The sequence below is a fragment of the Nomascus leucogenys genome, chromosome 12 (genome assembly GCF_006542625.1).
Source record: "Nomascus leucogenys isolate Asia chromosome 12, Asia_NLE_v1, whole genome shotgun sequence".
Lineage (NCBI taxonomy): Eukaryota > Metazoa > Chordata > Mammalia > Primates > Hylobatidae > Nomascus > Nomascus leucogenys.
The window spans coordinates 34789690-35075957 of record NC_044392.1 but is presented as its reverse complement, the minus strand read 5'-3'; the positions used below and the strand labels follow the sequence as shown (position 1 = coordinate 35075957).

At 40.4% G+C, this 286268-nt stretch overlaps 5 protein-coding genes, 1 non-coding gene and 1 pseudogene across 9 annotated transcripts; 4 read left to right on the top strand and 3 right to left on the bottom strand.

The window, feature by feature from the left end:
* The first annotated feature begins 75667 nt into the window (after positions 1 to 75667).
* Positions 75668 to 90756, top strand: POGK (pogo transposable element derived with KRAB domain). Of its 2 annotated transcripts, none has more exons than XM_030824035.1 (6): positions 75668 to 75862; positions 77214 to 77347; positions 82869 to 82995; positions 83751 to 83849; positions 85192 to 86677; positions 88867 to 90756. In XM_030824035.1, exons 2-5 carry the CDS (start codon positions 77216 to 77218, stop codon positions 86661 to 86663), a joined length of 1830 nt encoding a protein of 609 aa, XP_030679895.1. In that variant the 5' UTR covers positions 75668 to 75862; positions 77214 to 77215; the 3' UTR covers positions 86664 to 86677; positions 88867 to 90756. The 2 variants fall into 2 exon arrangements, with proteins under 2 accessions (XP_030679895.1, XP_030679896.1); XM_030824036.1 differs by having other exon boundaries at positions 75711 to 76027.
* Positions 90757 to 92835: 2079 nt separating this feature from the next.
* TADA1 (transcriptional adaptor 1) lies at positions 92836 to 112693 on the bottom strand. The gene is made up of 8 exons (XM_003258808.3): positions 112458 to 112693; positions 106043 to 106134; positions 105720 to 105785; positions 100112 to 100209; positions 98493 to 98702; positions 96504 to 96655; positions 94448 to 94610; positions 92836 to 94042 (listed from the first exon to the last, which is right to left on the bottom strand). Exons 1-8 carry the CDS (start codon positions 112529 to 112531, stop codon positions 93890 to 93892), a joined length of 1008 nt encoding a protein of 335 aa, XP_003258856.2. The 5' UTR covers positions 112532 to 112693; the 3' UTR covers positions 92836 to 93889.
* Positions 112694 to 119725: 7032 nt separating this feature from the next.
* On the bottom strand, positions 119726 to 124880 carry LOC101177713. Its single transcript, XM_004089826.2, has 2 exons — positions 124841 to 124880; positions 119726 to 120805 (listed from the first exon to the last, which is right to left on the bottom strand). Exon 2 carries the CDS (start codon positions 120783 to 120785, stop codon positions 120252 to 120254), a length of 534 nt encoding a protein of 177 aa, XP_004089874.2. The 5' UTR covers positions 120786 to 120805; positions 124841 to 124880; the 3' UTR covers positions 119726 to 120251.
* A 25953-nt stretch (positions 124881 to 150833) lies between these two features.
* On the bottom strand, positions 150834 to 211991 carry ILDR2 (immunoglobulin like domain containing receptor 2). The gene is made up of 10 exons (XM_030824033.1): positions 211827 to 211991; positions 194113 to 194445; positions 193077 to 193196; positions 176051 to 176107; positions 173065 to 173211; positions 171774 to 171950; positions 163454 to 163567; positions 159068 to 159284; positions 157182 to 157854; positions 150834 to 155864 (listed from the first exon to the last, which is right to left on the bottom strand). The coding sequence occupies exons 1-10, from the start codon at positions 211870 to 211872 to the stop codon at positions 155829 to 155831; spliced, it is 1920 nt and encodes a 639-aa protein (XP_030679893.1). The 5' UTR covers positions 211873 to 211991; the 3' UTR covers positions 150834 to 155828.
* A 190-nt stretch (positions 211992 to 212181) lies between these two features.
* MAEL (maelstrom spermatogenic transposon silencer) lies at positions 212182 to 264721 on the top strand. Of its 3 annotated transcripts, XM_030824034.1 has the most exons (13): positions 212182 to 212260; positions 225966 to 226049; positions 226302 to 226394; positions 227925 to 228024; positions 229250 to 229405; positions 230496 to 230537; positions 246626 to 246750; positions 247525 to 247579; positions 247705 to 247846; positions 258709 to 258771; positions 260311 to 260443; positions 263577 to 263652; positions 264174 to 264721. In XM_030824034.1, the coding sequence occupies exons 3-13, from the start codon at positions 226338 to 226340 to the stop codon at positions 264359 to 264361; spliced, it is 1137 nt and encodes a 378-aa protein (XP_030679894.1). In that variant the 5' UTR covers positions 212182 to 212260; positions 225966 to 226049; positions 226302 to 226337; the 3' UTR covers positions 264362 to 264721. The 3 variants fall into 3 exon arrangements, with proteins under 3 accessions (XP_030679894.1, XP_003258857.1, XP_003258858.1); XM_003258809.4 differs by lacking the exon at positions 212182 to 212260 and having other exon boundaries at positions 225918 to 226049; XM_003258810.4 differs by lacking the exons at positions 212182 to 212260; positions 226302 to 226394 and having other exon boundaries at positions 225918 to 226049.
* On the top strand, positions 248406 to 248524 carry LOC115837675 (annotated as a pseudogene).
* Positions 264722 to 283931: 19210 nt separating the features above from the next.
* Positions 283932 to 284033, top strand: LOC115837811. Its single transcript, XR_004032861.1, has one exon. It is a non-coding gene; the product is annotated as a small nucleolar RNA U13 (small nucleolar RNA).
* Positions 284034 to 286268: the final 2235 nt, after the last annotated feature.

Here is a 286268-nt window from a genome sequence, read left to right as displayed (position 1 = left end):
TCTAGGCTCAGTTTAAGAGGCCAAATTAAACAGTCAATTAAAAAAAGAATACATAAATGATGGTTCAGTTGTCAAACTGGGGTTTAGTTGGGCTCCACAAAAATAAGTTAGGTGCTTGAAAGATCAGAATTTGTTTTGCTAAACCAAGGTCAGGCACATCTGAAGTCAAAGTTGGTAGATATCAAGTAAATTCTCTCACTTAGAGCTTACAGTCACAGGTAGGCTGAGAGTTGGACCTTTATCAGAAAGGGAGGCCACATATGATGGTATCATCTATTCTTCTTCACCTAGGTGTAAAGAGTAACTCATGGTGCTCAATCTGTCTGCTTCTCCAGAGAGTTCTGATACTTTCAGTCAGTAAATCATAAATACTATTGCATACCTACTATACCAGGCACTGTACAGGGAGCCATGAACAAAAGAGAGGCCCTGTTCAATACAAAAGTTTACACAAATACACACACACATGCATGTACGTGCACACACACACACACACAAGACTTATATACCATATATACAAATGATGCACTTGCTGGGAAAGCCTAGTCCGAGAGTGGGGATTCAGAAATGGGTGGAATCTCCAAAGTCTTTTGCCCCTAACTTTGTCACTGGCTTTGCTTCCTAACTAGAAGTCAAATCTAAAAGTGAATTCTTGATTCTTGGATATGATTTTTTCCTTTCCCTTGAGCTTCTTTTTAATAAGCACTATTACTAAATATAATCCAAACTATTTTGCTAATATGAAATTATTTTTGGCAACATGTAAGAAATATTTACATACTGGCATCTTGTTCAACCATTTTGTTTTGTTTTAGCAGATGTTCCAGGGTTTATAAAATATATTTTTAACTTTTTCCATTCTCAAATAATGTATGCTGTATAAATATAACTCACAATACATGTTTTCTCCTTCTGTCCTTTGTGCTGTTCTTGTTATACATTTCACTCTGATATATATTTACTCCAATATATTTTACAATACATTGCTATTATTTTTGCTTTCAACCATCAATTATCTTTTAAAGATATTTTTAAATTACAAAAGTATCTTTTATATTAATCTCTAAATTTATCATTTCTGGTGTTTCCTTTGGTACATCTAATTTTTCATTTGGTAGAATTTCCCATCTTCCCAGAGAACTTTCTTTAACATTGATTTATAGTAAAGATCTGCTGGTGAGAATATCTCTCAGCTTATGTTTGTCTGATAAATTATTCATTTAATCTTCATTTTTGAAAGTTATTTTAACTAGATATAAAATTCCAGTTTGGTTTTTTTCCTGTGTGTCCTTTGGCGATGTGTTCCATTGTTCTCTGACTTACATAGTTTCCAATGGGCAGTCTGCTATCAATTTTATTTTTATTCTTTAATGCAATGTGTTATTTTTCTCTGACTACTTTTAAGACTTTTTTATTGCTGGTTTTCAGCAATTTGATCATAATTTACCTAGATGTCATTTCTCTCAGCTTTCTTCTTCTTGGGATTTATTGAGCTATGGGATTATTGCTTTCATTAAATTCGAAAAATTACTATTATTTTATTTTTTGTTAACTAAACTAACTTTGAATCAATTTAATTCTTTTAAAGCTAACTTTTAATTTTGATTAGCACTGATCTGTAGTAGGCTTTAGCCTAGGGCTAAATTAACCCCACTACTAAGGCAATACCTGTATAGGGACTCTATCCAATTCTTTACATATTGCAAGGTCCCTCCATTGTAGATTGGGATTGAGGACCACCTTGAATTGTGACCTCCAGGAATTTTGGACTTACTGCTTTCGTATTTTTTTTTCCTCAGCCTCATGGAGTTTTATCCCATGCATATACAGATTAATATTCAGACAAAGATTCAAGGACACACTTCAGCAGATCTTTAGAGTCCTCTCTCTGTTCAGCTCTTTCCTCTTTAACTTTCTGTCCACAAATTCTGGTTGTCTCAGCCTCCTTGAACTCTGATCTTTGTTTTCTCACCTCAGCAAGACCACTGCCTTGTCTCAGGTTCTCCTTTCCATCATTGTAGCCTGGAAACTGCCTTTACATAGTACGTGACAGCAAATATTCCTCATCCGTTTCTCTTTTCTCACTGAGCTGTAGCTCAATATCTGAAAAGTAATTGTTTCACATATTTTATCAGGTTTTCTAGTTATTTATGGTGAAAACACTATTACTGTTGTAGTTAATCCTTCATTAGTGGAAGCATAAATACAAGTGTTTTGTTTTTTACTTTTATAATTTCCAGTTAATCTTTTTATATCATCTACTCCTTCAGTAAAATCTGTATAAGCAATATTATGAATTCAACTCAATCTCTTTTTTTGCAAATATAAAATTGTTTCTTGCTTACATGTAAAAGATGTTTAATGGAAATTAAAAAAATCTGTTAATCAAAGTTATGTATATATAAGGCTCACATTTCATTACATCTCTGAATTATGCATTAACCATAGAGCATTTGTTATAAACTATTTTAAAACTATAAACACCAAACATTAGATTGTTTTATGCATGCTTTCTAAACAGTATTTACCTAAATATTCATGTCTATATAAATACTTTATAAAATTTTTCTTCCCTAATTTGCTTCATATAGAGATTACGTTCGGTATATTTTTCTGCATATTACATACCACCATGTCAATTCATTCACTTATACTTTCATTAATTAGTTCATTAAAGTATTTATTCATTCACTCAGAAGTTTTTATTAAATGTGTACCATGTGCTGACACTATTCTAGACCCCAAATATAAGAAAATAAGAGACAAACCACCCTATCCTAGAGTATTTTTCTGCTGATCGAAGAAGGTAGAAGGGGAAATATCCCCTATGATCATTGCATCATTGAGACTTGAAAGGGTGCGTTTGACAATGAAGCTTTTCTGAAGTAAGTGACATCTGAGCTATATTTGGAAGGAGAAGTTGAAGTTAGCTGGGAATCAGGTATTCCAGACAAAGAACAACAGAGAATTTAAAGTAAAAACATTGGCTTCTATGGGAGAGGAGTGTGGAAAGATATGTCTGGGCAGTTAGTGGCCAATTGTTTAAATTACTATTCCCATGTAACAAACTACCCTCGAGCTCAGAAACTTCAAACAACGATTTGTTTTAATGCTCACAGATTCTGCGTGTCCAGATTCCCAATAGTACATAGTAAGGATGGCATGTGTCTGTTCTAGTTTCTAGAGCAGTGACTGGGAAAACCTGGCAGTTGGAAGCTACAAATCTGGAGAGATCTTCACTCCCATGCTTGATGGCTGAGGCTGCTGTCAGTTGAGATCTCTCCAGATACCCTAGGCCTCTTCATACCATGCTGGTTTCAGAATAGTTGGATTTCTTATATGGAAGATTAGGCCTCCAAAATAAATGAACCAGTGAATAAGACAAAAGCTGCGTCACTTTTTATGACTTAGCTTCAGAAATCATACATTTACTTTCATGTCATTCTATTTGTTATAAGTGAGTTATAAGCCCACACAGATTCAAGGAGACAAGGCATAGGCCCCACCTTAAAATAGAAAGAATATCAAAAAAATTGCAGCTATTTATTTAAAACCATTACAGCAGTCATGAAAGAGGCTGTTAAATGCAATGTTATGAGGAAAGATTTTGAAGTTAGATAGGCAAGGGTTTCCAGCTCTATCAATTTCTGGATGATTGATTTCCCTTGAGCCTGTTTCCTTGCCTATGAAATGGAAATAATGCTTTTCATAATTGGGTCATCATGAGGATTAAATGAAATTATGTTAACAACATGTTTATTATAATGTTTGGCACCTAGTTAATGCACAAGTAGTAATACCTCCTTTCCCCCAAGTAAATTAAATCAAAATATTTGGCTACCATAATAATCTATGCTATAGTAATACCTTTGACTATATACATAAAACACATTTTCTGCCTCATAGTAATTTTTGCTGTTTTTAAAAGATACTTCCAAAAGTTTCCTTGAAGTCAGATTTTTGAGAAAGTTAGGAAACTTCTGGAAGTGTCTTAAAAATAAGAGCAAAAAAAATTACAAAGCAGAAAGTATACTTTACGTATTAAAAATAGGAGAAGAGAAGACTGAGGAAAAAAGAGGTTAATACCACTGTCAAAGCAACGCTTTACAGTCATGATTCTGGGCAAAGGGTTGACAAGAAAAGCATTCACTCTCTGGTCTGGTATACATCTCAGGGACCATGGCTTTCCTTGTGGAGCAGATCCCCAGTGCCTCGACCCCACTGTAGGGAAGTTGCTCTGCTTTCAATGGCAGACCACTGTATCATCCCACATGAGCAGAATATTTCAACTTTGGCAGAAATTCTTTTTAAAAGTGTGTCTTGAATGGAAAAAAATTAAAAATCTAAGCTCAAATAAGATCTAAAACCATATGTTAAACAGGGATGAAACAAGCTATGTTAGACCTTATGTAAGAGTTTAAGTTTAGGAGAAGGAAAAAGTTAACCACTCCCCGCCCCCACGCCCCACCACCCGAGGAAAGTCAGCAGTCTTAAACAAACAGGAGGAATGTTGCAGTGGAAGGAATATGCACTGTGAATCCTTTATTGGGCTGTCAAACTTCAGTCAACATGCAAAATTAATTTCTGTCGAACTAAATACCTATACTGTTAAGGGAGTAAATATCAGATAGATGATGAGAATTTTAACATACTTGAGACATGAAAGGCACAATGAAATAGGTAGCCAGTATCAAAGAAAGATGATAACATGTCTAGTGGAACATGAGGTGACTCTGCTTCATGAGAGCATGAGGGGTCAGTTAGGCAGCAACATTCTGCTCCAGTAGTACTTCTAGTGGACAGACAACCGAGAGAATGATCTGCTTAGAAGGGCATTGGTATACTATAGCAATGGCTTATTTTAAGCTTATTGAGTTTTTTAAAAGTACTACTGCTAAAAATTCTAGTCCTAAAACATGCCATGAAACATATAACACTTGTAAAACCACTGAAGTCTAACAGTCTTGAGTTTTTAACAAGGATTCCACCATTTACTCATTATGTAACATGTTGGGACCTTGGACACAATATTTATTTCTTTATTTGTAAAATGGAGACAATAATACCTACTTCCAGAGCTCTTGTGAGATCTAAATGAAATACAAAATATAGGAAAAATATCTACCTGACAAAGTGTCTAGAACATAGTAAGTATCCGATAAACAGTAGCTTTTGTTTCATTAGTGAATTAGATCTGAAGAACCTTGATAACTTAATAAAAATGCTGATTTTTTAATTCCTTGCCATGGGATTCTGATTAAATAAATACACAGTAAAGCCCAAGGCTTCTCTATTTATTAATTTTAACTTCCCAAGTGATTCTAAAGCTCAACCAGGTTTGGAAACCACCAAAATAGATAAGCTTATATGTTATAAAGCTAAATTTGCAGGTTCTGCTGTATTTTCAAAAATATCCTTAAGTAGAGCATTTTTATTTAAACCATATCAAGGCCAGGCATGGTGGCTCATGTCTGTAATCCCAGCAGTTTGGGAGGCCAAGGCGGGCAGATCACCTGAGGTCAGGAGTTCGAGACCAGCCTGGCCAACATGGTGAAACTCCGTCTCTACTATAAATACAAAAATTAGCTGGGCATGGTGGCAGGCGCCTGTAATTCCAGCTACTTGGGAGGCTGAGGCAGGAGAATCGCTTGAACCTGGGAGGCGGAGGTTGCAGTGAGCTGAGATCACGCCGCTGCACTCCAGCCTGGGCGACAGAGTGAGACTCTGTCTCAAAAAAAATCGTAATTCTGTGAGGTTGGTATTCATATTCCAGCTTTATAGGTTAAAAAAGAGTTATTGCTCAATTTCTCACTCATAATAGTAACAAACACAGAGCTGAGCAATTCTTCCAACAGTAGTCTAAGGCTTTTAATTGCTTCATTTTGGATATTTGCTTTCTGTTGAAACATTAATTGATGAGTTTAGCTGTCTTTAAGGTAAGATACATAGTATGGCTATCAATAATCTATAAATGATAATAAATTGTACAGTATATTGTGTATGCGTGTGTGTGTGTGTGTATGTTGATTACTTAGGATGTAATAAAAACATTAACTTACAGTTTGTACTTTCCTGCATTCACTTCAGAAGCTTTCAAAGAAATTGAGGAGGTTCATTTTGGAGACTTACCTTCTCCATGTTCCATAAAATCTTCATGTCTCTAGTTCAGAAATTTTTTTCACCTTGTCTATTCTTAAATAATTATAAAAATCATATTACCCAGCAAATAAACTCACTGGTTTTAAGTAACTAAAGAAATATTGACAATAATTTTAAAGGGCTTGTAAGATTTAATATAAAGCTATTAAGACATGGTTATAATGTCACAATTCATTACCATGAAATAGAAGGAAACACTTTATTATATAAGCCACAATCTATTTGTTCATCATTTATAAAGCAAAACTGAGTCAGCACCTCAGGGGGCATGAATATAGGAATTTGGGATGGATTCAATTCATAGAACCTCTCCCACAATTAGATGTACCACAAGGTACTTCAGATGTTTGTGTTTCTAAGAAAGCAAGCCAAGATGAGATGCTGGGAACAAGACAGCTTGAATTTTCCATATACTTCACCACACTTACTAACATTTTTATTCATGATGTGTCTTCAAACTTTGGATTTCTGAACTCTATTACTTTACTATGTATCTGATACCAAGCTCTCACTCAGGTAAGTCTGAAGACAACCCTAGGTCAATACTCTGCCTACTTCTTTTTTGCCCCCAAGGATTTGTTTCCTTGGGTTTCTGTTTTAGACCTGTTAATATCCATTTTATGTCTAACTTAACTATGAAATGAGGTATACAGTCCCCAAAATAGGTAAACTACATCTTTTTGCATTTGTTTTGAGATCTTTTATTTTGGGAAATGGTCAACGGAAAATGGCAATAACCCACTTACTAGGATTTTATAAAGCATGCCCAGTTTCATAGTTAAGATCACTGATCCACAACTCCTACATTCATTCTTAGATCATATTGGGAAGCCCTAATAGGGTCCTGCTCCCCTTAAGAAGGTTGGAGCTCATCAAGGTACACTGTCCTTATCTTTATCAATTTTATGTACACTTTATCAATTTTATGTATTCATCATTTATCAATACTCACTGAGTAAATAGTAATACATAGTTATTACTGCCTTCTATGATTTGGCATTTTTCTAGGGACTGCTAGGAGGGAAAAACTCTTCAATGCCGAGATCCTCTTTCAGGTTACTTTTGGATAATTTAATTTTGCCTCATTTGGGGTTTCTAAAATGTTTGTGTGTTCACTATGGACAAAAACATTTTAACATTTTTGGATCTCATAGTCTTTAAAGAAAGATGAATGTTTTAATATTTGTCCCCAGAAAAGTGCACTTTCACACGTACACGGCCTTTGCGTACAACATCAGGAGGTTCATGGGCTTCCAAAGCCCATCCATGACACTTCAAAGAGCCATGTGTTTCAGGTTTAGACCCACTAATGGACATTTATGCATATCATTTTCTGAATCTGAAAGAAGAGTTCAAGACGGAAGGAGATAGGACAAGGGACAGTGAAGAAAGGGTTGCAATAAGAAGATGAGGGATAATTTTATATTTGAGCTTCTGGTTCTGAGGACAGCACTGAGAGTAATTTGGCTACTGTACTAGTAACACAGAGCACATTTCCGTCATTACGGAGAGTTTTATTAAACAGTGCTGTTCTAGAGATACTCAGTTGGACATAAACCCCAAGTAATGAACATCATTTGGAATTAATGTAAACTTGCATTTCACAGAGATGGAAAGCAGGAGGTGTCACGCATAAACTTGTGAGGCAGAAGCTAGAATACACAATTCAAGGTTTAGGAAGTGTTAAAACCAGATGGGAAAGGAGTTGATGGTAATTGCTGTAAGGCCTGAAAATGTGTGGTTAAAGGTTCCGAATGAATGTGAAATGATTGCAATCTCTTCAAAGTTTCTCTACCACCTTAAAAATCCACCCTTCTTTGAAATGTATGCCAGTGACTCTACCACACTTTCTTCCTACTTTATGCTGTCATCTATTAATTGTCTAGAGTCTAGGCATTCCACTCATTCTCTGAGGATTTTGACACCTGTATATAGTTTCCTTTGCATCCTAACTTTGGGATAACTCCAAAACTTACATGGATGATCTATATAATATCCCAGTTCTATATTACTTAGCCCCCTCATGCACAATGATGCTTTGCATTTTATTTCACTCACTGACTCTGACAGCCACTTTGTGAATCACCCATAGCTTTCCAAATTCCAAAATCACCAACTTCCTCCCTTAGTAATGCCACCTATCCTTCTACCTTGCCTGCATCAATATCCTTCTGCAACTTTCAACATCTTTGAGACTTCTAATTCATAAAATACTCCACTTTCTCTTTCTGCTGCTCCTAATCTGTCTTTTCTTCCTTCATTCATTCTAGTCTATGGTATAACTTTTATAATATCCTACAAATACACTAAAAATCTTTGCTCTCCTTTTCTTTTCTACTTCAACCAAACGTCTGTCTTCTTCCTGCTTGCACCTGGGCAAAAACATTGCTGCAAAAAATTACACAACTAGGTAGACTAGTCCTATTAAAAATTTATGGTCATGAATATCAATTGTATATTTCCTCTGATTACATGATTTACCCATGAGGAATAAAGCCAGGTTGTATGCAAAAGGAGAATCAGTTGGATAAATGTTAAGAAAAAAGTATGTTTTTCATTAATCATTGCAGATAAAGTTGCTAGATGAAATAGAGGATGCACTACATATATATATACATATATATACACATATATACACATATATACACATATATACATATATACACATATATACACATATATACATATATACATATAGATATACATATATACATATATACATATATACACATATATATAAAAGATATGGAAAATTATTTATATATGTAAATAAATTGACATAGTATAAATTTTGTCAAGTTATCCTCTCCTTATTCCACTTGTCTCATCTATAGAATAGGATTAATAATAGTAGCCATCTCACAATTGTCTATAGAATTACACCTGTTATGTAACAACTGCTCAACAAAATGCAGCTATGATCACTATCAAATTATTTTCCATGACAGGAGTTTTCATAGGGTTAGGTGGAAAAAGTACGAGGTTAGAGAAAGGGATTACCAAGGATGCAGAAACAGTACTAAGGGCACCAAAACTAAACTTTGCCTAATTGATGGAATGTAGTGATCACTAAATATATTGACCATGATAAGGAGTTTAGACTTGCTTATTGAAGTAGCCCACACATTAAAATAATAATAAGAATAAATGGGTTGAAGATTATATTGTTGGCAGAAGTTTTATGTTGGACTAATCGTAGTTTGCACTTTCACATTGAGCATGAGTGGAAATTAGGAAGCTCGTCTTATTTTCGGACACCATAGTTCTAAGGAAACAAGCAGAAGGAGCATGTCTTCAGGTCTCAGAGGCACTTGCAAATCCCCACAGATATCTCTGCTTATGTTGAATTAGGGTGTCCAAGAACTTCTTATCACTTACAGAACAGGTCTGATTGCCAAAATAATGTTCAGACTATCTTTAAAATATTTGATCATCTGAAGAGTAATTTTCTCCTCATTTACAAAGCTTGAATGTTTACTATCTTTAATGTCACCAAGTTGTTGTATTGTCATTTTGTTTTAAATAATTAAATCATTAAGGAAGAATTTTCTATTAATTTTTTTATAAAAATAATCATTGAGGAGGAATTGCCTATTAAAATGTTATTTTTCTTTTCTTTCTGTTGTTTTTTAGTATTTGAGACAGGGTCTTGCCCTGTCACTGCACTGACTCAGTCATAGCTCACTACAGCCTCCATCTCCTGGGCATAAGCAATCCTCCCCCCTCAGCCTCCAAGGAGCTAGAACTACAACAAGCACATGCTACTAGGGCCAGGTAATTTTTATGATCATTATTTTTGTAGAGACAGAGTCTCACTATGTTGCCCAGGCTGGCCTTGAATGCCTAGGCTCAAACAATCCTCCCACCTCTGCTTCTGAAAGTGCTGAGATAACAGGTGTGAGCCACCATGCATGGCCATAATTTTATTTTTATATGATAAAAATGATATAAAAATTATAAAATTTTCAGGCATGCGAGAAAAATATTACACATAATCTTACCACTCTACCTCATAATTATTAGCATTTTGGTGTTCTTATCTCCATCTTTTCTCTTACACATTTTTAACCTAGTCATAACTAAGACAGGAGTTTTGCATCCTGCTTATTTCTTAATATCTAAGCCATTTTCTCCCACATGACCACATAACCCACTTAACTATTTTTTTAAATGTCATTATTGTGATGGCCAATTTTATGTGTCAATTTGGCTAAACTGTGGTGTCCAGTTGCTTGGTCAAACACTGATTTAGATAACGTTGTTGTGAAAGTTTTTAAAAGATGTGATTAAAATTCACAATCAGTTGACTTCAGGTAAAGCAAATTACCCTCCATAATGTGGATTGGTCTTATCCAATCAGTTGAAACCCTTAAGAGTAAAGACTAAGATCTACTGAAGAAAAGGAAATCCTGCCTCAACACTACAACATCGAAATCTAGTCCAAGTTTTTAGCCCACTGGCCTGCCCTATAGATTTTGGATTCAAGGCTGAGACATAAACACTTATCTGAATTTTTCAAACTGCCAGCCCCCCCTACAGATTTTACAGTTGCCTGCCCCCACAATTGCATTGTTCAGTTCCCTAAAATAAATACCTCTCTCTCTCTCTTTCATGTTTATATATGTATATATTTATACTTCTATATATCCTATTGGTTCTATTTATGTAGAGAACTCCGATTGATACAGTTAAATTCTATTGAGTTCTCAAGTTTATTTAACTGCTTTGCTATTGTTGGATATTTTAGCTTTTTCAAAATTATGCTACAAAAATAATATATCAATAAATATATTTATACACTTGTTCATATTTTGGATTACTCTACCTTAGACTAGATTCTTAGAAGTTGAATTATAAACATTAATAGTATGCCCACATTGTTGGCATACATATTTACTTCTGCCAACAACATAATCTTCAACTCATTGGTTACCATATTTTTTAAATGTGAGCCAGTTCAATAAACAAATCCAAACCCCTTACCATGGGTTACACATTCAGTGCTTACTCCATGCCAGACTTTGTCTAGCTACAGGGAGCTTGCAAAAAGTGAAAAATAAAGAAATATAAAATACAAAAGAAAGAAAATGTGAGAATGTAGCACTCAAGGCAGAGGGAATAGAAAGTGCAAAGGGAAGTTCTTTAAGTAAAAACAAGTTTGGTTGAAGAAAGAAGGCCAGTGTGGCTGGTGCAGTGGAGGGAGTGCAGGAGATTAGCCTGGATGGTAAGGCTTTGGTAAGATGTGGGGGTTTTACTTCTTTTGGTAAGAAAGGGCTGGATCTCAGGGACACTTTTCTTTTCTTTTCTTTTCTTTTCTTTTCTTTTCTTTTCTTTCTTTCTTCCTTTCTTTCTTTCTTTCTTTCTTCCTTCCTTTCTTCTTCATCCCTTTCTTTCATCTCTACAACTTTCTCTTAAGGCATAAGGAAGGACTTATATCTTGATAATTTAACAGTGTGAGGCACAGCCTGAATGCCATTGACTTTTCTCCTCTTCCCAATTTCCACTGTACCACAAAAGAGATGACAGTATTTGTGGGCTGCTTTAGGGATGGATTAAGAGTTAGTATTGGTCCTTTGGAGAGGACTAGAGGATGAAGGTCAAAATGATGGTGGAGGTGGTCGAGGTAGTGTTCTACAACATGAAAGTAATTTTCTCCTGGAGGTTTCCAAAACACTTTTCATAACCTGCAATGATGAATTTCCTTTCCATCAATTCCCATTCAGTCCTTATAAGAGGTATATATTCCCTTTATTAACCTAATATTGAACCTTTTAAAAAAATGAACTAGTGATTCTTGCCTTTTAACACTAAGAGAGTCACATCCCTTCTTACTTTAAGCTATATTGCTGAACTTTCTGTATTAACTGACAGTAAATGATATAATTCACTTCTTTTTTCTTTCTTTTCTCTGTCTAATTAATAACCTTCACTCAGGTAAGAGGAATTGTGGACAATGAAAATACTGGACATCTTCTTATACATGACCTAGAACTTCTTGCCTCTGCATAGAGCACAAAATGTTGTCTGCATATTGCAAATAAGAGAAACACCATGAAGGCTATTTGGTGGCCCAAATTTATGCTTGCTAAAGTGAGCAAAAGTTTGCTTGGCATGCACCTATAGAAAGAAGGGGAGTGAACACTTTCTCTGCCTATTCTTGGTGCAGAAGCTAGACCAAACTGTAAGCCGGACTTTATGAGCTGCAACTCTACTAGCACAAAGAAGAAATGAGGAGAGAAAGAGCTGGGACTTTCCAGTTCTCTTCCCCCTCCAAGCCAGCAAGAGATCACTGAAGTTATCATACATATTTTTAAATATATATATTTTATATATGTATATATTTTTTTCCTTCCCTTTGGACTGAACCCAGAGATTCAGACATTTTCCCTAAGAAATCTTAGGCAGAACACACTTCAATGCCTACTTAATTGTAATCCAATATTCAATGTGGCAGAAATTATTAGTTGTTCACCGAAATCTATTTGTTGGTTTATTTTAAAATAATATTCCTAAGTTTTCAATGGGTACATGATTACTTGACCAAAGATTTATTTCCTAGCCTTCCTTGAAGCTAGGTATGGCCCATAGGAATAGGTTTTGTTAGGTGGGATGTCAACAGAACTGGGAGTCACTTGTTGGTTGTATCCTTAAAGAGAATAAGCAAGTTGGCCTCATTCTTTCCTTCCCTCCAGCTGGGACACAGATCAGTTGATGAGAGCTATAGAAGCCAACTTTGACCCAAGGATGAAATTCACATGTTGAGGATGGTAAAGTTGTCCTGCTAGCACTGGACTGCCTACCTCTGGACTTTTATATAACAGAATTAAATTTTAACTTAATTTCAGTCAGTCAATTTGTAAGTCCCCTTTTAAAAAACAGGTTATACTCTAACTAATACATAAGATAGTGCTGGAAATGAGGAACTCTCATTGCAAAAACCTAAAATATGAGGCATTGGCTAGGTGATTAGGCAGAAGGCAGTGAAAACACAAGTATTGTGGCTGAAAATATACACAGAAATTGTGATCCTTATTACATCAGAGCAAAATATTTGCTTTTTTTTTTTTTTTTTTGGACGGAGTCTTGCTGTCTCCCAGGCTGGAGTGCAGTGGTGCGATCTCGGCTCACTGCAAGCTCCACCTCCCGGGTTCACGCTATTCTCCTGCCTCAGCCTCCCAAGTAGCTGGGACTACAGGTGCCCTCCACCACGCCTGGCTAATTTTTTGTATTTTTAGTAGAGACAGGGCTTCACCATATTAGCCAGGATGGTCTCGATCTCCTGACCTCGTGATCTGCCTGCCTCGGCCTCCCAAGGTGCTGGGATTACAGGCGTGAGCCACCGCGCCGGGCCAATATTTGTTGAAAGTGACAGCTGCGAAGCCTTGGAAGTGTGACCATGCTGTCACTGATCACTATCCCTTTAGTTCCAGGAGAAGTGACTGGAAAATATCAGAGTTTATTAGCTGCTTTGTCATTCTTATCAAAGGTCTTCTAGAGAAAACTCAGGCAAGAATTAACCATTCTCCAAGGAAAGAGAGAAAGGGATGTAGCTCTGTTAATGGAAGGTCTCTTTCTGGGACCACAAATGTAAATATACTGAGATGGCAGCTATGAAATTGCTTCTTTCCCATCAAATTAAGACAAAAGACTGTGCCCTTCTCAAGTGCCTCCCACAAGTCTTTTCTGGGAGACAAAGGAAGCCAGCCCAGAGAGGCACACATCAGATCAAGGCTGTTGCCTTTCCACCCAAGCCTGTTGTCTCTGATGGCCTCAAGACAGCCACGACTGAGTAGAGGAAGGGATGGGCTGCACACAAAGACCAGTGAATAACAGAAGAGTCATCAGGCTTAAGAATACTAAGAAGCACTTTGACTATGGTTATTTGTATTTCCCTGTTTTATGTACAGTAAAACAGGTGGATGCTAATAAGCTAAAAGCTTATGGAGGTTTTGAAGGCATTACAATACCAAAAAACAAAACACACAAACATTGTTTACAAAGGTCTATGTTCAACTCTAAAGCAGCCCATGGACTTTCAAACCCATATCACCAGGAAATGAGCTGTGAAATCTGTGCAGCCTCTGAAGCAGGTGTATTATTCAATGTCCACTCCAGACATGGCTGTGGAGGACAGCAGATAAGAAAGTTCCACAGGTTGTTACACAAGCTACCTTTTCCAAAGCCAGTCCAGGAGTTTTCATAGTTTCTATCTAGCAGCTCCAGTATTTGCTATAGTCTGGTGAATGATGTCTGTTCATATTCTTTCTTGTTTAGAGTAGTTCATAATTTGGCTTTTCTATTTCTATTCCACCATTGTATATTAGATATGACAGAGGACAAAATTATGGGTGTGAAAAGAAATATCTTTGTCCTCCCAAATCACTAAGCTAAGGGAAAAGTCAAGCTGGGAACTGTTTAGGGCAATACTGCCTCCCATTCTATTCAAAGTCAACCCTCTGCTCACTGAGATAAATCCATATATGATTTCCTCCTTTGGAGAGGCTAATCAGAAATTCAAAAAATGCAATCCTTTGTCTTTTATCTACCTATGACCTGGAAGCTCCCTCCCTGCTTCGAGTTGTCCCGCCTTTCCAGACCAAAGCCATGTTCATCTTAAATATGTTGATTGATGTCTCATGTCTCCCTTAAATGTATAAAACCAAATTGCTCTGACCACCTTGGGCACATGTCATCAGGACCTCCTGAGGCTGTGTCACAAATACGCATTCTCAACCTTGGCAAAATAAACTTTCTAAATTAACTGAGACCTGTCTCAAATTTGAGGGGTTCACATTTGGTAACCATGAAGGGATTCTAAGTGGATTTTCCCCTGACTTTTGACAAATCTCCCATCAGTGTTTGGTACCAGCATGAGCTATCTTTATGGCTCAAACCAATAGGACAATTTGCTGAGGTCTGGGAGCACCCCCTGCAGAGAATCCCTAATCTCCCAAAATTTGGTCGAGATCTAAAGTTTATTTTGCTGTACAACTCCAATTTTCTTTGGAGTTTTACTTGCTTCCAACAAGGAAGGCAAGTTTTAGCTGCTTCCTTAATGATGGAAGGCAGGTAACTCCTTTATGGAGTTTGAGCTCGCTTCTAACAGGGAAGATGAATTTGGGTTTTTTCCTGCTTCTAGCATAGTAAAGAGCAGTCTTCAGCCTGACACCCATCCCTAGGTAAGTAACTGAATTGGGGTTTGTCTTGGCTAAAGTTAAGATTAACAACCAGTTGGTCTTAATTTCTCCTTACCACTAGAGTGCTCAGTAATCATATAAGTTGTGTGATCATTTGTTTTGCTTAGTCATTTTTGTTTGTTTCTGTTTTTGCTGTTTCAATCTTTTCCCATTCGGTTTGATCTACTCTATCTGACCTGATCAAATCCAAAGAAAAGTTCCAAATTATAGGTGACAAGGCCTCTGAAGTGGCTAAATTCCCACACACACCAAAAAAGTGGGGGAGAAAAACAGCCAGCAAAAGGAAATAGAAAAGAGGAAAGCTTTTTTATTTTGACTCCTAAGGGGCTTTATTTACATGACAAGGCCCCCTTCTTGCTAGCCAGGCCAAACTAAAAGAGCAATGGCTGTACTTCTGAAATAGCAGCAATCTGTCCTAGCTGAAATATGGTAATGAGATTTGAAAATATTTTTTAAAGAAACTCAATAGTTAAAAGCTTAATTAAAAGCTAACATTCAAGATGTTTGTATATGTATGTATATGTGCGTGGTTGTATTTAAAAGGCCTTCATTGTTTGGTTTTTATTTTTCTCCTAGGACCTTGTCTTTGTTTTTTTTGCAAAAGTTTTTTTCTTCTCACTTGACGGAGTTCTGTTTTCTTCATTCTCATCTGCTGTCTCTCCTTTCTGTCTCACTCTCTGCTGCATGAGGGACCTAAAATGGTTTATAATAGCTTGGAGTTCCTTAAACAAAACCGATAAAGCACCAGACTCCCTTTAAGGGAGAACCTGTTTTTCCTTATGGGACCCCAAGAGTGTAAACAGACAAGTCAGTCTTAGCTCTTAAATTGCTTACTTTTGTACTGTGTTACCTGTTTGTTTCTTTTTTTTTTGGTCTTTTTTTTTTTTTTTTTTTTTACTAAAATAGTTATTGCAACAGAGGTTACTCTTGGGTTTTTAAGGAAGAGTGTGGTTTAGACACTTAGGAATGTCATTGTTTAAAGAAAAAAAATTTTAAGTGGACTCTAAAGGCATCATGTGGCCTAACCTCATAATAATTCTCCCTTTTTGGAGATCCAGGATTCAATGTGGGCTCTGCCCACAGCTCAGAGATCAAGTTAAAAGATGGGTCGTCCCTAACTAAAGAAAATTGGTATCCTTATACAATTCTACGAGAGGTTTCTATAATTTTTATGTTTCATTTGGCATCCATCTTTAATCTCCCTCTAGCACCACCAGACTTTTTTTCTCTCTACTTTATGAAGTAAATTTTACTACTTGATTTTCAATGGAGTTGTTTCCTTTAATATGCAAATTTAAGGCTATTAGCTGACAACTGCCTAGGATGTAAAACAGGTTATTAAGAATCTAAAAGTCTAAGTTAGAAAAAAAGCTTTTTTATAAATCTATAAGATGTACATTTATCAGTATGCCAAATACGTCTGTGTGTTTACGTGTTGTGTACAATGTTTCACTGATGAAAATATACAAAAGAGCTCTAATTAATTAGCTTAAGAAGATAAAAGTGTTTGAATCAAATACTTTATCAGAAAAAAGAAAGACTAGTCAAATGCTTTTTCAAGTTTACATAACTTAGGTAAAATCTTTAATAAATAAGCTAGCTTTAAAATTATGGTAAGGTAATATTAGAAATGTCTTACCAATTGCCAGGATACATTTTTGTTTGCATTTATTGATCAAGCAATTTCATACTTATCCCTGCCAAATAATATAAGGTGTCAAATTTTGGCATAGGGGTTACAAAACTAGAAACCCAGCCCGAAACCCAATGATCTTTGCTTGTGTAATTTTTAATAAATAAGAAATTGATATTGGTTTAAAAAAATAGCTACATCTTGAATTTAGTAAGATTACTATAACTTCTAATCTTGTAGCTTTAGGCAGTCTAGTCTACAGGCAGTAAGGTTTGTTATCGTCTTTGTTTCAAAGGTAAACAATAAACTAAGTTCCTCCCAAAGTTAGTTCAGCCTATGCCCAGGAATGAACAAGGAGACAGCCATGAGGTTAAATGCAAGATGGAGTCAGTTAGGTCAAATCTTTCTCACTGTCTCAGTTATAATTTTGCAATGGCGGTTCCATAATTTTAAATAATAACACAGTTTTCATAAATAATCTAGGTAAATGATTAAAATAAAATATCAGGTAAATATAATAGGATAAATACCTGTAGCTATATTAAATTAAATAATAGATATTTCATTATTTGGATATTTTCTAATACAAATTTATATGTAGGAAAATATTCTTTCAAAAAAGCAAAAAAATAGTATGTCCTTTCAAACAAGGTGAACAGTTTGTGTCTCACTCAAAGCTTATTTAAATGTCATAAAACAAGGTAAAAGGAATCAGGAAACTTAAAAAGATGTAAAGAAAGTTATAAAAATAAAGAGGATTTGTCTTGGTAAGAAAGCTTAAAGAAAAATAATTTTATATGAGAAAGAATCTTGTATGGTAAATTTAGTCCTAGAGTAAAATGACTGGTTGTTTAAGAAGGAGCGATGTTCAGAACAAACCAGAAAGTCCAAGCATGTCATTAATAGACTGTATAAATCACAATAAAATGATTTATTATTTTTAAAAAGCCAAGAACTTTTATATGATCAAGTTGTCACATTATTATTAGGTTTTAGTTTGCTTAGGGAAAAACTGAGGTTAAAATTTTTTTTAAATTAAGGTTATTATATCCATGTATCTTTCTGTATGTGCTTTTTTTCTGAGATGGAGTTTCACTCCTGTTGCCCAGGCTGGGGTGCAATGGTGTGATCTCAGCTTACTGCAACCTCCACCTCCCAGGTTCAAGCAATTCCCCTGCCTCAGCCTCCTGAGTAGCTGGGATTACAGATGCCCACCACCATGCCTACCTAATTTTTTGTACTTTTAGTAGAGATAGGGTTTCACCATTTTGGCCAGGCTGGTCTTGAACTCCTGACCTCAGGTGATCTGCCCACCTCAGCCTCCCAAAGTGCTGGGATTACAGGCATGAGCCACCACACCCAGCCCTGTATGTGTTTTTAAAGTCCTTGTGACATTGAGTTACAGGGCTTTGGCTCCTTAGTCTAAAAAGCACACCAAGTCCTGGTAAATTTTAAACAGTGACAGCAATTAAAGCCCCATCTTCAGGCCTGGTAGAAGATGCCAATCAATATAAACTGCATTCCTGAATCACAGGGCCAAAAGTTAAAGCTCTTCAGCTCCTCAAGGCCCAGGAACTATCACAAAAGAGGTGAGCATGTGAGATTGTAAGGGCTGATCTTGATTGATCATTAATGTCAAAGGCACACTGATGCAAGACCAGCATGTGGGCCCCTGTGTCAGATTAACAAGGTTTTCTTGAAGCATTAACTGACTCCTTAATGAAGGTTATAAAAAATTCTGGAAGTTAAAATCTTATGATCAAGGTGAAAATTTTATATATTGCTTACAAAATTTTGGAAAACAAATTAATTTGGCTTCATGCTGTTTTTATTAGGGCTTGTTTGGAAAATTAAGTCTCCTTTCTCAAAGAATGAAGGTTGTCTCCTTTTTTGGGGAAATCCTTAATTAAACGTTGGTTAAATGAATCAGTTATTTTACAAGGACCTGTCATAACCTTTGATATTTCACAAATTTTCAAAAACCAAATTATAAAATATGTCTTTTGTTGACCTAATTAACCCTTTAAGATATTAATAGGCTCCCTAAAGTCCAAAAATAATATACTTGGCTTATTCAGTATAAAAACTATATGTATAGAAAGCATTGTCAAATATAAAATGGTATTTGGTTTTCTTTGGGCTGCATTTGCATAAATATGTTATTGGTATGTGTTCCAAAATTATAGGAAAATCCTAAAATTTTGATAGGACTTAGTGTATGTTATTATTAATAATTATAATTGTTATGTTAAATTATTGTGTGCCACAGAGGTAACAAATTTCTTTGTCAATTGTGTCTTTGACCATGGCTGTCCTAAAACTTTTTGTCTTCCACAGACAATTGTTGTCTTCTTTTGGTTCTCCTTAGAAGGTGGTTTTATAATCAGCTATAAAACTCTAAGAGGTGCTCTTGAATGCAGGTTTCTGATAACTTTGGAGATTGTGACATCAGAATAGAGAAAATACTTTCAGGAACCATGGAGAGCAGAAATGTTCATGACTATCAATAGAACAGTGATTAACTGCATGGACTAAACTAATAGAAGTCTAAAATACTATTTTTAACTTTTTGCTTAAAATGTTGCTGATCCTTTGTTTGTTTTTAAGAGTTAAGAAAACTTCTTTTAAGCTATTTACAGCTTTTAATAATTGAGTAAAGTATACTCCTATAAACAAAATTTTGAGCATATTTGTTTCTCTCTATATGATTTCTCTGGAATTTGGAAACTATTTGTGAGTATTCTTAACTTATGACAATACAGTTATTTGCATAAGTGCAATAAGAATCCATTTTCATTTGTAACAGGACACAGTTGTAGAAACTGGTTATTTTATCAAGGCTTTGACTGGAATGGGGTGCTTTCCTTTAAGGAATCAAACTTGACTTATGGAGCCAATAAAGCCCCTTGGAAAAACTGGCCTCATACCTTTCTCTACACAGTCCCTGTACAGAGTTCCTGACCTTTGGCAAGTGAAGAATGTCATGTTCTGAAAGGCCCAGGAGCTCCAAGCTTATCTTGGAACCTCAAGAGGAAAGAAATTCATTCAACTCATAGATATTTAATGATACAAACTTATGGCTGGGCTTGGCTTTAAAAAAGTCTTATTTGAGATTCCTTCTGTGGAACAAAGTTCCATCAAAGACAATCTAAAAGCCTATGTAAAAATAATTATTCTTGCTGTACTGTATACAAATAATCTGGCCAAGTATAATAAAGCAAATGAGAAACTGGACAGTGAAAAATTATGTTTCAACAACTATAGTACATCTGTTGCTAGAGATTCTAGTCTTGCCTAATGTTTTTCAATTTTATTATTTTCTACTATTTGGACCAAATTCTAATTTTTCTTGGCTACAAGTTTTCAAATAATGTTTTCAATTGTTTTCCTTCTTTTTTTTTTTTTTTTCCATTTTTCCTAATTTGGAGTCACTGAAAACTAAGCTATGCTTTCTTGAAGCCCTGTGAACTAAATCTAAACAACTTAAATTTCAGAGGAAAATAACAGCAACATATTTACTTACATAAGTCACTTTCATACCTGCCTACTGATATATGGACTTCAGCGTAATGTGGCCTATATCAATTTTCCAGGATTATTCTTTTGTTTGTTGTTGTTTTTCTGCCTTTTCTCCCTATTTTCTCTTCATAAGATATGATACTTCTCAACCTGCTAAAAATGAGCTTTCCTAATGAATTGGAATGTACCCATCTAGGAATAAATCATCCTAGTCATGAGAGATCAGATGAAACCTGAGACCAGAGGCTCATTTTCTTCTATAATGTTTTCTCCAAAAGATTTTTGAAAAGAAAAAAGGGGAAATGTGAAAGGAAAATAAATGTTGAGGCCCCCAAATCACTAAGCTAATGAGAAAAGTCAAGCTGGGAACTTCTTAGGGCAAACCTGCCTCCCATTCTATTCAAATTCACCCCTCTGCTCACTGAGATAAATGCATATCTGATTGCCTCCTTTGGAGAGGCTAATCAGAAACTCAAAAGAATGCAAACATTCATATTTTATCTACCTATAGTCAGGAAGCCCACTCCCCTCTTTGAGTTGTTCTGCCTTTCCAGACCAAACCAGCATACATCTTACGTATGCTGATTGATGTCTCATGTCTCCCTAAAATGAATAAAACCAAGCTGTGCTCTGACCACCTTGGGCACATGTCGTCAGGACCTCCTGAGGCTGTGTCATGAGCATGCATTCTCAACCTTGGCAAAATAAACTTTCTGTATTAACGAGACTTGTCTCAAATTTTGGGGGTTCACACGAGCTTAGTTTTAAAATATTAATTGGCTTCATTTGTGATTCTAAAATTGGGCAGCACTTTATTCCATAAAATAGAATGAGCATATATATATATGTGTGTGTGTGTGTGTATATATATATATATATATATATATATATTTTTTTTTTTTTTTTTTTTTTTTTGAGACAGAGTCTTGCTCTGCCAACCAGGCTGGAGTGCAGTGGTGTGATCTTGGCTCACTGCAAGCTCCACCTCCTGGGTTCACGCCATTCTCCTGCCCCAGCCTCCCGAGTAGCTGGGACTACAGGCACCCGCCACCAAGTCCAGCTGATTTTTTTTTTTTTTTTTTTAGTAGAGACATGGTTTCACTGTGTTAGCCAGGATGGTCTCGATCTCCTGACCTCGTGATCCACCTGCCTTGGCCTACCAACGTGCTGGGATTACAGGCTTGAGCCACTGCACCCCAGCACTCTTTTTTATATTTTTAGTAGTGAAACATTGTGTAAAGAACATATAAATAGAATAGACATATTAGATATACTGATAGAACTATATCTTATATTAACAGATTCCTAACACCTCCTGTTTCCCCCCCATCTTAGGCTTGCAAACTCTTGATAACCTGTTTCATTACCCTGGCAATTGTCAGGTAAGTAGTCCTAAATCTGCATATTGAAGGAAATAACTCTTAGATGAAAAATCAGATAGCAAAATTTATATCTCAAGGTACAAAGAGAAAAAGTCTGGTAGTGCTAGAGGGAGATTAAAGATGGATGACAAATCAAACATAAAATTATAGAAATCTATCATAGGATTGTATGAGGAGAACAATTTTATTTAGATTTGGACTACCTATCTTTTAACTAGATCTTTGAGCTCTGAGCAGTGCCCACACTGAATCCTGGGTCTCCAAAAAGGGAGAATTATTATGAAGTTAGACCATGTGATGCTTTTACAGTACACTTAGATGCTGGTTGTTAATCTACTTTTAGCCAAGATAAACACCAATTCAGTTACTTACCTAGGGATGGGTCTCAGGCTGAAGACTACTCTCTATCATCCTAGAAGGAGGAAAAAATTCAAATGCATCCTCCCTGTTGGAAGCAAGCTCAAACTCCATAAAGGAGTTACCTCCCTTCCATTGTCACGAGAGCAGGAAAAACTGCCTTCCTTGTATTGGAAGCAAGCAAAACTCCAAAAAAGAAAAGGAGTTGTACAGCAAAATTAACTTTAGATCTGGACCAAATTTGGTGAGATCAGAGGTTCTCTGGAGGGGGCACTTCAAGGCCTCAGCCAATTGTCCTATTGATTTGAGCCACAAAGGTAGCTCAAGCTGGTAACAAGCACCAGTGGGAGATTTGCCAAAGGTCAGGGTCACTTCCACTCAGAATACCTCCATAGTTACCAAAATGTAACCCCCCCTCGCAATCTGAGACAGGTGTTAGTAAATTTAGGAAGTTTATTTTGCCAAGGTTGAGGACACGCACCCATGACACAGCCTCAGGTGGTCCTGATGACATGTGCCCAGCATGGTTGGGGCACAACTTGGTTTTATACATGTTAGAGAGACATGAGACTTCAATCACCATGTGTAAAATGTGCATTGGTTTTGTCTAGAAAAGCAGGACAACTCAAGCATTGATGGGGCTTCCAAGTCACAGGTAGGTGAGAGATAAATGGTTGCATTCTTTTGAGTTTCTGATTAGCCTCTCCAAAGGAGGCAATCAGATATGCATTTAGCTTGATGAGCAGAGCAATTACTTTGAATAGAATGGGAGGCCGATTTGCCCTAAGCAGTTCCCAGCTTGACTTTTCCCTTCAGCTTTGTAATTCTGGGACCCCAACATTTATTTTCCTTTCTCATTTCCCCCTTTTTCTTTTTAAAATCCTTTGGAGAAAACATTATAGAAGAAAATGAGTCTCTCGTCTCAGGTTTTGTCTGATCTGTCATGGCTAGGATGGTTTACTCCTAGATGGGTAGGTCCCAAATCATTAGGAAAGCTCATTTTTAGCACGTTGAGAAGTCTCATGTCCTATGAAGAGAAAATATGGGGAGAAAGGGAGAAAAACAACAACAAACAAAAGAATAATCCTGGAAAATTGATATAGGCCACATTACTCTGATCCCATACATCAGTAGACAGATATGAAAGTGGCTTATATATGTAAATAGATTTCTGTTATCTTCCTCTGAATTTTAAGTTGTCTAGATTTAGTTCACAGGTCTTCAAGAAAGTGCAGCTTAGTTTTCAGTGATTTCAAGTTAGGAAAAAGTGGAGGGAAAGGAAAAGAAAGAAGAAAAAATTGAAAACGTTACTTTCGAGACTCGGAAAAGTAAGAATTTAGTCCAAACTGTTGAATATAATAAATATTGAAAAACATTAGGCAAGACTAGAATGTAACAACAGGTATACTACAGTTTTTGAAACATAAGTTTGTTTCTCCAGTTTTTCATTTTTACCAAAAGCAAATCATGGAAGTACCAATTTGCTTTATTATACTTGGCCAGATTATTTATATAAAGTGTCACAAAAATAATTACTTTTTACGTAGGCTTATAAAATTGCCTTTGATGGAAATTTGTTCCATAGATAGAATCTCAGATAAGACTTTTTTGAAAGCCAAACTCTTCCATGGATTTGTATCCTTAAATACCTATGAGTTAGGTGAATTCTTCTCCTCTTGAGGTTCCAAGATAACTTGGGGCTCCTGGACCTGTCAGAATGTGACGGGTCAGGAACCCTGTACAGAGACTGTGTAGACAAAGGTATGAGGCCAGTTTTCCCAAGGGGCTTTATTGGCTCCATAAGTCAAGTTTGATTCCTTAAAGAAAAGCACACCATTCCAGTCAAAGCCTTGGTAAAATAACCAATTTCTCCAATTGTGTCCTGTTATAAATGAACACATGGCACTTGTTGTTGCACTTATGCAAATAACTATATTGCTATAAGTTAAGAATACTCATAAATAGTTTCCAAATCTGGAGAAATCAGGTAGAGAGAAACAAATATGCTCCAAATTTTTTTCACAGGAGTATACCTAATTGTTAAAAACTGTCAATAGCTTAAAAGAAAGCTTTCTTTGACTGAAAAACAAAACAAAGGATCAGCAACGTTTTAAGCAAAAAGTAAAAAAAATTACTTCAGTCTTTATTAGTTTAGACCATACAGTTAATTCCTGTTCTGTTTGATATTCATGAACATTTCAGCTCTCCATGAGTCTTGGAAATTTTTGTTCTATCCTGATGTCACAGTCTCCAAAGTGATGAGAAACCGGCATTCAAAAGCACCTGTTACAGTTTTATAGCTGATTATACAACCAGTTTCTGAAGAGGGCCAGCATAAGACAACAATTTCCTGTTGATGACAAAAAGTCTTAGGACAGCCACAGAAAGGCACAATTGACAAGGAAATTTGTTACCTCTGTGGTACTCAATAATTTACATAACAATTCTAATTACTACTGACAAAGTACCCTAAGTCATATTAGAATTGTAAGAGTTTCCCGTTGCTTTGGATCACATACCCATAACATATTTATACAAATACAGCTCAAAGAAAACCAAATATCATTTTATATTTGACAATGCTTTCTGTATGATTTTTATACCAAATTAGGCAAATAATGTCATTTTTGGACTTTAGAGAACCTAATATTTTAAAGGATTAATTAGGTCAAAAAAAGACATAATTTATAATTTAATTTTGAAGAATTTGTCAAATATCAAAGGTTTAAAACACGATATCACAACATAGGATCACAGGTCATTGTAAAATAAATCATTTATTTAAGCAAGTGATAACTCAAGGATTTCCAAAAAAGGAGAAAACTTTCATTCTTTGAGAGGAGATTTAATTTTTCAAACAATAACCCCTAACAAAAACAGCATGAAGCCAAATTAATTTGTTTTCCAAAATTTTATAAACAACCTATAAAATTTTAATATTGATTATAAGATATAGCATCCATAAACCTTTTGCAACCTTTATTAAAAAATCGGTTAATGCTTTAGGAAAACCTTGGTAGTCTGACACAGGGGCCAATATGCTGGTCTTCCTTCAGTGTGCCTTTGACATTGATGATCAGCTTGTAGAGAAACTGAACTTATTTTATCTCTCAAAATCGGCTCTTACATTCTAACATGCCCACATTTTCCGTGATAGTTCCTGGGCATTCAGGAGTTGAAGAGCTTTGATTTTTGGCCCTGTGTTTCAGGAATGCAGTTTATTTTGATTGGTATTTTCTACCAGGCCTGAAGATGGGGCTTTAGTTGCTGTCAGTGTTTAAAATTTGCCAGGACTTGGTGTGCTTTTTAGACCCAGGAGTCAAAGCCCTGTAACTCAATGTCCCAAGGACTTTAAAAGCGCACACCAAGGCCGGGCGCGGTGGCTCACGCTTGTAATCCCAGCACTTTGGGAGGCCGAGGCGGGCGGATCACGAGTTCAGGAGATCGAGACCACAGTGAAACCCCATCTCTACTAAAAATACAAAAAAATTAGCCGGGCGTGGTGGCGGGCGCCTGTAGTCCCAGCTACTCAGAGAGGCTGAGGCAGGAGAATGGCGTGAACCCGGGAGGCGGAGCTTGCAGTGAGCCGAGATTACGCCACTGCACTCCAGCCTGGGCCACAGAGCGAGACTCTGTCTCAAAAAAAAAAAAAAAAAAAAGCGCACACCAAAAGATACAGGGATGTAATAACCTTAAAAAAATTATCTCAGCTTTTTTCTAAGCAAACCAAAACAATAATAATGGCATAGGAATTATTTTGATGAAACATAAAATCTGTTAGACAAGTTACCAAAAGGCAAAAGAAAAGACCTTTAGTGCACAGAATATTATGTTGGAAGAAAACATTTCCTTTAGACCTTTAAGAAAACATTGTTAAAAAATAAATTAAAATCTCATAATTTAATAGGAATAAATCAATCCCTTAATAAAATTTTATTGTTCTAGTCAATTCTTTAGTGTATGAGTGTTTTTTCTACATCAAGCCCAATCTCTAGAAAGGTCATTATAATTTTCCTTTAATTATAAACAACTTGATTATATAAAAGTTGTGTTTTTTTTTTAAATAAATCCTCTTATTGTCACCTACACAGGCCATTCATGACATGTGTGGACTTTCTGGCTTGTCCTGAACTTGTCCCTTTCTTAAACAACCAGTCATTTTATTCCAGGACTAAATTTATCATACAAGATTCTTTCTCATATAAAATTATTTCTCTTTAAGCTTTCTTACCAAGAAATACCTCTTTATTTCTATAACTTTCTTTATGTCTCTCTTATTTCCTGATTTGCCTTGTTTTATACAAAACCTTTAAATAAGTTTTGAATACCTTTAAATAAGTTTTGAATTAGGCAAAAATTATTCACCATTTTATAAAGGACACATTTTGTTTTTTAAAAAGAAAGTTTTCCTACAATACATTTTATTGGAAAATATCCAAATGTATTTTATTGAAAAATACCCAAATAGTAAAATGAAATATCTATTATTTAATGTAATATAACTTAATCATGACATTTGTCTACAAGTATTTAACCCATTACCTTTACCTAATTATTTTATTTTAATTGTTTACCTAGTTTATTTATAAAACTGCAATAGTCATCATTTAAAGTTCTGAAACTCACCATTGCAAAATTATTAACTGAGACAGTGAAAAAGATATGACCTAACTGGCTCCATCTTGCTTCTAACCTGCAAGCTGTCCTTGTTCATTCCTGGGTAGAGGCTGAACTAACTTTGGGAGGACTTCAGTTTATAGTTTAGCTTTGAAAAAAAGATAACAGTCTTTTCCCAAAACAAAACTCCTTACTGCCTGTGGAGTAGACTGCCAAAAGCCTCAATATTAGAAGTTATGATAATTTTACCAAATAATTCAAGATGTAGCTATTTTCATTAAACCAATATCAATGTCTTACTTATTAAAAATTACACAGGCAAAGATCATTGTGTTTTGGGCTAGGTTTATAGTTTTGTAACCCCTATGCCAAATTTTGACAGCTTACGGTATTTGGGAGGGATAAGTATGAAATTACTTGATCAATAAATGCAAACAAAAATGTATTCTGGCAACTTTTAAGACATTTCTAGTATTACTTTACCAACAATTTTAAAGCTAGCTTGTTTATTAAAGATTTTACCTAAGTCATGTAAACTTGAAAAAGCATTCGACTAATCTTTCCTTTTTTCTGATAAAGTATTTGATTTAAGTGCATTTATTTTTCTTTAACCCAATTAATTAGAGCTCTTTTATAAATTTTTAGTAGTGAAACATTGTGTACACAACACATAATACATAGACATATTAGGCATGTTGACAGAAGTACATCTTACATTAATAAATTCCTAAGACTGTCTATTCTTTTCTTTTATCTTAGACTTGCAAACTCTTGATAACCTGTTTCATTACCCTGGCGGTTGTCAGCTAAATAGTTTTAAATCTGCATAGATGAAAAATTAGACAACAAAGTTTATATCCCAAGGTACAGAGAAAAAAAGTCTGGTGGGGCTAGAGGGAGATTAAAGATGGATGCCAAATCAAACATAAAATTATAGAAATCTATTATAAAATTGTATTAGGAGAACAATTTTATTTAGATTGGGACTACCTATCTTTTAACTGGATATCTGAGCTCTGGGCAGTGCCCATACTGAATCCTGGGTCTCCAAAAAGGGAGATTTATTATGAGGTTAGACTACATGATGCTTTTACAGAATACTTAAAAACAATGTATTTTTTTTTTAAGAAAAAAAAGGCATTTGTAAGCATCTAAACTACACTCTTCCAAACCCAAGAGTAGCCTCTGTTGCAGTTACTATTTTAAACAATAAATCAGGTAACACAATACAAAAGCAAGCAGTTTAAGAGCTGAGATGAACTTGTCTGTTTACACTTTTGGGGTTCCATGCAGAAAATCAAGTTTCTCCCCCAAAGAGGGTCTGATGCCCTCTTCATTTTCTTTAAGGAACCCCAGGCTATTATAAGCTACTTTAGGTTTCTCAAGCAGTAGAAGGTGCAAGAGAAAGGAGAGAAAGCAGAGGTAAATGAAGAAAACAGAATTCAGTCAACTGACAAGAAAAAACCTTTTGCTCAAAAAAAAAAAAGACAAGGTCTTAGGAGAAAAAAACAAAAAGAAAAACATGAAAGCTTTTTAAATACACACACACACATGCACACACACACATCTTGGACATTAGCTTTAATTAAGATGACTTTTAACTGTTGATTTCCTTTTAAAATATCTTTCCAAATCTCATTACCATATTTCAGCTAGTACAGATTGCTGCTATTTCAGAAGTACCAAGTATCAAATCAGAAAGGGCTTGATTTAGGATCCAAACGCCATCTTTTTTGGTGGGGAAAATAAAAGGCAAAACTCTTAGCTATGAAAGTGCAGTGTGGGGTGACAGCCATTACTCTTTCAATTTGGCATGGATAGCAAAAAGGTGGCCTTGTTATGTAAATAAAATCCCTTAAGTCAAAATCAAAAAGCTTTCCTTTTTTTTTTTCTTTTTTTGCTAGCCATTTTTCTCTACCCACCACACCACCTTTTTGTGTTTATGTGGGAATTTAGCCACTTCAGAGGCCTTGCTTCCCGTAATTTGGAACTTTCCTTTGGATTTGATCAAGTTGGATACAGTTGATCAAATCCAGTGGGAAAAAGGCTGAAACAACAACAAAAACAGAAACAAACAACAATAACAAAACAGTTAAGGAAAACAAACAATGGCCCAACTTATACCATTACTGAGTGCTGTAATGGTGAGGAGAAATTAAGTCCAGCTGGTTGTTAATCTTTTTTTTTTTTTTTATCTTTGTAATAATTTTATTTTATTTATTTATTTTTTTATTATACTTTAGGTTTTAGGGTACATGTGCACAATGTGCAGGTTTGTTACATATGTATCCATGTGCATGTTGATTTCCTGCACCCATTAACTCATCATTTAGCATTAGGTGTATCTCCTAATGCTGTCCCTCCCCCCTCCCCCCACCCCACAACAGTCCCCGGAGTGTGATGTTCCCCTTCCTGTGTCCATGAGTTCTCATTGTTCAATTCCCACCTATGAGAGAGAAAATGCGGTGTTTGGTTTTTTGTCCTTGCGATAGTTTACTGAGAATGATGTTTTCCAGTTTCATCCGTGTCCCTACAAAGGACACGAACTCATCATTTTTTATGGCTGCATAGTATTCCATGGTGTATATGTGCCACATTTTCTTAATCCAGTCTATTGTTGTTGGACATTTGGGTTGGTTCCAACTCTTTGCTATTGTGAATAGTGCCGCAATAAACATACGTGTGCATGTGTCTTTATAGCAGCATGATTTATAGTCCTTTGGGTATATGCCCAGTAATGGGATGGCTGGGTCAAATGGTATTTCTAGTTCGAGATCCCTGAGGAATCGCCACACTGACTTCCACAATGGTTGAACTAGTTTACAGTCCACAACAGTGTAAAGTGTTCCTATTCTCCACATCCTCTCCAGCACTGTTGTTTCCTGATTTTTTAATGATGGCATTCTAACTGGTGTGAGATGGTATCTCACTGTGGTTTTGATTTGCATTTCTCTGATGGCCAGTGATGATGAGCATTTCTTCATGTGTTTTCTGGCTGCATAAATGTCTTCAAAAGAAGACATTTATGCAGCCAGAAAACGCTGGTTGTTAATCTTAACTTTCACCATGATTCAGTTACCTAGGGATGGGTCTCAGGCTGAAGACTGCTCTCTACCATCCTAGAAGCAGGAAAAAACTCAAATTTGTCTTCCCTGTTGGAAGCAAGCTCAAACTCCATAAAGGAGTTACCTGCCTCCCATCATCTTGGGAGGAGGAAAAACTTGCCTTCCTTGTGTTGGAAGTAAGTAAAGCTACAAAAAATGGAGTTGTACAGCAAAGTGAACTTTAGATCTTAGCCAAATTTGGGGATATCAGAGATTCTTTGGAGGGAGTGCTTCCAGGCCTCTGTAAGTTGTCCTAGTGGTTTGAGCAATAAAGATAGCTCAAGCTGGTAGGTACCTAGCACCGATAGGAGATTTTTCAAAGGTGAGGGCACCTTCACTCAGAACCCCTCTGTAGTTACCAAAATGTGAACCCCCAAAATCTGAGACAGGTCTCAGTTAATTTAGAAAGCTTATTTTGCCAAGGTTGAGGATGCGCACCTGTGACACAGCCTCAGGAAGTCCTGATGACAGGTGCCCAACGTTGTCGGGGCACAGCTTGGTTTTATAGATTTTAGGGAGACATGAGACATTAATCAATACATATACAATGTACATTGGTTTTGTCTGGAAAGGCGGGACAACTTAATCATTGAGGGGGCTTCCAGGTCACAGATAGTCTAGAGACAAATGGTTGCATTCTTTTGAGTTTCTGATTAGCCTTTTCAAAGGAGGCGATCAGATATGCATTTATCTCAGTGAGCAGAGGAATGACTTTGAATAGAATGAGACGCAGGTTTGCCCTAAGCAGTCCAAGCTTGACTTTCCCCTTTAGCTTAGTGATTTTGGGGCCCCCAAATGTATTTTCTTTTTACAGACTATCATCTCTCACTCTCGTAGTTTCTTGGAAGGCCAAACAATTCAGTTTCAACTTTGTGACACAGACCTTCAGCATGAGTGACTCCATTTTCATTTGGATAGATGGGCTTTGTGCAGTACTCAGTCTAAACAAATGACCTTCTATAAATTATATTTAAGACACATAGGCATTTTACATGTGTGCAAGCATGTAACTCATCTTTTAGTTATGAGTTGTAACTAAAAGATAACTTATTTGGTGAACCCATATCCAGACTTCACTATAAAGACTGTGCATCAGGTAGATCACCAGAATTTTGAGTTGAATGCAGGAACTGAATGATCTTTGGTTACTTTTCTTAGAGAAAGAAAGGTTTGAATATTTGAGTGGTGTGTTAATTTGGGTTCTTCAAAGAACATATGTCAAGATAGGATTCGATATGCAAAATTTTTATTGGAGGAATATCTGTGAAGAATAGGAGGAGCCAGCAGAAGTAGAAGAGAAGAGCTTTCAGACCAAAATACATTTATGACACCTGTGAAAGTAAAGGAAGAAGAAAGAAGAGATTTGTGTAGGAAGAGTCTCAGACCCAAAATCATTTCTGTGAAAGTTTCAGCCAGGGCCAATGGTGAGTTCTGGAGGAGTCACCCACTGGGGAAGTCCTGTACCCTGCAGAAATAAACTTGCACTAATATCCCTGCTGTGGTTACTCATTGGCATTGGCATGAACACAGTAAATCCAGAACAATGGTAGCTGGGGTTGTCAATTTCCTCAACGAACAGTGTGTAAATGGAGCATTTTCATGGTTGCCACCATGCATTTTCATGGTGACCAGAGAGGTTGACTATGTCAGAAACAGTCATTTCTCAACTAATATAAAATTTCCTTTGATAATAGAAATTCTGATTTGTGGCCAGGTGCGGTGGCTCACGCCTATAATCCCAAAACTTTGGGAGGCTGAGGCACGTGGATCATTGAGGCCAGGAGTTCAAAACCAGCCTGGCCAATGTGGCAAAACCCCATCTCTACTAAAAATATAAAAATTAGCCAGGCGTGGTGGCACATGCTTGTAATCTGAGCTACTTGGGAGGCTGAGGCATGAGAATTGCTTGAACCCAGGAGGCGGAGGTTGCAGTGAGCCAAGATTGTGCCACTGTACTCCAGTTTGGGTGACAGAGCAAGACTCTGTCTCTAAAAAAAAAAAAAGAAAGAAAGAAAAGAAAAGAAATTCTGATTTGTTGACAGGCATGTGGCTGACTAACTGAAGACTACAAGTTCTAATGTCTCTTGCAGTTAGGTGTGGACATAAAACCAATGTCTGGCCAGAGATTTTTGAGCAAAATGGATAGGTGCCAATTTTCTGCCACATATTTGCCTCATACCCACTTTCATATGGCTGCAATATGATCAAAATGGTGACAACGGAAACAGCAACCCTGGGACCAGATATGAAAACCATGTATTGGAGATGATAGAGCTACCCTATCTTTCTTGAATTGCCTGTGGATTTTTAAAATGAGGTATAGATAAACGTACACCTTTTCAAAGCAACTTAGTCTATATGCTAGCTCAATAAACAAGCTTACACCTCCATGAATGGATAAATCCAGAAAAATCACCAGATTTAGGAAAAGCTACTGAAAATTCTAAAAAGAGAAATAACATCCTTGTTATGATTTTTTGGTTAATCAGGAAATTAAAGCATGTATGGTTAATTGACTTAAAGTATAATTTTTAAAAACAAGAACAATGGAAAAGAACATAATATCTATGAATCTGTAGCAAATAATAATGAGGAGAAAAATATGTAAAATTAAGGAGAATTGAACCAATAAATTTATGGCCACAATTTAAAATAGCAATGGAAGCAGTAAACAACAGATTATACACTACAGAAAATTCAATTAGTGAGACTGAATTCATATTTTAAAAATTGTCATGTAATTTCGAGGAACTAGAGTTATTTTTAAGTCAGAACAGAATCTATAAAAAATAAAAAAAATCACATATATTTAATACACATATCATGAGAATCTTAGAAGAAGAGAACAAAAGAAATAGAACATAAATGATGGCCACTAATCTAATATAATAAAATGTTCTGAGCTAAAGAAAACCTATGCATACAGAATAAAACTGCTCAAGGGGTTGGGTGAGACTTTCAGAATGGCTATGTAAAAAGCTCAGCAAATCCTCTCCCCAGTGGAACAATTTGACTAATGAAAATTATAAAACACCACTATTTAAAGTCTCTCAAAATTGACTTGTTTATACAGAAAATCTATAAGTATGTATTCAAGAAAACTTACTAAATCTTGGTAAGAACAGCAGAATTCCAAGTTATTTGAGCCAAAACCTGTTTCTACCCTACTCCCAGCTATGTGCTGGAAACTCTACTCTGAGCGGGTATAACACAGTTCCTTTTCCCTCTAGCTTTCAGCTGTATGGCTGTGGTTTCACCTCAGGAGGGACAGGACACTGATGTCTCTCATTTCTTTAACCCTCTATAGCATTCCCTGCTATATCATTCCCATCCCCAACCCCAGTCCCCAGCTCTTTATTGTGGCAGTGGTAAAAAAACTGGGACTCTCTTCCTCTACTTAGCTTTCATTTGTAAGATGGAGGCTCTACTCCAGGAGCAGCAAGCCAAGAGTAAGAGGGCCCTCATATTCCCCTTCCCAGCTTCTGCCTTTAGAGCAGAGGTTTCAGGCCAGGATGAGCAGCCCAAGAAAATAGGGATACCATTCCCTCATAGCTTCAACTTGTAGTATAGCAGTGTATTCTGGGAGAAATAAGCCACCACCTTACCCACCTCCAGTGCAATGACATAGAGCTTCAGCCCAGTACAGGGGATAATACAGAAGGACAGGCAGCTCCATGGCTCTGCTGAGTGAGCTGTTCTCATTAGGAACAGACTGTGAAGGAATTCATAGAGCAATTAAGATAAGGCTAACAGCTCCATGAAACTAGTAGAAAAAATGAAGTGGCAGACCATGCAGAAGGTAAGAGAGAGAATCAGAGAAAAAGACACTCAATATTGGCCCTGCTAAAATCACATTCATTTCCAGGGGATCTGGAAGGCTGTGTGCATGTACTAGGCTGTACCTCAAAGCAACTAAGAGTGAGAAACTCTAGTGAGCACTTGAGAGCTACTATCAGACAAAACAGAATTTAAGACAAAAATGTTACTACAGACGGAGCAACATTTTACAATGATAAAAGTGTATATTTATCAGGAAGATATAACAATTACAAACATCTATGTATCTAAAAGCAAACCTCAAAATACATTAAACAAAAACTGACAGAATTGAAGGGAGAAAAGGAAAATCCAACAGTAATAGTTGAAGACAATATACAACTCTCAATAGTGGATAAATCAACTAGAAAGTAAATCAGCAAGGATATATAAGACTTCAACAACAGTATTAATAAACTGAATACAGCTGATATCTGTAGAACATGCCACAACAACAGAAGAATATGTAATCTACTCAGGCACATAAAGAATATTCTCTGGTACAGATTGTATGGTGGGCCATAATATAAGTATCGACAAATGTAAAATAATTAAAATCATACAAAGGATGTTCTCAAACTACAACATAATTAAATTAGAAATCAACAACAAACGGAAATATGGGAAATTTTCAACCACATGACATTAAACGACATACTCCTTTGTTTTTTCATTTAAAAAATATTTAATGTAGATTTCTATAACTTTTTGAGGGAATAGGTGGTGTTTGGTTACATGAGTAAGTTTTTTAGTGGTGATGTGTGAGATTTTGGTGCACACATCACCCCAGCAGTATACACTGTACCCAATTTGTAGTCTTTTACCTCTCACCTACCTCCCACCCTTTTCTCCGAGTCCCCAAAGTCCATTGTATCATTTTTATGCCTTTGCATCCTTATAGCTTAGCTACCACTTATGTCTGAGAACATGTGATGTTTGGTTTTCCATTCATGAGTTACATCACTTAGAATAATGGTCTCCAATTCCATCCAGGTTGCTGTGAATGCCGTTATTTCATTCCTTTTCATGGCTGAATAGTATTCCATAGTTTATGTGTGTGTATGTGTGTGTGTGTGTGTGTGTATAAATTGTGGTGTACATATATATGAATTGTGGTAGATATACATAGTGATATATATATATACACCAAAATTTCTTTTTTATGTGATTTAATATGCTTTATTATTATTATCATTTTTTATTATTATACTTTAAGTTCTGGGCTACATGTGCAGAACATGTAGGTTTATTATGTAGGTATACATGTGCCATGGTGGTTTGCTGCACCCATCAGCCTGTGATCTACATTAGATTTCTCCAAATGCTACCCCTCCCCTTGTCCCCCATCCTGTGACAGGCCCTGGTGTGTGATGTGCCCCTCCCTGTGCCCATATGTTCTCATTTTTCAATTCCCACTTATGAGTGAGAACATGCAGTGTTTGATTTTTCTGTTCCTGTGTTAGTTTGCTGAGAATGATGGTTTCCAGCTTCATCCACATCCCTGCAAAGGATATGAACTCATTCTTTTTTTATGGCTGCATAGTATTCCATGGTGTATATGTGCTACATTTTCATTATTCAGTCTATCATTGATGGGCATTTGGGTTGGTTCCACGTCTTTGCTATTGTGAATAGTGCTGAAATAAACATATGTGTGCATGTGTCTTTATAGTAGAATGATTTATAATCATTTTGGTACATACCCAGTAATGGGATTGCTGGGTCAAGTGGTATTTCTGGTTCTAGATCCTTGAGGAATCACCACACTGTCTCCACAATGGTTGAACTAACTTACGCTCACACAAATAGTGTAGAAGTGTTCTTATTTCTCCACATCCTCTCCAGCATCTATTGTTTTCTGACTTTTTAATGATTGCCATTCTAACTGATGCAAGATGGTATCTCATTGTGGTTTTGATTTGCATTTCTCTAATGACCAGTGATGATGAGCTTTTTTTCATATGTTTGTTGGCTGCATAGATGTCTTCTTTTGAGAAGCGTCTGTTCATTTCCTTCCCCCACTTTTTAGTGGAGTTGTTTGTTTTTTTCTTGTTAATTTGTTTAAGTTCCTTGTAGATTCTGAATATTAGCCCTTTGTCAGATGGATAGATTGCAAAAATTTTCTCCCATTCTGTTGGTTGTCTGTTCATTCTGATGATAGTTTCTTTTGCTGAGCAGAAGCTCTTTAGTTTAATTAGATCCCATTTGTCTATTATGGCTTTTGTTGCCATTGCTTTTGGTGTTTTACTCATGAAGTCTTTGCCCATGCGTATGTCCTGAATGGTATTGCCTAGGTTTTCTTCTAGGGTTTTTATGATTTTAGGTCTTATGTTTCAATCTTTAATCTATCTTGAGTTAATTTTTGTATAATATGTAAGGGAAAGAGTCCGGTTTCAGTTTTCTGCATATGGTTAGCCAGTTTTCCCAACACCATTTATTAAATAGGGAATCCTTTTCCCATTGCTTGTTTTTGTCAGGTTTGTCAAAGATCAGAGGGTGGTAGATGTCTAGTGTTATTTCTGAGGCCTCTGTTCTGTTCCATTGGTCTATATATCTGTTTTGGTACCAGTACCATGCTGTTTTTGTTACTGTAGCCTTGTAGTATAGTTTGAAGTCAGATAGCATGATGCCTCCAGCTTTGTTCTTTTTGCTTAGGATTGTCCTGGCTATATGGGCTCTTTTGGTTCCATATGAAATTAAGTAGTTTTTTCTAATTCTGTGAAGAAATTCAATGGTAGCTTGATGGGGATAGCATTGAATCTATAAATTACTTTGGACAGTATGGATATTTTCCTGATATTGATACTTCCTATCCATAAGCATGGAATGTTTTTTGATTTGTTTGCATCTTCTGTTATTTCTTTGAGCAGTGGTTTGTAGTTCACCTTGAAGAGGTCCTTCACATCCCTTGTAAGTTGTATTCCTAGATATTTCATTCTCTCTGTAGCAATTGTGAATGGGAGTTCACCCATGATTTGGCTCTCTGTTTGTCTATTATTGGTGTATAGGAATGCCTGTGATTTTTGCACATTGATTTGGTATCCTGAGACTTTGCTGAAGTTGCTTATCAGCTTAAGGGATTTTGGGGCTGAGAAAATGGGATTTTCTAAATATACAATCATGTCATCTGCAAATGGAGATAATTTGACTTCCTCTCTTCCTATTTGAATACTCTTTATTTCTTTCTCTTGCCTAATTGCCCTGGCCAGAACTTCCAATACCATGCTGAATAGGAGTGGTGAGAGAGGGCATCCTTGTCTTGTGCCGATTTTCAAAAGGAATGCTTCCAGCTTTTGCCCATTCTGTATGATATTTGCTGTGGGTTTGTCATAAATAGCTTTTATTATTTTGTGATATGTTCCATCAATACCTAGTTTATTGAGTGTTTTTAGCATGAAGAGGTGTTGAATTTTATCAAAGGACTTTTCTGCATCTATTGAGATAGTCATGTGGTTTTTGTCATTGCTTCTGTTTATGTGATGGATTAGATTTATTGATTTGTGTATGTTGAACCAGCCTTGCATCCCAGGTATGAAGCTGACTTGATCATGGTGGATAAGCTTTTTAATGTGAACTGGATTTGGTTTGCCACTATTTTATTGAGGATTTTCTCATCAATGTTCATCAGGAATATTGGCCTGAGATTTTCTTTTGTTGTTGTGTCTCTGCCAGGTTTCCACAACAGGATGATGCTGGCCTCATAAAATGAGTTAGGGAGGATTCCCTCTTTTTCTATTGTTTGGAATCGTTTTAGAGGGAATGGTACCTGCTCCTTTTTGTATCTCTGGTAGAATTCGGCTGTCAATCTGTCTAGTCCTGGACATTTTTTTTTTTTTGGTTGGTAGGCTATTAATTACTGCCTAAATTTCAAACTTGTTATTGGTCTATTCAGGGACTCAACTTCTTCCTGGTTTAGTCTTGGGAGGGTGTATATGTCCTGGAATTTATCTATTTCTTCTAATTTCCTACTTTACATTATTTGCATAGAGGTGTTTATAGGATTCTCTGATGGTAGTTTGTATTTCTGTGGGATCAGTGGTGATATCCCCTTTATTATTATTATTTTTTTTTTTTTGAGAAGGAGTCTCGCTGTGTCACCCAGGCAGGAGTGCAGTGGCACAATCTCGGCTCACTGCAAGCTCCACCTACTGGATTCACACCATTCTCCTGCCTCAGCTTCCCAAGTAGCTGGGACTACAGGCACCCACCACAACATCTGGCTAATTCTTTGTGTTTTTAGTAGAGATGGGGTTTCACTATGTTAGCCAGGATGGTCTCAATCTCCTGACCTTGTTATCCACCTGCCTCAGCCTCCCAAAGTGCTGGGATTACAGGCGTGAGCCACTGAGCCTGGCCCTCTATATCATGTTTTATTGTGTCTATTTTATTCTTCTCTCTTTTCTTCTTTATTATTCTGGCTAGCAGTCTACCTATTTTTTTAATCTTTTCAAAAAACCACCTCCTGGATTCGTTGGTATTTTCAAGGGTTTTTTCTGTCTCTATCTCCTTCAGTTTTGCTCTCATCTTACTTATTTCTTGTCTTCTGCTAGCTTTTGAATTTGTTTGCCCTTGCTTCTCTAGTTCTTTTAATTGTGATGTTAGGGTGTCGATTTTAGATCTTTCCTGCTTTCTCCTGTGGGCATTTAGTGCTATAAATTTCCCTCTAAACACTGCTTTAGCTGTGTCCCAGAGATTCTAGTACGTTGTGTCTTTGTTCTCGTTGGTTTCAAAGAACTTATTTATTTCTGCCTTAATTTTGTTATTTACCCAGTAGTCATTCAGGAGCAGGTTGCTTTGTTTCCATGTAGTTGGGTGGTTTTCAGTGAGTTTCTTAATCTTAAGTTCTGATTTGATTGAACTGTGGTCTGAGAGACTGTTTGTTATTATTTCCATTCCTTAACATTTGCTGAAGAGTGTTTTACTTCCAATTATGTGGTCAATTTTAGAATAAGTGCGATGTGGTGCTGAGAAGAATGTATATTCTGTAGACATGGGTGGAGAGTTCTGTAAATGTCTATTAGGTCTGCTTGATCCAGAGCTGAGTTCAAGTCCTGAATATCCTTGTTAATTTTCTGCCTCATTGATCCTTCTAATATTGACAGTGGGGTTTAAAGTCTCCCACTATTATTGTGTGGGAGTCTAAGTCTCTTTGTAGGTCCCTAAGAACTTGCTTTATGAATCCAGGTGCTCCTGTATTGGGTGCATATATATTTAGGATAGTTAGCTCTTCTTGTTGAATTGATGCCTTTACCATTATGTAATGTCCTTCTTTGTCTCTTCTAATCTTCGCTGGTTTAAAGTCTGTTTTATCAGAGACTAGGATTGCAACCCCTGCTTTTTTTGTTTTCCATTTGCTTGGTAGATCTTCCTCCATCCAGAAAAGGGGTCTTTTGAGCTCCAATTCTAGGTGCTACTCACTTTAATAACTCTACAACTTCAACTTCAGGGTTTTACACTTCAGATGGGAGCAGTTTGACAAATTCAAGCTGATTGCAGTACCCTACAGGATGAATATTTATAATGAAAAATCATTTCATTCCTTCTCAATTTCCCTCACTGCAAAAATTATGATCAGTAAAAGCATTTTTGTTAATGATCTCAGATTCCTACTAGATGAGAATTGAGGCTCATTTTTATATAAGAGACATTCCATCTTAGAATTTTCTTCTTTTTTATAATCATCTAAATCCAAGTTTCTGCCTTTGGGAATTTGATAATGGCATTCTGTGTCTATTTGCCTTTTCTTTTTAAATTTAGGAGATTACTTATTTCCTTTCTAGTCTTGATGTGTTTTGTTGTGTAGTGATTTGCTATTAATATTTAAACCTATTCTTAAGAGGCTATTCCTAATGAGTAGCATTTTTCACAAAACAAATTACCTCTTGGCTATTTATTGCATGTAGAAAAGGTACAAATTATATAAATTATCTGGAATGATATTTTAAAACTAAACCTTTAGCCATCTAGTAAATGGCAACACTTCTCCCCTTATTTTAAATGTCAGTGGTTCTCAACCCCCATAATACTCTTAAAATTATTGAAGACCCCCCAAAAAAACTCTTCTTTATGTGAGTTATGTCTGTTGCTATTTACCATATTAGAAATTAAAACTAAGATATTTTAAAAATATTTATTTACTATTCATTTAAAAATAATAGTAATAAACCCAACATATATTAACATAACCTATTTATGAAAAAATCTATATTTTCATAACAAAGAAATGTTAATGAAAAAAGTGGCATTGTTTTTTATTTTGCCAATCTCTTTAATGCCTGGCTTGATAGAAGACAGCTGGATTCTAATATCTGCTTCCACAGTTAATCTGTTTAAATATGTTATTTTGATTGATGTTTATGAAGGAAATACAGCCTCACTCAGATGTAGTTGGAAAAGGGAATCATGTTTTAGTAGCCTTTACAGATAATCATAGATATTTATCTTTGACAATAAAACAAAAGTCAGCAAGTGGTAGTTTCTTAAAGGTTAGCTACAGCGTGGAATCTGGAATCGTATTTATAGTCTACTACATTAAAATTGATTGATCTATCTTGCACTTTGAACATACATTTTAACCATTCATAATTCTGCAACATCATGCATGGTCATTTAGAAAACATTAGTTTCCTGAGTTATGAAGATGTTCCAAATGTTGACACTATAATATTATACAATATCAGAGGATCACATTGCTCAGCAGTAAAGCCTTTATGTATTGGGAAGCTATCAAGCTTGGAGTAGCAGACACAAGTTTTTCTACATTCTAATTTTTGCTTGAATGCTCTAATTTTATTATTGATGACAAATGCTGTCAGTTTCTTTCCTTGAATTGACAGGCTTACTTCATTCGTTTTTCAGAAAATGTCTGCCAAATGCCCGAATCAGAATAACCAGAGTTTGTGTAAGAGTGATTTTTTTCAGTAAAAAATGGTGTTCCATGAGACAGCCACTAGTTCAGTTTATAACTTAAACAATTGCATAAGTGCTTTTTCCTGGAGATAGACATCATATTTCAGAATGTATCAGAGTGCTGTATGCATACTTCTCTTTCTATTACACAGAATGTTAAAAGACTCAAGGGTCAAGATTTAATTAATAATTCATCAAGGACACTTAGGTGAAACTGACTTTTTTAACGCAAATGCATAGATGAGGAATTAAACGACTACTAACATGGTGTGGTGCCACTGCTTTGATTTGTCTTGAGGCACCCACCATTGCTTTTGTATCATCAGTGCAAATGTCAACACAGTGAAAAAAGCAAATAAAGAAGATATTATGATGAAAATAGTTTCCCCCTCACAGACTTTCTGAAAGCTTTTCTGAGATCTGCAGAAATCTGCAGATTAGACTTTAAGAACTGCTGCTCTACATAATGTTCAGTTTCATCCTAACTTCTAAGGCTGAGATTTAAAACATGCTAAAACTTCAGCAGTGTGGCCTCATGAAGATAGGGAAAGGAAGCCAGAACTGAGAGGTTAAAAAGGACAAGAAAATCAGCCCCATCAGACAAATACCCCTTCAACAAAGTGAAATCTAGTCAGGTGAAAGTCCAAGTCAGCCTAGTGGTAAGGATGGCAGCACTGTTATTTAAGGTAGGAATATCTTTATTGATGTGATCTAAAAAAGATCACAGCTGCTGGCTAGGGGACAGAGATAAGAAGTTATCCCCCAGAGATGCCATCTGGCAAGAGCTAAGTAGGGTAATAAGTCCCCACTTGGGTAGGTTGAAGTCAAACACAGAGTTCATTCCTAGTAGCATAACTGTACATAAACAATGTGCTAGTCAGTAAACTGAGGCAGTTGCCTAACAATTATGGAGGGAACCAACTGCGGCACGATGTTGGTCTCAAGGAAGAGAGAGAGGTTAAACAAATGCAAATCAAATAGTATACAGATTCCAAAGGCATACAACCAAGTATATCAGGTCTTTGATCTATAATAATAAGATTAATACCAGACTATAACAGCTGGCCTCTCAGGCTAATCATAAACCTTATCCCTTCATAAGCTGTAGTCTTGAAACTAGGGGTGACAGAGTTTGCAGATGTAAAGTTTTAACAGCTCTGTCGGCAAGATTGTCCAGAAGGCAAAAATAGACTTGCTTACCTAAACCAATGCAAATTATTTTATTTTGGTAATCTTAATAATCTGATAAATAATTATCATTATTAGAATGAAGATACAGAAAGCAGTGGTTTTCAAGTCATAATTTTCATGGTCCTAGGAGTTAGAGAGGAGAGGTTATCACTGCAGAAAAGCCAAGCAAGCAGGCCTCCCTCACCTCCAATTCGACCAACGATGCTCCACTGCTATCTGTTATTATATATTAAACTTCTGAGTAAGAATTCATTTGCAGTAATAGTCATATATATGAATATTAACATTTATCTCATATATACTATTTGTTATATTACATATATTTCTATATAATATATAATTGTGTAATTATAATATATAGTACATATATAATATTAAATGTACTACATTTATATTATATAATTATTGATATATTAGTAATTAGTATATTTACATACATATTAAAAACACAAGTTTAGAGCATCAAATTAAACATTCTTTTGGAACCGTGCAAAAACATATGCTAAAGTATATGAGCAAAGGCCATATGAAAAGTCATGTACCAGGGCCAATGCTTACTGTCTTTAAAAGTCATTAAGAACTTTTGCTTCCAGGTGGGATACACAAGTATCAGCAGTTCATCACTCCCACTTCAACAACTAGGAAAAAAAAATAGACAAGTCACAAAAATCTTAAAGACATTGAAGAAGTTGAAAACAAAGGGTTCTAAACGAATCACAATTCCAGAGTTGAAAGAGCCCTTTTTAGGTGAACAGAAATCATCAGCCTTTTCTTCCCTGGAGACATTTGCTGGCATGACAGACTAGACTATAGAGAGATGTCAGATACACAACCAGTTTTGCCCATGATTCATATGCTGAGTACTGAAGTGGCACAGGAGGTTGAGGCGAGGGGAGGGCGTTGGACCTGAAAGGCAGAATGAGATCTCATGTAGACTCATGTTGCCTGTAATCCCAGCACTTTGGGAGGCTGAGGCAGGAGGATGGCTTGAACCCAGGAGTTTGAGACTAGCCTGCACAACACAGTAAGACACTATCTCTACAAAAAATTAGCTGGGTGTGGTGGTGCACATGTGTGGTCCCAACTACTTGAAAGGCTGAGGCAGGAGGACTGCTTGAGCCCAGGAAGTCAAGCTATGATTGTGCCACTGCACTCCAACCTGGGTGGCAGAGCAAGACTATTTCTAAAAAATGATAATAAAAATAAATAAATAATTTTTTAGAAAGAAAATGAATTGCAAAATGGCAGATATGTTATATGACAGAAAAGACAAATATATATATTATAATAATGACACTAATAATAACTACCAGAGGTACAATTCTCTGTGCTGAACATTTCACACGAATATTTCATCTAGCCCTCACAGCAATCTGATAGATAAGTATTCCTATCTGTATTATATTATTGATAAGAAAATCAAGACTTTTAGTAAGGAGCAGAGTCAGCTCTAGAATCCTAGATGCCTGACAACAAAACTCAAGTTTTTAACCATTCTGCTGTTAGGCCTCTCTTTGGATTACAAAGCAAAACCAAGACTATAGACAACTCCAACTACAAAGTGATGAATTTACTTTGGGAAATTTCCATTACTATGAGAATATAATGAAAGACTCAAGACTATTATATACATATTGTCTTAGCTTATTTGCACTGCTATAACAAAATAGCACAGACTGGGTAATTTATGAAGAAAAGAAATTTATTTCTCACAGTTCTAGGGAATGGAAAGTCCAAGATCAAGGCACTGGCAGGTTCAGGTGTCTGGCAAGGGCTGCTCTCCACTTCCAAGATGGAGCCTTCATTCTGCATCCTTCAGAAGATAAGAATGCTGTCTCCTCACATGGTGGATGGCAGAAGACAAAGCCATCCAAAAGCTGCATGAAGCCTCTTTTATAAGGGCCTTAATCCCATTCATAACACAGGAGCCCTCATGGCATAATCACCTCTTAAAGGCCCCACCTCTTAATACTCTTATCACATTGGCAACACTTGAATTTTGGAAGGGATACATTCAAGCCATAATGCATATATATAGATAAGTGTTTGTGTGTGTGTGCTTGTATATAGCATACATATATTACATACATACATATATGTATATAAATATAAAGTAGTTGTAAACAGAAATATAAACTAAATATAAATATAATACAAGCAATTACATATACATGTATGTGTAAAAGTTTGTATATGTCTATATATCTATTGATCCCTCTATGTGTCAACCCATCTATCTATCCATTGCATCAGGGCCTGACATTTAAAAGAATCTTTATTTTGAAACAACTACACAGATAGAAATAATATTGTTTTCACTTAAATAATGCTTAATTTTTTTAATTAGAAGAGGTTTTGGAATTCAATGGCAGAAAACAATAAAATTAGTTCAATTTAAAATCAGAAAGTTTCTAAACTCAGGAATTTGGTATCTGGATACATACTATTACTGTATTACTGTTCTTTAAGCTTAGGAATGCATAATAGACTATGTATATAGCTTAATCTGTTTCTTACTTTTAAAAATTTATTTAGATGTTATACAGTCTAGAGAATACAATTTGCACAATTGTTTGCCTCTTTTCTCCGGAAGTGAAAATTGCTAGTACAGAGTATTTACTCATTATTACTAGTGGAAGGTACAAATACCTGTAGTGGTGAGTTGATTATAAAATTGAATGGTATATAAAGTGAATATAGAAATATTCAGGAACAGTTCAAGTATTCCTGATTCCAGGACTCTAAAGAAATGTGTCAAAATATTTCATCATTATAAACAACGGTGCCTTCTCTAAACTGATGAGATGAGAGAGGAGTCCGTGACACAAATATAAATAGCACAGAATCCAAAATCTGTTTATACGTCCTTGTCTTAGAATTTTCTCTAAAAGATCTAACTTGTCAGAAATGTTTAGCTTTAGCAAATAAGACAAATATCGTAGATCACATGTGAGCGTCTATATCCACAGAAACAAAGGCAATAATGGCTAGAAGAGGGAAGACAACAAGACAACCTGGGACTAAATTTCGTCAAGGTGAATTGTCTGAGAAAGGCCTAAGAGCTGCCTGAGTGTCTTCTAATAACATATAATCAAACTACATTCTTAAAATAAAACGTTTTACAGAAGAAAGAAAAAAATTACTGGCTGTGTCTAAGTCATTCCATGCATATCTTTAATGACACTTTATTTTTTACAGAATGTTCATCAATATTACATATTTCAATAAATATGTTTCAAGGGTCTTGAAAAACTTCACCAAAGCCTGGAGTAAAGAATAATTCAGAATCAGAGTAGCTAAATTGAACTTTTGGTGTTGAGGTAGAAGGAGGGACTCAACTCTGGAGGTGAGGCTCAGATGCTGGACAAATTGAGGACTAGCTAAAAAAGGTTCAGAGCTAAAGTAGCTTTGGAAAGGACAACTCCCACCAGTGTGCCATGTCAGTTCATCATTGCTGTGGCAACACTCAGAACTTACTGCCCCTTTCCATGGCAACAACCTGACAACCTGGAAGTTACCACCCTCATTCTAGAAATTTCTGCATAAACTACCACTTAATTTGCATATAATTGAAAGTAGGTATAAATATTAGTGCGGCATTGCCTCTGAGCTGCTACTCTGGGTACACTGCCTATGGCGTGGCCTTGCTCCTCAACAAGCAGTACCTCTGCTGCTGCTGTACGGTTGCTGCTTTGATAAAAGTTGCTGTTTAACAGCACTGGCTCACTCTTAAATTCTTTACTGGGAGAAGCCAAGAATCCTCCTGGGCTAAGCCCCAATTTGAGGGCTTGCCTGTCCTGCATCGGTGTCATCTTCTAAATCTCAAATTACTTGCAAATGGTACATCTGTGTGTTGCTCTTAAAGAGCCAAGCAGTCCTTGTGTTAGTTCAAATCCCTAAGTGTTTTAAGTCTTGCATGTGCCTGGCACTGTATTAAATTCATTGGGGAATACAACTGAAGTCTATGACAAAGTATCCGGTCCCAAGGAATTTATCTTCTCATTATGAAATCGAAAGACTCATGCCTGGCCATACTGCCCAAGACTATCTACAGAGTCAACGCTATTTCCATCAAGCTTCCAATGTCATTTTTTGTAGAACTAGAAAAAACTATTTTAAAATTCATATGAAACCCAAAAAGGGCTCAAGTAGCCAAAGCAATCCTAAGCAAAAAGAACAAAGCCAGAGACATCACGTTACCTGACTTCAAAGTACACTATAAGGCTACAGTAACCAAAACAGCATGGTACTGGTACAAAAACAGACACACAGACCAATGAATGGAACAGAATAGAGAACCCAGAAATAAAGCCACACACCTACAGCCATCTAATCTTTGACAAAGTCAACAAAAACAAACAATAGGGAAAGGAGTCCTGATTCAATAAATGCTGCTGGGATAGCTGGCTAGCCATATGCAGTAGAATGAACCTGGATACCTATCTTTCACCATATAAAAAAAAAAACAAACCCAAGGTGGATTAAAGATTTAAATGTAAGACCTCAAACTGTAAGAATTCTGGAAGAAAACCTAGGAAACATCATTCTGAACATTGGTCTTACAAAACATTTTATGACTAAGTCTTCAAAAGCAATTGCAACAAAAAAAAATTGACAAGTCGGACCTAATTAAACTAAAGAGCTTCTGCACGGCAAAAGAAACTACCAACAGAGTAAAGAGGCAATCTACAGGATGGGAGAAAATATTCACAAACTATACATGTGACAAAGATCAAATATTCAGAATCTATAAGAAACTTAATTCAACAAGCAAAAATAACCTCATTGAAAAATTAGCAAAAGATATGAACAGATGCTACTTATTTTATTTTATTTTATTTTATTTTATTTTAAGTTCTGAGATACATGTGCAGGACGCGCAGGTTTGTTACATAGGTAAAGGTGTGCCATGGTGATTTTCTGCACCTGGCAACCCATCACCTAGGTATTAAGCCCAGCATGCATTAGCTATTTATCCTGATGCTCTTCCTACCCCCACACCCCACTGACAGGCCCCAGTGTGTGTTGTTCCCTTCCCTGTGTCCATGTATTCTCATTGTTCAGCTCCCACTTACAAGTGAGAACATGGGGTGTTTGGTTTTCTGTTCCTGAATTAGTTTGCTGGTGATAATGGCTTCCGGCTCCATCCATGTCCCTGCAAAGGACATGATCTCTTTCCTTTTTATGGCTGCATAGTATTCCATGGTGTATATGTACCAAATTTTCTTTATCCAGTCTATCATAGATGCACATTTGGGTTGATTCCATATCTTTGCTATTGTGAATAGTGCTTCAATGAACATACACATGCATGTATCCTTATAATAGAATGATTTATATTCCTTTGGGTTTATACTCAGTAATGGGATTGCTGGATCAAATGGTATTTCTAGTTCTAGGTCTTTGAGGAATGGCCACACTGACTTCCACGATGGTTGAACTAATTTACATTCCCACCAACATTGCAAAAGCATTCTTATTTCTCCACAGCCTTTCTAGCATCTGTTGTTTCTTGGCTTTTTAATAATCACCATTCTGACTGGTGTGAGATGATATCCCATTGTGGTTTTGATTTGCATGTCTCGAATGCTCAGCGATGTTGAGCTTTTTTTCATATGTTTGTTGGCCACATAAGTGTCTTCTTTTGAGAAATGCCTGTTCATGTCCTTTGCCCAGTTTTTAATGTTGGTTTTTGTTTTCTTGTAAATTTGTTTAAGTTCCTTGTAGATTCTGGATATAAGACCTTTATCAGATGGATAGATTGCAAAAATTTTCTCCCATTCTGTAGGTTGTGAATAGACGCTTCTTAAAAGAAGACACGTGGCTGGGTGCGGTGGGTCACGCCTGTAATCCCAACACTTTTGGAGGCTGAGGTGGGTGGATCATGAGGTCAGGAGTTCAAGACCAGCCTGGCCAACATGGTGAAATCTGTCTCTACTAAAAGTACAAAAATTAGCCGGTGTGGTGGCAGGTGCCTATAATCCGAGCTACTCAGAAGGCTGAGGCAGGAGAATTGCTTGAACCCAGGAGGCAAGGTTGCAGTGAGCCAAGACCATGCCATTGCACTTCAGCCTGGGTGACACAACAAGACTCCATCTCAAAAAAAAAAAGAACAAGATACACAAGCAACCAACAAACATATGAAAAAAAGGCTCAATCATCTGAGAAATGCAAATCAAAACTACAATAAGATACCATCTTATACCAGTCAGAATGGCTACTATTCAAAAATCTAAAAATAGCAGATACTGGCAAGGCCGCAGGGAACGTGGAACACTTATACAGAGGGAACGTAAATTAGTTCAGCCACTGTGAAAAGCAGTTTGGAGATTTCTCAGAAAAACTTAAAAGAGAGCTACTATTTGACCCAGTAATCCCATTACTGAGTATATATCCAAAGAAAACCCTTCTGCCAAAAAGACACTTCATCACAATACTATTCACAATAGCAAAGACATGGAATCAACATAGGTGCCCATCAGTGGTGAATTGGATAATGAAAATGTGGTACATATACACCATGGAATACAATGCAGCCATAGAAAAGAATGAAATCATGTCCTTTGCAGCAGCATAGATGCAGCTGGAAGCTATTATCCTAGGCAAATGAACACAGGAACAGAAAACCAACCACCACATGTCCTCCCTTATAAAAGAGGAGCTAAACAATGGTTACTCACGGACATAAAGATGACAACAGTAGACACCGAGCACTACGACAGGTGGAAGGGAGGGAAGAGGACAAGGGTTGAAGAACTAATTATTGGATATTATGCTCAGTACCTGGGTGACAAGATCAATCATACCCCAAACCTTGGCATCATGCAATATACCCAGATAACAAACCTGCACATGTACCCTGTGAATCTAAAATAAAAGATGAAAGTATTAAAGAAAAGTACAAAAGAAGTACTTTTATCCCCAAAAAGCAGCATTGCCTTTTACCTTTTAGGGATAAAAGTACTCCTTTTACAGTTTTCTACAAAAGAAGAACTAGAATATCACTTTTACTGGTTGCTTGTTTGTGAAGATTAGATGGCTGTAGGTGTGTGACTTTATTTCTGGATTCTCTATTCTGTTACATTGGTCTATGTGTTTGTTTTTGTACCAGTACCATGTTATTTTGGTTACTGTAGCCTTATAGTATAGTTTGAAGTCAGGTAATGTGAGGCTTCTGGCTTTGTTCTTTTTGCTTAGGATTGCTTTGGCTATTTGCGATCTTTTTTTTTTTTAGAATAGTTTCATATATCAAAGTTAAAAAAATTAAGCATTTTTATATCATATTATACATGTTAACAGGAAAGTCATCATCATCATAATGTATCTACTTTTCTTGAAAAAACAAAAACACTCACAACTAAAATAGAGAACAAAATAAGACTGTAAAATGTTAAGATGTAATAATTATGATAGAGAGCTGCACTTTAAGTGGATCTCAAAGGAAGGATAGAATTTTGGCAAGTGAAGATTGAGGGAAGGGCACTCATTTTTCTAGCAGTTCATATTTCATCACCTTCTGAAGATGGAAATGAGAAAACCATATTTGGGGTCAGCAAGAAGATTGGCCTGTTTGTAAAACTGATTGATATGAGGAGCAAAGGGATTGGGAAGCACATTCATAATTTTGGGTGCCTACTATGGCATGACAATATTACTAGTAGATATGGATATGGATGTAGATATGGACAGAGTTACAGATATAGATTCTCACTTAGGCCTTGCAACAACAGCCTTTTGTAGTAAAATTAGTATTTCCCCGATTTGCACCAACAAAACTATAACTTGCCTGAAGCCACACAGCTAATAAGTGGTGGTGGGGCCAGGATTCAAACCCAGGTCGTTGCTTGTTTTTAATCATCCAGCCCAAAGTGTCACCCAGGTCCTTTTGACTGTAAAACTGCCTTTGTTGCATAAGGCCTGAATAGGCATGGAAGGTAAAATCAAGTTGAGCCTTAGAAATTATAGTGTTTTCTCTTTCACAATCCCAGATCAGGACAAACAGAACAGAGCTGAGAGCTCCAGCACTCTCTGTGATGCTCTGAGAGGCTTCTTCATCTCCCATGGAAGCACGTGCACTGGCTGTGGTCAGCGGTGCACAAAGCAGTTCAGGTGCCCTTGACCCTGAGTGTCTTAGCTAAAACAGAAGCTAGCCAGAGATTATCATTTAGCCACAGATTGCTTTACAAGATGGCATAATAAAGAGCTGAGTTCTAACAACTATATAAACAAACTAGAATCTTGCATTAATCCACTTTACAGAAGAAAAAAGCTAATAGCTTCTGGTGGCTAAAAATATTTGGCTTAATCTCCTCATGGACTCATTATCTCCTTTGCCTAACAGCTGCTGGTAATAATTGACTAGAATTTTTTGGCAAATACCGAATCTGAGTACATTATGTCTAACTACACCATTATGTTACCACCTAGTGGTTAAATATAAACTAACTTTCCACACTAATGTTATGAGGGAATAAGATCATATGCCCCTGATGTCCTTCCCACCACATCATTTTATTAAATTGAAATCATATCAGAGTCCATTCTCTGTGATAATCGGAAAACACCCCAGGGTTTGCACCTGCTGAACTCTAAGCTCTCTGAAGGAGGAGTATATCTATAGGCATTTAACAAATATGTGTTGAATGAATAAATGAGCTTTCATTTTTCTTTTTAGAACTTGCATTTCTCTGAACCAGCTGTAAAAGAGGTAGTTTCTCATATATGTAAAATAATAATAGGTAAATGTCTCTTAAGTATATCCTCAGGGATCATAGAGCTACCAGATGAAAATTGATGTGGCTTATGATTTTATCATATAGATGCTATCAACCCCTTAGTTAATTATATTGATGAACTAAGATGCTCTTAGCACTATGCTAAAATATATGAGGGAAATATAATTCCTGGTTCCTATTATCAAGCTTACCAGGAAGATATAATATACCTAAACCAAAGAATAATGTAAAAAACCTTATATAACTAAACAGAAGATGGAGAGTGGTATAAACAATAAATATTTTAGGAAGAGATAATGATGGAGAGGAATGGTGAAAAACAGCTCCAGGAATGTGGCAGACTACAGTTCTCTGCTCCCACCCTTGTCAGAGCATTATACAGCCCTTCCCTTGGTGAAGTATACTTCCACACTCCAGTGTCAAGCTTGGACAGGTGACTTGCTCTTGATAATGGAATGTGAGTGGAATGTGTACACTATAAGCAGCCAGAAATTCTAAATGCACGTGCTTAGTTCTGTTGGTCTTTGCATTCCTGCCCTCTGTTATAAGAAAAATATGTCCTAGATATACCACAGAAGCTGCCCTTAATGAGCTAGAAATTATCAAATCTACTGAGTCAGAAGGTTAAAAAAGTATGACAGAAAGAAAACATTTCGGACCTGGCCTGAGTAGGTCAGGAGAGCACAGATAAGTTGCATGGTCCAGACTCCAATGTCACTTATTTCTAATGCATAGACATCTTTCCTTCAAATTAATTCCTCAGCGGCCCTATAATCAACCGATGAAGAAAGAAAATCTCAGGCCTGGTTCATGGATTGATTGCCTTGATACGTTGGTACAAGCTGAAGGTAAATGATGTAAATGATCTGGAAGGACAGTGAGGAAGTGAAATCCTCCCAATGGGCAGAACTTTGAACAGTATACTCAGTTATTTCTCTTGTATGAAAGGAAAAATGAGATGCACTAGGGCTCCTGTGCAATGGACAATGGATTAACTGATTGACCAGGGTGCTGGAAAAAGCAAGATTGGCATATTGGAGACAAGTATAGGGAAGAGGCATGTGAATGGACCCATTGGAGTGACCACAAAGTGCTTAGATCTGTGTCTCACACTGATGTCCAAGAGGGAGCCATCCATCACTAACCTGGCAGAGATCCTCTTTCCTTGACCAGGCTCTTTCCTTGGCCACCACTTTGCTTGTGCATGGGCCATGGTGGCCATATCAGTGACAAGTGCTATGCAAAGGCCCAACAGCATGGGCTTCCTCTCGCTAAAGCTGATCTAGCTCCTGCCACTGTTGAGTGTTCAATGTGCCAGTAGCAGAGACCAATACTGAGTTTTGATATGGTATCATCTCTTGCAGAGGCTGGCCAGCCACTGTGTGGCTAGTTGATTACATCAGATTTTTTCCACCATAGAGGAAGCAGCAATTTGTCCTTACTAAACTGAAACCTATTCTGGATGCAATTTGCTTTCCTTGCCACAGTGCCTCTCCAGGGCTTTACAGAACTCATGATTTACCAACATGAGGTCCTGCATAGCATCACTGCAGATCGAGGGAATCTATATTACCACGAACCAGCTGTATGACTGCAGACAAGTTATCCACTCTAAGCCTCAACTGCCTCATCTATAAAATGAAGAATTTAATAGTAATGTTATGGGATATTTGCGGTTGTCAATATTCTGGCCAGAAACCTCTGTGACCACAACACTGTTGCCCAAATTTTTGTCCTGCATCCAGGAAGAATGAGGTACAAAGACAAGTAAAGGGTGAACAAGATGAAGATGGGCTCCTCTCTGTAGGCAGGTCATCCAGCAAGTGTTCAGGTCTCAGCAGAGGAAGCCCTGGAGAGGATAGCTCCTCTCTGCAACTGGTCATCCCAATATCTGCAGCCCTCAGCCAAGAAGAGACCCTGGAGAGGGAGAGGGTGGTTCCTCTTGCAGGCAGGTCATCTCTGCAGCTCTCAGAGAGAGGTTAGCTCCTCTCTGATGCTGGTCATCCCATCATCTCTAGCTATCAGCAGAGAGGGTACTCCTCTCTGCAGCTGGTCATCTTGTCCTCTCTCTGCCCTCTTCGTCCTCTGGCCATCCTCTGCCCTGCTCTGGCTGAGCCCTGGGCTTTTATGGACCTCAGAGGGGAGGAAGTGAATGCCAATTCATCCATGGGTGGCCATAGGCTAGCAGAAGAGGATCCATGAGTCCCCACTCCAGTTCAGGGGACTGGCAGCCCAGCCCCCAGCCTTCAGGCCCTCCCTAGCTTGAAAGTGGAGCCTTACTGGGGACCCATCCACTTCCACCCAGGAATCTGTCTGCCTCCCACTGCCATTCATGCCCCTGGGGCTCAGTCCCAACCCTGCTCTGAGATTGGAGTTGCCGCTGGTAAAGAAGAGGCAGCACCAGGCAGCAGGAGCAGACATTTCTGAGGCAGCAGGGGAAGGCGGACCATTCCCGGCCTGAGGATGCAGGCTGCAGAGATACCCAGGTGCTGCACCTGGGGAGCTCCTGCCCCTGCCCTGCCAACTAGGAAGGGGCAGGGCTCCCACTTGTCCCCAGCTCCTGCCTGCTCCATGGAGTGGAAGGGCCAGGTCTGCAGCTGAGGGTCAGGCAATTTCAGCTGCACCCCAGAGGGCAAATCCTGCCTGCTCACAGCCTACCCAAAGAGCACAGGGAGGCTCAGATCCAGAATGTAGCCCTGCCCAGGAGGGCGTGGCTTCTGCCTGCTCCTTAGAGCAAAAGGCCTGGGTCTGCAGCCTTTTTTTGGGAGGCTGCAGCCACACCCAGGGAGCTCCTGTCCCAACTCAGAAAAGGCAGGGATTCCACCAGTTCTATGGAGTGTACAGCCCCTGCTGCAACCAGTGTGATGACAGCAGCCACTGGCATCAGTAATTTTATTGATTATAATTTATATAAAGACATTAACATAAAAGTCCATAGTGAATTTCAGTTCTATTTCCTATCTTCATGGTTTATTTGGTCTCCCCACCATAAGCTGGGGGGAAAAAAGGGTGGTGGAAAACAGTGCCTGAAACCCAATCACTGTTAGGGGTGTGGTCTCAGAGACACCTTGAAGTTATGTGAAGACTAATACCAAACATTGCACTGATAACCCGACATTCCACTGTCAGGGGCTCTCTCCCTTCAGCTTGAGGCTTATCTGGAAGGAATCCACTTTGCTGCAAATATTTGTTTTAATTATCCTGAAAAAAGTTACTACTGTATATAATATTATGTAATATGATCAAGTAGTTGTAATCTTTAAGACAGGAAATCAGCATGGTGATCTGCTCCATTTTCTCCCTGAGGAGGAAAAAAAATGAGAGAAGCTTCCAAGGAAGGTCAGTTAAAGGAGATATGAAAAACCATTTAACTGAACACTTAAAATGGGTGAATTTATGATATATGAATTATATCTCAATAAAGCTTTTTTAAAAAAAACTATTGAGAAAACCTGTGAGGGAGAAAAAAAAGGAGCTATGAAGACAATGACAGATCTTAAGAAATAATTCTAGATTGCCACTAACCTAAGAGCTTTCATGGAAATAAATTATATCATTTTCTCTTCTCGCCTCAATTTGGAATGACTGAATAAAAGTCATTTTATTTCCTTGCCTAGCAAACCTATCCACATTGGTAACTCCAACACCCATTTTTCATAAATATCCAATACCTGATTCTTTCAGCTGTCCTCCAGTCATGAACCTGCTCATAAGGGCCAGTTGTTACATTTTCAAGCCTTTTGGTCAGTGGTTGTTAAACACAGCCATAAGTAAAAATCAAACTAAACTTAAAGTAAAATAAATTAAATTAAATACATGGGTGATAAATACCCCAAAGTTATCCCTTCCCTTATTACTTTACTACTCTTGTTATTATCTATGCTCTGAAGTGTATTTATATCTATTGAGGTTATTTATGTCTATGGGATAGAAAAAGATCATCCTGTGCAAGAGTCAGGAATGGCAAGAGAAATAGGAAGAAAGGAGGAGGCCGTCTGCCACTGTTAGCTACTAGTATTGTTATCACTGCTGCCATTGTTGCTACCAGTAGACACTGAGCCCCACAGTGTATAACCTATGGCACCCTTAGCAGTTGGCACCCTTCTAAGAGTTCACCCCAAAAGATCTTGCACACCATGGCCCAAGAAAGCCTGGTGACCAAAAAGCTAAGAATTCTACAAGGCTCAGAATTTCCAACAAGCTCAGAATTTCCACAAGGTTCTGCTTTGTAGTTTTGGCCTTATCTTTTATTTCTCCTTCCAAAGATAGCAATAGTGTTTTGCAGCCCCTTAGAATGTGTTGCACTCATCTATTGTAGATGGCAATTATTTGTCCACCAGCTTGGTTCCCTCCTCTACTCTAAAAGAGATTGAGTTCCAGTAGAATCTGTCTGTATTAGTCTATTCTCACACTGCTATAAAGAAATACTTGAAACTGGGTAATTTATTAAAAAAAAGAGGTTTAATTGGCTCATGGTTCCACAGGCTGGACAGGAAGCATGACACCATTTGCTTCTGGGGAGGCCTCAGGAAGCTTTTACTCATGGTGGAAGGCAAAGTGGGAGCAGGCATCTTCACATGGCCAGAGCAGGGGGAAGAGAGAGAGGGGGCAGGAGCAACACATTTTTATTATAAACAACGAGCTCTCACGATAACTCACTCATTATCATGAGAACAGCACTGAAGGGATTAATTTCAGTTCTATTTCCTATCTTCCTGGTTTATTTGGTCTCCCCACCATAAGCTGGGGGAAAGAAAGTGTGGTGGAAAACAGTGCCTGAAACAAATGGGTGCTAACCCATTTGTGAGAACTCCATTCCCATTATCCAGTCATTTCCCAACAGGCCCCACTTCCAACACTGAGGATTACAATTCAACATAAAATTTGGGTGGGGACACAGATCCAAACCATATCATTCTGCCCCTGGCCCCCCCAAATCTCATGTCCTTCTCACATTGCAAAATACAATCATGCCTTCCTAACAATCCCCCAAAGTCTTAACTCATTCTAGCATTAATTTGAAAGTCCAAAGTTCAAAGTTTCATCTGAGACAAGGCAAGTCCCTTCTGCCTATGAGCCTGTAAAATGAAAAATAAGTTAGTTACTCCCAAGATACAATAGAAGCACAAGTATTAGGTAAATACTCTCATTCCAAAAAGGAGAAATCACCCAAAAGAAAGGGGCTACAGGCCCCGTACAAGTCTGAAACCTAGCAGGGTAGTCATTAAATCTTAAAGCTCCAAAAATAATCTCCTTTGACTCCATGTCTCACATCCAGGGAACATTGGTGTGAGGGGTGGGCTCCTAAAGCCTTTAGGCAGCTCCACCCATGTGGCTTTGCAAGGTTTGGCCCACACAGCTGCTCTCATGGGCTGGTGTTGAGTGCCTACACCTTTTCCAGGCACAGGGTGCAAGCTGTTGGTAGATCTACCATTCTGGGATCTGGAGGACAGTGGTCCTCTTCTCACAAATACATTAGGCAGTACTCCAGTGGGGACTCTGTGTGGGGGCTCCAATCCCAGATTTCCCTTCTGCACTGCCCTAGTAGAAGTTCTCCATAAGGGCTCTGCCACTGCAGCAAGCTTCTGTCTAGACATCCAGGCTTTTCATCCTCTGAAATCTAGGCAGAAGCTTGCAAGCCTCAACTCTTACACTGTACGCACCCACAGGCTTAACACCATGTGGAAGCTGCCATGGCTTATGGCTTATATCCTCTGAAGCAGCAGCCTGAGCTGTACCTGGACTCCTTTTATCCACAGCTGGAGCTGGAACTGCCTGGATACAGAGAGCAGTGTCCCAAGGCTATGTACAGCACTGGCTCCCTGGTCCCGGCCCCAGAAACCATTCTTCCTCCTAGGCCTCAGGCCTGTGATGGGAGGGGCTGCCACGAAGTTCTCTGAAATGCCTTGGAGGCCTTTCCCATTGTCTTGAATACTAGCACTTGGCTGTTTTTTCCTTATGAAAATTTCTATAGCTGGTTGAATTCCTCCCCAGAAAATGGGCTTTTCTTTTCTACCACAAGATCAGGCTGCAAATTTTCCAAACTTTTACACATTGCTTCCCTTTTAAATATAAGTTCCAGTTTCAGATCATTTCTTTGCTCATGCATATGAACCTATGTTGTTAGAAGCAGCCAGGCCACATCTTGACTGCTTTGCTGCTTAGAAATTTTTTCTACCAGATACCCTAAATCATCACTCTCAAGTTCAAAGTTCCACAGATCCCCAGGGCAGGGACACAATGCCTCCAAGTTCTTTGCTAAAGCATAACAAATATGACCTTTACTCCAGTTCCCAATAACTTTCTCATCTCCATCTGAGACCTCATCAGCCTGGACTTTGTTATCCATATCACTACCAGCATTTTGGTCACAACCATTTGCCAAGTATCTGGGAAGTTCCAAACTTTCCCTCATCTCACTGTCTTCTTCTAAGCCTGTCACACTCTTCCAACCTCTGCCCCTTACCCAGTTGCCAAGTCACTTCCACATTTTCAAGTATCTGTACAGCAATGCCCCACTCCTCAGTACCAATTTTCTGTATTAGTCCATTCTAGCACTCCTGTAAAGAACTACCTGAGACTGGATAATTTATAAAGAAAAGAGGTTTCATTGGCTCACAGTTCTGCAGGCTGTACAGAAAACATGGCAGCATCTGCTTCTGGGGAGGCCTCAGGAAACTTTTACTCAAGGCAGAAGGCAAAATGGGAGCAGACATCTTCATACGGCTGGAGCGGGAGGAAGAGAGACAAGAGGGAGGTGCTACACACTTTTAAACAACCAGATCTTATGAGAACTCACTCACTCACTATCATAAAAACACCACCAAGGAGATGGTGCTAAACCATTCATGAGAACCCTATCCCCATGATCCAGTCACCTCCCACCAGACCCCACCTCCAACACTGGGGATTACAATCAAACATGAGATTTGGGTGGGGACACAGATCCAAACAGTATCACTATCCAACTTGCATTTTTTTCTTTTACTAATCTAATAATTATAATGGATATAATAGATCACAGGTTATGATACCATTGCTTGGCTATTTTTGTTAGTTAACAATAAATATCTTTAAGCTTTTATCATATTGTAAACCTTCTGAAGTTTCCATAAATTATAAATGTAATTATCACACCAAATGGCCTCTTTCCCTCGGGTTCTCCTGAAACATCCTTTTGGTCTCACCTATATTACTTCCCCCTTTAGGATCCTCTAACCTTTGAAACTTTTTGTAAATCTAAAGCCCTTTGAAGAATAATATGAGGCATATTCATTAACTCCTTATCTTCTTTCTACTTATTTCAACTGGGTACCCACCTCCTGCTCGAGGAAGCCTCCCCAATCACTTTAGCTCTGTCTTGAGCCACCTGTGGGAAATGGAATGAAGTGGTTAAAGGAAATGTTTTGGTCTTTGGTTTGTTTAGGGCTCATACACCAGGCATGGAGACTTCTCTTATGTGGGAGGGACATCCTTCTTCTTGGTGGGTATGGAGTTGAATAGGTAATTACTTTTAAGGACAAGTTCACCAATTTCCATAATCAATATGTGTCTAAAAAGATAAAAGCAGCAAAAATCAGGAATAAATATATAAAATAGTTTTAAATTTTTAAATGTATGAAGTGAATGTATATTCCATTAAGGTAGTCCATTGTTAAGTGTTTTTAATGCCCACAGTATCTTTGTCCCATCTCTGTCTTCTTTTTTTATTTTTCCACCGTGTGTCCATTGTGTTCCAGATACTATGGGAGGCACTTGGCACAGATTGGCTGATTTACTTCTAACCAAAGGGAGAAGTGAGGCTACAAAGGTGGGGGTAATTTCCCCAAGGCCAAAAAAGCTCAGCAGTAGCAAAGTTGGTATTAGACCCTTGATGTGTCTCATTCCAAAACCCAGGATTTTGTAATATTATTAATATGCATTTTTACTAATATGATTCTTATTACTTCTAATAATCCCATCTGATTCTTCAACATCCTCATAGTATTTTTTTTCTAGGGGTGCTACAAAGAACAAGTAGGAAGTGAATTTCTTCAGAGGTTGCTTCCTAGCTTATTATTGTGAATTTTACCTCAGTATCTATTTCTTGGTGTAATTTAGATACACCCTCCTCCCCTCCCACCCTGGCTTGGTTCAGAGCTCCTGCCCTACCCAAAATGGACAGCAGGAGCAGGGCGCTCAGCCTTCAGCCCTCCCTCACTCTGCAGCATGTGTGGTTTTAGGGTTTGATGCTACCCTCTTTTAGGTTTCCAAAGAACCTTTCTCAAAAGGAAAGTTTAAGGAGAAGGGGAGAGGGGGAAGAAGTAGAAAAGATTGAAGAGACGCTCCAGAGAGAAAAGTGCCATCATCACCCAGGCTTGCTGTGGGGAGCATAGAAATAGCACGAATGAAAAACAACAGTGTGGCCAAAGGGGTAGTGGCATTGTGCGGTGCCATGGGGATGCCTCTATTTTCCACATCTGCCTTTTAATATTTGATGTTATCATGAGAAGGGTGTTTCATCTACGTAAACCTCAGTCTTCTCATCTGTAAAACAGTAGAAATAATACCTGCCCTGCCGATTTCGTGGGAGTATTGCAAGGATCAAATAAAACAATGAGAGTGAACATACCCTGAAGTGTCAAATCTTGTGTAGGTCTGGACTACCGATATCAATATGGAGAGTGGGGCGGCATGGAGGAGAGATAAGGAAGATAATAGCCAACATATACTGAGTGCTAACCTTGTGCCCGGCCATGTTTCAAGATCTCCAAGTATATTGAGAAACCTAAGATGGTAACACAAGGGTCAGAGACAAGAACTATGAACCATCTGCCTTGCTGAGCCACCCAAATAGAAGCAGTGACCAACTTTTTTTTTTTTTTTTTTTTTTTTTGAGACAGAGTTTTGCTTTTGTTGCCCAGGCTGGAGTGCAATGGCGCGATCTTGGCTCATCAGCAACCTCCGCCTCCTGGGTTCAAGTAATTCTCCTGCCTCAGCCTTCCCCAGTAGCTGGGATTACAGGCATGCACTGCCATGCCCGACTAATTTGGATTTTTAGTAGAGACGAGGTTTTTCCATGTTGGTCAGGCCAGTCTCAAACTCCCGACCTCAGGTGATCCACCCGCCTTGGCCTCCCAAAGTGCTGGGTTTATAGGCGTGAGCCACAAGGGCCGGCTGTGACCAGCATTTTTAATAAAAGAAAAAGAAAAAATAGCTGTCTTTGGAGATGAATAAACTCAGACTCAGTCCTGCCACTAACTGCATCAATCTTTTATTACACAATATTCTAAGTTTTGCTTTTCTTTCAGTAAAATGGAAATAACAATACCCACTGTGATGCAAAAATTATATGAGATAATGCAATTCCTTCCTCATTTTTTCCCATCTTCTTTTTGCTCTGGTAGTTTCTTACCATTGATAGAGCAGAAAACACAGTTCCAAATTTGTGAGGGTGGAGGCTCCAGCCCCTACAACCTCATTCTATGGAGGACCATGTCCAGCCACAGAGCCACAATCCCATGTGGTCTAACAGTTAGGACCAGTTCCACAGCATGCTCATTTCCCTACCTACATGGATTTCTGAGCATGATAATACATTGCACACACCTCAAAACAAAAACTCCTTAATCAAGAAAATGTTTTAAAGGAAAAATGAATGGCGGGGGAGACTCTATATTCTCATACTGAGCACCCTTCACAATTGTCTGGAAATCTTGGTTTCAAATAAGCTGCCTTACTGGTTATCCATCCTCAACTTTGAATGTGTCAAATTGAGTGTTCTCATTCTGGGGTTAAAAATAAGGTCACACTACTTTTTATAATTAGAAATCTTTAAAAAAAATTCTAACTTATTAAGTAGAAATTACTTTTAGATTAATCTGGTCTACATTACTGTTAAGAAAAATTATCCAAAACTTGGGAATTAGAAGGAGAACTGCATGCCCTTTCTTTTTTTTTTTTTTTTTTTTGAGACAGAGTCTTGCTCTGTGGCCCAGGCTGGAGTGCAGTGGCCCAATCTCGGCTCACTACAAGCTCCGTCTCCCGGGTTCACGCCATTTTCCTGCCTCAGCCTCCCCAGTAGCTGGGACTACAGGTGCCCACCACCACGCCTGGCTAATTTTTCTTGTATTTTTAGTAGAGACAGGGTTTCACCATGTTAGCCAGGATGGTCTTGATCTCCTGACCTCATGATCCACTCGCCTCGGCCTCCCAAAGTGCTGGGATTACAGGCGTGAGCCACCGCGCCCGGCCTGCATGCCCTTTCAATGTGAGACTGAAGCTTTGTTTAACAGACTCACCCCAAAATTACTTGATTCTCTAGTAGACATACCTTTGTTTGACTTGCTATTTATTATTGATTGGGGCCCAGATACTGTGAGGTTAGATGATAACTTGCAGATTTTCATTAGGTAGCAATGCAAACAATTCCTGTACTATAGAAAGGAGAACCACAAAGTTATGATTTTATTGGCCAGTATGATATTAACCCAGGTTTGCATATAACCTGGCATTCAACATTCTTTCCTCAGTGCCTAAAACTTCTTCAAATGATCTTGACACCAGCTTTACCATCTTGCTGATCCCCTTATTAACAAGCTTAATAAATCTTTGATGTATGTTCATTCTATTTTTGTATGAGTATATATTTTGTTTTGTTTTGTTTTGAGACAGGGTCTTGCTCTGTGGCCCAGGCTAGAGTGCAGTGGCACAATCTTGGCTCACTGCAACCTTAGCCTCCCAAGCTCAAGCAATTCTGCCTCAGCCTCCCGAGTGAGTAGCTGGAACTACAGACATGCACCACCATGTCCAGCTAATTTTTGTATTTTTAGTAGAGATAGGGTTTCATCATGTTGGCCAGGTGGCTCTTGAACTCCTGGCCTCAAGTGATCCACCCGTCTCGGCCTCCCAAAGTGCTGGGATTACAGGCGTGAGCCACTGCACCCAGCCAAGTACGAGTATATTTTTCATTTTTAAAGAATTATTCTTTGACATTCCTTTCCCTCCCCTATTTTCCACCACTGCATCAGTGAATGATAGGATAATAAAATTCCTGATTGTATATCACAGACCAGAAGTGGCTGCAATAAACAAACAGTCTGATTCTGTAACCACTGCCAGAAAAAATAATTAGCTATTCTGTACTAAAATGAAATGTATTATCTTTAGGATAATCTCCATAATCTAATATGTATACATCAAATAACTACTTTCTGAAGGTCATCTCGTCCTGTTCCTGAAGGCATATTTTGCAGATTTACATTCTAGTATAAACACCAGGAGGCAGAGTTACTCGTGATTTCTTCATCTATTGAGCATTAATTTCTTGTGGGCATCCTATTTGCCACGGACTGCTCTGGCTGCCAGGGTTGCAGCAATTAACACAGTAGACCAAGTCCTTCTACCCATGGAGCTTACATTTCAGTCAGGAAAAAGATAATAAATAAACAAGTAAATATAAAGGATCTCAGATGGTGTTACATACAATGGAGAAAATGAAGTGGAGTGTAGGAGATACAGAATGTGGGGCATGGGAAAGCAACTACTTTATAAAGAGTAATCACAGAAGGCCTCATCTGGATGGGGACATTGGAATGGAGAAGGTGAGAGTGTTCCAAGGGAAAGGAACAGCAAGTGCCAAGGCTCAGAGGAAGAAGGGATGGAAGGCCTTAGTAGACACAGTAATAGCTATGAATCGTACTATGCTGATTAGAGGGATTTGAGCAGAGGAAGGACCTCACCCTTTTAAAACCATCTGCCTACTGTGTTGAGAACAGACTGTAGGGGACAAAGGTAGAAGCCAAGTGACCAGCTATGAGGTCATTGTCAGTGGCCTTGTGAGAGGTGATGGCAATTTACTCAAGGATGGGGATGGTAGAGGAGGACAGACTATGCATATATTTTGAAGAAAAAGCCTACAGAATTCCTAATGGCTGAAAGGAAAAAGAAAGGAATTAAGAATAACAGCCAGATCAATTGAAATTATGGAGCTGTTACTTAATAGAATGGGAAGACTATAGGAGAATAACTTGGGAGTAGTGTCAGGATTTCATGTTTGGACAGATTTAGTTTGACATACCTATTAGACATTCAAATAGAAATTTCTGGCAGGCAGTTGGATATATGAGTCTGCAGTTCAGAGGAGAGGTCCAAGTTGGAACATCAATCAATGTGGGTCTTGTTTCAAATGTGGGTATGTAAAGCCAGGAGAACAGATGAAATAAGGAAATGAGTATAGAAACAGAAGTCTAAGAAATGAGCCCTGAGGCATTCAAATGGTCAGCTATGTGGGAAATGAGGACAACAAAGAAAGCTAAGAAGAAGCAATAAGAGAAAAACAATAGCAGTGATATCCTGGAAGCCAAGTAAAGACAAGGTTTCAAAAAGTAAGTCATGATACAGGTACTCAAATAGATACTTGTATTCCAACCTTCATAGCAGCATTATTCACAATAGCCAAAAAGTGGAAACAACTCAAATGTCCATCAACAGATGAATGGATAAACAAAATGCAGAATATACATACAATGGGACATTATTCAGCCTTAAAAAGGAAGGAAATTCTGACACATGCTTCAACATGGATGAAACTCAAAGACACTATGTTAAGTGAAATAAGCTAAACACAAAATGACAAATATTGTATGACTCTACGTATATGACACATTAGAATAGGCAAATTTATAGAGATAGAACTTATAATCGTGTTGCCTGGGGATGGGAAATGGAGGAATAGCAGTTATTGTTTAATGGATAGAGTTTGATGTGATAAAAAAAAGTCCTGGAAATGGACAGTGGCAATGAGTATACTAAATGTAAATGTACTTAATGCTACTGAATTGTACACTTAAAAATAATTTAAGTGGTCAATTTTGTGTTGTGTGTATATTTTGCCATAATTAAAATAAATATATATATATACATGTTTATATATAGGCATGCCATGATCAACTTTATCAAATGCTGCTGTGAGTCAAGCATATCAGTTGTTTATTGCTGCATTAAAAAGCACCCCAAAATCTAGTGACTTAAAGCAACCATTTTATTGCTCATGATTCTGGGGGTCAGCAAATCAGATTGGGCTCAGCTATGTGGTACATCTGCTAGCCTTGCTTGGGATCACTTACACAGCTGCAGCCAGACAGCAGGTTGGCTGGAAGCTGGTTATTTCCTGATAGCATTGCTCACAGGCCTGGTGGTTAATGTGGGCAGCTGCACCTTGACTCTCCTCCACATGACCTCTCCAGCAGGAAAGCCCAGACTTCTTTTTTGGCAACTGGGCTCCAAGAGAGCAAGAACCAATGCTCAAGTGCTTGTCAAGCCTCTGCTTGCTTCAGACTTGCTGATGTCCCATGGCCAAAGCAAGTCCCATGGCCAAGTACAGAATTAATGAGAGAAGAAAGCACACAATGCATGGATCCTGAGAGGTATGAATCTTTGGGGACCAGCCATGTAACTATCTACCACAGTCAAGTAAGGTGGAGATTAAGAATTGGTCATTCCGTTTAGCAACATGGACTTTCCTGATGACCTTGACAAGTTCTGCTGCAGAAAAGCATTGGAAGAGAAAACATGATTAGAGAATGTTCAAGGGAAAGATGGGAGAGAGGCATAGTAGACAGTAAGAACAACAGGATTTTGGCTGGATGAAGTGACTAACACCTGTAATACCAGCATTTGGGGAGGCCAAGGTGGGCAGATCACTTGAGGCCAGGAATTCAAGACCAGCCTAGCCAACATGGTTAAACCCCATCTCTACTAAAAATACAAAAATTAGCCATGTGTGTTGGCACATGCCTATAATCCCAGCTACTCGGGAAGCTGAGGCAGGAGAATTGCTTGAACCCAGAAGGTGGAGGTTTGGAGCCAAGACTGCGCCACTGTATTCCAGCCTGGGTGACAGAGCAAGACTCTGTCTCAGAAAAAACAAAAAACAAACAAACAAAAAAAACGGGTTTTTGTGGTAAAGGCAACAAAGAAAAGGTACTTGGAGGGAGTTATGAGGTAAATATGGTTTTTTTTTAATATTTGGTAAAATGTTTTCTTTTAAATAAGTGATAACACAATATGTTCCTCTGCTGACAGGAATGACCCAATAGATGGTGTCTTAATCAGTTTCATGTTACTATAACAGAATACCTGAGACTGGGTAATTTTAAAAGAAAAAAGGTTTATTTAGCTTATGGGTCTGCAGGCCAGGGAGTCCAAGTTTGGGCAGCTCATCCAGTGAGGGCACCATGCTTCTTCAAGTCATGGAGCAAGAAAGGGGGAAGCTGAGAATGCACAAAGGAACTGTAGGCCAGAAATAAAATTATACATCCCTCACTGACTAAATGGACCCCCCTCTTGGCCAAGGGGACCTGAAAGAAACCTGAAAAACTAGTTCAGACCATAATGGGAAGGAGAGGTGGGACAGGCCTCATTATACCCTACTCCCTTTGGAGTTTAGGCACAACTGGACAGCATTAACATTAAAATAGAGATCACAAGACTGAAAAACGACTCTTTGCAGCAATAAGATACCAAATTCCAACCTGACTCTGGAATAGCATCACATGACAGATAGTTAACCCTGAAGGAAATCTAAATATTTTACCCCAAAATACAGTCTTTTGACATATTTTGAAATGGCCCTGCAAAGCTGTCTCTTGTGGGGGAAAATCTGCATTCTGTAGAGAATCCCCTCCCCTTACTGAGTCTATTCTGGAGAATCTAACACCTTTTAAGTTCCAATAAGAGACATTTACCATCTATTCTCTCTGAAGCCTGGAGGCTTCATCCATATGACAAGAATCTTGGCTTCTACAACCCCCTTATCTTAACTCAAGCATTTCTTTTTGCTAACTTCAACTCTTCAGGCAAAGCCTCTTTCAACCAATCACCAATTAGGAAATTTTTGAATCCACCTGATGTGGTTTGGCTCTGTGTCCCCACTCAAATCTCATCTTGAATTGTACTCCCATACTTCCCACATATTGTGAGAGGGAACCATTGGGAGATAATTGCATCATGGGGGTGGTTTCCCTCATACTGTTCTCGTGGTAGTGAATAAGTCCCATGAGATCTGATGGTTTTATCAGGGGTTTCTGCTTTTGCAGCTTCTTCATTTTTCTCTTGCTGCTGCCATGTAAGAAGTGCCTTTTAGGCCAGGCACAGTGGCTCATGCCTGTAATCCCAGCACTTTGGGAGGCCGAGGCAGTGGATCACCAAAGTCAGAAATTCAAGACCAGCCTGACCAACATGGAAAAACCCCATCTCTACTAAAAATACAAAATTAGTCAAACATGGTGGCACACACCTGTAATCCCAGCTACTCAGGAGGCTGAGGCAGGAGAATTGCTTGAACCCAGGAGGCAGACATTGCAGTGAGCCGAGATCATGCCATTGCACTCCAGCCTGAGCAACAAGAGCAAAACTCCGTCTTGAAAAAAAAAAAAAAAAAAGAAGTGCCTTTTGCCTCTGCTGTGATTCTGAGGCCTCCCGAACCATGTGGAATTGTAAGTCCAATTAAACCTCTTTTTCTTTCCATTCTTGGGTATGTCTTTATCAGCAGTGTGAAAACAAACTAATACAGTAAATTGGTACCAGGAGTGGGGTATTGCTAAAAAGATACCCAAAAATGTGGAAGCAACTTTGGAACTTGGTAACAGGCAGAGGTTGGAACAGTTTGGAGGGCGCAGAAGAAGACATGAAAATGTGAGAAAGTTTGGAACCTCCTAGAGATTTGTTGAATGGCTTTGACAAAAATGCTGATAGTAATATGAACAATAAGGTTCAGGCTGAGGTGGTCTCAGATGGAGATGAGTAACTTTTTGGGAACTGGAGCAAAGGTGACTCTTGTTATGTTTTAGCAAAGAGATGGCAGCATTTTGCCCCTGCCCCAGAGATTTGTGGAATTTTGAACTTAAGAGAGATGATTTAGGGTATCTCATGGAAGAAATTTCTAAGCAGCAAAGCATTCAAGAGGTAACTTGGGTGCTGTTAAAAGCATTCTGTTTTAAAAAGAAAACAGAGCATAAACGTTCAGAAAATTTGCAGCCTTACAATGCAGTAGAAAAGAAAAACCTATTTTCCGAGGAGAAATTCAAGCTGGCTGCAGAAATGTTCATAAGTAACAAGGAGCCAAACGTTAATCCTCAAGACAATGGCGAAAATGTTTCTAGGGCATGTCATAGGTCTTCATGGCAGCCCCTCCCATCATAGATCTGGAAGCCTAGGAGGAAAAAATGGTTTCGTGGGTGGGCCCAGAGTCCCCATGGTGTGTGCAGCCTAGGAACTTGGTGCCCTGCATCCCAGTCACTCCAACCATTGCTAAAAGCGGCTAAGGTACAGCTCAGTCCATGGCTTCAAAGGGTGCAAGCCCCAAACCTTGGCAGCTTCCACATGGTGTTGGGCCTGCAGGTGCACAGAAGTGAAGAATTAAGGTTGGGAACCTCCACCTAGATTTCAGAAATGTATGGAAACTCCTGGATGCCCAGGCAAAAGTTTCCTGTGGGGGTGGGGCCCTCACGGAGAACCTCTGCTAGGGCAGTGCGGAAGGGAAATGTGGGGTCAGAGCCTGCACACAGAGTCCCTACTGGGCACCACCTAGTGGAGCTGTGAGAAGAGGGCCACTGTCCTCCAGACCCCAGAATGGTAGATCCACTGACAGCTTGCACTGTGCACCTGGAAAAGCTGCAGACACTCAATGCCAGCCTGTGAAAGCAGCCAGGAGGGGGGGTGCTACACCCTGCAAAGCCACAGGAGTGGAGCTACCCAAGACTATGGAAATCTACCTCTTGCATCAATGTGCCCTGAATGTGAGGCATGGAGTCAAAGGAGATCATTTTGGAGCTTTAAACTTCCACTGCCCAGCTGGATTTTGGACTTGCATGGGTCCTGTAACCCCTTCGTTTTGGCCAATTTCTCCCATTTGGAATGGCTGTATTTACGCAATACCTGTACCCTTATTGTACCTAGGAAGTAACTAGCTTGCTTTGGATTTTATAGGCTTATAGGCAGAAGGGATTTGCCCTGTCTCAGATGAGACTTTGGACTGTGGACTTCTGGGTTAATGCTGAAATGAGTTAAAGTTAGGGGGACTGTTGGGAAGGCATGATTGGTTTTGAAATGTGAGGACATGAGATTTGCAAGGGCCAAGGGCAGAATGATATGGTTTGGCTCTGTGTCCTGACTCAAATCTTATCTTGAATTGTATTCCCATAATTCCCATGTATTGAGGGAGAGACCCAGTGGGAGACAATTGAATCCTGGTGGTAGTTTCCCCCATATTTTTCTTGTGGTAGTGAATAAGTCTCACGAGATACGATGGTTTTATCAGGGGTTTCCACTTTTGCATCTTGCCAATTTTTCTCTTGCCACCACCATGTAAGAAGTGTCTTTTGCTTCAGGCCATGATTCTGAGGCCTCCCTAGCCAGGTGGAACTGTATGTCCAATTAAACCTCTTTTTCTTCCCAGTCTCAGGTGTGTCTTTATCAGCAGCATGAAAACGAACCAATACATCACCTAGGACCTGGAAGCCCCCGACACTTTGAGAAGTCCTGCCTTTGTGGGCTGAACCAAGGTATATCTTCCATGTGTTGATTTATGTCTTTGCCCATAGCTTCTGTCTCCCTAAAATATATAAAACCAAGCTGTAACCCAACCTCGGGAACATGTTCTCAGGGCCTTCTGAGGCTGTGTCACAGGCCATGGTCCTTAACCTTGGCAAAACTAACCGCTAAATTAATCTGACCTGTCTCAGATACTTTTTGGTTTACTCTGTTAAATCTGCTCTCTTCCTGCTAGAGTCAGAACTCACTCACTCCATTGAACATCATGAATCTTTCATGAAGGTGGATACCTCAAGACACAAACTTCTCTCAACACAATCACATTGTCAGGGACAAGTCACATCCAAACCATAGCAGATGAGAAATTATATTCATGGGACTAGTACTCTTCTATAACTTCTACAAGACAGCTTGTTACAGTAGGTAGCTAGTCAAGCACGAGCAGGGCAGGACAGGGCTCTCCCAACCCACCAGGAATGTCAGGCAACCATCAGGTGATAGTCTGGCAGTTGTCACACTACCTCTCTAAAATGATAATTGGCAAGCCCACTTGCCCAGTTCCTGAGATCTTATTGGAAGCTGCCGATTACCAATTTCATGTATTTTATCTATTGGCAAACTGCCTCTCTCTGGTGCTGGCTGCGACCAAAGCATGTACATTAAGAGGCAAAATGGTAGAGTATGACCTTCCAGGGGCATTCCACCGGAAAGGGGAAGAAAGCCTCAAGTGAGCCTGCATACAACTCCAGTAAACACACCATGCATGCTCACCTTCAAAGCACAAGCAGGGCACCACTCATGCTGGCAGCTCACCCTAAGGGAAGAATGAAGGGAAAGGGGTGCAAGATGCCTGAAGTAGGCCAGTATATAAAATCCTAGGTTCAACGTTAAACCAAGCACTTGACCTCCAAGATGCCCACTTGGGTCTCTTCCAAGTATACTTTCCTTTCTTTCCTGCTCTAAAGCTTTTTGATAAACTTCAACTCCTACTCTGAAACTTGCTTTGGTCTCTTTTTTCTGCCTATCTCCCTCTGTCAAATTCTTTCTTCTGAGGAGGCAAGAATTGAGGTTGCTGCAGACCCATATGCATTTGCTGCCAGTAACTGGGATATTTGCCACTGCTAACAAACTGTTAACATATGCTTAAAATTTTTCCAGATCAAAATTATTTTACCATGCTTGAAGTTCAGAACTTTAGGGATTCCACCAAACGTGCTGATCTAAAATTACTTATGAAGAAAAGTCTGACTTTGTCTACAGATGCCTTTTTATCCAGGCCACTTAATTTTTGTAATTTTGTAGTTAGGTATCAACTCTTTCTCTGCTGAAGTGGATTCCAAAGCACTTAGAATCTTCCGGTGGGCAATATAAGACACCAGCATTTCACTCTCTCATGAGAGAACTGTCTTCTTTCTAGCTCCTAGTAAAAGCTAGGCTGGGAGCAATGACATTTAGAGAAGACTAAACAACAAGTAAGCACCCATTTACTCCTCCAAAATCTCTAAATTCATTCCTTCAGTGAAAATTTGGACATCTAATGGATAAATATTACATTTCATATATTTATCAGCTAACTTAGTTATCTTCACTGAGCCACAAGTTGATGTCATTCCCTCAGCTTTTCCTAAGAAACAACCATTTTCATCAGTTATATGTGTTTGATGAGAATTTCAAGTGATTTTCATTCTCTTCCATGAGTAAAAGAATTTTTTTCTAATAAGAGAAGCAGTTTCCAGTCCAAACATATAAAGAGCTTAGAAGTAGTAACTCCCATCCTCACAAGAAAAAATGCTGAACAAACTGAAAATTAACATTTTTTTTTAGATCCATCAGAAAATGGAGGTCACAGGGCAAGTTGCCACCTCAACAAATGGAGAGACAGAGGGATACAGAGAATCATGGCTTACAGGTGCAGAAGCCACTGCTGGAGCCAGTACAGTAGGAACACTTGTCAGAGGCTCAATGTGGACTTGCAGGCAAGGTAACCTCTCCCCACCAGGGGAGGGGCAGTTGTGGCGGAGCCCCCACACATTCAGAAGTTTTACCTCCAGAAGCTCCATCAGGTTCTCAGGGTTAAAATCAGAGAAAGTTCCCCTAATGCTTCTGGCAAGGGGAACGGGACAACTAACCCTTTTGAAACAATCCCAGAGCATTCAGTTCTCAACTATAGCCTGCCCTCAAGGGAAACTATTTTATCAGAGCCTAAACAACATGGGTTTTACCAGTCTACCAGACCTGGGAAAGGGAAATGCCTAAATCCAGCCTGCTCTTCCTGTCTCATTTAGCGGGGAAAGGGAGGAAGCTGAGAAGCCCTTGTGAAGGTCCCAGCCCAGGGACACAGGCTCACTAAGACTGAGACCTAATCTTAGGATCAAAGAATGCTTCTTCTCCCTCCAAATCCTACCACCATGTCAATCAGGCACCTGTCTAGTAACAGCGGCTTACGGATAAAAGAAATGCAAGCCTCAGACTGTATTTAGGAAAGAGTCTACAGAAATCCAAAGACGGCAGTGCAGATGAAAACACAGGCGCGAGAGGAAATTTTAGACTCCAACACTACAAGCACAGCAAACAATAAACCCAGTCTAACTCCCAGCCACATATACATGAAACCTCACACTGAAGGCCTATTCATCTCAGTTCCTTTTACCTAATAGATCTTGTCTGGTTTTCAACGAAAAAAATTACAAGGCATGGTAAAGGGCAAAAACAAAAAAACACAGTTTGAAAGGATAAAGCAAGTATTAGAACCAGACTCAGATATGGCAAATAGTTGGGAATTATGAAAATTGAGATTTAAAATAACTATGATTAATATGCTTAGAGATCTAATGGAAAAAGTAAACAACGAAGAAGAACAAATGGGTAATGTCAGCAGAAAGATGGAAGTTGGAAGAAAGAGGAAATTCTAGAAATAAAAACTATCATAATAGAAATAAAGAATGTTTAAATGTGCTCATTAGTGGACTGGACACAGCCAAGGAAAGAATCAGTGAACTTGAAGATATGTCAAAAGAAACTTCCCAAACTGAAAATAAAAAAAATTAAAAAAAAAAAAACAGAAAAGAAAAAAATACCAGAACTATGGGAAAATTACAAAAGGTATAACATACACATAATGGAAATACCAGAAGGAGAAGACAGAAAGAGAGAAACAGAAAAAAATAGCTGAGAATTTCCCATAATTAGCAATTGACACCAAACCAAACAGATCCAGGAAACTCAGGGAACACCAAGCAGAATAAATATCAAAAAGTTTACACCTAGAAATATCATACCTGTGATGGCTAATTTTATATGTCAACTTGACTAGGCTAAGAGATGCTCAGATAGCTGGTAAAACATTATTTATGGGTGTTCCTGTGAGGGTATTTCTGGAAGAGATTAGTATTTGAATCCGCCCTCACCAACATAGGCAGGCATCACCCAATCCACTAAGGGTCTGAATAGAACAAAAAGTTTTTATTGAGCTGGGTGTCCATCTTCTCTTGCCCTCAGACATTGGAGCTCCTGGTTCTCAGGCCTTCACACTCAGGTTGAATTATAACACCAGCTTTCCTGCCTCTCCAAATTGCAGACAGCACCCTGTGAGACTTAGCCTCCATAATCACATGAGCCAATTCCCTTCTTCTTCTTTCTTCTTCCTTCCTCCTCCTCCTCCTTCTTCTTCTGCTTCTTCTTCTCCTTCTTCTCCTTCTTCTCTCTCTCTCTCCCTCCCTTCCTCCCTCCCTCCTTCCTCCCCCTCCCTCCCTCTACTCCCCTTCTATATGGAGATAACACACACATTTTCCAACCTTTTCTCGTACAGGTGTGACCATGTAACTGATCCCAACCAATGGAATGTGAATAAAAGAGACATGTGTCACTGTAGGGGCAAGAAAAGGTTGTGCCTTCTTCATTTTCTCTCCCCTTCACTCTAGCAGATGGAGAAAACCACAGGCCCCAGGTGGCGACAAAGCCAAAAGACAGAAGGAACACGGATCCTAAATCACAGCATCAGGAGTCACCTGTGAACAGAAACACGCTGGACTATTACATCAATCACACTTCTGTTGTGTTTGTGCCTTTATGCATTTGGGGTCTGTTTGTTACAGTAGCTATAATAGTATGACCCTAAGTGTTATAATTCCCTTTCCTCTTCTAAAGAAACCACTGAGTGTTCCTTAACTCTCTGAGGTGCTCTAACAACACACCTCCTCTCCAAGAACTTCTAAGTCCTTCCAAGGAACTGACCAGAGCAGGATTTTCCTTACCATTTTATCAAGATGTCCCAGGAATAACTTCTGGCTTTATTGGGTAATATTTTTGAAAAAAGATAGGGTCTCACTATGTTGCTGGTTTTGAACTCCTAGGCTGGTTTTGAACTCCACTAGGCTGGTTTTGAACTCCTGGCCTCAAGCAATCCTCCTACAGCCTCCTGAGTAGCTGGGATTACAGACACAAGCCAGCATGCCTGGCTTCTTATGGGGTAATTTCTAGGGCTAGGGTTCACATCTTGCTCTTTCTCTGAAGTGCCAGAATCCCAGGAAAAAGAAAGATACAGTCAGCAGTGATGCTCCTTCCCCATTTGGTTCTCTCCTCCTTTCCTCTCCATCTAGGATTTCCTTGTCCACATACCTGAGGATATCTACCACAAAATGGTCAATTCTCCTTCTCCTGCTTCAGAGCAACCCCTTGAGGGCCAAGGCTGGGAGCCCTAAGGCCAAGGTTGCCTCTTGTCATCATCTCAATAAGCTACACCCTCAAAATTGCTCTATAACAAGGCACCCCAGAACCTCAGTAGCTTAAAACAACAATAATCTCTTCTAATTGTCACTGGTCTTCATGTTAGCAAGGATAGCTCTGTAACACATGCCTCCTTCTGATGCCGAAGTTGGAGGGGCAGTGACTGCTCAAGCATGCTTTTGTCATAGCAGAGATCAAAAGCTCCTAGAGGTGCAAAGAGAAACTTCTGAGGCTTCTTAGGACTCAGGACTCACACACAGTCACTCCCTCCCACATTCCATTGGCTGAAGTTCACCATAGAAGCAGGCCAAGTGAAGTGGCATTGAAATACATTCTGCACATGACACCTCAGCAAAGGTGTGACTTATAACACTACCACAGGGACACAAAGTACCGAGACTATTAATTCAGTCTACAGCAGTCCCCGAGGAATAGACGTATGTGGGCCAGTGGCTATGTTGACCCGGCCGTGGGGCCTCTCTGAAGGAAATCAGAAATGTGTATTCACCAGGGAACACTACAGTTAGAAATGAGTATTTTGTAAAATTTGAGGCCCTTTGGAATTCCTATGGTTTATGTACTATAATAATTCAATAGGAGGAAGGATGAAGTCAGACCAACAGCATCATTAAAGAACTATTATGTTGATTAAATGGATGTTCGGCTGATATTAGCCACCAACTAAGAGAAACTCATCCTACTGAATTACCAGAGTAATGCACTGTCTCAAAGACTGGCTTCAATAACTCCCCATTCAGACTCAGATAAAGTCTTATGGAGAATGGGAACAATAATAGAGCTGAGGGAATGTTAGGACAATATATGGTTCAACTCTCTTTTTGTAGATGAAACACCAGCAGAGAGAAGCACAATGACTTAGAAAACCACTTAAACATGAGTCTGCAGTGTATTGTGCCTAGGCCAGCACCTTGCTCCTAGAGTAAGTCTTGTTAGCAATTACAGACCCGTAAAAAGGTGGATCCTCTAACAGTAATTGAGATCATGGGGCTGTGGGTTCAGAGTCAAGAATTCGGGTGGGTCACTGTTAGTTTCTTCCCAGGGACACCTAATCCAAGCCCATGAGAACATGAGGGCTCTCAGAGACTAAAACTCTAACATAGTAGGGTTTTTCGTGTGTGTGTGTGTGTGTGTGTGTCTATCTCAAAACTGTATTAACTTCTTTTCGAAGATCCTGGGGGTGCCAGCAACATCCCTACTACTCTTCTCCCTTCCTAATGCCCTCCTCACTTTCTATTTGAATCTACCATTTCCTCAGAAAAATTAAGAGGGCAATGTCAATCAATTCAAACTAAGATGTCACTCCTGTTCTACCAATACTTACTTTTACACAAAAATAATTGTTCATTAAAACAAAAAAATAAATTCTAGCCTCCCTCCCAATATTTGAACGATCTTTTCCACCCACAGATTAGATCTTCTATGGTCTTGGGTTGTCACCGTGATTGCACTTCCAAAATGTGTATGCTATGTCATGCTACATTTTATGTATTAAGAGCACAGTGCACAGTGACCTCTCCCATGACAGAGAGAAGTAAAATTCACATAGAAGTAGTAGTGGCCACGAAAACTCGGAAAGACAGGTCTTTTCCAACAGATACTCAGGTCTCAGGGACAATCTGAAGAGTTTGACGGACTCTTTCCTTGACCAAAGTTTAATCAGGCTTAAGCCCTCTTCTTCAGCAGGCCTCCACCCTGGTCCCCTGACCACTCACCCCCGAACCTTTGGCCTGCCCAGCTCTATTTTAGCAAGAATCCTGCTAAGTCAGGTTAGAGAGAAATCACCACCCTTGATATCTGATCACCCTGGATATCTGATCAAATTTCTCATTCCCCCACCCTTGATATACGATCTCCCTAGCCTGCCTTCAGCAAGAATCCTGTTAAGTGGGTTCAGCAAGAATCCCTCTAGGTGCTCGATGTCTCGTATCAGTAACTTTCCATCTACTGACCCCTTCGTTCTGCTCCTTGGCTATACATCCCCAGCTGTCCTTTCTGTATTCCGTGTTAGACCTCATCTCTCCCCCTAGTGTGATCATCTTTACACCTATAGCAATAACCCTGTATAAAGTCTTCCTTACTGTTTTAACATGTGTCAGAATAATTTTTTCTTCAACAAGTTCTCAACAAAAACCCATACCCAGAATCTTTTTCTGGAATGAAAAGGGCTTCAGGGCTTCTCGGGTCACTTTTGTTGTATTGTCCACAGAGCCGAGAGTAAACAACTGCTTTGGACGTTTTGGAGAAGAAAGGTCTTTCTATACACCCACTTCGTCCAAGGGATTACATGCTTGGGATATTAAGCAACAGCTACAAAAATCAGGAAGTTCCTTCTCCATGTATATGACGAAGTTCTGGACAGGAGCCTGCTGCCAGAATACGAATATTCTTCCCCAAAGACCCCTCCTCATGCCCCTACACGCTCTTGTCGGTCTAGCCTTTCATTCCCTGAAGCGCGGCGAGAACGCCTGGAGAGCTCGTCCAAGCAAGTGCAACCCGCTGGTGACTGCAAATGAGCACATGGAACTGTGCGCCCACGCTACGCTCGGTTAAAATCAATCCGGGCTCCTCCTGCCTCGTCCATGCCGAGGTCACACGCAGCACTGGAAGCGGCCTGCATCGGGCGGGGCAGGAGAAGGCCGAGGGCAAGGCTGCCCAGGCCCGCCAGGGACTGCCCGGACGGCGCGCGGACCGGCCGGAAGCCGCGCCTAGAGGAGGGCCCCGGAGCTCGCGCGGGCTCCGTCCCCCGGCGCCGCCGAGGCCTGCTGACATCAGCCGCGCTCCTCCCCTCGCCTCCCAACACCCTCAGCTCCGGGCCGGACCCTCCCTCCTCCCACCACGTGTCCTCCCCGCTCCCTCCCGAGGGGCCGCGCGCACGGGAGGACGGAGAGGCGGAAAGGATGGCGCTGTGACAGCCGGGCCGGAGCCCTCGCGTCCCCACCCCGCGCCCTGGCCGCTGGGCCCGGCGGTGAGTGCGCGCGGGCGGGGGCGGCGGCGGCGCGGCCCCTCCCCCGGGTCCCGGGCGGCTGGGCCGCGGCGGGGGCGGGAGCGCCGAGGCTGCGCCGCCGCCGCCGCCGCCTTTGTTGCGGGCCCGCCGGGGAGGCGGGCGGCGCCGGCTTTCGCCGCCCGGCAGGTGCGCTGGGGCCGGGAGGGGGCCAGGTGGGGAGGCGGGCCGGGCGGAGGGGGCGGCGGAAGCGCTCCCGGCGCGGGGCCGCGGAGAAAGGGAAATGGGGCAAGATGGCTGGAGAAATCCGAACGCGCCCGGGGGCGCGGCGGCGGTGGCGCAGGCGGGGCAGGGCGGGCGGCGGCCCTGGTTGCGGCACCTTAGCGCGGGGAGGCGGCCCCTCCCACCTCTGCCCCGGAGCCGGCAGGGAGACCGCGGCCAAGTTCGGGCCCCAGCTGCAGGCATCTGAAGCCTAGACCCATCCATGCCGCGTTCGCCTATCTTTTTTGGAAATATCGAAGGAACCGACTTTGAACTCCAGAGGGATCTTTTCTTTGGAGGTCCCCCGATGCAGCCCTCAAGATGCACCCGCACTCCACACCTAGGAATTGCCCGCGCCCGTGGAGGGCAGGAGCGCGGCCCTTTGTACTGGCCAAGAGTCAGCGAATAGAGAATTTGCAGCCCAGAGGCAATGGGTTATTTCCCTGTCGGGGTGGGCCCCAGCCGATTTCTGCACCTTTTTGGGTATCCAGGCATACCCCTCGCTATGTTAGTCACTGACTCCTGGGTTTGCAAAGTCCCTTAAGGTAGAATGACCCTATTTTCTGAACCAGCTCGTGGACAGAACCTTTGAATTTGGAAAATCCAGGCAATGGGCCTACTGAGCCAACCGCTCCGCCCATGCTTAACTGGCTTCTAGCACCCGTTCCAGTTGAGTAAGTGTCCAATCTGTGTTCAGACACCTTCACTGATAGGAAATCAGCACTCTTCCCCTACCTCTGATTCCTGTCTGGGTGGCACTGTCTGTGAGAAAGTACTGCCTTTCTCACTGCTTAAAACCTTTTCCAGGAATATTTACCCACTGGCCGGCCTCAGTTCTGCCATCCAGTCTCTACAAACCAGTCTGGGTTCTCTTCCCCAGATAGCTTTTTAAATATTTGAAGGCAGCCAGATATGTTATCTACCCATAGCCTCTCTTATCATAATTAAACATGTCACCCTGTAGCTTCCTGGCCGACTCTGTTTCCTTACTTCCCTCCAGCGGGAACAGTGCTTGGGGCTAAAGAGGTTTGTATGTGGCTCAGCCTCCCCCATCACAGGCTTTGGGGAGGTCACAGTGACACCTGGTTTTTCTGAACCTGAATCTTGCTTGCAGAGATGGAGTCCACAGCCTACCCTCTCAATTTGACCCTGAAAGAAGAGGAAGAGGAAGAAGAGATTCAGAGCCGGGAACTAGAGGACAGCCCGGCAGACATGCAGAAAGTACGAATCTGCTCTGAGGGTGGATGGGTAAGTAAGAAGGTGTGGAGTCCACACAGCCAGCAGATGCAGGCCTGAGAGCCCAGCTTGCTTTAAGTCTCCTCCTCAGACAGACGTGGGAAGTAAAAATAGCCCAGCCCGGTGTGTTTGCATTCCTGAGAAAACAGCTCTGTGGCTTTAAAAGGCAGTGCAAAGAATGGAGGAGGTGGTTATGGAAACAGTCCCTCAGCCATGTAGCTTGTCATCGTTCAATTGGAAGTCCTAGAAGCCAGGACCTTGTCTCTCGTTCACCCACTTCTCCTGCACTGTGTTTGATGCCAGGCACATTGTAGGCACCAAGTAAATGTTTGTTGACTTACTGCTGGTTGAAGGGAACCATTTTAAATAAGACTCGAGTCATTGGGTTGACATGAGAGGTTAGGCTAGTTGGTTCTGTGTGAGCACCTCTTACCACAGTTCACACAGGAGAGCTGCCTGTCCAGCTGACCTGGATAGAAATGGTGGGCAGCAGGGAATACAGAGATTCAGGGTATACACGCAGAATAGTATCATAGAGATCAGTTTATACAAATGCAAATGCAGTAGATATTTATAGTTATTCACCGTAGTTACTGGACTTCTTGGTAATTAGGCATGAATAGTAAACATTTTAAATAAGCAACACATTGACATTCCTTTTCTCCGCTTATTTTCTGTTGTGTATAAACATTGTCAGTATACATAGTATCCTTTGCTTCCATGAAGAGCCCCTATCCATACAAGCATGGTACTTCTAAATTGTTCCCTACCACAGGAGGGAACTGGGATGCAGAAAGATTATCTGCCTTGCCCTAAGGATACACATGAACACTGACATTTGTTCTTCAAAACAGGTCTCCTGAGCTCCACCCTTAAAGGTAATGCATTTTACCATATGTATGCTATACCTTAATTTAAAAAAAAAAAAAAAAAAAAAGGCAGTGCAACCACAGGGTCTCAGTTTGCCACTCTAGCTGTGGATGCTGCGCTGCCTTTGTCTCATCAGTGTTCTTTGCCCACCACATCCTTCTTCCCAATTCTGATCCGAGCAGGCGTCAGGTCCATTTAGCCTGGAACAAGACCTCAAGGCAGTCGAAACTCAGGGCTTTGAGGCTAAATTGGTCAACCTAGAACATCTAAATGGAGAGCCTTGGAGAACAGGTGCAATAAAAGTGAATGTGTTGGGACAGTGAGGAAGGAGCAAGATGAAGACCAACCGTGCTTGGGTGGGGAAGGAAGGATGTAACCAGAAGGGCTGGAGGAGGGAGTCCAGCAGCTGGTGGTGCTGGGGATTGGGCATTTGTGGCCTCCAGGCAATCAGCCATCCATCCACAGTTAGCAAGCACAGTGCTGGGCATAAAGAGAGGCTCTTTTCCTGATGGAATTTCCAGCCTTGTGAGCAAGGCAGGAAAGTAAACATAAGTACTAGTAAGCATAGTGTGCAGAGTGCAGTGGTGGAAGTCTGCAAGGATGCACCAGGAGCCAAGATCGGGGGATGCCTCATTCAGGCTGAGAACTCCGGGGCTTCCTGGACAAGGCCTAATCTTGACAGTGAGCAATTTTGCCCCCACCCCTGGACATTTGGCAACATCTGGAAACACTACCCCCTTTCCCCACCCCTGGATATTTGGCAATATCTGGAAACACTTTTGTTTGTCTGACTTGGTGGGGGGTGCGTTGGGGACTGGGAGATCCTCCTGGCATCTAGTGGGTAGAAGCCAGGGGTGCTGCTAGACATCTACAGTGCACAGGATGCCACCCCCCCGCCACACACACACACACACACATACACACACACAACAAAGAAGTAACTGGCCCAAAATGTCAGTTGTGCTGAGGTTGAGAAACCCTGCTCTAGAGCATTAAATTAGAAGAAAAGAATCTGTTTTTAAAATATGTATTTTGGTTATAGAGAATTATGTTAGGGTGATCAGTGAAAGCTTTTCAAGCATAAGAACTATGATAATATATTAGGATCAAATTCCATAGAATTGAAATAGAAATACAATTTTAAGTAGAAAAAATAAAAAATGTACTTTGAACTGAGTCTTAGTCATTATGGAATCAGCCAAGGGAAGGGAAGGGGGTTGCATTCCAGGCAAGAGGACAGCACAGGCAAAAGCACTGGGGAGAGGAGCTTGGGTGCAGAGTTAGGAGCAGCTCCTGCAGCTGGAACCTGAAACTCATGGCAGGGAGTGGAAGGGGATCAGGCATAGGAGGCCAGGCCAGGGGCCAGAGCCAGCCAGGAGGACATGGAGTGCTATGCCAGCGAGTTTGAGCTTTCTCCTTAGCTCTGTGGAATGAGGCCTTAGCCCATCTTTCTAAGGGAGGCCTCAGGCTCTCTACAGCCACCATGCTAAGGCCTGAGTGGCCTGCTAAGAAAGCAAAGCTTTGGCATCAGACTTTCTAGCTCTGTGACCTTGGACAAGTTACCTAACCACTCTGTTTCCTTACCCATAAAAGTGAGGTAGTGATCCCCGTGTCCCTAGTTTAGAGGATTCAGTGAGAGAATATATTTATATGATTGAGTGTCCTATACAGTGCTTGGCACATAGCAGGCACTCCATCAGTGGATCAGTACAAACTACCCCCTGCCCCGAGATCCCTGCGTCTTTGCTGGGTAGCTGCAAGGCTTTAGCGAGACTGTGCAAGGTGTAAGCACTTTACAACATTTACCCTTTGAGATAGCATTGGAATGCCAACTTCCTGAGCAGAGCAAGGCAGTGCACACAAGCTAGAGGAAGAACACTTATCCAGTGAGCCCTTGATCTTCTGAGGAAAGGGAGGAGGGCAGGGATTGAGGGTCCCTACCTGCAAGGCCAAGAAGGGGTGTCTGGAGGTGGTACACAGACTGCCTGACTTCTCAGTTTTGCCCAGGGCCGGCCCTGTTTACCTTCTGCTGTGTTGAGCCAGATAAAAGGCCTCTGTGGAGCGAGGGGAGGCCTGCGCAGCAGGGCCTGGCTGAAGGATCGCTCCATTCTCACAGAGGCTTGCTGTGAGGAGAATTTCTAAGCCACTACACTGTGCCTCTGGAGCATAATGTGGGCTTGTTTGAAGATCCTCCGTGGCTCAGTCATCAATAGGAGGAGATGAATCCTGCACCAGCCCCCAGCTTTCTTCCTGCAGCTTCAGGGCTCCTGATACCTGATGTTTTTACCAGGCCTAGAATATGTTACCCCCCCTAAGAGTATTGATGGCCCCTCTGAAATGACAGGCATAGCCAGTCCTGTTCCCATTTTATCAGCAAAGGGAAAGGGACTATAAATAGGTATGGCCTAGATCTGGAACTTCCCAGGGAGAAAAAAAGGCCAAAGAAACAGTTCTTTAAAAGCCTGGGAACTGGGAAAGGAGTGGGGTGGAAAATTCCTGGGCTGACTGGCTTTCCAGGGCGAGGAAGTCTGAGGAAAACCTGGAGACGAAGCCGTTTTACCTCATATTTCACACTTAGGGGTGTTTGTCCATTCTTACTCCAAAGAGTAGATTTGGTTTTGTGACAGATAAAATTTAATGATTCTTTGAAACAGTTCCAAGTAGAACAAGAGAAGGGAAATCCAGAGATTTGCCTAGATTGTATATTCAAAAACACATTTTTCAGTGACTACTAGCTACAGGAAGTGTCCTAGGCTTAGGGAAGCAAAAAGGAGTGAGTACAGGTCCTGCTTTCAACAAGCTCAGATTTTAGTGGAGGGAGCAGACAAGTCAACCAAAAGAATTCTGCAGTGTGATGAGTGCTCCGGCAGTGTGGAGCCCAGGGCATCTCAGGGACATGTGGGTGTGCTCACAGCATGGCACAGAGTGGGCTTCCTGGGGAGCAGGGATTTTGGGTTGAGTCCTGGAAGATGGGTGGGTGTCAGCCAGACCAAGAAAGGGGAGGCCCTCCAAGGCCAGGGGAGAATATGGGCCAAGGTGTGGGGGCGTCAGGGAATGGTTGTTCAGAGAACTGCACACAGCTGAGTACAAGTGGAGCACAGAGCTGGGGAGAGTTGAGGGTTAGTCATCAGGGAGGCAGCTGTGCTTGGTATTGCTGGATCCTTGGGGTCAGGCAGTGGTGGGCCCAAAACGCAACCCCACCATTTATTGGCTATGACATTAGCCTGGAAATGAGACCTCTTTAACCCCATATTCTCCTTGATTAAGTAGGGGCATGGTGGCATGTGCCTCTAATCCCAGCTACTAGGGAGGCTGAGGCAGGAGAATGGCTTGAACTCGGGAGGCAGAGGTTGCAGTGAGCCAAGATCGTGCTACTGCACTCCAGCCTGGGCAACAGAGCAAGACTCCATCTCAAAAAAAAAAAAAAATAGGCGTATCTACTCCTCTACAGGCCCGTTGCGGGGAATAAATGAAGCAGTTACAGGCCCTTTCCTAGTACGTGCTTCTTATGTGTGAGGTGCTGTGGAGGTGGGGAGAGAACAAGGGGGCTTCCTTGGGTCAGGGAGGAAAGGCCAATGTATGTAAGTGACTGATGGCCTGACCCCTGAAGTGGCTGCAGGCTATATAGCATATGGACACTGATTTTCTAAGCTGAGGAAAAACTATCATAATCACCCAGACCCAAGATACAGCTTTGGGAAATAGCTTCGAAGGCAACAATACGAAATAACCAGCCTGAAACAAGCCATCCAGTGCCTTCTTATCACTAAATAGGATGAGCTTTGGAGTAGGATTTTTAATGACTGAAATAAGAAATACAGTTAAAAACAAAAACAGGAGGCTGGTTTGGGTGGCTCGGCTGCCTTGGGCTACTGAGGAGCCCCCTGGTGCTGGGCCAGGAAGCAGAGGAATAGGGGAGGGATGCAGTCCTTTGGGCTTTCTGCCTACCTGGTCCAGGATCAAAGTGAATGAGTTTGCTCTGGCATCTCATTACATATATTAAGCTGTAATTAGCCCTTCTTTCTTCCTCTTCATGCTCTTGTGGATTGGAAAGGCCAAGTAGGGCCCCTTCTCTCAGTGGCTCCTCCCTGGGCAGCTGTGGGTTCCAAGTCTAACACTTTGGTTAGTACCCTTGGAAATGCAGTGCCCTGGAAACCCACAAAGATCTCATGGAGGGCAGTGATCCTATTCAGATTTACAAACCCAACTCACCCCGCCCGGTGCCGAGGGTCTTTTTCTGGGGTGGGAGGGAATTGGGGGTGCGTGTGTTGGTGGAACACTTGGTCTGGGTGTGGGGGGCTTAAGTCTTGGGTCAGAGGTGAGCCGTGAGCAGCTCTCACCACAGTGCATGAGGGTACAATGTCCCAGTGTCCTCCAACCGGTGATCATGGTAGGGAGTTAGTTTTCTTCTCAAAGTGCTGCTTACCTTATCTGAACTGACAGTGGCAGCCGCTGTGGTGGGCACAGAAGGACTGTGCTCTTGCCCTTGTTGGCCTCCAGCAGCTGTATGAATGTGGACAGTCCATTTGCCCCTGGGTCAGGGTCCCTCACCTGACCTGTGAGAGGACAGGCTGTGCTGGGCTGTCTGTAAGGTCCTGTCCGCTCTGAAAGTCTGTCTGCATGTGCCTGTTTGTCATTGTGAAAGGGCTGTTCACTCTTCCAGGTACCAGCCCTATTTGATGAGGTGGCCATATATTTTTCCGATGAGGAGTGGGAAGTTTTGACGGAGCAACAAAAGGCCCTCTACCGGGAAGTCATGAGGATGAATTATGAAACTGTCCTGTCCCTGGGTAAAGCCTTGTTTTCCTTTGTCTCCTGGAAGCTCTGAGCCCAGAGAATTGTTCCCATGCCTCTCTTCTCTGGTATATCCAATGTCCCTGTCTCCTGAACTTAGACTCTGCCTCCTCAATGTCCGTGCCCGTTTATTCCAGTTTTTGATTTGGGCAGTATATAAATATTGTGTCGTCCTACTCGGCAACCCGTGCTGCCTCAGAACTGCCCCCATTCAACCCAGGCATTCACATTTAAGGATAAAAACCATATAACCTTAGAAGTGTCACCATGGATCTGGGCCTGTGCCTCACTGTTCCTTACAAGAGAAGGCAGGCGTTAATGTTACCCTGTCAGCCTCAGAAATTTGGGGACATACCCTCCCAAAGACTGTTTGCTCTTCTCCCCAACTTCCACCCCAAATTGATATCACACATCTTATCAGCAGAATGTAATCATTTGAAGAGATTTCCCAGTTTGCTTATACAGATACCAAAATGTTAATTGGATCAACAGCTGCATTCACCCTCTTCCCTGCTAAATGCAGTTCTTTTATTGTTGGTGCCAATACCGTCCCTCATTAGGAGAGATCTACCCATTCCCTTAGAGAGACATATTTTCCATTATCTTTTTTCTTTAAGTATCCCTGAGCCTTTTTCCCCTTGTTTTTCACAAAGAAGGGGAGAGTGGCTCTTAAGTATTTTAAAGTACTTATTTTGGTAGTGCTCCAGGACAGTAACACACAGCTGTTACCGATTTTATTTCCTATAAACAGAATTCCCATTCCCTAAGCCAGACATGATCACCCGTTTGGAAGGGGAGGAGGAGTCTCAGAATTCTGACGAGTGGCAGCTCCAAGGAGGCACCTCTGCAGGTACTACAAGTAAAGCAGTTCAGTGTCCATCCACCTGGGAACATTGTGAAGTGGGATTTTCAGTGTACATTCCATGGGGTATTTAAGAGGTAGAAGGATTATGGGTTTTGGAGTTTTGAAATCTCCCTCTTTGCAGTGCTAAATGTGTGACAATGTGTTAACAGGCAACTGCTTTTACCTCAGAGCTTCCATTCTTCCTCTATCAGCTCTGAGTAAAAAGACTCGATGTATGACCTTCTTTGTGGATGAAGCAAAATGAGGCTTGTGCAGTGCTGGGTCCAGTGCACCTTCTGGCTGAACAGGGCTACCTCAGTAGCGTACCATGTGCCTCTGCAAACTAAGAGTAGTGAGAGGAAGCATGCTTCCTGAGTTACCTGGCTCCCTGTCCATCTCATACTGGATAGAAAAAGCAACAGCAGTCATAGCATACATTTGAGCAAATGTATCTAAGAAGTACCTAGTCCTTTGTCAAGAAAAATGGTTATTGAGGCCGCAGTTGAATAAATATGGCATTGCCTCCAGACGGCCAAAATAGTTTTGTCTTTTCTCCGGAAGTAAGAGTTTAAAATGCCATATTTCACTGACTCTGAGACATGTTTTTCTCCCATTGCTTTACTGTCTCTGAAATTGAGAATGCCTCTTAAAATCAGTGGCATGTCATAGCTTAATTAGTAGTGTTTTCTTTCTTAGTGGCACATAATGATGCATCCTACAACTGATGACATTTTAGTTTGGGTGAGATAGGGTAATTTCCCCAAATCATACTCAACTTCTGTGACCACCTTCTAAATATAAAGTGAAACCCGGTTCCACCGTTAATGTGCAAGAACTAATTTTCTGCCTTATAAGCTTAACTTTGCTAAGTGTGGTTTTTGCTATAGGTTTTCCTGGTTCTAAAGGGATATGATTCAGGCCATGATGCATCTCTGTAATATTATATGGTAGTATGGTTAACATTTGGCTTCTCATTCACATAAAAAGTGTTTTGATGCAAACATGGCCCCCAAATTATTTGGTCCAAGCTTGGTGCCTCTGTTCAGTTCCCAGCTCTGCCACTTTCTGGCTTGGCTACCTTGGTGCATTATGTAACCTCTGTAGCCTCCCCTTCTTCATCTGCAAAGAGGGAACAGTGATACTTAAGAGTTATTAAGAGAACTAGGTGTGGGTAGTCCATATAAACTGGCATATGGATAAGGACTTAGGCAATGTTACCTGTTATTAAAGTTACTACTTTTGGTGAACTTCAGATTAAGGTATTCTTAGCATTTCAACCCCCAAAAATCAGGGTATAAGCCGTTTTACTTACTGGCATTATTTTTGCCCCTCACTATTTGTCTCCCAGAAAATGAAGAATCTGATGTAAAGCCTCCAGACTGGCCAAACCCAATGAATGCTACCTCCCAGTTTCCTCAGCCTCAGCACTTTGACAGCTTTGGCCTCCGTCTGCCTCGGGATATCACAGAGCTGCCCGAGTGGACTGAGGGGTACCCCTTCTACATGGCCATGGGCTTCCCAGGGTATGACCTCTCGGCTGATGACATAGCTGGGAAGTTTCAGTTCAGCCGGGGCATGCGCCGCAGTTATGACGCAGGGTTCAAGCTGATGGTGGTGGAATACGCTGAGAGCACCAACAACTGCCAGGCTGCCAAGCAGTTTGGAGTATTGGAAAAAAACGTTCGAGACTGGCGCAAAGTGAAGCCACAGCTTCAAAACGCCCACGCCATGCGGCGGGCATTCCGAGGCCCCAAGAATGGGAGGTTTGCTCTGGTGGACCAGCGTGTGGCCGAATATGTCAGATACATGCAGGCCAAAGGGGACCCCATCACCCGGGAGGCGATGCAGCTGAAAGCTCTCGAAATCGCCCAGGAAATGAACATTCCAGAGAAAGGGTTCAAGGCAAGCTTGGGTTGGTGTCGAAGAATGATGAGAAGGTATGACCTGTCTCTGAGGCATAAAGTGCCCGTGCCCCAGCACCTGCCAGAAGACCTGACTGAGAAACTCGTCACTTACCAGCGCAGTGTCCTGGCTCTGCGCAGGGCGCATGACTATGAGATAGCTCAGATGGGGAATGCAGATGAGACGCCCATTTGTTTAGAGGTGCCGTCACGGGTAACTGTTGATAACCAGGGCGAAAAGCCTGTCTTGGTCAAGACACCAGGCAGGGAAAAACTGAAAATCACAGCAATGCTTGGTGTCTTGGCTGATGGGAGGAAGTTACCACCGTACATCATTTTGAGGGGAACGTATATCCCCCCGGGGAAGTTTCCCAGTGGGATGGAAATCCGCTGCCACCGGTATGGGTGGATGACTGAAGACTTGATGCAGGACTGGTTGGAAGTGGTGTGGAGACGGAGGACAGGAGCAGTGCCCAAGCAGCGAGGGATGCTGATCTTGAATGGCTTCCGGGGCCATGCCACAGATTCCGTGAAGAACTCCATGGAAAGCATGAACACTGACATGGTGATCATCCCAGGGGGTCTGACCTCACAGCTTCAGGTGCTGGATGTTGTGGTCTACAAGCCACTGAATGACAGTGTGCGGGCCCAGTACTCCAACTGGCTTCTGGCTGGGAACCTGGCGCTGAGCCCAACTGGGAATGCTAAGAAGCCACCCCTGGGCCTCTTTCTGGAGTGGGTCATGGTCGCATGGAATAGCATCTCAAGTGAGTCCATCGTCCAAGGGTTCAAGAAGTGCCATATCTCCAGCAACTTGGAGGAAGAAGACGATGTCCTGTGGGAAATCGAGAGTGAGTTGCCAGGAGGAGGAGAACCACCCAAAGAATGTGACACCGAAAGCATGGCTGAGGGCAACTGAAGGGAAAGGGAAAGGTAACCACTCAGGAGTAGATACTCAGTGCCTTTGCTGACATGTCTGTGTTCTACAAACACCTTCTCTCCATTATTTTTCTGTTTTTAAGTTCCCTTAGAGCCTACAGTGCAGTAGTACAGATCAGGGGTCCCCAACCCCCAGGCCACGGACCATACCGGTCCATGGCCTGTCAGGAACTGGGCTGCACAGCAGGAGGTGAGCGACAGGTGAGCAAGCATTACCACCTGAGCTCCGCCCCCTGTCACAGCAGCAGCATTAGATTCTCATAGGAGCACGAACCCTGTTGTGAACCGCACATGTGAGGGATCTACGTTGCAGGCTCCTCAATGCCTGATGATCTGAGGCGGAACAGTTTCATCCCAAAGCTATCCTGCCGCCCACTACCCGGCACTCCCTGGGTCCCTGCAAAAATTGCCTTCCATGAAACCAGTCCCTGCTGCCAAAAAAGTTGGGGACTGCTGGTATAGATAACAGACCATTAGCATTTTCTCCTTTATATGAAACATTTATTATTTGATTTATTTGTGTCTATTTTGCTCTGTGGCCTGGACCCAGAAACACTTGTATAATAGGTGAAATGAACAAAGAATGAGCTGCCAGAACATCTGAGAGCTGTAAAGTTGAAATTATTTGGACCCAAAGAAGCATAGTCTGACATTGTGCAGTTCACACAAAATTTTGTCTGAAAAGCCAACTTTTTTCTTTCCCTTTTAAATTATGCTGAACATTTAGGGTCAGTATGTGTAACTGACATGCTGGGACAGTTTTACTCACTTTTGCTGGCCTGTAAGACCGTGACACAGGGAGAGCACTAAGTGTGCCTTCAGTACAGTGTCCTCCGGGCCTTGGGTCTCAGTCCTGGAGCTGTCTACAGTATGCCACCAGCGAGTAAGAATAATAGCTTCTGCTTGCTTTTCCCTACAGAGTTCAGGAGATTGAAAACATCATGTTAGTCTCATTATGACCTTCACATGGGCTATGACAATAATTTCCTATAGTCAGCAGATGTCTGAAGGAAGGTATTTTTAAACTGAATCTTTACACCAAAAAAAGAAAATAAAACAGGGTGCATATCTAGGACTCTAGTGAGTAAAGCTTGAGGGCTGAGGACAATAGGCCTGGAATTTTCTGGGTTGAGTACACAAGAAGAACAGCTTTCAAAGGAAAGTAGGAATGGAGGCCTAACTGAGACAACACTAGTGAAATGACCCCACCCACCTACACCTCCAGAGAGGAGGAGGATGAGCATGTACAGCAGGGGGGACACCCACAAAGAACAAACAATTAATTTATTACCTCTTCGTTCTTATCTCCCTAATTATAAATTAATTTGATCCTCCAGACAGTATTTTATATGAAGGAAGAAGCCACCTCTTTTACAGAGGACCTGAAACCGTCAACCATCTTCACACATTCTTTTTCTTTCTTTTAAAGTATAATTAGGTATTTCCATCTTCCTTGCTTTTTTCTCCAAATGAAATGCTAATGGGAGCCTTATTTTACCCACTTCAGCTATATAAGTCCATCTGTGTTTCAAAGAGTGACTTATGTCTCCTGCCTTGCTTCCAAATTAAATTGTACTCATATTGCTGAATCCCATTGTAATTCTGGGATCCCTGGAATTACAATGGAGCAAGAAGTTCTTCTATTAAATTTAAAATCACCAAAATTGCTTTTTTTCCCCCTTGGGTCCTCCTCGCTTTGAGAAACCCCATGAATCCAGCCTCCCTTTTCTGCTGACCCTGACATTGCCTGCATTGGATATCAAACTGAATTACATTGAGTTTCCATCTTTTCTTCATTTACCTTTTGCTTTTCCCTCTCCTTGTTAGATAACATTTTTGTGCACTTTTAATTTCCTAAGCTCCTTACCACCTCAGGGACATGATTAAAAACTTCCAGAAGAGGAAAGGAGAAAAAGCTATGCTAAGTTGCATTTATGAATGTTGGCCCCTAATATTGGTCATGAGCTTTTGCTCTTCTAGACTGCCACAATTCTCTCTGCAGCTCCTGAGGAAGCGATGGGAGTAGACAGATTCCACAATGAACAAGAGATTTGGGAGGCCAAGTGGGCATAAACTACCTCTTGTCCTCTATTTGGAAATCTGAATGATGGAATTACTATGTTTGTTAAAAGTTATACCAAAAAGCCAAGGGTTAATTCATTTAGGTTCTCTCTGTTTTCCAGCAAATGGAACTCTGATTTAAACACCTGGGGAGGAAATTCCTCAAGATGATTATTCCTGAAAGTGTGGATGCGCTGGATGCGCAGGGAACATCAGGAAAAGGCCACGGGGCTCTGAACAGCCCGGGTCCAGACAGCAGCCTGTACATCCATCCCAGGACACAGCCCAGCCCCTCCCCACACCATACAAGGTATCAGAAAAGTCTAGGACCTATCATTTCATCAGAAACATGATCAGAAAAGAAACTGCTTCTGCCCCATTTCTTGTTTTGGAGATTACTCCATCTGTCCATCAAAAGAAACCTGTAAATATGAACGAACAAAGGTTCTTTCCTGGAGAAAAGACAATTTGTTCAACACCAACAAGGGACTCATCATATGGGCACAACTCTGGTGTCCTTCTGTGGAGAAAACCTCAAGTAAAGTTTTATTCTGCCTTTGAAAATGCTTCCAAAAGTAGACCCTGTCCCCACACAGGTCAAGACTACAGAGAAGGCTTTGTAGAAATGTGTTACCTATGTACGCCTGCTACTTACACATTTCCTCTTTTGGAAAAATGAGATACTTAGAATAACAAGAAAATTAAGACATACTGGCCTGGTGCCAGCAGATGGCTTTTCTATAGACAAACTAGGTTAGTGTGGAAGACATAGGTTAAAATAAACTATGCTGTTTTATTTATCTTCCCAACCTGATTGGCAGCTAGACTTTTTTAGGGTCTCATTTAATGGCCCTGTTTTTTTCATTGTTATATTTAATGAATAGGGCAGGATTTCGTATGCAAGCTCTTGTTTCTCAGGCTGCCTGCAGAAGAAGTCGCTATAAATTATCTGTTGTCTACATGGTACAAGGCCCACTGACTCATCTGATGCTTGTTTTGTTAATTTCTTTAATATTTTTATCACAGGGGCAGTGGGAGGGCTTGGGCTTTTAGCCACAGCTGTTTTAAGACTTCTGATCTCCTGCCCTGCAGGAATAAGTGGGAGGTCACTGAATTTTTACACTATAGTAATTTGCATTCCCACATAAGTTTGAGTTTACGAAAACATTCCTTTAAAGCGATCTGTGCTACAAAAAATATGCCAGGACCTCACAGACAAAGCCATTGCTAGAAATGTCATTCCAATGATCAAATCTGGAAACAGGCTGCCATAACCACTTTTTCCTTCCTGTAGACTCAGCTCACCTGTATATTAAACTGTTCTTGGCATCTTGAAACACCTATTTCTACTCAGGTACTCATTATCCTGTTACTGATTCACCTTTCTGATCCTTTTAAACCAGTTTTCCCCTAAGGGGGGAAATTTTACTTAACCTCTAGTATCTGAACAACTGTCAATATTTGAATTGTTGCCCCATTTGCTTTTACCTGTACTGTATTCTTGGTCATCTCAAATGGCGTCTAAACCCAGCTACTTTGCATTCCAGAAGTTTCCATTCCCTCCAATTCCACCTAATTTTTCATCTGTCCTAGTTACTGGCTCTTTCTTCATGTCTTATTTCTCTTGCTTTGGGAGCTTAAAAGATTTTACAAGACCTAAGTTTGGGTTTCTTCCTTGGAGCCATAGTTACCCTGCCAAGAAGAGTAGAAAATGGGTTCAACTCCTGTTTCGCTCCACCAACACCTCCGTGAGTCTCATCATCAGCTAAGCGATGATGCCTTACAGGTTGCATAGCACTGGAACTTTCCTAGAGTAACGGCTCTGCTGCCAGGGTTTCTCTGGGCTCATTCTTCCACTGACTTAATTATGATCTATGCCTAACAGAGCCCCAGTACAACTATTTTGCAGAATGGCTGTTACCCTAGAATTACTATAGCACATATTGAGATACAGTTGTACTCCCTAGTAGATAGGAACTGACCCCATCAATAAACTTTGATAATGAAGACAATAGGCTATGGTGGTTTTATTTCTTTACCTATTAGCATTGTGAAAAGTTACATTCAAGGTATTGGCTACACCTTATTCTCCATCCAGTTTGGTACCAATATATTACATCTTTCAATCAAAAAGTGTTCATGAGATGCAGCGTAAGTAATACTGGTATCTGTGAAGACACAGGGAAGAAAGTGTGCAGTGGAGCAAGTTTGGCATAAATAGCTTTTTTCCTCAGTCATGTTTGTATGCTCTCAGCAGTGGTTCATTACCAAAATCACATGAAAGAAATCCCATAAAGGGATCTGAATTTTAAATGAAAGTATGATGAACCCATAAGTCTTAATTATGCACTTTTAGTAAAATTAGTCCTGACAATTTACAGTGCCCATAAAGTAGTAGTCGATTCTCCAGGAATAATCTGGCAGTGTTATTTTTCCTTTTCAACCTATCAGCATTAAATGCTGAGCCACTCTCCAAGTCTGACCCCTAGACTAAAGCTTCCTTACTCTTTACTCTTCCTCCCAGAGCCATTTTGGAATGAGTCAAAGGCATGGTAGGACGTGGCATTTACCTGTGGTCATCACTTCAGGCAATGGAAAGAAGAAGTGTTTGTCCTTGGTTGATGAGAGAAGTGGGTGATAAAGGTGATAACGTGCTAAATAACAAACCTGCACACTTGTACCTCTGAACCTAAAATGTGTTTGTTTTTTTTTAAATTCAGAACAACAACAAAAGAACATGCTAAGCGAGTCCTCTCACCTGCCCGGTAAAATACAGCCGGCCTTATCACCTGGTTTTGCACAGTGATAAATTCCTGCAGGAAAAAATAAGTTTTATTCTAAGTCTGAAATTATATGGTTTCCAACAGCTTTTTCCCTCGTTAAAATAATTATTTTTCTACATGATGCTTGATAATAAGCATTTGTTTCTTAACCTACCTAATAATAAGCATTTGTTTCTTAACCTAATTAGAGAAGAGATTGCAGTCAAGAGTCCCCACAGCTGGCAGTGTTGTTATATATGGTACCAGCCTTTGGTGGACAGAGTTCAGATGTTTCAGGGGCTCTTGTGAAAATGCTAAGTATTACTGTTTCTACCTTACTGCCCTGCACTTCACCCCATCTCCTCTCTTTAGAAAATGATTTCATAGGAAAATTGGCATGGAGAGCAGATAGTAGAGTGTAGACCTGAAATACATGAGGCAAAGGGAGTCTTCCAGCATTCTATGGTCCCACCAGGTGGGTAGGTGACTAGGAATTCAGGCCACGTCCTAGAGAGTAGTGAGAAGTTTTCCTGTTTGCAGTTTCCTCTGTGCTGTACATACAGCCATACAGCCTATGGAACCTGACATTGCAATGGACAGCAGGATATGGTCCAGGCTCCTGGCTGCCTCTCCATCTATGGAACTATGAAATTTCACACATATTCCCTAGGCAGCATTAAGGCCCAGGTATATGAGTAGTCCAAACCAAAACTATATTCGAGTATCAGTTCAAATTCTTCCAAGCCCTAAAAATTCTTACGTAGTTTCTCACCTAAAACTAATGGCTTGTGCCAAGAACTGAAACTAAGCTATTGATTTTTATTTTTAAGAAGTCTTAATCTATACATAAGAAATTACATACCTGGCCAGGTGCAGTAGTTCAGGTCTGTAATCCTAACCTCTGGGAGGCCAAGGTGGGCAGATTGCTTGAGCTCAGGAGTTCATTACCAGCCTGGGCAACATGGTAAAACCGTGTCTTTACAAAAAAAAAAAAAAAAAAAAAATTTAAATTAGGCGGGCATGGTGGTGTGAATCTGTAGTCCCAGCTACTTAGGAGGTTGCGATGGGAGAATCACCTGAGCCCAGAGGTCCAGTCTGCAGTGAGCCATGATCACACCACAGCACTCCAGCTGGGGTGACAGTGAGACCCTATCTCAAAAAGAAAAGAAAAAAAAAAAAGAAATGACATACCTTAATTGGAATCTGCTTTTTAATCTTTCTCATCTAGTACATTATTTTGAGAAGTCTCTGCCAAGCCCTCATAAAGCAGGCAATTTTCATATTTCTGTAGAAGGCAGTATTCCTTATAATGTCTAATAAACAACAAAGTTTTCTCCCAAAAGGTTTATTTGTCACATTTAAAGTACAAAATCAAATACACAGATCCAGATATGTGAACCATATATACATATCTATACAGCCATTATTTAGACTTTCACAAACCTATCTATACATTCTAATTTATCTATCAACACTATCCCTTAAGTGAAAAGCAACATATCTCTTTAAAAAAAGTAGGTTTGTTATCTAACGCTATCGAATGTAAATTATTTTCACTTTATCACTTGAAACGGTAGAAACAGGTACCTCCTAGAAACTGGGGAATTACCAAGCATATATCCAATTTGTATAGATTTCTTAAAATACATTCTATAGGAATAATTAACTGAAGAAACTGCCAATCTAAGTTTTTGGGCATATTTAACAAAACGAGTCATGGGAAGACAAAGTTAATTAATTGCATTACATGAGTTTTGTTTTGACTTTGGTTTTAAATGCAAAGAGGGGCTTTATTTTGTTTAGTACACAGAGCACTTCCAAGTCGTATTTCCTGTGGAGTTATAGTGATAAATTTCTCAGGGGCTACCTATCGCTATTAAAATTTCAACTGGTCACTAAAGGAGGTATCTGATTTTTAACACTGTGTAGGTTATTTCAACCAAAATGCAAGAACACATTCTTTAGGAGAAAGGCAGAAATTTTAGACTTCCAGATACAGAATGTATGATGTCACTGAACACACAGATATCCTGCTGATCGGGGATTAAGTTACAACAGCTTCTTTGTTCTAGGATGTCATTTGTCTTACATGCAGACCACAGGACACTAAGCCTCAGGTACCTAAATATCTCCATTCCAGGCACAGGATTTCATTAGCGCCTGCTCCCACAACTGGGAACACATAATACAGAGATATGGGTCATTACCAAAGATTTATATTAATGGCTTCACAATAGCGACACAAAATGTACTCAATGTCACATTTCCATAGGAAAGGTTATATATACACTATACACTTCAGCCTTGAAATGTGGACCCAAAAAACATTCAATTTTCAGTAATCAATGAATTTGGTGAAGGTCCCACACCCTCAAATCCTAATTTAGCACAGCAAAAGCCCCTCCTTGGCTGCCAAGCGCTGGCGGTGAACTTTGTCTTGCTGCAGCTCTTCATGATTTGGATGCCAGAGTTTCGTGATGATCCTTTCAATGTTAAGGGCATAGACAGTATGTGTAGGGATGACTTCCCTGTGTACCTGGGATTAAAAAATTAACGTGTGTCCAATTATACTTCAGTAGACTTACTTTTCTGACATATAAAAGGGTTTACATCAACAAAACATACACACCACCTATAAACTTTCAGTCAGACACTAAAATGAATCACCAATTAGATAACAATAAAATAAGGAAATAACAAGCTTCTGAAACAGGAATAGGAGAACAAGGGATTTTTTTTTCTTTTCTTTCTTTATTGGGGAGATAGAAGATGGGCTCAGGATTTGAAAAATGAGGCTAGTATTAATAATGGCTTTTATAACAGACAAAACTGAAAAACACGAAGCCAAGAAGTGGAAAAAACCAGTGAATACCTTTGTAGACTTAAAGAATCTTTTAACCTACCCATAAATCTAGGTAAAGTTTAAGGAGCCAAGACTTACCTGCAAAGCTTCAAAAAGGTCGTACATGTTCACCGGAGGCAAAGATGCAGGTAGAGTGTCTCCGGAGCACGCCAGCAGGAGTGCAGCCTGCTGCTCAGCATCATCAGGGGGTGGGTGAGAAGCTGGATTCTGACCAGCACAGGGAGCAGTAAAAGCTGGAGGGCTGAAAATAAAAATTTCAGAAATAGTCCCAGCATGGAGATAACTGAGCAAGGACAGGAGTGGCCTGCTAGAATCTTATTTAAAAAATCTTTAATTGGATTAGAAATCCATTCAATGTCTACTCCTGCAGACACGAATAGTCTGTAATTTTAATTTTTAAAGGCTGGAAATAAAACGTAATACAACTATATTTACCCTCCTTCTTCCACAATGTTAAAATATTTACCTAGCTCAGGACACTGAACTTCCAGTTGAAAAAACTAATAGACCTAACTACAGGAATATAACATTCAAAACAAATAACGTAAAGAGGGAGGTGAATGGTACTGGAGACAACTGGTTCTAAAATAAATGAGAAGAAAAGAAGACATAGCACAGAAGCAACAGGCAAAAATGGAGAGTGGGGAAAATTAATCCAGAACCTGCCAATTTCCCAAAATAGAGCTAGATACAAACTGAGAAGTCAGACATAGTTTTTACTTCATAACCCAGTAGGAGATAACCTACACAATGCTGAGGACATATCTAGAGGTAAAACAAAAGAGTAAAGCAGTAACTCAGAGGAAGGCACAGTGGAACGTCAGCGTGGGACTGAAGCATCAGACAAAAGCAGCCCTGTTACAGTAACAAGTGGCCAATAGAAAGGCAAAAGCCCTCAGAGACTGGCCAGCAGGGCAAAGAGGGCTTGGGAGTCCCGCCAGCGCCAGACGCTGCTCCCAGCATCACCCACTACAAGAAGCCACTTTTGGGGATTTGTTTTTTTCTAGAGAAGAATGATCCCAAACAGATACGCCTGAATGTGATTCAGACAATAAATCACCACATATGGCAATCTAAACAGTGAAACCAGTTTAAGATGGGTTAAAATAGGCCCATGACCCCTGTAAAGGTCTTCAGAGTCATGAAATGGGCACTGGCACAAACTCCCACATGTGGTATCAACACTCTCTCTATCCAACTCTCTTAGCTTTCCCACCTACACCTCCTGCCTTCCCTTCCTGTTACTTCACCAATCACCCTGCCACCCTTCCCAGTCATACATACTTTTTTCTCTGAACTTGCAAGTCCCAGTTATCTCTTTACCTCTCTTCTCCCAAACGAACCAGATATGCAAAGTCCAGCAAATCACAAGAAATTCAAGTCACTTCAGTAACCATAAAAAAAATTACATTACTGTTTTTTTTTCCTTTCCCAAAGGCTTAAAATTCAGACTAAATTCTCTTTGGGGGAAGTGGAGGACAAAGGGAGATGGAAGCATAAGAAAGACAACACAGGGATGAAAGTAATCTAGGTTGTTTCATAAAGGGGTGACTCAGAAAAGAGAAATCCTGAAGCCCTCAATGGGAAGAGGACACAGGAATCCCAGAGGTGAGCTGAGAGACCATGTCTGCACAGCAGGAGGCCAAAAGCAAGTGATGACACCAGGCACAGGCCACTTATGCCTACAAGAGCCAGATGAGGGCCTGGAGAAACATCTACCACTCCTCCTCCTCCCACCACCAAGACACCCAGCTGTGACCCAACAATCACAGGCCCTGCCTCTAAATGAAAGCAGGCTCACATCCCCACTGGGCAGGTGATGCCCCTCAGGAGCCCTCAGGATGCACCGCCTATGCACTACTACATTGCACCTAAGAAAGTCGGGGTGGGGAGACAAGCACATTAAACCCGCATGCAGCAGCCAAACTCTGCAACTTCACTTCTCATAAAAAGGGTACCAAAATAATTCACTAGATCTCAGGCAAGTATAGGACTTTAAAAAATAAAATTGTACTCCTATTAAAGGTACTTTAAACCTATGAAAACAATCAATTATTTAACAATGGTCTATTACATAAGAGGAGTATAAACTACTAGCAAAAGATGGAACAAAATCACAAGAAACTTCATTTACCTTTCTATTAAGTTGTTGTAAGCTACTACACTATTCTTCAGGTATGGCTGCGGGGTCACGTTACTGCCAAAGGCATATTTAAAATGACCATCTCGTAACCGATAAGCTTTCCTTCTTGACACAACTGACGTCAGTATATCTTTAAGGTGATTCTGTAAAAATAAGAAAAGAAAAATAGCATGATATCCTCTTTAAAAGCAAATCATAAAACTTCCATTGACCAAAAAAACATTTATTAGCATTTAGATGGAGATACAGAATAGGTTAGTATATGCTCGAACCAAATGAATGTTCACATGAAGAGCCACGGAGCCACACCAAAGGAGTAGGAGGGTATGGGAAAGAGGGGGACATGCTTATTTTCATGTATTAATAGTTCTCTTTAAGACGGGCTTGCTATACATGAAATTTGAAAAGTCTTTACATCTCTAAATTGAGTTTTAGATGGCTTTAAAAGAAGTACACAAAAATGCCTTTTGAGATGGATTCTTGCTCTATTGCCCAGGCTGGAGTGCAATAGCACGATCTCAGCTCACTGCAACCTCCGCCTCCCAGGTTCAAGCAATTCTCCTGCCTCAGCCTCCCAAGTAGTTGGGATTACAGGTGCCCACCACCAAGCCCGGCTAATTTTTGTATTTTTAGTAGAGGCGAGGTTTCACCATGTTGGCCAGGCTGATCTCGAACTCCTGACCTCAGGTGACCCGCCCACCTCAGCCTCCCAAAGTGCTGGGATTACAGGCATGAGCAAAAATGACTTTTTAAAAAGAGACAAACTATGTTGAAACTTTGTTTAAAATAGGACAAAAAGTTTTAAGATCTGGTATTATTGGAACCAAAATCCTTGCGTGAAAAGAAGCTTGGCTCTCTCAAAAGCCACATAAACAACAGATATGTAGGAAATAAACACAAAATAAATTAGGTACTTGATTTCTCTTCACTTTCATGAGAGCCAAGTATATAAGAAAAGGTTGAGGAAGCCTGTGAAAATAGAGTGACAGAACTCGTCCCAGGCTACCATTATTAGTAGGGGAGCCTGCATCAGGCAGGGTGTTTCAATACCAAGGAAAATCCACTTATATCAAGACATTATTGTACTATTTAAATTGGTTTGCACGCAGAATTCATTTAATGTTTATAACTTCATGGGACAACTGTTATTATTTTTGAGGTACAGATGAAGAAAATAGGACTCAGAGAATTGAAAATCCAATGTCACCTGACTGTACCCGTGCATTATAGACCCCATCAAATTAGTTTTGTCAAGTAACTAAATGAATAAAATGAATGGACAAATGAAATCATGTGCAGAGACAAGAATCCTGCTGTTCAGATGCCAAGACTAATACTCTTCAGTGCTGTACCACAGCAAAAACAAGTGACTTTAATCTTTAGGATTCTCAATTGCATTTCTTTCCTTAAAAACCGTTCCCCTGTTGACAAAACATCAGATCAACCAGAAGAGTTATGCCATAAATAACCTTTCTGAAAAGCTTAGTCTATTAACTGAAGACAATTATTTGGATTATAATGAGTTTCTCCTCTTAAAAGAAAACAACTTTTAGCCAGGTGCTATGGCTCACACATGTAAATCCCAGCACTTTGGGAGGCCAAGGCGGGAAGATCACTTGAGCCTATGAATTCGAGATCAGCTAGGCAACAGAGAGAGACCCCCATACCTACAAAAAATTTTTTAAAAATTAGCTGAGTATGGTGGCGCACGTCTATACTCCCAGCTCTTGAGAGGCTGAGGCAGGAGGATCACTTGAGCCCAGGATTTCCAGGTTGCAGTAAGCCATGATCGTGCCACTGCACTCCAGCCTGGGAGACAAAGTGATGCTGTCTCAAAAAAAACAGAAAACAACTTCAACAATAACAATTCTGTGAAATCAGAGTGACATTTGGATTCTTTTCTTGCAATACCGACTTTAAACAACACACAAGCCTATCACATTCAACCTGTAAGATTATTTCTGCCAACAGCAAACCAACCTCCACAGCATAGACAACAGCTGAAACAGCTTCCTCGGTGACATTGTCCAGCCCATGCTCATAAGCAGTCACTATCATTCTCCCTTCAAGCTGGCCTCGAGTGGGAAGCATCATTGTGTGAGAACAAAGTTTCAAGTCGTCATCATCTTGGGGATCCTTTGCCACAAATTGCTGGGCTCCTGAGAGAGGATTTTGAGGCTGGAATCTATGCTATGAGTAAGAAAAACTTTTTAAAATTACTCATTACAGTGGCAAACAAGACACAAAAGTAAACTCCTGTACTGAAGTTGAGATCCTACAAATTAATGCCACCAAAACTATACCACAGGGGTTAAGGAAAAAAAGAGTTAATTCATGCACAAATAATCACAGATTCACATCCAATACAAGGTAATAATGAAGACATGGATTAAGGGGAGTAATGGTAGTTTGTGTAGTAGTTTATTCTATTCAATTAATACCTTGATGATCACAGAATGTATGGCACTGTGTTAAAAATAACTGAGGGAGAAGGAGAAGTATTGAACTATATTCAAACAAGTCAGAGCATTTAAATCTAACGGTAAGTAGGTTCTAAAAGTATAAATATATAATGAATGATTCAATTAAATCTTAAAAAGCCTAGCTAACCAATATGGCAGATCTCATAACAAATATTCCAAGATAATGCTATATAGTGTAACTATTTAATTGCTGTTATTTTCTACTTAGAATTCTCAACACAGAACCTAAGATACAGTCATGACTATTTTTCTCAGTCTTTTTCATTCATAAAAATCTCAGCCTTCCCCAGGGAGATTCTGATAGCCCATTCATATTCTCCATCACCACTGGGAGTTATGCCCCAGTAGCTTTTGCTTAAGGCTAATAAAAAAATTTTGTAGTGAAGATGGTTTGTCCCTGTTTGAAATTGATATTATGAAAACAACGCAGTTATTTTTCCATTTTCCAAGTACAAAACTACTTTGTATTGAACACGTATTTTTAAATCAGACATCTCTCTCTAGAGATCCCAAAGGCCTCTACATTCTTACTGATATAAAGCATATAGTCAAGGTGAAAATAAATGTTTACTGATGTTAATCAATAAAGCTATCAATACTCCATAAACCTATAAAAGGGTTACTTCGGGGAAGCTTTTTTTCCCTAAATATACACTGAAAAAAGCAATTTGTCTTAAAATGCTTACAAATTTTATAGCCAAATGCCTTCATGACATCTCTAATAGTCCTCAAAAGGCTCAGGGCCCAGCTGGGCATCACCAGGATCCCATCAAAGGCCTCCAGGCTGCCTGAGCCTTTGAGACAGATGTCTTCATCCAAGAAACATTATTCATTCAAGAAAAATACTTAACAGGAGAGACAAAGGCATTGTTTTGAATAACTGAAAAATCATTAGGTACTAATGATAACATTAATATTTAAGCAGTAACAAACAAGAACTATAAAAATTCAGACACCTAGGACTCACAATCCTTGAAACCCTTTTCTTCCCAAATCATACTCCCTTTTTTTCAACTCTACTACCAGTATTTTAATATTCATTTAAAAACTAAAGCTAGTCCCAACATGCCAGTACTTCAATCAGTCATTATCGAGATGTATTAAAGAACAACCTACATCAAATTTCTGACGAACAGAAGAAAGCTTTTTCTTTCCCTTGGGTTTTCCAGGTTTTGCTGCGGAACCACCCGGCCAGGGCAAAGATCCAGCACCGTCTAGGAGACAGAAATATATAACCATAAGTAAAAATAATGACAACTGATAGCTGCTAAGTTTGTTTTCATTTGGGGTAAAAAGCATGGAATGTTCATGAAATGCAAATAACTAATGAATGCTTAAATCAAAACCTTCTCTTTCTACTTCCCTAAATAAAATTATCGATCTTCTCAAATCGCATTTTTTTCCTAGCTGCAACTAAACTTTTTTTAGGAAGACAAATTTTTTTATATTTTCAATTAATGTTTATTGGGTGTTTTGTTTATTAGCAGTAGTATTATTATAGATGTAGGACAGAATTTGCTGGTCTAAGATGATGAACTGAGCACATGTATTTATCTCCTCTCCCAAGATGCTACAAAATATGAAAGTAAGGAAGGTAAATGGCACACTTGCACAACAGAGATTAAAAAGGAAAATGAGTGGCAGACACGATGAGATGCCAATAAATTTCTAGGATGGACTAAAAGGGTGCAGACTCGCGAAGCAGATCCATGGAAGCTGTAACCTAGGCTAGGCAAGGAAGGTGGCAAGTGAGGCAGAAGCACGTCAACCTGCCTGGAAGAAACCCACAACCCGGATTGGGAGAATGTGAGTGAGTGGAAACCAGGAGGGATCTGTAAGGCTAAAAACAAAATTAATGGAATGTCTATATCCTTAAATCATCCACACAAACCCATTCACTCACCCCCAAAAGTGGGTTCAGTACAAAATCAAAGTGCTGAGCCTCGTGTTCAAAAATTAAGAATTTCAAGATAATGATGGTACAAACCAAGTGCAGGGCCCTTCTGTGCAATGCAGGTCACAGGCCCATGAAGGCTCATTCCCATGCACAGAATGACACAGAGCAGGGTATTTATAATAGCTGGGGCAGGGGGTTAGAAGGAAGGTGGGGAGGGAATAAGGACTCTTCTCTAGTTAAACCGAACACAATTTCTGGGATTTACTAAGGTAGTTGGTATGGATGTTGGTACCCTACAGCAAAGCTCTCTGCATATGGGAATTTGGGAGACCCCCAGTTTTACAGTAGCCTTCCTGTCAGCTTACTCTAAAGCAAAGTCTCTAGGCAGTTTTATGCTTCACTCTTAAACATGAAAAGGACAACAATTAATCACCAGATATTTGACAATATTCTTTCACATGACAAGAAAGAGCAAGCTTAAAAAAAAAAAAGAGGTCCTAGACAGGAAATGCAAAAGAATTCTGATAAATTTCCAACAGGTATCCACAGAAAACTTTCAGAACATGTTTATCCATGAAACAAGATGCTACTAAAATTGCTGAATTAAAGAATGCATTCAACAGAAAGGCCCAAGCAGTTCAGGAAATCTCAAACACAGAGCAATAAGACAGAGATGTTAAAATCAGTAAATCCAGAAACAGATTTAAGCAACTATGAGGGCTAAAGAGGTCCCACCAGAAGAACAAAAAACAAAAAGTAGTTGCCTTTGGGAATAGGTCTAGGGGTGGGAACAAGCTTTTATCATAAAACCTTCTGTGCTATTGATATTTTTTTAACCATGAACATATATTGTTTAATGTTAAAAAAAAAAAAAAAAAAAGTAATACAACCTCACTATAGTACACTTAAAAAGAAAACTCAAGGCCGGGTGTGGTGGCTCAAGCCTGTAATCCCGACACTTTGGGAGGCCGAGGCGGGCAGATCACGAGAGGTCAGGAGATCGAGACCATACTGGCTAACATGGTGAAACCCCGTCTCTACTAAAAATACAAAAAAAAAATTAGCCGGGCGTGGTGGTGGGCACCTGTAGTCCCAGCTACTCGGGAGGCTGAGGCAGGAGAATGGCATGAACCTGGGAGGTGGAGCTTGCAGTGAGCCGAGAAAGCGCCACTGCACTCCAGCCTGGGCGACAGAGCGAGACTCCGCCTCAAAAAAAAAAGAAAACTCAAAAAATTTTTTAAGAAAGAAAAATATCACCCATAATCATAGTAAAATGTTCCTACAATTTTGATATTTTTGGAAAGAAACGTTCTTAACGCTTTGAAAAAAAAATATTCCAGATTCCTCAGTTTAAAAAGAACTGTTTGGGAAGTCAGGTTCCTATCTTTGGCATGCACAGATCTCACTTGATAAGGTCAGCCAATCTTAGATGATTTTCCCAAGAAATCCCTTCCTGATAAATGAAACGACACTAAGTGATGACAGGAAAGTAGGCTGGACATGCATATGATGATGCAAAGGAGCAGGCCTGCAAACTCAGAGCTTACCAGCTGCTGCTGTGTGGCCAAGCAAAGCATGGTAAGGCCTAACCCTGACAAAAGGGAAGGCTTTTTAGTAGCACTTAGATTTCAGTTTTGATCCAACACATCCAAATACCAGCTGGATAAGGCCTAAGGCAAGTTTTTTCTTTTGTTTTGTTTTCTCTTCTCTGAAGTTTGTTTCCTTATCTATAAAAACAGGCTAACACCTACCCTGCAGAATTGTTGTGAGGATTAAAAATAATGCATATAAAGTGTCTAGTGTGCTGTGCTCCACAAATATTATTATTAATATCATCTTTCCTGCCTAGCTTAGAAAACTAGAAAACGCATCCAAAATTGTGAGGTACAAAGAACTATATTTTACTTTTAATAGAAATCTTCTCTTTGTTGCTAATAAATATTAATTTCATTTTGAGAAGTTTGGGGTGCTCAATGGAAGAATACATTCTCAAAATCCAAATGCTTCTTCATTTATTTTAAAATAACTATCAACAACCATTCAGAATATCAAAGGTTTTTATCTAATTAAAATCAGTCACCTGTACTTATGAATACCACTTCAACATCTGTTTGGCAATTTTTTTTTTTTTTTTGAGACAGGGTATTAGTCTGTCACCCAGGCTGGAGTGCAGTGGCACAATCTCGGCTCACTGCAACCTCCGCCTCCCAGGTTCAAGCGATTCTCCTGCCTCAGCCTCCCTAGTACCTGGGATTATAGATGCCTGCCACCACGCCCGGATAATTTTTGTACTTTTAGGAGAGACATGGTTTCACCATGTTGGCCAGGCTGGTCTTGAACCCCTGACCTCAGGTGATCCACCCACCTTGGCCTCCCAAAGCGCTGGGATTACAGGCTTGAGCCACCGTGTCTGGCTGGCATTTTTTATTTTTAAAATCACTTTTTTATAAGTTCTTTCATCTGTTTTTTCATAATCCTATGGGGTAGATATTGCTGTGCTTATTTTATAAATTTGAAAGCCCAAGTAACTGTATTATGTAAGCTAGTGGCAAAACCTACACTTGAACCTAAGTCTCTTGACTCTTATCAACCAGGGTTTTTATTTCTGATCACTCCATTTATCTTTGGCATATGTGGCAATTTACAATATGCTTCCCTAAAAAGTAAGATGTAATCCTCACAATATTGGCTTTACTGATCAAATTAAATTTTATACAACAAAATAGATTATGATTTAACTTTTGACATAAAAAAGGAATGGCTAAAGTCTACTTGTATATAAATTAAATAGCACATCAAAAATCTGACACGGTGTAAGAATGTGTGGTGATGAGTGTGGTGAGGGGAGGGAGGCAGTCACTGTTCTCTAAGACAACCCCACGAGCAAGTGCTCACAGTTTACTACACATTAACAACGACTTCTTTGAGGGTCAAAGAACGAGGTGTTAGGAGATCTTATGTGAATTCTTTTTTAAAAAAAAAAAAACAGTCTCACTCTGTCGCCCAGGCTGAAGTGCCGTGGCACAATCTCTGCTCACTGTAACCGCTACCTCCCAGGTTCAAGCAATTCTCGTGCCTCAGCCTCCTGAGTAGCTGGGACTACAGATGTGCGCCACCACGCCTGGCTAATTTTCTTTTTTGTATTATTAGTAGAGTAGGGGTTTCACCATGTTGGCCAGACTGGTCTCGAACTCCTGACCTCAAGTAATCCGCCCGCCTCGGCCTCCCAAAGTGCTGGGAGTACAGGCGTGAGCCATCATGCCCTGGCTGTGAGTTCTTTATCATACAGTAGAAGTAAACAGAGAGAGAGAGGACAAAAAATACCAGCCATTTATATGTAAAACATGAGCTTTCGACATATGATCATCAGAATCATCCTAAGCCCTTAAAAATTTTCAATTTAATCTACAACAGGAATTGGTAAGCACAATTGTAATGGTAACTTTCGTAGTCTTATGAATAGATATAAACTGCAATTTAGAAACATAAAAACTACTGAATAAATCATTTGGCCTAATTTTTTTTTAAAAATCCAGGATGACTTTTATCATGAGGAATGTTTTCAATGTATTTAATTACTTGTTTTTGATTAAAATAAGATGGTTGAAAGAGGTGACTTATAGCTTAATCTTCTCTTCAGGTTAAAGTGACAGGTTTCGTTTCCACCTACTCCCTCAACATGCTACTATCCCCTACCTCTTGTTCTCTATCAATAATCTGCCAAACACAGGTGCTGAAGCTTGACCTTTCAGGTGCTATTTTACCTAAGAACACAGTGGAAGTCCAGGTTCCCAACATATGCTGGGTTCCCCCACCTCCCCGCTACGGACACCTTTCAAGTTAGGTATCCCTTAGGTACAGGACACCTAACACCAACTGCCCTCTCTTCATCCCCCTTACCTTCTTCATCCTGACCTCCCACCCTCTTCCTCACTTCTCATTTACTTAAGTAATCTAAAATGTAGCTGAGTGGGGAGTCAATATCAAAAGGTAATATAAGCACAGGGACATAGCCTGCTTTACAAGGCTCCGTAGATTTGGGCAGTCCCTGCCGCGGTGCTCACCCTGCGCCCTCTTGTTCCTGGGCTATCTCCTCGCTTGCCTTCTGGCTTTCTCAAGCCCTATTCTGAGGGACACCACCATTTCCCCCATTTAGCAAACTGGCCTGTGAGGGAGGGTGGCACACAGAGCAGCCTTGCCCAGCTCTCCCAGCATAACACGCCCGGACCCAGGGGTCCACGGGGGCTAGGACTTGGACACGCCTAGGATTACACGATACCACCCAGGGAGAAGGCGCCTGTGAAAACGAACATTCAGATAGTCCTTCCTTCTGGGTGTTAGAAAAGAGTAGTCCCATATCTGGCTTGGCTGAAAAACACTTTACTGATGTAGGAGCTGGCATCATAAGATGAAGATTATAGAGGAAATGTTGGTGTTGTACTATTCAATTTTGGCAAAGAAAAGTTTGGTGTCAAAAATTGTAATCAAATTGCATAGCTAATTTGTGAACAGACTTTTTCTCCAGAAATAGAAATTCAAGCTTTGGATGACACTGAAAGGGGTTCAGGAGGTTTGGGTTCCACTGGAAAGAATTAAAATGTATGCCAAAAATTGAACATGAGAAATCATACCTTTTTCTTAAAGAGTTTTTGCTTTAAAAAAAAAAAAAAAAGATTCTGTAAAAGAATTTGTATCTACCTAATAAAACTTCTCTTCTGAGCAGTTCAAAAACATCTGCTTTACAAACACTAGCTGTGTCTATTAGAGAAAGCTAAAGTCTAGTGCTTTGCTGACTTAAACACACTGGAAGTATTTCCACTCCCTTACCTGGTGTAGAAACCAAAATCTGACAACGCGTGAGAATGGCCAGGAGGAAATCATTGTGAGAATGGACTGAAAAAGGAAAGATAGTGACAATCAAATTCAAAACATTTTCAACATAAGGAAATCATAACTTTGGTGTAGCTTCTCAAGATTTTGGATATCCCCTATTCTGCCATGCTTTATACTTAATTTTAAATATCCACATTATTAAGATAACCTTATACACCACAAAACCAAAATTTTACTTTTTAAAAAGGGAAAAGACTTCACTACAAATCTAGGAAAACTATAGAATAGTAAAACAACTCCGCAGATAATTATTTTACCGTTATCCTGTGTGAGAAGTCTATGAGCTTCAAGGTCAAACTCCTCTTTGCTGATCTTCTGCTTGAACCACAGCTTTAGGTTAGCCCAGTATCTGCAGAGGCGGAAACAATACTAAGAACCACAAATTTGGCTGCTTCTAGTTTTTTCTGTTTGTTTGTTTTGTTTTTTTAAAGAGACAGGGTTTTTTATTCTGTCACTCAGGCTGGAGTGCAGGGGAACAATCAGAGCTCTGAACTTCTGGCTTTAAGCTACCCTCCCACCTCAGCCTCCTGAGTAGCTGAGGCTACAGCATGAACACATTTCGCTTCGTCCCCAAGTTCAGCATACATGCTCCAACTCTCAGGAAAGGAAATTTTGCATTCCCTGGTTCTATGGGCTGAATTGTGTCCCCCCACAAAAGTCCTGTGTTAAAGCCTTAACCCTAGTACTTCAGAATATGACTGTATTTGGAGATTGGGCCTTTAAACAGTAATTAAAATGAGGCCATTAGGGTGGGCCCTAATCCAATATGATTGGGGTCCTTATAAGAAGAGGCAATTAGGAAACAGATACATTCACAAAGAAATAACCACGTGAACACACAACAAGAAGGCTGTCATCTATAGGAGAGAGGCCTCCTGCCAACATCTTGATCACAGACTTCCAACCTTCAGAACTGTGAGAAAATAAATTTCTGTTGTTTAAGCGAACCAGTCTGCGGTACTTTGTTATTATGGCAGCCCTAGCAAACTAATACACCTAGGAATCAGAATACCAACAAAGAAAGGAAAATCCTCCCTAAAAGGGGACTGGCCGGTGCGGTGGCTCATGCCTGTAATCCCAGCACTTTGGGAGGTCAAGGCAGGCAGACTGCTTGAACCCAGGAGTTCGAGATTAGCCTGGGCAACATGGCAGGACCCCCTCTCTACAAAAAATACAAAACTTAGCCGTGCATGTTGGTGCATGCCTGTAGTCCCTGCTACCTGGGAGGTTGAAGTAGAGGGACTGATTGAGCCCAGGAGGTCAGGGCTGCGGCGAGCCATGATCACACCACTACACTCCAGCCTGGGTGACAGAGCAAGACCTTGTCTCAAAACAAATAAAAGGGAATTGGCAGGTAGTCACAGAATTGGACTCATGATTCACTTAGCGCAAAACTATTATAGCTATACCCTTGTTTCTCACTGTCACCTTTCTAATAGACCTACTCTCCAGAATCCTGCATGTAAGATTAATATTTTAAAGTGTGTGTGTTTAACGGAGAGGGGAGTAGTCATTTATATTTGTTTTAGATGACATCCTTCCCTTCAGATAAACTCAACTTTCAATCTAACCGGCTGAAAAAAAAAAATGGGTTTCTAAACATCTCAGCACAAAGAAAATGCCTGGGGATATGAGAAACTTGGTAGTTTTTAAAGTGAAAATCAACACCTAATAATAAAAATTACTTGATAACTGGTAGAAAAAAAATGACTTAACCTTTTACACTTTAACGACAGTGTTAGAAATCAGAGTAAAATATGTCACTTTTCACATCACATCCACAACCCTTGTTTTGGTACTTAAGGAAGCTGCTTCTTATTTATGGAATGGGATGAAAAATTACTCAATACTTGAGTTCCTAACAGGAAAAAAAAAAAATCAGATTTCTAAACGGGATGATTTAATATTTTCACTGCCATATAATGCCCATGGCAGGACTCCCTCTGTGTGCGGATTAGCTTCAAGTCATCTTAGTATCTCTATATGTAATTGACTATGATCATATGTAGTTGCATGCAAAGCTTTGGGTTCATGTTTGTTGTTGTTGTTGCTGTTGTTGTTGTTTTTCAGGAGAAAACCCATAGCTTTTATGGGGTCTTAAGTGGCCCAAAACCCACGACACTGCCATCTTTCAGGCCCATTTCACTCAACAACAAAACACGTGCAGCTCTAGAGCTTGGTACCCTTTCCCCTTGATAGCTGCACATTCATTAGTCAATAGGTCAACAGTAACTTTCCAACAGTGGACACTTTTATACATTTTTTTAAAGGACAGGAATGAAGAAATAAAAGCTCCACAGAAAAACAAAGGTCTTTTCCTATCCCATTCTATCCAACAACAACAACAAAAAAAAAATAGTAACCTGGAGAAAAACTCTATTATTTAAAAGTCCTATGTCAGTATTTTATAAGAAGCAAATGTATATTTGGAATGAGTGAACATGTTCCAGAACTAAAACAAGGCTCTACCAGGAAGCTCTGTCAAAATAACGCAAACTGTTTTCTCCAGTGGCAAAAGTTTTAGCCCAAAGAGCTAGAACTAGCTACCAGGAGTTAAAAGACTTGCTCTCCAATCCTGGTCCCTGTGTTAACTCACTGTATAGCCACAGACAAATGACTGTTTCCCTCAACAATACTGCTATAGTTTGGATATTTGACCAAACCTCATGATGACATTTAATCCTCAATGGTGGAGGTGGAGCCTAATGGGAGGTGTTTGGGTTATGGGAGAGGATTCTTCACCAATGGCTTGGTGTTACCTTTCCTGGTGGTAATGAGTGAGACCTCACTCACTCTGTGAATTCCTGCAAGAGATTCTCCAAGAGCTGGTTGTTAAAAAAGAGCCTGGCACCTTCCCCATTTCTTGCTTCCTCTCACAAAGTGATCTGCAGGCCGGGCGCGGTGGCTCGTGCCTATAATCCCAGCACTTTAGGAGGCCAAGGCAGGCGGATCACCTGAGGTCAGGAGTTTGAGACCAGCCTGACCAATATGATGAAACCCTGTCTCTACTAAAAATACAAAAATTAGCCAGGTGTGGTGGAATGCACCTGTAATCTCAGCTACTTGGGAGACTGAGACAGGAGAATCGCTTGAACCTAGGAGGCGGAGGTTGCAGTGGGCCGAGATCGTGCCATTGCACTCCAGCCTGGGCAACAAGAGCAAAACTCTGTCTCCAGAAAAAAAAAAAAAAACCAAAGTGATCTGCACATGCAGGTTCCCTTCACCTTCCACCATGAGTGAAGCCGCCTGAGGCCCTCACCAGAAGATGCTGGTGCCATGCTTTTGGTACAGTCTGCAGACCTGTGAGCCAAATTAACTTCTTTATAAATTACCCAGCCTCAACTATTCCTTTACAGCAACACAGACTAACGACAAATACCAAAAACAAAGTCAATCAATCCCTGTGAAGGTCAGAATAACGGGTAGAAGTGTAAGTGGGTCAGACTACGAAGCACTGGATATACCTAAGGAATATTAAATAATGTGATCATGGCGGGACGCAGTGACTTACGCTTGTAAGCCCAGCACTTTGGGAGGCCAAGGGGGGTGTGGATCACTTGAGGTCAGGAGTTCAAGACCAGCCTGGCTAACATGGCGAAACCCTGTCTCTACTAAAAATACAAAAATTAGTCGGACATGGTGGCGGGCGCCTGTAATCCCAGCTACTCAGGAGGCTGATGCAGGACAATCACTTGAGCCCAGGAGGTGGAGGCTGCAGTGAGCCGAGATCGCATCACTGCACTCCATCCAGCCTAGGTGACAAAGTGAGACTCTCTCTCAAAATAAATAAATAAATGCATAAATAAATAACATATGATCAAATCCTCAAAAGAAATCAGGCACCTATTTGAACATGGCATTCTACTGGCTACTATACAAAGTGAGTTGCCTAGCAAAGCCCATGTCTTCCCGGAAGCAGCTTGGGCACACAACCCAACCAGTCAGACATGAAGGATGTTCAGACCACTGGATAAATAGCAAATAACTCATATCCAGCCTCCATGCATAAGCATGTATGTTTTGCTTACCACCAAGGACCACACTTAAATAGGTTGTGCAAACCAAAGCAAACTGCTCATGGAGGAAATACAAGAAATGACTGGACAGTACAACAGTATTACTGACTATTTAACCCAGAGGCACTTTTTAAGAAGAAGGGAAAAGAACAATGAGAGAATGGAAAAACAAATTTAGAACTATACGGTACCATTAACTGTTTCTGGCATAAAAATCTCTTTTAATTGCATTTTAGTGGGGATTCACACTCCAGATGCACCAAATTTAGCTTTGGCGTCAGTATTTGACCAACATCAGACAGTCGGCTTTGGCCTTTAAAAACTAAATAAGGAATGCTAACTTCAAAAACCCTTTTGGCAGCCCTGAACCTGTAACTGATGAGTATGGGATGACAGAGGTCACCACTGCATCTAATCAGGGTTAAAGGCAATCATACACAAGCCAGGTCCTTCAGATTTATTTTGGTATGTAAACGTTCGCTTTCAAATATTTGTAAGCATTCTAGATGGAACAGAGTGAAATGCCTCTTATGTGCTTAAAAATGTAAATTTTGGCTGGGCGCGGTGGCTCACGTCAGTAATCCCAGCACTTTGGGAGGCCGAGGCAGGTGGATCACGAGGTCAGGAGTTCAAGACCAGCCTGGCCAAGATGGTGAAACCCCCCCATCTCTACTAAAAATATAAAAATTAGCCGGGCGTGGTGGTGGGTGCCTGTAATCCCAGCTACTCAGGAGGCTGAGGCAGAGAATTGCTTGAACCCAAGAGGCAGAGGTTGCAGTGAGCGGAGATCGTGCCGCTGCACTCCAGCCTGGACGACAGAGCAAGACTCCATCTCAAAAAAAAAAAAAAAAGGTAAATTTTATCAGTCAGTATTACAAAAGTAAAAAGCTATAGTAATTAGGGTGAAAGCTGTCAATTTTACCTATTAAAATAAGTAAGAATATCTAATTCAGTAAGCACAGTGAACATGAATATTGAAAGATAATTTTCGGTGGAACATTATAGTCGGGTGTGGTGGCTCATGCCTGTAATCCCAGAACTTCGGGAGGCCAATGTGGGAGGATTGCTTGAGGCCAGGATTTGAGATCAGCCTTAGCAACACAGCAAGACTTTGTCTCTGAAAAAAAAAACTTTAGCCAGGATTGGTGGAGTGTGCCTACAGTCCCAGTTATAGGCTCACAGCAGGGGAGGATCTCTTGAGCTCAGGAGATCAAGGTTGCTGTGAACTGTGTCATCAGGCCACTGTACTTCGGCCTCTGCCACAGAGCAAGACCCCAATCCCCCCCAAAAAAGTGAAACGTATCTCTGGGCGTAAATAAATGTTCACCAAAAAATTAAATAATTATGCTAAAATAACAGTTTAGATTTTAATTCTAATCCTTCTATAGTTTCCATTATTATCTTGTTAGGATGAAAAGTAGGCTGTCAACTCTGCCACCCCAAAATTTCACATGAAGGAAAAACTCCAAAATTCATGTATGACATCCAAGCTAAGTAATTTCAATCCAGCAATAATAAAGAACAGAGAAGGATGAAAAGAAAGTATTGGGGAAAAATTAAGTATTTCCAAATTGCTCCTCCACCAACATCATTTAAAAGTATGCATCCATTGAGTAATGCAAATGTGTAGAATACCAGAGAAGCCATCTACCAGCAACAACACAGGCACTATAATTTTAAACGTTTACATTTGCTTCCTATATTTTTGAAAAATAAAGTTGTAATAACGTTTTGAAAATTTCCAAACTCTTCCTTGTATCCCAAAGGTTCCTTTTTTGCTGTTTGGCTTTGGCCTTGGCTGGATACTGATTTTACCCTTGGCCATTCTGCATCTAACCTGACTGTGCACTAGGTCCCCTGCCATAACCTGGACGAAGGTCTGGCTGGGTGTTTCTGGGATCCTTTACAGCCCCTCTAAGGCATCAGTCGGCAATCAAAAGCGTGGGTCCCAACTCTGACAGTGACTTTTGTAGAGTTACTTGTCCGCACTAGGTCTCAGTCTTCTCATCTGTCAAATGGGAATAACAACTGTACTTATCTCACATCTGTTGTAAGGATTAGATAATATATTTAGAGAGCTTAAAATGTTTAAATGTCCGCTACTGCTATCATCACTATAAGTGTAGTGTTCAATGACTCTGATTTCACCAGAGGGTCCGTCTGCCTTACGAAATTGCTGTCAAAAGAGCTTACCAATAATCCCTAGCAGATCACACGAGCTCAACAGGCCTCCACCTCCAGGAAGCCCTCCAGCGGCGGGCCGCCCTGCGCTATGCCCTCTGGCTGGGCGCGTAGGGCTCCGGCTCACTCGGCCCAAGCCAGCCTCCCGCATCCCGCACGCCCGCGCTGGGGCCCGCACCTGCTCAGCAGGCCCTTGGGTGCGAAGTGCGCTTCTCCCGCCCCACCCAGGGCAGAGAGTCCCGAGCAACGGCGCCCGCCAACGTCTCCCACGCGCCCAGGAGGCCCGGTCCCTCCAGGGCGGTGAGTTCAGGTGGCCCGCCCCGCCTCGGCCGGAGAAACCCCGAAGCCCCGCCGCCGCAGACTCCAGGCTGCACAGGCCCCCGGGCGATGCGGGCGTCTCCCGGGCGGGCTGGCAGCCCGAGGCCAGGAGAGCACCCGCGTGTTGGCCTGGACGCTGTGCTGGGGCAGCTCTTACTGTTTCACGTTGTCCCCCAGGGCCTCGCTCAAGTTCTTCTTGGCCGCCTCCAGCTCGCTCACAAAGGTCGCCATTGCTCCGCGCGTCTCAGCCCGACCGCAGACCGCCCGGCCACCGCGATCAACAACCCAAAAACCAACTCGGCGGAAGGCCTTGGCTCTGGAAGCTAAGCCGGCCGCCGTCAGTCCCGCCCCCAATCTCTCAGAAGTCGTTTGTTTGGTTTTCGGCTCCGCCCGCCTTTTTGTAGGGAAGGTGCCCGGCCAAACTCTGCTCTCTTCCTCCCGCCCCTCGAGTCACGTGATCCGCTTCACCTTGTCGCGCGCCCATCCTAAACCCGCGCGCCCCGCCTCGGCTGCAGCGTTGCTGACAGGCTGGCGTGTCCCAAGCCCTTTCATTCTGTTACCGCTGGGGCATTTCCGAATTCAGCCTGCTGTCCTTCTGCCTGGAGGAGTACCTTACCCCTCCATTTCAAAAAGTAAATGCAGTATCAGTTTTACTCTTTCCTTGCCTTATTTTTCCCCGAGCACTAATCGTCTCGTATGACATTCAGTTGATTTATCTTGTAAATGTTATGGCTCAAGGACAGGAGTTGTGTTTTATTCACTGTTACCCGCAGTTCCTAGAGCAGCGCCTGGCACATAGTGGATGCTTAATAAGTATTTGAGTAAATGAGGTAATTATGTAAAATTTGGAAAATACACAGAAAGATAAAAAGAAAGAAAAAGTGTTTTACCACTCCCGAACACTTAACTGAGAGAGATTTCTCCTTCACTTCGCGCACTCCCATGACTTAAAATACTCTGTGTTCAGTTTTGCACGTTTTCAAACTTAAGGATTTATCTGTGGTATTACGTTGTCTTTATAATAATTTTAATGACAACATATTAAATACCCCCACAGATAGAAGGTACACAATAACTTGTTTCCCAATTGTTAGACTGTTTCCATTTTTTCTCTATTAAAAGCAATACTGTAATATTGCTTTTGAAGCATATAGCATAATGAAGCAAAACTTCTTTATGCATAAAACTTTTCCTCCTTTAGGATTATTACTTTAGCATAGAGTCCCACAAATAGAATTACTGGATCAAATGATAGGAATATTTATAAATGCCTTGGTGTATATTGTCAAATTGCCTCCCAAAGTTTTTAAAATAATCCTAGATAGCTTTTAAATCTTGTGTAATTTCTCCAAAGAGGTCCCCTTAAGTTCATTCATTCAACTTCCTCACTGTCCAACCTAAACCCACAAGCCCTGTCCTGGCTGCAATGCCAGCCGGGCACCTTCTCTTCACTTGAATTCATACAGTGAGCTCCTATTATGTGTCTGGAACTCTTTGAGTACTGGAGATATACAGGTGAAAGGAGATACAAAAGTCAGGCAAAGTCTTCCTCTCTGTGTCAAAACTCCGGGTAAATTTTGACACATTTTAAAAATATCCGCTTAAGTTTTCCATGGCTTCCCACGCTCTGCTGAACAAATTCCAGACTCCAGCATTCAAATTTTCTCATGATCTGAACTCACCCTACCTGTGTACCTCACACACCACTGGCCTTCCCACATAACCCCCACACTTGCACTCAGCATTCTAATTAACTTGACTTTAACAAATCACATGGCTCTGTCCCTTTACACATATCTCGTCTCTGCTGGTTTTGAGACTTATGGTTGGCTACCTCCATTTTCTTGAATCAGGTTCAAACATATATATGAATCAATTCAAGGATCAATTCAACAGGACTAGGAAAGGCTACAGATAGTTGGGTACATCTTCCAGGAAGAGTCCCTGTTTCTCATTTGTCTGTAGCCACGAAGAAAGATATAGGCTCTCAAAGATTTTCTTTTTGAACCCATGCTTGACAGTACTCATACCTCTAGCTCAATTAAATATTCCTTTCTCTCTCAGCACTTATACACCTATTAGCACTAATTTTACTACAGTTTTTCAGTTAAACGTCCATTTAAACTATAATGTTAGACAATATAATATACATAAATTGACATCTGACCAAACAATGTAATACTGAGAGGTGAAGCCGCCTGAGCTTCTGGGTCGGGTGGGGACTTGAAGAACTTTTCTGTCTAACTAAAGGATTGTAAACCCACCAATCAGCACTCTGTGTCTAGCTAAAGATTTGTAAATGCACCAATCAGCACTCTGTAAAAACACACCAATCAGCGCTGTGTGTCTAGCTAAAGGTTTGTAAATGCACCAGTCAGCACTCTGTAAAAACGCACCAATCAGCGCTCTGTGTCTAGCTAAAGGTTTGTAAATGCAGCAATCAGCACTCTGTAAAATGGACCAATCAGCAGGATGTGGGTGGGGCCAAATAAGGGAATAAAAGCTGGCCACCCTAGCCAGCAGGCAATCTGCTCTGGCCCCCTTCTGCGCTGTGGATGCTTTGTTCTTGCGCTCTTCACAATAAGTCTTGCTGCTGCTCACTCTTTGGGTCTACACTCCCTTTATGAGCTGTAACTCTCACTGCGAAGGTCTGTGGCTTCACTCCTGAAGTCAGCGAGACCACAAACCCACCAGAAGGAAGAAACTCAGGAGACATCTGAACATCTGAAGGAACAAACTCCGGACACACCGTCTTTAAGAACTGTAACACTCACCACGAGGGTCCACAGCTTCATCTTGAAGTCAGCAAGACCAAGAACCCGCCAGAAGGAACCAATTCCGAACACAATATTATAAATGAATACCAAGCCGGGGGTGGTGGCACATGCCTGTAGTCCCGCCTACTGGGGAGGCTGAAGTGAGAGGATTGCTTGGGCCCAGGAGTTCAAGTCTACAGTGAGCTATGAGAGCACCACTGCACTCCAGCTTAGGCAACAGATTGAGACCTCGACTTTAAAAAACAAATTTTTTTGAAAGGAAATGAATATTAAAACCACTTGTAATTTGGAAGGTTACTTTAAAGAAACTAATTCTAAATCTTTTACGTATAGCAATATTTGTACAATGCATAGTGCAACTAATAAATAGCTTCAGAGAAAATGTGTCAAAATGCTTTATAAAGAGCAAGGAACTTGACAAATGTTTAGTCTAGTTTTTTTTTTTTTTTTTCCTATTTTTTGGATCATCCAGCTGGTTGCAAGCTGGTTTGAGAGTAACTAGTAGAGTCAACTCAATAAGTTGCTGAGAACAGACATCTGAGGATCCAACCTTACCTGACATCTAAGTATTTATGAATATTTCTCCAAGTATATGGATCATGTGCATAAATATGTATATGTATTCTCCACTTACATCAAATAAAATTTCCTTTATATTATCCATATCTTTTTCCATTTCATTAGATAGATAACTGAAGGTTGCTGGTATTATTCATATATACTGCCTGTTTCTATACAACTTTTTCCTTCATAAATATAATTCTGTACAAACAAAGGAAAACCCTCTAAAAAGTGTATTCTCATAGCCAGTTTACTTACATATTTATGAGAGCCTGGCCTGTACCTCCTTAATTTTTCCCATTCTTATTCTGTATTTTATTAAGCACTGGTCTTTTAACATTAGGATTTCTTTTTTTAATTGTGGTTAGAACACATAATACGTGATCTTCCCTTTTAACAATTTTTTTTTTTTTTTGAGACAGAGTCTTGCTCTGTCACCCAAGCTGGAGTGCAATGGCACGATCTCAGCTCATTACAACCTCTGCCTCCTGGGTTCAAGAGATTCTTCTGCCTCAGCCTCCCGAGTAGCTGAGATTACAGGCATGTGCCACCATGCCCAGCTAATTTTTTTTGTATTTTCAGTAGAGAGACGGGGTTTCACCATATTAGCAGGATGGTCTTGATCTCCTGACCTCATGATCTGCCTGCCTCAGCCTCCCAAAGTGCTGGGATTACAGGCATGAGCCACCACGCTGAGCCCCCCTTTTAACAAATTTTTAAGTGCACAATACATTATTATTGACTACAGGTACAGCGTTGCACAGCAGATCTCTAGAGTCTATTCATGTTGCTTGACTAAAAGTTTATGATTAGTGACTCCTCATTTCCCCTCTCACCAGTCTCTGGTAACCACCATCCCACTATTTGAGTCTATAAATTTGACTATTTTAGATACCCATATAAGTGGAGTCATGCAGCAGTATTTGTCTTTCTGTGACTAGCTTATTTCATTTAGCATAATGTTCTCAAGATGCATCCATGTTGTCACATATTGCAGAATTTCCTTCCTTTTTAAGGCTAATAGTATTCCATTGTGTATACACACACACACACACACACACGCACACCACATTTTCTTTATCCATTCATCTGTCAATGAACATTTTGGTTATTTCCACATCTTGGCTATTGTGAATAGTGCTACAATGAACATAGGAATGCTAATATTTCTTCGAGATGCTCGTTTTAATTCTTTTTGATAAATACCTAGAAGTGGGATTGCTAGATCATATGGTAACTCTATTTTAATTTTTTGAGGAACCCCTACACTGTTTTCCATAGTGGATGCACCATTTTGCATTTCTGCCAACAGTGTACAAGGATTTCAATTTCTCCCCATTGTCGCCAACACTTGTCTATTGGATTGACATTGGGATTTGATGTTGAAGGAGTTCTGAGATGTTCCAGCTCTGGAGATTATATAGTTATTATTCTGCCTTTATACAAGATATGATATTTAGATTTAGTTTATTTAGTTTTTTTAATAAATCATAGACTCCTTCTTTACAGTGACCAGGGCCTAGCATAGCAAAAATATTTGATTGATTTTCTTACTCCACTTACCCATTACCATTGACTCATTAGCCTTCTCTAAGCACTGTCAGCAAATGTGCAAGTTGTTTCCATTTCAGACATCAGCAGCTCTTCTTTACTGGAAGGACTCTTACAGTTTGGCTTTAAAATATTATTAATCATATATTCAATTTTCTTGTTGAACTTATAACATTTGCTGTAATTTGTAATACTTATATGTATGCTGTGGTACATAAGGTACATGCATATGCTAACTATCCATATGGTACCTGTACATATGGTTGTACTATGGTACATGGTGGCTCAAACTCAACATAAATGTGTGCTGGAATTAAATATTTTAGAAAATTCTATGTAATGTTTTCCTCCTCTATATCTGCATCAGTCTACAGATTTTAATATAATTAAAGGTTATAAACACGGAATATGTTAGGCCCTGGTAAAATTTATGGTTGAAAATAAGTTGAGAGTCATCTTGCCCTGATACCACATCTATTTATTTTACACCTGATGGAAGGAGGTAAAGAGGTTCTTAATCCTTTTTCTTTCAATGCCATGGATCTCACTGCCAGTCTGGTGACACCTTTGGAGTCCTTCTAAGAATAATGTTTTAATGCATAAATAACATAGGATTACATTTAGAACAATTTTATTGCACACAGTTCTACCATGAGCCCCAGCTTAAGACCCTCTTAAGTTTTATAGGTACTTGTCTTAGTCCATTCAGATATCTACAACAAAATACCACAGTCTAAGTGGCTTAAACAATTGAAACATTATCCCACAGTTGTGGAGGCTAGAAGTTTCATGTTTAGAAAGATTTGGAAAAGAACCCCTTCAGACCTCTGTAACCACGTAGCCAAATAAAATTTGGAAATTTTGAAGCCTTTGATCACTACTTAGAATGTGGATAAGAGCTTCTCTACAGTGCTAAAAAAAAAAAAAGTGTGTGTATAGTAATGAAGGTAAAGCATTGGAGAGATCTTTGGCACTCTGGGCAGGTAGAGATTCCAAACTGATGCACTGTCACTGAAGTTGCTACTAACATAGCAAGACTATGCTGGATGAAGAATAGGCTACTGATGGCACCCCTCTGGAAGGAGGGAAAGCCGCAAGTGCTGATCCAGAAAGATGAATTGCTGTCTGGTGTTGCCCTGAAAAATCTGACCCCAGGGAAGGAGCTTGATAAATGAATTTCAGAAGATTTGGCCAGATTTGTTGGTGGAAATGTAGGAGGTGGTTCACTGTCTGGAATTACAGCCACAATTATATATACCAAACAGCATTCTCTATCCTTGAGAGCCAGGACTTTCCCCAAAGTAAGGCGTTCAGTCTTGCATCTTTTGTGAGCATTATGCCTAATTTCTTTTACAAATGTTGTTCTTGTGAAGACAGTTTTTTTTAAAAGACAAGGTCTAGCTCTGTCATCCAGGTTGGAATGCAGTAGCGCAGTCTCAGCTCACTGCAACCTCCTTCTCCCAGGCTCGAGTGATCCTCCCACTTCAGCCTCCATCTGGCGTAGCTGGAACTACAGGTGTGCACCAACGTACTCAGCGAATTTTTAAATTATTTTGTTGAGATGAGGTTTCCCTATACTGCCCAGGATAGTCTAGAACTCCTGGACTCAAATGATCCTCCCACCTCGGGCTCCCTAAATGGTGGGATTATAGGCATAAGCCACAATGACCAGCCTCCTATTATGTTGTCTAATTTGGTTTGTTGGGACTTCGGAATGCAATGGAGGCAAAATAGCATGGTGTTAAAGTGCAAACTACAGAGCTAGTTTGCCTGAGGTTTGAATTCTGGCTTCTTCTAATTTAGCTGTGTGACTCTGACCAAGTTACTTAATCACTCTGCCTCAGTTTCCACATCTGCAACGTAGGAATAGTAATGCTACTTCAGGGTTCTTGTAAAAATTAAATTATTGTAACATGTAAGAGTACATGAAAGCCTTGGCATAGTGCCAAATGTGTAGTAACAGTCAGTATGTCATAGCTGTTACTATGCCTATCTTGTGTATACTGACATTGCTAAACTCCTTTATTATTTCTAATAGTTTACCTGCAGATTTTTTTTAGATATTCTGTGTGGACAATCATACTGTCTACAGATTAGGAAAAACTTGCCTTTTTCTTTCCAACCCTTACGCCTCTTTTTTCATTTTTTGGTTCTTGTGTTGGCTAGACCAGCTTTGTCCAATAGAACTTTCTACAATGATAGAAATGTCCTATAGGTGGGTTCTCCAATACGGCAGCCATGTATGGCTATTTAGCACTTGAGATACAGTTAGTGAGACTCAGGAATTGAATTTTTAATTCAATTTAAATTTAAATAACCACCTGTGGCTAGTGGCAACAGTATTCAACAGGTCAAGACCAGAACTTCCATTGCATGCAGAGCATTGGTACTCACGGTGGGCCTCTTGGCAGAGCACCTGGCTTTCATGGCACTCCTTCTCACATTTCACCAGGAAGTATGATATTTGCTGTACATTTGGAAAGTCACCCTCTATTCCCAGTTTGCCAAGAAACAGAACGAATAGAAAAAAATGTATGTGTGTGTGTGTTTATTATCGCTCATGAGATTATGGAAGCTAAGAAGTTCCACCATCTGCCATCTGCAAGCTAGAGAATCAGGAAAGCTGGTGGTATAATTCAGTCCTAGTTCAAAGGCCCGAGGAATGGAGGCGACTGCGGGAAGGTGAAGACACGGATATAAGTCCTGCACTCCTAAGGCTAAGGAGTAGGAAGCCCCAAACCATGGGCAGTGAGCAGAAGGAGACGATGTCTCAGCTCAAGAGAGAGAATTGGCCTTTCCTCTTTCTTTTTTGTTCTAGTCAAGCACTCAACAGATTGGACAATGCCCACTCACACTGGACAGGAAGGACATCGCGCACTTTCAGGCCGGCTGGTTCGGTCCTGGCCTCGTTGACTTATGTTGACTCTCAAGGGCCACCACCCAGGCACCTGCCCAGGTGCGTCCTAGGCTCTCTCAAGTTCAAGAACTCACCTGCTCTGGCGGCGCGAGCGGCCCTTGTCCCTCAGGAAGGACTTTCCCTGCGGTCACCCAGCTCTAGGCGCTCACGGCCTCTCAGCTTGAAAACTCCGCCTCCTGCAGAAAGCGAGTGTGGGAGGGTTAGTTGGCTTTGGGGGCGGGATGGGCGGGCTGCACAGTGCTGCTCTTAGCACTAACGCTGCTGTTGTCCGAGAAACGAAGCGAGAATGCAGAGCTGGCCCCCGGCGCGAGCGAAATGTCCCTGCAGCAGCATCGCTTGCCTTCGCTAGAGGAAGAAGAGACAGCGCGGCGCGCAGCACCACCTCGGCCGCTTTGGAGTCTGCCCGGCTGCCGCCAGGGGGTGATGCGCCCTCACCTTTCCTCCAGGATGCCAGGGATCCCAAGGAGGGCCGTGGGTCTCCGCGTCCCAGCCTGGAACCTCGGCCCGGGATGATACCCTTGGCCACCGGCAGCAGGTCTCTGGTGGCCACCTGACGCTTGCGCATTCCTTCTACCGACCCTGGGAAGTCCTGCCCCTTGGACTGCCCCTTGGGGTTATCCAAAGGTGCGACTTTCAGACCCTCCAATGATGGCAGGGATAGACTCAAAATCATTGCCATATTACAGGCAGGGTTGTTACCTACAGGAAGAAATTGACGAATTGTCACATTTGGAGACAACCTGGGAGCTGCGGACCAAAGGGGCCTGAGAGCAGGTGAGTGTAAAGGCAGGGCATACAGAGGCCCCCTGTAGAGTTTACCCTCTCCCCCGCCCCACCCCCCACCTTGGGTCCTGAATGAGGAAGAGAGTAGAGTGCAACCCATTGTGAGCTCTTTCTCATCAGGCTCTAGGAAATAACAACAGCTGATATGTACGAACTACCTGCTAGGAAGTGGGTCTACTACTTTACGCCCAAATCATAATCCAGTGAAGTTTGAATTGCTGCTATCCCCAGGCCATAAGTGAGGGAACTGAGACTCAGGAAAGTTCAGTTGCTCTAGGTTACACAGGAAGTGGCCGAGTTAAGACTGGAACCTAAATCTCACTGATGCCAGAGACCATTTTGTCACAATAACCACAAAAATATGTTAACTCCAGTGAGCACTTAATATCCGCCAAGCATTGTACTGAATATGTTTTTTGGCAATGCTTTAAAATCCTTGCCACAACCCCCACAAGGTAGGTACTATTATTGTTATTCCCATTTTACAGGGAGATAAACTAAGTCATAGAGAGTTAAGAAACTTGCCCACAGTTACACATCTAGTAACAACTAGCAGAGTTGGACATAAGCCCAGAAAGCCCCATTCCAGAACTCATACACTAGCTACCATGTTCTACTGCTTACTCTAGTGTAAGTGCCCCTGTCCATTTCTTCCCAAAGATTTCATCTGAGACAAACTGGAATGGTCTGAAAACTCCCTGATGCCCTCCAACCAATGTAGCTGATGCCATCCTTTCAACCATCCACATTCTACTACACCTCCCTGCAGCCCCATGATTTCTGCACACTGTGGGGATGGAGCTCATGCATGCCCTGCACCCACATTTTGAGAGAACCTCCCTCTATAGGCTGCACTGTCCTCATTAGATGCACATCAGATAGGTAAGAGATTTAGGCAGAATAATTTTTTTGTTTTCTTTTTCTTCCTCTCCCTCCTTCCCCTCCTCTTCCTCCTCTTGCTCTGTCACCTGGTTAATTTTATTTTTTATAGAGATGGATTTTTTTTTTTTGGAGACAATGTCTTGCTCTGTTGCCCAGGCTGGAAGACAATGGCACAATCATGGCTCACTGCAGCCCTCTACCTCCCGGGCTGAAGTGAGCTTCTCACCTCAGCCTCCCAAGCAGCTGGGACTACACGTGTGTACCACCATGCCCAGTTCTTGTTTTTTTTTTCATCTGTAGAGATGAGGGGACTTTTTATGTTGCCCAGGGTAGTCTTGAACTCCTAGGCTCAAGCAATTGGCCAATCTTGGCCTCCCATAGCTCTGGGATTACAGGTGTAAGCCACTGTACCCAGCCCTGTCTTTTTAAATTACAAATATATGATACCTGAGTTTGTTGCTTTCCCCAAGTTACCAATTGTTTTGTAGAGTACAAACCTAGAAAATAGTATCTGAATGATTGACCCCAGTTCAGGAAGATGAGGCAGGCCTCACCAATATGAAACTAGGACTACTTTAATTTCCATGTGTTATTTAAAATGGTCTTTGTGGAACTGTACTTTTATGGTAGATCCTAACCCAGCTGGCTGGCTTTGCTCTGTTTCCTAGTAGGATCTGGGGGGCTTGCAACTTCAAACAAAAAATTCCAGAAGTGTGCCCTTTGCTACTTCTGCATTATTAGAATCTGTTGGAAGCCTGTGATGTTCCATTTGCCTGTGAAGAGGGTGATAGCTGGTGTAAACCAGGGTCATGAAATTTGGCTGCTTCCATGGCAGTGATTTCAACCTGAGGGATGCCTACCCAATACAAAATAGTAAATGGTGGTCACTACTAGATATAATGGGCTGCTGGGTAGCCTCAAACCTCAAAGTACTTGTATTGCTTTGGGCCTGCATGGCAAGTTTTTGCAGAATGCCAATAATAGGAGCCTCAACCTTTTCCACTATGTGCAGAAAAGAGGACACTGGAAAGAAGGAACTGTGTGCGTGTGTGTTCTAATGCCCAGCAAAGCCAGCTTCTCACCAGATAATAATAATGTTAGGAAACATTTATGAAACACTTAACATGTCCACATAAATTAATGTCTAGTCTATTCCAACAATTTCCATGTCATGTAGGGGATAGCGTGGAACCAACCAGGCCAGGACAATGGAATCCATTCCATCTGGTTGCTATGGAGAGCTCAAGGGGGACTACAGAAAACATGCAGTGCCTGCCCATCATTTCTGGAGCCTGATATAACCAAAGGAGATTACTGGACTTTGCTTGCTTGAACAGATTATTTCTATTTAATTCACCCTACAATAGCTTTCATAAGAGCAGTGGTTCTCAACTTTGGTGTTAGAATCACTTGGGAGAATTTTTAGAAATTCCATGCCCTGGGCATTCCCCAGAACTATTAAATTAGAATGTCTGGGGAATGGAACCCAGGTATCAGTATTTTTCAAAGCCCTCCAGAGATTCTAATGGGCAACCATTCCTCACAGTTTTCCCCCTAAACCCTATTTAATAAGCGATAGGGCACCTATGTGGTAGGCTAATAGGCACAGGGCACCTACCGCATCAGCCAGGGCAGAGGACCCCTGTGGGCTGGGAACCCCATACATTCCTGGAGGGCCTAGATGTTAAGTACACTGAATTAAAGGAAGCAAATTCCAAGATGTTTGCTAGGCTCAAATCAGAAACCAATTTTACAGAATCATTTTATAAAAAGTTATAGATTCTTGTTGAGGGCATTCCAAGATGGAGGTAAACTGGCCTCAGTCACATGGAGGTGGTTGAGCCTGGGCCTTGTTCCCCAAAGCAGTCTCATCTGGTAACCAGCTATAAGTTTCCCTTTGGCTATCCCGAAGCTTTAAGAAAATTCACACCTGGCTGGGTGCCGTGGCTCACACCTGTAATCCCACCACTTTGGGAGGCCGAGGCGGGCGGATCACAAGGTCAAGAGTCCGAGATCAGCCTGACCAACATGGTAAAACCCCGTCTCTACTTAAAAAAAAAAAAAAAATTAGCCGGGTGTGGTGGTGCACACCTGTAATCCCAGGTACTCAGGACGCTGAGTCAGGTGAATTGCTTGAACCAGGGAGGCAGAGGTTGCAGTGAGCAGAGATTGTGCTGCCACTGCACTCTAGCCTGGGTGACAGAGTGAAACTCCATCTCAATAAAAAAAAAAAAATAAAATAAATAAATAAATAAAAAGAAAAGAAAAATAAAATTCACACCTAGTGTGACAATCTACTTTAAGTTGTGCACAGGGAATTAGGGAAGAGCCTAAAGGTGAACAGATAAAAGGGAAGCAGTCACTTTGTTTGGGCCTACATGGTGGCTGGACACTGCAGGACAGGGTTGGCAGTGGCGTGAGCAGTGACCAGAGCCAGGCAGTGGTAGAAACACAATGCTGTTACAGACTGACCTAAAGCCTGTGTGAACCCCTTCAGCTGCCATGACTGCCGAAGTTCTCAGTGCCCCTGAAAGTGAGGCTGGAAGTTCTGTGTGCAGAGGGAGGGGTGAAGAGGCATTATTATTTGGACGTAATGATGAATGCGGCCTCAGCTGTACTCATTAAGCAAGTCACGTTTGCCACATATTGGCAATAATCAAATAATTCAATCCCTAATCAAATTCCCCATTAAAACCAAGTCTCACTCCCAAATATATGTGCTTCTCTTGGGCCATAAGTGTTGGACAGAGGTCTTCATGGTTGCTGCAGGGAAGAAATGTATGAGTAGTCCCTCCAAACAACCAAGCAGCCTGGGGATCAGAGGTCCAGGACACTGGGCCATATATGTGATGTGTGTTATATTGGATGCTAACGTCTTTGAATGAAAGGCTGTTCCTATCTGGTGCAGTCATGAGCAGAAATGACCAAATAAAGCTTGTGCTTGTCTTAATCTATGTTATTTGTGAATTATTTTGTCTCTAGTCTTCCCAAACAGAACAGTGGGAAAAAGCAGGGCACTAACCTCGATTTGGCAAGTAATAGTGTTATTTTGAAACATCTGCAACATACCTGTTTACCTTTTTCGAAATTTTCACTGACAAAATGACACCATCCCTCTAGTCATAATCTGAAGCACTGTGTCTCCATAGTGATGATTCAGGCTCCCGTTGCCATGGTGATCATTCTATGGGCTAAAACACTTCCATCAGTTCTTCTCCTCATTCTCATTACCATTGTCAGTTTCTCAATCCAGGCCCTTATTTTGGCTTTGGGATCTAGCACTGGGCCTGACAAATAATAGGTGGTCAATGTACTGAATGAATAGCCCAACTGAGATGATTAAAATACCTCTTACCTCGTCTTTCTGTCTCTAGGCTTTGTCCTGTGGGTTATTATGCCTTATCTTTTCATTTCATTCATCTGTTTTCATTTACTGGCACTTTTATAGAAAGAACACTTGCTCATTTTAGAAAACTCAAATAATTTTAGATACCTACAAAGTTAAAAGTAAACATTCCTCTCCACCAAAATAAGTTCCAGCTGGATCAATGATTTAAACATAAAAAAAAGATAAAAGTTCCAAAAGAATTTATAATCTGTGGTGAGAAAGGCTGCTTTAAATAAGAACAAAATCCGGAAGCCAATAAGAAACAAAATTAACATGTTCAACCATATAAACATTTCAAAACGCTGTATGAGGAAAAGAAATGCCATAAACAGTCAAAAGATTAATAGCAAACTGGAAAAATGTGTTTGCAGAACAAATGGTAAAAAGTTAAACTTCCTCAATTATCAAAGAGCTTTTACAAGTCAGTATGAAAAAGATGACCAACCCAAGAGGAAAATGGTCAAAGGTTACTAATGTTTGCAGAAAAAGGAATACAACTGGTCAGAAAACAAATGACAAATTAATCTCTCAGAATTAAATAAATACAAATAAACAACAATTAATAAATAAGATTTTTTTCACCTCTTTGGCAAATATAGATGTTTAATGACACCTAGTGCTACAAACCTAAAGGGAAAATGAACACTTTCCCAAGTCATTGGTGGAAATGTGCATTGGTGTGTTCTTTCTGGAGGATAATTTGACAATATCTTTCAGAAGTTAAAATGTACATCTCCTTTCACTGGTAATCCCTCTGCCAGAAATTTACACAATAGATATAGTTACAAATGTTTAGCAAAATATATGAACAAGAATATTTATTGCTACATTGTTTTGCAACAGCAAAAGACTGGAAACACCCAGTATTCATAAGTGGGGGCAAGTTAACTCATAACAGTAAACCCGTATGACGGAATAAGGATGCCTCTGTGAAAAGACTGAGGTAGTTCTGTGACCTCAAGAGTCAAAAGAACAAGTTGCAGTACCACATGTAACATTTTTATAAGAACTGACAGATGCATATATGGTGTGAACATATGCATTAAAAGAGTTTTTAGAATAAATTACAGAATTAGTTATCTGTGGTATGGAGACTGGTATGAAGACAAGGAAAAAACCTTTTACTTTCATTTTGTATCCTTTGCTCATTAAATTTTTTATCTTAAAGAGGGCCAAGCTATGAGGATGCAAAGGCACAAGAATGATACAATGGACTTTGGGGACTTGGGAATGGGAAGTGGGGGAGGCGGGTGACGGATAAAAGATCACACATTGGGTACAGTGTGATGGGTGATGGGTGCAGCAAAATCTCAGAAAACCCCACTAAAGAACTTATTCATGTAACCAAACACCATCATTTCCCCAAAAACCTATTGAAATAAAAATTTCTTTTTTTCCTCTGATACATGTTTCATGTATGACATTTAAAAGAACTATTAGCAGGGGTTTCCTTTACTTCCCTCAACTGCAATGCCCAAAGATATATTTTACATTCAGTTTTTTTCTAACTGTATATAAGAAAGATGCAAATATGTGTCTTTGAATATGCATAATTATCATCTTTGTTGTTAAAAAATGGGGATTATATATAGTTCTGAAATTTGCTTTTCCAAATTTTTATATTATTCACATCTTTCCATTTAAGGACATACTGCATAAAATTCTACAGAAAGAATATGCTGTAACTTATTTACCCATTCTTATATTATAATGTTATTTCTATTTTTTTGGCCTTTACAATTAATTCTGCAATGACCATAATTTTACATAATTAATTTTTGTATGCATGTATTTTTGTAGAACTGATTCCCTAAAGTGGAATTCTAAGTAAAAACAGAGATGACTGAGGCACAGGAGGTCACAGGAAACCTCCTGCATGCAGGTCATTTAAAATATCTGCTATTATCATGTCTCTCAACCTTCCATTGGACAACACGAGTCACGGAGGTGGTGAATTACACTCTGCCCACAATGTAGCAACGGCAAGAACAGAGACAGAAGGAAGATTTGGGGATATATAATAAAGTTTGCCACATTGCCAGGATGTGTGTATTTTTGGTTTTGTCTTTTTCTTTAATGACATTAATTTCTTGAGCAGCTGCTGCCAGCGTCCCACTTATATCCCCTTCACATTCACCTCTATAAGCCAATGCTGTCACCATGAATATCCAAAAGTTCTGCCTGAGGACTTTTCTTCAGCCCGGCAAAAAGGATAAGCCAGAAGTTCTGGAGAGTCATGCCCTCAGAAGCAGTTCTCAACTGAAGATGGGCAAGGAGTTGAGGAATAACTAGTCCAGATTCCTCACTTCTCAACTCAGGTGAAGGAGGCATTCCTATATAGCTTCTCACATTCACCCATCTGGATTGAGCTACAGTTGCGGGAAATGATAACTGCCTTAACGATGTATTCTTTATTGACGTCCTTCCTTTCTCTGTCTCACTTTCCCAGGACCAGCCCTCTCCAATAAACTACTTTCCTCAAATCCTTATTTCAGGGTATGCCTTTTGGGGAACCCAAACCAAGACTGTCTTACTCCAAATATTCATAAATTAATCCCTTGTGTGTTAAGAGTTTGGTGTAAAGATATGTAGAACATATCTATGGATTCTAATTTAGTATATCAACATTAAAGTATAAAATCAATAGCTTTTTTAAAAATCCTAGATAATTCTTATATATTAGACCTATTTCTTTGATATGACATTAAATTCAGTCTTTACCTCACAATGACTGTTACTTCTTATTTTCCCAGTAAATTCTAACAAGTGAATTCTGAGAAATGCTCAGAAAAAGTGAATCAAATATAAGATGATTCTTCTTCAAGAAAAATATAAAATTCACTCTATCTTCCTGCCTAGCTTCATCTTTATGAACTCTATGTCCAGGCTCACTTTCACTTCTTGTCAGTTATTTTCCAGGAATACAAATTTATTCTTATGCTATTATTATTATTATTATTATTATCATTTTTGAGATGGAGTCTCGCTCTGTCACCCAGGCTGGAGTGCAATGGCGTGATCTGGGCTCACTGCAACCTCTGCCTCCCAGGTTCAAGCGATTCTCCTGCCTCAGGCTCCTGAGTAGCTGGGATTATAGGCATGAACCACCATGCCTGGCTAATTTTTGTATTTTTAGTAGAGATGAGGCTTCACCATGTTGGTTAGGCTGGTCTCAAACTCCTGACCTCAGGTGATCCACAGCCTTGGCCTCCCAAATTGCTGGGATTACAGGCATAAGCTACTGCGCCCAGCCTGTTATTTTTAACTAGAAGCATGCTTAACAATTTAATCTCTTATCACAGGGTCTCTGTGACACTCAGAGTCTAGCTAATAAAGGGAAACTATTACTATTCCTAGGGCAAAAGGGACAAAGAGAGGAGTGTTACTCATGAGAATTGAATTATGGAAGAGATATCACTCCTCTAGATGTCTCTGCTTTTATCAGAGATATGACATCAGGGCAGATGTAGTGGGTTAAACTGTGGCCCCCAAAAGATATGTCCAAGTCCTTACCCTTGGTACCTGTAAATTTGACTTTATTTGGAAATAGGGTCTTTGCAAATGTATTTAAGGATTTCGAGATGAGATCATCCTGGATTTAGGATGGGCTTAACGGGTCCTCCTGCATTTAGGGTGGACACCAACTACTTGTGTCCTTATAAGAGAAAGGAGGAGATTTGAGACACAGAAAGATACAAGGTAAAAAGTCATGTGAACATAAAGGCAGAGATTGGAGTAATGTGTCTACAAACCACGGAATGCCAAGGATTGCCAGCAGCCATGAGAAGCTAGGGGAGAGGCGTGCAAGGGGTGGCCTCTAAGAGCCTTCAAGAGGAGCCAGCCCTGTTGGCACCTTGATTTTGGACTTCTGGTCTCCAAAACTGTGTGAGAGAATAAATTGCAGTTACTTTAAGCTACCCAGTTTGTGGCAATTTGTTATGACAGTCCCAGGAAACTAGTACGGCAGGGAAGGAATGGAGAAGAAATACCCTGGCCTCTCTCTCCCCCTGCCCACTGATCTCCTTCCAGTGCTTTCCACTGGCCAAACTGAAATGGCAAGGGAGTACAAAAGAGGCAGTCTGCAGGGCACAGCATGCAGTAGATCTAGAGAGGAGCAACTGAGAATCCCAGCACCATAATGAAATAAAAATTACTGTAAATAATAACTATTTTAAACAAGGTAATAAATGAAAGCATACCAGAGACAGCTGCTGAATTGCTTCACGTAGACAACCAAGGCTAAAAATAATTCATTTGCTGTGGGGCTTTGTTAAATCACAAAAGTAAAAGAGAGCATTGAGATCATCCAACCCAAGTGCTTTCTCATTCCATTCATCAAGAATAGGCTTGCGAGATTGGTGACTTGTGCACCTTCACTCAGTAGGTAAGGGAAGGAGTTGGGCCTGAAACAAGATCCGCCCAAATCTCCATCGGTTTCCCCTTGGCTGATTGTTATTTTCCTCATCTACAGAGATTTCTTTCCATCAAGAACTCCATCCTAGTGTTTTTACTTTCTCCATTTTTATGCTGTTTACAGAAACAGAAACTGTCCTTTTCAGATGGGCTCTCAAGCAGACCCCAACATAGCACAGGAAGAAATTGCCCCATCTTCCCTGGAGAAAATGCCACTTGCAGCATCAGGCACCACTGATTTCCTACAGAACTGTACTATGAGGTGTCCAGAGGTATGGCTGGAGTCAGCATGCTTGGAGTCAGCAGCTAACTGTCCACACCCTGATTCGCTGATTGAGCACATGTGCATTAATAGATGCCAGGCCTTGCACCAGACAATGAAGGTGCAGCACCAAAACCAAACATAGTCCTTGCCCTCAAGGGGCTCGCAGTCTAGCAGAGAAGATGAATGAGCAAATGTGTGAATTGGGGGGTGGCAGGTGCAGGGAGTACCTACCTCACCCAGCTTGGGATTCAGGGAGGCTTCTGAGCCATGGAGAATGTAGGAAACTACTTTTTCCTCAAGCATCACAGAAGCTCATGAACAGATATTTTCCTCATTTGATGGCATTGATTTTTTTAATACAATTTAGCTCTAGAACAATTTGGGGTTCACAGCAAAATTGAGCAGAAAGTATAGAGATTTCACATGTATCCCCTTCCCCCTACACACACATAAGCTCCCTCACTATCAACATCCCCTGTCAGAGTGGTTCATTGTTACAGTGAATCTACACTGATGTATCATTATCACCCAAAGTTCATAGTTTACATTAGGCTTCCCTCTTGATGTATGTTCTACGAGTTTTGACAAATGTATAATGACATGTATTCACCATTAAAGTTTTATATAGAATACTTTCACTACCTTAAACATCCTCTATGTTCCACCTATCACCCCTTCCTCCCCACTAACCCCTGGCAACCACTGATCTTTTTTCCTGTCTCCATAGTTTTGCCTTTTCCAGAATGTGATATAGTTGGGAACCTACAGTATATAGCCCTTTTCAGATCGGCTTCTTTCACTTAGTAATATGCACTTAAATTTCCTCCATATCTTTTCATGACTTGATAACTAATTTGTTTTTAGCATTGAGTAGTATTCCATCGTCTGGATATCCCACAATTTATCCATTTACCTACTGAAGGGCATCTTTGTTACTTCCAAATTTTGGCAATAAAGCTTCTATAAACATTCGTGTGCAGATTTTTGTGTGGACACGTTTTCAACTCATTTGAGTAAATGCCAAAGAATGTGATTGCTAGATCATATGGTAAGAGTATGCTTAGTCTTGTAGGAAACAGCCAAACTGACTTCCAAAGTAGCTGTACTATGGTTTCTTTCTGAAACGACTTAATCTTGTACCCAGCAGTACCTGGGTATACACGAGGTATGCTTTCAGCAACTCCAACAAAAAAACTCCCTGCTGGCCAGGTTCTTCCTTCTAATTGTAAGATGCCTCTCCCTCTGTCCTTTATATTTTGTCTTCTTAGTCTAAGTCAGAATGTAAACCCCTGTACAATTGGTAACAGTTTTTATCGTCATTGATTATGTATACCTTGAATAGGAACAAACATTCTAGGAATGTTTTAATAAAGCAAAATGCAGTGAAGGTTAAGGGAAAGAAGAAGCAGCATACACAGTTGATTCACAAACTTCCTGTCCCAGGAGTATTTGCCGTATGCATGGGGAGAGATTTGTCCTGTTTAATCTAATAAGTGGGGAAGGAGCTAACAGCCACCAGGCATTGAACTAGAACTGGGGATACAAAGGCGAGAAACTGTGACCTTGAGAAGCTTGCCACTCAGGCATGTACAAACACAATTTCAATATCATATGATAAGTACTATAATTGCAAAAAACATTTTCCCTTTATTTTCAATAGTCTGCCTAGTTGTCAGTAGAGGTGTCAAATCATGTGTTGCAACCTTTGATGCAGAAAATATAGTTTACTCCAAAAGAGGTATTAAAGCACCACAGAAGTGCAGAGGCTTAGAGGAACCTCAGTCTGGAGTGCCTGAGATATCTTCACTGAGGAGGCAAAATCAGGCCTTAACACTGTAGGGGATGAAATAATATCTTTTTTTCCCATCTTAGGTTTATGGCTGAGGTCCCTATAATGAAAGACAGATTTACAAGAGAAAAGCATATACATTTATTTAATATATTTATGAACATGGGAGGCTTTGGAAATGAAGACCCAAAGAAACAGGTAGACTTGTATATTATTATGTTCAGGTTTGATGAATCATGGACAGTCACAGAGAAATACAATGGGAGGACAAAAGAGTATAATCTAATGTCAATAAACTGCAGGGAACTTAGCAAACCCTGTTTGTTCAGATTCTTCTCTGTGTTCTCATGTCTTCAGAGATAAGCATACTCCATTTTTCTCGTTGTTCCCATGTCTTCATAGATAAGCATACTCCATTCTTCTCAATGTTCCTATGTCTTCAGAGATAAGGATGTTCCTTTATCTTCAGAGATAAGGAAGGGCATCTCTCGAATGAGGGTCTTATGTCCTGCTTCGGGCAGACGAGTGATGGCAAGGTGAGGGTAGCTTCTGCTTCTGCTGTTTTCTGAAATGCCAAGGTGCTATATTTTAAAGTAGCATGTCCTGAACTCCATCAATGCTCAACAATATATGTCACTTTTTCTGGCTCTATTACTGAGAGAAAGAACTTTTAAGGCAGATAAGTCAGCATGGACAAAGGTGTAGAAGTGAGAAACAGAATGGTCTGTTTGGAGGAAGAGCAGATGGTTTGTTGTGGCCAGAGAAGGTGCTGGTGCTGCTGCTGTTGGCAGGAGGGATGGGATGGCAGGAGATGGGATACAGGTGGACAGGAGTCAGCATGTGAAAGAGTTGGATGCCACAAGCTGGAAGTTTTCTTTGTACTGTAGGCTTGTTCTGTTGAACAAGACAGTCAGTGGCTCTCAAGTAGGTAAAATGTGGCTTCTACAACTAAGCGGAAGAATTTTAATTTTATTTAATTCTGTTCATGTAAAGTTAAAAATGGAAACAGATATATATATATCTCTCATGTTGAAATGATATTTTAGAAATTTTGGATCAAATAAATTATATTACTAAAATTAACTTCATCTACTTTTTTTTTTTTTGAGACGGAGTCTCACTCTTGTTGCCCAGGCTGGAGTGCAATGGCACGATTTCGGCTCACTGCAACCTCCGCCTCCCGGGTTGAAGTGATTCTCCTGCCTCAGCCTCCTGAGTAGCTGGGATTGCAGGCACATGTCACCACACCCAGCTAACTTTTTATTTTTAATAGAGATGGGCTTTCACTATGTTGGCCAGGCTGGTCTCGAACTCCTGACCTCAGGTGGTCCACCCACCTAGGCCTCCCAAAGTGCTGAGATTACAGGCGTGAGCCACCATGCCCAGCCTACTTTTTTTACTTTAAAAAAATTAGGCTCCCAAAAACTTTGAAATTACATATGCAGCTTACATTATGTTTCTATTGCACATTGCTGCTATACGCAGTTGGGAACCATTGAGAGTTTTTGTGCAGGACAAGAATATGATCATGTTGGGGCTTTAGAATAACAACTCTGATAGCAGAGTAAAGGATGCCTTGGTGGGAAAATACAACTAACAGTAAGGTGACCAGTTAAGAGGCTATTGCTATAGTCCACATTAGAGCTAATATAGACCTACACAGTGTCAGTAGGGATGGAACAGAGGAGCTGTATTTAAAAGATATTTAGGAGGGGAAGTTGGTGTGGCTTGGTAATGGGTTGGCTGTGGGTGTGTGTTGTATATTAAATAATTTGGCTGGTCTTTATCTCTGGTTCCTGGGAGGTAACCTCTAAATTTTGGGACTTCCTGAGTGACAGGAGTGTCTTTGTTATTTATGCTGGGCTTCCTGGACCACCCCTAATTTATGCTAATGAGGTGATTCATGGTGTGCCACTAGATGATTTCAGGATGGGGGCTGGCCATGCCAGTAAGATTAACTATGTGAGTAAAAGTTGGGAGTTTTGAGCCAAGTGAAACCGACCAGACCTCCCAACCTTAGGGAGGGGAGGAGTGGGGACTTGGAGATTGAGTTCAATCACATGGACAATGGTTCAATCAATCATGCCCATTTAATGACACCCCAATAAAAACTCCAGACAACAGTGCTCAGGTGAGCCTCCTCATTGGTAATATACATCAATGTCCTGGGAGAGTGACACATTCTGAGGACAGAGAAACTTCACATTTGGGACCTCCCCAGGCTTTGTCCTGTGCATCTTTCTTTTGGCTAGCCCTGATCTGTACCTTGATAATAAAATTGTAATTGGAAGCATAATGTTTTCCTGAGTTCCATAAGTTGTTCTAGTAAATTATTAAACCTGAAGTCATCATGGGAAACTCCAAAATTTGTAGCCAGTTGGTCAAAAGTGCAGGTGACCTAGGAACCCTTGAGCTTGCAGCTGGCATCTGAGGTAAGGGCAGTCTTGTGATGGAATGTGCCCTTAACCTGTGACATTTGAACTCATTCTGGGTAGCTAGCATCAGGGTTGCACTGCACAATGAAAGAAAACAAGTTGACAATGACTCCACAGTTTCTAGATTAAACAGTATAAGACACCCATAGGAAATGAAGTCTAGTTGGGGCACGAATTTGATATTATGCCTGTTGCCTTTGAGGAGTCTATAGTCTTCAGGGTTGAGATATCTGGGAAGCAGTGCAGGTGGAATTCAGGAGAGAGTCCAGGCTGGAGACAAAGATTTAGAAGTGTTCCATATACAGGATGTTGAAATAGAAATATTTCTGCCTCAGGGTTCTCTAAAGCCCCTTGCTCCCCACATCCACTTTCCTCCGACTCTGCAGATCATTCTGTGTCTTTGTCTTTTCTACCAAAACTCCACCCGAAAGCTATTCTTTTCTCTTTGTGGTCTTCCCACCCTGGCCCAAAGTAGCTCCCAGAACTCTTCCAGCCTGTGTCCAGCCAAAGGTCCAGAATGGCTGGATAACCAGGTGGCTCAAAGCACACCCTCCCTACCTGGCGTGTAATGTATCTTCTGCTCTCACCAGTTTTTCATCTGACAATCTTTCCACCTCTTCCAGATAAGGAGGGCACACTCTGAAGCTTTGCATGTTATTTCTCTTATCACTTGTACATGATATGACATGATGAGATCATTTACTTTTCTTAATGCCAAAGACATTCTTTTTTTTCCTAACAAATGTTTGGGTCCCTAGTATGTACTTAGTGTTAAGGATACAAAGACAAAAAGGAGGCCAGATGCAGTAGCTGATACCTGTAGTCTCAGCACTTTGGGAGGCCAAGGCAGTAGATTGCTTAAAGCCAGGAGCTGAAAGACCAGCCTGCACAACATAGGAAGATCCCATCTTAAAAAAAAAAAAGAAAATTAGCCAGACATGGTGGCATATACCTGTAGTCCCAACAACTTTGGAGGCTGAGGTGGGAGAATCCCTTGAGCCTGGGAGGTAAAGTCTGCAGTGAGCCATGATTGCCCCACTGCATTTCAGCCTGGGTGACAGTGCAAGACCCTGTCTCAAAAAACCAATAATTATGATAATAATAAAAAGATGAAAAAGACATGATTGGCCAGGTGCAATGGCTCACGCCTGTAATCCCAGCACTTTGGGAGGCCAAGGAAGGCAGATCACCTGAGGTATAGGAGTTCGAGACCAGCCTGACCAATATGGTGAAACTCCGTCTCTACTAAAAATACAAAAATTGGCCGGGCATGGTGGTGGGCACCTGTAGTCCCAGCTACTTGGGAGGCTGAGACAGGAGACTTGCTTGAACCTGGGAGGCGGAGGTTGCAGTGAGCTGAGATCATGCCACTGCACTCCAGCCTGGGTGACAGAACGAGACTCCATCTCAAAAAAAAAAAAAAAAAAGAAAGAAAGAAAAGAAAAGAAAAAGAAAAAGACATGATTGCTATCCTCAAGGAGTTTACAGTCTGGGGGAATCTGAACATGCACATGCTAACCAAATTCTTTGGTTATGTGATTGTGTAAGTTGTAATTGAGGAGCTAACCTATTTCACTTTACAAGCTGACAGGAGTTAGCAGATTCAAGATGAGCTAGGGGCCTTTTTGCTGTCCTCTCAAGAACTTGTTCATAGAAAAAACTGGATTTCAGAAAATCAAATATTTCTTCATGTTTTATGGCTAAGTTGATACCAAACATTCAAGCATTCAGATCTGCTTTTAAAATCGTTTCAAAATATATATATATTAGCTTTTTTCCATACAACCCTTATTGTCCTTGCTCTGGTACTTATGTGAATATCCACAAGAGGGCTAGGGGAAGATGAAGAATTATTTTGGGACAAGCTCCATGACAGCAGAACGCAAACAGATCTGTAAGAGTTCCATAGATGGCTACATAGGTCAAAGGACAATGCAAGGATTGGCTCTACCCCCTTGATACTTTGAGTCATTTAAAATCCAGCACAATTGACATCATCTGGGAGGCTGTTAGAAATGTGGAATCTCAGGCCCCACCTAAATTGTGCTGAATCCTAATTTGCATTTTCAACAAGACACCCAGGTCATTCGAATGTCAGTATATATCTCTCTCCAAAGTTCCACACTCAGGTCAGCCTCCCAGCCTCTCTTCTCTCTATTGCTACCCTTTCATGTCCCCCATGGCAGCCTCTTCTCTCTATTGCTGTCCTTTCATGCCCTCCACAGCAGGCTCCTTCTCTCTATTCCTATCCTTTCATGCCCTCCACAGCAGGCTCCTTCTCTCTATTGCTACCCTTTCATGCCCCCCCATGGCAGCCTCCTTCTCTCTATTGCCATCTTTCATGCCCTCCACCACAGGGCTGCCTCACCCATCACGCTCTTCAAAAACCCTGAGTTGTTTATGTCTGTCCCTTTTCCATTTCCCACTATTCTTTTGCTCTCTGATTTCTTTTCTCACAAGCATCCTACCCCCACAAATAAAACCTTTCATCTCATTGCACACACTTTGAGATTGCCATAGATAACAAATACAACAGATATTGAAAAGGTAAAATCAACAGGACTCAGTAATTGCTTGGATAATTATAATATCCTCTAATATTTATTTCTTTCTATGAAGCAGATAGGGTTGTTATCCATATTCAAAGATGGGTAAACCACAGCTCAGAAAGGTTACATAACTTGCTTAATTCACAGACCTGGAAAGTGGCAAAGATGGGATTTGAATTCAGGAGGTCTGACTCTGGGACCTAGACATTTGACTCCTGTACTGGGGTGAGAAAGTAAGAGAAGTCTGTGATGATTCCTAGGACTTGTATTAATTAACTGCAGTTGATGAGGCCACCAACAGAAGTAGAAAAAATAGATGAAAGTGCAGACCTTTTGTTTTGTGGGGTGGTATGGGTAGTTCTAAGTTACTGTTACTTTTATGTTAAAACTCCAGTTTATTTCTAAGGTTAAATGAAAAATTGCTTGCTTTGGATTTTCCCACCTTCTTCATTCTACTTTTGTAACAATTTACTCTGATGTTTAAAATCCCTAGACCAAGCTCTTCCTGAAGGAATACAAGATGACAGGTGGAGCACACCAAAAGCACACTCAAAAGCAGAAGCAAAGCCCCAATAGCTTTATAGCTTTACCTGGTCTCTTTGGTCACCTTCCATTTTTAGCAATCAGAGTTGGTGGCCTGGAAGTACAGTCTGGGTCTACAAGGGGCTCATACTCTGTGTATCTAATGCAAACTAATTGAGCAATGCCTCAAATGCTCCACATTCCCCGAGTTTTTCAGGTTCTTGGCAGCAACACTAATGATTGAAAATAAACTCTGCTCCCTTCCTCTTGGGGGAAAACAGATGGCCGAATGCCCATCAACCTTACAATCACTAGGTGCCTCAGGGTTATTACAAACATTAACTAAGAATTTCTCCTACAGCTCCTCTCCATGGCCAACTATGAACAGCTTTTGAACAAGTTTCTTATTCATAGAATGACAAGCAAGAAAGCCCCCCAACCAGAGAATCTGTCTGCCTGGAGAGCAGGTGAGGCTTTGACACCAAGACATTATTCTTGCTGGTCCTCTCCTCTTCCCTCCCTCATCCTGAACTAAGGCTCCTTTTGCCCTCAATGGCACTGTCCCAATTTGTTTTTTTATATTCAAGGCCTGATTTCTCAAATGTTATAGACGTGACTTATAAAAGGGAGACAGTTTTAGAATCCTCTGTGATCATTCTCTCACAGGCCAAAAGACTGGATTTCTAAAACACAAAAACCAGGGCCAGCAGGGTTTTATTTTGCTGCCTTCTTCCCTAGTTCCCCCACAGGGCTACTTAGGCCCATTGGTTGCAGACAGATATCTGTGTTAATAAAATACAACCACTGACATTCACATTACCTCATCCATGCAGCAGTTTTGTCCTATGGGTCCCTTTGATATTAGGAGTGACCTTCCCCCTTGGTGCCAGAGAGATTTTAGCTGGAGTGCAGTGGCATGATCTCAGCTCACTGCAACCTCCCCCTCCCAGGTTCAGGCGATTCTCCCGCCTCAGCCTCCCGAGTAGCAGGGATTAGAGGCATGCACCAGCATGCCCGGCTAATTTTTCATTTTTAGTAGATACAAGATTTCTCCATGTTGGTCAGGCCGGTCTCAAACTCCCGACCTCAGGTGATCCACTCGCCTTGGCCTCCCAAAGTGCTGGAATTACAGGCATGAGCCACCAGGCCCAGCCAGTTTCTTTCTTTTGACAGATGCAAAAATCTCTCTCTTTTTCTGTGAGATCCTGGACCTCCTCTGTCTGCCAAGGCTGCACATATCTCTCTCTCCACTTTACAGATTAGGAAGAAGAAACAAAAAGCTAAAGTGCATAACATAGACTCTGAATCAATCCTTCTTCCTGTCCTTCCCAACAGAACCTGAATTTGCCTGGGTATCATATACTGCCCTCTATGCAACAGCTATGACTCAAGAAAGCAGTAACCCCAGGCCTAGTCCTTATTCATCTAAGCCAATCAGAGGGCAGTAACTCCAAGCCTATTCCTTATTCATCTAAGCCAGTCAGAGGGCAGTAACTCCAAGCCTATTCCTTATTCATCTAAGCCAATCAGAGGGCAGTAACTCCAAGCCTATTCCTTATTCATCTAAGCCAATCAGAGGGCAGTAACTCCAAGCCTGTTCCTTATTCATCTAAGCCAGTCAGAGGGCAGTAACTCCAAGCCCATTCCTTATTCATCTAAGCCAATCAGAGGGCAGTAACTCCAAGCCTGTTCCTTATTCATCTAAGCCAATCAGAACATGACAAGCTAAGTCAGGAAGTTCAGACTACAAAGACTTGTATTATATAATTAGAGAAATGACTTCTGTCTTCCTTGTTGGAGGTGAGTGAGGAAACACATTGTCTCAGTCACCGACCACAAGAGGAACCAGCTTTAGAATGAAGCTTAAACTTGAATGGCAAAGAGTAGAGTTAAAAAGATATTGGTAACATATTTAAACTTTTGGGACAACCAATTATTGTAGCCTGTTCTACATTTTGTAGGCTAATAAATGTCCTTATTGTTTTTGCCAGTTTATGTCAAGTTTTCTGAGTTTTGTTTGTTTGTTTTGCAGTCAAAGCATCCTATCCTACCCTGCACTTCGGTTTAGTCCACCTCAAGAAATTCCACTGCTGTTTCATTAGTTATTCAAGTCAGAAACCTAGGAATCATATTTTTTTCCTTTTCCTTCACTGTCTCCAAAATTGAATAAATCAACAAGCCTATTTTCTCTACCTCCAAAATACATTCATAATCTATCCTGTATATCCTTCTCCACTGCCATCGTCCTACTCCATTGTCCCCCACACAAAATCTGCATTCGCCCTCCAACAGTTCTCACTTCTTCCACTCTCATCTTCCCATAATCTGTTCTCCATACAGAAGTCAGAATGATCTTTTTCATACATAGGCCACATCATTCATCTGTTTGAAACTTTCTAATGGCTTCCAACTTAGAAAAAAGTCCACATTTCTCATTGATTTAATTACAGTAAAGACTATATCACTCTAATAAAGACCTCAAAATACAGTGGCTTAAATAAGAGAGAAGTGTATTTCTCTTTCACTTAGTCCAGCCAGGCAGGCCAGTTCTCCATGAGGTCATTTGGGAGCCAGGTTCCTCCCATCTTGTTGCTCCACCATGCCTAAGGCTAGTACATTGTCCTTATTTGCATGGTTGGTCACTCAAGGGAAGGAAGTTAAAGGCAAGTAATTTCCCTTCAGTCAAGTAAGGTGGGTGTTGCACATATCTCTTTTGTTCACATTCCTTTGGCAATAACTCTAGTCACATGGCCACAACTCACAGTAAGGAAGGCTGGGAAATTTAGTCTCTGGTTAGCTATCCAGATAAGAGTCTTTTTCTAAGGATGAAAGAGAGAAGAGATTTGGGGAGGATGCCTAGCAGTCTGGCATCTTTATAATGGCCTTCTCAGCCTAAATGATCTAGGTGATGTTGGGGGCCCCTGCAGCCTCTTCAACATCAGCTCCCACGTCCTTCCTTGTTCACTAATTTTGAACCACGATGGCTTCCCTTCTGTTCCTCAAAAATTCTGAAATCATGCCTACCTCAAGCACTGTTCACTTGTTCTCCCTTTCCTTAGAACTCTGCCCGATGGTCCTCCCAATCTCGGTTTCTTCTTATCCTTCAAGTAACAGTTTGAAAATGTCCCATCCTTTGAGAGGCCTTCTCTGACCACCCTTCTAATATTTTCCTCCTCTTAACAGTCAATGTCCATGATCCTGAGTTATTTTCAACACTGATTCTTTTATGAAATCATTTGAGTATTTGTGTATTGGCTGTCTCCCTCACTGGAGTTTGAGCTCCATAAGGGTAGGGGGCCTTATTTGTCTTAATCTTATTCACTGCTGTAAGCTCAGTGCCAAACCATTGTATAGACATGATTAGTGCCCAACAAATACTTTTTAAAATAACTTGAATAAAAGGATAAGAGTATCCTAAGCAATATCTCCCCATCTTGTCCTTGTGCAATTGTCTTTCAGATCAAAATGTGAGATTTTGCATTTATCCCTTCTCATTTCATCTTGTTAGATCTGGCCCATTGCCGTCGTCTGTAGATCTCTCTTGGGTGTGACTCTGAACCTGCCCCCTGCCAGTGGATCTGCAGGCCCTTCTTACCATTGCGTGTTAGTACGCAGGCAGCCACATGGCTTGCACTGTATCAATTGACACTCAAGGTTCCACACTTCTTTAATCTGCACTTCCTGTTCATTGCACCCCCTTTTCATATGAGCTTCTACAATCTCCGTAGCTGTTTACAAAGCAAGAACTGAGTGTCATGGGGAATAATGAACAAGGATTCAGGAGATCTGGATGCTAGCTCCAATTCCACTGCTGTTTGTTGCTGTTTTCTAAATCACCTTGAGAAGTCATTCTCCCCTTTGTGGTCTTGACTATTCCATCTGTAAAACAGAGAACATCATGCCTGTTTTGCTTTACTCAGAGGCTCAGATAACAATGTACATAAATATACTGTGGAACAATTTAAAATTCTGTAGGAGTAGAAGGTAGTATTCCAGGACAGCCAGGGCCAGATCACAGGAGTCAGAGAGAGTCTGTGCAACATGGAGAGATTGTGGGGGCCCAGAGGCTGTTCTCTGGAGCACATCTTCCAAAACCCCACTTCACTGTACACAGGAGGGCATCTTGTATTTTCCTCCCCTGGTTTTCATGCCAAGTATAGAGACACCTCCTCAAAAAAACTGCAAAAGAAAAAATCCCTTTGTGCTAGGTAACAAGATAAAGGCCTTACTCAGAAGGGAGACTTTTAAATACTGTTATAACCAGTTTAACCTATGGCCCTGTATTGTACATTCTAAAGTCTCTCAAAAATCCCAAAAGGGATTATATGCGTAATAAAAATCTAAAAACTTTAAAAGCTTCTTTTTATCTCTCTCTCAAAATCTCCTATAAATACTGGTTATACTCAAAATCTACTTTTTTTCCTCTCCAAACTCTGCTAGCCCATTCTGGCCATGATCTCTTTCATCTTCTTCTCTCCCACAGTCAGCTGGTTCCATGTAAATCAATTGAGCTGAGCCAGGTTCCACTGGATTCTTTCCTTGTGAACCCATTATATCGTTTAATACCACAAAATTGCAGAAGCTGAGCCAGCTGTTCAGCATTTGGTGTGCCCTGAAGGAGAAAGAATTTGAGGAGTGCTCATAGCATTTAAATTTTCTACCTATCACACTGATTTGTTACCTTTTAGACTAAATGAAACTGAGGCTCAGATATGGTGGAGAAGGAGCAGACCCAGGGTCTACCAGAGATTAAGTAGCTTTCTCTAGTAGTTCAATGGCTTACCCTCCCCTCTACCTTGACAGGATGTTTTCCAGGCCCCTCTGAGTTGTCCAACCCTGATGTCTCTAACTTATACACATAGCTTATACTTTTTTGTGGTTCTCTAGAGCTTGGGAATAGTAATTGTGTGTGCTGATAAAAACACATACAAACAGCTTTTGGACTGGTTGCCTCTTTCATGTCCCAGCCACAGCATCATTTAGAACCTCTATAGCTACAAATAAATCATCAGTTGGAGTGAGCAGCCAAGGTTGGAAACTCACAGAGGGCCTCTGGTGTTTCTACTTCCAAAATCTGTGGCCATACTCTATCTCAGAATCTCTTTTGCCCATGGCTTATAAGTGAAAACAATCCTCATCGCCTGCCTTCCTCCCTCCTCCAGGTTTTTATGTGAAAGGAATCCGTTTTTTAGCAAGTCCCTTTGAAAAGTTTTCCAACCTCTGTTCTAGGGTGTGGCTAAGCTGAAAGCCTTAAAGTGGCTGAGATCATTTGTACTGGCTGAGATGTGACCTGGATGTAAAAGTGTTTGCGCTTATTCAACCTGCGTGGGAGTGACTGCTCTGCAGCCTTCCTGAGGTCAGAGCTCTCAGGATATCATAAAATGATCTCATTTTGGTTTAGTTAAGCTCACGCTACAAGACCTACTGCATGCCACATACCACACTGGTATGAAGGATACCAAGAAAAAGAATACTTTCAAAGAACTTGCATTCCAGTGGGTAACCAGACACAAAAATAGATCATTTTGTGTTCTTGCATTGAACATGGTGACAGGGCGAACACTGCAGAGGAAGCATGGACCTGGGGCTCTTAACTCAGCCTGGTGGGAGTGGGGCTTCCTAAAAGATGCAATATCCAAGCTGAATCTTAAAATGTATGTAAGAAAGTGCTCAGAGAGGGGGAGGAAGGTATTCTGGAATAAAGGAACAGAGGTACAGAACAACACAGTGTAGTCAAGCTCTACAAATGTTTCTGCATATTACAGCATAGCAAAGAAGTAGAAAAGAAGTAGAGGTAGAGACTGGCAATGAAGCTGTGATGGCAGAAAGGGGTGGGATCACAAAGAGCTTTGCGTGTTCTAAGGCACTTGACAATATGTGAAAAAGACTATGGAGAGCCAGAAGGGTTTTAAGCAGAAAGCGGCAAAGTCAGACTTTAGTCTTGCCAGGTATCTTAATTTCAACTGAACCACTTGTTATTTGAGTTTTCTGCTTAGGAAACATTTGGAGGTCTGGAATTTCATGACTGAGAGTCCTTATCAAGATATGACGTGGCTGTATGTGAGAGTTCAGATGTACCCTCAGGCTCAACCTCACGAGTAAACCGTGTGATGCTCTAGTGTTTTGCCTGGACCTAGGGGGCCCAGCCACCCATCAGTTCAGGGCCTCCATGGCACGCAGCCCAGTGCCCCATTGCCCCTGTCCTTTGTGCAGGTCAGCACTGCCCACTGCCAGACTGCCCTCTACCAAAAACCAGGGTTAAGTAGCTCCCTTTCACCACTTACAATTCTTACAGCGCAAGTCTTTAGGTCAATTTTTTCTTTCTGATACTGTGAGGATAATTTGGCAGCATATCAAAGTTGCTGGTCTCCTTAAGTCAAGAATTTAAATGATTCCATTTAGTTCTGAACTTCCTTGAGAGAGAGAAAAAAAAAATGTGTTGATGAGTTCCTTGGAACGAGAAATATATTTGCTGTGATGAACAGCTGTTTACCAGTTCTTGAAGACGTTTCTCTCTGAAGCACTGAAAATGTACACAAGAGCCTTCAAGTGTCTGGAGAAGAGGTTTCCTTTTGAAAATTCCCCATGGCCTACTGTGAGTGACTTGAGTTTGGATCACTGTGAAAATCCACCTTCCTGTGATAGAGTTATTTACATCTCAAGAATCGCCATGGAACAACGAGCAAACTCTCCAGGTTCTCTTCATGGAGCGTGCTGTAGGCATGTTGTTCATTTTTTTTGAGGGAACATCTCTTAATAAATGGAGTCTCCCCACTCCAGAATCTGTTGCTCTAAATGTGCTAAAACATTTTCAATATTTTGTCTGAATTCCTGTATCAAATTCTGGAATGGAAAGAAAGTTTAGTATCATGAGTAATCAATAATCAGAGGAATGTGAGATATCGGTTGCTTGGAAGCAATTAGTAAGTATTTTAAGAAAATACATTTTAAAAGTCATATAATCTAATGTAAAAATTATATATATTTTGAGTGACAGTCTTATTCTTCCATGACCAATGCTGCACATACATAAAGGCTACGAGTTAAATGGGAGCTCACCAAAGAACAACCAACTCTCAAAATGCAGGGTTTCTGATAACCATGTTAGAGAAGGCCACTTTGGTCTGAAGCTGAGATGCAAAGAAAGGACTCTGCCCAAGTCACATGTTCTCCTTCACATGAGAGAAGGAAGCACAAACGTGCTGGCCATCCCTGAGAACAGGAAGTGAAAGGTGTAGGACCAGAAAAGAGAATGTGGGGTGCGTAAACACTTACTTTACACTCTAAAATGTGGCATGATGAACTTCATACACTCAAGGAATCCAGGTAGTTCTCCTTTCCTGCTTATGCTTATGCAGAAAGGAATGAAGAGGTGGATAGGTGTCTTAGTCACTTTAGGCTGCTGTAACAAAAATATCATCGACTAGTTGGCTTAAACATCAGAAATTTATTTCTCACAGCTCTAGAATCTGGGAAGTCCAAGCTCAATGCACCAATACATTCAGTTCCTGGTGAAGGTCCTTTTCCTGGTTTGCAGACAGATGCCTTGCTGTATCCTCACATGGCAGAGAAAGAGAGGAAGTAATTTCTCTCCTGTCTCTTCTTATAAGGACACTAATTCCATTATAAGAGCTCCACCCTCCTGACCTAATCACCTCCCAAAGGCCTCATGCCCAAATACTATCACATTGGGGATTAGGGTTTGGGGGAAGACACAAACACTCAGTCCATAGCAACAGAGAAGCAAAATGTCCCCTGTTCTATGGAACTTAGAGAGGAAGGGAGAAGCACCTTGCCCAGCATCAAGTATTTTTCTTGAAACTGTCTAGAACCTCTAACAAAAAAAGTAGAAGGTGAATAATTAAGAGACAACAGGAAGTAGGAGAGAAGAAATGAGGGTACCGGAAGAATCCAGGGGGAGATGAAAGGTCCTAATAAAGGCAGTGACACAGAGATGGATTTCTAAATTCAGAACGAGACAAGTATAACCAAGGACATTCACTGCTATATAGGAAGGCTCTGGTAGGTTTTGTCACTGAACTGCATTAAAAACAGCCTCCCTGAAGCCTTAGGTAGAAATAATATGTGTGAGGGAATTGGCAACAAAAGGAAGCCAGAAAGGCTGGTTGCTCAGGGCTCTGTGGCTGCAGATAAAGAATCTTTTTGGATGCAGTAGCAGATAGCCGTTGGTATTGTGTATGTGTTTTGTCTGCCCAGCATCGCTGTTCTCACTTCTTCTGTTAATAACACCTCTCTTCTCTCTTTGGAGAAATCTTCCTATCCCACTATCCAGTCCATCGCAGTCTCACCTTCCTGGTCATAAACAGACTTGCCACATCTCTGGCCATATGATTAGCTCAGATATGGGCACATGACTCAATATGAGTTGACCACAGTCTTTCTCCAGGATTGTTCTCATGAGTAAAGCCTTTTGCCTGCTTGGTCAAATGAGCTGGAAAGTTGTGACTCTCAGACTGCTAGTGACTATATTCCTGCCTTTGGGAGTAAGTCCATCCTCACTGAGAAAATGTATTGATGCAAAAATACAAGTAGGTGTGGATGATGGACAGGGAATCTTACTACATTGAGACCCAGGTTTGTTCTCAGTTCCTACAGCTCTTCTTCCAGCCTGTGAGCTACTCCAGGATCTCTCTAATAGATGAGCTCCATTTCTCCTTTTCTTGTTCTTAAGCTAGTCTATCTTCCTGTCATTTGCAACCAAAAATTTTTTTTACTAATACAGCTGCCAAAGGAATGAAACATCAGTGGCTATCGCCTTGGCCTGAGGGAATGAGAAAAGCTAGGTGCCTAAGTCATACCAGCAACACAAAGAGGCTGGGAGGATGGGGTTGGGTATTAACGTCCATTATAATTTAACTACATTCAGTTGAACAAAGGGTTTTTCCAAAAACAATGTTAATAGAAATTGACATATATATATATACATATATGTGTATACATATATATGTGTGTGTGTGTATATATATATATATATATCCCTCTAGCTTTGCTCTACTGGGCATTAACATCTCAGAGAAAGAAAAAGAGCCAGAAAAAAATCCATTGTGGCTATGCTTCTACACAAATTTGTAACAAAATATGAGAAAATATCTCCAGAGAGCAAGGATTGTTTAAAAAAAGTAGTGTTTTGACATGTCTGGAATTTTCTCCTCTGCTTGGCTTTTAGAGACAGTGAGAGAGAGAACAAGAGACAGAGATTAATTCATCTTTGTACAGCTGAAGACTAGGGAATGGACTATTTACGTCCTTTGGTTGTACAGTTTGATGACATAGTTTTTGCTTGTTAAAGAGAAACTGGCTTCACCATAATTCTGCAGAATCAGAGTCCTGACCTGACTTCAGAAAACAATTGTAATTCAATGGTGTTAAAAGCACTCTTTGAGACAGCTTTAAATCACAAAAGGCATGTACCTAAATCCCACTTGATCCCAAGCAGAAACCTCATGGTTTTCCCCACATTATACCCACAGAAGCCTGCCTCAAAAACATAATATGGCAAGTTCTAAACTTGCAAAGTGTTAAGAAACACTTTTAAAGAAAGAATTCCTAATGCACTTAATTTGTTTTTCAAAAAACAAATTCATATATATAAATTCACATATAGCATTAAAATAAGCTATATAAATTCATATGTAGCTTTTCAAAAACACATCCCTTAAGTAATGTGAGGCACAGCTCCACCCAATACTGGAAGATTAGCAATAGAGTCATTCTCTTGGACATGTGCCACTAGATGGCGTGTCAGACTAACTCACTCACCTCTAAGCGACTTCCTAGCTACTTGTACACCTCAAGCCATTTTTGGTGAGTCATCTTAGGCCACCTGATAAGCATTCAGGAAATGCTTATAACCAATTCAGCAGAAAATGTAATTTTCACCTAAGTGGTGTGATGAGTATGATTAGGATGTCTCTGCCAAGATTTTCTAAGAGAACCTGAAATTAGCCTACTTCTTATATCTTGAAATGAAAGCATATAAAAATTGGATTAGAATTAGATAATCATAGGGGAAAATGAATTATTTGTTTTGCCTAATTTTAATCCATCCTATGAGTCTAGTCCTTCCTTGGTTCTTCTTTTTTTTCTCGTCTTTTTTAATTTTTACCTTTTTGTGGAGGATGGGGTCACGCTATACTGTCCAGGCAGGTCTTGAACTCCTGGCTCAAGCTATCCTCCTACCTTTGTCTCCCTAACTGTTGGGATTTCAGGTGTAAGCCACAGTGCCCGGCCTTCCTGGCCTCTTGAATGAAATCTATATCCATAATTTATTTGGCCACTCTTAACAATTAAGAGCCTTCTGTTCACTTTTAAACCCTAAAATAGTCTATGTCTATAATTAAGACAGCCATTCTCTTATATTATCAAACTCTAAAGAATATATAAAGTTAAAGCCTCTTGCCCTCCCCATCTTAAGTTTTTGTTTGCAGTCCAGAGGTTGCATTAGAAAGAAATGCATGTATGTGTGCCTTTTTCATTTTTTCCCATTTAGCACACTTACTTCTTCTTTACTCAATCATGCATTCTTCCTGGGTCCCCCAGGGTTGCTGTGTATACATAGAGTCATTATGGAGAAATGGAAGGCAGATAAGGAGCAAGAAAGGTTTTTCTTGACTGCCACAATGTAATATGGCATTGCACCACACATGAGCTTACAATAAAAAACTATAAAACCATAAAGAAACAAAAAACTGTGAGTGAAAGTTAGCAGAAGTAACAAGCTCTAAAATTAGACCCACAAAAACTGTAGATATTGGAATTACTGGATATAAAATTTTAAGTTAGTATCATTAAGATATTCAGATAAATAAGAGGGCATTGTAAAAAAAAAAAAAGTAAGCCACAAGACACTATCAACAGGGACTATGCAGATTTGAAAAAGAACTAAACTCCTAGAAATTAAATATATGTTAATTAAAATTAAAATTCAAAGAAAGGAGATTAGAGCTAGTTGAAAAGAAAATTAGTGAGCTGGAAGATAAACCTGAAGAAATTTACCTGAATAGGGAAAAGAAGACACAGAGAGAGGAAATACAAAACATAGATTAAACAATATAGGGCATAGAATGAAAAAAAATCTAACGCTTAATTGGAATTCTCAAGAGAGAGTTTAAAAAGAAGAAGAAATATTTCATGTGCTAATAGCTGAGAGTTTTCCATATTTAATGGGAAATCCAATCCATGGATTTAGGAAACACCACAAATCCTAATCTGAATAAATAAAAAGAAATCCACACCTGGTCACATGTCAATTAAACCAAAGAACACTAGACACAAAAAAAAATATTTAAAACAGTCAGAGAGACAAGACAGATTAGGAAGGATAATTAAACTGGTAATTGACTTCTCAAAAACAAAAACAAAAGTCTGAAGGGAGTGTAATAATAACTTCAATGTCCTGAAAGAAAATAACTATCAATCTAGAATCATAATCAGTGAAATTATCTTTCAGGAACAAGAATGAAATAAAGACTTTTAGATCAACAAAGACTGATGAGTATCCTACCAACAAATCATTACTGAAGTAAACTTTCTTCAGAAAGAAAAGATTTCAAAAGGAAGAGCTGAAATATAGGAAAAAAAGATGTGTGGAAAAAACATGTAGGAGATTCTAAACAAATACTTTATAAATGAAAACAAAAATATTCTATAAAGCTGAAAAACCAAGATGGAATTAAAACATTAGACAAAATAATACAAAGGAGGTAATCAGAGTTAAACTGTTTTAGAGTCTTTAAGTTAAATCTATATGTTAACATTTTTAAGTTAACTACTTAGAGAAAAAAAATTGAGCCCAGATGCTTCAAGCAAAAACAGATTTTCTGCTTGACAAGGCCCCTAAAATCTGGAATTCCCTTGAGAGGGCTTAGCCATCCAAAACAGGATTAATGGTTCTCTGAGGTATTTATCACTTCTTTTGCTAACAAAGGTTTTTAATTGCCGCCTCTTAATTATGGTGCTGTGGAATTTCTCAAATCTTTACAGAACTTAAAATGTCCTCCCACGAATAGCTTCCTTCCTCCCTTCCCCAAGTGTAATTTCTAGCAGGCACATGCTTGTGCCCATCTTGAAAATGAGCTAGGTACCATCACCTTATCCAAACATCTTTCCTACCCTTCATCTCCTTCTGAATGTTACACAGTCTGTGGAGAGCAGTAAGAGTGACAACAGAATTTATCTAGCTTATTACAATCTGTAAAAACATACCTTTTGCTCTGTCAGTACCAGCCCCCTCTGTAACCCCACAATATGTATTCCTCTATTACCGTACTTACAACAATCAGAGGAGGACATGTATCGTATGATTTTTTTTCTCTTGCTGAGGCCATTTAATGTCAGATCATGGTTAACCACAGTTGTGTTAATTATGAGTTCTTGGTAACAAATGTAGGTAAGAATTCTTTATTAAGTTTAAAACATTACAACCAAATTCAATGTGTATGTCTGACACAGGAAAAAAAAAGTCATGGACAATAGTAATACAAACATTTCAGTTTCGATGTCACAAACAAGGCACAAAAACAACTGACAGGTGGCCCTCACGAAGCCAACTTCTCACCCTTCTCTGTCCTACTCTTCTATTCCCTTGTTCTTTATTCTCACAAAGCAAATTTCTTATGCAGTCATGTCTAATACTTTTGTTAATAAAACAGCTTTTCCTTAAAGCCAAGGTAAAAGAGAAGCTATTTGTGTCTCTTTTAGCCTTCCCAGAAGAAATGAGTCAGACTAGTTACTTCATGTCCAGCCCCACCAAGAAACTCTAAGAAAAATTTAAACTACTATATCTTTTTCCTTCTCACATTCCTTATCTCTCTATATCTGATCCCTCTTAGTTCTACCTAAAATCTTAAAATGTAGTGAAGATGCCAGATTTTTGCTGTTAAGCAGCGTCTGCCTGGAATTCTGAATCCAGATGAAACTGTAGTTTTGTTCAGAAACTTCTCTGCAGAAGGATTCCCCAGAAAACCTGAAGCACATATTACCCCTCACAGCACAGCTAACGAAAATGAGGCTCTCGGCTGGGTTCAGTGGCTCATGTCTGTGATACCAGCACCTTAGGCAGCCAAGGTGGGAAGATCACTTGAGGCCAGGAGTTTGAGACAAGCCTTGGAAATATAGCAAGACCACATCTCTACAAACAAACAAACAAACAAAAAAGTAGCTGGACATGGTGGCACATATCTGTAGTCCTACCTACTTGGGAGGCTGACGGAGGAAGATTGCTTGAGCCCAGGAGTTTCAGACTGCAGTGAGCTGATAGCACCACTGCACTGCACTGCAGCATGGGCTACAGAGCAAGACCCCATCTCAAGGAAGAAAGAAAGAAAGAAAGAAAGAATGAATGAAAGGAAGGAAGGAAGGAAGGAAAGAAAAGAGAAAGAAAGAAAAGAAAGAAAGAAAGAAAGAAAGAAAGAAAGAAAGAAAGAAAGAAAGAAAGAGAAAGAAAGAAAGAAAAAGAAAATGAAACTCTCCTTGAGTGAAGCCACAACTCCCTCTTAGACTGGCATTTGAGGAATGGTGCTTAGTTGGATGAAACAGCTTCACCACATCCATGACATATGAACAAGCATCAAGTCTACGGCTCTCCTCACCAGATGTCTGGCTGTGACGAGAAACTGGAATCTGGAATACCCAGATTCCAGTCCCATGAGTATTTAAGGAATTGGAAAGGACACTAGACAAGACAGTCAGAAGGCCTGGCTTTATAATTTTAAAAACCATTTGACTACAGACAAGTCACTTGGTATTTTTCAACCTCAGTTTTACATTCTATGTAATGAGACCACAACATCTGCCCTGCCTCTATCACAGGAGTTGATGTTGGGATCAAATGAAAGTGTTCTGTAAACAGTAATATATCATAAAAATAACACAAATATTATTAGTATTAACCTTCTCCCCTTCAAATAGCGCTAAAGCTCAGGCTGCTGCTTAAAGCAGCTCAACATTGCCCTTGCACCACTGTGATGTTAAATGCCCCTTCTTCAAGCTTCATAGATCAGTTTCCCAGATGACTAGGAGGTAGGATAATGGCAGAAAAAAACCAGGCACTTTTTCCTTCTAGGACTTTAAGTAGCTGGCCCCCTATTTTAGCGAATTTGGATTTCTACATCCTATCAATCAATTTCAGACTTCCATTAAGATGCTGGCAGCATTTAAATCTGATTTTGGAAGGATATAAAATGAGGACTTTTATTATTCTTGTCTACCCAACTTTAGGTAAGACCAAAGTGGAAGTGCTATTGGCCAGTCATCCTTATAATTTGTATGCTTTATAAAATGATTGAGTTTTTCCACTTCCCCAATGGCATCTTTTCCTTCTATTCATGATTTAAGTTTTGCTAAAAATATATCAAGGGAATGAGAAAATTACCTGTAATTCTTGTTGTCTGTTCTGAGACTGTCACAATAGATCACTATTCTGGGAATGGAAATATCTACAACAGGCTCCCCGGGAGTGCTCCTGACACTCCTTTCTCTCTGCCTGTTTTCCCACTACCATGAGCGTACTCTGGTGAGCCCATCCAGGTCACAGCCAGACTTCTGAGAGACTCACCACAGCAGCCCCAAAGGATTGAGAGGGACCTCACCAGGACATTTGAAGAAAAAAATTCTAAGGCCCAAGGAAGCCTCAGGACTAGCTGTTTGGAGTACCCAGAGGTATGACTTAGTGCAACAATTTCCAAATGCATCTGATCCCAGGAGTCTCCTGGAATGCATATTAAAAATATGAATTCTGGCTCTAGACTCACCCAATCAATCTCCAAGGCAGGGTCCAACAATACCTTTTTAACAGCAACAATCAAGTTAATTCTTATGATTAGGCAATTTTGGGAAACACTGATCAGCAGAAAAGATCCAGAGGTTGGGAGTCTAAAGACCTAATAGGTTTGTGACTTCATTAATGGCAGTGATGGTTTCTTCACCTATTAAAAAAAATTGGGTTGGGGGGCTGGTGGTAAATTACAACAGTATCTGTGACTTCAGCTTCTCTCAAAGGCAAGATCTAATCAGACTACCTATGTGAAATTTTGTGGACTAGTCAGAAATATTTACAGATGTGGTTAGGTGCCTTGGGTTTGGGTGGCAGCCTTTTCCCATCTCTAGTATGCCTAATCCTATGTCAAGTGCACAGTGAGGATCATGAGAAGGGGGATGTGAAGCCTAGCATCTCCGTGAGACCTGCCCTGTGTTGGTGAAGATGGGCAGCAGCACTCACAGCTGCAGAACTGAGACGCAGGAGCAGCAACGCTGAGCTCCCCTGTGAACGTGCTTGGATGGAATAGCCGACATGCACCAGGTCCATGGCCATTGTCTCCAACTTCCTAATGAATCCATGCATGGCCTAGAGAAGCAGCTCATCTACCAGGAGACACCTCCTTGCCACCTGCATCCACACTCCCTCCTCCAGCATGTTCCTGACTCAGTAGTGACTCATAGGCAAGCACAGCAGCTTATGCATCATTCCTCTGGGACCCCTGCAGCTCACCCTTTCCCGATCCTAATTCACCTCTTTTCAGTCCAGACTTTTGAGTACTGGCTTTTCAGATCACCGAGTCTATGTTTAAATAAGATGATGGACAAACACATACAACACTTTAATATCAAAGTATTCTAAGTTTTCAAAAAAACTAAATATCTGGTTTTATTATAATTTATCCATAGCACTATTTCATACTCTATGTATAAAATCTCCTTTCTTGAGCATGTCTTATTTCCCCTATTAAATTACGGGGTCCTAGTGGACAGAGATTATGTCTTACACAAGATTTACTTTTTACCCCAATAAGACCTAGGACAGAAGCTAACAAATGTAACCATTTCCTATGCAGGACACACTATTCAAGGGAGAAGAAACAAAAGGACACATAGAGGAAAGTCAGGGGTGCTGAGGACAGCAAGCTTTGACTTGTCAACTCAGCCTTAACTCCTGTCCATATACCCAGAAACAACTACTTTTTCTCTCTACTGAAAGCCTGGAAGTCTGAATGATTTATCCAGTTCTACAAAGGACAACGTGGTCCCAACTCCCAAGGTTATTTCAGTAGCCTGCTATCTTCTTTGTACTTTTCAATCTATCTGTAGTTTTGTTGTCTTTAGAATTGCAGGTTTCCAATTTTAATAATTCTTTAATTCTTTCCCATTGCTACCCTCAACCTTCACCAAAATCACACATCTGTAGCTTTAAAAAAACATTATTTTTGGTCTCTGCAGCTGGTGCTATGAGGCTCTTTGGTGGTGAAAAGCCTGACACAGTGCTCAGTATAAAGCAGTAATAGCTACCACAGCTACCCAAAATTCTCCAAAATTGCCTGAGCAAGTTGAAATCCAAAGCTGGTGACTAAGAAATGTTTTTTTTTATCATCTTTTCCATCTGAACTGGGGTCCAAACAGACAGGCTAGACCTAGCCTTTCAGAGGCCAGGGACACCAGCAAGTCTAAAACTCAGCACCATGGTTATGGCTTGTGTCTTCCAGCCCTTGGAAGTGCCAGCACTGGGTTCAACTGTTTTCCTGATTTCTCTGGGACTGGCGAAAGCAACAGGGAAGTCCTTTGGTAGGTCAATTCTCCAAGCAATGACACATACCAGCTCATCCCTCTGACCCTCAACCAGCCACTTTATTTCATTGCAAACATAGGACTTTTTCTGGAAACGTCATGAAGTACAAATGGATACTAGAGGAATGGTACTCCGAGAATAGGGTCTAGCTCCAGTCGGGTGGCTCTGGAGAAGACCAAAAAGATGGTAAAGAGAAGATCTTCAGAGGTTGTCTACGGATCCATAGAGAGGGAAGAAACCACTGCTGGATTAAGGGACAGCAGAGTCAAGCATTATCCTCCACTGATTTGACCCAAACATGTACCCCACAAGAGTGCAGCATGAAAAGCTTTGATAAAAATCTGTCAACAATAGCGGAGGCTATGAGAAACGCAAGTTTGGATGGAGTAAGAGGTTCAGGGATAAACATTCAGACAAGAATGAATCAGGTTTGTTCTTGAAGAGAAATGAACATAAAGAATGCATCAAATTCTCATGCCTCGAGTAGGAATCAGAAATTTGGGCTGGGTTCAGATAGGCAGTTCTTCTATTGATATTGCCTGGACTCACTCATATGTCTGTATCAGCTGAAAGTTGATGGGCTGTCAGATAGGGTGACAGGGGTAACTGGGCCCTTTTCTTTTGTCATGCAGCAGGATAGTCCAGGCTTGTTCACCTGGTGGTAGTTGCAAGGTTCCCAACAGCAGCAAAAGAGGACAAGCCCCATGCACAAGAACTTTTCAAGTCTCTGCTTGTGTCACATTTGTTGGGCTACTGGCTAAATCAAATCACATAACCAACTCCAGATTCAAAGGGTTGGAAAAAAGATGGCACCTCTTGATGAGAAGGAAAGAGTTTGTGGTCATTTTTGCTATCTACACAAACGATAAAATCCAGAGATCTAGCTTTGGGATTTAGGCAAAATCTATCATTTAGGCAAGGGTGGGAATAGGAAGTACTCCTTCCTGAGAAAGCAGTATCTCTAATCTCTTGAAAGCAGCCATAGTGGCAGTTTAGTCAGGCCAAATGCTGTATGTTCCACATCCCCCATATCCTAGAATGGCAGAACTGGGATGGCAGAAACAATTAACGGTAAGTGAAACACAAAACCAGAAAACATTGAGTGAAGTTTGTGGGTGAAATGGTCCAAATTCAAAATGTAATGAGATGATGTTATTTCCCTTTTAAATTCCTTCTTTCTTTTCTATATGCATTACTGCCTTCTCCTCTGTCCTCCTTCTTCTCTTTCATGTGTGTATTTTAAGCATTTATCACAAGGCATCCAATGACAATCTAATCAGAGTGCAGAGGGAGGCAGGGCTCTGTGTGTGGCACCAACCTGTGGAAAGTCCAGCAGAGGGGAAGAAGAGAAGAGCCCTTAATGTCTAAGACTCAGATATTGACATGTGCAGCAGAAAAGGAAAAAGCAGTTTACGTTCTCAGAATGGAAAAGGAAATATCACTTAGACAGATTTTCAAAAAGGTATACTCGCTTTTGCTTTGTCCTAGCTACTTAAGAATTGTCATTCAGAACAGCAAATTGAAGTCATTTCTTTGATTGTCCCAGAGGTCACTGTCACTGAGCTCACCAAAGGCCTTTTGATTTTAGTGAAACAACAGTCATTGACTAGTGACTGGAAAGTGATGGGGATAAAAGGTATATTTTGACTTGAAGCTATCTTCCCTTGTCAGAAGAAGGCCTTCTTCTAATAGTAGTAATAAATTCTTCTGTCTCTAAGTATAGCACAGGAGGTATAGAAAAACATATTGTAGGCATAGGCAATTTCTGGAGTTTAGCAGTTCAGAGCTAACTCTCTTTCAGAATTGTAAATGGAGTCCTGGTTCTGTTAAGGAAGGAGGTTGGGCAGGATAAACGCTATAGTTGAGAAACTCTGTATGCAGGAATGTTCTCACACATTCTTGCTTTCTTGGTAAGTTTCTCAAACTAGTTAGATGGGCACAGAGGTTTGAAATCAGCCTCCCTTAAAGGCTGCCTCCCATCCCTTGCCAAAGCAGAGATCAGCAAATCTTCCAAGGTGATGGCCAGAGAAGGTCCTGGGCCTGCTGGCTCTTGGATTTGTGTCTTGTCCCCGTAGTCCATGTCTGATTTCTCATCATCCAGAGAAATGTTGACAACATCAGACCACAAGGGACATCCTGGTCGGAAAGTCATTCTAGGAAAGAGCAGAAAAAGCCCAACATTAAGCCACATGCTAGTTAAAGAAAACAACAGATAACAGATGGTTCTCTGGGCAGAGTCCACAACCCATTCGGTGCCAGGCACCCCTGACTCTCAGAACCTTTCATTAGACCTGTGATGGTTGATCCTAAGCCTCAGCAGAGGCTAAAGCCAGCGTACATCTGATAGGCTTAGTTCCATGGTCACAGAATAACTTCTCACCCCCTTTAGGATAACTGCTATGTTTAGAGCTCCACAACAGCAAGTGTGGTTGGTATTCCATAAACCTGAAATCACCTGAAAGTTTCTTCCCTACTCACAGTACTTTGGTTATTGCATTTTTTTATTTAAGGAAAAATAAAATACACTGAATTCCTTTGGAAGGGTTAATAACTGTGTCAAAACCTTTTTCTGTTCATATTCCTTCTCCCCATACTAAACACTAAAGAAAACGTCCAGCTTGGATTCATAAAAAACGGAATGGTGGGGAGGCAGGGTAATTGCGAAGGGGGAAAAGTAGTTGTGCTTGGAGAGTGATCTCCAAAGCATGGGGGTCAGAGGCACTTGGTACCCCACAGCGGACATTTGTGACTGTCCCCCAACGTTTCTCTGAGGTCCAGGGCTTCCATTTTGGGGCTGTGGGACGGAGTAGGCAGCTCCTGGCATTTTGAAAATAATGAAGTCTATATAGGACCCCTTACAAAAGAGACAATGAACTGGGTAGGGACCGAAGGATTTCCTTCGCATATACAGGCACAATACAGTTTACACTCAATAAAACGTCAAAAGAGGACAGACATGAGTTGTCCTTTGCAAACAGCAGTGGCTCTTAGCCTTCTCTGGGATGTGGATTCTTAGAAATCGGATGCAAGTTACAAACCCTCGCCCCAAGCAGGGCTGGGGAGGAATGTACATAGAAGGATGCATTGAAGATTCTGCACACAGATCTCAGAAGCCCACTAAAGGCCAGTGGTGGTGACGGCTCCTAGAATCCCTGATGCTAAACGCTTCTGAGTTGGTTAAATACCTAATGCTCCCTGTAAAACCATCTACACGCCTTCAACTTTCTGCCTGTTTTTCAACTCTCCCAGCCCTTGCTTCCTTCCTTCACGTGGCCCTGGACAGAGTCAGTCTGAAAAAGCCCCCAGCCTAGCATTCGCGGACGAACTTGCCCAGGCAGGCCCCTGCGGCCTCTTCGGGCAGGACCCTCCCGCCTCGCCACCTCCCCGGCCGCCAGACAGTGACACTGCCCGCCCTGCCTGGCGGCTCCCGCTCAGTCCCCTCGGAGGAGGGGAGGCAGACGCAGTCTCACAGTTTTCTTGGCGGGCTCCTTTTTCCTCTTCTTTTCCGAGTTGCTGTGGTAGGGCAGGTCGCGGCCGCGGTAGGACGGGCCGCGGGTCAGCTCCAGCTCGCTGTAGGGCGGCAGCGCGTCGTCGGACACGTCCTCCTGGTCGTCCTGCGACGAGCCGGCCTTGTAGGTGCCGGGCGGCGACCACGCGTAGTAGGAGGCGCTGCGCGGGCCCAGCTGCGCGCTCCGCTTGGACGGCGTCTCCAGGCTGCCACCGCGGCTGGCGCCCTCGGGCCTCGCCTGGCGCTCCCGCGCGCTGCCCAAGTACGAGTGGTCGTATTTGGGCGCGGTGCCTGGCGTGCGGCTCACCAGCCGCGGCAGGTGCGCGTCCTCGGCGGGTCTGCGGCGCGCGGGGCTGAAGGCCCAGCCGCGGTCGGCATCGGTCAGGGGCTCGCGGCTGCGGCTGCGCTGGCCGTAGTACTCCTCCAGGGAGTCGTCCTGGTAGAAGCCGCTGTGCGCCCGCGACTCCGAGCGCTCGAAGCGGCTCCCGCCCCGCGCCTCGTGGCTGTTGCCGTCGGCCCGGCGGGGCCGCTGGCCATAGGAGTCAGCGAAGGCCGCCAGCTCGTCCATGGAAACGGCCGGCACCCCCGTGGCGAAGTTCTTCCGCGACAGCATCTCGGACTTGGAGCGCGGCTGGCTGCGGGCAGAGGAGGAGGGGGTCAGACGGCCGGTCCCTCCCTCAAACTCGAGGTAGACCTCCCAAGAGCACCCATCGTTTCCTGGGGCCGCGCTCAGGAGACCTCGGCCTGAGCCTCAGCTCCGCTCCAGGCTGGATGAAGCATTCCAGGCTCCTCTCACACCCTAGAACGTCAAGTAGGGGCAACCGAGTCTATCCCACTCGTGTGCCACGCATCAAAATGGGGTTGTGTGGATAGAACATATTCTGTATCCTATGGAATACTGACACACCGTGGGGCTGCCTTCTGGTCATTATGTTGTGACGTCTGGTTGACAGCCACACGTCTCCACCCTCAAAGCCAGCGCAGGTGTCAGTACACACAGTTATGGTCCCAGGAGTCCCTGTAACGTGTGGTGACACACAGAGAGGCTTTTTCTTCCCTCAGAGCCAAGGGCCAAGTTACCTACTGGGGCAGGAGGGGAGAAGGACGCTTGCAATTTGTAAGGGAAAGGCAATGTCGACTGTCTTTTAAGGTAAAGGACAGATGAGTGGTGAAGGTGCTATTTAGGGGGAATAGCAAATCTTAGCCTCCCACGATTGTTGTGGGAGGCCACATCACCTGGGTAAGTGCCTTAGCACCTAGAAGTTTCCATTTTCCCAGCTTAAAATAGGGACATTAATAGTAGCTGCCCTTTAGAGTTATGAGAATTAAATGTAGGAGAAGTGTTTGGCATTTTACCTTTCATATACTAAATGATCAAAAAATGAGGGAGATGGCCAGGCATGATGGCTCATGCCTGTAATCTCAGCACTTTGGGAGGCCAAGGTGGGTGGATCGCTTGAGCTCAGGAGTTCAAGACCAGTCTGGTCAACATGGCAAAACCCTATCTTTACCGAAAAAAAAAAAAAAGATGGAGCTGATGGGTGGGATTTTTTAGAGGTTATAGGATAAAATATATGAGAAGGGCAGAGATATATTAATGTTCATTAAAGGGTCTAGGGGACCCATTTCAAAGGTCTTGAATAATTACTTCTACACATGTTGTCACAAGTGTTCCCTGTCTTGACAAATGTGAGATGTTCAATATCCTGTAGAAAGAGGGATGTGTTAGGATAAACTGGAATGGGAGACAGAGATGCTACTGGATGGCATCTTCCTTGCCTCCAATCTACCCTGCCTTCCAGCTCCTGCCCCCTCACACCGACCAGACCTGCCCCTCACAGCCATCACCTGTGCCTGAAGCTCTCTCGATCCTCTTTGTTATACTCCATGGCTGAGGGCCCGCGGCTTGCCCCACTGCTGCCTCCCATGACACCTGACCAATAGTCAGGATTGCTCTCCAAGTCCCCAGACACAGGGAACTGCTTGCTTCTCATCTGATGGAAAGACTGGCGGAAATTGCTGTCCTCCTCATGTAGGGAGCTGAGTTCTGAGATGGTGTTGTTATCTGCAGGGACAAAATCAGGCATGATAGAGCTTTCTATGTGTTACTCTGTTTTAGACAGGAAGAGAATCCTGTTAAGGGCTGAGACCCTAGGCTCCAGGAAACTCCTGCCTCATTCCTAAGTGGTGTTTGTATCCTTAGCTCAGCAGGAATTGGCTCCAGTTTGAAGCCTACTTGCTTACAGAGAGGGAGGTTCCTACATGCTCTGTTCTTGGAATAGGAGAACAAGTTTGTTATTGTTGCACCTAAGGCAGGCTTTCCAGAACTCAGGATCTCTATTGCTGGCCTCCTCCTAGTACATCATCATCCTTGTTCAAATGTTTTCTTCTTCCTTTATAATTCTGTGATGAGCTTGTTGATCCTAGACATGTTAAGCCAAAAACAGAAAAAGAGAGACAGAAGCCAGAGATCGCAGCATCTTCCTTACTGCTGGCCCAGTCCTAAGATGGACCTTCAGAGCCAGTACCGCCATATGCTGTAGAGGCACCGCATTCTGGCCTCCTTTGGCTGTGCCCCTCCCCACAGAGCAGGAAGTCCACAGAATAGTTGAATAGTCAAGGGGAAACCTGTACCTAGTATCCATAAACCCCCTGCCTTAGCCCATGCTCATCTAGGAACCTGGAAGATCCTGCTCAAGTAGCACCAAGCCTACTTCACTTCCAGCACTTGGACAGACCTCTTCTCCATCCCAAAAAAGTTTTCCAGGGGTATGTGTCCATGAGTGGCTAGGCCAGCATTTTGGAAGTATGGGAAGAAAAGGAGGATGTGCTGTACTTATACCGGTGGGCCTCTACTTATACTCTGGCCCCAGCCCAAAAATACAAAAGGGGGTATCTAGTCACAGCTTTCTAATTTCCTAAAGTGGCCTAAGTAGCTTTTTGCAAAAGCACTTGTGAACAAGGACCAGAATCACAGTCTGGAAAGGAAAAAATAAACAAAAACTCAACTATTTACTTATAAAACTTTGAAATGTATTGAATTTCATTCTACTTAAAAAATAAATCTAGTGAATCTATTTGCAATGTAACAGAATCCATTGGTTTTCCAAAGTCCTTTAATTAGAACTTCAAAATATTATCAAAAACAACATTTACCAAATTTCAGGCCTAGCTGTTGAGTGAGAGGTGGGCCAAGATAAGATGTGGAAATATGTGTCTCAGATTCCCTCTATTTTCCCCCCTCGCTATCCCCAAGAGTCCTTGGAGGAACAGGGGATTTTTGCACAAAGATGAGGGAGGGTCTCCCAACACAGCCTCCTAGTTCTGTTTCACCAGGGACACAGCGTTTACCATGAATGCCATTCAATTTTATCATGCAATCAGTTGATTTTTAATTATAATTTAATTTTTAACCTTTTCTTCCATCTAAAAAGAAGGGACTATGCCTATTTTAAGGAAAATAACTCAGATACTATTGATTAATAAAATCTAGGACTTTCCCTTTCTCATGATCCCCATGAATTCCAATATCCCAGGGATCACACAGAAGAGGCCTTTAAAATGCACCAAATGAGCCTACTGAAAAATAGCATTGTTGGCTCAGAACTTTCCTTGAACTTCAGGGAATACTTGACTTTTTTTATTTATCTAGATAATGAGGACGATCTATGTTTCACTATTCACAGTGATGGATTGTCTAAGTTGTATATTGTGCTAAAATTTCTGCCAAGTTGAACACAAACATCGACCTGCCCCCATCTTACAGACATCCATAATGTAACTCTAGGATAGGGGTAAGCAAACTTCGTTTTGTAAAGGGCCAGAGAGTAAATATTTTAGGTTTTGCAAGCCATATTTGCACAACTATTGAATTCTGCCACTGCAGCATGAAAGCAGTCATAGATGCAACATAAGTGAATTGGCATGGCTGTGTTCCAATAAACCTTTATTTATAAAAATAGGAAGTGGGGCTGGGCATGGTGGCTCATGCCCATAATCCCAGCACTTCGTGAGACCAGTGAGGGAGGACTGCTTGAGCCCAGGAGTTTGAGACCAGCCTGGGCAACATGGCAAGATCTTCATCTTTATAAAAAATAAAAAAATTAGTTGTGCATGGTGGCACATGCCTGTGGTCCCAGCTACTGGGGAGGCTCAGGTGGAAGGATCCCTTGAGCCCAGGAAGGCTGCGGTGAGCTGTGTTTATACCACTGCACTCCAGCCTGGGTGACAGAGCAAGACCTTGTCTCAAAAAAAAAAAAAAAAAAAAAAAGGAAGTGAAATATATTTGGCCCAGGAGATATAGTTTGCTGAGCCCTATACTAGAACTTCCCAGACTAAAAACATCCCCTAAACGACCCCCACCATTTAGAAGGGCAAAGCAAATGAGGACCATACTGCCTAGCAAATTCATGAGCCTGGACCTCAAACTCAATTCTTACAGAATCTGTTACTCTCCTGCCCCAACCTGAAACCATGAGATCCATTTTATAATGAGATTTCAAGATTGCCCAGTTCCATCATCCAACCCATGGTTTACTATGTTCTTCAGGAATAGGACTTCTCAAAGTAAACAGTATTCCTACTTTATCTCTATGCAGTTATTATAATATTAACTTGCAGGTTCCAGGAGATCAGGGTTCCAGTTCTGGCACTGGCACTGAGTACTGGCGCTTGTTACTTTCCCTCTCTACCTTAGTGAAGGGGACGGATTCAACAACCTCAGAGTCCCTTCCAGCTCTGGCATTCTAAAGTCCTATTAGCTAGAAGGCTGTGGTCTCTGAACAGAATGGAGCCATGGAGCCATCCACAGTTTGCCCAAGAGTTTCTTCTGGAAAGAGCACAGGACTAGGAATCAGAAGAGCTGGAATCTGGTCCTAATTGTGTCACTGCATCCCTAGGCTTCTGTTTCCTCACCTGCACACTACAAAGGTTGACCTAGGCCATCTCTAAGACCCCCTTTGACTCTAAGAGTCCATTACCTTATGACCATTAAGCCCCTAGAGACCATTTTAATCAAGTAGAGAGACAGAAGACATCACCTAAATCAGAATTCTTCTTTTAGTTTTAACCTTAGCTGTTAACTTTTTCTCTGAGCTGTGAAATTCGCAAATTTCCTGCACAGTCTCCTGTGTGGTCCCTGACTCACTCTGTCTCTGGCCCCTTACAGGGATCCATGACAACATTGTTACAACTAGCTTGTCAAGTGCAGTGACATCTGCATTCCTGACATTCCAATCTGGAAATGGTCTTTTTATAGTCGGTGTGGTGGGAGGATACAGCAATGGATACAACGCAGACAGGATGAATTTAGAATTGCAAACTGGGTGGAATATGTTGTCCTTAATCTGAATAAAGCTCCTCTAGTCTGGGACTGTTTCCCCAACAATTCCGTCAAGTCTCTCGTTAGTTCCAAGAAGAGGAGGGTAAAGAGACAGCGTAATGACCTCACTTCCATACCCACTAGCACCCTCTGATAATGAGCGTGTCCATGTGGGACCTGCCCTGTGTTACCTCCCATGATACATAAGTTGGAATCCACCCCAAGAATCAGCTGTGTCAGCTGCAAAGTATCCAAGGGCTAGGGGTGAGTTAAGGGTTGGGGCCCAGCCACCTCAGACTTAGTATTCAAAAAGTTCTTTTGACAAGAGGATCAGCCTCTTTGCTTGCCCCTTAATCTCTGTTGTCTGGCATCTTTGAGGAGCAACAACCTCTTTTTTTCCAGATTCACGTGCCAGACTTGTTCTTTCACTTTCAGGAGGCCTCCATGCAGCGAGTTGGTGGTTGTATTGTTCAAGGCTAGCGCCCTTCACGTTGGAAAAAACTGATAACTTAAGCTTCCACATCTTAAGACATTACTTTGAATATGTTTTAAAGGGAGTAGAAGGGAAACACTATTTGGAATGCTTTCCCTTCTACTCCCTTTAAAATATATTCAAAGAAAGTATGTTGGTTCTCTCCATGGGGCACGGATAACACAGCCCCAGAAATACTGACTGCCCCATGGAGAGAACCAACATAAACCAAGATGCTACCGAATTGCTCTACTCTTCACACCAGAAGACCTTTTTTTTCCCTGTGTGTACTGAGAGCTACTTTCTTCAGTAGTGTCACCAGCACCCCTGCTAATTCTAAGCCTGCCAGCTCAGGGCTGCCCAAGTTTGGTGACCCCCAAATCCCCTTTACATACTAACTCCTGCATAATGCACAGATCACAGAAAACTAACAGATGCTCACATCTGCCTCTCATCCTTCTGGCTGGATCAAACTGAGCCAGCTCCTTCTCAACATAGTACAGGACCTTCATGGAGTCTCTCTCTTTGTCAGCCTGGATCCGGTAACCTTTGCGAACTGTTGAGAAAAGCACAAGAAGGTGAGCTGAAAAAGGAAAATATCAGGAGAAGGAGGCCTCCATTTATTTTACCAAGTAGAAAATGGGGTTTCCAATTATAACAACTCTTTTTGAAATCACCCAGAAATAACAATCTATATTTATACATATGGGACCATATCTGTGATCCCCTTTATCAGATGGCGCCACTGGAATGGAGGACCTAAAGGTCAACGACAAAATTCCATTACAGTCTATTTTTAGTCATTTGTTAACCTCTGCTTCCTATCTGTTGACCTCCTACAGCTCCACTTAGCGCTCATCTTCTCAACGCTTTTGCATTCCATTGGAGGAGCGTATTCACACTAAAAAAAGACCAATTTCTAGACTGAGGACATGCGTCACTCTAGCGTCTGAGGATCCCACCTTCACTTTGTGGGAGCACAGGTAACTTACAGATACTCAAACATCAAGGACCTTGACAAAGTTGGCCTGAAAACTTTGAGTTACCTAGGAGATAGTGCAAAAGTTCCTTAAACTGAGTTGTGTATAACAGCTAATATTAATTTCTAGACCATATACATAGTAGTACAAAACAAAATTCAAACTGTGGATTTTAATTATGGTTCCATTTTATTTCTTTAGCATTCTCCTTTTAGGAGAAGGAATACTGTGTTTTAGACACAATTAATTCAACCTGCTGCGATGTGGTTACAAGCAGCTGTTATTTTCAGGGCTTAATAAAAAACAAAACTAAAGTAGGAGACAGAACAACATCTCCTACATCTCTGTCACTCATATTGTCAGAGACAAAGGCTGTTTAAGCCCCACATCACTTAAGTATCAGTCTATCCCAATACCAGCCCCAAGAGTGATAGATACCAGTGGGCCTAATGCACAGATAAGAGAAAGAGGAAAAAATGAAAGAGAGAAGGGAATGATGGGATGGGTACTGAAAAATAATGGTAATTAGTCAGTACTTACTGGGCACTGAAAATGTGCTAGGTACTGTGCTGAATACTTTACATGGACATTTGTTCCTCAGAATCACCTAAAACAGTACTGTTATCAGCCATATTTTATGTTTGAGGAAATTTTGGGTCAGAGGGGTTTCATAACTTGCCCAGGAAAAATTTAGCAGTGCCAGGGCTGGAACCATGTAGTCTGATGGAAGCTTAACCATATTTGGGCATCTTGCCTCTCTAGAGTCTAAGAAGAGAGGCAGTGAGAAGAGACAGGTGAGAAAAACAAGGAAGGAAAGCCCAGAGTAAGAACTGCTTTAGCTATGCCATGGGTTGTATGGTCTGCACAGCATGGTCCTATCTTCCAGCTATTCAGGACTTTTCAATGGGATGTAAGCTAGTGACCTAACTCCAACATTCCCTGTTCCCAAAGTGGGGCAAACACCATAAAGAAACCATATGACTGCATGTAAATTCAGAGAAAACCCTGCTGTATAGTGTCTGGCCATGTTACCCTGGCTGTGGACAAAGCCCTCCCACACAAGCTATTTACGTGGAAGATTAAAATATAAAATTCCATAGCACTCTAATTGCAGTCCAAGCACTAAAAACAGAAGTCACCCACACACCCATTTGCAGGTGCACTGATTTTCTATATGAGAATATACTGGGCAGTCCACATTCATCTCAAATTGTGGAATTACTTAGAAAAAAAATTAATGAATCTCAGCACACACTTTTTAGTGGCACTTTCTCCCAGAGGTTAGATCCATAACTCTTGTGTGGAAGCAATGATTAGCAGAAATAATTTTATTTATCAAGCTAAACATTCTTCCATCTCTACAGAGGCATTTACTGAGTCGTACAGACAGTTCAATTAAAATGCAATTCTCCCATGGAACTGCTATGTCTGTTCTGGAGGCAGTTATGTCTGATGGATGAGACTCTGGCCTGGGAAGTGGGGAACTGGGCATCGTGCAGGCATGCTGTGCTATTTATTGAGGGACCTCAAAGAAATGGTGACCTATCTATGACTCAGTTTTCATGTCTATAAAATGCAATGAATAGTTCCCAACCTTTAAATAATCTCTTAAAGATGAGAGGACAACTAAGACCAAATCAGTGGAGCACTTTGAGTTCTCTATCATTATCAGGAGCTGCTCAAATGCTGCCTCAGCCAAAGGGCTTTCTTTGATTCTCATAGCTTGAAAAGTTCTGTCTCTCCCTCTAACTTACAAATCATTCAGTTTGAATTTTATTATGGCCCTTAATATATTCTAGTTTGTTTCAAGTTATCTGTATAAATGTCTAATCTTCCCAAAGATTCTTGAAGGAAAAGAATGCTTACGGTTCTGAATCTCCATGTGCCTAAAACCATGCTTTACACATAGTGGGGAACTTAAAAAATGTTCGTTGCATTGCTGTCAGCCTGGGAATCGGGGCGGGGTTAATGGTTTCTTTGAGAAGTGCATTTTCAGTAGAGTTTTCCCCTCTAGACTGCAAACTTCCTGAGAGCAAGGACTAGGTTCACTTCTGTATCCTTAGCACCTAGCATAGAGCCTGGCACATTGTAGACATTTGAAAGATGTGTGTTTGTAATGAATGAAGGAATGAGTGAATGAATGAGGAGAAACTGGGAATAGAAACCATATTATAAGAGACTACAACATATAGCAGATGAGGCCATATGGGTGGTTTATTGGAGAATTTTGACCAAGAAGGGAAAGGCTTGGATCGTAGAAAAGTTTAGGTAAGTATCATGATTATTATTATTATTCATTATTTTTTAAGGAAAACTAGCATGTCTGTAGGCATTATGAAAAAGGCCTACCCTACCTGGAGCTGTGGTTTTATCTAAGTGTTCTAATTTCTGAAGCACTGTTATGGTAAACATTCAGTGATACTGAGCTAGAGGTCATGGGGGAGGGGGCCCATAAAGTTGTTGCTATATGGAACAATGTACCAGCTGTGCCCTGGCAGAGAGAGATGGTCGGTGAGAGATGGTTGCTACCCTGAGAAGCAGCTGGAGGATCCTCAGTTAATTGCCACTTGGACTGCAGCATAGTTTTCTATGTCATTATAACAAATTACACTCCTCATTATGATACAGATTTGATTGTGTATGCATAGGTTATCATGTCCCTGAAAAGTTACAGTAACCATTTATAGCCTCAAATGAAGATGATAGTTTTGCCTTCGGTGCTGGCATTATAAAGAGACTCCACTGTACCGGATACTTTCAGCCTTGACTTCTTTGTCACAGCAGCCCATGACTTCAGAAATCTAAATTCCTCTAATTTGTCAAAAAAGACAGAGGCAAAGTATTGATCTTTTGACTTTAGGAGTATCATCCATTTGGTTTCAGTAGCTAAAAACCTGGGTAATTCTCCTTTTAAAAGCTATTGGACTTTTTAAAAATGATAAGCTACAAGTTCAAATACACTAAACTATTCTCTGATCCTGGTAGAATCTGGCTCTATGTCACATATATTCTGAGGAACATATGAAACACCAGAAAACCTTTCCTGGTCCCTACTCTCCAAGGATGAGATTTTCCTTTCTGAGCTGGCATTATGGATCAATCTTATAATATACTGCCTTGTATTACTTACTCATTTTATTTCCACTTACAAGCCCCAGCGACCACCTGGTAGACTGTAAATTCCTTGAGGGCAGGTAAAATTTGTTGGCATTCATTAAATGTTTCTTGATTTGAAAGCAAATAGCATGGTGTCAAATTGATTTTTATCTGTAATTTGTCTGAAGATCACAGAACTCTCTGGGACATATGGTGATGTTTTAATAAGAAATGTCCTAGACTATTGGCCAAAGTTCAGCATATTTGGAAAATGACTTTTCCCCAGTGATGTTCAATTTAAGATCGATGGATGATTTATCTGTTTTCAAGTTCAGTCTGGCCCAAGTCATTTGGTCGCTGTGGCTCTTCATACTTCACCTCCTCTAATTTATTAGCCTTGCCAACTTCAATTTTACTGGAGAGGGGATATTGGGATATTCACTTTGATGCCAAACTATAATTTTAAAAATTCTTATTGTTAAAGGATTTTTGCTGATACATTTGACGCCAAACTATAATTTTAAAAATTCTTATTGTTAAAGGATTTTTGCTGATACTTTTGACCCAATTAAGGCTTAAGTAGTTTTCAGCTAATTTCCCCATTACAGCCAAAATCCAACTTGTAAAAGTTGCAAAAGAAGTCTCTGAGGCAGATACTCATGGATATAGCCTTGTTCTTCCTGTCCTATCTTAATAAGCTAACTAAAGCTGTTTATGGATGATGGAACAGCTGCCAGATTCCACCCCCAAGGTGACAGCAGCTCAGCTGTGGGAGAAGTGATTCTTACAATTTGCATATTCTCTGTATACATACAGTAGACATATATATAGATACACATCCTTATTAATTTTGAAAATGACATTTCAAAACCCTACTTGCCTACTCAATTCTTTTGCATGAAGAATGGGTGGAGGACAGGTAGATGTGGAAACAAAATGGATTAGAGCAAAGCAGAGTAGATGTGGAAGGACCAGGTGGGAGATGATTGTGTTAAGCAAGGTGGGAGGTAATGGCAGCAAGGACTAGGACAGTTTCAGTAGAGATGGAGGAAAGGAAACCAACTCAAGGTTATTTTGAGTTACAATCTAAAGGACTTGGTGACCAATTGGATGAGGGAAGTGCGGGAGAAGGAAGGGATAAGGATGAAGTCTCTGCTTCTGGTTTGGGCTAAAAGGTGGACAACAATGCCATCCACTGAGATAAGATATGTAGAAGCTGGTTCGAAGTGAAGAAGCAGCAGATTAATTCAATTTCCTAGGGGCTGAGGTTGAAATGCCTGCAAAACACCCAGGTGGAGATGTCCAGAAGACAGCTGGATATACAGTATTAAGGAGCAAAAGAGAGGCTGGAGATAATGATCAGAAGTCATCAGCATATAGATGATGACTGAAGTCACAGGAGTGAATAAGGTTTCCCAGGGAGAGGACCTCAAACAAAACAGGAACATCTGGAGGATGCACAATGGAAGAACACCCAGCATACACGGAGATAGGTAAGAAAAATTACAAAGTGCAGTGCTGAGAAAGGCAAAGAAAGATGAGTGCCTCAGAGTGGCAAATGCTTTTGAGAAGTCAAGGGAGGTAATGATTGAAAAGCATCCATTAAATTTAGCAATCAGACAATCTTAGCAAGAGCTGGTTTCTGGAATGGTGAAAGCAATAGCAAGATGGAAGGGAGCCGGGGAGTTGGTGAGAGCAGAGGGAAAGGAAACATTTAATATTCAAAACTCTTTCAAGGAGTTTGGCTGTGAAGAAGAGTAAAGGGACAGGAAAGCAACGTCTGAGGACCACAGGATTTTTGTGAATTTTTGTATTTTAATGGGAGATACTTTAGCATATTTTGAATGCTGACAGGAAGGAGTCACTAAAGACGAAAAGAATGGAGATGTGAGGTGGGAACAGGGCGGAGTGTGGGTATTCAACACAGAGAGAGCCTTGACAAAGCTCAAAGGGATGGACCCAGAGCAGCACAGGAGCAGACAGTCTTCTTGCTTGGTAACAAGGACTCAAGTAGCTGCCATGAAGAATAGGAGAAGGAACTAGAGTGCCTCTTACCTCTTCCATTCAGGAACCAACTGGCTATACTATATATAGTTCATCAAAGATGCCCTTTTCAACCACACGGTGTTCAAAAGACTATTGTGTACATATGTAATCTGAAAAATTACTGTTGTGAAATAATTACCCTAAAATTGAAGTAGTACATAAATATAAAATAGGCTAAATTGACATTTTTGTAAATTAACATTTCTTAACATTTTTAATGTTCTTTAAAGAATAATCTACATGGAACACTGGCATAAGCCACCTTTGCTAAAGGAGGAGTAGCCAAACACCATTACTAACACTCCCCATGGGACCATGAGTACAGAAGCATGCCTGGTGAGGATCATGAAGAAGTCTGTCCTGGCTCCACCAACCAGACCATGACAGCATGGGCCAGACTAGCTGCGGTGACACTGATTGCCACCCTTCCTCTTTTTCCTTGCTAACAGAACCATGATTTTGTTCACTTCCAAAGTAAATAGTTGTTTAGGCCTAAGAGGTGCGTCTTGAGTAGTTCAAGCCAATTTTGTTTGTGAATGGGCATGAGCCCAATTCTTGCTGATAAAACTAAAAGGGAAAGTCTGCTGGAGAAGTTTTTCTCACTCTTGAAAAAAGTGGTACAAGGAAGAGAATACCATTTTCAATCTCTGAATTTGCTTAATTACCTGGAACTATGCAGTCATTAAGAGATCATGAGGTAAGCCAGCTGAGGAGGACAGGGGATGTGCTCAGGATAACAGAAGAAAAGACAGAAGGAACTAGGTCCTTCAGGGCTGCCACCTGAACTGTTCTGTTAACCAACCCTGGAACTATCTTACCTTGACATTTCTTGTTATGTGAAATATTTTCCTATTTTAATGCCACTTCTAATTACAATTGGTTAGTATGGCAGAATGAGACCAAAATGGTTGAACTGCAACAAAGAGAAACTGGAAAAAGATAGAAAATGAGAGAGAGCAAGTATTTGCTATTCTGTGAATAAGAACAGTTTTATTAGATAATCCATTAAATAAAAAATAAGGGGGAAAGGATTCTGGTGGGAAGAAAGATTAGAAAAAAGACAAATAAAGAGTATGAGATAAGTTCCACTAGTGTCTCTTTTGCCCACTTCATCTTTCATGGAAATGGACTATATCGTCTTTATTTCTCTAATTCCCTATGTGTCACTGATCATTAACTTTTACTTCTCAGTCTGTGACTCATTCTGTATCAGATGTCAGAATTCTACTAATAGCTCCTGGGAGAGAAAAATACAAATCCTAATTACTCACTGAGGATAGCCACTCATTCTACAATCAGGCACTGGCAGCTCATTAGGTGGGCTAGATACCCTTCCCCACTTCACACTGGAGGCAGTCCAGATACCTCCAGGGAAGAAATGTCTGTTTTACCAACCCCAGCGGCTCATCTACATCTAGGGATTTAAAAATAACCTTCTAAATCTATAGCACATACACTTCCAACCTTCACTATCCTGTAATCCTGTTCAAATGCCTCCAGAAGAGCTATATTTTAATGCCCTTTCACTCTCCACCCTACCCTGCCCCTCCACCTATACCTCCTACCTACCCCTGACTATAACCACAAATTTATAGTGCCTCAAATGGGGCTAACCTTCAGCTAAATCAGCTCTCCTTACGACTTATTTCAATTACGTCTATGATCTATGATCTAGACAACTTGGGGTCATCCTGAAGCCTCCTTTTCTTTCATTCCCCAATATCTCATTATTTCTTTCAAAGTGTCTCTCAGCTTTACCCACACATTTCACTCCCATTGTCTCCATCATAATTTAGATGCTCACATATCTCAACCACTTCAACCACACCTTAACTCATGGTCTCTGGCTCTACTGTCTCCCACTTGCCACTCCCTTTGTCATGGTGCCACCTCTGCCCTCAGGAGCCTGCCCACAGTGGCTCTCACACCAAGCCCCAGATCTTCTGGAGGGGTTTCAAGGCCCTCCCCAATCTGGCTCCATCATATCCTTCTACCTTCTTCCAGCCAATCTGACAAATTGGACACTGTCACGTACTCACACTGTGTTCTCCCAGCTCTGGGATTTCATCATGCTGACCTTCCCACTTGGGGTGCTCAGCAGCCCCTGAATGTGCTTTCCTATATCCTATTCATTCCTCTAGGCTCAGCTCAAATTTCACCTCCTCCCTGAAGATTAGGTGACCAGTCTAGTTCTTTCATTGTCTTTAGCATACTCTTTAGCATCTGATTATCCTAATAAAGGTCCATTCTCTCCCTGACCAGGCCATGCTGCTTGTCAGAGAAACCATGTCCTACACTTCTTGCAGGCCCTCACAGTAGTAGTGGACTCCTGTAGGTAGGGATGAAACAACTATTTGCTAACTGAATAATGAACCTTCAAGGGCTACCTTGTCTCTTTTCTTACAGTTCTAGTAATTGAGGAGTCTAGGGAGGAGGCAGGGGTCAGCAATGTCCTGCAGCCCTTGGAAAGCATGACATGTACCCTAAAAGATATCTGACATAGCTGGAAGGATCCCATTTCTGGAACGGAGAAAACTATTTTCCAAAGACACATCACTGAACTGACTGTTCTTAACAACAAGGAACCACTGTGGGGGCCCGAGACAAGCATGGGGCAGGGCAGTCTGGAACTACATTTACCACTGTGGCTTCCTCCAGTGGAGTCACTTGGTGCCAAGGGAGGTGGATGCGGCTTGTCCATCAGCATGCCAGATGAGGGGGCTCCTCCCAAAGGGACAGAGGGGATGGAGTAAGGGCCGGGGACACCGGAGACAGAGGGAGGGTACCCGGCCTTTGCTGCTTTCCCTGCTTCATACACTGTGGAGGGAGATCAAGAGCAAGAGAGATTACGTCGTCCCACCCTCCACAACCCTCACACCAAAAATCCCTGAGGATGCACTTCAGGGAGCTCCTGGATGTGTGTATGTGCATGTGTGAGCATTTGTTCTTCTAGAACTGAACTGATTCATCAGAATCACTCTCCCCTACTCCCTTGGACTCTCCAGCTCCACCAAACGGCAACGACAAAAGGAATTACAATGTTTAGTACCCGGCAACTAAGTAATTAAGTGGTTCTGGGAGCTGTCACAGCAGCATCCCCAGTGATGGCAGCAGCCCACTCTTACCCACACTGTCTGGAGGCTGCCTCGGCCCCTCTGGAGGCAGCCTAGCACAGGGACTGCACAGGGCTGCTTCAAGGAGGATCCTGAACCTTCTCTTGAGAAGGAAAGCAAGTAATGGGCTTGCACATAGTCCTTGCTCTGTGATTTCAAAAGCAGAGCAAATAACCTGAGTCTTCTAGAAACTGCTTTATTCCTGACGACACTAAAGATACCTGGTGTGCCTCTCTCTTTCAAGATGTGTTTGGTTTATGGGAGGGGTACCAAACTTAATATCTATATGGGCTTGGCCAGTAAGGTAAAAATTGTGAATCCTCAAATAAGAACTAGGCCCTATTGTGGCCCATGTCATCATGGGAGTAAATAAAACAAATCTGTGGCTGGGTGGGTGCCCAAAGGCCACAGTTTGCACACTCTTCTTATATAAAAAGGAGGTTCTCTGCATGGGAAGGGAATGACCAGAGAAGGTTTCCTCTAGTTTGAATGCCCCAGGGAGAGGGAACAGTCTTACCCCACAACCTCACCACGCCAAACCTGCCCTTCCATTTTATCAATAGTGTCCATGAGAATTCCAAATGCATGGAGTGATAGATATGGATAAGAAGTGTGGAGAGGTGTATATAGGTGAAAAGGCAAATGAGAATGGTCATCCCTGAGGCCAGAGGCACCCAGTGGAGAAGAGAGTCTGGAATGTCCAATCTTGGGGGTGGCAGGACAGGAGGTGGAGGAGGAACCCAGTGCACACAGCTGTCAGGTAGAGAGGTAGACATTTCTCTCGATCGCTGTGTCTCCCCAGCGGTCACTGTACTCACAGGCTTGAGGGCAGCAGCAGGAATCTGGGCAGCATGGGCAGCGGACATAGCAGCAGCAGCTGTGAGGGCAGCACTGGCACCAGCAGATTCCCACCAGGACGAAGAAGAGGAAGACGCCCAGGAGCACCAGGCCAACAAACACCCACTCTGGAAGGATACACAAAGAAATCCACACTCGAGGCAGCCCACCTCCAGGGCAGGGTGCACTTTGATTGGCATCTCCCGGTGAAAGGGGGAGAGGAGGAGGGACCTAGGGAAGAAAGCTTCTCTTAACAGGAGACAGAGCCCCAACACTCAAGAGGAACTCTGAGAGTGAGGAGTGCAGACCCTCAGTCCCAGGGAATGGAGAAGAGGGAAAGAAGGTTATCTATGTTATATTGGGTACATGTAATAACCGGCACAAAACAACGTGGGGATTTCAGAGTCCTATACTGGGGAAAGGATTTATTTTACACTATTGACCGTAGTGTCAGAATAAGGATGGGACCAGAGCTGAAAGAATCGTGGCTTGGGGGGGGGGAGAACCTTGTCTGCTGGGCTATGAAGTGGTGGGTTCTGTGAATACTTTTTTTTTTTTTTTGTCAAGTTAATCCTCTCTATAAAAGTCTAAGTCCTGAGGAAACGGTCTCTATGTCTACGAGTCTAGATGTAGTTTATAGTTAGGTGGTTCCAGGCCCCTTATGTAATGTATTCACCTGCTTTTCCTGCTGATTGCCCCTAGAACACCTTTCCTGTACTCAGCACCAGTGCTGAGATCCAAACCTTTTGTTTATACCAGGACAACAATCCATGGCTAGAGAAAACTAGAGACGTGGTCTCCATAGAGAAGACACTGTCCCCATGAACAGAGAGTGAGTTTGGTTTGGTCACACTGAAGCTGCCCATGCTAGGCAGCCAACCTAGCCAAGGGCTCAAGTGGCTCTGGGCTTGGATAAATGGCAAGGCTGACATGTATATCTGGGTATGTTTGTTAACTCCACCTCTTTCACAGCTCTGCCAGAAGCTGAATGTGAATTCCATTTCATTTGCCCATCCAAAAGATTAAGAGAAAGGAAACAAATTGCAAGTGGCTTAGATAAAAATGACTGTGGCCCTCAGATGACTTGTCTCAGCATCATACTTTAGAGACTTGGCTATAGGACCCAACCTCTCCCTGGAAGCCTGGACAGACTGGGGAGAGCCATGCTTTCCTTTAAAAGCCAAAACGACTAAAGCAATTCATTTTGGTTAAAAGCCATCTATCCCAAATCCCTTTACAATGAACCTCAAGCTCACATTGTTTTTCTTAGATTTTGATTATTAAATATTCCTTCAATTAAATGGACATTCCTGGGAGCTTAAGAATATGATATTTTTATTAAATAATGGGTTGTATAATAATGGTTAACAAAATGACTTTGTTTAGATCATAATTTCCTCAGAGAGGAAACAAACAACATGTTTCCTGAATGTCCCTCCTCACTAATCTTTCTGAAATACATTCAAATTAAACAGGTCAACCTCTCTTCAGTGAGGGAATGGGAAGGCCTTGTGCCTGGCTGGAGTGGTCTGGAGAGCATTCATGCCGAGGACAATCGATAGCAGAAAGCTTTGGCCTAAGCCTTAGTAACAACACAATAATGTAATGTAGCCTGAGGTAGATATGAGCTCTAGGTTTAGATGAGCCGTATGAAGTGGTGGCTACAACTTGGGTCAAGCAGTCAAGGATAAGACTGGAAAGTTATATGTGAGAAACAAAATAATATTATTTGTGAAAGGATTCTTGAAATCAAAGGGAGGGAAATTTAGCCATACAGGGCCAGATATGAAAAACACAGTAACTCTTTCTTGAGACTGGGACATGTAACATCTAGTTTCAAGCACTGCAATGTAACATTGTTTTTGTGATGAACAAATGCTTACAAATTGAGGGAATTCTGGATAAGGGGATTACAAAGAGGCATACATTTGTGTCCTTGGGAGCAACATCAGTAAAAAGAATGTCTGTGTTTGGGTTGGCCACCTTATGGAAAGGGACTAGAATTCATAGATTAATAATTAGTGAAGCTCAATGGTGAAAACTCTGGATGTTTTTAAAAATTTGAATTAAGCTAAAAACCAATACCTGGAGATATTTTGTATCTCTGTTGCTGTTAGGCAGCTCTTAAAACTTTGGCAGAAACCCTCCAAGACAAGACTAAATCATCCCTTTTCCTACTGTTTGAGTTTAGATATGTTCTTCCCCACAGTTCATTCTTGCTTCTCTCTGTGCCTCCCTCAACTGCGGACCAAACTGATGTTGGTTTGTCTAGGCTGGTGGATTCAACTGAAGGTACATAAAAAGACAGAAATGCATATTTGTCCCAGATGTCCTTCACATATGGTCCGTGGACCCGTAGGGACTCGAAGGGACTAATAAGTCCCTGAAATTATGTACAAAGTAATGTAGGTCTGCAAATGTGTATTTTTCAAGAGAGGAGGGGTACGTAGCTTTCCTAAGGTTTGAAAAAAAAAGTTTGATGATGTTATAAAAGGCAGTTCAGAGTAACACAGTTGTACAATAATGAATCGGTAAACATATAGGAAATAAGTTTGATGATGTTATAAAAGGCAATTCAGAGTAACACAGTTGTACAATAATGAATCGGTAAACTTAGGAAATAAGGAAGGCAGACAAATACTGATTCTATTAAAAATACTTTTAGGTATATGGGTACAGCTGAAATACTGAAATGGGCATGGAGATTGCCAAAGAGCCTGCATGCCTGACAGAAGGACTGGGTTGCCATCTCAGCTTATTTATAATTATCATTATTCTTTTAAGGCCTAGTAACAGAAGGAATGCAATTTAAAAGCCCTTCCAATGGGTTTAGTTAATCCCGGAAAAGATCAGAGACATATAGACAAATGTGGCAATAAAGTAAAGAAGCAATTAGCGACTAATTCAGAAGCAAGACAGATGGAATAACAGCAAATCAAGCAAATAAAGAATTAAATGACCGAATACCTGGCATAATCTCCACAGCAAAACTGGGCAAGAGATCAGCAAGCAGCCCTGTCCTGCCTAGAAGAAGTAGAAGGAAAAGAAGAAGGAAAGTGGTTATTCCAAAGGAAAACATAGCCTAAAGCCTGGCTCCAGTTGGTACCATCCATATGTGGGGCCATTAGTGCATGCTCTTTGTGGTATGAGAAGCACATCACCAAAGCTAGGGTGAGACAAGAGAATGACTTTCTCTGTCAATCTTTGGCAGTCATCTAAGTGAACTCTGCACCTAAACTAAGCGGAAGCAGAAACAGAACTTTCTCTCCAACTATTTATAGGAGGAGGAAATCTCTGCTTCAGCAGACTGACATACACTATCTCCATTCATTTATACATCCATCTCCATACACTTCATTGGAAAGTCAAGCCCGTCTGTATCCAAATGTTCAATCTACATTTTCATACATCCATACACAGTCCTATGTCCATATAAAAACAAAAGTACATATTTGGTTTTAACTCAGAATTATCTCACTACATGATTCTATTTGCGGCCTAAAGATATTTCAATGATTAAAATTTTCAAAGGCAAGGGAAAGATAAAACTAGATCAGTTACACATTCCTCTACACTCCTTCTGGCTTCTGAAATACACTGTACATATGTAGATGGTATGGCTTTTCCATATGGCACCCACAGCTGGCATTATATGGACCCAAGTACCTTCTGCATAATATGGCAGAGAAACTTAAAAGCTGGAGTCAGAACAGGTGCCCCTCAAGGGCTCTGGGAAGCAAAGAGCTGTGCAGGAAACAAGAGGCTGGAAGACGTAAGGGAGCAGATTAGTCCATTTTAAAACTAGCCTGATTTACAGAAAGACATGATGAATGCTTTCATCATGTTCTCATATCAAGGTGAAGTCCTGTTATGAACTTCTGCCCCTGACATTATATCTCTACCACACTGAAGCCTTGCTAATAAACTAGTAGTACTATAAACAACTAGCAAATTTCCCTCCTTTCAGACTTGTGATGATGGTAAAAAGTCACTGTAGCACCTAAACATGCAACTGAATTCTACTTCATTTAGGTACCTGACATATACCTCTAGAACAGCACCATCCAACAGAAATATAGTGCAAGCAATGTGGATAATTTTAGCTTTTCTAGGAAGTACTATAAAAAGTAAAAAGAAACAAAGGAAATTAATGTGATACTATTTTTAGCTTATGTGACTATCACTAAAATATTGTCATTTCAAGGACTTAGTAGACACATGTTGCTATTGGACAGCACAGCTCTGGCGATCTGTTTCATGCATATAGATATGGCTCATTTAGAAAATAATTCCTTCATGTTAAAGTTTGTTGAGGTGCATTAGAGAAAAGGTTACTCATGTGTGTGGTTCATATTTTAAATCTAAGGTCATGGTTGGTCACTTGTCCCTTCCTCTATCAAGTCACCCACAGAAAAGAAGCTCTGACAAAGGTCAAAGAAAAAGGGGCTCCTTCAGGACACTAGGGGAGTATGCTGGAGCTGGGGCAAGATTTAGTGAGCAGGGTAGAGGGGTCTTTGCTCACTTTTTCTTGGCTCTCCTCAACTCTACAAGGCCAGTGTGGTAACATGAGTCCTAGTCTATGTGGGTGATGGTCCCATGTTTAAAAAGCTAAGACCAGAGTATATTCCAAGGTAAGGAAGTATGGGATGGCTGACTTAGGCCAACTCTGCTTTTGGCCTTGGCAAATACAGCTTCCTTCTTTCTGTCCCCCATCTCATGCAGCTGACATGGTAAGATTGCTCTGCTGCTTGCAAGGTCTCTTGGAAGGACAAGTAGGAGTCAAGTGGGACATTGGAAAAAGGTGTCTTCTTAGGCTAGTCTTTGACCTAAGCCTTCATAAAAGACTAAGAGGTGCCCCTAAGGCTTATGCAGTTCCCTAGGGTAGGAAACTAGTAACGATTTGGGGCCAAAGTTTGAGAAAGGGATTAAGAGACAGCATGCATTGGTCTCCTCTGAGTGTTCTCTATAAAAATATCTCTTGGAAACTCAATGAGGTAATAAACACCTAGTCAAAGATTTGGGAATTTGGGCTCCTGGAGATTTCTTGAAGACCAGGCAATAATCAATGATCAAGAAGTCAATACATACTGTTTTTTTAGCAATCCAGTTATCAGATATGTACTTGATGGTGGATTTTTATTGTGTTTTTTTTCAATCTGCATAATTAGCACTTGTAAATATATATCTTGGTGTATCTTGTAAAATCAGAAACTTTGCTAGTGTTTACTCTCCACTTCTCAAGACTACCAATGTTTTAAACATCTCTGGATATGCTATGGTCCAAATCATTACTTAAATTCATGATAGAAATGTCATTGATGTTATAAGCTACCAATTTGTGGGCTCCCATAGCAAACTGACTGTGATAATTAATTAACTATAAGAATCCAGTACCATTCTGACAAGGTCTGAGATGGAAATGAGGGACAAGGTACTGGAAACTAAAGTAAAGGCCATCCTTGTTATACAAAAAAAGAAAAAAGAGTCCATACATTCAAGAAGGATGTGGTGCTTATACATATTATATAGAGCATGTTATATTGGAAAAAGCAGTGAACTGGGAGTCAGAATACTTAAGGCAACTTTATCATTACTTCACTTGGTGATTACTACAGGCAAATTACTTTCCCTGTCAGGGTCTCAGTTTTTTCATTAGTAAAATGAAGGGGTTGAATGGAGTAGTTTACAAACAGAAAGACCATCTATCTTGGTTTGTCTAGGACAGTTGTGGATTATGTCTATGGTCCAGGTGTAATTTTTAATGGCACCCCTTTTTACTCTCAAAGTATTCTAGTTTGGACAATTAATTATATGGTCACTCTATTTATATCACTTTTAGTTCCCAAATCTGATACTCAGTGATTGGAGTTAAAAACTCAAATGTCTATGGGCACCAGCAGGTAATGCAAATGAGTGCAGCTGGCCAGATATAACAGGGAGTAGCTAGATATGTCATTAGGAGGCCGCCACTAGTCACCTCCAGCCACTTGTGGCCCCATAGAAATGTGTCTTCAGGGTTTCAGATCATCCTATTTTTCAGTATTTTCCAGGCCCCAGATTTTATGTGAAATAACTTGATTTTCAAATGTTGGCAACCAATTCATTATTTTTAAAACACTGGGTGAGCCATACACAATATGTCTGCAGGCTGCATAGAGCCCAGAAATCATGAGTTTGCAACCTCTGAAGGGTATACACACACACATAAATTTATGGGATGGTAAAACACAAAGCTGCATTTCCCCATAGGCTGTTTAGGTTACCTTGATGGTGTTCTAACATTACTTCCACACACAGAATGATAGTAAATACAAGATCTAGTCACCTATGTTCAAATTAAAATTGGTAACAACAGCATTATGCACCAAATTGCTAGCCCTTCTTTTTTCTAGGGAGCTAGAATGAGCAGCATGGAAGAACAATGAAGGAACCTGCATTTTTTTACTTTAGACTTTTTTACTTTTGTAATGGAAAAAATTAAAATAAGGAAAGGGTGTATCAGACATATGGACAGGTGATTCACAAAGCTTGTCACTCCAACAGGAAGACATACATCAAGCTTCTCATGCTCCCTGAAGCAACAGTCAATAGCTGATGCTTCAGAAGGTGAGTGTTTCCCATAATGCACCTGTGTAGTGTTAGCCGCAGGGTAGTGTAGGTGATATGTGCAGTAAAGTGGGTGAAATTAAATATCTTCAGAATTCAAAATACAGTAGGCGTTTTGGGAGAGCAGACAATCCCAATATATCATGTCAACAGCAGAGACGGTGCAAAGCTCTATAGCTTTTACAGCATTACTTACATTTTATTGGAGCTAAAGGCATTTTAAAAAGTGGATTTATGCTGGAATCTTATATTTCTGAAAATATTCCATTTCCAGCTTCTTCCCTAACAATTCCTAAGAATGTTATTGCTAGTTAGAAATGCATTATCTTTTCTTCTATCATATCCAATGAAGGCCTGATCTTAGAGAGTCTAAACAATTGCAGTAAATACATTCCAGATTTCAGCAGCACTTTACCAAACTTGTAAATCGCTGTCATTCTTCCAGGATTCAGTTTAAGAGTGGCAATTACGAGTCACTTTAATGCCTGAGGAAAGGATGGAAAGCAAGCCCTGCAAATAGAAGGCCACATTTACTCTTTTCAAACCACAGCTCAAACTATCAGTGGAAAATACAGTTTTTATGTAAGCACTCAAACAGTTTCCCCCAAATCTTGCAGAACCCATTACTTTTAAGAAATTTCCACATGAATAGACCAAACGAATCAGGCATACTAATACTTTGTACATGCACACACACAAGTGCCAGTTTCATATCATACTGTCACAAACTCTAGAGCTAAACACATTCACACACTTCGGATGAAGTGATCAGGGTAGAAATATGCATTGTGAATAAAATAACTTACCTATCTTACCTATAAAATTCCCCATTTCAGTTGTTTTCTCCCACTGCCACTTGAAGTTATCCTCAACTGAACTCTTTGTACACATTCCTGCAAACCAGCTCACTGTTGGAATGTCTCTCATTTATTCATTCATCATTCATTCATTCAACAAATAAATTTATATTTAGCTAGGTGGAGACACAGGGGACAAGATGTGTTCCCTTGGGACACTTGAGAGGCTCACAGTCTAGCCCACACAGAACTCAGCTTTAGTTATCTGCTTCTGTGCCACAAGACCTATTAAATCTTCCCACCAAATTAGTTTTCATCAGCCCTCTTTGCATTTTTGACATCAGGTTCTGCCCGGTCATGGGGCCTTTCCCTAGAGACCTACTCCTTGCCTGGTTTCCCACTTCTACTCAGAACATTATCTTTGCACATTTCACAACAAATTATGTCCTAGTGGCATTTCCCCAAGTTTTTTTTTTATACCCTTTTCTTGGTCGGTTAGCCCCCTCAAAGCAAACTTGATTTACTTTCCTTGCTCAGATAAGCATTTGAACTGCTTTGTTCAATTCCTTACCACAGAGTCCACAAGACTGAGATATGTTCTGACACAGCCCTGTAAGAATGCTGCACTAAGAAGGTTCTTCCTCCTCCATGCTCCCTAGGACCACTGCACATGCCTTCACTAAAGCAGTTATCTCGTGGCTGCAATGTGCCTTTACTTTTATGAGTGCCTCCACTAGCAAGATGGAAACCCCTCCAGAGCAGGGACTATGCTCTACGCTTGGCATCTCCAGAAGCCCAGCGTGAGGAGGCACCTCACCCACCCATCAGGAACTTGAAGTGTTTCCAATAGCAAATCCCCTTGTTCAGTATGCAGGGACTTCTGATTTGCTGCTGGATTTCTGATTTGCTGCTCATTATAGTGACTTTATCAACCTCAGGTGGAAGTAGGCTTTTAATGAAAATATGAAAGAACTATTCATTTATTCATGCAGCATTATTCTATATACTGCAGAATGTTTAACACTTCTGAACTCAGGGAAGAATGCCAGGAGCATTCTCCAGTCATTGGAATATCCCCAAATGCCATCTTGCTATCTAAGGAGACAGAAGCACCACCCTACCCCACACCAAAAAGTTGAATAGACCAAACGAATCAGGCATACTAATACTTTATACCTGCACACACACAAGTGCCAGTTTCATATCATACTGTCACAAACTCTAGAGCTAAACACATTCACACTCTTCGGATTAAATGATCAGGGTAGAAATATGCATTGTGAATAAAATAACTTACCTATCTTACCTATAAAATTCCCCATTTCAATTGTTTTCTGCCACTGCCACTTTTGAAGTTATCCTAGGGTATTTCTGAGGAAGTCATTACAGAGATATAATACACATAAAAATTTCAGCCAAAAAGACTGTTTGGGTCTCTACTCTTAAAACTTAAATCCAAGCTCTAATCATTTCCAAGCCTTCAACGTTACAATGGAAGGTACAGAAGTTTAGGATTTAGGACAAACCTGTTTTCAGAACCTGCTTACTCAATCACTTGATAACACATTGTTTAATGCATTGGAACTTAGGAAAAGGAAGTATAACATTTCCTTTATCTTTATGACACCACTGCTGACAGCAGAGTTATCTCCATTTCTTTAAACTTACTAAATTGGAGTCCTCCTAGGGTTTGCCAATACGCTATACAGATGAACTTTCTGTTCAGGACAGTGAGGAATGCCTTTCTTCCCCAGTTCCGTGTGGTTCCCCTCTTCTTCCTTATGTTTAGTGCACATCTCAGCTTCATCCCACTTTCAAGCTTTCCTCAGATGCCCTAGATCCATTTTCAGGGATGTACTGTATCCACCCCCTGTTCTGTCAGCTCCTAACCCTCCAAAATGTTTCACTCCTATGTCTTTGAGGAGAACAGATGCCTTTCTCTGGCCCTTTTAAGTGTAAAGATGTTTCTATGGCTATGCTTTTAAGTGTTAAGTTGTTTCTATGGCTATTTGGAATCCCAAATAGATTGGAAATTTCCCAAGGGCACACACATCCCAGTTTTTATTCTATATTCCCATGGTAACCATGCATTTAATAAATATAGTTTATGACTATCACAAATGTGGATATAGCCCCCCTTTCTTTTATATGTATTTATAAACTATGTTCTTAAGCATTTCATATGTTTACTTTTTCTTTCTGTGTCCTTTACATTTTAGTTCACTTTAAATTATAGTCTTAAAAGAGAATAATTCTGAAACTGAATTCTATCCATAAAATAACTAGTATTGGACCATCTACAATTAACTTTTAATAAATGCTTTGAGGCTGGTTTTTTGTTTTTTGTTTTTTGTTTTTGTTTTTGGCAGTAGTTATAAGCTTGGCCTAAGGAGCTGACTTCTATTCCCACGGAATCCTAGAATCAGAATTTATAACTAGAAAGGATCTTAGAGGTCATCTAGTCCATATTCTACCCTATGCTTCAGGGATCTGAGGCTCCGAGAGGTTAAGAATCTTACCCCAAGTCACAGAATTCACTAATGATCAAGCCAGGAATACAACCAGGTGTACTCACCCCAATTCCAGTATTTTTCCCAATATCTCACCACCCCAAAACTTTGCTTATCCTTCATTTAGAAATGTGCACCAACTGCTTTTTAGTCTCCTAATATTTGTAGTGAATGACCCTGAAATTTGTTCATGTTTTTGGCATTACTGCTCTACTTATGTAATTAAAATACAATTTTTGGATGTAGGAAATGTTGGAGATAACTGAAATATTCAGCACCTTTTAAAGTTGCAACCGGAAAAAAATGATCACTGAATACATCATAACACAGTATGGGCTAATTAAAAGGCATTCACCATGCTGCTACAAACTAATAAACAACAAAAATGATTGCAAAGTAATATGACTTCACAAAGTGCTATAGTGATTCAACCTCCACCCCCAGAGAGCGAATCAATACAAAATATTATTAGAAATATAACATGGTCGACTTGGCCTGAGGTGAAATGCAGAAGACTGCTAGATTGACTTTAAAATGCAGTGGAGGAGCGTGGGATGTCATGGAAGGGGGAAAGTGAGTTTCTTGAAGCCCAGTGTGGTGTCTTGAAGTCACTGCTCCATCCATCAGACTACCACAGATACAAAGATAGCAAGAATGGCCACTTTCTTTAACCAAAAAAGGCCCTGGCGGTCTCAGGCAGACACAGAGGGGCACACACTTGGTAGGTCTCAAACTGTCAGAGTTCCTGCCCTTTCCTCCGTGGCCAGCCCCCTTAGTGTGAAGGGGTTGGCCATGGGGCCTTTCCCAGACCCTCTCATGGGAAGCCAATTCAGCAAAGTCGGAGGCACAGCCCCCGTGTGAACGCAAACCTGCACGCCTGAATAGCGGCAGCTGGCTTTGGAGAAAAATGGGACAACTGTCTCCTGCACGGCTTTCAAGAGCTGCCATTCTTTCTTTCCAGGGGCTGAGCCGATTTCTCGGTGCCACCCACTCTCGCGACTGCCCTCCGCCCCCGTTTCCTCCCCCGCTCCGGCCGGCGCGGGTCCACCCGACTACAATGCAGCGCGCGGCTGACCCAGCTGCTCCGGCTCCTGCCCGGGGTAACCACGGCAACCGCGGGCCGCCAGGAATGCGCGCTAATTGAAGGCCGAGTTTCCTCCCACAGTGATGAGCAACAAGTGAAGCAAAAATAGTGAGGCGGAATAAAGGCTGCGAGGAGGGGGCGGCGGGCGCGACCGGGGTGGCTGGGGGCTTAGGGAACGGGAAATAGCGCCTGCAAGACCGCATTTGTTCTCTTAACACAGGGCAGTGAACGGCCGCGAACGACGTCATTTATGGTTCAAAAATCTTAGGGCAAATTTTTCAGAAAACAACTGTTACGTCAAACCCCCATCTCTTTGCTGGGCCCCTTTGCTAGATTCAAGTACGTAGATGAATGGAGATGTATGTGCACATACATAGGTCCCCAGGAACGAAATGCCAGCTAGCAGCAGGGTTCAGCAGGTGGAGGTGAGCCGACACTAATTTACCCTCCAGCCCTCTGGATCTTCTGTTCTCTTCAATCTATGGAGACCCTTCAAGGTGGTCAGCAGCTAAAGACGGGTGACCATCATACCAGTTTGCCTAGACAGTTCTGGTTTATGCCTGTTGTCTTGCCAGAAATTATTAAAAGTCCTCCCTTTTCACTCTCAAAAGTATCCTAGTTTGGATGATAAGTTGTAAAATTGTAAAGTCACCCTATCTAAAGTCTTCCCAAGCCTACCCAGATCCTAATTCAAGTCCAGTGTTCTTCAGACCCCTCCAGACTTCATCAAATGGCCTGGCCTGTGTGACCTAATCCTCGTATTTAGGTTAGGCAGTAAACACCCCGCAATTAACTAAGGGTCATCCACTGAGAAATGGGGGCTTCCAACAGCAACCAAAAGATAGCATGCTGGGACAGAATGCTTTCAAACTCACTCGCAGGAAGATTTCCACTGGGCTGATTAGGGTCACTACTGGCAAAACACAGTACAGATGTCACTGAGAAAATGTGAATCTATTAGCAATAGGATTGCCAATTCACAGATGGCCATTAAAGCCTCTGCCTGTGGAATGGGCTAAGGGAAAATCAGCTCTTTAGCAGGAGTCCCCACATGTAGAATTCCCTATAGAGGGTTCCCTCAGATTAGGGATGAAACGCTGGCGATGTGGTGTGGGGAGTGGTAAGGGGTGGGAGAAGGGAGCTAACATTTACTAAGTTCTTTGTGCATTTAATCTTCACAATAGGTCTTCCGTGTAAATTTTATTACCCCTCCCCATTTATTCAGCTAAGGAAACCCATGCTCATAGACATTGACTTGTCCAAGTTCATATTGCTGCACTGAGCCCAGGGCTGCCTGACCCGGAAGCCTCTGCTGTTCACAGTGGACAGAGAGACCTTTGGTCAAGATCCGTTTCACAGCCTCAGCACTATTTCTATCTGGAGCCAGATAATTCCTCTGGGGAATGGGAGAGCTGCCTTGCGTATTGTAGAATGCTTAGCAGCCTCCTTAGTCTCTACCCACTAGATGCCACAGCATCCCACAAGTTGTGACAACCAAAAACTATCTCCAAACATTCCCAAATATCCCCTGGAAAGGCAAAAATTGCCCCTTCTTAAGAATCAATGGCCTACATATTTAATATCCAAATACAGCTTTAATATTTTCTTGTATTGTTCTCTGCTTCAGAAATATACCTTTTATCTTCACCAGAAGACAGTAATTTTTATAGAGACAAGACACTGTCATTTTTTTATTTTTTATCCTCACTGTGCTAGGGATATAATAAGCAAAAAGCAATCATTTTTTAAAATCATAATTTAAATACAAATCATACTTGAAGCAGAACTGACTCCACTCCATGGTGCCTTATCAAAGAGCAAGGTTGAGATTATGGAGTAGAAAGGTCTGAAGGCCAAAGGAAGCTTCTTGCAAAGAATGAAAGGCATGATCCCACATCTTTGAAGGAACCACAAGCCCTACTCCACTCTTCATTCAGTAGAATGAACATTATTGGCAGTCATTAACCAGAATCAGATTCTAGTTGACACTTGGCTAACTTTTCTGGCTCTTCCCTCTCCTCCATCCCTTCAATGCATTTTTGTCTGGTTCTTTTTAAAAACAAGACCAGCAGGGGCATCTAGGTAAGCTCAGGGCAGAGCAGGCCAAAGCTAGGAGAGAGTGATGGGAGAAAAGGCAGTGGGGCTGAGGCCTGAAAAGCCACTCCTCATTTGTTTTCTATCTCTCATGGGAAACTATGGAATTATTTCAGCTGTTCTGGAAACCTGAAGACACAGGTGTCTGCTGATGATAGAAAGGATGATTCTGCTTTCTTTGGGGAATCAACCCTACTGACGCATAATCTGAAGCATATCTGATGCATAATTGAGTTTACAAATGAAAATGTAGGCACAGCTGAAGTCAAAAGATGTTCCAAAGAAGTAGTCTCCAAATTTATGGCGAAAGTGTGGCTCTGTAATTAATTCCTTTTCTCCCTTCTGCCAGGAGAAAACTTTTTCTTCCTTCTCCCTCATTCTTTTTCCTTCTTCCTCTGTTTGTAAATCTTAGAAAGAAACAGCAGCAGCCACTCTCAGAGATCAAAGTTTTAGCAGGCAACAAAGACCTCCAAGGAGGCTGTTGCCATGGGAACTCTGGGAGCTGAGGCCCTTTTAATCGTCAAATCTCCTTGGTTAGCAGCACCAGGCTGGGGCTGGCAAAGAGGAGGAGAAGGAGGGAGGGGAAGCATTGGCAACAAGTAGCCTTTCTGAAGAGACTGAACTGAAGTCACAGGGATGGGAGGTGGACAGGATTCAAACTGAGGCAGCAGTAACACAGGGGTGGGTGCAGGGGCATTTCTGCATAGCCTTAAGATGCATGCTTCCATCAAACATCACTAAAGTCAATCGCAAATTCTGAGACGTCCCCTCCCAAGAGTTCACTAATTTTATGTTATATGGCTTTTTAATACTAGTGGACGGAGAAGTTTATTTTAAAGCAGAATAACAATTTCAGGCACAGTATTGTGAATAATTTGATCTAAAATACACATACACACAGACACACACACACACACACATGCCTGCCCATTCCTTTACCACTTGTCTACATAATATAACATATTTCTAGTTAAATCGCAGGAGGAGATAGAAGAAAAAATAGGAGCGTGACAGGAAAACAAAGGCAATTCTGTGGGCTTACATTCGTGGGGAAGATTCAATCCCAAATGAGCGCCTACTCACAAGGACCTGCTGGGACCATACCTATTTCTGGCCTCCTGGATTAGCATTGCATTTGGACCATAAAGAAGCACAAATGGATGAATCCCCCAAAATGTTAATGTTTGTTATTTGCCTGCCTGACATTCTTTTCTTCATTTGGAAACAAATTGCCAGAGTTTCCTTTAAGAAGTTACTCTTTTTCCCTTTTCCCTTCAGTTCATAGGTTCAGTTGGGGTTGGGTGGTAGACTACAGTCCTCTCACACACAGGCCACCCCCAACAACAGGACTTTTACTGAAACTATGGGGAAAAAGGCATTTTGTCCTCTTGAGATGGAAGGTGCTAAAGACCATGGAAGGGTGGATCTGCTGGGGGCCGTCATCTCTGCCCCATGCAGAGAGATCCTGCCTGAAAATGATGCTAACACAGTGAGTGCAGAGCCAGGAGATGGAGATGAGGAGACAGAGATTCTTTAACACATAATCTGAAAACCAGGACTTAGCCATGCTTGAAGCTAGCAATACCCCCGATTTATCTGTTACGTAAATCAAATTACCTGTTACCAGAGTTCCCCTAAGCCAGTTTGAGCCTCTATCCCTTACAATAAAAGAGTTCTGAAAAATACAACAGTTACCTTTGGATAGTGAGATCTTTAGGAGATACTTTCTTTTGTACTTTAATGTTTTGTTTGAAATTTTTACAATAAGCATGTATCTTTTTTTCTAAAACAGAAACAATATTAAAACAACACAAAACAGCAGTATTTGAGGTATCACCCTCAATAGGGAATTAATTCTGCCATCTATGGATCTTTTAAATAAAGTCAGAATCATAGAAAGTATACTGAAAAACCATCTTGTTTATCATAATATCCCCGACAAGAGAACCTGTTCCATATTAAAAGTTCATCAGAGAAGGAGTTTCTTATAATTTCCCTCAACCATCCATAGTTTCCAAAAATTGTTATTTACCATTAGGAATGTCTTCCTTAGGGTGAATCTAAACACCCCTTCCCTCATATCCTCTTATTCTATTCTTGGCCCACAGGCAGGGGTGTTTGTCCAGTCACAGTTCCTCCCAGGCCTTTTTCCCCTTTTTCTAATTAAAGGCCTTTAAAAAATAAGCTACCACATAGGACATCAGAAAGAAGGGGTCAAGCCCTCAGATTGTACATCGAAAGACATAAGAACAAGGCAAGGTGCTTTTAGATTTTAAAATAACTTCCCTGTTTGAGCCTTCCTGAAATGGTGAAGTCCTTTGCCTGCCAGCTGGAGATGCCCCAGGGAACTTTATTCCTATCCAAACAGTGGCATGGTTCCAGATTATAAACAGACTGTCCTTACCATTGATCCTAGACAAATTTCTAATCTTGGATGGCAGATTTCTGGACACTCCCATCTTCTGTGACTGCTGGTATGGCCCTATGATCCCAAATAACTGTCTAAATATTTCTAAGGTACCTGTCACTGTCATCTTAAAGCACCAAAACACTATATGCATTTCCATCTTCACAATGACTTTACCTTCTGAATCATCAAAAAGACATTAAAGGGTGTTCAGTATAGTTTTTGTGTTTAATGTTGAATCAGTGGTTGTCCTCCCATTTCTGTGAATCACATATCTTTGGATATTTCTGAAACCACTGAAAGAGCCATCCATAGCGATTTGTGGATGGTTCAGATGTATAGGGTGGAAGGAGGGGTGAGTCATGCTCAGTGGGAAGGAATGCAATCTAGACAATAACAACTATGCATTTGAAGTCAGAGCTTTGGTCAATGGTTGTGGGCAGTTTGACTAAGAAATAAAGTGAAATACTGAAGCAAACCTGGAGCAAGTAACAAACATTACCCACGGCCTCAAGCAGTAACCACATTTTTTTTTTAACATAGCTTATTCTATAGCTTCTTCATACAGACAGGTCATGTGGTATTGTGGAAAGAGATAAGGCTAGGAATCAAAACACTTGAGTTTGATCGATGACACTTTTTTAACTAGGATATTAGTCATAAAACACAGACATCAATTTTTTCATTTGGAAAATAATACCTGCCCTCCTACCTTACAAGATTGTTACAGAACAATTTTATAAACTACAACTTATTTTCAGTGTACATTAGTATTTGTGCTAGATGTAGTAATGGCATTCTCTGGTAGACACATATTTTTTTTTGGCATCCCACATCTATTCTTCTTTTATGTAACAGTATCTTAATTTACTTTGGAGAATTAATTTTTCTCTGTGTCTTGATAAAGTAACTATGAAGAGCCCTTGGTCTCAAAAGGCTAAGCAGGGGACAACTGACCAAACTGGGTCAACAGGAACTTCACCTACCCTGCTTGCTAATAATTGTTCTGACCCTAAGATCTAATCCGATACCTCTGTTAAGATTTCTTCACTGGTTCCCCTAAGTCTTCAGAATCTAGTCCAAACTTCTTAGTCTTGCATATAAGATACTTCACAATCTTGCTCCACCAACTTTTCCATCCTTACCTTTCTGAGTATAATGAAGAAACCAAATTCTTCTTAACTTTGCCTCTAATTTATATCTTTAACCCATCTTTCCTTACTAATTAATCTTCTGTAATTTCAACCTGTTTTCTGCTCCCCATTTTGTGATCATCTCCAAGAAAAGCTACAGCAGTTGACTCTTTCAAGCCACCGTCAATAGTTTTTTTCCTCACTCTTGAGGGACTAGTCCTCTTAGCCCTGACCTACTGCAAAAGACCGCAGTGTATTCCTCTGGGTTCCTTGTGAATGAACATCAATCACCCTGCATGTTCTTGTAACCAATCTGTTACTCTATTTTTCTCTGTCATGAGGATTGATTTCCTGGGAGATCATTTTCTCATTCATCAAGGGAGTCACATCAATCATGTTCATCTACTTCTTAAACCAAGAACTTTAGAATAGAAATAAAGCTCAAAAGTAACTTAACTGAATACTTATTCCTGGGCATAAGTACCTCCAGGGACATAGAACTCATTTCTGAGAATACTTATTCCATCTTTAGATGTCTCCAGTTGTTAATGTTAGATGTTTCCAGCTCTTCTTTTACACTGAAATAGACTCCCTCCCTGTCACTTCCACTCCTGATTCCATTTTATCTAGCCAGACAGAGTATGTTTCCATTCTCTCTTCTATATAATTTCACTTCAAATATTTGGAGACACTTCTCATGCTCCCTGCTCCAAGACCACTTTTGCTAGACCAAATCCTCCAATCATCCCTCATATAAAATTCAATGACTGAGCCAGCGGTTCATGAACATTATAATTAGCAAACTGTGGGTCTCAGTTATCTTCCCACAGAGGTCTTCATCTCCTTAGGAATGAACTCAGAAATCAGCTTGCTCTCCTCGTCTCACATAAAAAGAATACTTAACAAATAGGCCAGCAGGATGAAATAATCCCAAAATAGGAAATTTTACAACTGTGACAGCATTTTGAAATATTGTATAAAGGGATGTGAAGACAAAAAAGACTCAGAATTTTGTATTTGGAAAGTAAATACAGTGCTTTATGGACTCAGAAAAATTTTTGTAGATTTCTAACTAACCCCTTTAAATAAGTAACACAGCTAGTGTTGCCCTAAAAAGTTTCCGTGACAAATTTATCACGCTTTGAACATCTCTAATGTTGAACAAAACAGAATGATGTGTTTCTTCCCTACCAAGAGCCCTAGCATGTCTGTGTTTCATAGACAGGCTGCTTCTACTGCAACGAGTTTAGATTTGCAGCCTCGGTAAGTTTTCCTTTATGATTCCTTTAGAGTAATACTGATTTTTTTCTTCATCTTTCCTCCCATAATTGGCAACCACTGTCATCTGAACTTCTGTTTTACTCACCTCTCCGCTGCTGGCCCTTTTTTTCCTTGAGAATAGCATTTTTGCCCAAGTTGCTTTGCATGTTTTGATCCAGAGGAATGCCCTTCATACACTTCAACACATCCTCAGATGACAAAGCTTTCACTCTATTCATTTCCCCATGTTTGCAGAACAACTGGGACCAAATTATTTAAAGTGGTTTTTACCTGGCCTCCTTTTCCTGCACAGGCAATTACTTCTCTGCGTATGGCTGCACTGGCCAAATAACTATGTTCACAATTAGCTAATTGTGGGCTCAATGAGCCACTTGTTCCTTCAAACTTGGCTATTAGGGTTGTGATTAAGCAAAAATGTGTCTTTTTATTCATTTTTGATGTACAGAGTCACAGTGGATCCCAGATCTGATCTCCCTATGTTCTTTTACAATGTCAATATAAGCCTTTTACTCTTTCATTTCCTGCTGAGTATCAGTCATATTTCCATTCTTTTACAAGTCACAAGTTACACTTTATATATTGGACCCAAAGACTTTGTTTGAATTAAGTCAACCTTCTAATAAGGCAGCCCATTATTACCTTAATCCAATTTACAAAATATAATGAGGCTGGGTGGGCGAGGTGGTTCACACCTGTAATCCCAGCACTTTTGGGAGGCCAGGGTGGGCAGATCACTTGAGGAGAGGAGTTGGAGACCAGCCTGGCCAACATAGCAAAACCCTGTCTCTACTAAAAAATACAAAAACTTAGCGGGGCATGGTGGTACACACCTGTAGTCCCAGCTACTCAGAGGCACAAGAATCACTTGAACCTGAGAGGCAGAGGTTGCAATGAGCTGAGATTGAGCCACTGCAATCCAGCCTGGGCGACAGAGTGAGACTCTGTCTCAAAAATAAAATCAAATAAAATAATTTTTAAAAATAAAACAATAAAAAATATAATGCTAGGGCATCAGAATAGTTATTTCGCCAAAGTCACACAATCATGATAAAGACTAAACTAAAAATCCTAAATAACAACTGCCACTTTCTCCCTAGGGATTGAGTTTCTCTACAATTTTTACATAGGGTACAAATCTACCTTCAACCTCATTTATTTTTAATAGGAGGCACCCTTACAGATTACTCCAAATTGCTATCACCTGGTTTCTTGGAAGCTATAAAAATGTAATTTCTTTTGAAAATGGCTTTAAGTGTATATCCTGAACTACCTTTTTCCCTACAATTATGCAGTTTCTTTTCTTATTTCTGTATGTTCTAATTTTCTTGTTCAAACAACATTAATAGAGCACAAAATATGTGCTCAATTTTCAGTTTCATACAAAGAGGTCAACTCCCACTGACATTCCTCGAAACCACAAAAAAGGAAAGTAGCCAAAAGTAATGAGTTTTCATTTATGAGGAGATTAATATTAACAAGGATTAGATGTATTTGCTTTGAGAATAACTTTGGACACTTTCAGGTTTCAAGATATCTGGCTTCCAATTAAACACTAGTACATCTCCCAAGCAGCTCTTTTTATTGGGCATATTTTATTACTAAACTCCAGTTTACAGCTGTCTTTTCTTACGATTGTTTTAAGTGGAGATAATCCAGTGGGAAAAGATTCCTGATGTCTCCTGAGGTTCTGACACATCAGTGAATTCTTATCTCTGTGTAATCTCTACCTTGCTTCAAAGGCCTCTAGCATTTTCTTCAAAATTAGCATGTAAACAAGACCAAGAGAGAAATCAAGGTTAAAGGTGAAAGTAGAAAGGAGGGAAAAAAAGAAAGAAAGTAGAAGAAATATTTGGGACAATGATAAAAGGTGGGGGCGGGGGGGTCACAGCTTTCAAGAAGTAAGACATAATAAATACAGCTACTGCTCATAAACAGCATATTCTAAAAGGGAGTGTGCATGAAAGATAAGACTGTGTATGCAACCTGCTAATGCACACAGGGGGAGAAGTGAGAAGAGGGATAGGATACAGTGCAAGTGCAAGCGGTCTAAGATGAAAATGTCACCTGTTGTTTTCACTTACCCAATACCAGCAGTTCCACTGAGTCCTCATTTTTCCCCTCCAGGTCATCTGGGGTGGTGATAATACAGTAATAGAGTCCGCTGTCTCCCCACATAAGCTTTCCAATTTGAAGATCTGCATCTATTATCACAAAAAGAAGGACTCAGTCCTAAAACTCTGTCCTCTGAAAGAAAAACACTGAACAATGGGGGTTGGGAAGAGAGAACCCTTCTGGGGTATCTGCAGTATTTTCTTTCTTTATCTGGATGGTGGTTGAAAGATGTGTGCTTTGCTTAAAACAAACAAACAAGACCAACAGAACCATAACAAAAACTAGCATCTCCAAGGAAGGACAATTAGAGCCTGTCAGAAACCGGTCTAGTTCTAGTCCAGTTACAGGAGTAGGCGATGGCTTTGAACCAGGCCTGCAGAGGCCCCTAAGAGCCAGGAAAATGCCAGAATTACTCTGAACTCATGGAAATAAGGTAAAATCACAGGAGTTCTTCAAAATTCAAATAATCAAATAGATCATATCAGACTCTTAGGACCTTTTGAGGTCCAGAGCTTTAGAGAGCAAGAAAAACGGTGGAATTGATGCAAAGCCACCTGGGGCTTGGGCCAAGCATCTACCTGGCTCTGTTATTTGTATGCATACATCCCTTCTCCCAGCAAAAAAGTCTGCTTTCCACATTTGGGAAAGGACCCTGAAGGCTGATGTCAAGGTATAGGATGTTTGGCTGAAGAAGTTTTTCCCCTAAAACCTGTGTCAATTCAGCTCTAAAAACAAGCTCCTGAGGCTTGATGCTGGGCTCTGGAAAGACTCTTTCCAAAGTTCATCTGTATGTCTTCAGGAGATTTTACACGATCCACCCTTTTCCCCCTCACCATCCCGTTAAAGCAATGATAGGTCTCTTGATGCTCCCATTTCCAATAAAATAAAAGTCTTGAGGGTCTGAAAGGGTGAGAGGCTGGGATATCACCACATTGACATAAGGGAAGGGAAGAATGAAACTAACCTCCCTCCCATTTCCTAGATTCAAAATAGGGGCGTTATTACCATGAACAATCGTGATCTCTCTGCCCCTGTAGAAATCTCCCAGGGTGACAGTCGAGCCCTGTTTTGAAGCTACTACTCGAACAGTCCTCCTGCTGTCCAAACAATCCAAGTAGGGGTCCCATTCCAGGTTTCTCTTGCTGAGAGATTGGGCCCTGGTAGAGGACATGCCCAAGGATTCTCCCATGCGATCCTGGCAATAGGACTTGAACTTCCACTGCACGACCGCAGGCTGATGGGAGGATGTTGAGAAGTGGCAGCGAAGCACAGTGGGCTGGAAGAGCATAGCCACCTTCTTCTTGTCGGGCACTGTGACCTGAAGGCCTTCGACCATGGCTGCAAAACAGAATAAACACTTCCAAACAGTGTCCATATCCTGGACCTCACCTTCCATCACATGGTCACACTTTTCCATTTCACTTCCCTAACTTGTGTCCCCTCAACATCATTTTCACTATTACAATTAATGGCATTAATATCCATCTGGTTGCCTTGTGCAGAAATACGCCCTCTAATATAGTTTGGATTTGTGTCCCTGCCCAAATCTCATGTCAAATTGGAAAAGTGGCCTGGTGGGAGGTGACTGGATTATGGGGGCAGGTTTCCCCTGTGCTGTTCTCATGATAGGGAGTGAGTTCTCACGAGATCTGATGGTTTAAAAGTGTGTGGTACTTCCCCCTTCACTCTCTCTCCTGCTGCCATGTGAAGAAGGTGCTTGTTTCCCCTTTGCCTTCCACCATGATTGTAAGTTTCCTGAGTTTTCTCAGTCATGCCTCCTGTTAAACCTGTGGAACTGTGAGTCAATTAAACCTCCTTTCTTCACAGATTACCCAGTCTCAGAGAGTTCTTTATAGCAGTGTGAGAGTGGACCAATACAACCTCACTCCCTATATCCAGTCAGGCATTAAGTCATATTAACTTAATCTCTTAAAATCTTTAATATTTCTTCCCTCCTCTTTAACCCCATTACTATTGCCTTTCCTTAGACTCTCTTCATTTCCTCCTTGTAATATTACAATAATCCTTTGTTTGGTCTCCCTGCCTTTAATCTGTCAACATCCAGTACACTCTTCTTGCTACAGTTCAGATGATCTTTCTAAACTGATTGTTATGGCTCTCTTTCTTAAGACCCTTCACTCATCCTCCATAGCCCTCAGGACAAAACCCAAAGTCCTTGGCAAGGTACTCCGTCATCTAGTTCCTCTTACCTCCTCAGCCTCCCCTCTCACCTCTTGAAACACCTCTCTTTGAGCACCAAGCTCCAAGAATATCAAACAACTAATGGCTTCCCCAGTGGGATATCCTGTTTCATGCCTCCAGGTCTTTGCACATGATGTCTCCTGTTTCTGGGGTGCTTTTTCCTCACTTCTTTGCTTGGGCAACTTTTTTGCATCTTTTAAAACCCAGTTCAAGGGCTTCTTGTAAAGCCTTCTCTGACCAATAAGTTTATCACTTCCTCCTTTGTGCTATCAGTACACCCAGCATTTTCTTCTAGACATTGACTCTCACAGTCTTCTGAGTATTTCTTTTCATGCCTTTCAGGCCTGTCAGACTTGTCAGGTGTGGAAGGTATCTTACCTTACTGCCCTGGCTTGTGAAGCCCATAGGTACTCAACAAATATTTGATAAATAATGACAATGAGGCCAGGAAGTATTACTTCAGGAGGAAGTGACTTCCCTTCCAGCTGGTGACCCAGCAAAGGGGACAGAGATGAAGAGGAAAATAAGTCTTTGAGAGAAATGGAGGATTTCAGATCAAATGCAGTAGACTAAGTTCAAAAGCTTTGAAGGGTAATAAAAAGAAGGAAAAAAAGGGGGGGCTAAAAAGCAGATGAGAAGTTTAAGTGGTAAAAAAATCCAACCTGAGGCTTGGTGACCAAGAAAGAATGAGAAATTTCAGTGAATGAGAGACCAGGGGAGTGTTTGAGAAGCAAAGGTCCCACATGAACTCAATGATAAGATCTAGAAATTCCAAGCAAAGGGAACATAACTTTCTCAGTTGAATGGGAGAGTCAAGAGTTTCTAGCTTGATGTGAGGTTAGAAGCAGAAATAGAATTATGATGAGAGGCAGAAAAAACGAATATGAAGATATGATAAAGAAGTTCTGAATTGAATCCAGGAGACTGCTAAGTCAGCTTGGGGCCAAGTAGCTTGGGGCAGAGACATGCAAAAAAGGACTACTTTCCATGGAGTCCTGTCCTTTATTAGTGCCAGTGTTCACAATGACATCCTGCAAAGCCAATTCACTCCCACAGCTAAAGCATAAACTTATTTATGAATATGCCTCTTTACTGAAGGACTCTTGACAAGGGCAAGATACATATTTGTACTCATATCTTCTGACATCCAGACCAATGTCTCTATTCAATGAAAGGAACAATGAAAAAGTAGGTCCTAATTCCTGTTGGGGAAAAGGGTTTCTGCATTCTGTAACATCTGGAAGTGAATACAACAGAGTATTTGAGATTTATCAAATCTCAAAGAATTTTGGACCTACCCTGTGCTCAATAGCTACCTACAGAATAAATGAAGAAATGTATGAGCAAGTGAATGGCTATTAATATGGGAATTTCTAGGACTTTGCAGAGGAAACTAGTTAAATGAGTCAGAAGTGTAGTAAAATAGTGTTGGCATCAAATAGGAATGGCTTTGAATCTCATCTGACCATATACTAGTGATGGTTTCTTATGCAATCTGAGACTCATTTTCCTCACCTATACAATGAGCATCATAATGTTTACCCTCAGAGTTGTTAACAAACGTTCTTTCATTGGGCACCTTCAGAGAGTAGACTCAGTAGAAGAGCACTGTGACTGGTAAAGAGTAGGTCTCAAATGCTAATTCCCCCTCACCTTGCCAGCCTTTCCCCTCACCTCCCATCCTGAATCTTGATAACCACCCATCACCACCAGGCTTGATTACATCCAGATTATATAGATCAGCCCCATCAAAAGGCAAACAATTCCATCTGGAAGCTCACTGAAGAACCCTAGTTCCCATGCTTCCCTTCACCACCACTAAATGTTGATGTGGCTAATTCCATTCTCCCTCACTTACGCAGCTAGATTAGGAAAATAAATTTCTTTATAGTTTCTCCTTAAATTCTAGTGCATTAATTTTTTAACCTTGTAATTATTCTTCAAATCCTTAGTTGCACCCCAATTTTTCAGGTAATAAAAATGGGACAAGCGAGGTGAAATGACTTCAATTAGCAGTGGTTGAGGCTAGATAACCACTCACAGGCACCATTCCCATACAAGGCTGTGTGCTTGACCACACCTCTTTTCTGCTCCCCTGCTATTCTGGCGCTGCTTGGGAAATCACATTTCCTAGCCTTTCTTTTTTTCTTCTTTCCAACTTTTGTTTTAGGTTCAAGGAGTACATGTGCAGGTCTGTTACATGGGTAAATTGTGTGTTGCAGGGGTTTGGTGTACAGACCATTTCGTCAGCCAGGTGGGTGCTGTACAAAACTGTAGTGAGATTTATTTATTTTTTTAGAGAGAAAGTTTGGGGTTTTGTTCATTAGATAATTACTAAGAATAACCTCCTTCCAAGCTCTGTTCTCTGTTAATGAGATTAGCCACTTCAGCAAGCCACTGGACTCTCTTAATCAATTATTAATAGAGGTTGGTCAATTCTCAGCTTCTATGACATAAACATAAACTCATGCTCCAAAAAAATAAAAATTAAAAATACATTCTCAGAAACATCTGCCTTTTTATAGCATGATACTTAAAGGCATGGATTTTGTAGTCAGTCCTAAGAATCCAGGCTCTACATGACCTCAAGCAAACTACTCAACTCTGATGAGTTTCAGTTTCCTCGCTGGCAAAACCAGAATAATAGTAACTACCTTATGGAGTTGTTTGAGGGTTAAGTAAGATTGTATGCTAAGTATTTAGAATAATACCTGGTATATAGTGAGCATTCAATAAATGTAGTTGCTAACACTGCTGAGGCTATCAAGAGCAGTCTGCTGACTTCTGTGAAGCTACAAACCTAGAGCTACGCAAGTACAGAGATCAAGGTGTCAGATGCCAAGTGTGTACAGGGCAAAAACTGCACAAGAATGCTAGAATACATCATTAGGAGTTCAATAGTGACAGTGCCTGGGTATGCTCCTCACTGCACATCACTTATGCACCTCCTGGAACTCAGAAGTAGAGAGTAACCCTGCATGTGTGTGCACACATGCATACACATGTATACACATACAGGCACAATGGGACTCTAAGCTAAAGGTAGATCTGGAGAAGACAGGACTAGAATTCCAAGTAAATGCGAGTTTATTGGGTCTTTGGGAACCACAGAGTGAAGTGTTGGAGATAAAAGTAAAAATGCCAATCCCTACTTCCGCACTACAGGTTTCAAACTGTAAGATGAATGCCATCCAGTCCCCAAACTGCCCTGACTAAGTTTATCAGGACCCCCATTCCCACTGGAGGGTAGGGTCTAGAATTGCTCTTCTGGCCCTAACCCTGGATCCCTGGTGAGTGTCTAGGTTTCCTATACCACTGGGCAGCATCTCTTTCTCTCAACCTGTGTTTACCTTATTTGGAGACTGTTTTTCCACCTTGGTATCCTGATTTGCAATCCAGTTGCTCCACTGGGTCTGAACCCTTGCCCTGAACTCTGGCCTGCTTGTCTGGGACCCTAATACTTGCCCCTTCTCCTGAGGGTTGTGTATTGTTTCCTATACCTTCATGCATGGCTGATCCAAATCTGAAACTGTGATGCTGCTATAAATCCAACTTCAAAAAATACCTCTCATGGGAGCCCCATAGATCAGGCCCCTCAGAGCTGGTAGCTAATTTGTATGGGGACTAGGATTGCCAGTACCCTGTGGACACTGAAGTCTGACCTGGAGATACCCTCTCTCTGGCTCCCATTCCCGAGAGGTCTGCCCTGGGAATAGGGGAGTATCCTGAGCTGGGGTCCTACCTCTTAGAGTTTTTGTTTTTGTTTTTCAATTTTCCTACTTGTCAGATGCCAAAAACCAGGTACTGAGAACAAGTACTTCTTATGCTGGAGTCTATACAGGCTAATAAGAATATGTAACTATACATCCCAGCACTTTGGGAGGCCGAGGCGGGCGGATCACGAGGTTAGGAGATCAAGACCATCCTGGCTAACACAGTGAAACCCCGTTTCTACTAAAAATACAAAAAATTAGCCAGGCATGGTGGAGGGCGCCTGTAGTCCCAGCTACTCAGGATGCTGAGGCAGGAGAATGGCGTGAACCCCGGGGGCGGAGCCTGCAGTGAGCCGAGATTGCGCCACTGCACTCTAGCCTGGGCGACAGCGAGACTCCGTCTCAAAAAAAAAAAAAAAAAAAAAAGAATACGTAACTATACATTTGAATTCCAGATAAATTAAACATTTTCAGCCTCTTTGTAGTGATAAGCTGTGCATGTGATCTAAGAAATCTGATTTACTCCCAAGGTTCCAACTACCAGTTATGTCTCACACCCCCAACTCCCTTAAGCCTCATCTGCATATTTAACAAACACTTTAAATTAAACATGTCTAAACCTTATTCATCATCTCCTCTTTTCCCACCCTAGCTCTTTTTTTATAAACTCATCCTTTCTCTATCCCTCATTCTTTTGCCAAAATACCACTTAATCTATTGCCCTAGATAGAAATCTTAGTTTTGATAATTTCCTCTCTGTCCCTGACCACATTCAGTTGGTCGCTAAGTCTAAATATCTCTCAAATTTGATCCTTCTCTATTCCCACTGTCACTCCCTTAAATCAAGTTGCTATTTCTGCCACTAGATAATAGCTGTAAAATGCTTACTGTGTGTCAGGGATTGTGCTAATAAGCACTTTTCATGTAGTATCCTAATGAATTCTCTCAAAATCCTATAAAGTAGGCATTGTTATTATACCTGTTTTATAGATGAACAGACTGATGCTCAGACAATGTATGTATGTATGTATCTTGCCTAACATCTCAAGGTTAGCAGGTGACAGTTTAGGTTTGAACTAGACTGACTGGCTCCAAAGATCTTCACCATCCTTTTACACAGGTCCTCACCACCACTTGGGTTTGAGAACAGCCAACTAAATGGTCTTCCTACTTCCAACCCAATCCACTCTCCATATTTTTCTAGAATACTGTTTTTAAAACACATATCAGTCATGTCAGTTCCTGCTTTAAGGCCTCCATCGATTCCCCATTCCCTCCAGGACAAAATTGAAATACCCTGACATGGCATATAAGGCTTTCCCCTTGACATGGCCCCCAGTATGCTCCAGCCATACTGAAATATTTCCAACCCTTTGACAATAACTATGTTATCCCCTCCTCCTGGGCAAATATCAGGCCATGTAACTGAAGGAGTTCCTGGGAGGCAGACATAGAGAAGCACTGAAAAAGGGTCTTGCCCACACATAAACAAGCACACGCTGGTACAATGGGAAGGCTGGGCCTCCAAGTCCAGGCACTGGTAACACCATATGGGACTTGAGTTTCAAACTCCTATAAAGAAATTTACAGAGGTGCAGAAAGAACCTGTGCTTCATCCTATAAACTAAAGCAGGTATTCTGGAAAACTATAGAGAGGCACCTTAGGGGAGAGAGCAAAAGAGAGGAAAAGAAGTGAAGCAAGGTAAAGAATTATACCGTAGAGAATACACCTGTAAAAATTAGACCTTCTAAATCTAAAAAAAAAAAAAATTTAAGAATTCCTCACTGAAAGAAGCACTAGAATTGAAGACCACAGGTGGTGTTCTGCTTTGCAGAGGAGGGATTCATCATTCTTAGACCACCAGACTATTCTTTTAACTGTTTCGGTGCCCTGACCTCCAGGAAAACCACCCTTGACTATCTAATTTTAATTCAACCAAAAACATATTTTGAAACACTATGCTAAGTTCTGGCAAAACAGATTTAAAAGACCAGTCCCTCATCTTGAGAAATTCAATATAAAGTTCATTTCTAACTATAAAGTCCCTGAGGGCAGGGGCCAGGATTTGGTTGACTTTGTATCCCTAGTATACAGCAAAGGCAAAGAATACAGGTGAAGCTAAAAAATGTGGAATGAATTAATGAATGAATGAAAACCGAACCTGTGAGTCTGAGGGGCCTTTCTTAGCAGGTGGTCCCCAGCTCAGAGAATGGATTCTGGCCAATAACTAGGAAAGCTGCCTAAAGGTAGAGTGAAGAGTGACAGCTCAGAGCAGCAGCCCCCATCTCAGCTAATCTCCAGGTGTAGGTACCTCGTCACCAGGCTAGGGAAGATCAGCTTCAAGTGCAGACAATGTCTCGCTGCATGTGCAAAAAAAGGTCCTGCCCCAATTCTCATGTAAAGAAAAAGATTCTATATATGATGAACTGTGTTCTTGCAAGAATAACAAACACAGACTCTAAGGCAATGCTATTCTTATTTTTAGCACTTTCATTTTTTTCAAAGCAAGTTCCTTTCCCCCACTAGTTGTAAGCTATTCCTGCCAGCATCTTTGGGAGGCAGATCTATAAGCACAGCCCCATTTTAGAGAAACAAAGATTGCTGCTGAAGGTCATGGAAAATTATCATCATTAGAGACAGGCATCTTTAGAAATACTGTATAATGCTCACCCACCCCTTAACTCTTTGAGTACTAAAAGCAGGATTTGACCTCAGAATTGCCCATTCCTCAGCATACCTTGGCCTTCAGATTCTTTCTTCATTCAGTATGACAATATAGTTTGAGTATCCCTTATCTGAAATGCTTGGGACCAGTAGTGTTTCAGATTTCAGATTTTTTTGGATTTTGCAATATTTGCATATATATGAAGAGGTATCTTGGGGATGGGACCCAAATCTAAACACAAAATTCATTTATATTTCATATAGAGGGTAATTTTATATATTTTTAATAATTTTGTATATGAAACAAAGTTTGTGTACATTGAACAATCAGAAAGAAAATGTATCAGGTATAGAATTTTCCACTTTTGGCATTATGTAGGCACTCATAAAGTTTCAGATTTTGGTTGGATTTCAAATTTTCAGATTAGCAATGCCCAATCTGTACAAATCTTTCTTTGCCTGCCTTCAAGTTAGGTATTCTTTTTTTTTGTTTGTTTTGACAGGGTCTTTCTCTGTCATCCAGGCTGGAGTGCAGTGGCACCATCTCAGCTCACTGCAACCTCCGTCTCCTGGGTTCAAGTGATTCTCCTGCCTCAGCCTCCCAAGTAGCTGGGACCACAGGTGCGCGCCACCATGCCCAGGTAATTTTATTTTTATTTTTATTTTTTAGTAGAGGCGGGGTTTCACCATGTTGGCCAAGCTGGTCAACTTAGGTATTCTTTAAGACATTCATCTTTTGTTTTTACAGTTTTAACATGTAGTCCCAATTTCCTAAGATACTTTTTAGGAACAACCAATGGGCAGGTTTTTTAAGTGCAGGAGATGAATAGGGAGATGAGTAAACGTCTCCTCTGGGTTTGGTCATAATTCAGACAAGGAAAGAAAGCTTGTTCAGCCCTCAGTAGCATTGTCGGGATGAGAATAAAACATTTTGGGAAATATTTAAAGACAAGGCTAAAAGTATAAAGACAAAGAAGATGCAGCTTGAATCTTTTTTTCTTCTCGAAATAGGAACTATTCATCGCCTTGATAAACTTGTGTTAAAAAAAAACCTAAAAAAACTAAAATAAAAAGGCTTTACCAAGAATAGTAGACATTGCCTTGGAATCTGCCTGTTTTCTGAGCCTCATTCTCCAGCTTTCCCATTGATTCTGTGAGTTAATCAACTTCTTTCCAATAAAGTGCTTTCCTGCTTAATTTGGCCAGAATCAGTTTCTCGTTGTTACCATGGTATACCTGATTGCTCAATCCACTCTAGGATTAGGGTAACCAGATGTACCATCTTGAAATTTTTAAAAACATGATAGTATTTTCGTGTGTTTTCCCCACAAGAGTCTCAAAAGCAGCAATATGTCACTCTTTTCCAAAGAGCCATGGTAAATATCAGTGCTGCCACTGCCCAGGTGGATTTTTGCTCATGGCATAGTTATTATTTGCTGCCAATAACTCTGGTGTTTGTTTACACAAATCTTGCTATTCATCAAGCATATTTTCTCTGTGTCCAAGTGTGCCATCCTTTCTTGTACTCTGCCATCACTGCGTAGGTAAAAGCTAGAAACATTTTCTTTCTGTCTCATTTGCCCCATCTTCCATATACCTGAAATGAGTTCATGGGTGATATCTAGCTGGCTTACACGCTGTTCCAATGGGACAAAGCAGTGCTAAAAGAGGTCAGTCTTTACCCTGCAATGTGAAGGTACTTTGAAAACTGTCTTGGTTTCCAAGTGGGTCAGACTTCTGGGATGGAACAGCCACTTAAGACAGGAAAAAACTCCTCTAACAAAGCTCTTACCAGCCTTTACCAACTTGTTATCTGTATCTCCTGTCTAGATCTCTTTCCTAAGCTCCAGAATCAAATATACAACTTCACTGTCCATCAGGATGTTATGCAAGCACCTCAAACTCATCCATCTGTAGATGGAGACGCTAACCATCTCCTTCTTCCTTTCAGTAATAGAAATTCCCAGGTTTAATTTGGCCAGCCAAGTAGTATATATTTCCTAGCCTCTCTTTTAGCTAAGTGTGGCCATGTGACTATGCTCAGGACAAACGTATGTTAGGAGAAGCGATGTGTGTAACGTCTGGGCCACTTCTCTCAAAACAAGTGGCTTGCCCTGGAACTCTGCTTTTCTTGCCCCTTCCTGCTGAGAAATGGCTATGAGCAGTCTCGGAAGCTGCATGTTGGAAATGGTAGGCTTATCCCCACAGATTTGGACTCTTACAGGAGAGAGAAATACACTCTTTTGTGTGGGTTACAATATTTTGGGATCTCTTAGTTATAACAGCTTAGGCTATACTTTAAATGGGAAGGAAGGACGGTAGGAAGGTAGAAAGGGAGGGGGAAGGGAGGAAGGGGAACCTTCATCTTCCTTCCTTAACATATTTCTCCTGGCTGGATGCGGTGGCTCACACCTATAATCCCAGCACTTTGGGAGGCCTAGGCAGGCAGATTGTTTCAGGCTAGGAGTTCAATACCAGCCTGGCCAACATGGTGAAACCCTGTCTCTACTAAAAATACAAAAATTAGCCGGGCATGGTGATGTGTGCCTGTAGTCCCAGCTTCCTGGGAGGCTGAGGTACAAGAACTGCTTGACCTGGGAGGCAGAGGCTGCAGTGAGCTGAGATCATGCCACTGCACTTCAGCCTGCGCAACAGAGTGGGACTCTGTCTCAAAACAAAACAAAACAAAACACATTTCTCCTCTTGTGTTAGTTCATGTTGATGAATGGCATCTCCAGCAGTCCCCAGCCAGAAACTTGGAGGCACTTTGACACTCTCTCCCCTTCAACCACCACATCCATCCAAGTCAGTCCTATGTCCTCCACCTCTGGTCACTGTCCAGTTCTCTCATCCTCACTGTACCATGTGAGTTGAGGATCTCATTGTGTCTCACCATGCTTTCTGCATGTGTCCCCTAGTTGATTTCTGCTACAAGCCTTGTCCATGTCTAATATACTCTCCACACTGAGATCCACATGATATTTCTAAAATGCACATCTGATTGTGCCACTCTCTTGCTCTGATTCTTAAAAGATTCCCTCTAGCCTTCAGGAGCACAAAAGCTCCTTTCAGATGGGGCTACTACCTTCCATTCTTCCTACAGTACTAAATACTCTAACCATACTAAAGTATTTGAGTTTTCAGAAAACATCATGCCCTCCCCTGATTCTTGGCCTTTGCACAGGCTGTTGTCTCTGCAGATTCTCCTTCCCCCATCCCACTCTTCTCTGGCCAGCTCCTACTTATCCTTCAGGACTTGCTCAGCTATCACTGCCTCTAGAAGCTTCTTCCTATTCTTACAGCAGTCACAGTACCCCAAAGAATCACATCACTTTCCCTGAGAATTTCTTATTTAGCCATCTATCTCCCCCACTAATAACAAGCTCCCTCTGCAGACTTCTAAAAGCTGATACATGGTAAGTACTCCATACATGTGTTGAATAATTTAACCCAGTTGACAGATTATAGTATTTATTCCCCATGATTTGTTTCCTCCCCATCCTTGCTTTGGTCCCTGTAGGCAGAGTATACTTACCACCCTGTAGACTCAAGCTTGGCCACATGACTTGCTTTGGTCAATGGGTTGTGAGCAGATGTGCCGTAGCTACGGCCAAGCAGAAGCTTTAAAGGCATTTGTATGGTTTGGCTCTGCCCTTGCCCTGACCCCTTGAGCATTTGCCCTCCACTGTGAGAACAAAATGCTCAGATAGTGGCTGCTCCTTTATCCTAGGTCTTGGAGTAAGAAGATAATTGGAATTGGGCCAACTCCATCAAATCTAGCCAATCCATAGCTACCCACAGCTGACTGCAGGTCTCATATAATATGAGCAAGAACTAAGTGTATGTTGTAAGCTATTGAGATTTGGGCGCTGCTTGTTTCTGCATCAAAATACTGACAAATACATCTAGTTTGGGTTCATAATAAGTATTGAAGGCCTACTGTGTGCCAAATATTGTGTTAGAAGTTTTATATAGTTTAATTTTAATTATCACAACAACCCTATAAGGTAGGTTAGCTTTCCATTACTAAAGCAACGACAACAACAAAAAAGATAAAATCCTAAGCTGGCATTCAAATCCAGGTCTGTTTGAGCCTCACCACCCCCCACACACACACACGCTGCCTCCTGGTGAGCCAAGGGCATGGAAGGAGTGATGATACAGGGTCTCAGCTGAATGCAAGGGCCCTACTCCTTATTCAGCACCACTTTCTGTAGGGTTCCACATGCTGAAGGAGAATAGAGGAAGCAGCATGTTCTTCCGAGTTCTTCCATGTTCCTTGGCCCATAAAGAACTCTAGTCATCCAAAACACTTTCTTTCATTTTCAGAAAGCCAAAAACTATCTTGAAGACTGAGATTTTAAGCATGCATATGCTGTAGCTACATCCTGTGTGGCTCCTGAGAGCACAGCAGCAGCCCCTAGTCCCAGATGGGCTCTGATGTGCCATCAGTTTCTGCTCTGTCACTGGGGCACATCCTCTGCTCTCATGTGCTTTGCTGGAGTCCTCTTCATTCGCTCCTTTCCCACTAGATCTTAGGATTTCATTACAATAAACTAACTGCCATTCTTTCTCACTTTTCTTGCACTATTTCCCTGAGTTCTATGAACTCTGTGCCTCAATATCCAATGCTCCATAATAGACACCATGTATGTTCACCGAAATCAGGAGTTATAGTTTGATCTACCTTAACCAGAAAAGAATGTTTCCCTGAATTCAGGCACTTTGAATAACCAAGTCATATTAAGGCAGTGACATTATTTCTTATTCTTTTAACCAGTAAGATATCATGGGCTTGGACAAGTCATTTATTTCCTCTGAGCCTTGGTCTTCTTAAGTATAGGTAGGTAATACCAGCCTTACTTACTTGGCAAGATCAAATGGGATAATGTCTATGAAAGCCATTTAACACACAGAAAAGCATCATAGGATGTAAATAAGTGAGAACAACATCGGGAAAAAGAAGGCATAAGAGTAAAAATAGTTGGAAGGGGTGAACAGGTGAGTCCCAGAACAAAAATTTGGGACTAGAAGGGACATTCTAGGACCAGATTGGCTGGAGTAAGATTCATCCCATCTCGTCCAAAGTATTTGCCTCACTTTACCAGTTCCCAATATGACCACATTTAATTGTTCAGAGAAGAACCTGTCCCGTCCAGCAACAGCTCCATTTGTTCTTCTGAAAATTTGAGGAAGAGCTCTTCCTTTCTACCTGGTGTTTTTCATTCCAATCATTAATGGTCTGAGAAAGTCTGAAGAAAAAAATAACTGGGTCTCCCTTGATGGCTCTTCCTGGGTAAATTATAAAAGGAATCATGTACCTGTCACTTTTTAGCTTTCATTTACAACTCATCAAATTTTAATAGGGAAAATTTCAGAACCCTAGAATCTTAGAGCTGAAGTTAAGTTTAAAAATCACCTTGCTCAATATTTAAGACCAAGATCCAAACCCATGGTTATACAGTGATTTATGGAGAAGGTGGGACTAGAACCTAATCCTCAGTTCCCAGGTGAAGACTCTTTCTACGAACCGTGTCCTGGTACTAATACTACTAATACTGAACTAAGCACTAGGTACTTGCACTGTAGTGCGAGTAGTGCAAAACTACTCATACTGATACCCAAGTCTATATAAACTAGCCACCCAGAATACTCCTATGTCTAAAGTGTAAACAGTGATGAGGATATTCAAACAACTTCCCTCTCCTAGTCCAGAAAGAAGCATCCAGGCTGGGGGACGATGCCAAGCTAGCAGAGCTGTGCTAAAGTGATGAAAGAAGATGAATAAGGTAAGTTCCACGGAGAAAAGTAGAACAGAGGAGGAAGAGAAATTGGAAGGTATACAGGACAGGAAAAGAGATAACGGAAGTTGAGGTGTCAGCAGTCTCTAAAAGCGATTCTTCTTTCTCCAGGGCTAATAACATTTTAACTCTCTACACCCAAGCCTATCCTTCAGTCACCAGGTGTCTACCTGAACATGAAACCAGACCAACTAATGATCATTCTCTGATACCTCCCTTCCCACTGCAGGCTGGGTTGGGGGCCCCTTCAAGGCACTCCAGAGTACAGATCTTTATCACTGCTTTTGCACAATGCTACTCCATAACTGGTGTCTCCACCACCAGACTGAGTACCTTAAAGGCAAGGGCTATGACTTATTCATCTTATCAACCCCAGCATAACTTCTGGGACATAGGAGTAAGTCACTCACTGACTATTCATGAACAAATATCTTAACTCAACTATCATGTTTTCTGGGAATTTGTTTCAGAGCTGCCACACCACTCCTGGTTTGGGTTGAGTGTGCTTCCTCCATGCTCTCACAGCAGGTGTGTGGCTCTCATCAAAGGACCTTTAACTACCATGACAAAGTGACTGGAAAACTTGGTTTTTGGTCTTTGTTTTGAGACAAGTTCTCACTCTGTCACCCAGGCTGGAGTACAGTGGCACAATCTCAGCTCACTGCAGCCTCTACTTCCCGGAGGCTCTTCTACTCAAGCAATCCTCCCACTCAGGCCCTTGGGTAGCTGGGACTACAGCTGCAAGCCACAGTGCCTGGCTCATTTTTTTGTATTTTTTGTAGAGATGAGGTTTCACCATGTTGTCCAGGCTGGTCTCAAACTCCTGGGCTCAAAGAGATCTGCCTGCCTCAGCTTCCCAAAGTGCTGGGATTACAGGCACGAACAACTGTGCATGGCTGAAAACTTATTTGAATCACTGACTAGACTGACAACACTTTGAGGGCAAGGACTATGTCTTTCAGCGCCTCATTCTCAGCACTTATTATAATACTTAGAAATCACAGGAATTTAATATGTGCTTGTAGAATAGACAAACAAGTGAAACCAAAAGAAATGCTAATCCAGGGCCAGGCATGGTGGCTCACATCTGTAATCCCAGCACTTTGGAAGGCCAAGGCGGGCATATCACCTGGGGTTGGGAGTTTGAGACCCACGTGGCCAACATGGTGAAAGCCCGACTCTACTAAAAATACAAAAATTAGTCAGGTGTGGTGGCGCGTGCCTGTAATTCCAGCTACTTGGGAGGCTGAGGCATGAGAATTGCTTGAACCCAGGAGGCAGAGGTTGCAGTGAGCCGAGATGGTGCCAATGCACTCTGGCCTGGGTGACTGAGTAAGACTCTGTCTCTCAAAAAAAAAAAAAAGAAAAGAAAAAGAAATGCTAATCCATCAAGCAATCTTTATCATAGAGATAGCCAAAGAAGCCTCCAGGAAAACACATCGCTTGCTCCAGGAGTGTTCCCAGAGTGTCGACACAGCTCCAGCGTTTCTCACAGGCTCTGCTGCCAGGAAAGGATGAAACGCCACCCATATTCAGGAACAAAGACAGAATGAACCCTCCTTCAAGTCTTATTGCTAGATGGCACCTGTTGCTAAAATAGCAGCTGGTAAGCATTTCATTTTGTTCAAAATAACAACAACAACAGCAACAATAAGAAAACCAATATATTACAGGAAGCAACACCACAATGGCAATAAGGAATCATGAGGCTAAATATATAACAGGAAGAAATACAGAATTTTAGTAATGAAAGACAAGGAAGGAGCTGCTAGAGCCTGGAGGAAAAAACTGAAGTGTTGATTAGAAATTGCTCAGCTTGCATTAAAAAAGAGAAACAGGAGGAGAGGGGAGCGGAGGAGAAATAGAGAGGGAGTGGGAGAGAGATGGTGGGGAGAGAAAGGGAGGGAGAGGAAGAATGAATGTGGTTTTTTTCCTGGCTCTCTGTCTCATTTTTAATCTGTTCTTCCCTGTCTCCCTTCCTTTCTACCACCCCCTCAAAACAGAATTCATTGATTGGGCTGGACTAAAATTTCTCACCTTTCCTCTCATGGTTCTCTGTGAAGAATGAGTCTGAATTCATCTCCTCCTTGTCTGCTTCTGTCTCCTCCCTCCCCTCCCCAGCCGCCATTGTTTGCTCCTTTACTTTGCTGAGGCTGAGAGGCAGCTTGTCTGTCCACACCTCTGACAGCAGTGATGGGATGAGGAGAAAGCAGGAGCAGGGAGCAGAGGATGATCAATGGGATCCCAGGAGTCAGTCTCACTTTCAGAGCAAAGAATTCCCAGCCATCTGACAGCTGAGCTGGTCCTGATAACTAACCTGTTGCCTGATTCCAAGCAGAACAGCCTCTCCAGGTGCAGGTGGCAGAAGGCACAGACAAAGCATCGCCTCCCTCAAAACAAAAATAAAACAAAAAGCCCTCCAGCAAAAAGCCCAGACAGGCAACTTAGGAGAGGGCAAATGAGACTGGTCTGGGGTTTGAGAGAACTGGGATCTAGTCCCTAATCAATCACGAACGTGCTATGTGCATACTGCCTCTCTAGGACTCCATCTCTATAAACTGAGAGGGCTGAACTACAGTTCCTGTAGTCCCCTCCAGTGATATGATTCCATTTCATAAAAAGCTGTGAGCCATCTAAAGAGAGCTCTATGTTTCCGTTCTTCTCTCACTCCCTGCAAACCCCCAGAGTACTTCTTTTAGGCAGACCCCAGCGTGTCTGTAAGAGCACCTCTGACTCAGGGACCCCTCCCCCCCGATGCCTGGCTGACTTCAGTGCTGTTGTGATACAGGCTCAAGGACTAAGTGCTCTGAGAATATTGATAACCGAGAGTAGAGGCAGATTAAGGATGTGAAGAATCAGTGAGGGTGGGAGTGGAAGGCACTGGGAGGCCAGGGGAGCAGGATGGCATGGATCAGCCAAACCCTGAAATTAGAGATGATTCATATTTGAATAATGTGGGAGGGATGAACTCAAAGCAGCCAAAAGAAGAGGCTAACTCTGCTGAGGGTGCCTCCCCCAGCCTAAACCCAGCAGTGGGACAACGGCAATGTTAGGGGCATTTCATTTGAAATGGGAAAAATATTTAGGCAATGAAGAATCTTATTCTGAAGCTAAGGGAAATGGGGTATTTGCCTTTTCTTGCTAAATGTACTTTACCCCCTTTCCATGACTTGTTTTAGCTGTTTTAAGCTTGTTCCGCTTTGCCTAGTGCCTTGATTTTGTCCAGATCTTCTGGCTGGTGACCCTAGAGGTGACAAAACTTCTCATGTGGTACTATTTTCCCTTTTCTCTCCTGCTTTCCACCCCCATCCCGTCCTCATCTTTCTGACCCCTTTTTCCATTTCTTCCATCATTCTGCCTCCACCTTGATTTGAATGGTTGCCTCTGACCCAGTTCAAGCTATCCAGACCTTCCTCACCCCCATCCCACTCCCTTCAGCAGGGCTGCTTTGTGAATCTCTCAGGGCTGGCCACCCGAAGGCCCCGTATCCCTAAGGGAATCGGAATCCTCATGTGGGGAAATGGGTTAAGAACAAGAGCATCTACTGACCCCAGGAGAATGGGGAGAAAGTTCACCAAAAAGGAGGGGAGGACACAGAGGACCCAGCTAGACCAGTGACTTTGATGCTGGGGAGAAGCCCAATGCCTCTAAATCTCTCTGCAAATTATCTTTCAGGGAGCGGGGAGTGCACCTATTAGAAAGGCTCTTCTGCTTTCTAATTATCATTTGGGACCACTCCCCAAATGATACCAAGTGAGAGAGAGCCAGGCTCTAAACTCCACAACCAGTGAAGGTTCCATTCCCATCTCCTTCCCAACCTCCAGTTCCTTGCACCCTCCAGAGAGCCACAGAGAATGCCCTGGGTCCCTCTCCTTCTCTAGGGAAGAAATTAAGGAGACAGTCCTCCAGCCTCCACCTCCAGAAAACCAGTTCATTTAATCAGCTCCCTCTGAGCTTCCTTTATTCCAGCCAGGCTTTTCACAGGACTCACAGCATTACAAACTCAGGATAAGACCGAAGGAGAACCGTTTTATGGAGGGGAAATGCATTCCAAAGAACAACCTCAGCGCCAATGAGTCAAACACCTGCATCTAGATGCGTCTCACTTGTCATTGGGCTTCTTCCCCGCCGCCCCCATCATTCTATCTCTCTCTCACACACACACAAACACATACACAAACACACACGCTGCCCCCTCCCCCACTTTCCACCAGACCGCTAAGCAGCTTTAAATATGGTCAGTAAGGAGGAAAATGGGGAGTGAGGGGGGGCGCGGTGAGAACAGAACCAATACAGGAATATACAAAGTTATTCGTTTCTGTAGAAAAGGACTCTTACCTGTTAGCCAGAAGAGAGAAATCCACCTCAGCAAGACCCTGTCCATCTTCCCCAACTTCCCATCCGAATTACGGAGTGAGGAAAGTGGGAAATGGCTGGAACAGAAGGATCGCTGTCACCTCGCGGCAGCGGAGCGGCGGGCACCGGGCGTCCCTGGGCGCAGCGCCCGCCGGGCCGGCCGCGCAGGCGGGGCCGGGGGCTGGATCGCGCCGCCGGCGGAGCGCGCGCTGCCGCGGGCTTCCGGGATCCGCGCGGCGCTTGGCGGCGCATCCGCACGCCCAGGCAGCGCGGCGCGGGGCGAGCGCCTCCCCGCAGCAGAGCCCGCCGCGCGGGGGAGCTCGGCCGCCGCACCGCCTCCCGCGCCTCCGCCTCGCGGCCCGCTGCCGCGACTGCCAAAGTTTCTCGGTCACGTGCTGGCCCCCGGCGGCCCAAAGGTCAGCGTGGAGTGATTGAGGCCACGCGGGGAGAGGGGGTCGCTGGGTGGCAAGCAGCGAGAGGCGCGGGGGAGGCTGCCCCGCGGGCCGCGCCGAGCGGGGAGCGATCATCGCGGCTTCTCCCAGGGACGCCCGCGCCCGGGAACCCCAGCGAGAACGCTGGCTGGGGACTCGAGCAGGGGGAGCCTGTGTCTGCGGGCAGCCACAGCCAACCTGAACGGGGAGAGAGCGACAGCGGCGAGGGTGGGGGACGGCGGGGACTTGGCGTAACTTCTTACGGGACTTAACTAGCAAGTCCTCTAGGCTAGAATGTTCGCTTCTGCGGTACCCCCGCCCCTCCGTCTGGTTTCCTTTTTGACAGTGCAAGGAACCAGGCAAGAGGCTCCGCAGAATTGAAAAAGGTAGGCGGGAGTCTCGCGTCATTACTTTTTCCTGTTAAAATATGAGGTAGAATAAGGGCATCCGGCCCTTTAACAGAAAATATGTAAAACCACAATGAGATAAATGATTATAACGGCTTAAATCCATCCAACACTTTATAGATTCCAGCACGCATTCACATGGATTATTCCTATTTGTCAGACGGATTTGTCTTGTGTCTCAAAATGTATGTATTGAGAGAGAACTGAGAAATGTATGATTTGCTTAAGAAATATATTTATGAAGTCTCTGCTAGCTGCTAAGAACTAAGGTTACAAAGTGGAATGAGATAGACTTCCTGCCCTTAGGAGCCTCATCTTGAGTCCAGGAAAGGGAGGAAGGTCAGACCATTAAAGACATGATACTTCTTCCTAGTAAAACGGGGCAAGTGCAATAATGGAGACATAAAGTGCCTTGGGAACATAGAGGAAGGAGTAAGTTAGTTGTGGGTGGGGAGGGGGCACCACGATAAAGGAGGGGTAACATCTGAGCTGGCATTTGCAGAAAGCACAAGATTTGAGCCATTCAAGGATCCCTGGTGGAAAGGGGGCAGGCGAGGGCATTCTGGGCAGAGGAAAGAGACATAGCAGAAAGGTCTCAAGTAGCATCTGAAAACAGAGTGGTGCCAGGCTGGAGGGAGAATTCCTGGAGCAGACAGACTCCACACCTAAGAGTGAATGTGTACGCAGACAGGGAGGATATGTATGTGAACATGTGAGAAATGGTAAGAATAGACCCTGGACAGCCGTATTTTATGGCTGCCTGACATCTCAATTCTCTTCTTATTCTGAGAAATTCCAACTGCAGAAGCCAGGAAGTCTAGAGCCACCTCCCTGACCATCCCAGCTGGAGTGCAGGCCCGGGCCCCTGGCATAGCCAGGCTGACCTCTCCCTCAGAGCTTTTTGATTCTGGAGCAAGTGGTGGATATAAGGAACAAGGACAGTGGAGAATTGATTTTGTCACTGAGGCGGCAGCAGCATCCAGTGTACACGATCAGCTGTGGCAGAGGTCAAGCCACCAGGATGTTCCAAGGTGTGATTTTTGGCTGTGGTCTTGCAGGCTCTCTGGGTTCTAGCCTCTCTTCTACACTTGGCTCTTCACTTCCCCAGCACTTCTTTGAGCCACCCAATATCCTTTCATAAACTCTTTGCTTATTTTGGCCAGGATGATTTTTTCATGCTATGTACTGCATGAGAGAAATTTGAGGACTATTTCCTTTCATATGCAGAAAAATAAAAATATAGGAGGTACCTAACATTTGTGGGTTTCCTTTAGGTTCTAGGCAGAGTTCTACATGTTTTACAAACCTTGTCATTTAACCCTAAAGAGGGAACTTAGGCCCAGAGCATTTAACTAACTTCTCTAAGATCAGGCAACTAGTAAGTGGCAGAGCTAGGATTTGAATCTGACTCTAAAGCATATACTGTTTGCACCACAAAAAGAACATCTACACCAGAAGATTGAGATGATATATTTGTATTATGCTCTGCCATTTGCTGCATCTATGTGTGTGTGTCACACAGTGCACAAAAGAGCTTGAATAGTGTTTATTATCTAAGCACACATAACAGTGGCATTTTGGCCAGGTGCAGTGGCTCACACCTGTAATCTCAGCACTTCGGGAAGCTGAGGTGGGCGGATCGCTTGAGCTCAGGAGTTTGACCAGCCTGAGTAACATGGTGAAACCCCATCTCTACAAAAAATAGAAAAATTAGCCAGGCGTGGTTGTGCATACCTGTAGTCCCAGCTACTCTGGAGGCTGAGATGGGAGGACCACTTGAACCTGGGAGGTTGAGGCTGCAGTGAGCTGTGACCACGCTACTGGACTCCAGCCTGGGTGCCAGAGTGAGACCCTGTCTCAAAAAATAATGGCATTTTATGCAAAACTTGGACATACGAGCAAGTTTATTTATGTGAAAAATGGGAGATGGACTGAGTGAAGGGAGCCTGGATGTGTATATGAAGTGGAACGTGAATGCCCACAGAAATGAACTCATGTCTGCTCAGAGGAGGTGTCTGTGTAGTTGAACAAGGAATCAGGAGACTTGAAGAAGAGCTTGTGCCACAATGAATCATAGAATGCAGTTGCCTTGTCCATCATCCCAGAAATGTGTTTTCCATGTAGTGCCCTGCATGTCTACTTTATAGCCAGAGAGGTACACATGGTGTATCCTGAATCTTCCTGAGTGAGTGGGGCCCAGGCCATCCTGAAGGGGATGCTAAACTGGAGTGAATCACAATGTGTGCCCCTCCATCACCTTGCACATGTTACCAAGGTGATGAAGGGTTAATATAAATTTTGAAGTATATGCAATGATTCAAAACATGTAGCCTAAGGGATGGAGGTGGAAAGAGGATGGGAGAATGGTGTTATTTTTCCATATTGGTGGTGGGTGATGGGATATGACACCCAGAGTCCCAATGTGGTTTCTGAACTTCCAGTATCAGGATGATATTACTATGTTTGCTTAAACACAGATTCCCAGGCTCTGCTAAAAATAATGAGATCAGAAACTCCAGGTGGAGCCCATAAATCTGCAGTTTCACCACTTTCCCCAGGTGCTTCCGATGCACAGTAATGTTTAAGAAGCAATACCTATCTTTTTTTTTTCTCCTGGGAAGCTGTTGAGCTGATGTTTTCTAATGAGCCTTGGATCTGGTTAAGCTCCAGTTGTTCATTCATTCTGACCTAATAGGACAGGACCCCAAATAGAGTGATTGATTCATCACAGCCAAGGAAGGGGTCTGGATCTGCAATACTTCAAACTTTCTACTGCAACGAGACAAACATGTCAGAACAAGGACCTGTATGGGACCAGAACAAGATTCCCAGGAAGCCACAGCTGGGATTGTATGTGGTGGGGGGACTAACAGGCTGCTTCAGCAAAGCTCTACACTATAGAACAGAATTAGGACACAGAGAAAAGAAGTGAACCACCGCAAGGAGACATGCTGGTAGCTGGTAGCAACCACATAGTTATAAATATAATGTAGCTGAATCCTCTTTAAAACATGATTTCATTGCAGACACACAGGCATGCATGCACATGAATACTGCTTAACGTGAGTCTGTTTAAAGCACACAGATAAAATCATATTTCTACTTCTCTCTGATCCTGCATTCCAAGAGGAATATATGAAGTATGACTCTGAAACAGATACCATTTTTCTCATGTAAGTTTGGTCCATCTTTTTTTTTCTCTTGCTACCTTTTGGGTTTGCCATCTTTCCCATCCTCCATACCTTCAAAACCACCCTCAATGAATTATAAGTTAAAAAAAACTAAATTAAACCAAGGAACTAAAAAAACTGGAACCAAAAAAACCAAGGAACTAAAAACACTGGAGGCTCTAGGCACCCTATACTGAAAACCAAAAACATTTTCAATCTTGAAGTCCTTTCATGTTGAATAAATTGTTTCATTAAGAAAATGCTTTAAAGAAAGGAAATGCAAGTATACAAATGCATTATGCCAAAACAAAACAAAACAAAACAAAATCTGAACTTGGACACTAGACACCATACTATCTAGAAATTTAAAAAGGTAAAAGGCTGGGACAATGTGTTGAAAATTCCATGTACTTCCAGCAGATTTAATCCAAGAACCTGCAGTCTCAGGCTTCAAATCCAACTGCAGTGGTGCTGGGTGTTGAATTAGGTGATGCTTTGTGTGCCCCATCCTAAAGCTAGATCCTGCTCAACAGTGGGGGCAGCCCTTGCCTGAATTAGCTCTCTACCAAAGCATTCCCTAAAAAGGTCCATCCAAGGATAATGTGCAGAAAAATAGAACATAAAAGTATATTTAGAGCTTGGTATCGAATATGAAAAAATACATTTAAAAGGGACAAAATAAACAAATGAGTAACAATGGTTATCTCTGGGAAGATCATCATTCATTTATATTTTTTCTTTATAATTGTCTTTCTTTCTTTCTTGTAGAGACAGGGTCTGACTCGGTCACCCAGACTGGACTGCAATGGTGCCATCATAGCTCACTGCAACCTTGAACTCCTAGGCTCAATGCTATCCTCCTGCCTCAGCTTCCCAAGTAGCTGGGACTGCAAGTGCCTGCCACCAAGCCCAGCTAATTTTTAATTTTTTTTTTTTTTTTTTTTAGAGACTGCATCTTGCTATGTTGCCCAGTATGGTCTCAAACTCCTGGGCTCAAGCAATCCTCCAACCTCAGCCTCCCAAAGTGCTGGGATTACAAGTTTGAGCCACTGTGCCCAGCCTGTAACTTTCTATACCCTCTAATATTTCTGTAATATAGGAAAAGATGCTGGACAAAAGCTGTGCCCATGCCAAAATTTACTCATTGTAAATTTGTCCTCCAGTCTCTAGGACATCCCTGCAGAAAGGAGAGAAGCAAGGAGAAGGAGTGACAGGTGTTTTGTCAGGCCTGTATCTTCAGCCAGATACAAAGCCCCCACATGTACACCTGCTCTCATTATGTCTCATTCGTGAGCAGTTAATCAAGTTAATTATGAGCAGTTGAGCCCTGGGAGCTTTTACTGACAGTGCAACCTATAATTTCTTTGTAAGTTACAGACCCAGAGATGAAGGTTACTGCTCTTTTAGGAGCCCTGCCTCCAGTTTTTGCTTTTGTTTCTGTTTTTATTTCATTGTTAGCATCCTTTGGAGACCAGAACAGCATTGACAGCCCCCCAGATGAGCAGCAGAGCAATTCTTATACTAGTGGTCAAGCAGCTTCCTATAGCCCAAAGGCTATAGGAAGAAAGGGTAACTGGCTGCCTATAGTTTACAAGATGAAGCTGCCTTGGGCTCTGGGTCTTGGTGATTTAGCCAGAAGATTGTTTCTCAGAGCCCAGCCCTGCACATTCTCCTAAAGGCCTTCTTCCTGGCACAGGTCAAAGACAGAACCTGAGAGAGGGAAATGAGCCAGAACAAATATGTCATCCGATGACCTCACCCCCAGCAAATGGGCAGGGAAGAGAGCTAGAGTGAGAAGGCCAGAACATCGAGCACCATGAAAAGAAACTGCTCAAGCAAGAGAAGTGGCATGTGGGCTTTAAAGACCAGGGTTAGAAAACAGCAGCCTTGACCTTTGTGTTGAAGTAGCGGGGTGAGGATCTCTCACAGAAGTGTTAATTCTGTACTCCTTCCCCAATTCTGAGTAGGTGCCTTTTACATAGAGATCATCAATGTGTCCTTGTCTAATTAATTACAAACTACCCCCAGTGTATTCATCTTCCCTTTTCCTCATCTCTCCTTTTCTTTTCCCTGAATTCATTAATTTATTCCACACATTTATTGAATACTTACTATATTCTAGACACTATGCTATCTAGAAATTAAAAACGAATATGAATTCAAAGATGAATGAATCACAGCCCCTTATGTCAAAGAGCTTACATTTGAGTTGTCTCCGTGTGTGTAGAGAGGGAGGGAGGGAGGCAAATATGTGGTCTTTATGATGGTGTGACAAGGCCTGTATTAGGACATGTACCAAATATGGTAGGAAAATTAAGTGGGGGAGGGTCAATTAGTTATCAGTAGTCCTGGTCAGAGATATCTTCATGAAAAGGTGACCCCTGAGCTAAGCTTTAACATCATCTGGACAGAATTTCTAGGGGCAGAAAGGGAGCAGGAGGTAGTACAGATACACAAGCAATAGGCAGAGGTGAGAATAGGAACTGCTGCCCAGAGCATAGGTTTATAAAAGGCAGAGTCAGCAATAAGGCTGGAAAGGTAGGCTGAAGTTGAACCAAGGGAAACCAGGCTAGCAGATCTGGACGTAATTCCACCAGCAATGTACCATCCATGAGAATTTCTAAGTAGAACAAGATCAGACCTGTGTCTCAGCCAAGTTATTCTGGCCACAGGGTGTAGGATGAACTGATGGAGACAGAGACAACAGATTGTGGTCTCTTCCATGGGAGAGCTCATTACAAGAGCTCAAGAAGTAACAAACACCTAACAAGGGGCAGCATGAAGAGAATGCTAACATCAATTGAGAAAGACATTGCAAGGAGTCACAAGAGGTAGAATTCACATGTATATTGCAAGCAGGAGGAATCAACCAGACATCAGGTTGAGTTACTAAAGAATCTGAGAGCACATTCAAACAATGTCTAGATGGTACTCAGAAATTTATCTCTTAACTTTGGCAAAGCATCAGGTAATAAACAACCTTGAACATCTAAGATAAACAGATTGGAATGAGTGTTAAGTTGGGATCTCATAGATGTCAAAGTCACTCAAAGGCTGTGTGGCATGTGGAAGTCACTTCACCACTCAGCCTCAATTTCCTTTTCTGCAATATGGGGATAATCACGGAATCTGTTTCATAGGGTTGTTGTGAAGGGGAGATAAGATAACCCTTGTGGAGTGTTTAGCAGAAAGCCAGATGTAGCTTGCAATGAATGTCACCTATTGTTACTACTATTATTATTATTAGCACAGGAGGGAAGATGCACACTGAATAATGTTGGCCTTCACTTAAACTACCATCAGGAAAAAACTCGGCCACATTTTCCAAGAACACTTGTGGTGCTCTTCAGTGGTTTGCATAACACATACTTGGTTGAAAATCACACCTCATAATACTTAATTTAAAAAAAAAGTAATAGTCATCCAAATCTCCAATGGTTTCCCCCAATTTAGACAAAAATCTAAAGTCCTTATGGTGGCCCTGTAAATCCTATATGATCTGGCCCTAGCTCCCTCTCTAATACTCTCTCTACTTTCCCTCTCACTCACTTTACTCCAGCCATGTGACTGACTTTGCTGTTCCTCAAACATACTTGATATGCTCCCACCTCAGAGCTTTTGCACTTGCTATTCTTTCTGCCTGAAATGCTCTTCTCCAGATATCTTCATGGTTTGCTTGCTCTCTTCTTTCTAGTCTTTGCTCAAATTTCATTTCTTCATATAGGGCCTTTACTAACCTTAAAATTGTACCTTCTATCTGTTGCTATTCCCATATCTTACATTATTTTTCTTCATTGGACTTATTGTCCAAAAGGATGTTCTGACATCTTGTTATATATGTAATAGTTTATTTATTTATTACCTGTTTTATTTTCCACTATAAGCTTTTTTCTATTCAACCTATTCTTGTGCTTAAAATAGAGGCTAGTATTCAGTGGGCTCTATTGAATAAATGAACCATATCTATTGAATAAATGAACCACTTGCTACTGGAATCACTCCCCTCTCTTGGTTTTCCTGCCTTTCTTCCTACTTTTTCACATGTTCTTCTCAGTCATCTTTACTGGGTCTTCCTTCTCTGGCTTCTAAATGCTAGTGTTCCTCAGGACTCCATCCTGGATCCTTTTTTTCACTCTCCTTAGATGATCTCATCTAGTTCATGAATTTAAATACCATCTTTGTGTGGCTTACTTCTGAATTCTTTCTCAAGCCCAGAACTCCACTTACATGGTCAATTGCCTACTTGACATCTCCACTTGAATATATAGTAGGCATCTCAAAATGAACATGTCCATAATAGAACTCTTGATCCACCCCCTCCACATATTTCAACCCAAACCTGCCACCCTTTAGAATTTCTGAATAGAAAAAAATCAATCTGGTTGGAAAGTGGGGAAAGCTATTCTGTTTATGTAGGACTTAACTAAAATAGAAAAAAATCAATTTTATCAAAGAAGGAGAGGAGCAGTGGCTCACACCTGTAATCCCAGCACTTTGGGAGGCTGAGACAGGCAGATCACTTGAGCCCAGAAGTTTGAGACCGGTCTGGGCAATGGCGAAACCCCTTCTCTACAAAAAATACAAAAATTAGCTGGGCATGGTGGCGCACACCAGTAGTCCCAGCTACTTAGGAGGCTGAGGTGGGAGGATCACTTGGGCCCATGGGACTGAGGCTGCAGTTAGCTGTGATTGCGCCACTGCACTCGAACCTGTTTGACAGAATGAGATCCTGTCTCAAAAAAAAAAAAAAATGGACCTATGAGGAGAGGAGCAGATAATAGAAATTATTGGGAGCTTTGGACCTTGGACCCTCCTTGGCATTAGCACTGTTTCCCTCTGCCCCAAAGTCCTCCCTATCTTAGTAAAAGCACTAAGTGCCAGTGGGTTACTCAAGCCAAAATCCTAGGACTCCTCCTTTTTTCTTACTCCTACAACCAATCCATTAGCTAGTTCTATTTTTCCCAAAATACAATTTGAGTCCAGCCTTTCCTTTTTGTTCGAGGTTGCCATCATCACCCACATGGACTCCTGAAGGAGCCTCTTAACTGGTCTCACCATGCCCATTCTTAATGCTTTGAACTCTTTCTCCAAATAGAAAACATGACTTTTTTTAAAACCCTTAAATAGAGTAGCTCTCAAGTGTCCTCACCACAAAAAAAAGTATAAGTATGTGAAGTATTGCATATGTTAAGTCATTTGATTTAGCCATTCCACAACATATACATATTTCAAAATATGTTGTACACAATAAATATATACTACTTGTATCTGTCAATTAAAAATAAATAAATAAATATAAAATAACCCGCCTAAATGAACACCAATTGTACTTAGAGCAATACTCAAACCCCTTACAATGGTCATGGTCAAGCCCAAATCTCTGTTGATCACTCCAACCTCAGCAGGCACCATTCTTCACCTGACTAGATACAGTACAGCAACACTAACTAGTCTTCCATCTGTTCTGAAGAGATACCCAATTCTTTATCACCTGAGGCTTTTACACATACTGTTCCCTCTGTCTAGAACTCTCTTCTTTCAATTCACATGACTAGCTCTATTCCTTCCATCCTTTCTCATTATGAAAGCCACCTGCTCCTCATAGAGGTTTGCCCTGATCACCCACCTAAAAATTTGGTAGTTAAATCTAAATATGGTTTTAAAAATGTTAAAATATGAAAAAGCCATCTTGCCCAAGGTGGAGTAACAGGAAATGAATGTATCCAGTAGCTTGAAACAAAACTGCAATTACTTTTGCACCAACCTAATAAAAAAACGTCAAAATATATGAAACAATGTTTCCAGACACTAGACATTGGGGAGTAGAGATGAGTAACCCCTGAAAGAACCACAGCAAACAAGGTGAGCTCTGTGATTGCCACAGGTAGCTGCCTGGAGAGAGTACCGGAATGCAGTATCACAATGGGTTACCTAGGCAGAGCCCCGTGGCTCTTGAGTTGAGGAGATGGAGGTGGGTGTCCAGGTGCACCACAGTGGATAGAGTTTGCAGGGCAGAGTACCAGAAACAAGGGAACAGCACAATGACCAAAAAAAAAAAAAGGCTCTGGAGATGTGGTAAGGATCTCCCTTGAAGCCTGAGCTGAATACTGATCAGTGCATGCGTGGGAAGAAACTACACAGAGCCAAAGAAAGAACAACCTGAAAGGATTACAAGTAACCATCCTTGGAATTCACATAGGACTAGAAATAGTTTGTATTCCCATCAGCCAAAGTGGAATTTGGCTCTAAATTTTATGGAATATCAAGTACAGTACTCAGAAAGATGTTGTATCAGTAGAGGAGAAAATTAGCCTTAAAGATTGCTCTGATCTCAAATAACAAAGCAGAAAAGTAAGCCTAAAAAGAGTGAAAACCAGCCTCAAACTGTTTCCAAGTAACAGAACTGTGTCCCAAAACAAAGCCCAAAAATGTTTATAAGAATATAGAAATATGCAGCATTAAACAGGGTAAAATTTACAATGACCAGCATCCAATCAAATATTACCAAGCATACAAAAGTAGCAGGACAACATAATCCATAAGAAGAAAAATCAATCAGTAGAAACAGACCCAGAAATGAAACAGATAATACAATGGGTAGACAAGAATTAATGGTTATTATATTACACGTTGCAACTGTATTCCATGTTAAACAACGTAGAGGAAGGATAGACTATGTTAAGTAGAGATACGCTTAAAGATTTTTAGATTTTTTAAAAATACCCAATCAACTTCTAGAGATGAAAATAAATAATCTGATATGAAAAATACACTGGATGGAATTAATGCAGATTAGACATTACAGAATAAAGTATTAGTAAACACAAAGACACCAATGGACACTATGCAAAATGAAACAGAGAAAAAAGACTGAAGGAAAAAAATGAACAGAGCATCAGTAAACTGTGGGCAACTTCAAGCAGCGTAAAGGAGTAGTGAGGAAACTTTCGGGGATGGATATGTTCATTATCTTGATGGCAGTGATGGCTTCACAGGTGTACACATAAGTTTAAACTCAATAAATTATACACTTTAGACATATTGTGTTTATTATACTTCAGTCATATCTAAATGTTATAAAAAAAAAAAAGCAACGTGAAATTAAAATCCCAGATGATACCAACGTGGGAGACAGAAGTGGGATGGTGGTGCGTGGAGTGGGAAAGTCTGAGTGGGAAGAAGTAATAATTTTCTAAGCTGCTTGTCTATTTGGGAGGAGGGGATGTGAATACCTATTAGCTGTAAAAGTTGTGATAAAAATGTAAGTTTTAAAACAAGTGCACTAAAATTTATGGGTAACAGCAGAATGAAGACAAATAGATTGTATAACCTTAAAACCAGTGGAAGGGAAAGTACAGCAAAAAATACTTAACAATCCAGCTAACACAGAGAAGGAAAAAATTAGAAACATAATAAACAGGCAAGAAAATAAATTGAACAAAGCTTTTTATTCAAGAAACTAAAAAAAGAAACATAAAACAGCCTGAAGTAGAAAGAAGGAATTAATAAACTTAAGGCAGAAATGTGTGAAAAGGGAAAGAAAAACTGTAAAGTGGATCAATAAAACTACAAGTGTTTTTTAAAAGATCAATAAAATAAAATTTGGCAAGTATTAAGGAAAAAAATCTGGAAGGCATAAATAATTAGGAAAGAAAAGGAAGGGGACTTCGTGTGTGTGTGTGTGTGTGTGTGTGTGTGTAACATTACAATCAACTGTTACATTTGTTTTTATGCCAATGTTTTTTAAAGTCAGCTTTATTGACTTTAAAATGAAACGCACCTATTTTAAGTCCATAGTTTGATGAATTTTGACAAATATATACTAATAATAGCCACCAACACCACAATTAAGGTAGAGAACATTTCTGACAACCCAGAAGGTTCCCTGTGTCAGTTCTCAATCTCCCCTCCCCACCTCCTGGCTCCAGGTAACTGCTGATATGATTTTTATAACTACAGTTTTACATTTTCTCAAGTTTTGTATACATTGAATCACATCCTATGTATACTTTTATGTATGCCTTTTTTCACTCAACAAAATTTCAAAATTCATCCATGTCGAATATCAATAGTTCATTCCTTTTCATTCTTGAGTAGTAGTCTACTATATGAATGTGCCACAATTTATCAGTTCACCTGTTGATGAACGTTTGGGTTGTCCAGCTTGGAGCTCTTATGAATAGTTCTACTCTCAAAATTCATCTACAAGGCTTTGTGGATATATATTTTCATTTTCCTAGAAGAATGGAATTGCTGGGTCCTATGATAAGTATAAGAAACTGTCAAGCAGTTGTCCCACCAATAATGTATGAAAGTTCCAGCTGCTTCAGATCCTTGCCATATTTTATACCAATACACTAGAAAAATCTAAATGAGATAGACAATTTTTCCAGGAAAATATAATTACAAAAATTAGGTGAAGAAAACTAAGAAAACTGAGAAGACTAATAACCATACACAAGATATTGAAATGGTAGTTAAAGGTGAACTAACCCTCCAAAGATATAAAAGATCAGAGAGTTTTACTAATAAGCTCTACCAACCTGTCAAGGAATAGATAATTCCTATCTATTATTCTATCTGAACACAACCCTGATACCAATATTTGGTAAAGAAAATACCACAAAATCTATACAGTTCAATATTACTATAATCAAGGAAGCCAAAATTCTATATTATGTTTTTTAAAAAATAAGCAAAGCCTCATGATCAACTATAGTTTATACTAGGAATGGTAGGATGCATCAACGTTAGAAAAATCTAGCAATATTCTTTATGTTAACAAATTAGGCTGGGTTCAGTGGTTTACGCCCGTAATCCCAGCACTCTGGGAGGCCTAGGCAGGCAGATCGCTTGAGCCCAGAAGTGTGAGACCAGCCTGGGCAACATAGGGAGACCTCGTCTCTACAAAAAACAGAAAAATCACCGGAGCCTGGTGGTGTGCACCTGTAGCCCCAACTACTCCGGGGGGTGAGATGGGAGGTCCTACTTGAGCCCAGGAGGTCTAGGCTGCAGTGAGCTGGGATTGTGCCACTGCACTCCAGCTTGGGTGACAGACTGAGACCCTGTCTAAAAAAAAAAAAAAAAAATTAAAAGATAAAACCGTGTGATTACCCGAAAAGATCCAGAAATTTAGCAAATTTTCAACTGCCATTCTTGATTTTAAACATATACATACCCCATATACACACACTTAGAAAGCTGACCTGAGAAAGGAATTTTCTCTGGGAAACATAATTAGAAAACCGAGAGAACCAACTAGCACGATGTAAACTAAAATAAGAGATCAGTAGTGTGACTAAATACATAGGACCAAAACTAAAATCAATACCTTCTCTAGACATCAGCAGTAACCAATTAGAAAATATAATTTTTTAAAAGAAATTTTTCATAAAAACTCATTGTTAATTAGGAATAAAATTGACAAAAAAGAAACAGTTTTATGAGGAAATCTATAAATATTTAAGGATATTTTAAATCTCAACCTCTTCCTCTATGTTTCCTTCTAACACTTATTTTTAAATGTACTTTTAAAAAATTCGGTTTTGTTGGTTCACTGGTTTTTGTCATCCTCTCCCCTCATTCGATTGTAAACTTGAGGGCAAGGAAGATCTTGTCATGTTCCTCATACATGTTCCTCAACACTTTTCACAGTGCTTGGCACAAAGCTGGCTGGCCCTTTGTACCTGTAAAACACGGAAACACCCACAGCTCCTCTTTTTCTCTACCTACTTTGTCGCACATTACGCAATAATGTACAGAAATTGCTCCAGGCCTCCCACGTGACAATGCCTCCGCCTGCCATGCACCCAGCCAATCAGAGCACTTGGCACCTGCGACCACGCTCTCCCCCCCACCTCACCCGCAAAGCGGCACGAGCCGGAATCTTCCAGTCTCAGGCTGTTTGTTCCCCCAGCAGGGCAATGCGACTGCGCGCCGCTTCCTGATTGGCCGAGAGTTGCGGGCTGCGTGCGCAGCCGCCTACCTCGGTTACTTAGGGCGGGAGCCCGGCGAGGGCGGCGGTGCTTTGTGCTAGCTAAGGCCAGGAAACGTGTCCGCGCTGCGATGCCGAACCGCAAGGCCAGCCGGAATGCTTACTATTTCTTCGTGCAGGAGAAGATCCCCGAACTACGGCGACGAGGCCTGCCTGTGGCTCGCGTTGCTGATGCCATCCCCTACTGCTCCGCAGACTGGGCGGTAAGGCTGGAGCGGAGTGAGAGGGCTGAGCAGGGCAGTTGGGCAAGCCGGAGGGTGAGGCGGGAGGGCAGAAGGCCTCGAGGAGGTCAGGCGGCTTGGCCCTGCCAGAGGAAGAGGAAGGCCCCTGTTTGTGGCCCTGGGCAAACCGACAGCAGAACCACCTCCCTGTAATGCCCCAGCATCTGCCTGCGGGCCTTGGAGCACGGGATCCTCACGGCTGTTTCTCTTTTTTGCCCCTTCAATCTCCAAAAGCTTCTGAGGGAGGAAGAAAAGGAGAAATACGCAGAAATGGCTCGAGAGTGGAGGGCTGCTCAGGGAAAGGACTCTGGGCCTTCAGAGAATCAGGTAAAGTTAACAAGAGAAGAGCCGCCATCTGCCTGGCACATAGGCGTATTCAGTAAAGGCTGGATGAGTGAATGAGTGAATGTCAAGGGTAGACTGCTTTGGGGGTTCAGTTAGTGCGAAGACGACGTTCTTCTTTTCCCCTGGTGTCAGAATGCCTGTTAAAAAAAACCAACAGCCTCCACAACTAGGGCATGCACACATTGGTGTAATTTGGTGGTGAAAGGCCTGGGGAATTCCTGTTAGGAAACCTGCAGACAATACACTTTGATCAGTAATGGGAGTGTAAAATCTAGGGGTTGTACTAGATGACATCAAGGTGTCCCTTTCAACTCTTCTGTGATTAATGAGCCTTAGCGGGGGTGGGGGGTGGGCAGTGGGGGCTTAAAAGTAGTTTAGACCATTCTGTCTTTTTTTCTTTAGCAAAATATACCATTCTTTTAAAAATGACACCTGAAACAAAGCCAGCTGCTGTGTTTAAAATATTGAAATAACAAGACTTGGATTAGTTGGTGTATGTGTGTATGTCTTACAAGAGTTGAATAGGCTGGGCACGGTGGCTCACGCCTGTAATCCCAGCACTTTGGGAGGCGGAGGTGGGCAGATCACTTGAGGTCAGGAGTTTGAGACCAGCCTGGCCAACATGGGGAAACCCCAACTCTACTAAAAGTAAAAAATAAAAAAAGCTGGGCGTGGTGGCAGACGCCTGTAGTCCCAGCTACTCAGGAGACTGAGGTGGGAGAATCGCTGGAACCCGGGAGGCGGAGGTTGTAGTGAATCTAGATTGCGCCACTGCACTCCAGCCTGTGCGAAAGAGCAAAACTGTATCAAAAAAAAAGAAAGTTGAAGTTTATTTGGGTAAATTTCTGTGTAGCAGAATGTTAAAAGTAGTAAATAAAATTTGTTGTTGATTTGTATCAGGAAAGTGCAAGGTAATTGTTGGTGCTACCCCACCCTTTGTTTTTTCCATTCTTACATGGTAAAATTCCATTCTTAAACTGTCAACATTGGATTGAAACTCAAGAGATAGTTTTATTTTGTGGATTTATGAGTAGAAGCTCAGTTGAGTTTGTACTTATACTTGCAAGCCTTATTCTTACAAGATATCTCTCCTCAAAACTTAAGCTATGGTGTATGTGTACCTCATGTGAGACTTGGAGACAACATAATCTGGTTTTGACTTTAAGTGAAAAACAAGCAACATTAGAGTACTTTGGGGCATAGTGTGCTTTTGGCCACTGGCCTGGCATGTAGTAGGTGGCTCAGGATGATTATCTTGGATAATCAGTAGTGGGCAAAATGGCTTTCAGTAGTAGTGGCATTGGTTATTTTCCACTCCCCTTCTGATTCAGAATATTTATAATTTGTTATTCTGCCTTTGGGTGTTGGTATTATTGACAGATATATTTATTCACTGGATTCATTGACCTTGGTAATCTATAGGCTGTTTTGCAGTTATTTAGCTAAATTTTAATGTATGGCCTAAAGTGTCCAGCAAGAGTTTATGTAGCCAATCATTCTCTTCCTCTTTAGAAACCTGTTTTCACACCACTGAGGAAGCCAGGCATGCTTGTACCAAAGCAGAATGTTTCACCTCCAGATATGACAACTTTATCTTTAAAAGGTGATCAAGGTAGAGTAATCCTGAAATATTTTGCTTAGATAAATTTGAGTGCCCAAAACACTATATTTGTCAGTAGAAATGTTTTCTGTTCATTTTGATCCACCATTTCAAAGTAAATAACTGCAAGTGTTAAATATTGTGGTACTGACATTATAAAAGATTAGGTAATTTGTTGAAATAAAATAGGAGAGTGGTTTTTTTTTTTAACAAAAATCTGGTCTGTTTCTACCACTTTATATGTTGTTAAACATAGATATTTTTTAGACTTGTTTACAGTTGGACACTTAAATACACTTAAAACAAAAGTAAACAGGTGGAATAACGTTTTCAGATCTATTCTACAGTGTGATGACTACAGTTAATGTAATGTATGTTTCAAAATTGGTAAGAGTAGATTTTACATATTCACACCACAAAAAGTGAGGTGATGGATATGTTAATGAGCTTGATTTAATCATTCCACAATGTATACATGTATCAAAACTACATTGTACCTCATAAATATGTATATAATTATTATTTGTCAATTAAGAATAAAATATTTAAAAATCCTGGGTGGTGGAGGGGGCTTATAAAGATACAAATGAATTATGGAACTTGCCAAGAAGAGAACATAGTTAATAAGGGTCGTTGCTGTTCCTTCTGGCTGTTTTTATTGTGTTCTGCCTTTGTTGAACACTGATAAACTTTTAACAGTCTTAAATGTGGCCAATCTTGGTAAATAACACTTCACACGTTCTCACATTCCTTTATTGCTTTAGAAGATTTATAGGTGGTCTTATATGTATTGGTAAAAAGTGAAAAAAGAATGAACTAAATTGTTCATAGTTCATATTACTTGAACTATGAACAATCAATCTTTCTACATTGATTCTGCTCAGCTTCGTTTCCCAGACCTATATATTTGTTGAATATGGGTCACCGCTCTATATCATTCCTGAGATTCAGGACTTATCTATGGCCGAATTATGTAGAGCTGGCTGCAAGTTGGAATAATTTTGTTGCTTCATGCAAAGAGTGGTTACTTTAATCCTTGATAATTGTAATTAGAAGAATTTTGATTTCTTTATTTGGTACGGCTGATTGGTTTTCTCTTTTCCAGCTCATTTAGGAATATAGGAACAGAAAGAAAATTGTTCTAAAACATTTTTTCCCTTCAACTAAAGAGGTTTTTGTGGAAGAGGTAAATTTGAGACATTCATTTATTCATTTTATCTTACAATTTATTTTTTAGCTCTCCTTGGAGGCATTTTTTATTTTTTGAACATTGTTAGCCATGGTGAGCTACCTCCTCATTGTGAACAGCGCTTCCTCCCTTGTGAAATTGGCTGTGTTAAGTATTCTCTCCAAGAAGGTATTATGGCAGATTTCCACAGTTTTATAAATCCTGGTAAGTAGTCAGAGTAGATGCTAGAGCTTAAAAGTGTATGTTTTTTTTTAATCTTGACTTTATTTGATAATAGTACTTTTTCTTACAAGCTCATGTACAGCTGTGTTCTTAATGTAACAAGACTTCATAATACTTACTGAAAAACTGTTAGGAATTAGGTGTTGACAAAGGGTTTTTTGGTTTAGGCTTTTACCTCAAGTTACCATTAAAATCAGATGGATAGACTATCTGAACAGTTCATAGCCTGCTATTCACCTACCTATGGCCTTACATCTTGGGATTTTCTAAAAGCTGTGTATGCCATGATCTTTTCTTTCTCTGCCTCATCCTTCACTTCAGTGGTAACTAGCTTTTTAAGCTGCTATTGCTTTGTAGCCTTGAAGAAATTACTTAACCTCTCTGAACCTATTAGCTCATCTGTAAAGTGGGGATAATATCTATTGGAGGATTGTTCTAAGGAATAGATGACAAATATGGAAATAGCCTAATACTTAATCAGCTCTCAGATATTATCAGCATCTCTTCTTCCTACTGTTCCATCCCATTAGGGTGTCAATTATCAATTACTTTAAAATTAATTAGGACATCCCAGCACTTTTTCCTCCTCATTTTTAGATGACAGAAAAGCTAATAATCATCCTACTGACACTTGTGAGTGTTGCTACTTAGGACAAGTCAAAGAGCTGCTTTTCGTCACATAGGTTGTAAAATATTAAAAAGACAGAATTTGGGGACTGTTTTTACTCTGAGAAACGCATATACACCTTGCTGTATCAACGCCCTTATGGCCCCCTGAGGCCCATTCATGGACGTGGAGCTAAGACTCTTTTGACACATGCTTTCTTTATCTAGCATTTCTTTCTCTGTAAGGAGTAACTTACTTTTAAAAGTAGCTTAGACAATATACCAAATTCTTTAACAGTTTTCATACCTTTGGTTAAAAATAAACCCTATTAAAGTTTAATCTTTTGTATTTTCATGTAAGAAAAATTACCTTTCTGTGTGATAACTTGGTCATCTTGTAGAGTATTACTGTAGCACTAGAGAACTTTGAAATTTCTGCTTCTCAACACGATATTTTGTATTGTAGGTGAAATTCCACGAGGATTTCGATTTCATTGTCAGGCTGCAAGTAAGTATAAAGGAATGGGGTAGGATTTGCGACTTGAATGTATTCACACCTGGTTAGACTTACTCCTTTTACACACAAACTATAAAATAAGAGGAAAATAACTTTAGGTTATTGTTAGAGAATCTGCATAGATGTGATAGATGGTGTCTGTGATCTTTAAATTTTTTATAGACTGATAGTATACTGTCCCTTTTCAGGGAATTGTTTTATTTTCTGCATGTATCCTTTGACCTCAAGGTCGGCTGTTCTTAGTGGCTGGGTACTTAGGAAAGCCTTTTAAGAGGTCTCAGATTATCTAGATTTAGGACTATTTTCGGGGACATCCATTTCAGTTATGTTTTAAAAGTTAATACTTCAAAAATAAAGAGTTCTGAATTTTTTAGATGAGGAAAACAGTTTTCTAAGTATTTTGCAACCAAAGGGCATGACTGTATATCTAAGCCCTTGAACTAAACCCTTTTTCTGGGAATTAGGTTTTAAGTGATTTTCTGCTTAAATAGAATGAAAATTGGAATAGGTTTATTTTTAAATGTATATTAAAAGTGTCAGTGCATAGGGACTATTTAATGATTCCTGTCTATAAGGTAATTTTTTTTTTTTTTGAGACGGAGCCTTGCTCTGTCACCAGGCTGGAGTGGAGGGGCGTGATCTTGGCTCACTGCAACCTCTGCCTCCTTGATTCAAGCAATTCTCCTGTCTCAGCCTCCTGAGTGGCTGGGACTACAGGCACATGCCACCGTGCCCAGCTAATTTTTATATTTTTAGCAGAGACGGGGTTTCACGATGTTGGCCAGGATGGTCTCCATCTACTGACCTCGTGATCCGCCCGCATCAGCCTCCCGAAAGTGCTGGGATTACAGGCAATGAGCCACCGCGCCCAGCCAGTAATTTTTTTTTTTAACTTAAAAATGTGGACAGCTAGCCTGTAGAAGTGTTTGAAATTAAAAATAAGTTTTTCATATCTGCCACAACCAGCAGCTATAATACTTATAACACTGTTCTTTATAAGTGAACATATTTTGGACTTATATTTGGTTGTATATTTTGAATTCTTAATATGTACTAATTCATTATTTGACTGGAATCAGGGTTGTAGGCTATGGAATAAGAAATGTAAGGGAGAATTGTTTTAGTAGTTCCTTTTTTTTTTTTTTTTTTTTTTGAGACAGACTTTTGCTCTTGTTGCCCAGGCTGGAGTGTGTAATGGCACAATCTAGGCTCACTGCAACCTCCGCCTCCTGGGTTCAAGCGATTCTCCTGCCTCAGCCTCCTGAGTAGCTGAGATTACAGGCATGCACCACCACACCTGGCTAATTTTGTATTTTTTGTAGAGATGGGGTTTCTCCATGTTGGTCAGGCTGGTCTCAAAACTCCTGACCTCAGGTGATCTGCCCGCCTCAGCCTCTCAAAGTGCTGGGATTACAGGCATGAGCCACCGTGCCTGGCAGTAGTTCCTTCTTATATAGCTTTGAATGGAAAGTAATTACAATATGGAAGAAAAATTCTGTACTTGCTTTAAAGTGTGAACGTAGGTAATATCCCCAGCTGTTACATCATCTGAGGTTATTGACCTAGATGGCAGTTTTTTTTTTTTTTTTTATTTTTTTTTTTTTTTATTTTTTTTTTTTTTTTATTATACTTTAGGGTTTTAGGGTACATGTGCACAATGTGCAGGTTTGTTACATATGTATCCATGTGCCATGTTGATTTCCTGCACCCATTAACTCGTTATTTAGCATTAGGTGTATCTCCTAATGCTGTCCCTCCCCCCTTCCCCCACCCCACAACAGTCCCTGGAGTGTGATGTTCCCCTTCCTGTGTCCATGAGTTCTCATTGTTCAATTCCCACCTATGAGAGAGAACATGCGGTGTTTGGTTTTTTGTCCTTGCGATAGTTTACTGAGAATGATGTTTTCCAGTTTCATCCATGTCCCTACAAAGGACACGAACTCATCATTTTTTATGGCTGCATAGTATTCCATGGTGTATATGTGCCACATTTTCTTAATCCAGTCTATCGTTGTTGGACATTTGGGTTGGTTCCAACTCTTTGCTATTGTGAATAGTGCCGCAATAAACATACGTGTGCATGTGTCTTTATAGCAGCATGATTTATAGTCCTTTGGGTATATACCCAGTAATGGGATGGCTGGGTCAAATGGTATTTCTAGTTCGAGATCCCTGAGGAATCGCCACACTGACTTCCACAATGGTTGAACTAGTTTACAGTCCCACCAACAGTGTAAAAGTGTTCCTATTTCTCCACATCCTCTCCAGCACCTGTTGTTTCCTGATTTTTTAATGATGGCCATTCTAACTGGTGTGAGATGGTATCTCACTGTGGTTTTGATTTGCATTTCTCTGATGGCCAGTGATGATGAGCATTTCTTCATGTGTTTTCTGGCTGCATAAATGTCTTCTTTTGAGAAGTGTCTGTTCATGTCCTCTGCCCACTTTTTGATGGGGTTGTTTGTTTTTTTCTTGTAAATTTGTTTGAGTTCATTATAGATTCTGGATATTAGCCCTTTGTCAGATGAGTAGGTTGCAAAAATTTTCTCCCATTTTGTAGGTTGCCTGTTCATTCTGATGATAGTTTCTTTTGCTGTGCAGAAGCTCTTTAGTTTAATGAGATCCCATTTGTCGATTTTGGCTTTTGTTGCCATTGCTTTTGGTGTTTTAGACATGAAGTCCTTGCCCACGCCTATGTCCTGAACGGTATTGCCTAGGTTTTCTTGTAGGATTTTAATGGTTTTAGGTCTAACATATAAGTCTTTAATCCATCTTGAATTAATTTTTGTATAAGGTGTAAGGAAGGGATCCAGTTGCAGCTTTCTACATATGGCTAGCCAGTTTTCCCAGCACCATTTATTAAATAGGGAATCCTTTCCCCATTTCTTGTTTTTGTCAGGTTTGTCAAAGATCAGATAGTTGTAGCTATGCGGCATCATTTCTGAGGGCTCTGTTCTGTTCCATTGATCTATGTCTCTGTTGTGGTACCAGTACCATGCTGTTTTGGTTACTGTAGCCTTGTAGTATAGTTTAAAGTCAGGTAGCGTGATGCCTCCAGCTTTGTTCTTTTGGCTTAGGATTGACTTGGCGATGCGGGCTCTTTTTTGGTTCCATATGAACTTTAAAGTAGTTTTTTCCAATTCTGTGAAGAAAGTCATTGGTAGCTTGATGGGGATGGCATTGAATCTATAAATTACCTTGGGCAGTATGGCCATTTTCATGATATTGATTCTTCCAACCCATGAGCATGGAATGTTCTTCCATTTGTTTGTATCCTCTTTTATTTCATTGAGCAGTGGTTTGTAGTTCTCCTTGAAGAGGTCCTTCACATCCCTTGTAAGTTGGATTCCTAGGTATTTTATTCTCTTTGAAGCAATTGTGAATGGGAGTTCACTCATGATTTGGCTCTCTGTTTGTCTGTTATTGGTGTACAAGAATGCTTGTGATTTTTGTACATTAATTTTGTATCCTGAGACTTCGCTGAAGTTGCTAATCAGCTTAAGGAGATTTTGGGCTGAGACAATGGGGTTTTCTAGATATGCAATCATGTCATCTGCAAACAGGGACAATTTGACTTCCTCTTTTCCTAATTGAATACCTTTTATTTCCTTCTCCTGCCTGATTGCTCTGGCCAGAACTTCCAGCACTATGTTGAACAGGAGCGGTGAGAGAGGGCATCCCTGTCTTGTGCCAGTTTTCAGAGGGAATGCTTCCAGTTTTTGCCCATTCAGTATGATATTGGCTGTGGGTTTGTCGTAGATAGCTCTTATTATTTTGAGATACGTCCCATCAATACCTAATTTATTGAGAGTTTTTAGCATGAAGGGTTGTTGAATTTTGTCGAAGGCCTTTTCTGCATCTATTGAGATAATCATGTGGTTTTTGTCTTTGGTTCTGTTTATATGTTGGATTACATTTATTGATTTGCGTATGTTGAACCAGCCTTGCATCCCAGGGATGAAGCCCACTTGATCATGGTGGATAAGCTTTTTGATGTGCTGCTGGATTCGGTTTGCCAGTATTTTATTGAGGATTTTTGCATCAATGTTCATCAAGGATATTGGTCTGAAATTCTCTTTTTTGGTTATGTCTCTGCCAGGTTTTGGTATCAGGACGATGCTGGCTTCATAAAATGTGTTAGGGAGGATTCCCTCTTTTTCTATCGATTGGAATAGTTTCAGAAGGAATGGTACCAGTTCCTCCTTGTACCTCTGGTAGAATTCAGCTGTGAATCCATCAGGTCCTGGACTCTTTTTGGTTGGTAAGCTATTGATTATTGCCACAATTTCAGAACCTGTTATTGGTCTATTCAGAGATTCAACTTCTTCCTGGTTTAGTCTTGGGAGGGTGTATTTGTCGAGGAATTTATCCATTTCTTCTAGATTTTCTAGTTTATTTGCATAGAGGTGTTTGTAGTATTCTCTGATGGTAGATTGTATTTCTGTGGGATCGGTGGTGATATCCCCTTTTTCGTTTTTTATTGCATCTATTTGATTCTTCTCTCTTTTCTTCTTTATTAGTCTTGCTAGCGGTCCATCAATTTTGTTGATCTTTTCAAAAAACCAGCTCCTGGATTCATTAATTTTTTGAAGGGTTTTTTGTGTCTCTAGTTCCTTCAGTTCTGCTCTGATTTTAGTTATTTCTAGCCTTCTGCTAGCTTTTGAATGTGTTTGCTCTTGCTTTTCTAGTTCTTTTAATTGTGATGTTAGGGTGTCAATTTTAGATCTTTCCTGCTTTCTCTTGTGAGCATTTAGTGCTATAAATTTCCCTCTACACACTGCTTTGAATGTGTCCCAGAGATTCTGGTATGTTGTGTCTTTGTTCTCGTTGGTTTCAAAGAACATCTTTATTTCTGCCTTCATTTCATTATGTACCCAATAGTCATTCAGGAGCAGGTTGTTCAGTTTCCATGTAGTAGAGCGGTTTTGAGTGAGTTTCTTAATCCTGAGTTCTAGTTTGATTGCACTGTGGTCTGAGAGACAGTTTGTTATAATTTCTGTTCTTTTACATTTGCTGAGGAGAGCTTTACTTCCAACTATGTGGTCAATTTTGGAGTAGGTGTGGTGTGGTGCTGAAAAAAATGTATATTCTGTTGACTTGGGGTGGAGAGTTCTGTAGATGTCTATTAGGTCCACTTTATGTAGAGCTGAGTTCAATTCCTGGATATCCTTGTTAACTTTCTGTCTCGTTGATCTGTCTAATGCTGACAGTGGGGTGTTAAAATCTCCCATTATTATTGTGTGGGAGTTTAAGTCCCTTAGTAGGTCACTCAGGACTTGCTTTATGAATCTGGGTGCTCCTGTGTTGGGTGCATATATATTTAGGATAGTTAGCTCTTCTTGATGAATTGATCCCTTTACCATTATGTAATGGCCTTCTTTGTCTCTTTTGATCTTTGTTGGTTTAAAGTCTATTTTATCAGAGACTAGGATTGCAACCCCTGCCTTTTTTTGTTTTTCAGTTGCTTGATAGATCTTCCTCCATCCCTTTATTTTGAGTCTATGTGTGTCTCTGCACGTGAGATGGGTTTCCTGAATACAGCACACTGATGGGTCCTGACTCCTTATCCAGTTTGCCAGTCTGTGTCTTTTGATTGGAGCATTTAGCCCATTTACATTTAACGTTAATATTGTTATGTGTGAATCTGATCCTGTCATTATGATGTTAGTTGGTTATTTTGCTCGTTAGTTGCTATAGTTTCTTCCTAGTCTCGATGGTCTTTACAATTTGGCATGTTTTTGCAGTGGCTGGTACCGGTTGTTCCTTTCCATGTTTAGTGCTTCCTTCAGGAGCTCTTTTAGGGCAGGCCTGGTGGTGACAAAATCACTCAGCGTTTGCTTGTCTGTAAAGTGTTTTATTTCTCCTTCACTTATGAAGCTTAGTTTGGCAGGATAGGAGATTCTGGGTTGAAAATTCTTTTCTTTAAGAATGTTGAATATCGGCCCCCACTCTCTTCTGGCTTGTAGAGTTTCTGCTGAGAGATCAGCTGTTAGTCTGATGGGCTTCCCTTTGTGGGTAACCCGACCTTTCTCTCTGGCTGCCCTTAACATTTTTTCTTTCATTTCAACTTTGGTGAATCTGACAATAATGTGTCTTGGAGTTGCCCTTCTCGAGGAGTATCTTTGTGGCGTTCTCTGTATTTCCTGAATCTGAATGCTGGCCTGCCTTCCTAGATTGGGGAAGTTCTCCTGGATAATATCTTGCAGAGTGTTTTCCAACTTGGTTCCATTCTCCCCATCATTTTCAGGTACACCAATCAGACGTAGGTTTGGTCTTTTCACATAGTCCCAAATTTCTTGGAGGCTTTGTTCATTTCTTTTTGTCCTTTTTTCTCTAAACTTCCCTTCTCTCTTCATTTCATTCATTTCATCTTCCATCAGCGATACCCTTTCTTCCAGTTGATCGCATCTGCTACTGAGGCTTCTGCAATCTTCGCGTAGTTCTCGAAACTTGGCTTTCAGCTCCATCGGCTCCTTGAAGCCCTTCTCTCCATTGGTTATTCTAGTTATCCATTCTTCTAATTTTTTTTCAAAGTTTTTAACTTCTTTGCTGTTGTTTTGAATTTCCTCTCGTAGCTCAGAGTAGTTTGATCGTCTGAAGCCTTCTTCTCTCAACTCATCAAAGTCATCCTCCATCCAGCTTTGTTCCGTTGCTGGTGAGGAACTGCGTTCCTTTGGAGGAGGAGAGGTGCTCTGTTTTTTAGAGTTTCCAGTTTTTTTGGTCTGTTTTTTCCCCATCTTTGTGGTTTTATCTACTTTTTGTCTTTGATGATGGTGATGTACAGATGGGTTTTTGGTGTGGATGTCCTTTCTGTTTGTTAGTTTTCCTTCTACCAGACAGGACCCTCAGCTGCAGGTCTGTTGGAGTTTACTAGAGGTGCACTCCAGACCCTGTTTGGCTGGGTGTCAGCAGCGGTGGCTGCAGAACAGCGGATTTTCGTGAGACCACAAATTCAGCTGTCTGATAGTTCCTCTGAAAGTTTTGTCTCAGAGAAGTACCGGGTTGAATGAGGTGTCAGTCTGTCCCTACTGGGGGGGTGCCTCCCAGTTAGGCTGCTCAGGGGTGAGCGACCCACTTTAGGAGGCAGTCTGACCGTTCTCAGATCTCCAGCTGCGTGCTGGGAGAACCACTACTCTCTTCAAAGCTGTCAGTCAGACAGGGACATTTAAGTCTGTGGAAGTTCTTGCAGAGTTTTTGTTTGTCTGTGCCCTGCCCCCAGAGGTGGAGCCTACAGAGGCAGGGAGGCCTCCTTGAGCTGTGGTGGGCTCCACCCAGTTCGAGCTTCCTGGCTGCTTTGTTTACCTAAGCAAGCCTGGGCAATGGCGGGCGCCCCTCCCCCAGCCTCGCTGCCGCCTCGCAGCTTGATCTCAGACTGCTGTGCTAGCAATTAGCGAGACTCCGTGGGCATAGGACCCTCCGAGCCAGGTGCGGGACACAATCTCCTAGTGTGCCGTTTTCCAGGCCCGTTGGAAAAGCGCAGTATTAGGATGGGACTGACCCGATATTCCAGGTGCCGTCTGCTTCCCCTTTCTTTGGCTAGGAAAGGGAACTCCCTGACCCCTTGCGCTTCCCGAGTGAGTCAATGTAGATGGCAGTTTAAAAAAATAAATAAATAAATGGAAATTTAGCCAGTGAATTAATTTTCACGTTTTTACTTAAACTCTGTTTCAGCTTTATTCATCTGTTAAATGCATTGGAATCCCTACTATGTGCCAGACATTCATTTCTGAGACTGTCACTGGCTTACTGTTTCTTTGCTATTTTGATTCTGTTAAATCCTTCTTAAAAATCTATTTTTGACGACCTATTTTTACAACCTTTTCAAATTAATCAGATTAACAGAAAGCATGATTCTTTAAAAAAATCTATTAAAGATTCTAGAAATGTTTTCTTAATTTATTATTCAACCTAGTCGAAACTGAGTACAATGTTTCTCATTCAAGGAAACTTAAAATGTTTGGAGCTTACCAATTTGAGTGTGTCTTAAGTTGCCAATTTGATGATCCCAGGAAATATGCCAATTAAATAAGATAAATGACTATTAGAGTGACACCTGTCACCATAATAACTAAAAATGCCTATGCTAATGTAATTGAGCTGATTTGGAGGAGACCATGTTTTGTATAGTAACACACTGGAACAAATTTACATGTGGATGTGAAGAATTTGAGTGGTGTTTAAGGAACATGCATATGGATCTCTCAAATACTCCTGTGCTATCTAATCTTTTATGAACTATGAGTGAGAGTATAGGAAGTCCTGGTTCTTCTCCTTCCCCACTCTAGCCAGATGAGCTCTGCTTCTCTCCATTTTACTGGTTAATGATTTTCTTGAAAGAAATTCTGCTTTAAAACATCAACATTTTGAAAATTGCTTTCAGCTTCCTATACAAAAGGTCCATCAGCTTTTCAAAGGAAGCTTCTACACACAGAGCAGATTATAACATTTATTTAAGGTATAAAGAACATTAATAAAAAAACACCCACAAGTCAACTGAAAAAATAGCACATTTCCAGTGCCATTGAAAGTCCCTATATCTCTCCCTGATGGCATTCCCTTCCCTCTTTATGAGAAAACTATGATTCTGAATTTTGTGTTTGAATTTTGTGTATTTATTTTCTGAATAGTTTTACTACATGTACATATTTGTTTAAATGATGTATTTAATTTTACTTGTTTCAATGTTTATGTAACTAACATATTGTATGTATCAGGGTGCCCAATCTTTGGGCTTCCGTGGGCCACATTTTTTTTTTTTCTAAGACAGTCTCACTCCCTCGCCCAGGCTGGAGTGCAGTGGCACGATCTCCGCTCACTGCAACCTCCACCTCCCAGGTTCAAGTGAATCTCCTGCCTCAGCCTCCTGAGTAGTTGGGATTACAGGTGGGCATCACCGTGCCCGGCTAATTTTTTGTATCTTTAGTAGAGACAGGGTTTCACCATGTTGGCCAGGCTGGTCTTGAACCCCTGACCTCGTGATCTGCCCACCTCGGTCTCCCAAAGTGCTGGGATTACAGGCATGAGCCACCGCGCCTGGCCCCCCCGAGCCACATTGGAAGAAGAATTACCTTGGGCCACACATAAAATACATTAACACTAATAATAACTGTTGAACCTAACAAACAAAAATCACAAAAAAATCTTGTAATGTTTTAAGAAAGTTTATGAATTTGTATTGGGCTGCATTCAAAGCCGTCCTGGGCCGCATGAGGCCTGCATGCCACGGGTTGTACAAGCATGATATATATATTTCCTTTCCTGTATTTTTTAACTCAATATTTTTCACTTGTTTTCTATTGAATTGTTTGTTTTTCTTACTGATTTGTGGAAGTTTATCTGCTGATGGATTTTTAAAAATTGTGTGCAGATACCTGTTTTCAGTTTGTGTCTTGTATTTTTCACTCTCTTTATGGTGTCTTTTAATGAACAGACTTTTTAAACATTTTTTGATTTTTAGAGATGGGGTGTTGCTTTATTGCCCAGGCTGGAGCATGATGGCTGTTCACAGATGCAGTCATAGCTCACTGCAGGCTCGAATTCCTGGGCTCAAGTGATCCTCCTGCCTCACTCTCCTGAGTAGCTGGGACTTGAGGCATGCACCACTGTGCCAGCTTGTTTTTATTTTTAATTTGGTAAATGTGTCGATATTTTTTATCATTTGTGGGATTTTGTGTCTTATTCAAGAATTCTTCTTTACCCCAAGGTTGTGAAAATAATCTTTATTTCTAAAAATTATAGAGCTTTATGTTTTGTATTCAAGTTCTTATTCTACCTGGAATTGACTTGTGTGTAGTGTGAGGGAGGGATTCACTTTAATTTTTAACCATGTGGATAATCATTTATCACAGCCTCATTTATTGAATAATCAATTTGTACCCCAATATGTAGTGCCACCTGTATCATATCATGTTTCTGTTTGTGTGTGGGAGGATCTTTTGTTCTCTTTATTCTGTTCTGTTCTGCTTTTTTGCTGTCAATATCATATTCTTAAACACAGTAGTTTGATGATATAGATAAGCCCCCGACCTCGTTCTTTTGGAATATCATGGCTGCTTTGACCCTTTGTTCTTCCATACACAATTTAGAATCAGTTCTTCCTGTTTTACATTAGGTCATTTTGGAGAAAACTGGTATCTTCATTATATTGAATCTTTATATTTGTTAACATGAGGCTTCCCTCTTATTTTTTAGATCCGTAATGTCTTTCAATAAAATTTTATAATTTTCTCCATTAACAATCTGAATGTCATTCGTTAAATTTATAGTTTATCTAAGTGATATCCCTTGAAATTATATTTTCTAATTGTTTACATTTATATTTTGTTTTTGTCCCACCCATTGGTAAACTCTGAGTTTTTAGAAAATTACTTTATCATATCAGTTAAATCACTTCGTTCTTTCTAATCTACATATCTTCATTTAAAATTTTTAAAATTTGCTTTGTCTTAATATACTGACCAGGACCTCTAGTTTCTAGGGTTTTGTCAGTGAGTATGCTATTTGCTGTAGTTTCTTCTTTCTCTCCCCACCCCCGTTTTTGGTGTGTGCTCTTTATCAGGATAAAGATGTTTCCTTCTACATGCACACCTTGTTTTATTGCATTTCACTTTATTGCACTTTGCATATATTGCATTTTTTTACACATTGAGGTTTCTGGCAGCCCTGCATTGAGCAAGTCTATTGGCATCATTTTTCCAGTAGCATGTGCTTACTTTTCTCTGTGTCACATTTTGGTAATTCTCACAATATTTCAAACTTTGTCATTATCATCATGTCTGTTATGGTGATGTGTGATCAGTGATCTTTGATGTTACTATTGTAATTGTTTCGGAGTGTCATGAACCATGCCCATATAAGATGGCAAATTTAATTAATAAATGTTGTATGTGCTCTGACTGCTCCCCTGACTGGCCATTGCCTCATATCTCTCCCTTTCCTTGGGCCTCACTATTCCCTGAGACACAACAATATTGAAGTTAGGTCAATTAATAACCCTACAATGGCCTCTCAGTGTTCAAGTGAAAGGAAGGGTTATGTAAAGGGAGCATGTCTCTCACTTTAAATCAAAAGCTAGAAATGATTCAGCTTAGTGAGGAATGCATATCAAAAGCTGCAGTAGGCCAAAAACTAGGCTTCTTGTGCCAAATGACCCAAGTTGTGAATGCAAAGGGAATGTTCCTGAAGGAAATTTATGTACTAATACAGTGAACAACCAATGATAAGAAAGTGAAACAGCCCCATTGCTGATATGAAGAAAGTTTTAGTGGTCAGAATAGATCAGCATTCTCCAGTTACCACATACCCTTAAGCTGAAGCCTAATACAAAACAAAGCCTTAACTGCAATTCTGTGAAGGCTGAGAGAGGTGGGGAAGCTGCAGAATAAAAGTTTGAAGTTTGCAGAGTTTGGTTCATGAGGTTTAAGGAAAGAAGCCATCTCTATAACATAAAAGTGCAAAGTGAAGGAGCAAGTGCTGATGCAGACGCTGCAGCAAGTCATCCAGAGGATCTAGTTAAGATAACTGATCAAGGTGGCTACAGCAAATGGCAGATTTTCAATGAAAATGAAACCACCTTCTGTTGGAAGAAGATACCATCTGGGAGTTTAATAGCTAGAGAGGATAAGTCAGTGCCTGGCTTCAAAGGACAGACTGATTCTCTTGTTAGTGACTAATGCAGCTGGTGACTTTAAGTTGAAGCCAGTGCTTATTTACCCATTCTGAAAATCTTAGAGCTTTTAGGAAATTATGCTAAATTGACTCTGCTTGTGCTAGTATAAATGGAACAACAAAGCCTGGAAGAAAGCACATCTGCTTATTGCATGGTTTACTGAATATTTTAAGACCACTGTTGAGATCTGCTGCTCAGAAAAAAAAAGATTCCTTTCAAAATTTTACTGCTCATTGACAGTAGACCTAGTCATCCAAGAGCTCTAGTGGAGATGTAAAGAGATTAATGTTTTCATGCCTGCTACCACAACATACATTCTGTAGCCCATGGATCAAGGAGTAATTCAACTTTCAAGTCTTATTATTTAAGAAATATGTTTTATAAGGCTAAAGCTGTCATAAATGGTGATTCTTCTGATGGATCTAAGCAAAGTAAATTGAAAACCTTCTGAAAAGGATTCACCATTCTAGATGCCATTAAGAATATACATAATTCATTGGAGGAGGTCAAAATATCAAGATTAAAGGTTGTTTGCAAGAAGTAGATTCCAGCCCTCATGAATGACTTTGAGCGGTTCAAGACTTCAGTGGAGGAAGTAATAGAAGAGAACTAGAATTAGAAATGGAACCTGAAAATGTGCTGCAGTCTCACAATAAAACTTGAATGGGTAAGGAGTTGCTTCTTATGGATGAGAAAATAAACTAGTTGCTTGAGATGGAAACTACTCCTAGTGAAGATGCTGTGAACACTGGTGAAATGACAAAGGACTAAGAATATTTCATAAACTTGGTAAAGTAGCAGCAGGGTTTGAAAGGATTGACTTAAATTTCAAAAGAAGTTCTGTGAGTAAAATGTTATCAAACAATATCACATGCTACAGAGAAATTCTTCATGAAAGGAAGAGTCAATGTGGCAAACTTCATTGTTTGATTTTAAGAAATTGCCACAGCAACTACAGCCTTCAGCAACCATGACCCTGATAGTCAGCAGCCAGTAACATCAAGACAGGATCTTCCACCAGCATGGGAATGTAAACTAGTACAACCACTATGGGAAAAAATACGTGGAAATTCCTTAATGAACTAAAAGTAGAACTACCATTTGAAAATTCTGACAGTCCCACTACTGGATATCTACCCAGAGGAAAAGAAGTCATACGAAAAGGCTAACTTGCACACACATGTTTATAACAGCACAATTTGCAATTGCAAAAATGTGGAACCAGCCCAAATGCCCATCAATCAACAAGTGAATAAAGAAACTGTAGTACATATATGTGTGTATATATATGATGGAATACTACTCAGCCATAAAAAGGAATGAGTTGATGGCATTCGCAGCAACCTGGGTAGGATTGGAGACTGTTATTCTAAGTGAAGCAACTCAGGAATGGAAAACCAAACATATGTTCTCACTCATAAATGGGAGCTAAGCTATAAGGATGCAAAGACATAAGAATGATACAAGGGACTTTGGGGACTTGGGGGCGGAAGGGTGGGAAGGAGGTGAGGGATAAAAGACTACAAATTAGGTTCAGTGTATACTACTCGGGTGATGGGTCCACCAAAATCTCACAAATCACCACTAAATAACTTACTCGTGTAACCAAATACCACCTGTTCCCCAAAAACCTATGGAAATAAAAACATTTTTTAAAAAAGATCTTTCACCAGCAAAAAGATTGTTAAGTCACTGAAGACTCAGATGATCATTAGTATTTTTAGCAATAAAATATTTTTATATTAAGGTATGTTCATTTTTAAAACAATGCTACTGCACACTTAATATAGTCATATATTTATAGAGCACAGTAAACATTTATATGCACTGGGAAACCAAAATATTTGCGTGACACTTTATTTCAATACTTGCTTTATTGTGGCAGTCTGGAACTGAACCCACAGCATCTCCAAGATATGCTTATATTCCCTATCTGGCTAGGGAGATAGCAGTTGCACATTTTAATGAATACTTTTTCTGCATGTCGTATGATTTTTGCCTTTTGTTCATGTGGCCATTTATTTACTTTTTGAGACAGAGTCTCACTCCATCACCCAGGCTAGAGTGCAGTGGCATTATCTCAGCTTGCTGTAGCCTCTGCCTACCAGGCTCAAGTGATTCTCGTGCCTCAGCCTCCTGAGTAGCTGGAATTACAGGTGCACATCACCACACCCAGCTAATTTTTGTATTTTTATTAGAGACAAAGTTTCACCATGTTGGCCAGGCCGATCTCAAACTCCTGATCTCAAGTGGTCTGCCCACCTTAGCCTCCCAAAGTGCTGAGATTACAGGCGTGAGCCACCGCGCCGGCCTCATGTGGTGGTTTGCTAGTGTTAAACGAACATTGTCTTCCAGGAACAAACCCAGCGTGGTCACTATATATTTCACATATAATATACCGAGTTTGGTTTGTTACTATTTTGTTTTAGGACTTTTCCATTTATGTTAAAGACCGAGATTATCTAATTTTATTATCAAGGTTATTTTGCCATTATAAAATGGGTTTGGGAATAGATTTTAAGATTTTGAATTTGATTCTTTTTTATGGCTCTACAGAAATTACCAATGTTGCCTTTAATTTCCCTAAACATAATAAGCCTAGTTATTTTAAAGTGTTATGTCGGATAATCCTCTTATAGGGATCTTCTTTTTGGAGTTGATTTTATAGTCTGTTGGTTATGGTGATGTTGTCAAGCTAACAGAATCTCTTCATATGTCTAGTTATTTTCGAGTGCTAAACAGTGTATATGAAATCTTGTTATTTCTCTCCAAAGAAGATTTATGATTGTGTCTGTCAGAAAGCTGGAGTCACTAGCATCTCAGATTACCTTAATGCATTTTCATGGATTGAGGTGGTTTTAAATTGGGTTTCAGACATCACAAAAGTCAATTTGTAGTTGGCCTTTACTGGAAAAGGGGAAAGGATGGACAGGTAATCACCAAAGGATTATTAGTAAAATTTACAGTTGACTTCACAGCATAAACAATGGAAGGCAGAAGACAATGGAATATTTTTTTAATTATAAATTTTTATGTAAGTAATATTGCAGTAAAATAGTCAGTTCTTACCAGGTCTGAGTTTATTGGAAACTCTGTTCTGTTTCTCAGCCTCTAAATCTCCTCTTCCAGAATTGGTAACTGGCCCTGGGAAGAAACAAACCCAACTGCCAGATTCAGCTTTCTAAGATTTCTTCCTTTCCAAGATTTTGGGCCCGTGATTCATGATTCCTCACCGTGTTTTTGTCTCTGTGGGTCTTCGAAGGTGTTTTATTTGTTCAGCTTTTCCCTAATCTATCATTAGAAGTTGAACAACTCCTTCATCTCTTTGGGGGAGAGTAAAGGGGAATGGAGTTCTTGCTCATTCACTCAGGCTGGAGTGCAGTGGTATGATCATAATTCACTGCAGCCTCAAACTCCTGGCTCAATTGATCCAGTCTCAGCCTCCCAAGTAGCTGGGGCTGCAGGTGCACACCATCACACCTGGCTTCCTGAATCTTTTTTTTAGTATATATAATTAACAATTTTATGCTAAAATTTGTAATTTGATCTCCTCAGACATAATTATGTAAAATCTGTCTATTCAAAATCTGGAGTACCTGTGGGTATCTTTCTGTCAACTATATATTCGTTCTCATTCTTGTTTTATTGCATACCTGATTGTTCATGGAGTATTTGGTGGAAGTAATGATTTCAGAGTAATTTGAGACTTATAATAATGTTAACTTCCTCTGGAAAGGGTTTGTGTTTGCTTTTTTAAGATACCTGGGGGCCTAGAAGGCCAGGCCCAGAAGCTGTTAAAAGCACTCTATTCAGTCATTCAGCTTCCTCTTCCGGAATTGGCAAATGATCCAGAGGAAAAACTTCCCTAAAGCTAATCTCACCTCTCTGAATTGATATATTATCTAATCTTAACCCATTAGTTCCTTAATGCTCTATGTGATCTTAATATCCTCACGCTTTTTTATTTTCTGTGGGAAAGTTGGTCTAAATTACTTGGCCTTTTTTTCCTGTGAAGTGGGTGTCATCATATAACTTTTTATAAAGCAGTCATTACTATTAAGTTCTCAAGCCTTACTAATGTATGAAAGGCAGCATGGGAACAGTAAAACACCGCAGGCCTGGTTACTGAACAAACCTGGGTTTAAGTCATAACTCAACTGTTTACCAATTATTAACTTACTAATTTCTGTGATTCTCAGTTGTTTCTCATACACACACACACACATATCACATCACATCATAGAGTGGCTGTAAGACTGGGTTAAAATATGTAAAATCCTTACCAAAACGGGGCTTTGTACAAGTACTTAACTATGTGTTACCCACTACTCTCTTCTTGTACCCCCACTTCCATACCTACCCCATAATATTTATCTTGCTCAAAGTTTGAACTTCTTTTTATTTCCCTCAGGTGATTCTAGTCACAAGATTCCTATTTCAAATTTTGAACGTGGGCATAACCAAGCAACTGTGTTACAAAACCTTTATAGATTTATTCATCCCAACCCAGGGAACTGGCCACCTATCTACTGCAAGGTAAATTCAGGTTAAGAAGTTCTTTTAAGATATCAATTTATAGTACCAAAAGATCCATAAAACAAATAATTTTTGCCTGTGTATTTTTGTCTGTATATTGTGTGTCTTAAAACACATTCATTTTGAATTGTTTTGAATGTAATTAGGTATAGTGCCTATTTTAAAAATGTCTCCAATTTTGGAGGGATTTTGAAGACTGCAAAAGCTAAACATATTTCTATTTTGGTAGAGTTCATGTTCTCTGAGTTCTTCTTTCTGAAATATCTGCAATATCTTTTTACCCTTAAGAATGGATGCTCCATTCTATTCTGTACACCTATCTTTCCAAACAAGAATACCTTTTCTTCAAAACTGTCTTTGTAGCAATCCCTTCCTTCTTTGTCTGTAATATTTAGAGAGATTATATTCTTCCAGGCTTGGAGTTGAAAAGTTGGGTTTTAACCTTGCTACTTAGTATAACTGTGAGGTGATTATCTATCTTTTTCTGAACATTGGTTTCTTCATTTACATACCCTAGGTCTCTCTTGCTTCTCATAAAGTATCTTAACATTTCTGTATAAATGTAACTGACTAATAATAGCTGTAGTCTTTTCTAATATATGTCAATTTTTTGTAGTTTTCATTTCATTGGCACAAACTCTTCAGTCTTTCTCCTGTGCCCCCTACCTCCCAACCCCCACATTTTGAAAGGACAGCATTAGAAGTCATTCAAAGTAGGAGAAGATACAAGTAGTTTTTTTTGTTTTGTTTTGTTTTGTTTTTCGCTTTCTCCAGTCTGATGATAGAACCAGAGTCAACTGGTGTTTGAAGCATATGGCAAAGGCATCAGGTAAGTAAAACTCTGGGTTGCTGCAGAAGTGCTTTATAGTTAATATCTGTATTTGTTTCCACTTTGATATCTACCAAGTATCTAAATTTACTAATTGTATGTGTTTTTCCATTTACTAATGGAAGAAATCAGGCAAGATCTACAACTTCTCACTGTAGAGGATCTTGTGGTGGGGATCTACCAACAAAAATTTCTCAAGGAGCCCTCTAAGACTTGGATTCGAAGCCTCCTAGATGTGGCCATGTGGGATTATTCTAGCAACACAAGGTATTGCTAGCATTTTTGTTTTAGAGTCATTTTGACTTATTTCCTAAACTGAGAAAATATGGTAGGACTATTTTTGCCTTTTTATGCAATATTTTCCCATAACAGCTTAGAATCTTTGTATTTCCCTGCATATAAAATTTCATTGATAGTAAGATATATTGTTATTTGTGTATCACTAAAAACAAACCTGCCAAATAAACTGTTCTTTCTTATCACTTAGAATTTCTATACTGATGAGAGAATGTCCTTAAATTTATTTAGACAGATTTTTATTACATAGAACTCTTGTACTTACATGTAAAAGAATATATAAGTGAAATAAATTGGCAAAAGTATTTTTTATTTTGAGATAATTTTAGACTTACAGAAAAGTTGCAAAAATAATACAAAGTTTACTATTCTGTTTCCTTAATTGCTAACATTTTAATACATTTTCTTTATAATTTTATTTCTAAATATATATACACTTTTTCAAAACCACTTGAGGGTAAGTTGCTATCATTATGCCTCTTTATACCTAAATATTTCAATATGTGTTTCCTAAGAATAAGAATGTTTAGTCTACAGCCATAACACCCTGAACACACCTGATCTTGTCTGATCTCACAAGCTAAGCAGGGATTGGCCTGGTTAGTACTTAGATGAGAGACTGCCTGGGAATACTGGGTGTTGTAGGATTTTACTGTGTGTGTGCATGCGCGCGTGTGTGTGTATAGAACATTTATATTACCATAGTGTAATGATCAAAATCAGGAATATTGAATATAGAACACAATACTATTATCTAATCCGAGACCATATTCATATTGTATTAGTTGTTCCACTATGTCTTTTATAGCCAAAAAAATTCTAGAGCCCAGTCCAAGACCACATGTTGCACTTAGTTATTATATCTCTTTAATCTGGAACAGTTCCTCAGTCTTATTTTCACTTTTGTGATCTGGACATTTTTGAGTACAGGCCAGTTATTTTATAGAATGTTTCTCACTTTTAGTTGATCCGTATTTCCTTATGGTTAAATTGAGATTATGCATTTTTGGCAGGAATACCACAGAAGGGATTATGTGACTGACTGCTCAGTGTGTCATATCTGGAGGCATATGATGTCAGTTTGTCCCATTACTGATGATGATAACTTTGATCACTTGTTTAAGATAGTACCTATCAATATTTCTCTATTGGAAAGTTACTGGGTTTTTTTACCAAATATATATATATATATATACACCAAATATATATATTTATATATATTTATTATATATATATTTATATAAAAATATATATTTATTATATATTTATATAAATATATATATAATATATATATTTTTTTTGAGACAGACTCTTGCTCTATCACCCAGGCTGGAGTGCAGTAGCGTAATCTCAGCTCACTGCACCCTCCACCTCCCAGGTTCAAGCGATTCTCGTGCCTCAGCCTCTCGAGTAGTTGGGATTACAGGCACCCGCCACCATGCCCAGCTAATTTTTGTATTTTTAGTAGAGACGCAGTTTCACCATGTTGGCCAGGCTGGTCTTGAACTCCTCACCTCACGTGATCCACCCGCCTCAGCCTCCCAAAGTGCTGGGATTACGTGCGTGAGCCACTGCTCCTGGCTTTTTACCATATAATTAATAAATATTTTGTGGGGAAATACTTTCAAATTGGGTAGGTATTCTCTTCCTCAAACTTTCATATACAAATTTTAGTATCAAGTGCTGCTTTTTGCCTGAGTCAATTGTTACTATCATTGTGAAAGGTGATTTTTCTAATTTGATTGTTCCTTCTGCATTTATTGGTTGGCATTCCACTGTAAAAAAAAAAAAAAGTTTCTCCTTTTTACTCATTTATTTATTTTTTTCATTTATATGAGCATGGACTCATGGATTCCTATTCAATACATTTTAATCTATTATTGTAATTTATTTTTATGATCAAATTGTTCCATATATGGCCAGTGGGAGTACCTTCAAGCAGGGGTTTGTGTGCCCTTTTGACACTGCTTCATTGCTTTCTATCTAACAGTGCTTCTTTGCTTTCTATTTGGCACAATATGTTCCAGGCCTATCTTGTACTTTCTTTGTTCCAGCCCTGGATTAGCCATTTCTCCCAAGAATCTCTGGTTTCTTTTAGTGGAGCATAATAGTTAGGAGATAGAATCTGGGTAGTAGGTGTGCTCATTTCTTGCTAGAGTGTCATTGATTCTAGATCCCCTTAGTAGAGAGCTAGGAAATTGTGTGTGTGTGTGTGTGTGTGTGTGTGTGTGCGTGCGCACACCATATACATCTGTTTGTAGCTAGGTCTCTCAGTCTTTTTATCCATCTCTATCTTATCATGAGTTCACACTTAACCTGTAATTTCAATCCAATACCATAGAGTTCTCTAGTTTTTTTACTTTTTAAAAAACTTCCTTTCTCTGAGAATGAGAACCCTGGCTGTAAGTATTTTTTAGAATTATATGGTACCACTATTTTTAAAAAAAGACATACAACTGTTTAGAGTTTGTTTATAATCACTTTTAGTCTGAAAGTATATAGTCAAAATACTTTGTTCAGAAGTTATTTAGGTTCTTTTTTCCCCTTTCAGTACAAATTACTCTTTTGGAATATATTAATAGTTAAGTTCATTTGCTTGTTTGTATTCCATTTTTGCTAATTTAGCTTTTGAATGTCTAAAGCATTTCCACTTTGTAAACAAAAATAATATTAGGAAGTGTCACTTTATTCTAGCTTCATTAAAAAAAGCTTGTTAGGATTGCATTAAATTTATAACTTAACCTGGGGATAACTGAAATATTTATAGTGTTGAGTTGTTTCCAAAGGCTAGGGACATCTTTCCATTGTTCAAATCTACTTTTGTGTCTTTCAGATACGTTTTAAAATTTTTCTCACACATATTGTGCATCTCTAGGACTGGCGCATTTTTGTAGGAGCAGTTCCTTGATAACTTTTTCTGTTCTTCCATGGAAATTGGTTTTATTAGGCTTTCTAATTTTAATGGGGTAAATTTTGGTAATCTGTATGTTTCTAGAAAATGATACATGTTATATAGCTTTTCAAAGTTATTTGTTTAAAGACGTGCAAGGAAGTGTGGTCTCAAAATTTTTTTAAATTTCATCTGTTTCAATGGTTATCTTGTCATTGTATATTTGTGCTCTCTCATTTTTTTGTAAGCATATGTGTTGTCTTTTAATTTTTCAAAACAATAGGATTTTAATTTATTAGACCTGTTTTTCTATTCTCTTCCTAATTAATTTTTGCTGTTATTCTCTTTGTATGTTGTTGTTCTTTTTCTAGTTTTGGGGGCTGGAAATGTAATTTATCTTTTGCCTGATTTTTTTTATGTGTTTAGTAGAGTGAATTTTCTCTTAATCATTGTTTTCAATGAATTACGTAGATTATTGCATGCAATATTTTAATTGCCATTTTAAATAAATTATGTCATTTTAACTCTCAACCACCATCTCTTTAAAACAAGGCTTTTAAATGTCCAGGTGAAAAGGACTTTCTGCATTTTGTTTCTTTTAGTAAATTCCAATGTTTTTACATTGTGGTCAGAAAGTGTTTATAATATTTTTACTTTATGGAAGTTACTGGTATTTGGGGGGTTTTTTGCTGACTTAATATATAATCAATTTTTGTGACTGTTCTCTTGGCATATGAGAATATACTTTCTTTTCGGGATGTAGCATTTGAGATCCACACACATACATCATCTACATTGATTGTATTGTTTACATTTTCTTTAGTTATATTTTATCCAGTTGATATGTCTTGTGTTGACAGTAATCTCCTGTTATTACTGTGTTTCTGTCTGTGTTTCATTGCATTTCCTGTAGTTGTAAGCTGGCTGCTGTGATATTTGATGCCTTAAAAGTTAAAGTTTGCTGAACCTTGATACAATAAATTGATCAGGGGCTCATGGAAAAGTATTCCCTGTGTTCTTGCATGTTTAAAACTTTTTCTAATGGTTTACACCATATTTCCTTGAGTTTCTAGAAAATGCAACTTCATTTTATGGCTTTGTGTGTTCCTTTTGTGAAATTTGGTCAGTTAATTCTCTTGGCCTTAGTTATCTTGGCCTTAGTTATCTGATCTTTTTGACTGGAGTTAGTTGATCATTTTGCCTGGAGACCTTAGTCTTTTTTCATTTTTAAAGTCTAATACTGTTACTAGGCTATTTCTCTGAGTTTATATGCAGGTCCATTATCTGAGACATTTGGTGAGCCCTTTCAATATGCAGAATCAGGTTCTATTTCTGGAGATTTTTTTTTTTAGATCATAGTTTAATATTAGTTTTGTTCCACTGTTTAATGTTTCTTCTTAAAAGGAGTCCAATATATATGTATGTTTGATCTTCTTTGCCTTTCATTTTAATCACTTTTTCTGACCCTTTTTACTTTGTTGATTCTCATGATAGTTTCTGCTTTCTTCAGTTTCTCTTATTAACTTTACAAATGAATCTGTTCAGCCTTGGGCAGTTGGTAATTTAGTTCTTTTCTGTAATGTTTTTGTCTTTTTTTTCTCCTCTCTTTCTTGAGTTAAGTAATTTCTTCTTTTTTGTTTATTTCTGTTTCTAGTTTTGAAGTTTCTCATTTAGGGTGTGTTTTTATATTCTCACATTCTTTTTGAGGATATTTAATTTAACATGGAATGGTGATTGATATGGTTTGACTGTATGTCCCCACCCAAATCTCACCTTGAATTGTAATCCCTATAACCCCCACATGTCAAGGATTGGACCAGGTGGAGGTAACTGGATCATGGGGGCGGTTCCCCCATGCTGTTCTCATGAGATCTGACGGATTTAATAAGCATCTGGCATTTCCCCTGTTTGCACTCATTCCATTCTGCTGCCTTGTGAAGAAGGTGGCTGCTTCTCCTTTGCCTTTCCCATGATTGTAACTTTCCTGAGGCCTCCCCACCAATGCAAATCTGTGAGTCAGTTAAACCTCTTTCCTTTATAAATTACCCAGTCTCAAATATTACTTCATAGCAGTGTGAGAACAGACTAACACAGTAATGTTACGTTTTTCCCCTCCTTCATATTTTTTTGGGGGTGGGGGTATGAGAAATTATCAGCTAAAATGTTTTGATTCTCCTTTTCTGTTTTCTTTTCTTTTTTTTTTTTTTTTTAAGAGAGTCTTGCTCTGTCACCCTGGCCAGAATACAGTGACACAATCGTAGCTCACTGCAGCCTGGAACTCCTAGAGTCAAGCAATCCTCATGCCTCAGTCTCCTGAGTAGCTGGTACTACAGGCATGTGCTACCATGCCTACCTAGTTATTTTTCATTTGTCGTGGAGACAGAATCTTGCTGTGTTGCCCAGGCTGGTGTCGAACTTCTGGCCTCAAGTGATCTTCCTGCTTCCAAATTGCTGGGATTACAGGTGCAAGCCATCATGCCAGGCTATTTTCTTCTTATAATAGCTTGTTTTCTTCCCATAATAGCTTTCTGTAGATGAAGACACATTGCTCCTTTGCGTTTCTTGGACAAGGCTGATAATTTAGTGGGAGGTTTGATTGAGAGTCTTTGTTCCAAGAACCTTCCTCTCTGTCAATGTGACAAAGTACAGGTTCTTTAATGAATGTTTTCAGGGTGGTGGGAGTGTGGTTGTAGGTTCTTAGAATTTTATTTCCTGCATGATCTTAAATTTCCCCCTTTACTTTTTTTTCTCCACTTGATTTCTAAAGGGCACTTCCCCCTTCCTCTTTCACTTAGCATGGCACTTGCCTATAGTCAGTGCTCTGATCTACTAGGACTGTTTGAATATTTACGTAAAGAATGGGCTTCCTCATTGTAAGAATGATTTTAATTTAATCTTAGGCTCTCCATTTTCTTTCTTTCTTCCCCACAGTTTTTTTCTGGACTCTACTCCATATAAAGATTGGGGTAGGAGATTGAGAAATTGTTCCATTGGAAATTACAGTTTTCATTTTTCTATTTATAGACAACTGAGTTTTGTAGCGTTCTTCTAGTTATGCTGTAGGTGTAGATTTTGTTTTCCTCACCACGTTTGTGGTTGTTGTTCTTGTTAATCTGTAAAGCTTATGGATGATGTGTTAAGATATTTGGATTTATGTACCATTACCTCAGTTACAGGCTGAAGTATTTCTAAAATTTCACATTGAGTCATTCATTGTCCATGTTTTTATACATTATTGTCCTCTGTGCCATTAAGAGTGTTGGCGATACAGCATTTCTTAAAAAAGAATTCCACTGTTGTCTCTGGGGTTTTCTTCTAAGCATACCCTTTCTGCAAGTTTTGATGCCAGTTCTTTCTTGATCTTTTCAGAAGAGGTCAAAAGAAAGTTTTCAGGGACAAACTAATATGTCCTCAAATAATCTTTAAATGGTTTATTGACTAAAATGTTGAAGGATTGCAAATGTCTGGTTACCATCAAGATTAATAATTAAATTTGTACATGGTTAGATAATGGCAACTATTTCTAGACTGTCAAATAGACATTGTGCAATACCTTCAATTTTAAGGTGAATTCTAATTTTGGTTAAAATGTCAAGAAAATGTGTTTTATAATTGAAGAAATACAGTATTGAGTTCAGCAGAGTAGCTATACTCTACAACAAGATTAGAGTAGCTCTAGTTTAAGACATTATTTGAGGTCCATGCCATGGGATTTTGTTAAAGGTAAAACTCTTACATAGTACTGTAGGCACTTTACTAAACTTCTTTGGACAGGATGGATCTACTTTTTATTGAGCTTCATAACATAACAAGATTCAAGTGTATGATATTTTACAAGGGAGTTTGGATTGTAGTGTACAATAGAAACTGTTAGAATCTGTTAATATAAGCAAATGAAACTTATTCCAACCACTGCTCTTAAATGCTTACTAAAAGACCTTAAAGTTTGTAATAAATTTGTGATAAATGTTTTGTCTAGTTCTAAGAGAAGTGGGTAGGTTTTGTATTGGTGAAATTGAGTACAGTTAGACAAATTGAATATTAGAATCTTAAGTAAACAGTCTGTTAATAACATGCATTTTGGAGGCTAGAATATTTATAATTTTTATAGGTCCCCTATTCTCCTGATGCTTCTTGTCATAATTCTTCTTGGACTAATTCACTGTCTATGATCTGCTGACTAAACATGGCAGCCTTTATTTAGTCAGATATTTATTGAGCACCTCCTCTGTGCCAGAAGATGATCCAAAGGTGAGCAAAATTAATGTGGTCCCTGCCTTCAAGAAGCTAATCATTAAGTAGGAAAGAAACATACAGTACGTAATAAAGAAAATGGTAATTTTAGCTTGTGATAAGTGCTAAGAAGATAATCAACAGGACACTCTGGCAGAGAAGAATGTATAGAAAAGTAGACCACTTTATAGAATGGTCAAGAAGACTTCGAGGGTGTGACATTAGAACCGAAGTGGGAGAAAGATGTAGCCATGCAAAAAAATGGTAAGAAGAGCACCCTAGACAGAGATAGAAAAGCCTTGAGGTAAAGGCTTGGTATTTACTAGAAATTGTTAGACAATCAGTGTGACTGGGGAGTAATGAGTGAAGAGGAGAATGCACAAGATGAGGTTGAAGCAGTTGGAGGTCATAAACCGTTAGAAAAAGTTTTAAACGTGCAAGAACACAAGGAGAGATGGAAAGGAATAGGTTGATTTAAGATAGGTTAAAGTCAGTAGACCTTGCTGATGGACTGGACCCAGGGAGAGAAAATGGAAAGAAATAATGAAAGACAATGCCCAGGTTTCTGGTGTATACTACTGGATAGATGAGGAGGAGAGGAGCAAGGTTACAATGTTCTGAGGTCCTGGTGAAGCATCACATCTGGAGATAGCAGGCAAGCAACTGTCGTCCTGCTAGAGCTCAGTGAAGTGGTTTGGGTAGTGTCAGCATTCTTTTCACTATGTGCTGGGCACTGAAGATACAGTACAGGAAGACAAGTCTTCTGCCTTGATGGACCTCACAGCATGTAGATGAGATCACCTCGGCAAACAGTAGAAAGAGAAGAGGACTTGGCACAAGCCCTGATGAGCTCTGACAAGTTAAAATGTGGGCAGAGGCTTTTCAAAGTCTCAGTACCTCTCAGCCTGTAAGTGTTGCTATGTTATACAAATCATCATAGCCATCATCAGTATTGATGAGGGTTGAAGAGATGAGAAAAAACTGGGATTCTGGATGTAATAATTTCATAAATCCCTGTGAAGTAGTTGGTCTTCTTTACCACTCTATAAAGTGCTCTGCCTTTCTACACAATCTTCTATATCCTGTTAGGGCTATTAGTTTGCTTTTGTTCCCTGGATTATCTCATTCTTCTGGATTGTGAGTTGTGGTCTCCCTGTTTTGTTCTTTTTCATGTTGCAGGCTTTTCTCGAATGCCTGATTATTCTTGATTGCATTCATATTTAGAAATGAGGCTACAAAGCCAAGTGTTCCATATTGTTCAGTGGGGATTGTTAACTGATGAGGCTTTCCTGTAAGGAAAGCAGACAAGAGAGATGTTTAGTTGGAGGCAAAATCCTAAATGCTAGAATATGAAAGGCTTTGCTCTAGGGTACCAGCAGCCATTCTTGCTGCCTGGTTTTCCAAGAACAGTTTACTTTTTTGCATGGGGGGGTCAGGGAAGTAGACTGTTCTTTTTACAGAAGTTCAGCCTCGTGTCTTCCCTTTCTGCTCTGTGAGTAGAGACATGTTCACAAGTCCAGAGCCTCTCCAGAGTTCTGATAGGCAGACCTTCTTCTGCTGTTAGCCTCTTGAGCACTGAAGACTGTGACTTCTTTCCAGCTTCATCAGTTACCATTTATTTTACTTGCCACCGATTTGTTAAAATGTCTTCTATGGAGGCCTCTTCCTGCTTTTTTCCTTTATTGTGGACATCTACCATTTTTATTCTTTGACTGTCATCTTCACAGCATCTTAGGACCAAGAAGAGGTAAATTTGTGCAGGTGTTTGATTCACCATCTTGAACCAGAAACCCCAGCAATAATAGTATTAAGAGGTGCAGTTTTATACTTTATCACTTTAGAATAGTTTTTCTTAGTCCATTTTAATGAGCTTTTGATACTTAGCAGGATTGGAGCTGCTCTTGTATATAAGGCACTTGTATGGGAAAGTTTCTGTGGGAAATATGGGAAAGAGTGACACAATCATCCTTGGCCTCAGAATCTCCTGTCCAATAAGACTCTAGTGTGAAGATACTAGTCATGTATGGTAAATTCTGGTAGAATTCCAAAAGAGTTTCAAAAAGTTATGAAAAATCATATGCAGAAGACATCACTTAAGTGTTGTGAGGGTTTTAAAACTATTAATTACTATATCGAATAAATGTTTTATTTGTTTCTTCTGTGAAGATAGAATTTCTTAGAGCAGAGATTTGGGTTGAAAGGGGGGACCTTTCCAATAAAAAATGGCCTGAATAGTGACTCAGAGAAATGAAAGCCTGCCGGGCGCAGTGGCTCACGCCTGTAATCCCAGCACTATGGGAGGCCAAGGTGGGTGGATCACCTGAGGTCAGCAGTTCGAGACCAGCCTGGATAACATGGTGAAACCCTGTCTCTACTAAAAATACAAAAATGAGCCAGGCGTGGTGGCACATGCTTGTAATCCCAGCTACTCAGGAGGTTGAGGCACGAGAATCATTTGAACCCGGGCGGTGGAGGTTGCAGTGAGCAGAGATCACACCTCATATCTAAATATGAACGCAGTCAAGAATAATCAGGCATTCAAGAAAAGCCTGCAACATGAAAAAGAACAAAATAGACCACAACTCACAATCCAGAAGAATGAGATAATCCAGGGAACAAAAGCAAACTAATAGCTCTAACAGGATACAGAAGATTGTGTAGAAAGGCAGAGTACTTTATAGAGTACTGTGCCCAGCCAGTTTAGAGTTTTTTTGTTTTCTTAATTTTTATTTTTTTTGCCGGTACATAGTATGTTTATATAACTTAACTTTTAACCTAAGGCTTCATGTTACAGTTTTGTGAACTACCACATTTATAGGCTCACTTTTCTTTGGAAAAACAGTGGGAAATTCTTAATTTTATTTTTAAGTAGTCTTCCATTCATCCATGCATGAAATAACTTTCATTCAGTGCAAATAATGGACTTTTTACACTGTTTAGTGTGTTTATAATTTTAAATGAAGACTTTTGCTAAGTTTAGGCAAGCTTTGTATTGTACAAGTAGAGCTGCTATGAGTCTTAATGGACTGTGTACTCATTGGAAAGATATACACAAGTTTATAACAGCTCTTGTCATGAAAGTGTGCTATTTTAGTGTCTGTAACCTTGTATTGACTTACACAAATTATTTCCATTGTTTCCTCACCAACATCACCTCCTGAGATCTCCACTGAAACACCACCTTCTCAGTGTTACCTTTCATTGACACTTTATCTAAAATGTTCCTCCCCAATATTTTATATCATCTTTTTATTTTTTTCTCTTTAGAACTTTCCCAATTTTCCAATTTACTGTGTATTATGCTTGCATATCTTTCTTGATCTTTCTTTCCCACTAGAAAGTAAGTTTTGTGTGGGTAATAATTTCTATTTTTTCAATGCTGTATTTCTAGTGCCTACCACAAGGCCTAGCAAATAGTGTACATTGAATAAATGTTGAATGAGTGCATGTCACTAATGTGCCAGAAGCACTCATTTTATTTCAAGGTAAAATTTGACTGTATGGTTATGTGTAGGTTGCGTAGTATCATGAATTTGTATCAGAGAATGTGGCATTAAAATCTGTTTCTAAAAAATCTTTGTGTTAAATTTGAAGTTTTAACCTTCAAGTAACCTCATTTTTTAAAAGATTTCAGATAGAAATCTGGCATATAAAAACCTTTAAGCATTGCTACTTCAGTTAGGATATTAAAGTCCATTTTGTTGTACAGGTGCAAGTGGCATGAAGAAAATGATATTCTCTTCTGTGCTTTAGCTGTTTGCAAGAAGATTGCGTAAGTTGGGGAAAGGAGTTTCTTCATAATACTGTATTCTGATTAAATTATTCTGTGCTATTTTGCTTGCTATAGCTTTGGCAATCCGGGTAACTCTGTTTCCACAATGCTCTTTTAAAACAAAGGGGGTCAAATCAAAACTACAGCGAGATCTTATCTCACCCTGGTTTAAAATGGCTTATATCCAAAAGACAGGCAATAATAAATGCTGGTAAGGATGTGGAGAAAAGGGAACCCTCATACACTGTTGGTGGGTTGTAAGTTAATACAACCACTATGGGAAACAGTTTGGAGGTTCTCCAAAAAACTAAAAATAGAGCTACCATATGATCCAGCACTTCTACTGCTGGGTATATCCCCAAAGAAAGGAAATACATTGAAGAAATATCTATACTCCCATGTTTGTTGCAGCATTGTTTACAATAGCCAAGATTTGGAAGCAACCTAAGTATCCATCAGCAGATGAATGGATAAAGAAAATGTGGTACTTATACACAATAGAGTACTATTCAGCCATTAAAAAAAAATGAGATTCAGTCATTTGCAACAACATAGATGGAACTAGAGGTCATTATGTTAAGTGAAATAAGCCAGGCACAGGAAAATAAACATCTCATGTGCTCACTTATTTGTGGAATCTAAAAATCAAAACAATTGAACCCATGGAGATAGTAGAAGGAATGATTACCAGAGGCTAGGAAGAGTACTAGAGGGGTGAGGGGGAAGTAAAGATTGTTAATTGGTACAAAAAATAGTTTGAATGAATGAATAAGGCCTAGTATTTGATAGCACAACAGAGTGACTATAGTCAATAATAATTTAATTGTACATTTGAAAATAACTAAAAGAGAATCATTGGATTGTTTATAATACAAAGGATAAATACTTGAAGGGATGGATATACCATCTTCCATGATGTGATTACTACATATTGCATGCTTGTATCAAAACATCTTGTGTACCCCATAAATATATGCACCTACTATGTACTCATAAAAAATAAAAATAAAGGTGGTTTTGTACATGATATTACTTTTATTTTCTGTCCATGTCACTTCTCCTAGCAATATGGGTGAACCTTCAGAACCACTTCCTTATTGGGGTACTCTAACACGTAGGTCTTTTGTTCTCATTTTGTAGTGAAAGTACCTGGAGCCCCAGATAATCTGGGTGCTCTGGTAGCCCAGTGGGTGATATTAGTTCAGAGGATAGATTAGTGTTTATGGTTGTAGTCTTATTTCTGCCGCTGCCCTCTCCTTGCCTTAAACATTTGGGAATCCTGGTAATCTTTACCTTCCTTGCCATGCCCTTAAAATGAACCTAAAATTTTATCTGGCAATCAAAAGATTGCTTAGCAGTAATAACCTGTTTTATTGTATGTATTGCTATTTATTTATATGTCTTCTCTGAATCTCCAAATTTATTTTTTCCCAGTTTATAACAGTATCTCAGATGCTTTCTTTTTCTTAGAGATTTTAAAATACAAATACTTTTAGATGAATTAAATTAGATTCTGATAGATTTTTATTTCTTTTAAAGGTACTGCATCAGTAATTCTCTGGCCACTCTCTTTGGAATCCAGCTCACAGAGGCTCATGTACCACTACAAGATTATGAGGCCAGCAATAGTGTGACACCCAAAATGGTTGTATTGGATGCAGGGCGTTACCAGGTAAGGAACTGACTTTTAAGAGCTGCTGGTTTCTTTAGCTGTTCTACTCAATGTGATTCTGGCCAACAGCAGCAAAAGATCAGCCTTTGTTTGGTTCTTTCCCTCCCCTTAAACATTATTTTGAAGTCCTTCATGGAATGTCAAACAGTTCCTAATCCAGTTGCGTCTTGTGTAAAATTCTTTTTTCTCTGGTATATTTCCTACGAATTTAACAAAGTTTTAAGAAAGTTAAAACTGGTATTTAGTCTTTATGTAAAACATTTCCAAAGATTTATTCCAAAAATTAAATATCTGAATGTAAGTAATACAAATATTCTAAACATCTACTTCAAAAATATTTAAGACCTGATTTAGGATTTGATTAAAAGCTATCTAATTTCCTTACCACCTTCCTTCCCTCCCTGCTGTTTACTTATTAGTAGGCCTCTAAACCACTAAGTGCATAGCAGTTAAGAGTATGGGCTCTAGGGTCAGAATTCCTGAATTTTATTTTAGGTTCTGCTATGTATAAGCTTTGTGACTTTATGCACAATACTTGAACTTTCTGTACTAATTTTTTATGTATTAAACAAGAACAATATTAGGGGCTAGTATTTGTTAGGATTAAATGCAGCAATATATGACAATACCAAGGCCTCCCTGCCTTAGAGCTTAATAGATAATAAATAAATATTGTTATTTTAAAATAAACATTTAGTGAAAAGGAAACTCAAAAAATGGCATGAACTGCTGATAAAAACAACTAGATTCATCCTAGTTAATTATGCTGAACAAAAGCAGTCTCCAAAATTACGTACTTTAGAATATACTGTATGATTCCATTCATATGACATTTTTTTGAAGACTAAACTATAACAAGAACAAATTAGTGGTTCCCAGGAGTTAGGGGTGGGAACAAGGTGTCTGTAAAGGGATTGAGCATGAGAGAGGTTTTTGAGGTGATAGAATGGCTCTGTATCCTGATTGTGGTGTTTACACAAGTCTGTACATATGTTAAACTTCATAGATGTGTACACCAAGAAAAAAGTTTTACTGTATGATAATTTAAAAATAAAAACGGAAAGACTTCAGAGCTCTCCATATGTACTCTGGGCAAGACCCTTCTCTATCCTCCCTTTAAACCTTTTGCCCAGTGGTTCTCGACTCCATTTTGTGTCCTCCATGAGACATCTGACAATGCCTGGGGACATTTTTGGTTGTCACATCTGGGGAGAGGGTGCCCCTGGCATTTAGTGGATAAAGGCCAGGAATGCTGTTAAGCACTCTATCTATACAGGACAGCCTTCCAAAACAAAGCATTTTCCAGTCTAAAATATCATTAGTGCCCAGGTTGAGAAACCCTTCCTTAGCTTCATCACCACCATCTGTGTTCACATTATCAGAATTAATCTCAATAATGTGCCTTTTCATTGTTTACATCAGTTACTATAGGAAGCCTAGGACTCTTAGATTCTCTCTCATCTCCCAGACTCATCTTATTTGGCTGGTCCTATTTCCCAGCCCTCCCCAACTCCTGAGAAACCTTCCTGTGGGTTTTCTCAGCCTTAGTTATCAGCAAAATTTCAGATATCTTCAGTTTCTTTGGGGGAAAGTCTATTTACCTTCTTGGTTCTAACTAAAACTTGACCCTCCTCTAAGGACACTGCTTCTCTATTAGCCTTTTCAAATGGTGACATCTTTTTCTTCTTCATGTGTCATGGGCCTAGATTTGAAGTAGTTGTCCTTGATTGTGGCTTCCAGACTTCTTTATACAGTCTCCCCAAAATTCCTAGGCATTGAATTTCCTGTTGTCCAGGATGTAGTACCTTTTTGGAATCAGTAGACTCCAAGTGGCCCCTTTTTGGAGTCAGCAGACTCCTGAGTTGGTTCCCCTCGTTCTTAGAGGAACACTGATCCAGAAAACTGGTTTTTCCATCAGAATTATTTCAATTTCCCTACACATAGTCCTTCCAACTGCCTAACCTCTCAGTTCGATTTCCTGTCCTTCAATAATCCTGTCTTCTACCTAACAATCATATCCTGGACCTCAGTGGTACCTCCTTCATAATCTCAATTTCAAACATCCCCCTCTCAGACTACCACCATCTTCTAGTACCCCTGTGCGAACAATTATTTAGTCTCTACTGGGATGTACAATTCATTTATGCCTCCACTGTTTTATACTCCCTTACAGGGCCACTTCATTGCACAACCCCAGGGCACCATTCACACTAGTAATGCTGTAGCCTCATGTCTCCTCCTTTACCACCTTTGTCTCTACCCTTCACCTCCTTCCTTCCCAACTCAGATTCCTTGGCCTATCTTTTCCACTGCCTTGCATGCACTGTCAACTCCATTGGCCCTCTGTTTTTCATCATACTTGACAGATACTAACCCTGATTACATGTAACTCTTCATCTACTCTCCTCCTATGCCTGTGACACTAAATGTGGCTAGAAAGGAACTACCATGCTGACCGATCTTACTGACTATTCATCACCACCAACTTCAAGGGGCCTTTATTGTTGCCTGACAGATACCCATTTCTCTAGTCTGATTAATTTCCTACTCTCCTAGACAGTTATTTCTCACCACTTTTTTCCTTCAAATTTCATCATCTCTTCCCTCACCTTTGCTGTAGCTGATTCCTTTGCCTCCTACTTCTCTGAGAAAATAGAAACAGTTGGGAGAGATTTTCTACATATTCCTACCACTCATCTACCTGCATCTACCATATCCTCTGCTTTACTCCTATTTTAATGAATGAATTTTCTGTGTTCCTATCTAAAACCAATCTGTCTACTTGTATATTAGATTTCCCTCCCTTACCACTCAAGGACATGGCTTCAGTAATTTTCCCCTCCTGTATCATCAGGGATTCCCTCTGTTCTAATTCATTATCAGCAAACGTGCTATAATCTCACTTTTAGGAAAAAAAAAGGCAAACCCTTTTTTACCCTGTAATTCCTAATCTCCCTCCAAAGTCTATCCTATTTTTCCCCCCCCTCTTTGCAGCAAAAGTTGATAAGACATTGGAAAAGTATTTGAGTGTTAGTTTGCATTTTTAAAGAGTAATATGAAATTGAAGACAGACCATCCAATAATGGATAAGAAATAAACATTTTTCCCCCTGGTATTTTCCTGCTCCTTACAGAAGCTAAGGGTCGGGAGTTCAGGATTCTCTCATTTCAACTCTTCTAATCAGGAACAAAGATCAAACACACCCACTGGTAAGCAACTTTTATATTTTACAAAAATGCACCTAAAGGATGTTAGAGCCTATTACTAAGATCCCAGGGTGTGGTATTTAAACAGTGATATCTAAATTAGCTTTAGGATATAAGGAGCTTGTTGAATTGAGGGTTTTATTTGGCATTAGCACCTTAAACAATTTAGATGTGTACATTTTTGCATCACTTGGATGCATTGTAACTTCTCAGAATTTGTCAGGGCATTTAAAAAAAAACCTATTTTTCTTGTAGCAGCAATAGCTTTATAGTTTTGATTTTAATGATATCTTTTGTGGGGTGAGAAACTTTAAAAGCTAGTAACATGAAATTTCAAGTGGTGCCTAAAGAACTTCAATTAAAAGTTTCCTGGGCTGAAAACAAAAACATTTTTCTATTCTTGACCCATTGAATTATGGCTTAGTGAAAGGCCTACAGTAGGATGAGTCAGTTAATTGAGGCATCTCTTTGTAATAAAATTATAAAATTGCTATATCTCTTTTCTCATATTTTCAATATCCTAGGTGACTACCCATCTAGGGCAAAAATTTCTGGCCAAAACAGCAGCGTTCGGGGAAGAGGGATTACCCGCTTACTAGAGAGCATCTCCAATTCCTCCAGCAATATCCACAAATTCTCCAACTGTGACACTTCACTCTCACCTTACATGTCCCAAAAAGATGGATACAAATCTTTCTCTTCCTTATCTTAATGATGATACTCTTTTCAATTTCTGAAAACAATAACAGGCCCAACTTCCTTCTTTCTACAGTCATATTAAACAGATCACATCAATGACAAGTGTCACTACTATAAAAAACTACTTAATTTATAAGGAAATTGTTTCATAGATGTAAAAAAATTGTGGTTGGAGAGCATCTTGGCATTTGTGCTTTTTTTCTTGAGGGATTGTTCTGCTTCCTGGCTGTATGATGGGTATATCATTAAAATTTGGAGTCCTATATGAACAAAACTGACATTTTTAGAGTTGTACTTTTGGGAATGTTAGAGATTGATAATTCTTCCCCCTGATAATAAAGGTATTGAATATCTGTTATGAAAGGTTCTAAAATAGTGTTAATCTGTTCTTCCTGTCATGAAATGGGAACCTTACACTAGAGACCTGCAGGCTGTTTTTATTGCAAATAACTAAGAAAATTAGCCTTTAACAAACACAGAGTTTTGCTACCTTAAAAAGTTTTTGAAATATACTTACTTTGGCAAAAGAAGTCACTTGAAAGATGAGAAGGCAAAATTGGAAAGGTTAAGTAATTTACCCTAAATCACATCACATGGCTAGATATTGAATGAATTTCTTATCCATCGGACTGCAAAGCAAGCAGGTATTATATTGAGTCAGGTGTTCACTCTGACTGACTTAAACCGGCTAATGTTCTCAACCTGGGGTAATATATAACCTAGGATGAGTAAAACAGGTATGGTAACCCCTTTTACTTCAAACCACAAGCCAAGACCACACATGACATTGGCAGAGGCAACAATTTAAGTCTGTCTGACCCCAAACTCTGGTCCCTCTGATTACAGAGAATGACTGTCCTGGGCCTCTGGTTTTTATTAATACCCATATTTTCCTTTACTAACTGTTGAGTACCTACCTTGTGGACGTTTTATATGTGTCACCTTATTAAATCCTTATTACCACTCTGAAGGAGGCGATACATGTTAAGAGACCAAAAAATGCTCAGGTCACATAGCTCCTAACTGAAGGAACTGTTGTTATTCCAAGTCAGTCTGACTCCAAAGACCATGTTCTTTTTTTTTTAATTGGCTGACCTTTTGTATAGATCATGTTCCTAATACACTATATTGTCCTCCATCTCGCATTCATCTGTTGCTGATACCAGATCTTTGAACAAGAACAATTCATAGACTAAATTTATATATTATATTTTCTAGTAGTATATTTTTCTTTAAAAACTTCATATCAAAGCTTTGAAACCATTGTGTCTTTTAAAAATCAACTTATTCAGGGGGTGGTGGCTCACACCTTCAATCCCACCAGTTTGGGAGGCTGAGGCAGCAGGATCACTTGAGGACAGGAGTTTGAGACCAGCTGAGGCATAATAGCAAAACCCCAGCTCTACAACAAGTTAAAAAGTTAGCCAGGCGTGGTGGTGCATGCCTGTAGTCCTAGCTACCAGGGAGGCTGAGGTAGGAGGATCACTTTAGCCCAGGAGTTCAAGGCTGCATTGAGCTGTGACCATGCCATTGCACTCCAGCCTGGGTAACAGGGCAAGACCCTGCCTCTACAAAACTAATAATAATAACTTTGAAAAACTCAGCTTATCAATAATTGGGTGGAGAAGATGAGGAAGGCTTAAAATATTCAAACTCATGACTTCAAATGCCTAAGTCTTATTCTCTGTCACCTTAATTCAGTCCTCTGTGAATTGTTCAAGTTAATTTTTTAATTTAAATAATAGTATTGGTTGTACTTTTGAGGTATATGTCAAATAACAAAAACAATTCAATAGGGCCCAGGGATTTATTTTAAGAGAACAGCTGGTCTTTCCCTTCAAAGATAATCAAAATCCCCAAACCATATTATTAGTAAAATTCAAACCCTGTCTTCTCTTTTAAAAAAAAATCTTTTGGCATTGAGTTTTAAGTATTAATTGCCCTTCAGGAAAACTAGGTGAGTGGTATACTCATGGATATCCTGGTTGACAGTGATTTCTGCCCCCTCTAACTCCAGTAGTATTTCCTTTGTATTATCTTATAACATTTAACTGTTTTTAATTACAGCTATTTTGGTTCATAACATCTCTTTTTCTCAGTTGCAAACTTTGTGGTGCCCATATTTCTATATGAGAAGGTGTTCACTACATGTTAGAATCAATAATTGCCAATTTGAGTAATGGAGAAGGGATGTCAGAATTTCTTTTTTTTTTTTTTTTTTGCACACAAAACAATAAACATTTTCTAAAAGTACATACAAACAAAAAGATGCATATCAAACATATTAGGAAGGTTGCACATGGGAAGACGGGGAATAGAAATGGGGGGTGGGAATTAAAGAAAATAAATGAGAGAGGGACTTTGTATGGATCAATGATAATAACTCAATCCTCTATTTGACAAAGAAGGAGGAGAAGGAAGAGGAAGAAAAAGAAAGTGGGATAAAGGATCAGAAAGGGAGGAAAATAGAAAAAATTAGAGTATGACTCCAGGGTAGACCTGTTTTGTTGTCGCTTGGTTGGTTGGTTGGTTTGTCAGTTGTATTTTTCATATGTTTCGCCATGTTGGCCAGGCTGGTCTCGAACTCCTAGCCTCAAGTGATCAACCCGCCTCGGCCTCCCAGAGTACTGGGACTACAGGAGTGAGCCACCACGTCCAGCCCCCACATTGCTTCTGGCCTCTGTGGTAGACCTCCCAGATGGGGCGGCCGGGCAGAGGTGCTCCCCACATCCCAGACAGGGCGGCCAGGCAGAGGTGCTCCTCACTTCCCAGATGGGGTGGCTGGGCAGAGATGCTCCTCACTTCCTAGACGGGGTGGCGGCCGGGCAGAGGGGCTCCTCACTTCCCGGACAGGGCGGCCGGGCAGAGGCGCTCCTCACATCCCAGAAGGTGCGGCCGGGCAGAGGCGCTCCTCACTTCCCAGACGGGGCGGCCGCGCAGAGGCGCTCCTCACTTCCCCGACGGGGCGGCCGCGCAGAGGCGCTCCTCACTTCCCAGACGGGGCAGCCGGGCAGAGGCACTCCTCAGGGATGTCAGAATTTCAAAGCCACTTCATAAGGTAAAGTACTACATGGGAAAGGGAACCATCTTTATTGTAGACTCCATTCCCATTCTTTTCCTCAAAACTAAGTGGTTAGTTTCGTTTGTTCAGTGAACATGTTTTGAGAGTCTGTTAAATGCTGAGTTAAAAATACTAAGATGAATAAAGATGTGGCTCCTGATCTCAAGGAACTCACAGTTTAATGGGGGAAGTAAACAATTACAGTGCATTAATAAAAGTGTTCTGAAGTATGAGGAGAGATGTATGTAAATCATCGGAATAGAATTGAGAGTCTATTCCAGAAATAAACTCATATATCTGTGCCAAGACCATTCAATGGAGGGAAGAATAGTCTTTAAAACAAATGGTTCTAGGGCAACTGGATATCCACATGCAAAATAATGAATTTAGATATGCTATGGTTTGAATGATGATGTCCCTTCAAAATTCATGTTGAAACTTAATCCCCAATGCTACAGTATTAAGAGGTGTAGCCTTTTGGAGGCCTTCGAGCAGAGCCTTCATGAATGGATCAGCACCCTTGTAAAAAGGCTCGAGGTTGAAGGAAGCACACTCTTGTTCTGTCCCTTCCACCATGTGGGGACACAGTGTTCCCTCCAGAGGATGCAGCAACAAGGTGCCATCTTGGAAGCAGAGAGCAGCCCTCACCAGATACCAATTCTGCCACCACCTTCATCTTGAATTTCCCAATCTCTAGAACCATGGGAAACAAATTTCAGTTCTTTATAAATTATTCAGTCTCAGGTATTTTGTTATAGCAGTACAAATGGACTAAGACAGGACCCTACCTAACACAAAAATTAGTTCAAAATGGATTAAAGACCTAATGTAAGAGCTAAAATTATACAACTGTTAGAGGAAGAAAATACAAGTGTAAATCTTCATGACCTTAGATTAGGCAACAGTCTCTTAATAGGACACCAAAAGAACAAACAAGAAAAAATAATTTGGAATACATCAAAACTAAGTCCTAAAAAGCAGCCTTGTGCATTAAAAGATACTATCAAGAAAGTGAAAAAGACAACACACAGAATGGGAGAAAGTATTTACAAATCATTTATCTGATAAAGGTCTAGTATACAGAGTAATAAAGAACTCTTAACAATAAAAAAGACAACCCAGTTTCTAAATAGGCAAAAGACTTGAAAAGATATTTCAAATATATGTTCCAAAGAAGAAATACAAATGGCCAATAAGCATACAAAAAGATGTGCAACATCATTAGTCATTAGCAAATGTATATCAAAACAAAAAAGATACTACTTCATACTCACTAGGATGACTATCATCAAAAAAAGGAAAATAAGTGTTGGTAAGGATGTAAAGAAACTGGAACCCTCATACATTGCTGGTGGGAATGTAAATGGTACAGCTGCTATGGAAAACAATTTGGCAATTCCTAAAAAAATTCAATACAGAGTGACCATATGATCCAGCAATTCCATTTCTGTGCATGTTTCTACAGAAACTTGCACATGACTGTTCTTAGCAGCATTACTTCTAATAGCCCCAAAATGGATACAACCCAAATAGCCATGGACTGATAAATCAGTAAACAAGAAGTGGTATATCTACACAATGGAATATTATTATTCAGCCATAAAAGAGAATGAAATCATGTCATTTGCAGCAACATGAATGGAACTAGAGGCCATTAAGTGAAATAAGCCAAACACAGACAAATACTGCATGTTCCCACTCGTGGAAGCTAAAAAAGCAGATCTGAAGAAGATAGTGGATTTGTGGTTACCATAGGCCAGGAAGGGGAAGGGCATGGGGGACATGAAGGAGCAAAAGGAGTATAAATGTATTTATTACCACTGAACTGTACACTTACAGTAAAGATGGTAAATTGTGTATGTCTATTTTACCTCAGTAAAAAATATAGACTGGGTAGGAAGATGAATAAAGTATCAAGACGACTAGATCAATGGATTGGAGGTAAGATTGAAGGATAGATAGAGATTTTGTGGTACCAGGAGGAGTGAGCTAGAAAGACAGGAGGTGGTAGTCAGAGAGTGCAATGCATGAAATTAAGATTATAGAAGGTCACAGTTACTGATAGATAATCTGGGTATTGTTTTATGAATGAGTTCCTGAGGGAGGTAGAGAACAAGATCGTTGGAGGAGAGGCGTTTAAGGAACTGAGAAGTCAGCAGTGAAACAGAATAGAGAATCCAGAAATAAACCCAAATACTTACAGCCAACTGATCTTTGACAAAGCAAACAAAAACGTAAAGTGGGAAAAGGACACCCTATTCAACAAATGGTGCTGGGATAATTGGCAAGCCACATGTAGGGGAATTAAACTGGATCCTAATCTCTCACTTTTACAAAAATCAACTCAAGGTGGATCAAGGACTTAAATCTAAGACCTGAAACTATAAAAATTCTAGAAGAGAACATTGGAAAAACCCTTCTAGGTACTGGCTTAGGCAAGGATTTCATGACCAAGAACCCAAAAGCAAATGCAATAAAAACAAAGATAAATAGCTGGGACTTAAACTAAAGAGCTTTTGCATGGCAAAAGGAACAGTCAGCAGAGTAGACACAGAGTGGGAGAAAATCTTCACAATCTATACATCTGACAAAGGACTAATTTCCAGAATCTACAACAAACTCAAATTAGCAAGAAAAAAAAATCCCATCAAAAAGTGGTCTAAGGACATGAATAGACAATTCTCAGAAGAAGATATACAAATGGCCAACAAATATATGAAAAAATGCTCAACATCACTAATGATCAAGGAAATACAAATCAAAACCATAATGTTATATACCACCTTACTCCTGAAAGAATGGCCATAATCAAAAAATCAAAAAATAATAGACGTTGGCATGGATGCAGTGAACAGGGAATACTTCTACACTGCTGGTGGGAATGTAAACTAGTACAACCACTATGGAAAACAGTGTGGAGATTCCTTAAAGAACTAAAAGTAGAACTACCATTTGATCCAGCAATCACACTACTGGGTTTCTACCCAGAGGAAAAGAAGTCATTATACGAAAAAGATACTTGCACACTCATGTTTATAGCAGCATAATTCACTATTGCAAAAATGTGGAACTAACCCAAATGCCCATAATCAACAAGTGGATAAAGAAACTGTGGTGTATATATATACAATGGAATACTCAGCCATAAAAAGGGATGAATTAATAATGGCATTTGCAGTGACCTGGATGAGATTGGAGACTATTATTCTAAGTGAAGTAACTCAGAAATGGAAAACCAAACATCATATGTTCTCACTAATAAGTGGGAGCTAAGCTGTGAGGATGCAAAGGTATAAGAATGACACAATGCACTTTGGGGACTCAGGGGGAAAGGGTGGGAAGGGGGTGATAGATAAAAGACTACAAACTGTGTGCAGTATATTCTGCTCGGGTGATGGGTGCACCAAAATCTCACAGACCACTAAAGAATTTACTCATGTAACCCAACACCACCTTCTCCCAATAACCTATGGAAATAAAAATTTTTTTAAAGAAATGAGAGGTCAGGATGTTGGAAGAATCATCTCCATGTACATTGAAATTACCAGTAATTAAGACTTGGAGAGGGTGGTAGTATCCCAGGAGCCAAAATTATTTAGAAAATGGAGGGTGGAGGTGTGGTTAACCCAGGGGTTGATAGGTGACATCAAAATGAGGGTGATAGGTGTTAAAATCTGATGACATGAAAAAGCTGAGAGTTTTAGAGAGAAGGAAGATAGAAAGTAACAGTGAGAAACAAGGAGGCACTATCTCACCTCCAGGCCCTGTGGTAACAGAGGTATAAGAAAGAAAAATAGCCAGTAGTTGAGAAGGCTACAAGGGAATACTGCTCTCAGGAAAGAGCCAGATTTCAGTTTTAGCAAGGAAGTGAAGGGAGAAATCAGAAAAATGCTTGAGGCTGGGCACGGCGGCTCACACCAGTAATCCCAGCACTTTGGGAATCTGAGGCAGGTGGATCACTTGAGCTCAGGAGTTCAAGACCAGCCTGGGCAACATGGCAAAACTCCATCTCTACAAAAAATACATAAATTAGTTAGGCATGGTGGCATGTGCCTATAGTCCCAGCTACTGGGGAGACTAAGGTGGGAGGATCACTTGAGCCTGGGAGGTTGAGGCTACAATGAGCTGAGATTGCACCACTGCACTCCGGCCTGGGCGATAAAGTGAGTCTGTGTCTCAACAACAACAAAAAGAAAAAGAAAAGAAAGAAAAATGGTTGAAATTAAAGCAGTTTTGCTGATAATGAACCATAAGTTGTAGGGGGCATGGTAGAAGGGTTCAGGAATTGGTGAGGAGAGGAGGCTGCAGTAGAGATGTACAGAACCTTAGGGAGATTTGGGTGTGGGAGATGAGCAGTGACCTAGGAGTCTGGTGGTTCTTGTAGTAACTGATATAAACAAGGATAAAGGACATAAGAAAGTTGGTCCTGGTGGAGTGAAAGCAGATAAGGATGTGAAGGTTACGATTGTTAGTAGACTAGGAGTTTCTGTGACTCGTCACTCGTGACAATGAGATTAAAGAGGATATGGGGGTTGCACTCCTAGAAGCAGTACACTAGTTCAATTAGACCTCTTTTGAGTGAGCGGTCATTACTCTAAGCATGTCTGCCTCATTTTGACCCCTGTAGATGGACTGAAGGAATTTTAAGGAAGCTTGGAAGTTGGGAATGGATGGCCTGGGAGTTGGGGGTAAGTGCAAATAGCACTGCTATCATTAGTCTGAGCCTAGGGCCAGCAGCAAAGTAGAGAGCCTGAGCCTGAGACTTCTGCCTCTCAGGGAGGTGAAATTGTATCAGGTAGGTGGCAACCCTTGGACACTGTCAGAAACAGGTAACAATCCTCTCTTAAGAAATATTTGTCCATTTTAGTTTCCCAAGATTCCTACAGATTAAAATCAAGGAGTAAGCTCACTAAACAAAGCCTTAAAAAAGGTGACACACTGTGAGAGTAGAATCAGCAAGTAACAGTTACCCACTGCAGATACTGAAATTGTCAGACGTAGAAAATAAAAGAGCTATGCATGAAAATGTTTACATAAAAGACTCATTCACAAAGAAGAGCAAGCAGGTGTATTTGAAGAACAAGAAACAAAAGGAACTTCCAGAAATAAAACAAATTAGAATTGTTGAAGTGAAAAAACCCAGAATGGGAAGTTAATCACAACTGAAAAGAAAATTACTGCGTTGGAAAATAGTTCTGAAGAAATGTAGAAAAAAGAGACAATGGAATGGAACGTAAGAGAGATGTTAAGAGATATGAAGGAAAAAGATGAGGTTTAAGAATAGAGAGATGGATGAGAGGCTATATTTAAAGAGATAATGGCTGAAAATTGTAAGAAATAATGAAAAACATGAATCCTCAAGATAAATATAAAAACCTATCCCAAAGATATTGAAGGGAAAATTCATGAACACCAGAGTAGGCTTTGAAAGCAGCCACAGAAAAATATTGCCTACAAAGGGATAATGACAGAAAACTCTGGCAGCAGCAAAGGCAGTCAGGAGATGTGAAATAATATCTCCAAAATGTTGAAAGAAAATCATTGTCAAACTAGAATTGGGTACCCAAAAAACTATCTTTGAAAAAAGAGAATCAAATAAATACATGTATACATTTAAAAGTCTGTTGCCACCAATTGAACTAATAATAAAGGACTTCTGAAATTATCCTAGAAGGACAGTCTGAGATGCATGATGAGATAGCAAGGACATAAAATGGCAAACGTGCAAATCTAGACAAATATTGTTTGTATAAAAATTGTAATTATTAGTATATTTATTAACTTGTGAGGTTATAAAAGGATGGGACTAAAATACTGGATCTATAATAACATGTAAGTCTAAAGGAGAGTTAAATGAAATTAAGGTATTCTAAGTTATTAGAATGGTTTATTAAAAAATTAATATATTATTTTACACTCGATATTATTAAGTCAAATAGGTGTGGCAAAATTTCAGAGGTAGCCATTAAGGGAATATAAATAAAGTGAATAATTCCAAACCAATAGAAAACAATTGGAATAAGGAAAAATGCAATCAACAACAATAAAATTAACTCATACCTCTGGAGGCAAGGGAAAAAAAAGAAAAACACGGGGTTGGGAAACAAGGAAAATAGTATAAAGTAAAATGGTAAAATCTAATGCAACATATCAATACTTAAAATAAATATAAATGGACTAAACTCACCAGTTAAAAGTTTGCCATTCTGAGTTTTTAAAAATCCAGTAACATGCTGCTTGTAAGATTTACACCTAAAGCTAATTGCTACGGAAAGATGAAAAATAAAAGGATAGGCTGGGCGCAGTGGCTCACCCCCGTAATCCCAGCACTTTGGGAGGCTGAGGCGGGAGGATCACGAGGTCAGGAGTTTGAGACCAGCCTGGGCAACATAGTGAAACCCGTCTCTACCAAAAATACAAAAAAATGAGCTGGGCGTGATGGCAGGTGACTGTAATCCCAGCTACTTAGGAGGCTGAGACAAGGAGAATCACTTGAACCTGGGAGGCAGAGGTTGCAGTGAGCTGAGATAGTGCCACTGCACTCCAGCCTGGGCAACAGTGCAACACTCAGTCTTAAAAAAAAAGAAAAAAGAAAGAAAAGAAAAAAGAAAAAGGATAAAAAATATATATACTGAACCTAAAAATAAAAGTTTAAAAATAGATAAACAGAAATACCAATCCTGTTATAATTATATTAATATCAAATAAAAGAGTGTTTAGTATAAAAATCATTGCATTAACCAGGAAATATAAAATACTCAACAGTTTTATATTTCCTGGTTAATTCAATGATTTTTCCTTTTATACACCTATTATAATAATTTCAACAAATGCAAAATGAAAACTAATAGAATATAAGGAAAAACAGACAAATCCATCATCATGCCAAAAGATTTAAACACAAGCCTATTATTGATAAGTCAAGCATACCAAAACCCAGTAAGTATTGGAATATTTGAAATTTTAAACTAATAAATTTGATCTAATGGACAATTTGTCAATCACGTTCAATTCAAACAGACATGGAACTTTTTCAAAAAATGATAATGGACCAAACCATAAATTAAATCTCAATAAATTTCAAGAAATTGACATACAGTCATGTTCTTTCTCCACTATTCATCTATCAATAAAAATTTTTTATAACATTTAAAACCTGTACATCTGAAAGAAATAATGGATTCTAAAACCTTCTTATGACTAAATGATAGTAAAAATTCTTCCTAACAACTGTACAATAATCAAACACTACATATTAGAATATAGAAGTATTGAGAAAATACTTATATTACAAGTAAAGAAGGGCTGAAAATTCAACAATTAAATACCAACTTAAGAAGTTAGAAAAAGAATAAGCCCATTAAATATAGAAGGAAGGTGATAATAAAAAGAAAGCATCAATGAAATAGAAAAGATATAATAGGTTCAACAAAGCCCAAGTTGGCTCTTTGAAAAATATTAAAATAGATAAAACTCTGGTGAGATAAACCAAGCAAAAAGAGGGAAGGCACAAACAATATTATGTTCCAAAAGGGGACATTAAGTTCAGACCAGCAGGGGTTAAGGACATAAAATAATAATATGAACTTTCCATACCAATAAGTTTGGGAACTTGGATGAATTGGAAGCAAATTCTCAGAAAAATATAACTCACTGGAAGTGTCTCAGGAAGAAAGAAAGCCTATATTTCCTGAAACAGAGAAATCGAAACAATAGTTTAAACTATTCTAAAGAATAAAATGCCAAAGCCACACAGTTTAACAACTGAATTCTAAACTTACAAGGAATATAGTGTTTCAATATATTTAAAAAGTCATGTCCAAGTTGAGTTTCTTCAGGAGAGCAAGATGATTTAGCATTCAAAATTCTATAAATGTTATTTACCATATTAATAGATTCAAGGAAGAAAAGTGGTGCTCACCTGTAGTCCCAGCTACTCAGGAGGATTGCTTGAGCCCAGGAGTCCGAGTCCAGTCTAGGCAACATAGTAAGACCCTGTCTCTTTAATTAATAATAAAGAGAAATTTTTTGAGAGGCTTTTGGGTGACTTGGGCAGTAAAATATTGAAGTATAGAGTTTTCTTTCTCTCAAGTTAGGGTATCTTAATATTTAAGACAGTTGATTTTGGAAGAGCTAGAGTTAATGAGTTGCCTGAGACTTTTCCTGTTTTAGAAAATAAAGGTGGAAGAGTTCTGTGTGCTTTCCCAGTAAATCAGATGTCTTTATCAGCTGCTGAGCTGAAACTCTGTGTCCTTACTTAGCTTTAAAAAAAAAAAAAGAAAAAAGAAAGAAACGTTCAATCCAGTCCTAGTTGGATGCCACCTTGGGATTTTATTCACCCACCACATCACAGTTTGAGGAACTGGAAAAGTTCATTTCACTCTTTGAGACGACAGACAAGGATGGCAATTTAAATAAATTTGGCTTTCCAAGAGCTAAGAATCAAATCTGCCAGCAGAGTCCAAAGAGCATCCACCATTTGCACTAGACTTTGCTAAAAATAACATGCATTTTCTGTCTCCCGCTGGCACACAATGGTGTTAAGCACAGCTACTTTAACACTGGAACAGGTCACAAAAGAGGGTGATGAGTGTTTAAAAAGCTTTTAACTAGTAATATTAAACCCTTGACTTTCACCAGATGCTAGCAGAGCCCTTATGGAACTTTACAAATTTTCTGGCACCTGCTTTTAATCAAAAAACTTGTTGGAGGCTAAAGCACTGCTGCACATGACCTGAACTTGGAGATTGGGGCATTCATTCCAGTTCCATTAAAGTATATTTAAACAAAATACAAACTCACACTTGTACCTAAATTTCCACCAGCCCTGACTTTCTAGCCAAGCCTGGAATGCAATCTCATATCTGCTTCTCTTAGGACACTAAACACTTTCCATTTTATAATAAGAAGTGTATGTATATTTTGTCTCCCCAACTTGAAAACAAAAAGACATCCTTTTAAATTAATATCACTATTACTATTTGTAATTGGCATTGTATGTATGTAGCTCAAATTCAAAAGTTACCAGGGATACATGGTAACCCCTAGGGATGACACCATTGTCCCCGTGTACTTAATTCCTTTCTCCAAGACATCAATGTGGCCCGTTGTTGGGTATTTTTCCAAAGTATTATACACCTATAGAACTATAACAGTCAAGCATACAGTCATATATTCTTTATTCCTTCTTTGAAAAAATGGAAATTGTTATGTGAGGTGGGGAGGATATCTCTCCTTCTACTCATCTTAGGTTCATGGCTGAGATCCTGTAACAAAAACAGATTAACAAGAGAAAAGCATACACATTTATAAGTTCTGTGTGACATGGGAGCCTTGATAAGGAAATAAAGACTCGAATAAACAATTAAACCTGAGTGTTTTTTTTGTAGATTTTATAAAGAATGGATAGTCATGGAGAAATATGATAGGATGAATTGGTATGGTCTAATGGTAATGAACTGGGAGAAACTTAGCAAGGCCTGCCTGTTCATATGCTTTTTGGCATCTCTTGATCTTCAGAGATAAGGATGTTCCTTTCCTTTTCCTCCAGGTACAGGAAGGGCACCTCTCACATGAGGGTCTTATGACTTACTTCAGGGGCAGGTCAGGTTGACAAGTTATGTCACCACTCTTCCTCATTGTTGCTGTCATCTACTCCACCAGATCACTCCCACTCATTCTTTGATTATTTTAGCTCTGAGCTCTGTCACACTCTCCAACACTACTTCTGCCTTAGTTCTTGGAGAGTTCAGTCTCCATGAGATGATCTTCTCATGGATCAGATGTCTTGGTTCTTTGACATTCTCTCCTCAGGAATTTGCCCTTCACCCTGCTTCTACTGTCCACTTTCTTAGACATATACCAGTAACACAACTCCACACCTTCCATTTCAACATTATACTCTCTGCTCACCACCTCCATTTGTAGCTCATAAATTCTGGCACCCCAAGTTAAACAATTCTCCTATTTTTGAACTTGTAGGTTTAATGGGACCTACAACCCATTAATTTAATCATATTTTTTCCTGTGTCATACAATGCTTTTGTTCACACTTTGACCCTTACCATGTTCAAAGTCCACAATCAAGTGTTATGATCACTCCCTGGTATACATTCCCACTTCCCTTACTAAACAATTGTGTGGCACAATCTAAAGCCTTGCTAAACACAATTCTCTGCCTACTTCACACCAACACCTACACATCTGAATAACGCTGAAGAAAAGCACACTGCCATGCTACCTGGTCTCCCCGTGAATTCATGACCACCACCCTCAATGAAGCCCTTAACACTACTGCATTTGCCTCATCCACTGCCTATCAAGTCATGCTTTTCTTTTCCTAGTCCACTCACTCGCTAACTCTTCTTTTAGATGACTCTTTCATACCTTCTCTTCTTTCCTTAAAATGCCAACATCTCCTTCCCATCCTCACTTTTAGCTTCACACTTCACTGAGGAAGAGAACTTCTATAAGCTCTCACCACCACATGCTGTGTCCCCCACTCCATCCTCAACCCTGCCTGTTAGAATGAATAACTTGTTGGTGCTCCTCTTAAGGCCAATAACTCTCCTCTTCTCTAAATCTTATCCCAGACTCAGAGTGTTGAACCAGCAGTTCTCCCGTCTTTGGCATCATTAATGGTTCCCTCCCAATTGGATCATTCCCATCACTGTACAATTAGTTCTCTCATTAAAAATAAAAATAACCCTTGAGCCCCTCTCTGTCTACTGCTTCATTATTGGCTCCCTTTTAGAGCAAAGCTTCTCAAAAGAATTATCTTTTCTTCCTGTCCTCAATTTCTCTCCTCCCATTGTCTCTTGAACTCAATCAGGCATTTGTCCATGTCACTCAACTGTAATTACTCTTATCAAGGCCACCAGTGACTTCCATATTGCTAAATCGAATGGTTCAAGTCTCAGTCCTCAACTTAATTGACCTATAAGCAATATTTTGTAGACACAGTTGAAACAGTTTCTTCACTTGGCTTCTAGGACCACACATCCTCTTGGTTCTCTCTTGCCTTATTGGTTGCTCTTCAGTCTTAGCTGCTCTTTCATTATCTCCCTTCCTCAAAATTTTATAGTTCCCCAGAGCTCAGCTTCCAGATTTCCCAATTTCAGACTTCTTGCTGCCAGAACTGTGAAAGAATAAATTTCTACTGTTTTAAGCCACACATTGATGGCAATTTATTTGGCGGCTCCAGGAAATTAATGCATACTTCAATAAAGCTGCTTAAAAACAAACAAACCTGTACTGGTTCTTCATCTTAAGTCATGTCAAAGTTCAAAGTCAAAGTCCTTTCTGTAGCCACTAAGACCCTGCACTATCTCCCCGGCCTTGCTTCCCACACTCACCTCTGCTCCCTCTGCTGCAGCCACACTGTCCTCCTTACTCTTCCTTAAATACTCCAAGCACATTTCTGCCTCAAGGCCTTTGCCCTAGGTGGTTCCTCTGCCCAGAATGCTCTTCCTGTGGATATCTGCATACCTCTCTCCTCACCTTCTTCAGGTGTTGACCCAAATGTCACCTTCTCAATGAGGTCCTGACCCCTTCTTCAAAATAGCAGTTATCCACATTCTGTAGCCCCCTGGCCTGATTTATTATCCACCATTATAGTTTTAAGCATTGGACATACTTTGTTTTACTCATTCATTTTATTTAGGATTACCTTTTCCCACCACAGGGAAAAGAAATTTGTCTTTCTCTTTGTTCACTGCTTTTTTTTTAATTTGGACAAATTTATGGAGTACATGTGAAATTTCATTACATATATATAACTCATAGTGACCAAGTCAAGGTATTTAGGGTGTCCATCACCTGAGTATAATACGTTTTTGTTAACTATAGTCTCCCTACTCTGCTATCAAACATTAAATTTATTATTTCTATATAACTGTACACTTGGTGCTTTAGCCCACTTCTCTTCAACTTCACCTACCCTCAACTCACCCTTTCTGTTATCTTTCTATTCTGTGTCTCCACATAATCAAATATTTTAGCTCCCACATTTAAGTGAGAATATGTAATATTTGTCTTTTTGTGTCTGGTTTATTTCACTTAAGGTAATGACCTCCAGTTCCATCAGTGTTCTGTACATGACATGATTTCATTCTTTTTTATGGCCAAATAGTACTCCATCATATATATATACCACATTTTCCTTATCCATTCATCTGCTGATGGACACTTAGGTTGATTTCATATCTTTGCTATTGTAAATAGTGCTGCAATAAACATGTGAGTGCAGGTATCTCTTTGATATATTGATTTCTTTTCCTTTGGGTAGGTACCCAGTAGTGGGATTGCTGGGTCAATCTATTTTTAGTTTACTGAGAAATCTCCATGCTGTTTTCCAGTGGCCGTACTAGTTTACATTCCCACCAACAATGTGTAAGAATTCCCTTTTCTCCACATACTCAGCAGCATCCATTATTTTTTGTCATTTTAATAGTAGCCATTATAAAAAGGGGTATGGGGTATGATGATATTTCATTGTGGTTTTGATTTGCATTTCTCTGATAGTGATGTTGAGCATTTTTTTCATATACCTGTTGAGCATTTGTATGTCTTATTTCGAGGAATAGCTATTCACATTCTTTGCTCGCTTTTTAATGGAGTTGTTTTTTCCGTTGAGTTGTTTGAGTTCTTTGTATATTCTGGATATTAGTACCCTGTCAGATGAATAGTTTGCAAACATTTTCTCCCTTTCAACAAGTTGGCCCTTCACTCTGTTATTTATTTTGCTGGGCAGAAAGTTTTTAGTTTAATTAGTTCCCATTTGTCTATTTTTGGTTTTGTTGCCTGTGCTTTTGAGGTCTTAGTCATAAATTCTTTGCCTAGACCAATGTCCTAGAGTTTACTCTAGGTTTTCTTCTAGTATTTTTATAATTTCAGGTCTTATGTTTCAGGCTTTAATCCATTTTGAATTGATTTTTGTATATAGTGAGAGCTAGGAGTCCAATTTCATTCTTCTGCATGTGGCTAATTTTACCAGCACAATTTATTGAAGAGAGCATCCTTTCTCCAATGTAAGTTCTTGTTGGCTTTGTAAAAGGTCAGTTGGCTGTAAATACGTGGCTTTATTTCTCAGTTCTCTGTTCTGTTCCGTTTGTCTATGTGTCTATTTTTATACCAATACCATGCTGTTTTGGTTACTATAGCTGTTCACTGCTATTTTTACATTGCCTGGAACAGAGTAGATAATGGATAAATATTTGTGGAAGGAAAGAAAGAAGGAAGGAAGCGAGGGAGGGATGCAGGGAGGAAGGAAGGAGGAAGGAAGGAAGGAAGGAAGGAAGGAAGGAAGGAAGAAGGGAGGGAGGGAGGGAGGGAAGGAGGAGGAAGGAAGGAAGGAAGGAAGGAAGGAAGGAAGGAAGGAAGGAAGGAAGGAAGGAAGGGAGGGAGATTCCTTATTATTCTTTTTTTCAATCAAAATGCTGGGGCCATCTTCTTATTTGATACAGGGCTTTTGTTTTTATTGTTGTTTTTGTTGGTTTTACTTTTTATTATAGAAAGTTTCAAACATGCAAAAGTAGAGAAAACATATAAAGAATCTAGTGTACCTCTCACCCTGATTAAACAGCTATCAATACAAGTATGGCAAATTTTGTCTCACCTATACCCCTACCCATTCCTTATACCTCCCACCAGATTATTTTGAAGCAAATTTCAAACATATTATTTTAATTTATAAGGATTTCGGTCTGCGCTTTTGAAAGATAAGGACTAAAAAGAACAAAAACAAACCCAAAAAATCAGGCAATCTCAGTACACACCTAAAATCAATTTATAATAATGCCTTAATGTTATTCAGTAGTCAGTCTTCACATTTTCTCACTTGTCTTAGAAATGATTTTGGTTTTGCTTTTTGTTTTACATTTTGATAGTTTGGATTGAGATACAAATAAGTATCATATATTCTAATTTATTGATGTGTCTCTTTTATTCTGTAGGTTCCCCCTTTATTTTCTGCAAACTTAAGAATTTTTGTGACAAAACAAGCTCTGTAATTTTCCATAGTTATACTGCAGTTTCCTATAGTCTGGATTTTGCTGACTGCATGGCTGCCCTAATAGATCATTTAACATGTTTTCCTCTGGCCTGTATAACTTATGATATGGTAATTATGAACTGGTAATTACATCTAGATAGTTGGTCACATTTTTCCCCCACCTCAGGCCTTTACAGGTGGTGTTTGTATTTCTAATAGGAGGGACAGTCTCTGTTGTTTTCTTTTTTGAGGGTGATGATCATTGCCCAAATCCACTACTTCAGTAGGTTTTGAAACATAACGATACTATAATTCTATCCCATTCTCTTTTTCTTTTTCTTTTCAGCGGAAATACTTTTGCAAAGAGAAGCCCCTCTACCAACACACCATATCAAATATCTGGTTTTTCTAATCATTTAAGAAAGAGAGAACAAATGTTTTATTTACCTATCTTTAAATTAATAATGTGGGCTATTCCTAGCATCTTCTAAAGGGGACCAATGAGTTGTTGTGGTTTAGTATCATTATAAAAATGGATATGTGGTTTTAAAGTTTTTACTGTAATAATTATCTTTATTATCATTGCTTAAGTCATCCTGTCTTTTGGCCAGTGGAAACTTATTTAGATTGACATCTGAGTCCTAGTGACACAATTCTAATAATCTTTGATAACTTCCTTCTTCCTTGATGTTTTTCCTTTTTAATAGCCATTCTAATTGGGGTACAATGATAACTCATTGTGGTTTTGATCTATACTTCTCTGATTGTTAGTGATGTTGGACATTTTCTTCATATACCTGTTGGCTATTTGTATGTTTTCTTTTTAGAAATGTCTATTCACGTCCTTTGCTCATGAATAACTTAATGAAGTTATTTGTTTTCTTCCTGTTGAGTTGTTTGAGTTGAATATATTCTAGGCTCACCTTCCCTAGACCTGGATTCTTTTTTTCTCCAAAAAGCCCTATTTTTGTTTGTCGGCAATGGTATTTACCACAATCTGTGTACTAGTGGTGCCTCGCCGTCAGTTTGCAGCAAAGGATTAACTCAGCAGGCATGGGTTGCCCAAACCCTGTACATTCCACAGAAAGTTTGGCCCTTGACCAACTCCTGGGAGATAACTTTGAAGGCCTTGGGATGTCTTTCCTGGTAAGAATGTCTGTTTCTGTAGGACCTTGGGCCCTACCGGGTAGTCTATGCTAACAATGTGATTTTTGATAGATGCCCTGGGCCATGCAGTATCAGTTGACCTTTGGAAATTCATGCCCATATTACTAACCCCAGATTTTTTTTTTAAAAAAAAAGGCTTCTGTGGTTGGCACTACCTTGTATGCGCTGCTACACATCATTGCTGGGAAAAATTAAGGCTGTCCATATGACTCCACTGGGACAGGAAAAATGGAAGCTTGTATCTTGTCTTTCTTGCAATCTGCCCTATGTGCCTTTTTCCATTGCTGATTTTAATCTGTGTCTTTTCATTGTAATGGACTGTAACCATGAGTACAGCAGATTTGCTGAGTTCTGCCAGTTTTTCTAGAGAATCACTGAACCTGAGTTTGGTCTTGGGGACCCCTGACTACAGTCAGAAACTCTGTCTGGATTTCTTCAGTAGGCAGAACTAGAAAATATGTTTTTAAGATCAAACACGTCATGATTTCATACAGATACTCCAAATGAAATACAGGTCTACAGGTTCTTACTTAAACTTATCAATCTTGAATCTATATCTCCTTTCAACCACACCAAAAATATATATTTCTTAATGAAACCAAATAATCACTTTTCTTTATCCTACAACACAGTAGTATCAAAATAGCAATACCAACTCTACCACCAACAATATGACTACTGAGAACAGTTCAAGGTTTTGTTTTTGTGTTTGTTGTTCTTTTTGTCCTTAGGATTGATCTCAATGGGAATACATGGCCAAATTGCTGTTTTAAAGTCATGTGTAGGCTGGGCGTGGTGGCTCATTCTTGTAATCGCGGTACTTTGGGAGGCCAAGGCAGGAAGATCATTTGAGACCAGGAGTTTGAGACCAGCCTGGGCAATATAGTGAGACATTGTGTCTAAAAAAGTTAAAAACTTAGCTGAGCGTGATGGCACGCGCCTGTGGTCTAAGCTATTTGGAAGGCTTGAGGAGGATTGCTTGAGCCCAGGAGGTGGAGGCTGCAGTGAGCCAAGATCGGAGACATGGTCTCAAAAAAAAAACAAAAAGTCATTTGAGGTTGTTTTTTTTTTTTTGAGACGGAGTCTCGCTCTTTCACCCAGGCTGGAGTGCAGTGGCGCAATCTCGGCTCACTGCAGGCTCCGCCCCCCGGGGTTCATGCCATTCTCCTGCCTCAGCCTCCCGCGTAGCTGGGACTACAGGCGCCCGCCACCTCGCCCGGCTAATTTTTTTTTTGTATTTTTAGTACAGACAGGGTTTCACCGTGTTAGCCAGGATGGTCTCGATCTTCTGACCTCGTCATCAGCCCCCCTCGGCCTCCCAAAGTGCTGGGATTACAGGCGTGAGCCACCGCGCCTGGCCTGAGGTTGCTTTTGTAGCTTAAGTGTGATGATTGAGTTTGCATGTGCATGTGTGAGATGTGCCACCCTCGAACTTTGTTACAGCATGGGCACATTACCCATCTGACATGAAAAAATATAAAATAAAATAAATTCATTTGAAATTATTTTTCTTTGTTTCATAATGGTGTTTACTGTCTACACAAATATAATCACATTTATTTTTGCTTTGGGGGATTATGTTTTTATTTAATTTTGTTTTATAATTAAAAAATAATTTATGTTTCTAAAGACAAATCTTTGGAATATTCAGATATTCCTCCCTCTCCTCTTCTATACAGCTATTTAAAAATAGTTTTTATTCTTTTATTGATTTTTATAATGTAAGCAAATGCATACCTACAGAGATAGGTAGGTAGGTTCTACTCTTTCTTTCATATGTAAATGGTAGCTTACTACACATATTTTTCTTCACTTTGCTTTTTTCGTTTAACAATATACCCTAGAGATCACTTACTGTATAGAGATAATCCCCATTTTACACTGCAGTGTATCATTATGTGGCTGAAGCATTGTTTATTTAACTATTGTGCTATCGATTCTGATTGTTGCCAGTCTTTTGTTATTACAAATAATGCTGTAACAGTACCTTATACGTACATCTTGTCATATTTTTGCTACTGTGGCTTTGGGATAGTGCTCTAAAATCTAGATTTCTAAAAGATAAATTTCAGTATGCTTGCTGAGTCAAATGGTAGATGCACATATAATTTTGCTAAATTTCCCCCTATTCCCCTCCATCATCATGATGCCATCTTTTATTCCTACCAGCAATGTAGAAGAGTGTTTGTTTCACCCTAGCCTCACCAATAAAGTATGTGGTCCACATTTTGGATTTTTGCCAATCTTACTGGTGGGAAATGGTATCTTAGTGTAGTTTCAATTTATGCTTATAAATGAATGATGCTGAGCATCTTTTCCCAGGGTTAAGTATAATTCTCACTTCTTTTCCTGTGCATTGTCTGTTCGTGTCTCTGATGAGGCTTTTCCTCATGCTTCAAGTTATTATATTTTTGTTACCTAACACAGCCTTAAATTCTAGCAAGATCTGAATGCCAAAGAGACCTCAGGTCCTATGGAAACTCAATTGGAGTGTGGGGTATGGGGACCATGGAGTATCACAGACATGTACTTAGCACATGGACAAAAACACAAAGATTTTCAAATATTAGAGTCTTGAATTTTAAGAAATATTGGATTTCTTGGATATTTAAGTTTATTTTATTAATTCATTAATTCAAGTAATATTTGTTGAACACACGCTATGTCCTAGCACTGTTTTAGGCACTGGAGTTACAAGAGTGAACATATTTTCCTTCCTCAGAAAGTAATGGAAAAAGAAACGACATTATTCTCCTGATTCAGGCTGAAAGATCATCTCTAAAAGAATAGACTATTCTTTCATATGATTTTCCCCATATTCCCATTTGCCATATTCAGAAATTGCAGGTCAACCCCACTGATAAGTCAAAAGCAGAGGTAAAAATGCTGGTTTCTTCCATACAGATGACTGTTGGCGCTAGAAGAGGATCTTGAACCTCTTCCTGACTCATTCTCTTACCAATAAGAGGGAAAAAACTCCAGAGACCTTGCCACTGTTCAAAGTCACACAAAGCCGGAGCACCTGGTTTTCAGGTCTTCCTCGATTATTTCCATGGCATCAAACTTGTAGAGAAGCTAAGGGAGCAGAAATAACACAAATGCAACCCTGCTCTTTGGTCCTGTCTGGTTTGGAGAACAACCCTTATTAGTGGAACCTTGGACAATATTTGATGGTGGCATTGTTTCTCTGCTCTGCTTAACTCTTCCCCGGCCAAGCCACAGAGCTCTCCTCTGTCATGGAATAGGTTCAAAGGGACTGCAGGATGTTTTTAGTTTCATAAAAAAGACAATGAAAGCCAGTTAGAGAAAAGTCGGAACAAGAAAATGAAAGTAACAAGCTGGGAGAGGAGGAAGGCTGCCCTGAGCTGATAAACTATATAGATTGCTCCTGAAGGGAGAGACTAAGGCTCATGGTATGAATTGTGCTTAAGCAACTAATCTTTATTTAAGGGTTCTCAATCTCTTTCTGGGAAAAAAAAAAAAAAATCTATAAGACAGCCCAGAACTAAAATAGTTAGCCCTGAGTTTGGGCTCTATCTTTGTCACTAACCAGCTCCATGATCCTTGACAAGTCACTTTAATATCCCGAGCCTTGGTTTCCTCATCTGTAAACTGAGATGAATAATGCCTGGCTGATAATGTGGCTGTGAAGATTAAAATGGGTCATGCTTTTGAATATGCTTTATAAAATTCAGTTCTTCT

Bases quoted from the DNA above. Each gene is read 5' to 3' on its own strand.
- POGK (XM_030824035.1), top strand. From the start codon at position 77,216: ATGGAGTCCACAGCCTACCCTCTCAATTTGACCCTGAAAGAAGAGGAA. The intron at 77,348-82,868 runs GTAAGTAAGAAG...TCACTCTTCCAG, and splicing joins TCTGCTCTGAGGGTGGATGG to GTACCAGCCCTATTTGATGA. The intron at 83,850-85,191 runs GTACTACAAGTA...TTTGTCTCCCAG, and splicing joins CCAAGGAGGCACCTCTGCAG to AAAATGAAGAATCTGATGTA.
- TADA1 (XM_003258808.3), bottom strand. From the start codon at position 112,531: ATGGCGACCTTTGTGAGCGAGCTGGAGGCGGCCAAGAAGAACTTGAGC. The intron at 106,135-112,457 runs GTAAGAGCTGCC...CCGCCTCTGCAG, and splicing joins CTGGGGGACAACGTGAAACA to ATACTGGGCTAACCTAAAGC. The intron at 100,210-105,719 runs GTAAGGGAGTGG...TCTGTCTCCTAG, and splicing joins GATTTTGGTTTCTACACCAG to ACGGTGCTGGATCTTTGCCC.
- LOC101177713 (XM_004089826.2), bottom strand. From the start codon at position 120,785: ATGGCAATGATTTTGAGTCTATCCCTGCCATCATTGGAGGGTCTGAAA.
- ILDR2 (XM_030824033.1), bottom strand. From the start codon at position 211,872: ATGGACAGGGTCTTGCTGAGGTGGATTTCTCTCTTCTGGCTAACAG. The intron at 176,108-193,076 runs GTAAGTGAAAAC...TACTTCTTCTAG, and splicing joins AGTGGAACTGCTGGTATTGG to GCAGGACAGGGCTGCTTGCT. The intron at 159,285-163,453 runs GTGAGCATCTGT...TTGTCCCTGCAG, and splicing joins CAGAAGGATGAGAGGCAGAT to ATAACAACACCATCTCAGAA.
- MAEL (XM_003258809.4), top strand. From the start codon at position 225,918: ATGCCGAACCGCAAGGCCAGCCGGAATGCTTACTATTTCTTCGTGCAG. The intron at 228,025-229,249 runs GTAGAGTAATCC...TTTATTTTTTAG, and splicing joins ATCTTTAAAAGGTGATCAAG to CTCTCCTTGGAGGCATTTTT. The intron at 247,580-247,704 runs GTAAGTAAAACT...TACTAATGGAAG, and splicing joins GCATATGGCAAAGGCATCAG to AAATCAGGCAAGATCTACAA.